Source organism: Hemiscyllium ocellatum, chromosome 11 (assembly GCF_020745735.1).
Source record: "Hemiscyllium ocellatum isolate sHemOce1 chromosome 11, sHemOce1.pat.X.cur, whole genome shotgun sequence".
Classification (NCBI taxonomy): domain Eukaryota; kingdom Metazoa; phylum Chordata; class Chondrichthyes; order Orectolobiformes; family Hemiscylliidae; genus Hemiscyllium; species Hemiscyllium ocellatum.
The window spans coordinates 92,575,073-92,863,430 of NC_083411.1; the positions used below are offsets into that span (position 1 = coordinate 92,575,073).

At 40.5% G+C, this 288,358-nt stretch overlaps 1 protein-coding gene across 2 annotated transcripts; it reads right to left on the bottom strand.

The window, feature by feature from the left end:
- Positions 1-33,738: 33,738 nt before the first annotated feature.
- bcorl1 (BCL6 corepressor-like 1) lies at positions 33,739-209,350 on the bottom strand. Of its 2 annotated transcripts, XM_060832260.1 has the most exons (14): positions 209,213-209,350; positions 155,879-156,016; positions 138,204-138,291; positions 122,737-125,397; positions 113,023-113,176; positions 97,048-97,128; positions 90,524-90,943; positions 85,692-85,975; positions 83,914-84,189; positions 64,913-65,079; positions 63,245-63,390; positions 48,272-48,349; positions 39,977-40,124; positions 33,739-34,961 (listed from the first exon to the last, which is right to left on the bottom strand). In XM_060832260.1, exons 2-14 carry the CDS (start codon positions 155,962-155,964, stop codon positions 34,667-34,669), a joined length of 4,884 nt encoding a protein of 1,627 aa, XP_060688243.1. In that variant the 5' UTR covers positions 155,965-156,016; positions 209,213-209,350; the 3' UTR covers positions 33,739-34,666. The 2 variants fall into 2 exon arrangements, with proteins under 2 accessions (XP_060688243.1, XP_060688244.1); XM_060832261.1 differs by lacking the exons at positions 138,204-138,291; positions 209,213-209,350 and having other exon boundaries at positions 155,879-155,958.
- Between the last annotated feature and the right edge of the window lie 79,008 nt (positions 209,351-288,358).

Below are 288,358 nucleotides of genomic sequence, written 5' to 3' on the forward strand. Positions count from 1 at the left end.
AAAATCTCAAAAATGCCCTGAAATAAACTCCATAAATAGTTAGAATATGAGATTCCATTGTTTTCATGCCCAGATTTCAATGTGGTTGACTGGACTTACCCACTAATTAGTGGACTTTAAACATGAGGTTTGTCTTACACTTGCATTTTCCACAAACCACCAAATATCCAAACCCATTCTGGAAGGTTCTTAAAACAGTGCTCATATCTTACATACAGAGGGACGAGTAAGCACTTTTAAAACACTTTTCATACCTGGAAACATTCAATTTATTAAGAAACTAATGTGGTTAATTATTCAAATTGGCTCTTCATTCAATTAATTGAAATCAAAATACAGACAAAAGACTGGACATGCATATTAAAAATGCTTATTTTTTACTGTAAATCTATCTTTAGCTGCATTAATAAACATGGTGTATATTACCACTCATAAAGCATCAAGTAATGTCTCTTCCCCAAAAAAGAAGTTCTGAAATTTACATATTAATTTCAAAACCTGCAACCCATTATAAAAGATGACAGACTTAATTGTTATCTAGGTTTGTTCAATGGCTTGCTTCATTTGCATGACACTAATCTTTTGCTATAAATTCTGTGTCTTATGATCCTGTTCCACAGCTACCTGATGGAGGAGCAGCACTCTGAAAGCTAATACTTCCAAATAAACCTGTTGGACTACAACCTGGTGTTGTGTGATTTTTAACATTGCAAAAAAGCAACAATTGTATTCCATTACACTGCCAAATCGTGTTGGTTCATTTAAGTTTTGACATTTGTAATTATACTTGAACTATATCTTAACCATCACAAATTTCAGTGTGTTTTGGTACAGTAGCCTGTGACCTTCTAGCCAATCAGGACAACGTAGCACAGAGTAAATGTAGCATTCAGAGTCAGCTATTTTGGAAATCAAGCTGGTGTTTTGGCACCAGCTCAAGGAAATATATCTAATGTTGTTTGTTCCTTGTTCCAATTTAAAGTTACATCAGCCTTGCAAATGAGAATTACAACACTGGGTTTTCTACCTTACTCTTGTTATTAATGGGCTAGTCACTCAGTATTCTTGTGCCTAGCAATGTGGATCTGGAAAGATTTCCTGCTGACAAAAGAAGGGAACTTTGCAAACTGGTTTTTGAGTAAATGTCTACCTCAACATCACGCACAGCCAGTTTCTGTTTTGTTGATCGTGCAGTAATGTAACTGGAGCAGATTAACATACAAAGGCGACTGGTTCCAATAGACAGACAGAGGAAGGTTGGGATAGGGGGATGGGGTCATTCCCGTGTCTCTCCTCCTCTTCCTGCTCCTCTTCCTGCTCCTCTTCCTGCTCCTGTTCCTGCTCCTGCTCCTCTTCAGAACCCAATCTCTCAAACACACAAAGCCTTCCTCTTGCTTCTCCATGGGAAAAAGAATTGAAAAAATATGTTTAGTAAGCATTGTCTTATCACTATTTTTATTTTACTTATACAAATTTCACTTCTACAGTGACAATATATTTACATCAAAGACCTTCCCATACACAATCATATTCCACACAAATCCATTTTGATCACAACTATTGTTTTCTTCCATATTTGGTCTTGATGCGGTACCATTTTGATATTGTTTCTTCTGCATTAAACTCCACCAAAGCAATTCCAAATTCTTAGTATGAAATCTTGTTCAGAAAGTGAATGGATTATGATCTCTGCAGAGTTATTGGATTTGTCGGCTTCATAATATTGTAGAGTCAATACCAAACTTAATGTTTCCTTTTCCACAGATCAACATTTCAGCTGGCATGAATTTTACGATTTTTTTGAAAAATATCTGACTGGTCATTCAATCCTCATTTATTATCTTGTAATGAAACCATGCCAATACTGACTTTGATAGTGTCAACACCCTGTTTAAATGGCTTAACATTATTCAGAACTGTTAAAGCCAGAGATATAATTAGTTCATCTTTTAAGCTGTCAAAGGCCCTGTGATATTCTATTGGCCACAAAATTTTCTTTATTTTCTTTAACAAACTAACTTAAGAAACCACTACAACACTAAAGTTCAGCATGAGCTTTCAAAGCTATCCACTCCTCCCTATATACTGTGAAATCTCTCCTTTTGTATTAGAAACCTTATTTTTGCTTTTCTTCATGGTGATTCTTGGTCTTATCCCACAGTATGGCCAAAATGAGTTACTTTTACTTTGACAAATTCACCTGTGAGCAGTTTTGGGGTGAATTTGGCCTTTTATAATTGATCAGATAATTCATTTGAGTGCAGTCAATGTTCCTCCCAGGTTTGGCTGAACACAAATCACCAATATGTTTGATACAGTTGCATAATCCTTCAATAACTTTGATGGTTAATTTTTGAAAAATTATTAGTACTTTTTCATTCCAATCAACTTTATTTTACATTAATAAAGTCCATCTAGGGTTTTAAGAGCTGATATTTCTTTGGCTCTATTGGTCAATGGAATTTACCCATGTAAAGATAACCTTTTTTTCGACCTTTGACTAAAGATGAGAAAATATTGCTTTACCTTTGTCAAGGCAATTGAACAAGCACAGTTCATTACAAATTTTGATTTATTACAGGGAAATCAATGCCACAACTCATTGGGGCAGTGTGCTGGAAATCAAGTGCTATTTTTCCTGGAATCATCACAAGCATCAAAATTTGATGAAATCATCAATTTACTCTGTCTTATCTACCTGCAGGTTAAAATAATTGGTACAAAGATTTTTAGTAACAGCAAACTATTTATTGTAACCAAACTGTTTTTAACCAATAGCAAAAAAGAATCATGAATTGCTATAACTTAAAGTATACCCCTTTCTTAAAATTCTCATGTACTTACAGCCAAACACAGAAAAAGTCAAGACCTAGGTACAGAGGGGAAAAATTACCGAAATACATTCTGGCATGAATTTAGAGCACAGAGAGCATTGATTGATTGATAGAGTCATACAGTCAGATTTCTTTCCGATTCTTTGCTGATACTATACTGCTGTGAAAGCTGCAGATACTCTAATTCCCAGTCTTTCATTTACAGGTGGATGATTCACTTTTTAAGTGCTTCTGAAGGTGTTTCTCCCCATTTCCTTTCCATTAGGAAATTTTCAGACAGTGGTTTACGGGGAAATGATGAGCGATAAAAGCTAACAGGAGATTTTCTGTCACTTCTCCACATGAAGGTGAGAAACTTGGGCACTTTCTCCTTGTATGCTTCAAGCTACTCCTGCATTGTCCACATACAAGAGTGAAAGCATTTGCTTAAGAAGTTGCTATTTGTCAAGCACTCCTGACCCACAAACTGATCCAATAAACTGGTTAAAACTGTAGTGCCAATACACACAGTACCAATATGTCTAGCATATTTCCCCTTCTACTTGAATAAGTCAACATTACAGATACAACTCACAGGGAACTGGAAGTTACTGAAGAGGTGGAGGGCATTGAATTGTTGTGGAATTAGGTGGGAAGTTTCTGGACTAAGGGGGAGAGGATGGGGTCGAGATCAGAAGAGATGAGTTCAGATGATTAGTATCCGAGCGTTCACAGCCACCTACCGGGATCCCAAGTACTCAACCGCAACCTCCATCTCCGCTCTGGATGTCTCCTCCAATGCGCCTCGGACTCTGCCAACACAGTTTCCCAGCCCCCAACGCTTTATCTTCACAATGGATGTTCAGTCCTTACACACATCCAGACCCCACGAGGACTGCAGGCCCTTAGCGTCTTCCTCGACAACAGCCCATCCAGTCCCCCTCCACCAATACCCTCCTCCGCCTCGCCAAACAGGTCCTTACCCTCAATAACTTTTCCTTTTACTCTTCCCATTTCCTTCAAATCCAGTGGGTGGCCTTGGGCATTCGGATGGGCCCTAGCTACGCCTGCCTCTTTGTCGGTTCCTGCACAGGCACTCTACCCCAACTCTTCTGTATCAGTGCAGCATCCTGCACTCAGGCTGGACTGGAGCAGTTCGTCGACTTGGCCTACAACTTCCACCGCATCCTCAAATTCACTTGGTCTTTCTTAGACACTCGCTCCCCTGTCTTGACCTCTCCATTTCTATCTCCAGCAATAGTGTCCAGGTGGATGTTTAATATAAACTCACAGACTCCCATGACTACCTGGACTACACTTCCTCCCGCCCAGTATCTTACAAGAACTCCATTCCATTCTCCCAATTCCTCTGCCTCCACCGTATCAGCTCAACATGGAGACATTCCATTCCCAAGCATCCCAGATATCCACCTATTTCAAACAATGTGCTTTTTTTCCCCCCACTGTCATCCAGTCTGCAAATGCACCACTTCTACTTCCTGTTCCACTGCTCTAAATCTCCCCCCACCAAATGCATTAATGACAGAATTCCCCCTTGTCCTTATGGTTAGATTAGATTATATTCCCTACAATGTGGAAACAGGCCCTTCAGTCCAACAAGTCCACTCCGAGCCTCTGAAGAGCAACCCACCCAGACCCATTCCCCTACATTCACCCCTGACTCATGCACCTAACACTACGGGCAATTTAGCATGGCCAATTCACCTAACCTGCTCATCTTTGTGATTGTGGGAGGAAACTGGAGCACCCGGAGGATAACCAAGGCAGACACGGGGAGAATGTGCAAACTCCATACAGACAGTTGCCCGAGACAGGAATTGAACCCGGGTCCCTAGCACTGTGAAGTAGCAGTGTTAAACACTGAGCCACTGTGCTGCCCAAGTCTACCACCCCTCAGTCTCTGAAACCAATATATCATGCTTAAGCACTTCCACCAACTCCAATTAGACCCCACCATCAAGAACATCTTCCCCTTCCCACCCCTCTCTGCTTTCTGCAAGTACTTCTCCCTTTGCCAGTCTTTGGTTCGCACCACTCTCCAGGTACCATCCACTGCAATCGTAAAAGATGCAAAACCTGCCAGTACCCCACCCCCAGAATGAGTGCAGAAAAGATTTACTAGGATGTAACCTGGGCTGGAAGATTTGAGTTATAAGTAGAGGTTGGAGACCTCTGGGACGTTTTGCTCTGAAGCAAAGAAGACTGAGGTCTATGAAATCATGAGAGATTTAGAAAAGGTAGATAATCACAAATTCTACAAATGTCAGGTTAAGTTTCTTGCAACTTTTAATTGATAAGCTTCAGGGATCAGCTTATAAGTATTGAATATTGACTTTTTACCAGCTTCATAGTTTGCACACTATGGTCTGGTGTAGAAACTCATACTGCACCCATCATAACATTACAACATAAAGATCCAACCACCCTTTGACCACTTTAAATTCACAGCTAACAACAACAAATGTTGGAGATCACAACAGTTCAGATAGTATCCATGCAGAGAGAGCAAGCTAATATTTCAAGTTGCGATGACTAGTCATCAGAGCTGAAGTGAAGTGTGGAGGGGACAGCACTTATGCTATACTTGAGGGGCGTGGTCGTGGTGGGTGTAGGGTGTTAGTGGAGAACAGATGTTGATAGTTCAGATTAAGTGATCAGAATGTGAGAGTGGTAGAACAACTGTGTGTCTACCTGCCAGACTGGAAAAAACAGTCAGTCCCATGGGGGATTGGAGAGGGGAGAGAGGACATTAAACAGAGAATGTAACAAGTAAAGCTAAAAGAAAAGGAAGAAATGGGAGTTGGTTACAATTTGAAGGTGTTGAACTCAATATTAAGTCCAGAAGGCTGTAAAGTGTCTAGTCTGAAGATGAGATGTTGTTTGACCAGTTTGCGCTGTGATTCACTGATACACTGCAGCATGTTGAGAACAGATAAATGGGCATGTGATCAGAATGCTCTGTTAAAATAACTGGCTACAGGAGGGTCAGGGCATTGCTTGCGCACTGACTGGAGGTGTTCTGCAAAGTGGACACCTAGTCTGTGTCTGGTTTCTCCAATGCAGAATAGGCCACCTTGGGTGCAGCAAATATAGCACATTGGAGGAGATACAGGTGAAATGCTGCTTCACCTGTAAAAGGCTGTTTAGGCCCTTGGATGGTGAGCAGGGAGGAGGTGAGGGGCGGGTGTTGCACCTTCTATGGTTGTATGGGAGGGTGCTGTGGGGAGCAGGGGTTGGGGGGGTGGGGGGTGATGATGTTAGTGGTCGAGGAATGGGCGAGGGTGTCCCAGAGGGAACAATTCCTGCAAACTGCAGACAAGGGGAGGGAGGGGGATGAAAAGTGAGGACAAGGGGAACACAATCACACTATTGTGAGTAATGGAAAGTAGCAAGGATGGAAATGCGGGTGATTGGTCAGCTGTAGTTGAGGGCCCTGTCAACCACAGTGGGAGGGAAAACATGGATATGGAAGAAGCAAGCGATGTCAGCATCATCCGAAGAGATATGACATAGATGAAGGAACTTAGAGAATGGGATGGAATTCTTGCAGGACGTGGGGTGTGACGAGCTGTAGTGAAGGTAGCTACGGGGGTCAGTGACTTTGTAATGGAGACAGAGAGGTCAAGGAAAGGAAGGGAAGTGTTTGAAATTAATGATGTGAGAATTACACAGGGTTGGAAATTGGAGGCAAAGTGAATAAAGTTTTCAAGGTCTCCATGGGAGCATGAAGCAGCACCAAAACAATTGTCAATGTACTGAACAAAGAGTTGTGGGAGGGGGTTGGTGTAGGACTGGACCAAGGATTGTTCCAGATGCCCCATAAAGAGGCAGGCATCACTGGGACCCACACGGATGCCCTTTGACTTGGCAGAAATGAGATGAATTAAAGGAGAAATTGCACTGTGAGAGAACAGGTTCAACCAGGTGGAGGAGAGTGGTGGAGGATGGGATTTTTCAGGCCTCTGGTCGAGGAAGAAGCCAAGAGCTCTCAGACCATCCTAATGGGGATTAGATGTATAAGAGTGATTAGATATTCATCCCTCTATACCTCCCCTCTCCCTACCCCAGTGGGGCTGTCTGTTCTTTTCAGTCTGGCAGGTAGACAGACCACTGTTCTGGGTAAAAACAATGACTGCAGATGCTGGAAACCAGATTCTGGATCAGTGATGCTGGAAGAGCACAGCTTTCAGGCAGCATCCAACGAGCAGCGAAATCACACCATTGTTCTGCCATTCTGATCACTTCATCTGAACTATCAACACTTCCCCAAACTATGGCATAAATACTGTCCCTTTCACACTTTGCATCAGTTCTGATGAAGAGTCATCTAGACTCAAAACGTTAGCTTGTTCTCTCTCCATGGATGCCGCTGTACCTGCTGTGGTCTCCAGATTTGTGGATTTCAGTACAGATTCCAGCATCCACAATAATTCATTCATTGATGCTGCTATACTAGTTAAAACAAATCTCTCATTAGAATAGGAGTCATCTACTAAATTATTTTCTCTTCATTTCTTCCTTTACTTTCAGCTTCTTTTCTTACCAAGTTATATTGTCTTGAGTTCACTTCTTTAGAGTACAAGCTTTTTAAGTTAAAATTCTCTTTTTGTCCCTCCTCTCACCAATTCAAGTTTTCTTACATCTATTATTTCTTCTTTACTTATTATCTTTCCCAGTGATTTGAGAGAAGATTTGTAGCTTGGTTAATGATATGGATGAAAGTTTGCTCGCTGAGCTGGAGGGTTTGTTTTTAGACATGTCTCTTATTCTTTTCCTCTTTCCATTTCTCGCTGTATTTCTTTTCATTTCCCTTTCCTTTTCCTTGTATTCATATTTTTTCCCATTTCAACAAATCTTAGCTTATTCTAGGTATGACACATCAATTTAAGGTTTCCCTCTTATCCTTATGAGATCTTGTTTTATTTCTACTCCAACTTATTTATTAACTCTTTCTCAGCAGCCTTAGTCAAAGATTTCAAATAATCCTTTGTGAGTCTTGGCAAGTCAAAGCTACGTTAAAGTCCCAACATATGTAATACACTTCACAACACCTTTTTTCATGCTCAGTACCTTCCCACGCTCATTTTAAAAAGGTTCAATATACCTTTTAAATACAAAGATGTCTGACTTAAAGAGCCTCCACTTAGCGAATAGTGAAACTAGATAAGCCAGATCCCAGAGTGAAACTTGGGTGAATAGACAATAAGTTTTAGTCTCTGTTTGCATATCCATGGAAGCCTGTCACTGAACATATTCATAATTGTACTTTTAACAAAAGAACATGTAAATTTACTACACAAAAGGATAAAAGCTATCATACTGTACAAGAACTATTGGAATGACCTAATTACAAACATCAGAAAGAATGTTTCATCCCTCTTACCCCAGCAACGGTTTAACAAACATTTAAACCTCAGTGAAGAGTCACCCTTATCCTGTTGCTATAGCTTCTTATTCAGTTGGAAGAGTTGCAATCAGTTTACTTCCAGAATGTTCCTGTGCATTCCTTCAAGTTCTTTCAGTTAATGACTCTCCTTGAGACCTTTAAAACAGAGTGCTAACTGAGCTCACTCATTACTTTTCATAGATTCCCTAACTCATGACTTCAAAAGTCTTGTAGGATGTCTTCCTTTCTGACAATTCTCTAGCCTTCAGCTTCCGGAACTTTCTGCTCACTAACATCTCGGCAACAGTGGATTTCTCCCCAGAGAAGTTTACACACTGCTACTTATTGTGGATCTTCTCTATCTGCACAAAACTGCTTCTACTCCAATTTCTTTCCAAGTCATAAACCTCAAATCAGTAAATACCATAGCCATTACCTCCTCAGGTGCCTTGCCTGATGGTTAGTTGAAATTACATGATTTCTTGGATTGCTGTTTTGAACTTAATGTTTATAATAATGTTCTGACCTTGAGAGAAGATTGGTCAGATCTTCACAGAACTGAAAACAGCTAAAATCTATTATATATTCCTAGTATTAGATAATAATATATTATGAAGCTTTATTACAACAATCAGATACTGACAACAAAGTTTTATCTAAAGGAAATCATGTTTGACCAGCTTATTGAAGTTTAAGGAAGTAACAAGCAATGTAGATAATATAGAACCCTTGGATGTCCTGCACTTAGATTTTCAGTTATCATTTAAGAAAGGCAAAATAACAGCTCATTATATCGAAGTAATATGTTGGTGTGAATAAATTATTGGCTAGCTAGCAAGAAACAGTGTACACAAATTCAGACTGGCAAGATGCCAGGAGTGTCACAGGTTCTCAATTATTTATAGGTGATTTGGATGAAGAACCTGAATGCATGGTTGCTAAATCTGCCTAATCTAAAAGACTCAGAACACTGTTAAAATGACCTGTTGTTCCCCTTTGAAAGAGCCAATGCTTTCTGATTAGTGTCTAGCAATGCAGAATTCTTGCTTTATATGATTGTTATTTACTTGCTATAGTATGAGTTAAGACAGAAACCTCAATATACTACTTGCACCATATAATTATTGCCTTATTAAAATACCTGTGCCTACACTTGGTGGGTATTTTTATTATAACTTTTACCAGAAAATATGACTTGTAGAAAAGCAGCTGCTATTAATTTTGGTCATATTCCAATACGATGATATACAAAAGGATTGAGAACTGTGGGGTGGAAACCATAAAGAATATTAAACACTTCTGTATCAGCAGGGCTGAAAATTCAATGAGAAGTAGACCGTGTTTTAAAAGATAGACCTATGTATTCGCTTGAAAAGAATATTCTAGCATGCCCCACTGAAGGTTCAAAACCTGAAGTTTGAAAACAATTGGTGGTAGTCCTTACGGGAGACAGGAAGAAGAGTAGATAAAAACAGCAGATGGATCAATTGACTGACTAAATTTAGTGCAGAAGTGAGTTTGTAAGGGAGTTTTCAGCCACAATATTTTAAGCTATTCATTCTATGAGTAAATCATAAAATTCAAACAGTTAATGGTAGATAATATATGGGATCATAATTCATTTTGTAATCATGGAGAACTTGTAAAAGAAACTGAGCACAGATTTTCGTTAAATTGATATTTTCTGGCAGGTGGAGATAAGGCACAAGCAGAAGGAATTCCTGCTGAGAGAGTTTAACAACTAAATGCAATAATAAACATTTCAATAGGTCATAGAGTCATAGAGATGAGGTCAATTTATCAGAATTGCTATGGCATCTTGCATCATCAAGAACATTGAGAATGATGTTATTTTCTTGTCTAATACCTCTCTCAACTCTCTATCTGCCATGTTGAACTAGTTGCTGAAGATGTAACCATGGATCACTCCCCCCTTTGCTTCACTCCTCTGCTATTCTCTGCTTTCAGATCCTCATGCCGGTCTTAGCCTTACACACCTTATTGTTCGCCAGCTTTTTCTCCCTACATAGATCATCAAAGTAACCCTCCTACTTTGCTGCTGTAAACATATATCTCCTACCCTTCCCATTTATACAGTCATTAGCACAGAAACAGGCTCTTTGGCCCATCTCGTCCATACTGTCCAGGTTTCTGAAACTGAACTAGTCCCATTTGCCTGCGTTTGGCCCATATCCCTCTAACCCTTTCTTATCCATATCCAGATGTCTTTCAAATGTTGTAATTTTACGTGCCTCTATTACTTCATCTGGTAACTCTTTCCATGTATACACCACCCTTTATATGAAAAGGTTGCCCCTCAGGTCCTTTTGTAAATTTTTCTCCTCTCATCTTAAATCTATGCCCCCTAGTTTGTGACTCCCCTGCCCTGGGGAAAAGACCTTATCTAGCCTACTCATGACTTTATAAACCTCTTACTCACTCCTCAGCCTCCTATGCTCCAGGGAGAAAGTCCCAGATGATTCAGCTTCTCCTTATACTGTAACTCAAACTACCAGTCTTGGTAACATCCTTGTAAGTCTTTTTGCATCCTTGCCAAGTTTAATAGCACCCTTCATTTAGCAGGGTGACCAGAATTGTGCACAGAACTCCAAATATAGCCTACCAATGTCTTGTACAGCTATAACATGATGTTCCAACTTCTGTACTCAATTTCTTCCTTAACCGCATGACTCTTATTTTCCCATCTACATCCCCATTTCCACCTTCCATTCCCCAGATCCATCTGGTATTCACAACAACTACATTTTTCAAGATCCACTCTCTATCACTCTTTGCTACCTAATCCACCTTTTTCTGAAGCTTTTGAGTTGAGCCCTAATTGGCTTTGTTGCCATTAGCCAGTGTGGCTGTCTCACTTCAACAGGTTTGTTGAATTGGCGTAGGTTTATTGCAACAGTTAAGAACTACAAGCAAGGATACAATGACTATGACTTCCCATCAGCTGGCTGACATGTTGAATTTTCAGCTTTAGTGTTTGTTCAAAGAGCTTGGTTACGAAGCAGCAAGTTATTAAAGAAACCAGTACTCAATCTTAGAGCAAGAAATCAGGTTTATGTGTCTTATAGGTGTGTTTGTGAATATGTTTATTTTCCATTTCTGTCAAAGAAAATCACTCCTGTGACAATATTACCAGTGGGCTGGGGTATTAATGAGTACTCAGGAATGCTCACGAATAGTAAAGAAGTTCCCGATCAACAAGTTTGGGAAAGCTGGCCTTTAAGGTTTGCGGAAAGAGTTGTAGCTCAGATGCTGGTTACTGTCGGTGTGGGTATGTTTACTGAGCTGGAAAGTCGATTTGCTGACATTTCATCCCCTGTCTAGGTGACATCTTCAGTGCTGTGGAGCCTGCTGTTAAGCGCTGCCTTGAATCTTCTGGAATTTATTTGGCTCTCTTTCTGCTGCTTGCAGTTGCCGTTTCTGGTTGTTTGCCGCATTAGCTGGTATATTGGGTCCAGGTCAATGTGCTCGTTGATGGAGTCCATGATTGAGTGCCATGCTTCTAGAAATTCTCTGTCTGTCCTCTGTGTAGCTTGTCCAATCATTTTTGTGCTGTCCCAGTCAAGTTTGTGGTTCTTGTGTGTATGGCTACTAGGGACAGCTGGTCGTGGTGTTTAGTGGCTAGTTGGTGTTCATGGATGCGGATTACTAGTTGTCTGCCTGTTTGTCCTATATAGAGTTTTGTACAGTCTTTGCATGAAATCTTGTAAATTACGTTAGTTTTGCACATAGTAGGTACAGGGTCTTTTGTTCTGGTAGGTTGTTGTCTGAGTGTGCCTGTCAGTTTATAGGCTGTCATGAACCCGAATGGTCAGAGAAGTCTGCTCATCAGTTCTGAGACATTTTTTATATAAGATACTGTGGCTAGTTTGTTATGTCATGGCAAGTCCTTGTCACATTGTCTGTTTAGGCAGCATCCAAGGAGCAGGAAATTCGACGTTTCGGGCATAAGCCCTTCATCAGGAATGAAGGGCTTATGCCCGAAACGTCGAATTTCCTGTTCCTTGGATGCTGCCTGACCTGCTGCGCTTTAACCAGCAACACATTTTCAGCTCTGATCTCCAGCATCTGCAGACCTCACGTTTTCTGCGTTGTCTGTTTACTCAGCATCTGCGGATGAAGTTGCTGGGATATCTGTGCTTGGTGAAGACTCTATAGATGTGTTTTTCTTCTTCTCTTCACAGGTTGGGAATGCTGCATTGTGTTGTAGCCCTTTTGAACAGCATCCTAATGCAGCTTCTCTTGTGTGTGTTTGGGTGGTTCCCCCATCTCCAGGTTCACCCATCTCCAGGCTCACAGCAGAAGCAGTGATGCAAAGACTGGAACAAACAGCCCTCCCAAAAATCAGACCCAAACTCTGGATCAGATACGTGGACAACAATTTTGTAATTATTAAGAGAACAGCAATCGAAAACACACACAGGATTATCAACACCATGCTCACAGGATTCATATTTACAAGAGAGGAGGAAGCCAACAACCAACTCCTGTTCCTGGATATGATGGTAGACAGAACACAGAACGGTGGATGCAGCACAAGAGTGTATAGAAAAGCCACACACACTGACCAGATCCTGATCTACAGGCCACCAATATCCACTATAAACCTTACTCCCAGTTACCTCGATTTTACACCCTCACATCTTGCTTCCTGGAAAGACTTTATTCCATTCTCCCTGTTCCTCCATCTCCATCACATTTGTTATGATAAAGCCAACTTTGAGAAGGGACCCTCTGAAATATTCACCTTCTATCTCAACTGAGGATTCCCCAGTTCTGTTGTGAACAGGGCCCTCAGCCAGGTCTGACCCATCTCCCGCACTTAGGCCCTCACACCCACTCTTCCCTCCTTCAATAGCGACAGGGTTCCCCTTGTCCTTACTGACAATCCAACTAGTATCCACATCCAGAGGATCATTAGTCATCATTTCCACCACCTCCAGTGAGATGCCACCATGAAACGTATATTTCCCTCCCCACAGCAGCCTTCCACAGGGACCGTTCTTTCTGGGACACTCTGGTCCACTCTTTCTTCATTCCCAACACTGCCCCAGCTTCACGACACCTTCCACCGCTCTGCAGAAGGTGTAACACCTACCTGTTTAATTCCACCCTCCTCTGTATCCAAACACACTTTCCAGGTGAAGCAGTGTAGTGGAAGTGAAGCATAGACTGTGTGACTACTTTGCAGAACACTTGCAGTCTGTTCACAAACAGGACCATGAACTTCGAGTTGCCTGTCACATTAAGGCAACAACCTGTTCCTTGGCCAACATCGCTGTCTCTGGGTTGCTGCAGCGCTCCAGCGAAGTTCAGAGCAACTAGAAGAATAGCACCTCATTTTCCGCTTGGGAACCCTGCAGCTTTTTGGACTCAATATCGAATTTAATAACTTTAGGGCTTCAGCTCTCCCATGTCCTTACCCCAACTCCTACACTCCATGCCTCATCATCACATAGTCTGGTATTACAGACCAACCATTATTAGCCATAACTAGTTTCTAATTATGGCTATTCACCATCATAGCCAAATTATGATTCACTTCTTTGTCTGTCCAACTGCTCTTCTCTCTCTTTGGGCTCTATCCCCACCTATAATTTACTTCTTACCTATCTTCTGCATGTAAATCAACATTTTTCTAGTTACCATTAGTTCTACGGAAGGGTCACTTGACTCAGAATGTTAACTAAATTTACTTTCTGCAGATGCCGCCAGACCTGCTGAGCTTTTCAACATTTTCTATTTTTGTCTAGCAATCTGCCTGTATTGCACACTTCAGTGTCCATGTTAATGTGAAAAGTGCTTATGCAGGGCAGACACAATTTTGCACCCAAACTAGCAACCCTGAGTGTTGAAAATACAAGCATTACAGACCAGAAGTTTGATATCCTTTTCAAATGAAACTTTGTGGATGAATCAGTTTTGGTTCGGGTAAGAATACACCAAATTATATGGCACTGTACAACAATAAATACAACGGAAATAAACTCATAAAGATGCTACTGATGCTGAAGTCATTCAGTACCTGGACTTTAAGGTCATTGAGGGCCGCTATGTTCACAAATAAGGCAAAATCTACAGGGTGCCAACAACTGAAGAAGAAACCTTGTCAACACAGTGAATAGGTAGAGTGGCTGCGATTGAGAAGTAGTCTGAGAGTTTATAGACGTCATGACTCTGATTGCATTTTCTTTTCTAGCAATTGAGTCTAATATCAAAAATAAAATAGAATGAACATAAAACATAGAAAATTACAGTGCAGTACAGATCCTTCAGACCTTGATGTTGCACCGACCTGTGAAACCAATTTAAAGCCCATCCAAACTATGCTATTCCATTCTCATCCATTTGTCTATCCAATGACCAGTTAAATGCCCTTTAAATTGGCAAGTCTACTACTGTTGCAGGCAGGGCGTTCCATGTCCCTACTACTCTTGAGTAAAGAAACTACCTCTGATATCTATCCTATATCTATCACCCCTCAATTGAAAGTTATATATTCTTATGCTAGCCATCACCATCCGAGGAAAAAGGCTCTCACTGTCCACCCTATCTGATTATCTCATATGTCTCAGTGAAGTCACCTCTCAACCTTCCTCTTTCCAATGAAAACAGCTCGAAGTCCCTCAGCCGCTCCTCATAAGAGTTGCCCTCCATACCAGTCAACAACCCAGTAAATCTTCTCCAAATCTCATCCCTCCCCCGAAACTGTCTCCACATTCTTCCTATAATGCGGTGACCAGAACTTTACGCAATATTCCAAATGTTTTTATCTACCAAAAAAAGCCAACACACCGTATGCTTCTCAACGACACTATCGGCCTGGGTGGCAACTTTCAGGTATCTAAGCACATGGACACCGAGATCCCTCTGCTCATTTACACTACCAAGAATCCTACCATTAGCCTAGTACTCTTTGGAGGGGAAATGAGGAAACTGGAGAAATCTGAATTCATACCTTGTGGTTGGAGGGTTCCCAGGCGGAAGATGAGGCGCTCCTCCTCCAGCCGTCGTGTTGTTATGTTCTGCCGGTGGAGGAGTCCAAGGACCTGCATGTCCTCGGTGGAGTGGGAGGGAGAGTTAAAGTGTTGAGCCACGGGGTGGTTGGGTTGGTTGGTCCAGGCAGCCCAGAGGTGTTCTCTGAAGCGTTCTGCAAGTAAGCGGCCTGTCTCCCCAATATAGAGGAGGCCACATCGGGTGCAGCGGATGCAATAGATGATGTGTGTGGAGGTACAGGTGAACTTGTGGCGAATATGGAAAGATCCCTTGGGGCCTTGGAGGGAAGTGAGTGTGGAGGTGTGGGCGCAAGTTTTACATTTCCTGCGGTTGCAGGGGAAGGTGCCGGGGGTGGAGGTTGGGTTGGTGGGGGGTGTGGATCTGATGAGGGAGTCACGAAGGGAGTGGTCCTTGCGGAACGCTGATAGAGGAGGGGAGGGAAATATATCCTTGGTGGTGGGGTCCGTTTGGAGGTAGCGGAAATGACGGCGGATGATACGTTGTATGCGGAGGTTGGTGGGGTGGTAGGTGAGAACCAGTGGGGTTCTGTCTTGGTGGCGGTTGGAGGAGCGGGGCTCAAGGGCGGAGGAGCGGGAAGTGGAGGAGATGCGGTGGAGGGCATCGTCGATCACGTCTGGGGGGAATCTGTGGTCCATGAAGAAGGAGGCCATCTGGGCTGTGCGGTGTTGGTCCTTGAAGAAGGAGGCCATCTGGGCTGTGCGGTGTTGGTCCTTGAAGAAGGAGGCCATCTGGGCTGTGCGGTGTTGGCTTGAAGAAGGAGGCCATCTGGGCTGTGCGGCTCCAACCACAAGGTATGAATTCAGATTTCTCCAGTTTCCTCATTTCCCCTCCCCCCACCTTGTCTCAGTCGGTTCCCTCAACTCAGCACCGCCCTCCTAACCTGCAATCTCCTTCCTGACCTCTCCGCCCCCACCCCACTCCGGCCTATCACCCTCACCTTGACCTCCTTCCACCTATCCCACCTCCATCGCCCCTCTCCCAAGTCCCTCCTCCCTACCTTTTATCTTAGCCTGCTTGGCTACTCTCTCTCATTCCTGATGAAGGGCTTATGCTCGAAACGTCGAATTCCCTATTCCTGAGATGCTGCCTAACCTGCTGTGCTTTAACCAGCAACACATTTTCAGCTGTGATCTCCAGCATCTGCAGACCTCATTTTTTACTCATAGTACTCTTTATCCTTGTTGCTCCTTCCAAAGTCAATCGCCTCACACTTATCAGGGTAGAACTTACATACTTAATGGTAAGTTCCTGGGAAATGCTGCTGAACAAATACACCCTGGAATGCAGGTTCATAGCTCCCTGAAAATGGGGTTGCAGATAGACAGGATAATAAAGACTGTGTTTGGTACGGCAGCTGTCATTAGGAAGCGCATTGACTATAGGAGTTGGGAGATGATTTTATGGTGTATTCTTTTAGGGCATTGGTTAGCCCACTATTGGAATACTGCATCTAATTCCGGTTCTCCCTGTTACAGGAAAGATGTTGTGAATCTTGAAAGAGCTCAGAAAAGATCCACAAGGATGCTGCCAGGGTCAGGGTTTTTGAATTACAGGTAGAGGCCGAACAGCCTGGGGCTATCTTCCCTGGAGCATTGGAGGCCAAGGGGTGACCTTATAAAAGTTTACAAAATTGTGAGGAGCGTGGATAAGGTGAACGGTCAAGGCCCTTTTCTGAGGCTTGGGGAGTCCAAAACTAGAGGGCATAGGTTTAATATGAGAGGGGAAAGACATAAAAGGTATCTAAGGGGCAACATTTTTTATGCTGAGGGTAGTGTATGTATAGAATAATCTGGTCAGCATGGATGATTTGGACTGACGGGTTTGTTTCCAATCTGTATACCTCTGTGTTGCTGAACGTGAAAGGTTTCAGTAAAGATCTCCAAGGTTATTGCTAGGATTAGAGAGTTTGAGCTAAAGGGAGAGCTGAATAGGCTGGGGCTTTTTACTTGAAGTGTTAGAGGCTGAGGGGTGACCTTATAGAGGAGCATGGTTGGGTTAATAGCCAAGGTCTCTCTTTCCCCCTGTTGGGGAGTTCAAGACTACAGGGCATGAGGTTTAAGGTGAGAGGGGAAAGATTTGAAAGGGACTCACGGGGCAGAGTGATGAATGCAGGTAGAATTACAACATTGAAAAGGCATCTGGGTGGGCATATGAACAGAAAGTGTTCAGAGTGATATAGGCCAACTGTTTGCAAATGGGACTGGATCAGTTTAGGATATCTGGCTTATATGGATGAGTTGGATTGAAGTTGCTGCACAACTCTATGACTCAAGACCTTCAGCAAAATGGTGGAAATCTTCAATAAGAACAAAAAGTGCTGGAGATACTCAGCAGGTCTGGCAGCATCAGAAATGGTGACAAATGCAAGAAACATTGCAGCTTTGAGGAAGTGTTTATGATCACACAAGGCACGATCATATCGGTTTTACGCTGGATGCTGGAACATGGGACTAGAAGAAATTAGGCACTTGATGATCAGCATGGATAAGATGGGGACATTGTGCTCAACAATTTTATATCTGAGATTCTAACCCCATTTTCTTCTGTATTTTTCTGCAATTCCTTCTTTTAGGAAGCGAACAGTGGAGAATGTAAATGACACGTGGCCTTCACAGTGAGAGGATTCGAGGACAGGAGCAGGGATACCTTTCTGGAAGGGTTTTGGTGAGACCACACCTGGAGTACTGCGTGTACTTTGTTCTTCTTTCCCAAGGAAGGTTATTCTGGTTATTGAGAGAGAGTCAACACAGGTCAACAGATTGAGTCCTGGGATGTGGAGATAGTTAAGGACTACAGATGCTGGAAGTCAGGATCGGTAAAATGTGGAGGCAGAAAAGTGCAGCAGGCCAGGCAGCATCGCAGGAGCAGGGAACCCGACACCCTGGGCCAGGATCATTCATTGGGGATCCCGATTCGCAACGCCAACCTTCCAGCTCCCCCGATGCTGCCCGACTGGCCGCGGTCACCCAGCTCCACACCCCATTAATTAAGATTCCTGGGATGTCAGGACTGATGTATGAAGAGAGACTCGATCCTTGATCAAACCTCCTTTCTTTTGGCTTTCTGAGGTGCTGACTACATCACTAATATTCTACCTTCTAATTCTTGATCTAAATCTTACCTATCTAAGCCTATACTTTGGTTCCCATTCCCCTGCCAGATTAGTTTAAAACCTCATTAATAGAACTGGAAAAAGGCCCCACAAGGAGATCTGTCCCAGCTCTGCCCATGGACAACCGGTCAGGCTTGTAGAGGTCCCACCTAATCCAGAATCAGTCCCAGTGCCTGAAGAATCTAAACGCTTCTCTGGTATACCATTTCTCCAGAAACACTGTCAGCCGATCTATCCTCTTATTCCTGCTCTCACTAGCACGTGGCACTGGGAGCAAGTCTGACATTATTATCTTTCAGGAGTTACATTTTAATGTATCACTGATCTCCCTATGTTCAGCTTTCAGGCCATCATCCCCTTATTTAGTGATGTTGTTGGTACCTACGTGCTCCCCGACCACTGGCTACTTACCTTCCAGTCCCAGAATGTCTTGCTCCATGATATCGTGGATCCTGGCACCAGAGAGGTAACACTCTATCCAGGATTCATGTCTGTGGCCATAGAAGTGCCTCTCTGTGCCCCTGACTATTGAATCCCCTGTCACTATAGCCCTGCCACTCTCTTTCCTCCAGTTCTGTGCAGCAGAGCTATTTGTGGTGTCATGAACCTGGCTGTTGCTGCTTTCCCCTCAGAAGTCACTCCCCCTGCCCTTGCCAACAGAATCCAAATTGGTTTATCTGTTTGAGAAGGGGATGACCACTGGGGACTCCTGCACTTTCTTCTTGAGCCTTTTACTTGATCTGATGGTCACCCATTCCCTGTCTGTGTAATCCTCATCTGCAGTGTGGCCAACTCACTAAATGTGCTGTCCATGACATTCTCAGTACCACGGATACTCCATAGTGAGTCCACTCACAGCTCCAGCTGGGAAAAGCAGTGCCCCAGTAGCTGCTGATGCATACATTTCCTGCACACATAGCCGTCAGCCACACTGGAAGTACCCCTCATTTCCCACACTGTGCAAGAGGAGCACACCATTGGTCTGAGGCAGCCTGTCATAATTTCTCTCTAGATTCAGCTAGTTACTCCCATTAGGAGAATTTTTAAATGTGCTGGCAATCTTCCTTCATTTCAAACATTTCTAGTATATTCAAAACTCCTATCTTTACTTAAGCTGACATATTATACTATAAAAACTGTGGAAAAAAATACTCCACAGGTATCACTTACAAATTGGCCGTTCCCATTGGGACTGTATGACTTTCTGAATGACTATAGAACTTGGATCCGATTCTTGGTGAGATTTCTTAGCCTTCTTTATTACATGCTACGTTTGATGTTTAGTCGTGCCTGAACTTATATGTTCTAGTTTCATCAGATTAGAACATAGAAAAGTTCTAGCACAAAGAGACAATGCAGTGCATTGTGTCTGTGCTAGTAGGTATGCCAGGTTCTGCTTCTTTACACTTTTGACCAGGGTTGACCTGGTCTTAATAGCAATGGTAGAGTGGAGGGGGATATCGTGCACTGAGGTTGTAGATTGTGGTTGAATGCAGTTTGGATGGTCGATTGTACCTCTTGGGTGCCTGGTGTTGAGTTGCTAGATCTATTAAATGAGCTGTGAATTTTACATACAAGTTTATGCTCTTGGAGTGACTCTTATTAGTAGGTTTCCAATATTGAATTCTATCTAGTTATAACATTTTGAGAAGTAGAGCCAGGTGCTTTCAGGTCTGTCACTGCTGGTCAACATGTAAGAGCAATTCCTGCTAATGAGTTGGATAGCCCTTGAGTCTATGATTTTGCATCTGATCATGGGGGGTTACCAGTTTGCTAAATGTGTTTCACTGCTACCCTGTAACTTTGTCATAGTGAAAATAAGTACACCTTTGGTAAGAAAGGAAAACTGAATAAAGGCTCCTTGTTGTTTATCGGAGCACATGAATGAGTGTGACAATATTTCCTTAAATGTGGATATTCCATTTCAAACAGGTATGCTGTTTTGGAAAATGTAGAAGGTGATGGATTCTCAGGGGAACGTAACACAAACAGCCAAGTCTCTGATATTGAGACTGGCTTTAATGCAACGAGACTGGCTTTAATGTCGGCTTCCAGGAGATCAATTGTGTTAGGGGATTCTGTAGTCCAGGTACAGACAGATGTTTCTGTGGCCAGCAGAGAAAAAGCAGAATGGTGTGTTGTTTCCCTGGTGCCAGGATCAAGGATGTCTCAGAGAGGGTGTAGAATGTTCTCACAGGGGATCGGGGCCAGCAGGAGGTCATTATCCACATTGGAACCAATGACATTGGAAGGGAAAAGATTGAGACTCTGAAGGGAGACTATAGAGAGTTAGGTAGAATTTTAAAAAGGAGGTCCTCAAGGGCAGTAATATCTGGATTACTCCCAGTGCTACGAGCTAGTGAGGGCAGGAATAATAGGATAGAGCAGATGAATGCATGGCTCAGGAGCTGGTGTATGGGAGAAGGATTCACATTTTTGGATCATTGGAATCTCTTTTGGGGTAGAAGTGATCTGTACAAGAAGGAGATGGATTGCACCTAAATTGGAAGGGAACTAATATACTGGAAGGGAAATTTGCTAGAAATGCTTGGGAGGATTTAAACTAGTAAGGTGGGGGTGGTGGGGTGGGGTGGGGGGGGGGGACCCAGGGAGATAGTGAGGAAAGAGATCGATCTGAGACAGGTACAGCTTAGAACAGAAGTGAGTCAAACAGTCAGGGCAGGCAGGCACAGGGTAGGACTAATAAATTAAACTGCATTTATTTCAATGCAAGGGGCCTAACAGGGAAGGCAGATGAACTCAGGGCATGGTTAGGAACATGGGACTGGGATATCATAGCAATTACGGAAACATGGCTCAGGGATGGACAAGACTGGCAGCTTAATGTTCCAGGATACAAATGCTACAGGAAGAATAGAAAGGGAGGCAAGAGAGGAGGGGGAGTGGCATTTTTGATAAGGAATAGCATTACAGCTGTGCTGAGGGATGATATTCCTGGAAATACATCCAGGGAAGTTATTTTGGTGGAACTGAGAAATAAGAAAGGGATGTATTATAGACCCCCCAATAGTCAGAGGAAAATTGAGAAACAAACTTGTATGAAGATCTCAGCTATCTGTAAGAATAATAGGGTAGTTATGGTAGGGGAATTTAAATTTCCAAACATCAACAGGGACTGCCATAGTGTTAAAGGTTTAGATGGAGAGGAATTTCTTAAGTGTGTACAAGACAATTTTCAGATTCAGTATGTGGATGTACCTACTGGAAAAGGTGTAAAACTTGACTTACTCTTGGGAAATAAGGCAGGGTAGGTGACTGAGGTGTCAGTGGGGGAGCACTTTGAGGCCAGCGACCATAATTCTATTCGTTTTAAAATAGTGATGGAAAAGGATAGACCAGATCTAAAAGTTGAAGTTCTAAATTGGAGAAAGGTCAATTTTGACGGTATTAGGCAAGAACTTTAAAAAGCTGATTGGAGGCAGATGTTCGCAGATAAAGGGACGGCTGGAAAATGGGAAGCCTTCAGAAATGAGATAACAAGAATCCAGAAAAAGTATATTCCTGTCAGGGTGAAAGGGAAAGCTGGTAACTATAGGGAATGCTGGATGACTAAAGAAATTGAGGGTTTGGTTAAGAAAAAGAAAGAAGCATATGTCAGATACAGACAGGATAGATTGAGTGAATCCTGAGAAGAGTATAAAGAAAGGAGGAGTATACTTAAGAGGGAAATCAGGAGGTAAAATGGGGACATGAGACAGCTCTGGCAAGTAGAATTAAGGAGAATCCAAAGGGGTTTTACAATTATGTTAAGGACAAAAGGGTAACTCGGGAGAGAATAGGGTCCCTCAATAGACGGCCTTTGTGTGGAGCCACAGAAAATGGGGGAGATACTAAATGAATATTTTGCATCAGTATTTACTGTGGAAAAGGATATGGAAGATAGAGACTGTAGGGAAATAGATGGTGATATCTTGCAAAATGTCCAGATTACAGACGAGGAAGTGCTGGATGTCTTGAAACGGTTCAAGGTGGATAAATCCCCAGGACCTGATCAGCTGTACCCAAGAACTCTGTGGGAAGCTAGAGAGGTGATTGCCAGGCGTCTATCTGAGATATTTGTATCATTGATAATCACAGGTGAGGTGCCGGAAGACTGGAGTTTGGCAAACGTGGTGCCATTGTTTAAGAAGTGTGGTAAGGACAAGCCAGGGAACTATAGACCAGTGAGCCTGACCTCGGTGGTGGGCAAGTTGTTGGAGGGAATCATGAGGGACAGGAGGTACACGTATTTGGAAAGGCAAGGACTGATTAGGGAGAGTCAACATGGCTTTGTGCGTGGGAAATCATGTCTCACAAACTTGATTGACTTTTTTGATGAAGTAATAAAGAAGACTGATGAAAGCAGAGCAGTAGATGTGATCTATATGGACTTCAGTAAGGCATTCGACAAGGTTCCCTATGGGAGACTGATTAGCAAGGTTAGATCTCATGGAATACAGGGAGAACTAGCCATTTGGATACAGAACTGGCTCAAAGGTAGAAGACAGAGGGTGGCAGTGGAGGGTTATTTTTCAGATTGGAGGACTGTGACCAGTGGAGTGCCACAAGGATTGGTGCTGGGCCCTCTACTTTTAGTCATTTACGTAAATGATTTGGATGTAAGCATAAGAGGTACAGTTAGTAAGTTTGCAGATGACACCAAAATAGGATGTTTAGTGGTCAGCGAAGAGGGTTACCTCAGATTACAACAGGATCTGGACCAGATGGGCCAATGGGCTGAGAAGTGGCAGATGGAGTTTAATTCAGCTAAATGCGAGGTGCTGCATTTTGGGAAAGCAAATCTTAGCAGGACTTATACACTTAATGGTAAGGTCCTCAGGAGTGTTGCTGAACAAAGAGACCTTGGAGTGCAGGTTCATTGCTCCTTGAAAGTGGAGTCGCAGGTAGATAGGATAGTGAAGGCATTTGGTATGCTTTCCTTTATTGGGCAGAGTATTGAGTACAAGAGTTGGGAAGTCATGTTGCGGCTGTACAGGACATTGGTTAGGCCACTGTTGGAATATTGCGTGCAATTCTGGTCTCCTTCCTATCGGAAAGATGTTGTGAAACTTGAAAGGGTTCAGAAAAGATTTACAAGGATGTTGCCAGAGTTGGAGGATCTGAGCTACAGGGAGAGGCTGAACAGGCTGGGGCTGTTTTCCCTGGAGCGTCGGAGGCTGAGGGGTGACCTTATAGAGATTTACAAAATTATGAAGGGCATGGATAGGATAAATAGACAAAGTCTTTTGCCTAGGATCAGGGAGTCCAGAACTAGAAGGCATAGGTTTTGGGTGAGAGGGGAAAGATATAAAAGAGACCTAAGGGGCAACTTTTTCATGCAGAGGGTGGTACGTATTTGGAATGAGCTGCCAGAGGAAGTGGTGGAGGCTGGTACAATTGCAACATTTAAGAGGCATTTGTATGGGTATATGAATAGGAAGGGTTTGGAAGGATATGGGCCGGTTGCTGACAGGTGGGACTAGATCGGGTTGGAATATCTGGTCGGCATGGATAGGTTGGACTGAAGGGTCTGTTTCCATGCTGTACTTCTCTATGACTCTATGACATACTGTGATCGCTCATTGCAAAAGGATTCCTAACTATGAGGTCATTAATTATTCCTGTCTCATTACACAGGACCAGATCTAGGATAGTTTGCTCCCTCGTCGGTTCCATTGCATACTGTTCAAGAAAACTATTGCAGACACACTCAACGAACTCCTCCTCAAGTTTACCGTGACTGAACTGGTTCACTCATCAACATGTAGATTAAATCCCCCATGATAATTGCTGTACCATTTTTACAGGCATTTAGTCATTTCTTTATTTATTGCCCACCCCAATACAATGTTATTAATTGATGGTTTAGAGAAAAGCCTATCAGTGACTTTTTCTTCTTAGAATTTCTAATTTCCACCCAAACGGATTCCACTTTATTCTGCATAGAACCTATATCATCTCTCAGCACCACCCTGATGTTGCCCTTGAATATCAGAGCTACACCACCTCCCTTACTTTCCTGTTTGTCCTTCTGAATAGTTTGATATCCCTTGAAATTTAACTCTCATTCATGACCATTCTGTAACCATGTCTCCGTAGTGGCCAATAAATTATATTCATTCGTAATAATTTGTGTCATTAACTCATCAATCTTGTTTCAAATGCTATGAGCAAAGTGCCCTTATGCTGGCTTTCTTATCGCATGATTTCCAACAACTCTAATAAAGTTATCCTTCCTTTCTATTTCTTTTATAGTCTGCCTTGAACTTAAACCCTCCTACACACATGCTAATCTGCTGCTTACCTTTTTATTTAACATCATACTTCCTGTCATTTTCCCTTCCCATGACTCACTAGCTTAAAGTCTTGGTTGCCACCCCATTTATCCTTTTCACTAGAAGACTGGTTCCAGATCAGTTCGGGTGGAGACCGTCCCATTGGTACAGATCCCCCTTTTCCAAAACTGATGACAATGCCCCTGAAATGGAACCCCTCTTTCCCACACCACTCCCTTAGCCACATGTTTACTTCCCTAACTGCCTTATCCCTAAGCCAATTTCCTCTTGGCTTGGGCAGTAATCAGGAGATTATGACCCTCAAGGGCCTAATATTAATGCTTCTCCCATGGTGCTTCTATATGACCGTTAATTTGTTATATTTTTCAACTTGTTCATTTTTGCTGCTTTTCCTGCATGCTTCACATTACACCTTTCACTTGTATCCTTCTGAAGTGTTGTTAAGTAGCTATCCCAAACCTTTGCTTTTTATTCACTCATGTTAATAAAGTAAGTCTTTTAAAACTATATACTTTGATTCATTTATATTTTTAGACTACCAGGTCTCATCAAATCACTCCTTTAGCCCTTGAGCGTTAACAGATACCAGGTCAGCATGGCATTTGTATCGTTCACGTAGTGAATTATAAAGCTTTTCTATATTACTGTGTTACCAAATTCGATCCTCACTACGCAGGCGTTCTTTTGCTCTTTTACATGTTTCAAAAGGTATCCTTAGTAACGTAGTCATGATTTGGAGATGCTGGTGTTGGACTGGGGTGGACAAAGTTGAAAGTCATACAACACCAGGTCATAGTCTAACAGGTTTAATTGGAAGCACTAGCTTTCGGAGCGCTGCTCCTTCATCAGGTGGTTGTGGAGTACACAACTGTAAGCACAGAATTTTTAGCAAAAGTTTACAGTGTGATGTAACTGAAATTATACATTGAAAAAAACTTTGATTGTTTGAGTCTCTCATTGAGTTAGAAGGACCATGATAGTTTCACTTCTTTCATATGTAAATCACAAAACTTTTTTTAAAATAAAAAAAACTACATTCTCAGGTTAACTGTAACAATTGGTGTCAGCCCAGATAGGATGTTTAAGGTGTTAGCCCCGTGTGCTGCTGTCTGTGCCATAATGTTTAGACTGATTCTAATCTAAAAATGAGTTAACAGAGTCTTACATGGATTCATGCAGTTTTTGAGCAAAGTACAATTTAACTCTGCAAGTACAAATTCACCCCACAAACGTATATGTGTATGTGTGCATGTGCGTGTCTGGGTGGGGGGGTTGTGATTGTGAGTGAGATTGTATATGTGTATGTGAGTGTAAAGTGGTCTAAGTCTGTGAGAGGATGCATTGTGAGTGTGTCTATGTCAAAGTGTGTATATGTGAGTTGTGAGTGTCTGTGAGAGAGTGTATATGTGAGTTGTGCATGTCTGTGAGAGTGTGTATGTGAGTGTGCGTGTGAGTGTAAAGGGGTCGAAGTCTATGAGAAGGTGCATGTGTGAGTGTGTGTGTAGGAGTGTGTGTGAGTGTCTGTGTATAGGTGTGTCTGTGTGTAGTGCAATGGACCCAAGGTCCCGGTTCAGGCCCTCAGTATGGGTACCAGACTTAGCTATCAAAAACTGCATGAATCCATGTAAGACTCTGTTAACTCATTCTTTTAAAGATTAGAATCAGTCTAAACATTATGGCACAGATAACAGAACACAGGGGGCTAACACCTTCAACATCTTATCTGGGCTGACACCAATTGTTACAGTTAACCTGAGAATGTAGTTTGTTATATAAAAAGTTTTGTGATTTACATATGAAAGAAGTGAAACTATCATGGTATTCTAACAGATGAGAGACTCAACAAACAATCAAGGTTTTTTTCAATGTATAATTTCAGTTACATCACACTGTAAGCTTTTGCTATAAATTCCGTGTCTTACAATTGTCACCTCCACAACCACCTGATGAAGGAGCGATGCTCCAAAACCTAGTGCTTCCGATTAAACCGGTTGGACTATAACCTGGTGTTGTGTGATTTTTAATTTAGTAATGTAGATTTAGTGAAATTTCTATTCTCATTTCAAGGACAGCTTACCAAAGTTCTTCATTGTATGATTTGTGCTTTTCCATAAGATCAACTTGACTTATTTCATAGGCAATTGTGAAAGGTGAATGCTGTTTTGGAATACTACTATAGTAAAGATGTTGTGAAACTTGACAGGGTTCAGAAAAGATTTAGAAGGACATTGCCAGGATTAGAGCTTATGGGGAGCGGGTGAATAAGCTGGGGCTATTTTCCCTTGACCTTTGGAGAATGAAGGGTGATCATAGAGGTTTATGAAATCATGAGGGGCATGGATTGGATGAACAGTCTTTTCCCTAGTGCAAGGAAGTCCGAAATTTGAGGGCATAGGTTTAAGATGGGGAAAGATTTAAAAGGACCACTAAAAAGGGACTTTTTTTACAGAGGCTGGTTCGTGTACGGATCAAGTTGCCAGAGGATGTTGTGGAGGCTGGTACAATTACATTTTTAAAAGCATCGGGATGGCAATATGAACAGGAAGGGTTGACAGGGCTATGGGCCAAATGCTCGCAAATGGAATTAATTTTGGATATCTGTTCAGCACAGATGAGTTGGACTGAAGGATCTTTGTGCTTTCTACATCTCTACAACTTTACATCTCTACATCTACAATAATTGACTCATCTTGTTCTCTCAATGAACAAATTAGTGTTACATGTATATTGTACTTAATAGTATACAAGCAGTGGATGTTAACTGTTAGTTCATTTGAGTCCAGATAAATAGACATAGATTACAAAATCTTTGTTGAGTTAGAAGTGTATCTTAGTGTGCAATTCCAAAAATATAAGGTTTCATTTCTTTCCTTTGCCAGCTGGCTTTCTGGAATAACAAATGCAGCATGGTCAATTTTAATCTAATCTAACAAATAAGAGCAGGGGTTTAGATCAGACATTACTTTACACTCACCCATTAAAGATCAATGGAGATGGATTAGGTTAGTATTAGCCTTATTTGTGAAGTGAATAATAATAAAGGTTTATTAATTTCCTTTGCAATGGAGTTGTGTTTTTAAGTTGTAGCATGTGATGTGGAGCGTGTGATGTGGAGACATGTGATGTGGAGACATGTGATGTGGAGACATGCCAAAAAGACATTTGGAAGGGATAAAAAAGAAAAGTATAAAAAGCAACCAGTCATAATAAAAACTTGAATTTAACTTTCATTCAACCTGTGCATTGTGTTTAGAATTGTCACTCATTAGGGTTCTGAGTTATTGACGCCTGAAGTAGGTGCAAGCAAGTGTATGCATATGTACCACTGCAATTACCATATACTAAATGAATATGGTTTATGAAAGCCCTTGATCTTAACATTTCAAGAACCTTGCTACTGAGGAATATACAGAGCACATGATTTTAGCAAACATTTTCTCAAACAGAAGATGTAGAAGTTAATGAATTTCAGTAAATGTACTCGGAATCAAAAAGGTAAGAATCCAAATAAGTTTAATGGGAGTTGACTTCAGATAGCTGTATAAATGGATGTTTGACTCATTCCAGATTCCAACTTATTGTAAACAAAACAGCAAGGCCTTCTCTCTATGTGCTCCTTACAATAGATCTGAAAAGTCCAATCTACAGACTTTCAACTAAATTTCTCATTGCTTATATTACCAACACAATACATTTGTTAAATCTTCAAAATGAAATATGCTGTCAACTAAATAATTTACTTTTTCAACAGAAAAAAAAACTCTGGTGTATATAAACAACAAATGTATAAACATGAAGAATTCAAAAACCCATCAATGACTGGTTTACTTTCCAGCAAAACAATGTAGACGTCTTTGTATAAACTAAGAGTTAACCAACAGGGTTCCAACTCCATTTTAGCAATATCAAACACTGTACAAATATACATAGAACAATCTTATAAACTTTCAGAAGGATTTGTACATGAAGGTGTAGCCTTATCTGGTTTGTCAGAAGTTTATTTTAGATAACTGCAGCAGTTTTCAACAGGTAAATACTTCTATCTATACATTGCAACAGATTCTTTGCAGAGTTGCAGCACCAAAATTCAGCTACCTCACTGGAGATTTTGCCATAAAAAATTGCCCAGTTAACTAGCAGAATTTGATCTCCACATGGTTGAGTTAATTGTTTTTCTGAATAGAAATGCCATTACTTTGAAGGAATGCTGGGATATAAACTGAGATTACAGCAGACCTTGAGCACCCAGGTAACACAACACTTGGTCAAATTACAAAAAAAAACTGGATCAATGGGCAGATTTAGACTGAATTTATATCAGCACAGTAGTAGGGAGCAGTAATCCTCTTTATTTAAAATGTTCAACTGATTGCTTGAAGTGGAAATAAATAGGAATTTACCAAAGATAAACAAAAAATAGCTGGATTCTACAACTTGATCAAAACTGGAGAAATGACCTGTTTAAAAAGGTAAAAAAAAATTAGATGTGATCCTTCATCCCTGAAAAATTAACCTAGTATTATCTCTTTTCGATGCTGATTGGCAGGCGAACTGAGCCTTGCAACATTTTTATTTAACAACTGTGATTAAATGAGCAGTTTGTAACAGATTGAGAAAGGCACCATCGTGGTTGCTCTATTGTAATGTCTAATGTAATTGTTTTCTAACTTAGTTAAGTTTATTATTTATCATTTTATTTATTTAATAATTTACAAAAGCCTGTTGATTTTGGTGAACTGATTTATTTCTGAAAAGCTGTCTTGATAACAGAATTTCAAATTTAGGTCTAAACCCAATGGAGTCTAGAAATGTGAATTTTGTTATACAGCAGTCTTGGAGTGCCACATACAATCTTTTTATTTGTTTGGTGTGATAATGCACTGAGTATTTTCAGCTTCCTGCATCACACATAGATGGCCAAATTAAATACATAAACAGCAGAGTACGGACTGGAGAAGATATGCTAAGGAAGTAGCTATTGATATATCTCAAATCCTTTTCGAACTACTCTGTAAAGTCATTTACATTAATTATGTACTGACAATACTGTATGTTTCTTTTTAAGTTTCATTGCTGATTAAAACGTTTTCTGACATGAACATATTGTTTACATTTTGTACTGAAAATTATTTGTCGCTTATTTTACTTAATGCTTTAATGAGAATTTAGTTAAAAGAAATCCCTGACCAAACATCTTAAATCAATATTGCCAATACACCTACTTTTTGCCAAATAGTTTAATGATATTTCCTATAACAAATTCAAAAGGCGAATGTAGCCTAGTTTAACACAATTGAAATGCCTACAACAAAGCAGCACCTCCTTAGTACTGCACAGGTCAGTTTAGATTATGTGGTCACGTCTAAGAATCAGATGTGACATATCATCCAAGTTATGAGTAAAATTATTACTAATGAACCAGGCTGTTTAAATTATTTTCACTGTTGGTTGAAACTTAACAAGCTGGGCAATACTTAAAGATTGCTTAGTATTGGTTCTTATCCCAGATCAACTTTTCTGGCTGTTAGAGCTGAGGATTGAATATTGTGTGCTAATCTTACATCTTTTGACTTTCTGATTGTATAGTAGAAAACAGTGAACCATTCAGAATTACTGCAACTGAACTCCAACACCAAAGAGGAAAAATATTCTCAGCTGAATAAAGCCAAGTATAGGCATTTTTCGCATCTTATAATTTACAAGAAAACTGCGAATTAAAGACTAAAACTATATTTTTCTCCAACAACAGGACTTTCTTCCTTTACTTAGTGATAGGGTCAAAATCAGCAATGTGTTTCTTCTTGTGCTTATATATATATTCTCAAACTTATGGATTAACTCAGTTACATAGTTCTCAAAATAAAAGCGCAAATATTCTCTTAAATAAATGATTATTTATAACAAATACTCATATCAAATCCAGATCTAACTGAAAGTAGGATTTAGTAAGAGATGGATAAATGGCACCACCGAGTTGAGGAATAAAACACATTAGCTATTTTCATCGAAGTTTCAGGCAAAGAAACAAACAATTTACTGCTAATGACGTTGGGCTCCTGCATAGCATTAGTTTTGGATGATAAATTATACACTGTAATTATTATAGCACCACCTACAGACAAAAAAATTAATGACGCATTCAGTACTTCGCACTGGGGACAATTCTATATACCATCCCAGCAGCAGTTTGTTAGGACATAGCAGCACACACAAGAGGCTGAAATTGTTTAGCAGTGATGGTTTTAGTGTGGGATTAGAGTCTACGACAATCAGGCAGCAAATAAGCTGCTGCTGGGAATCCCATCATAAGGCTAGAAGCTCTTTAATCCCAAAAGCACCACTAGGGTGGTGGCTACTACTAGACTCCCCCACTTTGAGCTACAGTGTCTGATCAGGAGGCTCCAAGCCCAGAGAATTTATTAGTAAAATACCGGGAGCAGTGGCAAGAGGTCCTTAATTGGCAGGAAAACCCTTTTCCATCTTCTTGCTGTTCACAGAATTCAAAGGCATAGGGTAGCCGATGGGTATCCCACCATCGTCCTCGCTCCCATTGGAATTCCCTCATTAGTCAACTGCCTTTCCTTGAGGGTCAAAGGGTTAGAGTAAAGACAAAGAAATAATTGAACCCAGGATAGGGATGGTAACGAGGGGTAGGCTGGCAGACAGGATGGAGGGAGAAGTATGGGTTAGAGAAATAAAATGCTGAGAGAGTGTAGAAGAAAGAGGAGAGAGAAGGAGACGAGGAAGCGAGGAGAAAGCTGTTACGGAGATAGAAAAATGGAACACAAAGAGGCAAGAGACACTGCTTATTTCGGGTGGAGAGGCCGGGTGATTGAGAGAGACCAGAATTATCCTTAAGGGGGAAGCAGGTCTCCTCCTTTACAGATCCAATGTAGATTAGGCATATAAAACCGATGGAAGTTCAAGATGCTGGGTGAGGGGATTTTGTGGATCTTTATTAAGAAAACAAACATTTGCTCATGAAACAATTCTACACAGTTGAGGGAGAGATCTACGGCAAACGGAATGTCAACAGTGCTCATTTGATAAAGGCTTTTAAGAGTTGAATGCTCCAAAGGTGGTGTAGGAAGTGGGGCAATTGGGAGTTCTTGGCCAATACTGCACTATGATGGGACATGTGAGGGTCAAATGTGGTGATGGATGTAGTAATGTGTCCCTGGTTAGGAATATGGTACTTGCTCTTCTAATTCATGAATGGTGCTCAGAGAGCTGGGGTTAGAGAAGTTTACTGGGGTAGTACTCTTCCAAGTACAATGGAGACCTCATTATGTCATGGAGATCTTGGCTTCATCCTCTTAGTATTTGTCATATGCCAATGTCTGACACGGCACATGTTCTGAGATGCAACAGTTAGTGTGGCATGTGATCATGTCATTAACTCCGGGGGGTTTTGGGAGAGTGCTGTCCTTGGTATGGAAGCTGTCCATTTGTGACTCAGCAATTCAGTGGTTTAATGTTTAAGGAAAAACTTCACACATCATTTAACTTAGGACAGAAATACTCATGCTACTTTTACCCAAGATTCAGGCAATGGTACCCGATTGTAGGTTGAGTTGGGTTAGTGCATAATATTAATTGAGGACCACTATAGATAATAAGTCACTGAATATAACCCACAACACCACCTTCAGGATTAGTATAAACTGTATGCTACAACCACTGCTTCTACAAAAGGATGAGATTAAATAAGATTATACCTTACAAGTGATATAAGGAGGCAAGGAGTTATATTGCTTGATCATATACCTATTGAGGAACTGTTGCATCTCAGAACACGTTCCCTGTCTGCATGGTGGATCTTCACTTGCACAGAATCTTAAAAAACAGCTGTACTTCGCAGCAGTGCAAGGCTAAATATTTTTAGATAAGGCTCTACTAACAGCAAACTGCAAAATCATGCATTATGCTACACAGTTGATATCTTTTTCAACAAATGTGCTACACCACTGTCAAACATGTAACAGAGCTGAGGTAATAATGGCACAGAACTGCAAATGGAACTTCTGAGCATTTAAAAAGTTGGACAAAATGAATGCCCAGTATTTACAATCTCATTACACTTATTGAACGCACTGTGCCTAGCAAAGGAACACTTCACATCCAGCATGAGTGAACAAAAGCATGCTCATTTAAATTTGATTTAGGGAGCATACAGTCAGAAGAGTCCAGCGGTCAGAGCGAGAATTCTTTAAATCTGGTTTTACTGTGAGTTACCCAATATTTGTCATTAAGCCCAGGCAGGTTATCACATTTCAAACATCTAACATGAGTTAAAATGCCATTTCTGAAGACTTACATGTCCCAACTGCTTCATATTCAATTGAAAATAATAGGAGTACCACCAAATGACTCCCTCTGGATTGAGATTATTCTTTTCTGGTGCACAATTTAAATACAGGAGGTTTGGTGGATGGACTGCTTCAAAAATAAATCTTTATTAGATTCTGGCTCAAAATCTTAAATTATATGGCAAAAATCGAATGTGTGTTACCCTAGGCTGTCTTTGCAATATAGTTGAAGGAGTGAAGATCAACATTAGTAGTTTAGAATCTGAACTATAGATCTCTTGTCTGTATGATTTTCCTCAATGTAAGTACTTTCATGTCTTGCACGCTATTAGGTTTGTATCTTGGTGTGGCGTTGAATTAAATTTATGTTTCTCCAGCAGTACAGCAAGTCAGTGATAAGTGCAACTCAACAAGTATTCAAAGTAAAGTGCATCATCACAGAGAGTAGTATAAATGTGTAATGTGGGCTCAAATTTATCTGTATCCAATAAAATCTCCATTTAGCTTTTACTTCAACTAACATCATGCATACCAGTATTCAATTTTCATTTTACCAACCTAATTAGATTGGTTTTAAACTGGAAAATAAATTTTGATCATGAAAATATAAGCACCAAAAAGACATTTAAATATGACAGAAACGTTGGAATCGCTAATTAAACGGTACACATTCTGGATCCAATTTCTAGATACTGCTTGAGATAAACTGTTTACTTTGTGAACAAGTTTATTAAAATATCCTCTGTCAGTGTGAAATGCTAAACATAGGAATGAATGTGTATTCAGTTACTACACTGAAGAGTTTTGACTTTGATCCTTATGTCTTAGATCTTTCAGGTGATATAATTCTGGCTAATTCCTGTTTCTTGATCTTGAAACATGTTACCCAACTCATTCAAAATTAATACCATTTTGTTCTGTTAGTATCTAAGTCAGATGCAAATTAATTTTTCAAACAAAAAGTTGCACACGCACAGCTGGGTTTCTTTAACACAGAAGAGCACATTGTGTTATAATGCTTGGATGCAAGTTTAATCTATACTCTGTTGAATGACTGCTCTCAGATTCATAATATGCAGTGCTATCATTTAGCTCAAGAATCCATGAAGAAGAGTGAGAGAAACCAGGAAAATTCTTCATAAGACTTTCTTGCTATCTTCTTGAAGCTGTCTGAGAATGCAGTTCTTAAATGACTGTGAATAGACCACCAACCTGTGCTCTCAATGGAGACTAGTGTTGTGTATGATAGTGAGTGAATTGGGTAGAAAGGAAAGGAAGTTTTATATACCTTACGTAAAAAGCGATTAAAGGAAAAATGATATCCAAAATTTGGGAACAGGAATAAATATTGATTATTTCACAAGAATTACTTAATCCATTACTAATTGTTTTTCATGGTTAGTGGATCACAAACTTAGGTGCACTCAACATAATTAGTTGGGTAGAAAATATTTTAATGAACCTAGTTAAAGTATTTTTAACACTTCCTTTAAACATCCCAGCAATCCTTATTTTGTTGCACTAAGGTCAGAACTGACCTATTATTTTTCTGTTCTGTTTGGGTGGCTGGTCCATGCCTGATTTGAAACAACGGAAGTACTGGCTGGCTTAGTATACACACCTGCTAGTACCCAATCAATTCATTCCCTATTATTCAAAGTGGGAATAGTTTGTCAATCAGTCATGATTTTGGTTCACCTTGTGAATGTAATAACTTTCTCACAGTCTTCAGTTAATAGTTCCACCGTAGAACCAAGGAGGTCCAACAACTCAGGTACACACCGTACCAGTTCCAGAGACATCCTGCCATCGAGGGAGCAGAACTGAAGGTTCCCAAGTTGGAAATGTACCTGGCTTGTGGACACCTGTTTGTAAAATTCTACCTCTGTAATGGTAGCTATTTCAAAGTGAGGGAAGCGGGATTGGAAAATCCTGACTGACATTTTCAGTCTTCGAAGAACTTCGGCTAATACAAGCCAATTGCAAGGGCTGCACAAACAGAAAGAAATACCAAATAAAGTAGAATTACAACTATGCAGGATAACCATAACAAATAGTCCAAATCTCTACAGGCACCATACCATAGAATTCATACAAAATTATCCGCAAACAATTTACCTTTCATTTATCTTGTGAAACAACAAGAAAGCTCATTTTTTGTAAGTTTTTTTAATTCATTCTTGGCTAGGCAGCATTTATGTTCCATCCCTAATTGCCAGAGGGCAGTTAAGAGTCAACCACATTGTGTAGATCTGGCATCACATATAGGCCAGACCAGGTGAGGATGGCAGATTTCCTTCCCTGAATCAGCTAGGTTTTTCCAGACAATTGGCAATGGTTTTATAGTAGTCATTAGATTCTTAATTCCAGATTTTAACTGAATTCAAATTCCACCATTTGCTGTAGGGAGATTTGAACCTGGGTCCCCAGAACATTATCTGGATCACTGGACTAACAATCCAGTGATACCACTACATCATCAACTCGTCATAAGTCCCCTTTAGTTATCCTTTGCGATTTAATTGATTAAAGTAATGAATGGTAAATCATAATTTAGAATTATGCAATGTTTTGATATGTTCCTGAAGTACAGCAGTTCAGTTTTTAAACCCATGTAATTACAGGTTAATCAAATAAAGTCTGTTTCTGAATTCACAAAATGATCATTTTTGTTAAACAGCCAATACAACAACATTCAGTGGTTTAATTCTGATAACCATATTACTCCTATTCAGAAACTGCAGTCAGAGAAATACCAACCAATGAAAAGTACTGCCACTTAAGTTTAGTCTTTATCAAAATTAATGCAAGAAGTGTCAGGAATAAAAGAGATGAACTTAGAACATGGATTAGTACTTGGAGCTATGGTGTTGTGGTCATTAGAGACTTGGATATCACTGGGGCAAGAATGGTTGTTGGATGTTCTGGGGTTTGGATGTTTCAAAAGGAATACCAAGGGGGTTAAATAAGTGGGAGAGTGGCATTGCTAATTAGGGATAGTATAACAGCTGCTGAAAGAGAGGTTGTCGAGGAAAGTTTGCTGACTGAGTCATTATTAGGTGAAATCAAAAACAGGAAAGGACCAGTCACTTTATTGGGATTTTCTATAGACCCCCCCAATAGCAACCGAGCCATGGAGGAGCAGATTGAGAGGCAGATTTTGGAGAGGTGTAGAAGTAACAGGGTTGTTGTCATGGGTGATTTCCACTTCCCTAATATTGATTCAAATCTCCTTAGTCCAAATAGTTTGGATGAAGCTGATTTTGTCAGGTGTATCCAGGAAGGATTCCTGGCTCAATATGTAGATAGACTAACTAGAGAGGAGGCCATATTGGATTTGGTGCTTGGCAATGAACCAGGTCAGGTGTCAGATCTTTAGGTGGAAGAGCATTTCGGTGGTAGTGATCATAACTCCTTGACCTTGACTATACTCATGGAGAGGGATAGGAGCAGATGGTATGGGAAAATATTTAACTGGGGGAGGGAGAATTACAATGTTATTAGGTAGGAACTATGGAGCATAAACTGGGAGCAGATATTCTCAGGAAAATGCACAACAGAAGAAGCACAACAAACAGAGGTTGTTTAGAGACATGCTTTGAGTACTGGATAGGCTTGTCCCACTGAGGCAATGAAGGGATGATAGGGAGAAGGAACCTTGGGTGCAACATCTAGTCAAGAAAAAGAAGGAAGCTTACTGAAGATTGAGGAAGCAAGGATCAGACAGGGCTCGAGAGGGTTACAAGATAGCCAGAAAGGAGCTGTAGAATGGACTTAGGGGCCACACGGTGGCTCAGTGGTTAGCACTGCTGCTTCACAGCGCCAGGGATTCAGGTTCAATTCCAGCCTAGGGTGACTGTATGGAGTTTGCACATTCTCCCCTTGTCTGTGTGGGTTACCTCCGGGTGCTCCGGTTTCCTCCCACAGTCCAAAGATGTGCCGGTCAGGCGAATTTGCTATGGTAAATTGCCCATACTATTAGGTGCATTAGTCAGAGGGAAACTGGTCTGGGTGGGTTACTCTTCGGGGGTCAGTGCGGACTGGTTGGGCCGAAGGGCCTGTTTCCACACTGTAGGGAATCCAAAAATCTAGAAGTGGGCATGAAAAAGCCTTGGCAGGTAGGATTAAGGAAAACCCCAACGCATTCTACGCTTGTAAAGGGACAAGAGGATGGCCAAAGTGAGGGTAGGGCCGATCAGGGATAGCAGAGGGAACTTATGCCTAGAGTCAGAGGAGGAGGGGAAAACCTTAATTAATACTGTGTTTCAGTATTCACTAGTGAGAGGGACCTTTTCGTTTGTGAGTACAGCTTGAAACTGGCTGGTACACTCAAACAGATTGTTGCTAAGAAGGAGGATGTGCTAGACATTTTGAAAAATATGAGGATAGATAAGTCCCCTGGGCTAGACAGAATATATCCAAGGTTACTACAGGAAATGAGAGAAGAGATTGCTGCACCTTTGGCGATGATCTTGGCGCCCTCACTGTCCAATGGAGTACTACCAGACAATTGAAGGTGGCAAAGGTTATTCCCTTGTTCAAAAAAGGGAATAGGGATAATCCAGGGAATTACAGATCAGTCAGTCTTATGTTGGTGTGGGCAAATTATTGGAGAGGATTCTAAGAGACGGGATTTATGATTATTTGGAAAAGCATCGCTTGAATAGAGATAGTTGGCATGGCTTTGTGAGGGGCAGGTCTTAATGAATTGCTGGATTTGAAGGTGCTGGTGTTGGATTGGAGTGTACAAAGTTAACCATCACAACACCTGGTTATAGTCCAACAGGTTTATTTGAAAGCAGCAGCTTTTGGAGCCTTGTTCCTTCATCAGGTGGTTATTGAACTATCTGAAGGAGCAGTGCTCCGAAAGCTAGTGCTTCCAAATAAATCTGTTGAACTACAGCCTGGTGTTGTGTGATTTTTAACTGAACTCTTTGAGAATGTGACAAAACATACTGATGAAGGTAGAGCAATGGATGTGGAGTATATGGATTTTAGCAAGGTGTTTGATAAGGTTCTCCATGGTAGGTTCATTCAGAAAGTAAGGAGGCATGGGATACAAGGAAATCTGTCTGTCAGGTACAGAACTGGCTGGCCCTTAGAAGACAGAGGGTGGTGGTTGATGGAAAGTATTCAGAGTGGACCTTGGTGACCAGTGGCGTTCCGCAGGGAACTGTTCTGGAACCTCTGCTCTTTGTGATTTTTATAAATGACTTGATGAAGTAGAAGGGTGGGTGAGTAAGCTTGCTGGTGACATGAAGGTTGTTGGAGTTGTGGATAGTATGGAGGGCTGTCATAGGTTGCAGTGGGAGGTTGACAGAATGCACAGCCGGGTTGATAAGTAGCAGTGGAAAAGTGTGAAGTGATTCATTTTGGAAGGTCGAAATTGAATGCATATTACAGGTTAAAGACAGGATTCTTGGCAGCGTAGAGGTATGGAGGTACTTAGGGTCCACGTCCATAGGTCCCTCAAAATTTCCACCCAGGTTGATAGGGTTATTAAGAAGGCGTATGGTGTGTTGGCTTTCATTAGCAGGGGGATTGCATTTAAGAACTGTGAGATTATACTGCAGCTCTGTAAAGTCCTGGTTAGACCACACTTGGAATATAGTGTTCAGTTCTGGTCGCTCCATTATCAGAAGGATGTGGAACCTTTACAGAGGGTGTAGAGGAGATTTACTAGGATGCTGCATGGACAGGAGGACATGTCTTATGAAGAAACATTGAGGGGGTTAGGGCTTTTCTCACTGGAGCGAAGAAAGATGAGAGGTGACTTAATAATGGTGTAAAAGACGATGAGAAGCATAGATAGAAAAAGTCTCTGACTATCCACTCTAAGGGCAGAAATGGCTATCATGAGGGGACATAATTTTAAGGTGACTGGAGCAAGGTTTAGGATAGGATGTCAGAGGTAGGTTCTTTACACAGAGAGTGCTGGATGTGTGGAATTTACTGCCAGCAGTGATAGTAGAATCAGTTACATTAGGGACATTTAAGCAACTCTTGGATAGGCGCACGGAAGATAGGACAATGAAGGGTATGTAGGGTAGTCTGATCTTAGAGGAGGATAAAAGGTCGGTACAACATAGAGGGTCGAAGGGCCCGTACTGTGTTGTACTGTTCTATGTTATAAAATAAACAAAAGGCTGTATGAATCTACAAAATAAGAAGGCAAGTTTTATCTCCCAATCCATGCCTCCTTACACCAGCAGGAATAGTGTAAGCAAGATGTTAGATAGTTCTGGCAATGGAGGAAGTGTGATAAAAAGGTTTAACTGTCTGATTCTTTGGGATGGCAGGTCTGATGCATGACAAGAGACTGGATCAATTAGGCTATATCCACTGCAGTTTAGAATAATTACAGAGGATCTCATAGAAGCCTATAAAGTTACAACAGGACTGGACAGGATAAATGCAGAATGCTCCTGATAATTAGAGAGTCCAAAACCAGGGTATTTGGTAGGCCATTTAGGACTGAGATGAGGAAATATTTCTTCATTCAGAGAGTGGTGAACCTGTGGAATTCTCTGCCAGAGTGGCTGAGATCAAAACATTGAACGTTTACAAGAATGAGTTAGATATAATTCTTAGGGGCTGAAATGAAAGGGTATGAGGTGAAAGTGGGAATAAAGGTACTCAGTTAAATTGCCAGCCATTATCATACTAGTGGCAAAGCAGACTCGAAGGGACAAATGGCTTAATGCTGCTTCTTTTTTTTATATAGAGCCTGTAATGGGCTGGATCCTGGCTTCAAGGTGGAAACTTTTTATTTCAATTTCCAAGATCTCCTTGTGGGTCAGTAGGAGTACATGGAAATCCTGGTGCTTACCTATCCCAGAATGTATATCTCTAACAAATCCTTAATCTAAGAAGACTTGTCCACTTTTCTTAACTATCCCAATGATGAAAGATCAATGTTTTAATTCAAGAATACCAAATTTGTCAATGGATTAAATTCCCACCATTATATTTTAAACTATGTTGGATTAGACTTCCACTCTTACCCATGAGAAAGGCAAGCTTGTATATTGTAACATGTAAGAAGAGGTTTGTCTGAAAACTCAAATGCAAAATAATTGATATCTTCATCTTCCTCTTCATCAAGGCCAGGAGGGTTTGCCAAAATGTTACAAGAAGTTTCCTTGTCCTGCTCTGAAAAGTTCAAATAAAATGATTATGTCAAGACAATTATACACAGGCAGCCTTACAAGTAATTAACAAAACTCTATGAATAGCCAAACAGTATTTCCTGAGTTAATGAATGAATGATATTTAGAAAGCAATTCAGGGTAATCACTTTTAGGTCATTACATAGTTTATTATAATAAAAGCGTTTTTCAGAATCATTTTCAAAAGATCACATTACTTCTTTAGTAGTGTTAGAGCTACTGAAATCCTTATTGAAGCAATGGAATTGTATAGGAAGTTCACTAAAAAAGAAGTAAAGCATTGGTGTTAGAAAGTTAAGGTCAAAATGCGAGCTAATGTTAAGAAGAGTTGCTCAGGGTTGAGTACTTGGTCCCTCCCCGTTTCTAACTACATCAATTATGCTGATATACAAAATTAAGGTGAGCTGTGACAACATTAATGTCAGTAGTGCAAGAAGGGTTGTTGAGCCAAGTTTCACAGGAGTAATTCTAATATGTATTAATTACCTGGATATTGTCAAAATGACACAAAGAAATTGTAGCAAAGGATTTAGGTTGTAATTTGACAAAGCACAAAAAAAATTATTACTACTAACATAAATAACTTGGGGTGTGTGTGTGTGCAAATCACTGAAGGTGGCAGTTTAGATTGAAAAGATTATTGAAAAGAAATATGAGAATATGAGAAATATGAGTAATTGTTTCGCCTCAACTGGAAGTGTGTTCAATTCTGGGCACCTTTGGTAGAATGTGAACACTTTAGAAAATGTGCAGTAGATTTTGAGAATGATTCCAGGGATGAAGGAGTTCAGTTAGGAGATTTTCTTGATGAAGCTAGAGTTGTTCACTTTAGAAAAATTAATGAGTTTGATAGAAGTGTTCAAACGACATTAATAGCAAGTGACAGACAGAGCAAATTGGTCCCACAAACCAAAGGATTAGATCCAAGCTCTGCAGTCTTGCAAAAGCTGGTGGTGAATGGTGGAAGACAATGAATAAACTCACTGGAGAGGAGAATCCACAAATATCTCCAATCTCAATGCGGGAAGAGACCACAAAAGATAAGATTGAAGTATTCGCAACAGCCTTCAGCCAGATGTGCCAAATGGATGATCTATCTCAGCTCCTAGAGGTCCCCAACATTGTGGATGCCAGTCTTCACACAATTTGGTTCACTCCACTTGACATGAACAAATAGTTGGAGGCACTCAATACTGCAACATTCTGGTAATTTTCTGTATGCCAGAACGTTCCATATTCCAAGCCAAACTGTTCCAGTACAGCTATAACACTGACTTGATAGATGGTGTGCTGATTTTTTTGCAGTTGGTTAATGTGGTGGATAAGTCACTGAAACATTGCTACTCAGGGCTGCAGATGTTCTTTAACATCAGAACATAAGTTTATTATGCAAAATTAAAAAAAAACTATATATCTAATACAGTTATAAAAATCTTAACACATGAAGCAAAACAACGTTTCAATCTATTTCCCAACACTATTTGTTTAGGTACTCAATTCCAGAGAAATATCACTCCTATCTCAACTTTTTAAATTGTTTTAATTAATTGATTGTTTTCAATTTCTTTTCCTTGGAATGCTGAAATAGTTCTATGACTTCTTGAGTCTGCTGGCTTGAACCATTCACAATTCTGACAGTCGAACTAAGGAAGTTTAGACAAACTCATAGACTTGACACAAACTCTCCCATGGAAGCTCCATGACCTAAAGCTGGATTCTCCTGCTTAGAAAACTAAAATCTGTTTTCCCCTCGGAGTTATAGTCAAAAAATGCATTAGTAGTCTCGGTTTAGTTTCTGAAATCAGCAGTGTAAATATCTGATCCATTAACACCATGGGTATACTGCCGGCATTTGAATGCAGTTCAATGCTCTTTTGGAAATAATGCATTTGAGTCACTATTTCAAAAGATTTTCTGACCTTTTTAAAAACACTATTCACAAAACTGACAAAAATCCAACTGTTTTTAACTTAAAATTCAAATACAGTCACATCACATAGACATACCCATCTCACCAACACATGGTGTGCACTAAAGGGTTCCACCCATCTTATGCAGACAATCTAACATTGCCTTTGCAGTGTGCTTCCTACTCACTGGGGTGGTCTCACCACCTGGCAGGATTATGCATGATTATGCAACGATTCCCCTCAAACTCAACATTCTTGTGCTCTCAAAGCAGGACATGCTTGTGCACAAGAGGAAGGAGAGGATTCTGATTGGCAGAGGACTCCCTGACCACTGAATCTAGACCATATTCGAGGAAAGTTTGGTCCAGCTGATGTTGAAGACCAATATCAGTTCTAACCTGATTGAGAGACTGGATTAACAGAATCTTGTGTGCACCACTATTGTCAGTTCTTTGTAAAAGTGCAGCCATTCTCATACATTCCTGTAAATATACAAGCACTTATACTGTTCTAAAGTTGCATGTGGTCTAATGTCATTTCCCATTAAGAGTCTGCACAGTTGTCTGAAGCAAAAACAGTGTAGAATCCTTCCTCGTTACAAGGACATGTGGTCTTTCTCACAGGACACCTTTTAATGTTTCACTTCATTAGCAGTATGTACCTCTAAGAACCATGGAGCTAGTACTTAAACAATGGAATCAAAGCTCTAAATGTTCCATTCAGGACACAACTTTGTCTCATGAATTCAACAGCAGAGTATATAACCAGCGCAATGACACAATGAGCCCCACACATGAAAGTAATGCCCAGATGTCAGTAGAACTTAGAGATGAAAAAGCCAATGGTCTTCTCCATGCCTGGAATCTCTACAGTCAGGATAGGCATTCTCAGTAAATAGGGAAAGCAAAGCACATCTGAGGTGACACTCATAATTTCTTCTTTTTGGGGAGAGAGTGCAGAGTGAGGAAATGTTAGCATTGTATCCATCATGATACTGGAACAGATGCAGATATGAGGAGCTAGATCAAGCAGTCAGCATTAGCTAAAAGATGCCATGAGTTGAGGACTTAACAATAAGCAGTCAGAGATAGAAACAGATTCACTGCAGCTGATTGGAATTGGTCCTCATTGTAAAGCTAATAAATTATACGAAAAGTAATCTAGATAAGTGATTAATATAAGTTAAAATTGATTAAAACACAGTAAGTATGGCAGGACAGTGACATGTCACAGTTGTAGAATGTAAATGTTCTTGGATGCCACTTTGCTCCAGACTAAACACATCAATGGCAATCAGTTTAAAGTTTGACCAGTTTCAGCTCAGTTTATCAACAGGAGGCTGGATTACAGACACTGCAATACAACAGGATGTGGTAAGTTACCTTGCAATCACACTTCTTGGGGTTGGTTCATCTGATTTGGTCAGTGTGCATCAACGGAAGTGTGATTGCAAGTGAGGCTGGTAAAGGAACTCAAAGTGGGAGTGGAAGATCTTCGTACTTTGCAGCTGTCTGACACATTTTGAGTTCTTTCAGTTGGATGAGAGTCAGGGCTTCACGGACAATGGGCTGACAAATTTGTCTATCACATTTGGAAAAGTACGAACGTATTAGCAATAGACAGCATGGTTTTGCGTGGGAAAGGTCATGTTACAAACGTTTTGAGGAAGTGACAAAGATGATTGAGGAGGGCAGGGCAGTAGGTATATGGACTTTAACAAGGTCTTTGACAAGGTCCGTCATGGGAAGCTGATGGAAAAGATGAAGAACATGGGATCTGTGGTGAGCTGTTAAGTTGGATAACAGTTGATCATAAAAGGCCAAGTAATGGTGGAAGGGTGTTTTTCAGACTGGAGATCTGTGACCAGTGGTGTACCGCAGAGATCAGTGATGGGACCCCTATTTTTGTAACTTATATAAATGATTTGGAGGAGAGCATAGGTGGCCTGATGAGTAATTTTGCAGACAACACAAAGATTGGGACAGCTGCAGATAGTAAGGAGGATTGCCAAAAGATACAACAGGATATAGATAGGATGGAGAGGTGAAATGGCAAGTGGAGTTTAATCTGGACAAATGTAAAATCTAATGCAGGAACAAAGTTTACAGTAAATGGTAGAACCTTCAGTAGCATCAACACACAGAGAGATCTAGGTGTACAGGTCCACAGTTCACTGAAAATGGCAACATAAGTGAATAAGGTGGTCAAGAAGGCATATGGCAGAGTATAAAAACTGACAAGTCACATTGCAGCTGTATAAACCTTTAGGTAGGCAACATTTGAAATATTTTGTACAGTTCTATCGCCAGACTACCAGATGGATGTTGAAAGTGTTGGAGAGGTGAAGTAATATTTTACCAGGATGCTGTCTGGTATGGAGGGTATTAGCTATGAGAGACATTGGACAAACTTGGTTTGTTTTCACTTGAATGTTGAAAGACGAGAGGTGACCTGATATGTGTTTACAGAAGTTCGAGAAGCGTGGATAGAATGGTTTATTAAGAGTCTTTTTCCCACAGTAGAAATGTCAATCACTAGGGGACATAGATTTAAGGTAAATGGGAATAAATGTAAAGGAGGTGTGAGAAGTAGGTTTTTTTTTTAAACACAGAGGATGCTAAGTGCACTGCCAGAGGAGATGGTGAAGACAGATCCAACAGCAATGTCTTTAAAGGCATCTTCACAAATTTATGAACAAGCAGGAATACAGACAGCATACAGGCAAAAGGTTTTTAGTTTATAAAGGCGTTACGTGTAGTTACAGTCTTGGTGGACTGAAGGGCCTGTACTGTATTATTACTTAATCATGGCAACATGTTACAGGAAGCCCTTCAAGAGGCAGAGGAAGAAGAATGTAGTGGTAGTAGGGGACAGTATTGTGAGGAGATTTACACTATTCTCTGCATCAAAGAATAAGAGTCCAGAAAACTGTATTGCCTGCCCAATGCCAAGGTTCGGGAAAATCTTCTCAGAACTGGAGAGGAATGTGCAATGAGAGGGGTAAGATATAGTGTTGTGGTCTATGTAAACACAACGGACATTGGCAGGATAAAGAAGGAGGTTCTTTATTGTCCATATGAGGAGCTAGCAAAAAAATTAAGAAGCAAAACCTCAAAGATCATAATCTTTGCATTATTACCTAAGACATGCAAATTAGCATAGGGCAAGCCAAGTTATAGAGATGCATGCTTGGCTTAAAGACTGGTATTGGAGAAGTGGGTTCAGAATTGGGGAAAGACCGATGGGACGGTTCCCACTTGAATATGCTGCGGTTGGTGTTCTCGCAGAACACATAACAAAGCAATTAGAGACTATTAAAATAAACAGTAAGGCATGGGATCAAAGTTGCGAACAAATCAAAGAGTGGAATAAATATCAAAGAGAAATGCATCGATACAAGAAATAGAAAATGGCAGGAAGGGATAGAGAGTAAGAGTTAACCAACATACAAGATTTGAACTTACAATGAATACAAAGAATTTCCTTATACACTCACAACTGTGTGACCAAATTCCGCCCCAATTCCATTTAAAAGTTTGCTGATGGCATCATGATCGTAGGGCCAACCTCAAACAATGACAAGACAGAATACAGGAAGAAGACTGAGTACACGTGGGGATTTGGTGTAAAGACAATAATCTCTCCATCAACATCAACAAATGAAGGAGGTGGTCATTGACTTCAGGAAACAGAGTGGAGGGCATGCACCTGTCTGTATCAATGGTGCTGAAGTGGAGATGGTCAATGAGAGGGGTCAGATATAGTGTTGTGGTCTTCATAGGCACAAGGGACATTGGCAGGATAAACAAGGAGGTTCTTTATTATCACACTGAGAAGCTAAGCAACAAATTATGAAGCAAAACCTCAAAAAATCACAAACTTTGCATTATTACCCAAGACATGTGCAAATTAGCATAGGGCCAGTCAGATTATAGAGATGAATGCTTGGCTCAAAGGCTGGTATGGGATAAGTGGGTTTCAGTTCATGAAGCACTGGCACCAGAATTGGGAAAAGACCAATGAGATGGCTTCAAGTTCCTGGGAGTGACAATCATCAACAATCTGTTCGGACCCACCCGTGCTGATGCAATGGTTGAGAAAGCACAACAACATTGCTATTTCCTATAGGGTGAGTGGTACACAGGCCGCTAATAGTAACTACACAGTAGATTGTAACACAAAGGAATAATGAGAGCTATTCCAAAAGACACAGTGATAATCATGTGAGATTTTAACCTGCATATTTTTTTGGGAATGTCAGATGGGTGAACATATCATTGATAAGGAGTTCATAGATTGTTTTTGAGATAGCTTCTTAGAACAGCATGTTCTGGACCTGACCAGAGCGGAATATATTACCCCTACTATTGTGTAATCAGAGAGAATTAATTCATGATTTCAGAGTGAAGGTGCCTCCAGATGGCAGCTACCTAATAACGAAGAATACAAATTAAGTGTATTATCTAAATAGTAAAAGTCTGCAGAGTTCTGTGATGCATGAATTGCAAAAGGTTAGCATGCAGGTTCAGCAAGTAGTTAGGAAAGTTAATAGAATCTTATCGTTTATTGTGAGGTGAACTATATATAAAAGTAGGGATGATTTGTTTTGGTTATAGAGGGCACGGGTGAGACCACGACTGGAGCATGTGTTCACATTTGGTCACCTTATGAAATAATACACTGGAGACAGTTCAGAGAAGATTTTCTATGCTAATAACTAGAATGGGCGAAGAGGAGGGGATTGGGGTGGGAGCAGTCTCACTGGAAAAGACGGGAAGGTTAGGATTAGAAGTGCTGGAGTTCAGAAAGTAAAGGGTGATTAGATTGAAATACATGATCCTGAAGGTTCTTGACAAGGGTGAAGAGGATACTTCCTCTCACAAAAGAGGATCACTGTGACCAGGGATGACTGTTTGCAAATGAGGGTTTGTCCATTTAAAACAGAGGTGAGGCAAAACTTACTCTTCTCAAGAATTTGGGACTCTCTTTCTGAAAAAGTGGTGAAAGCAGAGTCCCTGAACATTTTAAAGGCAAAGTTGGATAGATTCTTGTTAAGCAAGAGGGTGAAAAATTATCAAGGTTAAGGTTGTAATTAGATCAACCATGATCTTGTGGATTGGGAGAGTAAGCTCAAGGGGCTGAATAGCTCACTCCTACTCATTGTTCTTATATTCAGTCACCAAAGACATGTAACTACAAATAACATTGCAGTATAGGACATTAGTAGTTGGCTCTTCTATAGGGAGATAGAGGGCAGAGGTCTGGGACTCCTTCCGAGTGTGTTTTGGTCAACATTGTCTTTAATGGAGTGGTGTATACAGTTAATAGATATCAAAGAAGTCCCTCAACTATCCTTCCTGCCTCAAAGTTATCACATTGTAAGAGTATAGAGAAAGAATGTTTCTTTTATTGTAAATAGTAGTTTAAAATGAAAAGCTTCTCAATCGTGGTTGAATAGAGGGTACAGCAACCACCACCTAACTGGTTCATAACAGACAGAACTTGAGGGCATTGAAGAACAGAACAGTAAAATAAACATTTTGCTTGTAGCTGAGTCCTCAGACATGGATAGCTCAGAGGTATCCGTGCCTCTCTTACTGCAAGGTATTCTGTCTCAGATGCACAGATTTGCACTATCTGGTAGGTCCCAGGACTCAGAGATAGGCCCAGAGCGGGCCAATTGAAGGACGCATCTTGCTGCCATTTCTTGCATATTATGTTTAATGTATTTCGGTTTTTTGAACATAACTTGTATGATTTGTGGAATTGCTCAAATAAACTAAATCAGTTGTGAAGTGCAACTAATTTTGCTTAGCATTACCTACATAGTGTGTAGCACTAGATTTTCAGTACTTCTGTAATCATCATTTATCAGGGGTTAGTTGTGTACATGGGAAATAAATTGCAGATTAGGTTCTGCAATCAATTCCATTCTAATGTCAGTGTTTATATTAGACATGGCAATGCTAATTGTGAAATAACACCAAGTAGAAAATCCAGGTCATAGTAACGTTGAATTATAACAAATTTAAATTCATTGAACTGGATTTTTATCTAGCTCAGTTTGTTGACAATAGAACTCAAAATTAATAACATGAAATGAGTAGGCTTCAAAATTGGGTTTTTTAAAAATGATTGATGTCAAGAGTAAGCATAAATGAGCCAATGTATCTTTTGTTCCTTACTCTTTATTTATAATAGCTATGATTTTAGTACTCACCACATGCAGAGCTTCCATAAAATTCCCAGTGAAGGGCTGGATCATCTTCACTCCGGCCTCTCAGGTCAGTGAAATATTCTACAAAAACACAACTGAAAATTAATAATGTGCCTGTTATTATAAAAAAAAACCTACTTAATTGATTAGAATCTTTGCAATACATCATATTAAAGTCATAATATTCAAAGGCAAATTAAAGTATCTATTGTGAATAATTTGCCCAAGATTACAAATTCAATGTGTCAATACTGGTAAGCTCCTATCTGAAATTCTACACAAGTCTCAAGCACAAAATGAACAGTTGCAAATTAGCCACTTGTTACACAAACCCAATTTTCCTTTCCATTTCTCCCCAGTTAACATTCATAGAGTTAGCACCCTTTGGTCTCCTAACCTAATTTATTTTTAAAAAGGTCTTTTGAAATTGAACCATTGTTATTACATTGGCAAACTTGACTAACAATGGCATAAATGATCAATATTCCAGCCTGTGACACCACATCCTATGAGTGTGCAACATCAAGAAATTTTGCTTTAAGAAATAAATAGTGAACGCAGGACTGGGAAAACTTTCCCTTGGACAATATACTATGCTATTATTTACTGCCACCCAAGAAATCAATTTTACAGCTTCAGGTTGAAGACAGCACCTCTGCAGCACTTATTCACTGCTGTGGTGGATCGTTATCATAGATTAAGCATTCAAATCCATGGAATGGTCCTCCGACTCTCAATTTTCATCTTAGAAGACAGTGCATAATAAATGGTATAAACAGATATCTTACAGTTATTTATCCTTAAACATGATTCCTTTAGTTCTGATATGATTATACTTTCACAAAGACACTCTGTTGGCACTAAATTAAGTGCAACCTTCAACTGATACTGCGCAAGTTACAGTTTCAATTTCTTTAAAGATATCCTTTAAATTGAGGCAAATATGACTTGACAGTGGTTTGGTAAATCATGCAGGTGATGGAAAACTCACAGCTTCTATACTGCACTTAAGATGTAGTATTTGAAATAAAAGATTTCCTGCAGGTGGTGGAATTGTCACTGACAGACTTAAAGGGAATTTCATAGCACTTGGATTTAGAGGAAATGCAAAAAAAGGGCCAAGTACTTCAGGAAGTGAAATGTCAGAATTGGGTGATACTAATTTAGAGGTGAAATAGCTGGACCATGAGGAGAGAATGAAGATACTAGAGATGGCACAAAAAGATGAAGAACAAGGCAGAAAAAGTTAAGGAAATGGAGTTGGAATTAAGAAAGTAGAATTTGGAAATGAGTGGATTTGAATTAGAATTATGAAGGAAAAGGGAAGAGAAAGAACATGAATTAAGCCAACTATGGCACAGTTGAAATAGGAGACATCAGATCCTGATCAGGCTCTACTGTGGAGAACCTGAATCATAAGTTGAAGTCCAGTATGAGAATGTTAAACTTTGTACAGGCCTTATTGAAACTTGAGGAAAAGTATGTTTTGGCATTTTTCGTGTCACTTGAGAAAATTGCTAGGCAATTGAGTTGGGCAAAGAGGACTTGGCATTGTCCATGCAGAGTAGATTGACAAGTAAAGCACAGAAAATTTATGTTTCATTGTCAGAGGAGATTTCTTAGGATGATGATACACAGAAGAAAACAATATTGGATTGGGTCCACACAAGTTGGTGCCAAAGGCCTAGGCAAATCTGTATAATTTGAAAAGATTATACGAAGTAATTTTAAGGGCCAAATGGTTGCAGCTGCTAGAAAGATGGCAATAATAGCTGATGATCATGAAGTAATCCATAAAACTAAGCCTTTTTTCCATCAACTTCTCCTCAAATCACAATGTCCAATTGAGACTTAGCAAATGCGACAGATGCAGGGCCAGGTTGTGGTTATTTTTCCGTCACATGTAATGACCAAGCTAAGCAAAGTCCATCATCAGCAGTCATAATACACAAGTAGACAATAGGGTACCTCAAACTCTTATTTAAAAATGATAAAAGTTCAAAAGTGACATAAGACATGTCTTCATTACTTGAAGCTCAATAAATAGATCCAGAGTTAAGTAGTTAGCAGAGACAGCTCAACTGAAGCACAAGGTGAATGGATTTCATAGTGCTATTATACTAAGAGCAGAGTTTTGATAAGGAAGTGAAAGTATCCTCACAGAACTGCATTTGAAGAATAGATGGTTGTTTACTTTCTGCTAGACATTTAAGATGATAGTGCATGAAAGATTTGAAGCTCTTTTGTCTGGACACTCAGGAAAATGGAAAAGACAGGCATTGATAAACAGGTATTTTTACATGGCCAGTATTTCATCAAGATGTAGTGCAGTTCTTTAGAACATATCATACATTTCTGGTGGAAAGAAAACCTCAATATGTAATCAGACCAACACCTTTGATATCTATACCAGTTTTTGAAAAAGCATTTAGTTGTGTGCAAGAAGAATGTGTTGAGCCAATACCAAAAAAAAGCATTAGTATCTCATCATAATTATAGAAATGACAACTCAATATCTAAAAGCTATTCCTTTAAGGATGATTACTGTTAGGGGGGAATGGAAAAGTTCACACAGTTTTGTAATGGACTACCAACTGAAGTACAGTCTAATGAGGATTCTAACTTCATGTCTAAAGTATTCCAAATAATTATCAGCGGTTTGGAAATAAAACAATTGAAGTCAACTGCACATAATCTGTAAACACAGAAACTTTAGACAATATCTTAAAACTCTCAAGGAATATTATATGGTTACCATAGGATTGGGACAAAGAATTAGATTTTTCATTATTTGCTACTAGAGATTCTCCAAATGAACCTACCGGACTTAGCCCCATTTGAACTGTTTTATGGTCATGAGATTAGAGGTCCATTAAAACCGGTTAAGAAGAAGTTCTTGAATGAGAAAGATGAATCTGCAATGTTAAATTGAGTGTTCATGTTTCTAGAAAGAGTCGGAGTGTGTAAGATTATGCAGGAACAATTAAACTTTACCTGTGAAAATGAAAGAATGGGCAAATAAACCTTCATCAACTAGAGTGTTTCAGGTGGGAGATAAAGTAGTGATATTGTTGCCATTACAAGATGAGCTCTGAAATTGAAAGTCAGTAGTCCACGTAAAATAGCCTTTAAATACTGGGGAGTGCAAGACCAAAGAACTATTTTTAAAACAGGGATTGATCAGGATGGCTGTATAAATTCATAGCAATGAACAAAGGTAGGTGTTCTCAACTGCCATCCAAGGCAGCTGCATATCTCTGTTCCCACCTTAGGCCTGTATCAGATGGCCCTGACTCTCACTTATTCCCCTCCAAAGATGTAGAAACGACATGAATGCATGGATCTAATCAGACCTTGGGAATACACTGTCAAGGAATGACCATCTAATCATGCACAAAATCCAGTCCCAGGAATCAAAGCTGAGAACTTGTAAATCTATGTGGCTCACTTTCCAACCGATTAGAAATTCATTAAGATTTAACTTTTAAGTAAGAAAAAATGCATGAACTAAATTTTATAATCTCATTCATTTCTTCTACTATCATCAACAGATCTGTTACAGTAAAACCATAAATGGCAGTTGACTATTCAAATAAGTTCATGATGAAAGGGAAAGATGAGGCATAGGTAATGTCATCAGACTAATAAACCAGAAGCTCAGGCCAATGTTTTGGAGACGTGTTCAAATCCCACTCAGGCAGCTGGTGGAACTTGAATTCAATTTAAAAGAAACTAATCTTATTATGGGTGACTGTGAATCTATTCATTCAATTCATTAAAACCAATCTGGTTCACTAATATCCTTTATGAAGAAAATCTGCCATCCTTAACTGGTCTGGCCTACATATGACTGCAGAAATGTAATTGACTAGCAATCGAAAATGCAAATCATTCCGTTCAAGGGCAATTAAGAATGGGCAACAAATAGTGGTCTTATCAGTGAAGCAAATACATGAAAATTTAATAAAGGGAATTCTGTCACCTATTAAGGAAACCTGTAAATGCAAAAAATTGGAACCAAAAATAGTAAATAGAAAATTTAGGTTAATGATTTGGGTACAGAGTGCCTTGTTGAAATAGGATCTCCCTTTATTAGCATAAAACAGGCACACCAAGGATCAACCTGACATCCTGTGCGTCAGGATGTTTGAAAAACACCTTAATAATTTTTCTTAATACAATTCTATGATGCCAGGAAAGGGGGGTGGGGTGGGATTCTTCTCAATCACCCTTTACCTGGGAATTATCTACAATCAGAAATTCATGCTAAAATGCACGAACTACGTGTGGAGGCATACACAAATCAGTAATGTTCTCACATTGAGCCTGAAGTTTAATTTTAGGTATAAGTGTACTCTGACATGAGGAGGAAAAGACGCAAAGAGAAAATAAAATTGTTTGACAATTTACAGAGACATTAAAGGTTCAACTCACTGTAACTATTATTGTTCACATCCAGAAAATTAAGATCAAATCTAGCACAGAATTATTACAAGTACTCGGATGATATATTTTGAATTGAAGCAGCAAAATAACTATGTGCTTATATATATACAATTATTAGTACAGATTAAATATTAAAGTGAGCACAATGAGAAAAAGCAAATTTTGCTAGACACTACCTATGAAATTTTTTTTAAGAACTATAGTTCATAAATGAGCTGTAACTTTCCAACATCAGATATTGTGTAGTGTTAAATCCTAAAAGCCAAGTAAAACTGATTTTAAAACAAGAGAGAACGGCTTGGGGACTAAGAGGTGAATCTTCATAGCCTTCAGCCATTATTGCTAGAGATATCCTAGCACTAGCCATCTTTTGAATCTTCAATAACCTTCCTGCTGTCACAAGGTCAAGAGTAAGCTGTTCTATGACAATTTCCCAATATTATGTTCAGTTACATTTACAACTCCTTTGATAGCCAACTGTCCATACTGGCCTTTGACAGGAGCCAAGTAATATTTAGGCTTGGGCAGTGACACAAATTATATCAACATCAATATTGCCTGCTTAAACCAGATACACGGGATTGGATTTTAGAGGACAGCATATTCCACCAACTAAAACGTTAGTCATGAACCTGTTCACCTGATAACTATTTGCCTGGTAACAATATTATGCTTGGAGCTGTTTCATGTTTTTTTTTGCTTACTCGGTCTAAAAATGACTGCAATTTACAGAAGAGGCCACATGACTACAGCAAGTCACAGAATACAATGTAAAAATGCAAAATGCCAAAAAGAAACAGCCATTGTTTCCTGTCCGTAAAAGCTGCTCAGTTGCCTGTCTTGACTTGTTCCCCTCCTGCATGGAGAATAGAGATAAATAAAATCCTCAAGGGACCATTATTTGGCTACTCAGGATAAGTGGCGACTGGCACATTCTCCACCCAGCATCATACTAGAGACAGGTCAGAAGTGGGTGCAGAAGTGGTGAAAAAGGCCAGGCATCTCATGTAAAGACATCCCCTTAAAACATGCTAGCTGGGGACTGTAAAATCCAGCCCATGCAATTTCGATAATTTAACATGGTGGGAGAAACATTTTGTCTTTTTGGTTGCAGAGGAGTTTGACTAGCAGTTCTATACTAGAAACTATCTTAATACGGGAAAAACATAGGGAGCTTTCTCTAAATCTTCATATCAGATCAGGCCAGTTTACACAGTTCCAACAAATACAAAAATAAATCTAACAGACCATTAAGCTCAGACTGAAATTAGAAATCCAGTTTCTTAAGCAGCATAGGTAATTTAAGAACAGAATGTAAAGTTTTAATTTCACCATGATTGTAAAAGTTCATTTTCCAAAGCAAAGTTAAAAAAACTATACAAGGTCCTTTTACTTTAGTGCTTCCAATGATTGAAATAGAGTCATAAAGTCAAAGCTACACAGCATGGAAACACACCCTTCAGTCCAACTCCTCCATGCCAACCAGATATCCTAAACTGATCTAATCCCATTTGCCAGCATTTGGCCCATATCCCTCGAAATCTTTCCCATTCATCTGAATAAGTACAAAAAAAATTAAGAAATCAAGACTGCAATATTCTATTCTTAAATTATCTGAGCTGTTTAATAAACCAGGTTTGTAATTTCAGTCTGCGCTAAAAGGTCTAATAGAATTATTTTTTCCACCGATTGAGAAAGATATAGTGCATATGTTGACTATGCTGTGTTGTTTCTAGTCAAAGAGCATCTGCAGTCCTCACTTTCTCCCTGTGTTGTTTTAGGGCTTACTCCAATGGTACAGAGGTTCAGTATTTTTCCCCTTTAGTGTCACTGTTCTGACAAGTTTAGCAGAATGCTTTCTGAGAAGTTAACAAGCAGGATTGGTAAAGATAGAGCAGTGTATGCAATATATCTGAATTTCCAAGAAGCATTTGATAAGGTAACACACATTAGACTACTTAAAAAGACAAGAGCCCATGGTATTAGCGGTAGTATATTAGGATGGATAGAAGATTGGTGAACTAATAGAAGCTAGGTCACCCTTTTATATGAAGGATATTTTAAACTGGAGAGGTTTCAGAAAAGATTTACCAGGAGTTTGCCGGGAACAGAGGGTTTGAGGTATAAAAACAGGTTGTAAAGACTGGGATTTTTCCTATGAAAGTTTGGGAGGTTCAGGGGTAAGGTCATTGAAAATTATGAGGGGCATAAATAAGGTGAATGACATGGATCTCTTCCCGAGGGTGGGCAAGTTCAAAACTAGGGAGCATATTTTTAAGGTGCAAGAAGAAAAATTTTAAAAGGACATAGAGTCATAGAGATGTACAGCACAGAAACAGAGCCTTTGATCCAACTTGTCCATGGCGACCAGATATCCCAACCTAATCTAGTCCCATTTGCCAGCACTTGACCCATTTCTCTCTAAACCCATCCTATTCATATACCCATCAAGGTGCCTCTTAAGTGTTGCAATTGTACCAGCCTGCACCACTTCCTCCGACAGCTCATTCCATACACACAACACCCTCTGCGTGAAAAAGTTGCCCCTTACGTCCCTTTTATATCATTCGTCTCTCACCCTAAACCTATGCCCTCTTGTTCTGGACTCCCCCACTACAGGGAAAAGACTTTGTCTATTTATCCTATCCATCTCCTTCATGATTTTATAAACCTCTATGAGGTTACCCATCAGCCTTCGATGCTCCAGGGAAAACAGCTCCAGCCTATTCAGCTTCTCCCTGTAGCTCAAATCCTCCAACCCCGGCAACTTCCTTATAATCTTTTCTGAACCCTTGCAAGTTTCACAACATCCTTCCGATAGGAAGGAGACCAGGATTGCACACAATATTCCAAAAGTGGCCTAACCAACGACCTGCACAACCACAACATGACCTCCCAACTCCAATACTCAATGTTCTGACCAATAAAGGAAAGCATACTAAATGCCTTCTTCACTATCCGATCTACCTGCGACTCCAATTTCAAGGAGCTAAGAACGTGCACTCCAAAGTCTCTTTGTTCAGCAACAGTCCCTAAGACTTACCATTAAGCGTATAAGTCCTGCTAAAATTTGCTTTCCCAAAATGCAGCACCTTACATTTATCTAAATTTAACTCCATCTGCCACTTCTCAGCCCATTGGCCCATCTGGTCCAGATCCTGTTGTAATCTGAGGTAATCTTTTTCGCTGTCCACCACACCTCCAATTTTGGTGTCATCTGCAAACTTATTAACTATACCTCGTATGTTCAAATCCAAATCATATATAAATGACTAAAAGTAGTGGACCTAGCACCAATCCTTGTGGCACTCCACTGGTCACAGGCTTTTAGTCTGACAAACAACCCTCCATCCCCACCCTCTGGCTGCTACCTTGGAGCCAGCTCTATATACAAATGGCTAGTTCTCCCTGTATTCCACGTGATCTTACCTTGCTAACCAGTCTCCTAAGGGGAACTCTGTCAAACGCCTTACTGAAGTCCATATAGATCACATCCATCCGTCTGCCCTCATCAATCATATTTGTTACTTTTTCAAAAAACTCAATCAAGTGCGTGAGACACGATTTCCCACATAAAAAGCCACAGTGATCCCTAATCAGTCCTTGCTTTTACACGTGTAAATCCTGTCCTCCAGGGTGCCCTCCAACAACTTACCCACCACCATCAGGCTCACCGGTCTATAGTTCCCTGGCTTGTCCTTACCCATCTTTCTTAAATAATGGTACCACGTTAGCCAACCTCTAGTCTTCTGGCACCTCACCTGTGACTATCGATGATAAAAATATCTCAACAAGGCACCCAGCAATCACATCCCTAGCTTCTCACAGAGTTCTAGGGTACATCTGATCACATCCTAGGGATTTATCCACCTTAATGCGTTTCAAGACATTCACACTTCTTCCTCTGTAATATGGATATTTTTCAAGATGTCACCATCTATTTTCCCACATTCTATATCTTCCATGTTCTTTTCCATAGTATACACTGATGCAAAATACTCATTTAGAATCTACCCAATCTCCTTGGGCTTCACACAAAGGCCACGTTGCTGATCTTTGAGGGACCATATTCTCTCCCTAGTTACCCTTTTGTCCTTAATGTATTTGTAAAAATCCTTAATCCTATTTGTTAAAGCTATTTCATGTCCCCTTTTTGCCCTCCTGATTTCTCTCTTAAGTATACTCCTACAGCCTTTATACGCTAAGGATTCACTCGATCTATCCTGTCTATATAAGACATATGCTTCCTTCTTTTTCTTAATCAAACCCTTGATTGCACTGGTCATCCAGCATTTCCCATACCTACCAGCCTTTCCTTTCACCCTAACAGGAACATACTGTCTCTGGACTCTCATTATCTCATTTCTGAAGGCTTCCAATTTTCCAGCCGTCCCTTTACTTGCGAACATCTGCACCCAATCAACTTTTGAAAGTTCTTGCCCAACACCGTCAAAATTAGCCTTCCTCCAATTTAGAATTTCAATTGTTACATCTGGTCTATCCTTTACTATCACTATTTTGAAACTAATAGAATTATGGTCACTGGCCCCAAAGTGCTCTCCTACTGATACCTCAGTCACTTGCCCTGTCTTATTTCCCAAGAGTAGGTCATGTTTTGCATCTTCTCTAGTGGGTACACCCACATACTGAATCAGAAAATTTTCTTGTACACTCTTAACAAATTCCTCTCCATCTAAACCCTTAACACTATGACCATTCCAGTCTATGTTTGGAAATTTAAAATTCCCTACCATAACAACTCTATTATTCTTACAGATAGATTAGATTAGATTACTTACAGTGTGGAAACAGGCCCTTCGGCCCAACTAGTCCACGCTGACATGCACCCACCCAGACCCATTCCCCTACATTTATCCCTGCACCTAACACTACGGGCAATTTAGCATGGCCAATTCACCTAACCTGCATATTTTTGGACTGTGGGAGGAAATCAGAGCACCCGGAGGAAACCAACGCAGACATGGGGAGAATGTGCAAACTCCACACAGTCAGTCACCTGAGGTGGGAATTGAACCTGGGTCTCTGGCGCTGTGAGGCCACCGTGCCACCCACTAGCGGAGATCTCCTTACAAATTTGTTTCTCAATTTCCTCCTGGCTATTAGGGGGTCTATAATACAATCCCTTTCCTATTTCTCATTTCCACCCAAATATCTTCCAGATGTACTCCCAGGAATATCCTCCCTCAGCACAGCTGTAATGCTATCCCTTATCAAAAACGCCACTCCCTCTCCTCTCTTGCTTCCATTTCTGTCCTTCCGAAGGCATTTGTATCCTTGAATATTAAGCTGCCAGTCCTGTCCATCCCTGAGATATGTTTCTGTGATTGCTATGATATCCCAGTCCCATGTTCCTAACCATGCCCTCAGTTCATCTGCCTTTCCTATTTTGCCTCTTGCATTGAAATAAATTAGGTTTAATTTAATCAGTCCTACCTTGTTCTCTGCTTTGTTCCTGCCTGTATTGACGGTTTGACTCACTTCTTTTCTCAACTGTATCAGTCTTCAGATTGATCTCTTTCCTCACTATCTTCCTGGCTCCCCCTCCCCAGCACCCCATCTTACTAGTTTAAATCCTCACGAGCAGTTCTCACAAATCTCCCCGCCAGCATATTAGTCCCTTTCCAATTCAGGTGCAATCCATTGTTCGTGTACAGGTAACTTGTACCCCAAAACAGTTTCTAATGATTCAAAAATGTGAATCCTTCTTCCATGCACCAGGTCCTCAGCCATGCATCATCTGCTCTATCCTCCTATACCTATCCTCACTAGCTCGTAGCACTTGGAGTAATCCAGATATTACTACCCTCGAGGACCTCCTTTATAAACTCTCTACATTCTTCCTTCAGAATCTCATCCTTATCCTTTCCTATATCGTTGGTACCAATGTATACAATGATGTCCTGCTGCTTCCTGTCCCCTTTGAGAACATTCTGCACCCTCTCTGAGGCATCCTTGATTCTGGCACCAGGGAGGCAACACACCATTCTGATTTTCACTGCTGGCCGCAGAAACACCTGTCTGTGTCCCTGACTAGAGGTAGTCCCCTCACACAATTGATCTCTTGGAACCCGACGTACCTCTAATTACAATAGAGCCAAACTTGATATCAGAAACTTGACTGTTCATGCTACATTCCCCTGAAAGTCCATCACCTCCTACATTTTCCAAAACAGCATACCTGAGATGGAGATAGCCACAGAAGACTCCTGTACTATCCGCCTACTTCTCCTACCTTCCTTGGAGTTAACCTATCTACCTGACTGCATCTGTGGCTTTTATCACTCCATATAACTGCCATCCATCACACCCCCTAGGTCTTGTAAATTCCTCATTGCCTCTGACTGTTGCTCCAACAAATCCATTCAATCTGACAGGAATCCCAACCAAGCTGAAAATGTGTTGCTGATCAAAGCACAGCAGGCCAGGCAGCATCTCAGGAATAGGGAATTCGACGTTTCGAGCATAAGCCCTTCATCAGGAATGAGAGAGAGTAGCCAAGCAGGCTAAGATAAAAGGTAGGGAGGAGGGACTTGGGGGAGGGGCGATGGAGGTGGGATAGGTGGAAGGAGGTCAAGGTGAGGGTGATAGGCCGGAGTGGGGTGGGGGTGGAGAGGTCAGGAAGGAGATTGCAGGTTAGGAGGGCGGTGCTGAGTTGAGGGAATATCCTCCCTCAGCACAGAGGAATATCCTCCCTCAGCACAGCTGTAATGCTATCCCTTATCAAAAACGCCACTCCCTCTCCTCTCTTGCTTCCATTTCTGTCCTTCCGAAGGCATTTGTATCCTTGAATATTAAGCTGCCAGTCCTGTCCATCCCTGAGATATGTTTCTGTGATTGCTATGATATCCCAGTCCCATGTTCCTAACCATGCCCTCAGTTCATCTGCCCTTCCTATTTTGCCTCTTGCATTGAAATAAATTAGGTTTAATTTAATCAGTCCTACCTTGTTCTCTGCTTTAAGAGATAAGAGAGAAATCAGGAGGGCAAAAAGGGGACTGAGACAAGGTGGGGGGAGGGGAAATGAGGAAACTGGAGAAATCTGAATTCATACCTTGTGGTTGGAGGGTTCCCAGGCGGAAGATGAGGCGCTCCTCCTCCAGCCGTCGTGTTGTTATGTTCTGCCGGTGGAGGAGTCCAAGGACCTGCATGTCCTCGGTGGAGTGGGAGGGAGAGTTAAAGTGTTGAGCCACGGGGTGGTTGGGTTGGTTGGTCCGGGCGGCCCAGAGGTGTTCTCTGAAGCGTTCCGCAAGTAAGCGGCCCGTCTCCCCAATATAGAGGAGGCCACATCGGGTGCAGCGGATGCAATAGATGATGTGTGTGGAGGTACAGGTGAACTTGTGGCGGATCCTTCCATATCCGCCACAAGTTCACCTGTAATCCTTCCATATCCGCCACAAGTTCACCTGTACCTCCACACACACCATCTATTGCATCCGCTGCACCCGATGTGGCCTCCTCTATATTGGGGAGACGGGCCGCTTACTTGCGGAACGCTTCAGAGAACACCTCTGGGCCGCCCGGACCAACCAACCCAACCACCCCGTGGCTCAACACTTTAACTCTCCCTCCCACTCCACCGAGGACATGCAGGTCCTTGGACTCCTCCACCGGCAGAACATAACAACACGACGGCTGGAGGAGGAGCGCCTCATCTTCCGCCTGGGAACCCTCCAACCACAAGGTATGAATTCAGATTTCTCCAGTTTCCTCATTTCCCCTCCCCCCACCTTGTCTCAGTCGGTTCCCTCAACTCAGCACCGCCCTCCTAACCTGCAATCTCCTTCCTGACCTCTCCGCCCCCACCCCACTCCGGCCTATCACCCTCACCTTGACCTCCTTCCACCTATCCCACCTCCATCGCCCCTCCCCCAAGTCCCTCCTCCCTACCTTTTATCTTAGCCTGCTTGGCTACTCTCTCTCATTCCTGATGAAGGGCTTATGCTCGAAACGTCGAATTCCCTATTCCTGAGATGCTGCCTGGCCTGCTGTGCTTTGATCAGCAACACATTTTCAGCTGTGATCTCCAGCATCTGCAGACCTCATTTTTTACTCGAGGAATCACAACCAATGACATTTATTGCAGATCTAATCCTCAGAAACCCTTAAACCCTCCCAAAACTCCTACATCTGATAAGAAGAGCATATCATTCTACTAAATGCCATTTTGCTCCTTCCATTCTATAGAGTCAGAAATTAGCACCATCTTATTGCTCTACAAAACACTGCTCCAGGCTAACTTAATGCTTATGGCTTATATTTAAAATTTAATCAAGAGACAGATCCCAATAAAAACATATAATCAAGAAAGAACTCACTCTACTCACTAATATAGATTTACAGCAAGGCTATACTTAAAACTATTTACTTATCTGTTTCTGTGCTGTGAACTTTCCCAAACAGACTCCTCCAAGATCAGATGTGAATTTAGCGGTTTCTTAAATTTTCCTAGACACTGTGATGTCCAGCAATACATGAATTCAAACAGCAGTAAGTGTGCAGATTCACTGCTGTGTCAGTTAGCAGTGTGGATTTTTTTTATCTCTCTTCCTTACAGACCATGTGCTGGCTGCCTTTGTCTGTCTTTCTCCCTTTTAAAAGTGCTGTTGTTTTGACTTTTGTTTTCCCAAAGAGACAGTGGCTTGTTTGTGGCATGAACTGCTAGCAAAAATGGTGGATGCAGGTACAGTTACAATGTTTAAAAGAAATTTAGATAAGTTCACGAATAGGAAAAGTTTGGAGAGAAAAGGGCCAAGCACAGACAGGCCGGACTAGTTTAATTTGGGAACTTTTGCCACTGATTGGTTGGACTAAAGGGTTGGTTTCCATGCTGTATGACTCTTTGACAGAAAATTGGAATAAGGGGGACAATGTTAGAATGGCAACCTGTAACGAGTAGATCAGCAAAAGGGATAAATGTGAAGTGACGATTATTTACAATATATCTAAATGACTTGAAGAAAGCGAATGTTTTATGGCCAAGTTTGCGGATGACACAAAAATAAGTGGGAAGGCAAGTAGTATGGATGACTCTAACAGCCTCTAAAGAGATACAAACATGTTAAACAAGATGGTAAAAACTTGGTAAATGAAATATAATGTAGGAAAATGTGAGGTTATGCATTTTGGCCAGATGAATAGTAGAACTGAATAGGGTTTAAATAGAGTAAGTCTGCGGAAAGCTGCAGAACAGAGGGATTTGGGACTCTTCATGCATGAATCACAAGTACTTAGCATCCAAGTTCAGTGGGTAATAGGGAAAATATATGGAATATTGGTCCCTTTTTCAAAGAGATTGGAGTAAACGTAGGGACACTTTGCTAAAATTTTACAATGCACTAGTCAGACCACACAGCTCGAACACTGAATAGTTTTGGCCTTATACCTAATGAAGGATATACAGGCATTGCAGACAGACTACAGAAGGTTCCCTAAGCAAGGAGAGGTTGCGTAGGATGAGTCTGCATTCACTGGAATTTAGAAGAATGATAACAATCTTATTGAAATATACGAGAACCATAGGGAACTTGAAAGGTAGATGAAGAAAGGTCGTTTCCCCTGGTGAGAGTGTCTAGGTCCAGAGGGTATAATTCCAGAATAAAAGGTTTCACATTTAAAACAGAAATGAGGGGGAATTTCTTTGCTCAGTGTATCTGTGGAATTACTTACTGCAAAGGATTATTGAGGCTGAGTCATTAAGTACATTCAAGGCTGAGATAGACCCTTAATCACTAAAGAAAACAAGCATTTAAGGGAATAAGCAGGAAAGTAGAGTTGGGGATTATCACATCAGCTGTGATTTCACTGAATTCTGAAGCAGTCCTGATGGACTGAATGGTCTACTTCTGTTCCTACATCTTTTGGCGTGAACCAATTGAAAAAGTGCCACAGCTATGTTAATGGAATTTTCTTTGATCTAAGTTTATATACTTAATATTGTAGTTTATATAAAAATCACTCCAGACCCAAAAAAGCCATTTGCTCTTTCATTTCCCCTTTCACATTCTCAAATCAAGTGCTTCAATCAGGTACTTTCAAACTACAGTCACTGCACAACTGCAGCAGCTGATTTGTGCACAGCATGTTTTCACAAAAAAAGGAGGAGCAAATGTTGCAAGAAGAAGCAGCTCCCTAATCTTTGAATTCTGTTACGTGCTACTTCACATCCAGATGAACAGCTAGATGGGGCTTCAGTTTATCGTCTAATCCGAAAGACAGCACCTCAGATAACGCAGTACTCTGTCAATACTTAATTGAAGCATTAGTATTTGTGTCCTCATTTGAGCTCAAATGCTTGAGGGAGGGGATACCATATAAATTAGCTTTGTTATAATTGTTATTTAACTTAATGTTTCAAAAATACTTCATGCCTGGCATATTACAATAAAAAAATTGTTTTGCTGACTGTCACATGTATCATGAGCACATTGAAAATGTCAAAATATATTTTACATCTGAATAAATTGAAGCATTACAAATTTGGATATTAAGTGAGTAGCATAGGCTACATACCTAAAAGAAACTGTTTCATTGGCTCACTATGAGCCATCTTCAGAACCGTCTGACCCGAATAGGTAGCAAGGGTGGGATCTGCACCATACGACAGAAGAATATGGACAACATCCAGGTTATCATTCACGACAGCATCATGAATAGGTCTAAAACATAAAAACGGTAAGTTGTATTTAAAATCAAGTTGTAATGTCAACTGTAGCTCAAAATATTTAATAATTAGAAAAAGAAATCAGCAACAGGGCAATACTACAGAGCCAACAAGGGATTGCAAATATATGATAGATCGTAACACAATAAGATTACCTACCACATTAAGACTTCATCATTTTTAAACAGAAAGCATCTTCAACCAGGAAATAAACTCAAACAGGTCAACAATACTTGCTGGGAAAGTGAGAGCAAGGCTGAGCATTTGTACACAGCAAAGTCGAGGAAACTAATTTTGCCTGCAATGTAGAACTCTGTGGTTGGTTCCTCTTTCCTGAGGAACTGCAGATGATTGAGAAGGCGGTTGCTGTTGTTCTTGCAAATACTGCTCTTGCAACTATTGGTGTTACTGCTGCTCTTCTCAATCCTCATCATTGGTCCATGGTTAAATTGTGTAAACTGCTCCCATACTGCTGTAATGGTGACAGCTGGGAAGTGGAAATCAAAGGCAAGAAACCTCATGGTTCCAGAAATAACCTTTAAAAATATTGGGTATCACCTCCAAAGTAGTGAAGGTACACACAATCAGAACATGCCTTGTGAGCAAAATCCTTTCATTTCGGCAAGGAAACAATTGTCAGACTTCAGAGTCAAAAGCTTTTGCTGTCTATTAATTGAAGAGTTCTGATAATTCCCACAGTGGTTTTCTTTTGTTTTACTTGATGAGTTTCATAAAGTCCAGGAGACCCAGAGTCAAAGTCAGAGTCTGGGACTCAAATTTCACATGGTGAGCACTTAACATATTTAAATGGCAGATCTATCTGAGCCACTGTGAATGTGCTACATTTTGAAGAACATGCAAAGGTTAAAAATGGAAGTTAGAGGGTGCCTGTTGGTTTCTTCAAATGCTAGCAGTTCAGCTGACTAAACCTGCTACATGCACAGACACCGAACTATCTTGATAGGTTAAAAATCCTCTTACATTGCATCAAGATAGTCTTATTAAAATGAATCATACAGAGATTGGAACATAAAGTTTAAATCAGCAGCCAAGGTTGCCAATCCTTGATATCCAGAATGAAGAGGGAACAGAAAGACATGTGTGGATAAATACTGCTGAGAAAAGGTGTAAGTGGCCCTATTTTATTTTAATGTTTTCAGTCCATGTGAATGACAGCATTTGTTCATTTTAGCATAAAGGAATACAATTGCTGCATGTTGTGTCACACATTTATTTGATTAGATGTTAAGCAGTACAGGTACCCTCTCGACATGAGGATTATTTAATGGAATGATCAACATCAATACATTTAAGGATTTCATCTAATGCAGATATAAAATGCACAGACAGACTTACAGGGGGACCATTGTGAGGATTGTTCCATTTCTAAATGTGCTATATCTGTACTGTAATTGCTTTTAGTGAATTCTGGGAATGACCTTCCTTCTCCAATGCTAATGTCATCACTGCAGAACGTACAACATTCACAATACCAAAATCACTTATAGCAACCTTACCTGGTACCATCCTGCGCACTGCAGTTCACATCTCCTCCATGCTCTAGGAGCCGTGTGACAATATCAAGCCAGCCACGTGCACAAGCTTCGTGCAATGCTGTATACCCAGCATTATCCCGGTGATTGACATCACAAATGGCGTTCTCCAAACAGTAGATAACTACATCCTACATGAGAGATCAAATATGCAGGATGTTATAAAAGCATCAGAAAAAAATCCACTTTGATAAGACGACAGGACAAATTCTGACCATTGTTTGTAACTTTGGAAGACAGATGTAGATTCAAATCACACCAATTAATTAAAAATCCACATACAATTTATCTCCTTAATATGCTCAGTTATTTTGCTGAGATACTGACATGTGCTACTCGGATATAGTAAAGACTGCAGATGTTGGAAAGTCAGAGTTGATAAAGTGTGGACTTGAAAAAAGCACACAAGGTCAGGCAGCATTAGAAGAGCAGGACAGTCGAAGTTTGAGGTTGGGATCGTTCATCAGGACTGATGGAAGGTTCCGACCTGAAATATTGACTTCCCGGCTCCTCTAATACTGCTTGACCTGCTGTGCTTTTTCCAGCTCCACATGCTATCAACAACTGGTTTTTATTCCTTGGCCAAAATGGCCATTCTTTTGTGTGTGATCTTACAATTTGAAAGTCTGGAATTCAAGCCTTACGGTGGAGACTTAAAATATGTAATCTGGGTTGACACTGCCTGAGAAATTGGTGCAATATTGAAAGCACTTTTTTTTGGATGAGATGCTAAATCAATGGTGTCTTAGTAGCTGTAAAAGATCAAGTAGCATAATGCAAATAAGAGTAACAGAGTTCTCCTGCTTTTCGAGGGAACATTTATTCCTCAAACAATAAAACCACTAAAACTGATCATAAGATAATTAAATCTCCATATTTATTGTAATGTCTTGAGTACACTTCAGAAACATCTGATGAGTGCAATGCATTTTGGGATGTCCTGAGGTCCCAAAACGTGTCTGATTAATGCAAATATTTATTGTTTAATGCTAGAAATGGTAAAACGTATTTCAGCTAAAATTTATCCTTTGCTTATTTGATGTCCACAATGAATTTTCCAGTAGAGCTGTTGAACAGTACAGAGGAAAGGGATGCTGTTGTAAGTTATATCACTTAGGTTACATTAATTGAATTAGCAAACTTTGCATAGTATACTGGAACCTATCATTTATGGTGGAGGAACATTGGTTAATTAAAAAGAAAATGTCCAACATATTATTTCCTTTTGTGAAATTTGAGCTTGACAATTCTGGGATAACATGTACAAAACTAGGTAACAACATTAAGGTAAAATTCATGCCATGTTTCTTTGCACTTCCAATGAACAAAATTGTAAGAACATTTCTAATTTGTGGAAAATTAACAACAGCTTTAACAAGGTTGACCTACCCAATTTCCTGCTATACCTCTCAATTCTTTCTCATTGGGTTTCTTAAGCCTATTTGTACTGTTCACCTTAAAATCCTTACCTTTGAACTTATTTCACAACTCTAAGTAATTTCATTTTTTTAAAACAGCATCTTCACTTAGCATAAAGTTCAGGAATGTATCTATAGTTGAAGAAAATGACCAGAGTACATTATTCCAGACTATTGTTTACTTAAAGCCAATCTTCTCTGTACCAGTTCTCTGAAGATAGCTTTAATTCTTTCATCATTTTCTGTCCAATTAGCTAATCATGGGGCAGGTTGCCTCACCATGCAAAATTATTTTTTTCAAACTTCCATTGATAAGAAATCTGTTGGATCATGGACTATAAACTCCACAAGAAGACTGTGTAAGATATAATTAATTTGGAAGTAAATGCCAGGAATTTAGTGATAGAAATTCCAGACTACAAAACATGATGTATTTCAAGACCAGATCATATTGAAAACTAATAAATTTCAATTAAAATTCAGGTGAAAAAGTGAGGTTTGAGATCTTTGCAACAAAAACAAAGAACATTTGCTTACACACAAAGCACCTGAATTCCTTAACTCTTTAACCCTGTGACCTAATATTACCATACAGTTGTTAATCCAGTTCCAATAGTATTGAGTTAGCAAAGCAATGTTCATCTTGTATTACTGGATCAGGGAAGGTAACTTACAAACAGGCATACGTGGAACAGTACTAATGAAACTCTAACTGTGGTCAGTTTTTTCCAACGATTTATTTGGACAAACAGAGCAGTCAGGTTTTTTTCATGTAGTTGAAATTAAATTGAAGCTTTAATGCAAGGTCTGCAATACTAAATGACTCTATTTTGCAAGGGGAATACATGCAAACTCAGCTTCATCAAACTGCCTTGCATATAAGTGACATTATCGCATGCCAGCAATTGCATACTATACTTGTGGCATTGGTGTGCTGTGGCAATGACAGTATTTTTCTTTTGAATTAATATTTAACATACTACTACTTTTCTTTCAGGAATCTCCTGGAATAAGTTCTTCTCTGTTCACAGATGGGATTTCCTTGGTCTCTTTTTCCATATTATAGAGTCATTTTAGAGTGACAATGACATAGAAGACCATTTGATCTGTAAAGTCCATCCAACATTTCTAACCTTTCGTAGTTCTGACAAAAGATCAATCTGGAAAATCAACTCTGTTCCTTTCTCCACAGTGCTTTTTTGAGATTAGATTACTTACAGTGTGGAAACAGGCCCTTGAGCTCAACAGGTCCACACCGACCCGCTGAAGCACAACCTACCCAGACCCATTCCCCCACATTCACTCCTTCACTTAATACTACGGGCAATTTAGCATGGCCAATTGACTTAACCTGCATATTTTTGGATTGTGGGAGGAAACCGAAGTACCCAGAGGAAACCCACGCAGACACAGGGAGAATGTGCAAACTCCACACAGTCAGTCACCTGAGGTGGGAATTGAACCTGGGTCTCCGGCGCTGTGAGGCACAGTGGTTAGTACTGTGTCGCCCACGTATTACCTAATCACTAAATATTTCACCATTTTCTGCTTTTCCATCATATACTCAATGCCATTCAGCACATTTTATGTTATGAGCCCAGTCAGAACATTAATTAAAGTTGTATTTGATCTACATCAGTAAAATGCCACAAGAGTACCACTTCTCTGGGCTGGAGTCAAAACCTAATGTTTGCTTTTTAACTTGCTTCAAAATTGTTTAATGCATGTCAATGTGTTTATTCAAGCATACTGGCTTAGTCATATTGGAACTCTTAATCAATACTATTCAATATTTTCTCTCATTTATTGCATTGCTGTGCCTGCATGTAGTGCAGCATTTGCTTACATCATCACGGTGACTATTCTTCATCATTTGATCATTTAATGTTGCTCAATGATTTAATCTAGCAATTACTAGATTATTGCATTTGCAAGAGTGATCTCCTGTGACAGTAAAAGGCACTCCAACAACTAGTTCACCAGTACATCAATATAAGTTATCTGTGATCATTGGTACCATATCTTAGAATTTGGTACCTTAGAAGCTACCATGACACCAACACCCTTAAGAACTCACACGTTCCTGCTTCATTTCAATGACCGGAAGCCTTACGGGATGGTTACTGGTTCAAGATATACCCTCTGCAACCATGGCTGCTGGCTCTGTTATGACTCCCTGAACGGAGGATGAGGTTAGAAACAATACAGCCCATTCTTTGACCACGATCACCATGGAGTAGATGCTACACCACCTGAAGATGAGGCTGGGTGGGGGCAGGGAATGCAGCACAGTACTGACAAAGGTGTGCCATAAATTTTTGCATGCTGGGTTTTGTACAACTGGAGTAGACAAAGAGCTTATGTGATGAACAACGAAGAACGAGGAGAGCAGCAACATTCATCCGAGGACAAAGATCAGGATGTTGAGCAGGAGGAACGTCATTTTCACCACGACAGAACAGTGCAGTACTGGATGCAACCACTCAGATAGAACTTTAATGACACCCATCTCCTATGGAAGTGATTTGGATGAAATGATCATGCATTGACTGTATATTTCTTTTTTGTGAAAAGACTGTTTATTCCCAAAAGCAAATGTAATTTTTTTTCCCTTGGTTTTCTTGTTGTTCTTTAAAAGATAACGTCTTAAAACTGCTTGAAAGTTTCCAACATGTGATACTCCCATATTGAAAAAAAATGACAAAACATTGTATTGTGTTTGCTATTAGGGAAAGTGTTCCATCGATCCTGAGAGTGAAGCCATCAGGAGTGCTCAACTCCTGGCAGGGTGACCGATGATGGCAAGGTTGGAGGGGAGGAACCAGGCAAAGCACAATCCAAAACAACCCCCCAGTGGCATTCCAGACAGAAGACATTCGTCTGATATCAATGTCTGCAATACCAGATAAATATGGCCTAGTCATTGAGGTTTCCTTGTTACTTGAACTACCTTTTCTGTCAAGGAATATGTATCTGCATTCTCATATTTTAAAAAGATGTTCCACACAAAAAGAATTCAACTCTCACCAGACACACAACAGAATGCCTGCAGTGATCGGAGAGAGGAAACAGGGACATTCCTGATGAAGGGCTCTGGCCCAAAACGTCGAATTTCCTGTTTCCTTGGATGCTGCCTAACCTGCTGTGCTTTAACCAGCAACACATTTTCAGCAATAACTAGCAGACAACAGTCATGGATGTCTTCAATCTTTGGTGACACAAACCAGTCCAAAGAAGACTTCTACTCCACCCTGGATACCATACTCGCCAACATTCCTAAAGAAAATAAAATTATCACCCTTGAGGACTTCAACACCAAGGTTGGAAAGGAACCACATTCCAAACCCAATGGGATTCAAATAGCCAAATGTGCTGAACATCAGCTGGTCATCACCAACACACTGTTCTACCAAGAAGACATGGAAGCAACCATGATCAAAGCACTGACACATGATGAACTATGTCGAGAGTGTGGTGCTGGAAAAGGAGAATTGATGTTATGGGCATAAGCTCTTCATTAGGAATCACCCTTGAGGACTTAATTCCTGATGTAGGGCTGATGTCCAAAACGTCGATTCTTCTGATGTGTAGTGCCTGACCTACTGTGCTTTTCCAGCACCACACACTCGACTCTGATTTCCAGCACCTGCAGTCCTCATATTCTCCCACATGATGGACTACATCATGGTTTGATCATCTGAGACCAAAAGGGGAGGTCATCGCCTACTGGTATTATCACTGGACTGTTCGTCCCCAGACCCAGGTAATGTTCTGTGTGGATGGCGGAATTTAAGTTCAAATTTTAAAAATCTGGAATTAAGAGTCTAAATGATAAGCATGAATCGATTGTAGGGGAAAAAGCCACTTAGTTTACAAATATCCCTTAGGGAAGGAAACTGCCATCTGTACCTGGCCTACATGTGCTCCGCATCAATGTGATTGACTCTTAACTGTCTGCTGGGCAATCAGAGAAGGGCAATAAATGCTGGTCCAGCCAGCGGTGCCCTCATCCCATGAATGAATTAAAAAGGATGTCCTCATTACCCAAAATGATGAATGCTGCAGATGACTGTCAGATAGACTACCATCTCATACACTCCCCAGCATCAATCAAACACAACCAAAAGCAGATGAAGTTGAACGAATAGTTTAGGATAAAAAGCTCAGCACTGAGTGCTCAAGGATAAGAGTCTTTGATTGTGACATTGTGTTGATACCAAGATCCTTCTGATTGTTTGAAACGGCTCAGAAATTTGGACCATGTTTAGACAACGTTAATAACTTCTCAATAACGTTAAGAAGTAGCATCAACGCTGTTTGATACAGATTCTTTGCATCAGCTAGGAAGTCAGACTTACTAACATCAGCATCTTTGAAGCAGCTAATAGTACCAGCATCAACGCAAAGGTCACAAAACCAGCCACACCAGGCCAGGACATCTTAGAATTTCTACGTTATGACTACCAGAGCACATCTTCATCCCCCAGCTCAGGGAAAGCACTCAAATGAGAAGATTTGATTTATGTTATGCATGCAGTACAGGTAGATCACACCATACAAAGATCAAAGGGTGATTACATCGAGCAAGCAATATAAAGTTACAGCTGCAAAGAAGGTGCAGAAGAAGCAAGATCAGTATTAGATTTGAAATATGACAGGTCCATTCAGAAGTCTAATAACTGTGGAAAAGAAGTCGTTCTTGAACGTTTTGGTACGTGTATTTATTCTTTTGTATCTTCTGCCTGACGGAAGAGATTGCAAGAGATTATAAGTGAGTGGGAGAGGCCTTTGATAACGTAGGCTGCCTCTCTATGGCAATGAGAGGTGTAGATGGAGTTAATGGTTGGGAGGTTGGCTTGCATGATGGTCTGGGCTATGTTCAAAACTTTCTGAAGTTTCTTATGGTCATGGGCACAGTAGTTGCTGTACCAAGCTGTGATGTATCCAGATAGGATGATTTTTATGGTGCATCTGTAAAAGTTGGTGAGGGTCCTTATGCTGAATTTCCTTAATCTCCTGAGGAAGAAGAGGTGTTGTTGTGCTTTTTTGACCATTGCATAGACATGGGTGGTCCAGGAGAGATTGTTGGTGATCATCACTCTGAAGAACTTGACCCTCTTGACCATTGGCAAAGGAAGTATTTCAAGGACTCCCTGAAGGCTTCCCTCAAGAATTGCAATGTCAATGCAGAGGAGACCTTCGTGCAGAAGAAACCAACTTGGAGGAAACTTCTGTATGAAGGGACATAACTCTTTAAGAGCACCTGTTGTTAAGTGGAAGTACAAAAAAAAATGAACCTGAAAAACAAATGCCAATGATTTGAAGGTCAAGGACCATTTTCACCTTCTAGGTGTGGATGGAGATGCAGCTCTGAGACTGGACTGACCAGCATCACAAGGACCTACTGAACTAATGATCAATGACATATTAAGGGGAGGCAGAGACCTTGTGGTATTATCACTCAACTGTTAATCCAAAAAAAAATCAGGATAAAATAACCTCTTGAAAGCTACAACATCATAGTTAGAGAGACAGACAGACGGTTCTGTGGACATGGGCGAGACTCTCGGATGGTTTGTTGCCTCCCGGGTGCCAGGGTCTGAGACGTCTCGGACCGTGTCTTCAGAATCCTTAAGAGGAAGGGTGTGCAGCCAGAAGTCGTGGTGCAAATTGGCACCAACGACATAGGTAGGAAGAAGGGTGGGGGGGTCATTCAGGAGCTCAGGGAGTTAGGCTGGAAGCTAAAAGCTAGGACGGACAGAGTCGTCATCTCTGGGTTGTTGCCGGTGCCACGTGACAGTGTGGCAAGGAATAGGGAGAGAGTGCAGTTGAACACATGGCTGCAAGGATGGTGTAGGAGGGAGGGCTTCAGGTATTTGGACAATTGGACTGCATTCTGGGAAAGGTGGGATCTGTACAAGCAGGACGGGTTGCACCTGAACCAGAAGGGCACCAATATCCTGGCAGGTAGGTTTGCTAGCACTGTTCGGGGGGGGGGGGGTTTAAACTAATTTGGCAGGGGGATGGGATCCGGACTTGTACTCCAGCAAGTAGGTTAGCTGTTTTTCAGGATGTCCAAGAATGTAGTGAGGCTGTGGAGAAGGTAGCACTGACAGAGAATACTTGCGGACACAGAGATGGGCTCAAGTGTGTATATTTCAACGCAAGGAGTATCAGAAAGAAGGTGGGTGAACTTAAGGCGTGGATCGGTACTTGGGACTACGATGTTGTGGCCATCACAGAAACTTGGATAGAAGAGGGACAGGAATGGTTGATGGAGGTTCCTAGCTACAGATGTTTCAGTAAGATTAGGGGGGGGGTGGTAAAAAAGGAGGGGGGCTGGCGTTGCTAATTAGAAAGGCAGTTTGAGGGGGATCTGCCTTTGGAGGTAGTATGGACTGAAGTCAGAAATAGGAAAGGAGCAGTCACGTTGTTGGGTGTAGTCATGGGCGATTTCAACTTCCCAAATATTGACTGGAAGCTCTTTAGATCAAGTAGATTGGAAAGGGCAGTGTTTGTGCAGTATTTCCAGGAAGCTTTTCTAACTCAGTATGCATATTATCCGACCAGAGGGGAGGCCATATTGGATTTGGTAGTTGGTAACGAACCAGGACAAGTGATGGGCTTGTTAGTGGGTAAGCATTTTGGTGATGGTGACCACAATTCTGTGACTTTCACCTTGGTTATGGAGAGAGATGCGTGCAACAGGGCAGGTTTTACGATTGGGGGAAGGGTAAATACGATGTTGCAAGACAGGATCTGAGGAGCATAAGTTGAGAGCATAGGCTGTCAGGGAAGGATGTCGTTGAAATGTGGAACTTTTTCAAAGAACAGATACGACGTGTCCTTGATATGTATGTACCTGTCAGGCAGGAAAGAGATGGTCCTTGGTTAACGGGGGAGGTTGAATGTCTTGTAAGGAGGAAGAAGGAGGCTTACATAAGGTTGAGGAAACAAGATTTAGACAGAACGTTGGAGGGATACAGGATAGCCAGGAGGGAGCTGAAGAAAGGGATTAGGAGAGCTAAGAGAGGGCATGAAAAATCTTTGGCGGGTAGGATCAAGGATAACCCCAAGGACCTTTTATACGTATGTGAGAAACATGAGAATGACAAGAACAAGGGTAGGTCCGATCAAGGACAGTAGTGGGAGACTGTGTGTTGAGTCAGAAGAGATAGGAGAGGTCTTGAATGAGTACTTTTCTTCAGTATTTACAAATGAGAGGGACCGTATTGTTGAAGAGGAGAGTATGAAATGGACTGGTAAGCTAGAGGAGATACTTGTTAGGAAGGAAGATGTGTTGGGCATTTTGAAAAACTTGAGGATAGACAAGTCCCCCGGGCCTGATGGGATATATCCTAGGATTACGTGGGAAGCAGAACCCTTGGTAATGATCTTTTTGTCTTCACTGTCAATGGGGGTGGTGCCAGGGGACTGGAGAGTGGCAAATGTTGTGCCCCTGTTCAAAAAAGGGAATAGGGATAACCCCGGGAATTACAGGCCAGTTAGTCTTACTTTGGTGGTCGGCAAAGTAATGGAAAGGGTACTGAGGGATAGGATTTATGAGTATCTGGAAAGACACTGCTTGATTAGGGACAGCCAGCACGGATTTGTAAGAGGTAGGTCTTGCCTTACAAGTCTTATTGAATTCTTTGAGGAGGTGACCAAGCATGTGGATGAGGGTAGAGCAGTGGATGTAGTGTACATGGATTTTAGTAAGGCATTTGATAAGGTTCCCCATGGTAGGCTTATGCGGAAAGTCAGGAGGCATGGGATAGTGGGAAGTTTGGCCAGTTGGATAGAGAACTGGCTAACCAGTCGAAGTCAGAGAGTGGTGGTAGATGGTAACTATTCAGCCTGGAGCCCAGTTACAAGTGGAGTTCCGCAGGGATCAGTTCTGGGTTCTCTGCTGTTTGTAATTTTTATTAATGACTTGGATGAGGGAGTCGAAGGGTGGGTCAGTAAATTTGCAGATGATACGAAGATTGGTGGAGTTGTGGACAGTGAGGAGGGCTGTTGTCAGCTGCAAAGGGACTTAGATATGATGCAGAGCTGGGCTGAGGAGTGGCAGATGGCGTTCAACCCTGTCAAGTGTGAGGTTGTCCATTTTGGAAGGACAAATAAGAATGCGGAATACAGGGTTAACGGTAGGGTTCTCAGTAAGGTGGAGGAGCAGAGGGATCTTGACGTCTATGTTCATAGATCTTTGAAAGTTGCCACTCAGGCGGATAGAGCTTGTAAGAAGGCCTATGGTGTATTAGCATTCATTAGCAGAGGGATTGAATTCAAGAGTCGTGAAGTGATGTGCAGCTGTATAGGACCTTGGTAAGGCCACATTTGGAGTACTGTGTGCAGTTCTGGTCGCCTCACTTTAGGAAAGATGTGGAAGCTTTGGAGGGGGTGCAGAGGAGATTTACCAGGATGTTGCCTGGAATAGAGAATAGGTCATACGAGGATAGGTTGAGAGTGCTAGGCCTTTTCTCATTGGAACGGCGAAGGATGAGGGGTGACTTGATAGAAGTTTATAAGATGATTAGAGGAATAGATAGAGTAGACAGTCAGAGACTTTTTCCCCGGGTACAACAGAGTGTTACAAGGGGACAAAATTTAAGGTGAAGGGTGGAAAGTATAGGGGGGATGTCAGGGGTAGGTTCTTTACCCAGAGAGTGGTGGGGGCATGGAATGCGCTGCCTGTGGGAGTGGCAGAGGCAGAATCATTGGTGACCTTTAAGCGGCAATTGGATAGGTATATGGATAGGTGCTTAAGCTAGGACAAATGTTTGGCACAACATTGTGGGCCGAAGGGCCTGTTCTGTGCTGTATTGTTCTATGTTCTATCACACCTGCTCTCTTAAAAATCAAGAACTAATCGATATACAAAAATGACTTCATTTTTAAAACCTTTAATCTTATTCTATTAGTATCCCACAATATATATACATTACATTGACTTTAACCATGGAAACATTCAGTACTACAATCTATTTCTGTTGTTTACACCTGCCATTGAACACCTCTGTCTTACTTCAAAGTCGCAACAACACAATAGCAATTATGTTTTCTTGCCCAACCATGTGTATAATTTTCAGATTGAATGGCTGCAACCATAAGCTCCAACTAAACAGTCTGGAATTTGTCCCTGAATTTTTCCAAAAACAGTAATGGATTATGATCAGTATTTACAATTGTCTCAGACACATTACTGCCAATATAAATGCTGAAATATTGTAATGCCAACACTAAGCTCAAGGTTTCCTTCTCAATTGTGGAATATTTCTGTTAATGAGTATTCAATTTTCTGTAAAAATACCCAATAGGTATTTCATTCTTCTAATTGACTTCTTGTAAGAGTACAGTACCGAGACCTATATCACTCACATCGATTGCCATTTTGAATGGCTTTGCATAATTAGGCGGGGCTAAAACTGGGGCAGTGGTTAACATAACTTTCAGGCTATCAGTCTGACAGTCCACCATTCAGTGAAATTTTCTGCACTTCTTCAGTATGGCAGTCAGTGGATCAACCACACTGCTAAAATTCGGTACAACCTTCCAATAAAACCCACTCAATCCTAGGAATCGTAGTACTGTTGCCTTTGTTGATGGCATGGAAACTCCACAATAACCTTTGTTTTCACATTCCATGGGGCCATATGGCCGTGTCCGTGTCCAACAACATGTCCCAGGAACATGACTTGGACTTTTGCGTGTTCACTCTTAATCATGTTTATCACTAAGCCTGCCTCCTGAAGTCAATCGAATAAGACCATAAGACATAGGAGTGGAAGTAAGGCCATTCAGCCCATCGAGTCCACTCCACCATTCAATCATGGCTGATGGGCATTTCAACTCCACTTACCCGCATTCTCCCCATAGCCCTTAATTCCTCGAGACATCAAGAATCTATCAATCTCTGCCTTGAAGACATTTAGCATCCCGGCCTCCACTGCACTCTGCGGCAATGAATTCCACAGGCCCACCACTCTCTGGCTGAAGAAATGTCTCCGCATTTCTGTTCTGAATTGACCCCCTCTAATTTTAAGGCTGTGTCCACGGGGCCTAGTCTCCTCGCCTAATGGAAAAAATTTCCCAGCGTCCACCTTTTCCAAGCCATGTATTATTTTATAAGTTTCTATTAAATCTCCCCTTAATCTTCTAAACTCCAATGAATACAATCCCAGGATCCTCAGCCGTTCCTCGTATGTTAGACCAACCATTCCAGGGATCATCCGTGTGAATCTCCGCTGGACACGCTCCAGTGCCAGTATGTCCTTCCTGAGTGTGGGGACCAAAACTAGACACAGTACTCCAAATGGGGCCTAACCAGAGCTTTATAAAGTCTCAGTAGCACAAAGGTGCTTTTATATTCCAACCCTCCTGAGATAAGAGACAACATTGCATTCGCTTTCTTAATCACGGACTCAACCTGCATGTTTACCTTTAGAGAATCCTCGACTAGCACTCCCAGATCCCTTTGTACTTTGCCTTTATGAATTTTCTCACCATTTAGAAAGTAGTCTATGCTTTTATTCTTTTTGCCAAAGTGCAAGACCTCGCATTTGCTCATGTTGAATTCCATCAGCCATTTCCTGGACCACTCTCCCAAATTATCTAGATCCTTCTGCAGCCTCCCCTGCCTGTCCACCTAACTTCGTATCATCGGCAAACTTCGCTAGAATGCTCCCAGTCCCTTCATCCAGATCATTAATATATAATGTGAACAGCTGTGGCCCAACACTGAACCCTGCGGGACACCGCTCGTCACCGGCTGCCATTCCGAAAAAGAACCTTTTATCCCAACACTCTACCTTCTGTCAGACAGCCAATCCTCAATCCATACCAGTAGCTCACCTTGAACACCATGGGCCCTCATCTTACTCAGCAGCCTCCCATGTGGCACCTTATCAAAAGGCCTTTTGGAAGTCTAGAAAGACCATATCCACTGGGTTTCCCTGGTCTAACCTACTTGTCTCCTCTTCAAAGAGTTCCAACAGGTTTGTCAGGCATGATCTCCCCATACTAAATCCATATTGACTTGTTCTAATCAGACTCTGCTCTTCCAAGAATTTAGAAACCTCATCCTTAATGATGGATTCTAGAACTTTACCAACGACCAAGGTTAGGCTAATTGGCCTATAATTTTCCATCTTTTGTCTTGATCCTTTCTTGAACAAGGGGGTTACAACAGTGATCTTCCAATCATCCGGGACTTTCCATGACTCCAGTGACTCTTGAAAGATCTCAACCAATGCCTCCTCTATTTCCTCAGCCACCTCTCTCAGAACTCTAGGGTGTATCCCATCAGGGCCAGGAGATTTATCAATTTTAAGACGTTTTAGCTTTTCTAGCACTTTCTCTTTTGTAACTGCAACCATACTCAACTCAGCCCCCTGACTCCCTTTAAATGTTGGGATATTACTCATGTCTTCCACTGTGAAAACTGACACAAAGTACTTGTTAAGTTCTCCTACTATTTCCTTATCTCCCATCACTAGGCTTCCAGCATCAGTTTGAAGTGGCCCAATGTCTACTTTTGCCTGTCGTTTGTTTCTTATGTATCGAAAGAAACCTTTACTATCATTTCTAATATTACTGGCTAGCCTACCTTCATATTTGATCCTCTCCTTCCTTATTACTCTCTTTGGTATCCTCGGTTTGTTTCTGTAGCCTTCCCAATCTTCTGATTTCCCACTGCTCTTGGCCACTTTATAGGATCTCTCTTTTTCTTTAATACATTTCCTGACTTCCTTTGTCAGCCATGGCTGTCTAATCCCTCCCCGTTTAATCTTTCTTTTCTTGGGGATGAACCTTTGTAGTGTCCTCAATTATACCCACAAACTCCTGCCATTTTTGCTCTACTGTCTTCCCCGCTAGGCTCTACTTCCAGTCTATTTTTGTCAGTTCCCCTCTCATGACCTCATAATTACCTTTATTTCACTGTAACACCATTACATCCGATTTTGCCTTCTCTCTTTCAAACTGCAGACTGAACTCTACCATATTATGATCGCTGCTCCCTAAGGGTTCCCTTACTTTAAGATCTTTTATAAAGTCTGGTTCATTACAAAGCACTAGGTCAAGAATAGCCTGCTCCCTTGTGGGCTCCATGACAAGTTGTTCCAAAAAGCCATACTGTAAGCAATCCATGAATTCCCTTTCTTTGGATCCACCAATATTGAATAATCTATTGAATAATTCCAATAGATGCTGTAAATGTTCCTTCCATGTGTGACTAAAAATCACTGGGTCATTGATGAACACACATAATTGAGTAATCCAGAAGTGATTTTATTGGTTAGTCTTTGAAATGTGTCCTTCACACTTTTCATAGCATGACTTTAAATTGTATAGTCCATTCAGTGTCACAAAAGCCAAAATTGTTTTTGCTCTTTCAGATAAAGGTACCTGCTAGTATCCTGAGTCAGTTCAACTTTGAAATATAAGTTGCTTGTCCCACCTTCTCAATGCAGTCTTCCAAATAGGATATGAATCAGACTTTGTAGCTGCATTGACTTGGCAATATTCACATATAATGATTGGGTGCCATCTGGTTCTGTGGTACCGTTACTACGGATGAGCTTCAGTTGCTGTAACTCACTTTGATTATATTGTCTTGAAGTATGCGTTCAATCTCTTTTTGAACTTGAACTTTGGAGGGTTACGTCTATAAGGACGTTACTTAATTGGAACACCATTTCCTATATTTACATTATGCTTAATTAGATTAGTACTTCCCAGCGTATTCCACATATCTTCCCACGTGATTGTAATAATTCTTTTAAGTCATTTCGATTTTCTTCTGGAGTTACCTCAATAATTTATCCCAATTTTTGAGAACTTCATCATCCAATTTAATTTGAGGAATGACCAATTCAGAATCCTCTGAACTTAGTTCTTCACTGTGTTACTGTTTACAATACATTGTCCTTGTGCTTTTCTTCCCTATCAAAACTTCTTTAGAGCATATTCACATGACATAATCTGTGAAGTTTCTTTCTATGAAGTATTCTTATCAAATAATTCACCTTACTCAACCTCCTTTCGATTTGATAAGGTGCACTAAACCTTACTTTTAAAGGTTCAACTACCACTAGGAGTAACACTAACATTTTAACTCCACGAGCAAAATTGCAAATTTTTGATTTCTTGTCTGCTTCTTTTTTCATCAGATGGTGTGTTACTTCTAAATGTTTTCTGGCCAATTCATCCACTCTATTTAATCTTTCCCTAAAATTTGGCATATAGTCCAAATATAGTCTCTGAACTCTGACTCACCAATTTTGCCCTAGGGAATTTCAGCCGTCTTCTCATCCCATACACAAAAATTCATTCAAATGGACTGATTTTGGTAATTCATTTGGTGCATCCCTTATTGCAAAAAGTAAAAATGGAATTATTTTATCCCAATCCAGAGTCCTGACTGTAAGCCATTAACGTGGTCTTTAAAATTTAATGCTCCCTGTGACTCTGGATGTACACAGTGGATTTGATTTTTTTTATTCCTAAGTTATCCATAACTTTCCTGAATAATTTTGATGTAAAATGTGACCCTTGATCTGATTATATGTCGGTGGGTGGTCCATACCTTGTGAAAAAAACTCTTGTACAATTCTTTCAGCTGTGATACTGCACAATGGAACGGCCTCAGGAAATCTAGTGAACACATCCATTATGGTCAACAAATATTGATTCCCACTTTTTGTTTCAGGTAGGGGTCCTACACAATCAATTAAAAGGTTCCTCTAATAAGGGAATGGAAAAGTGCTGGTTTTATCATTACCTGAGGTTTTCCAATTATCTGACATGTATGACTTGTGTGGCAAAATTTAATTAAATCCTTATGCAGTCCAGGCCAGTAAAAAAACACTTTTGTATTTTGGCTTGGATTTCCTTACTCCCAAATGACCTCCTATATGTAATTCATGTGCTACCCGCAACACCACCTTTCTATAACCCATCAGTAATACAACTTGATGAAATTTCTACCATTCATCAACAGCCCAATTACGCAAAGTTCTGCATTTCCTCATCAAGACTCATTTTTAAGATAGTAACATTTTGGGATATCTTTCTTCAGATAATGCTTTTTGACACAACTGCTTTTAGTTTTTCATCTTTCTGTTATAACTTAGTTAATTTCTCTGAACTAACAATATCCACTTTGCCCTCCATCTATTCATGTTTTTTCACATCTCTTTGATCACACATAGCCTCTGATAATTGTACTTCAACTTCTTTATCTTTATTCTTTAATTTCTCTTCCTGCTTTAACCTGTAGCTTTGTGATCTTGTTATCACAGTCAGAAAAATTCCCAGGATGTGCTTCCTGTAATACCGTAGTTGCTTGATTTTTCACTGGCTTGTCAACCATAGTAAGCAGCACTCCCACCTGAGATCCAGCTATATCATTACCAAGGACATATTGTTTTTCTGGAGCCGAGAATTCCTCAAGTACTCTTAACACAAGTTCTCCACTTTTCTCCGGACACTCCAATCTCACTTCACATAATACAGTCCCTCTCATCTCACCATGAATTCCACACATTACCACTTTTTCTGGCAATAGTCCTTCTGAATTACATATCTCATCTCTCGCCATCAATGATTGACATGCTCCTGTATCTCTTAAGATTGTAATTTCTTTACCTGCTCCTCCTGACAAATACGAGTTAACCTTACACCTGTAAATAAATGGTTTAAGCAGATCTGACACCTTCTTCTCAACCAACCCCTAAACAGATTGTATATTCTGGTGCAGCTTTTTAGCTTCCACTTTGCTTTCCCTTACCACTTCAACAAAATTAATTGGCTTATCCAGTTTTCCCACAACTATCCTCGCAGTGCTTTTCCTAAACTACCAGTACTGCGACTTCATGCTGCCTACTTTATTGCAGTGAAAACACCTGCGCTTTTCTCACTTCTCTTTCCCCCTCACGGGTTTCCTTTTCATCCTGTGGTAAACTATCTTTAATGAGACATCCTTTTCTCTTACCAACTAAAAATTTATCTTTTCCCCAATTTCTATCTATTGAAATTGATGTTGGAAGCCAAACATTGATTTAAGAACCAACTCAATCAATCAGCCATTTCAGCTGCGAATCTTGCAGTTTAACTCTGTTCTTCCAAGAGCTCTTATTACTTCAGAAGTGAATTTTTAAACTCCTCTATAATAATTGTCTAAATGCGTCATATCTATTGATCTTGATCTATTCACCTATCAAAATTACTTACTTTGATCCTTTCAAACTCAATGTACATTTGACCAGGCTCTCTCCTTAAATTCTTGAAACATTGTAGGTTTCTGGCACTAGTTCATATACACTTAAGATGGCATTTTTCGCCTCCTCATACTATCCAGATACCTCGTCGGATAGTGATGCAAATACTTCACTAGCTCAATCTATCAACTTTGTCTGGGTCAATAATACCCACATGGTCTCACGCCATTTCATTTGTTTAGCCACTTTCTCAAATGAAATGAAAAAGGCTTCTACATTCTTCTCATCGAAAGAAGGCAATGCTTGGACATATTTGAATAAATTCCCAACCAGGCCCATGGGATTGCTCTCCATCACTATCCTCCATTGCTGATGAAGGGCTTATGCCTGAAACGTCGACTATCCTGCTCCCCGGATACTGCCTGACCGGCTGTGCTTTTCCAGCACCACACATTTCGACTTTTCACTAGGCCTATCTTTTATCTACACCTCCGCCCTTTTAAGTCAACTCTCCTTTCTAATTGCCAACATCTAAGTTCAAACTCTCTTTCTGCTTTTCTTCTCTCTGCGAGGGCCTTCCTCTTCTTTCTTTTTCTTCTCCTTTTAATTTGAATTCAAACAGTTTCATTTCCTTTCTCTTGCATCTAATTCATGCTGCTTCATTTGCAATTGAATTTTAGCCATCTCCAAATATTCTGATGGCATTTCCTGCAACTCAAATGCTACGCAACTGCCACAACTATCTCCCCTTTCCTCACAGACACAAGCAACCCCAATCCCAATGTTGTTTGCCTCGTTTGCCAATTCCAACAGGTTTGCTTTGCTCACTTCTCATAAATCTCCCAAAGTCACTTCTTCCGCTCCCAGAAAACTCTTAATGACTGAAAGAGCCATTACTACTCAAGGCACACTCTGTTTAAACCACCTAATTTAATACCCAAAATAAAAGACACCAACAATTACCAGTTGCAGCCTTTGAATCCAACAATCTTAAACCCAACCTGGAATCATAGAGCCTACAATTTGCTTTGGAGCAGACCAGACCCCCTCAAAATATTTGAAGAAGAGAGCCTAGACCCTAACCTCTTATTTTTAATGGCAAGTATAAAGTGGCTATTCCCAATGTTAAGCAAAACAATTTATTTAAACACTGTCGTTAAAAAACAGCACCAAAGAAAAAGAAATTTAGAATAACCTAACTGAATCAGAAACTTAACAGAATAATAAATACAGTAACTATTGTTAATTAACTGCTCCGATATTGTAACACCCCACAAACACACATCTTGGCAAAAAGGAAAATTCAAACACAGATTCTTACATGTAGTTCTCCAATCCAGGAGGAAAAAACATTAAGAGAAAATTCAGAGAGTAGCAGCTAGGAGACATTCACTGAAACTTTCAACACTTTTGCGACACCAATAGCTTTGGTTTAAAGCTAAACCTAAAAACTAAAAAAAAAACTTGAAAGCTTGGTCTGAGAGAGCTGGCCAGATGCAGGATGCTTTTATCGTTCCAACTTTTTTAAAAAACCCAAGGCCTCACGGCCTTGGTCTTCAGTGGCTAGCTCTCCACTCTACCCTACAACCTCTTGTCAAAAAAATCAGGACAAAATAAATCAGGAAAGCCACAGCACCGTTATATAGCTAATATTTATCACTTCTTACTGAAATAACTTCCAACAATAGCTCTGTAATGAACCAGTCTTTTATCTTGTTTAAAGCATGAAGCTGTTCTGCTGTTTATTTCAAAGTAGAAGCATCACAAGAGGCTACAAACAAGTTTATATAAATTCTCAGTCCACAGACCACTCTGAGGACAAGCCTGGCACATGGCCATAACAGTACATAATTCATAAATATCACAGTTCCAAAGTGATCCTGAATCCTTTCAGAAATTAAGTTTTCAACTGTAAAATATTATTATGGCCAGTGAAGAAAACAATCGGGGCTAGATATATTTTTAAGATAATACATATTTCAGCAAGTTGCATTACTATGAAAAAAATGAAGTTACAACCTGAACTTAATGAAAAGAATGCAATTGAATTAAAATGAATGCAGCAGACTTTTTGGTGCACTTTCACTTTTCCAGCAAATATCAAAATGTCAGTTACCTAGAATATAAGACACCAATGTAATTTAGAGACAACTAGGCAGGGCATGTCACATGTGTAATTCATTCAGTTGGACCACAAAGCAAAGAAGAGGTTTAATAAAGAGGTCAAAAATGAGTTTCGAATGGTAGGGATGACTCTGGAAAGAACAAGGTCCTTCTGAGAAGATATATAAAATTAAAAAGGTCAATACTATGTTAATACAACTTTTACCTCATAGCCTAATCGTGCAGCCTTCTGCAGCAGTGTTTCGCCAGCATTCTTATTTACTATTAACTTTCGTGTTTCAGATTGTGACTGCTGGCCTGCAGATGTCTCTGCTTGAGCACATGGTGACCGTGGCACTGTTGCATATTTTACAGGAGTAACTGAAGATGTCCGCTTTTTCCAGTGGGTTGAATGATCACGTTGCTTCTTTGGTGATGGGCTCCAATCAGAATCGAGCATTAACGCTGAGCGCTTTAGAGAGCGTTTTTGCCTTACTTTAATCTGTTAGAAGATAATTATTTGAAAGTTCAATCAATGGGACAAAGAAAATGATTTAATACCACAATCTTATTAAACAACTCAACTGAATGTCTCCCTTTTCATTGTATATTTAACTTACAGGAAGATATTGTATAGTGGCTCAGTGGTTAGCACTGCTGTCTCACATTGTTTGGAACCCAGGTTCAATTCCAGCTTGGGTGACTGTGTGGAGTTTGCACGTTCTGCACACGTGTGTGAGTTTCCTCCAGGTGCTTTGATTTCCTCCCATAGTCCAAAGATGTGCAGGCTAGGTGAAGTTGCCATGTTAAATTGCCCCTTAATGTCTAGGATCTGCAGGTCAGGTGGATTAGCCAATGGTAAGTGCTTGGTTATGGGAGGGGAGGGTCCGGATGGGATGCTTTTTGGAGGGTAGGTGCAGACTCAATGGGCTGAATGGCCTCTTTCCACATTGTAGGGATACTATATATGCCTCATGGAATAAATGCAAGCAGCTATAATTCGGCTTTATACTAAATCTACAATCTGAAGACTTTGAATATAAGAATCATTTGAGAGATAACAATTAAAAAAATAAAAGTGCAATTAAAATTCAAGGTCAAATAACTATACACTAACATGTTGAACATTTATACACCAAGATTTCCTAGCAATAACAGATCAAGACATTAAAACATTTTAGTTTTATTTTGTTAAGATGGAAAATCTATTCTTAAAATCAAATAAACAATTTGAAAATCTCATCCAACCTTTTGTGATTCAGACATTTCTCATGCTCTACTTGTATCTGCCAATGTCAGTAAAATTCAGCCCACTTGCTGCTATATCCTATCTCATATCAATCGCAATCTGTTCATTACCACTGTCCTCTCTCCCATGTTTTGCTTCCAGGTTCCCAAATATCTCAAAATCAAAATTCTATCCTTGTGTTTACATTGCGTCATAGCCTTGCTTCTTCCTCTCTCTGTAACATTATCCAGTCTAATAACCCACCTAACTACCCATTCGTCAGACTCTTGTCTCTTATGCATTGCCTATGCTCTTTATGCCATCATTGTGGATCTTCCTTCAGTTGTTCTAATATACTGTGGGATTCTGGGTGCTTTATATAGCTGAGAACTGGGTATTATATCAATGTAAACTGAAGAATAAAAATGAGCTATGTAAATATGCTGCAACAGGATTGCACTAGAACTTTCTTCATTCAAATTCCAGTTCTATGTGATCTGACATTACTGATGATATATCTAGCTAACAGAATATCGCTATTGGTCTCAGATAAAACATAAGTTGCCCTGGACCATAAATTCTGGAATTCCTTCCCTAAACGCCTCTACCTCTGCATGTCCCTTTAGGATTCTTCCAAAAAATCATATCTATGACCAAGCTTTTGGTTTGCCTTCTTAATTGGCACAGCATCCATTTTTACTAATTGAACATCGGTAAAGCAGCTTAAGTGATATATTAGAAGCATCATACAAAGAACATTGCTTTAAGTTTCTTACCTTGTGTCTTCCTTGGTTGCTTGCATCTTCGTCTGGGGATTGGGGTCCAATAATATGTTTTGTTTTACATTTACGTTTTCCTGATGGTTTTTCTGACTGAAACTGGCTTGGAGATTCGGATATGTGACTCAAGTTGAGAGAGCCTGTACTACAAGATTCTTTACGTTTTCGTAAACCTCCTGACACAGGAGTGCTGTGTCTGACACTCAGATTCCAATCAGCACTGGGCAAAGTGCCTGAAAGAGCAAGCCTTTTCCGCGGTGAAGTAGGAGGTGTCCATGTTCCTAAAATAAACACTTCATTATAATTAGCTTGACTAGACTCCAGCTCTGCTCTACATCTGTAAGCTTCTACGAAATTGTAATCTGTTAAGGTATTCTGGGATCTCAAATACAACACACACTTGGTATCTGCACAATATGATCTCACATAGCACCAAATGAGCAGTGTGATGCTGTACATCCCTCAACATTAATGTGATTACAATCACTCCCCCTCCCCTCACCCACCCACAATCAACAGCCCTGAGGGCAAGTACTGACCAAAAACCTAACTGGATCACATGTGAATAGTTCAGAGGCTGGGAATTCTGAGGCAAGAAACTCACCTCCTAACTCCCCATTGTCTGACCAGAAGGCATAAGTCAGAAATGTGACTGAATCAGGGATCCAAAACTATAAGCTTGATAGCATCAAAGACAAAACAGCACACTTGACTAGCATGTAATCCACCACCATAAATGTTCCCTCCTTTCACAACACAAAGAAACAGCAGTGTGTATGAAATACAAGATGCACTGCATGCCTGTGATGGCACCTTCCAAAAGCACAACCTGTACCGTATAGGGGGATAAGGGCAACACACATATGGGAATGCCACCATTTGAAAGTTTCCCTCCAAACCACACAATATTTTGGCTTGGAACTATAATCACAATTTCTTCAATATCACTGGATCAAAATCCTGGTATATTTTCCCGAGATGCTCGGGACACATACAACACGAAACTACAGTAATTCAAGGCAGCAATTGACCAATATCGTTTCAAGGGCAAATAGAGATTGGCGACAATGCCACACCAAATATAAGTTTTTTTAAAAAAAACCCATCTAACAGGTCAACTACACCATTCTTGGTTAATCTAAGGGATGTTTACAGTTACTCTCAAACTAGGAAGCAATATTCTCAATGTAGTGGTCAAGTGACAATACACAGACATCATTAAGTCACGAGAGAAATCCCCATATCCTCCTCAAGCAGTTTCCACCCTACTACCTCCACCTCAAGAGGATATGAGAATTCTATCCGCTCTTCTGAAAAGAACCATTTGACTAAGACAACTCAGTCAAATGCATAGAATCAACAGATGCCCTAGTACTCAACATTGTTGTGACTGAACCCTCAATGTTTATGCTTGTAGTGATTTTGTGGCTAGAAGACAGGGATAGATGTTTATTTAACCTAGTGTGTGTCTGGGCATGTTTCATCAGGATAAATAAATTAGAGCGAGAGAGGAAGTGCGTGATAGCAATAGACTCTATAGGCATCTAAGCATGCAATAAGTAAAGTGAATGCTGATCCGCTAAAGTGTGAGAATGGGAATTAATAAAGAAATGGTAGATGTAATGAATAAATATTTTGCTTCTGCTCTTCACTATAGGGAATACAAAAACATTCTCAGTAATAGCTGTAAATAAGAAGTTGAAGGAAGAGAGGAATGTGGTGACATGAAATTCACTAAGGAAATCACATATTGAGCTAAATGATGCAGCTGCAGATTAATAAGTCTCCCCATCTTTAGACACCTCATTCCAGGATCTTAAAAAGAGGTGCCTGATGATGTGGTGATTGCGGTGATGTTAATTTTCAAAATTTCGCTGGATTCTGGAAAGGTACCATCAGATTGAAAAATACCAAATAAAAACCCCTCTATTCAAGCAGGAGGGAAGCAGAAAACTGTAGGCCAGTTAGCTTGATGTCTGTCATAGAAAAGGTGTTAGAAACAAATCATTAAGTAAGTTATTATTAGATTATAATCAAATGTTGCACTTAGAACATCAAGATAATCAGGAAGAGTCAACATGACTTTGTGAAAGAGAAATTCTGTTGATCTAATGTATTGTAATTCTTCAAAAGAGTAGCATCCACTTTGGATAAAGGGAAGCCCACAGATGGAACATAGAACATTACAGCGCAGTACAGGCCATTCGGTGCTCGATGTTGCTCTGACCAGTCATATCAATCTGAAGCCCATCTAACCTACACTATTCCATCTACATCCATGTGTTTGTTTAATGATGACTTAAATGCACTTAAAGTTGGAGAATCTACTACCGTTGCAGGCAAAGCATTCCATACCCTTACAACTCTCTGAGTAAAGAAACTACCTCTGACATCTATCCTATATTTACCACCCCTCAATTTAAAGCTATACCCTCTCGTGCTCGCCGTCACCATACTTGGAAAAAGGCTCTCCCTGTCCACCCTATCTAACCCTCTGATTATCTTATATGTCTCTATTAAGTCACCTCTCAACATTCTTCTCTCCAACGAAAACAGGCTCAAGTCCCTCAGCCTTTCCTCGTAAGGCCTCCCCTCCATACCAGGCAACATCCTAGTAAATCTCCTCTGCACCCTTTCCAAAGCTTCCACATCCTTCTTATAATGTGGGGACCAGAACTGTACACAATACTCCAAATGCGGCCGCAGCAGAGTTTTGTACAGCTGTAGCATAACCTCATGGTTCCGGAACTCCATCCCTCTATTAATAAAAGCTAAAACACTTATGCCTTCTTAACAACCCTGTCAACCAGGGTGACAACTTTCAAAGATCTGTGTCCCTGGACACCAAGATCTCTCTGCTCATCTACACTACCAAAAATCTTACCATTAGCCCAGTACTTTGCATTCCAGTTACTCCGACCAAAGTGAATCACCTCACACTTGTCCGCATTGAACTCCATTTGCCACCTCTCAGCCCAGCTCTGCAGCTTATCTATGTCTCTCTGTAACCTACAATATCCTTCGTCACTATCCACAACTCCACCGACCTTAGTGTCATCTGCACATTTACTAACCCACCCTTCTACGCCCTCAACCAGGTCATTTCTAAAAACGATGAACAGCAGTGGACCCAACACCGACCCTTCTGGTATACCACTAGTAACTGGACTACAGGATGAACATTTCCCATCAACCAGCATCCTCTGTCTTCTTTCAGCAAGCCAATTACTGATCCAAACTGCTACATCTCCCCCAATCCCATTCCTCCGCATTTTGTACAATAGCCTACTGTGGGGAACCTTATCGAATGCCTTGCTGAAATCCATATACACCACATCAACTGGTTTACTCTCAACTACCTGTATGGTCACCTTCTCAAAAAACTCAATAAGTTTTGTGAGGCACGACCTACCCTTCACAAAACCATGTTGACTATTCCTAATCAAATTATTCTTTTCAAACGGTTATAAATCCTATCTCTTATAACCTTTTCCAACACTTTACCAACAACTGAAGTAAGGCTCACTGGTCTATAATTACCAGGGTTGTCTCTACTCCTCTTCTTGAACAGGGGAACTACATTTGCTATCCTCCAGTCTTCTGGCACTATTCCTGTAGACGATTTAAAGATCAATGTCAAAGGCTCGGCAATCTCTTCCCTGGCTTCCCAGAGGATTCAAGGATAAATCCCATCCGGCCCAGGGGACTTACCTATTTTCACACTCTGCAGGATTTCTAATACCTCTTCCTTGTGAACCTCAATCCCACCTAGTCTAGTAGCCTGTATCTCAGTATTCTCCTCGACAACATTGTCGTTTTCTAGAGTGAATACTGTTGAAAAATATTCATTTAGTGCTTTCCCTATCTCCTCTGACTCCACACACAACTTCCCTCTACTATCCTTGATTGGCCCTAATCTTACTCTCATCATTCTTTTATTCCTTAAATACCTATAGAAAGCCTTAGGGTTTACCTTGATCCTATCCGCCAACAACTACTCATCTCTCCTCCTGGCTCTTCGGAGCTCTCTCTTTAGGTTTTTCCTGGCTACCTTATAATCCTCAAGCACTCTAACTGAGCCTTCACATCTCATCCTAACGTAAACCTTCTTCTTCCTCTTCACCAGATGATGCACAGAACTGAATGTTGTTAAAGCTGGAGTAAACAGATTCCTTTTAGGTAATGGAATCAAAATTTAATGGGGGCGGAGATAGGAATATGGAACCTAGGGTGGAAGAGGTTGACCTCCATGGGTTAAAGGGAACTAAAGAGCCTTAACAGGCTCAAAGGCAGGCTACCCTACACTTCCACTGAAGCAATGAAAGTGCCTGAATACCATGTGACAAACAGACAACATGATGTTTCCCCAAACTTTTCCACAACTACAGGACCACACATCAAACCCAAAGTTTGGGCCAATGCACATGGTTCACACAATTCTCAAATTTTCCACTGCCATATAACCTAACAAGTTATGATGTACAACTAGCATATTTTGTCTGAATGCTCCTGAAATATTTGCTGTAAAACTCACTTATTTAAGAGCAGATAGGTACTCAAATCCGATGTTTTTCTGTATTGAGAAGTAATTGAGCTTCAATATTTTTAGTAGCTAGAATCATTTCACTTTCAAAAAACAGCCAATGAATTCCTATGCTGGGTTTTGAGTGGAGTACAGTGTGAGGAGCTTTTCACCAACAAAAGACAGAAAACACTGAAGTTTTGAGAATTTGCCATCAGTCAAGATTAATGACACTCAAAACAGATTTTAAAACATACATTTCTTCAAGTGATAAAGCATAAAATGCTCAAAAGATATTGAAGTTTACCTGTAGTAACAGCTTTCCGTGTCTTTATTCCTGTGTTATCTTGATTTTCCTCCCTTTTGTGTAAAAGTACTTCAGAATCCTTCTCACTTTTAAATTTCTTCCTACTGGTTCTTATTTGCGTTTTGATGGCAGGGTTTCGTTTATTACTACTTTTACAATTCCCATCAATTTCTGTTATACAACCCGAGTCAAGTGGTTCCAAACTATTCTGTTCACCCACGTCAGTTATCGAACTGCCAGTCCTTCCCACCTCACTCTCTTCTTTGGTCCCTTTATTCTCCGTTGTAGACTTCTCCCAACTCCTTGAACTTTTCTTTGCTTTTACATCATTTTCCACTTCCTCATGCATAAGCTGACTTTCTTCCAATGTACTGTCCGTCTGGTCACAAGTCACATGTACTGATGAGACACAGAAACTTTCTGAAATAAACAAATTAAAAACTTCTTTGTAATGTATAAAATACATTAAATATTCCAGGGTTTTAGAATGATATTGCTGTAATCTACAACTGCCAATGTCCAAATCACTTTCCTATGGTTTTGATCATGACTTTTTACTTTGACCATGTCTAATGCCTATTACGACAGTGGTTGCCAATTCACGACATTGCTCTTGATGACCAACTATCGCCAAAACCTTAAAACCAACATATAAATTTCAGTACCAATTTTCTCTCCTGCTCTCTGACCGCGCCAGTTTTCGATCAGTTATGATTTCACACGTACCAGCAGCCTTTAAACACCTTTTTCCAAATGTCCATGTGAACTTGGAAAGTTAATTGCAGGTATACAAAAAGGCAGAGGGAATTTGGTTCTCTTGGGGCAGGATTATCAGCCAACTGAACCCTGGAGTTGAATTTGTCCCCAGTAGACTTTCAGATCCATGCAGAGTCTTTGGATTAGCAGGCACAGTATAACTGGACTAAGTTATGCAGACATAATCCAACTCTTAATTTAAAAGTCAAAAAGTCTGTCTTTTCCAGTTCTCAGTATCAACATTTCTATCAGAAATGACTAACGTACATTTGTAACACTGCAGTTACATCTTTGCAGCAGTTTGACTTTCTAAAGCATCACTATAAACAGTGAATGTTATACATCGATTTAGAAATGTCTCGATTGAGTAATGTTACGGGGAGACACGGGGAGAACGTGCAAACTCCACACAGTCAATCGCCTGAGGCAGGAATTGAACCTGGATCTCTGACGCTGTGAGGCAGCAGTACTAACCACTGTGCCACCATGCCGCCCAAGTAGGCCATAAGAGCCAACAATTAGTTGATTGATTCAAGCAGTATATTCCTTTGGTTGTTGGTTACAGGCAGAAAACAGACTATACGCAGTCATCCCTTGCAGAATCCAAAACAAAACTTATTCTCTTATTGGGCTTATTCTCTTATTGGGCTGAACAATCCAAAGTGCACCAATAACCACATGAACAATCAATTTAAGATTATCAGCCAAGCTCACAACATGGTTCATTTACGCTTGTGAGAAATGTCCTACATTTGGATATATTTCTTTAGTTTACACAGATGACATTTAATGCATGCACCTTTTTTCGAATTACTTGGAAGAACCTATAGTTCTCCACTGCTATTCTCCAGTCAGTCGTCTCGTAAATCAATCAGTCGTCTCATCTCTTGTAGTATAAATTGTTGATTGTTTGAAATTTACCATTCTTGCCTTTGTCCTCATGAGTGCAAGATAAAAAAATTCCAGGAACATGTGGTGCTTATCAGCAATACTCACATCGCTTTAATTAATATTTCACTGATTACCATATTTTAGATATCCTGTCCCCACATTTCAATAAAATAACGTCAATGCCTGCCCCTCTTCCACTGTTATGTTCGGGCCCAGGTGTTGCTAGAGAAGGAGCATGTGGTGTCTACCTTGGCCCTTTTAGGGAGAGATGGGCACTGCGGGGAATGTAGTGCTTTATTTCCCCCTCCAATTCTATTCTGATTCAGTCCCTACCCTCCCCTTCACCTTTTCTCACGTAAATATTGCTGGCTCTGGGCTTTGCTTGTCACTGGTTCATTAGCCACACGGGTGTCTTTTCTGGTGGCATAATGTTAATAATGTTTTTTACTGTATCTTGCGTTTGCGCATGCACGCTCACACATTCTCTCCCCCCCCACCCCCACACACACCTACCCACACTGTGCTGAGAAATATGAACACTCCTGTCAGTAGTGTGGGGAGCATAAAAATATCATCAGGAGATTTGAATCTCATTTAAAAAAATAAAATCAGGTCAGTGGATAACTTCGGCCTTGTCTCGCATTCACAATGTAACCTTAGAGTTTCCATAGCTTAATCACCATAGCTGAAATCTGTTTTCTCTACTCCTATAATTAAATCTTCTAATCAAATATTTCTCCTGGCCCTGTTCAAGGGTAGACCAGCCAGCTTGCACAAGTCCGAACTTCGCCAAAAGAGGTCTCATTGGCTCAGAAATCTGATGCCCACCCTGCTACACTAGCTAGTTGGTTGCAAAATCAATCACTCAATTCTCCTACTATTGTGCTTAATATTATGGAAGATTTAAAAAAAAGGGTGGTAGAAGTAGACTAAGGAACTATGGACCAACAGTGAGTTTAACATCAGTGGTAGGGAAACTATTGGAGAAAATAAACAGTGGAAGAGTAAATTTCCAAATTAGAAAGGCAAGGTTTGATCAGGGATACACAGCACGGCTCTGTCAGAGAGAGGTCATGTCGAACACATTTTCAAGGTTGTGACCAAGTGTTTGGATGAGGTTAGGGCAGTTGATGTACTTTAGGTGGATTTCAGCAAGGCCTATGACTAGGTCCCACATGGGAAACTGATAAAGAAAGTAAAAGCTCATGGGATCCTGGCTAACTTGTCATGATGGATCAAACATAGTGACAGAAGACAGGCGGTTATCAAATCCAATGTTGGTGAGTCTGGAGATACATTGGTGAGCTGAGTGAGGACTCAGGACCCATGGCGGAGGCAGTGGAACGAAGCCAGATTCTCTTTCAATTTATCTTTTTATTCTTAAACTAATTCAAAATTGTGCTGGATTGTGGGGACAGCTCAAGATTGTTTTTCACTGTACTATACTGTATTATTCACTGTAAAATGCAAGTAACAATGAATCATTCAATTCAATTCAAAGCTGTCTGTGTGACTGGAGCCTGGTGTGCAGCAGTGCACTGTAGGGATCATTGATGGGTCCTTTATTGTTTGTGATACTCAAAAATGATGTAGGTGAGAATGTGGGAAGGATGCGAAGTAAGTTTGCAGATGTGCAAAGATTGGCTGAGTTGTTGACAGTGAGAAGGAAGATATTAGGTTACAGGAAGATATAGACAGATTGGTCAGATGAGCAGATCAATCAGATGAACAGGTCACTGACTGGTAAATGTGAGGCTATGCACTTTCGAAGAAGAAACAGGACAAGGGAGCACTCAGTGAATAGCAAGATACTAGGGGCTCAGAGGAATAGTAGGATCTTGCGATGCTTGTCCACAGATCACTGAAGGTGTGGACGGGTTAATAGGTTAGTTAAGAAGGCAGCAGGGCTTTCATCAGTTGAGGCATAAATTATAAGAACAGGGAGGTCATGGTGAGTTGTATATAACTTTGGTTAAGCAACAAATGTATGCAATTCCAGTCACCACAATATAGAAAAAATGTGAACGCACTGGAGAGGGTACCAAGGAGATTCACCAGGATGTGACCTGGGATGTAGCACTTCAGCTATGAAGAGAAACTGGGTAAGTTCAGGTTGTTTTCTTTGAAGCAGAAAAGGTTGAGGGGGTTCTGATAGAGGTGTATTAAATTGTAAGGGGCATAGACAGAGTGAATAGAAAGCAGCTGTTCTCCTTAGTTGAAGGATCAATAAGATGGGGCATAATTTTAAAGTGAAAGGAAGGGGTAGGGGTATAGAGGGAAGTCTGGAATGCACAGGTTGAAAGGTCAGTTGAGGCAGGAAACCTCAACCTTTAAAAAGGTATTTTGATGAACACTTGTATTGTCAAAACATTCCAGTGCAGGAAAGTGGGATGAGCGTAAATTGGAGTATATTTTTTCAGTTGAAAATGTGTTGCTGGTTAAAGCACAGCAGGTCAGGCAGCATCCAAGGAATAGGAAATTCGACGTTTCGGGCATAAGCCCTTCATCAGGAATGAAGGGCTTATGCCCGAAACGTTGAATTTCCTATTCCTTGGATGCTGCCTGACCTGCTGTGCTTTAACCAGCAACACATTTTCAACTGTGATCTCCAGCATCTGCAGACCTCATTTTTTACACGTATATTTTTTCAGTACAGACTTGATGGGCCAAAGGCCCTATTCTATACTGTATTATTCCATAATTCTATGATTACAAGTAAATCTTTAACTCTGTTCTGCCTCTCAATCTCGTACCTAGCTTCCTGAAAAATGCTTTCACAAAAACACAGAAAATAGGTGCAAAAGTAGTCCATGTGGTTCTTCGAGCCTGTACCACCATTTCATGTGATCATGGCTGATCATGCATTTTCAGTATCCCACTCCCGCTTTCCCTTCATTGCCTTTGATCCCTTTAGCCACAAGGGCCATGTCCAGCTCAGGCCCAAAACGTCGAATTTCCTGTTCCTTGGATGCTGCCTGACCTGCTGTGCTTTAACCAGCAACACATTTTCAGCTCCCTCTTGAATATACCTAATAAACTGACCCCAATAGCTCTCTGTGGTGAAAAGTTCCACAGATTTACAACTCTGAATGAAGAAATTCTTCCCCTACTCAGTTCTGAATGATATACCCCTTATTCTTAGATTGTGAACCCAGGACTTTCCCCAACATCCGGAACATTCTTACCGCATCTAGCCTGTCCAGTTCCATCAATATTTAGGGGCGGCACAGTGGCTATCACTGTTGCCTCACAGCACCAAGGTCCCAGGTTCAATTCCAGCCTCGGGTGACTGTCTGTGTGGAGTTTGCACATTCTCCCCACGTCTGCATGGATTTCCTCCGGTGCTCCGGTTTCCTCCCACAGTCCAAAGATGTGCAGGTCAGGTGAATTGGCTGTGCTAAATTGTCCATAGTGTTAGGTGCATTAGTCAGAGGGAAATGGGACTAGGTAGGTTACTCTTTGGAGGGTCGCGTTGGGCTAAAGGGCCTGTTTCCACACTATAGGGAATCTAATTGAATACTTTATATGTTTCTATGAGATCGCCCCTCATTCTTATAAATTCCGGTGAGTACAAGCTCAATCAATCCAGTCTTTTTTCACAGGTCAGTCCTGCCATCTGGGGAATCAGTTTGGTAAGAAACTTACCCTCAGTCCTACCTAAGCCATTAGCACTGACATGGTACACAACCTCTAATAATTACTATCTCCCAGAAGAATGTCCTGCAGCCACACTGTAACATCTTTTACCCGACCACTAGGGAGGCAACTGAACATCTTGGAACCAAGTGATAGTTGCAAGAGTACCTGTCTGAACTGACACCTATAGAATCCCCTATCACTGTTGCTCTTCCATTGTTCTTCACGCATCACCCTATCCATATGGTTGAGCTGCCCATGGTTCCATGAACTTTGCTCTGGATGCCCTCTCCCGAGTAAAAAATGAGGTCTGCAGATGCTGGAGATCACAGCTGAAAATGTGTTGCTGGTCAAAGCACAGCAGGCCAGGCAGCATCTCAGGAATAGGGAATTCGACGTTTCGAGCATAAGCCCTTCGGGGCTTATGCTCGAAACGTCGAATTCCCTATTCCTGAGATGCTGCCTGGCCTGCTGTGCTTTGACCAGCAACACATTTTCAGCATGCCCTCTCCCGAGGAAACAATCAGGCTCACCAGTATCCAAAACGAATAACAATTAACAAGTATGTCAAGGTACTCCTGCATTGTCTGCTTGGCTCTCAGACTGCCCAACAGTCACCAATTCCCTGCTGCCTGTACAGTTCTAACTTGTGGTGTGGTAATCTCCTTAAACATTCTATCCACATAGTTCCCTACCTTGAGGATGCACAATACCGAATTGGACCACGGCTCAAGTTCCAAAACCTTCTGGAGCCCAAGTTTATGCAGCTGGTGACATTTCCTCAATTGTTCATCAGGGTCAGGAAGTGTGTCTATGACTTTACACATATACAGAATGTGCATTCCACTTGGCCAGGCTAACCTAACATCTCATAGTTTTAAAACTATTTATTATAATTAAAATATTAGAAAACCTGATCAGTACTCACCAATCAGTTTCTTTCCCCTACACCAAATTAAAATGTAACTACAGGAGGCTTCCGTTGTGCACGGTTTTCAATCTCTTGGACTGCTTCCCTCTCGAGGCAAGGCTGACTGCCTGCTCTGGAGCTCTCACTTTAACTGTTCCTCTGCCCCTTGTGTTGTAGTTTTTATTACAAGAACAAAGTAGTCCATCTCATTGTACCTGCTGAGATGTTCATTTTTTCCTGTGAACACTTTAGCTATATTCTGGATCATGAGCATTCTGGTGGTTCTGGCCTGGTCTACCACAATTTCCTACTTGAAGAAAAGTTTACTCACCTGACTGACTACGTGTCCTGGTTTTCAACACCACTGGAATGAAGTCCTTAAAACTATTTTTGCCTTTTCTTAAAGAAAGATCTGAGAAAGTAGGAAACAAAAGCAAAAACTTAATTAAATCAGAACATTTTTATGTAATACTTAGTCTCTTCAAGATCTATAGGATTTCTACATTCAAAAAATAATTTTTGTCCCTTCAAGAAATATTAGTACTCGGGCGTGGAACATGTCCCATTTCATTATCCAAGCATCACTGCCCCTAGGCACACAGAGAATAGCCAAGTGCAGAGTAAAGCTGCTTTTGCTCTGTTTTGGAAATACATGATAAAGCCAACTTCAAGGTGAACTTTAATGTAATTTTCCATTTGCATACCAGTGTTGTGATGATGACAAAAATGAGAAAGCAAACACTCTGACTGAAAATTATGTTTGCTGCAAAAATTAAAACCAGAGTTAAATTTATTTAATGCATAGTGTTTTAACTGAAATTAAAATTCAAGACAAAAACATGGGTCTAAAAGAAAATAATCTCTGGCATTTAAAGAACTCAAGCTTTGGAAACAAGCAGACATGAGTTCTCAATTGTAATTCAAGCAGTAGTTAATTATTTCTTTGTTATTTTAGGTTTTGGAAAAAATTCAATGTCCAAAAATCATAATGAAAAAGAATAAACTAGAGCAAGCGCTAATTTATTCTGGAGATTATTTGGAATTTACCCTGTACAATCTGATCACTCAGCTCAACTGGTTCAGTGCTTACACTCCTTTATTTTCCTTTCACACTCAAGGACTCATTTATATTCCCCATAAATTTATCTGTGCTAGCCATCTCTATTATTTCACGTAATAGCAAGGTCCACTCTGTGAATAAAGAACTTTCTCTTGTTATAGTACTGGATTCACCCTCAAATGGAAATTCATCCCATGTTCAGCCTATTAAAAGACATGATTTTTAATGGTACGTTCACTCCCTTAGTTTCCTTTTCCTACAGAAAATAGAACAAGTTTTTTCAGTCTTTCAATTTTAATCTCTTCATTCTGTAATCATTATTTTTTTCTATGCCTTCTTCAATCTCTTTATAGCTTTTGCGCAAAAGAGAATAATTTAATACTGGAGGCTGTTCAACATAGTGTGCCTGTTTCTGAGATAATAACTTTGTATGATACTTGTACTTAGAGAGCCTAAAACCTTGGAAGACATAACAAGGTTTTTCACAGTGATATTGCAAAGCAAATTTTGACACTTGGACTTAATGGTTGAAGATGTGATTACCAATGATGGCATACTCAAAATTTAGGATGTTTTAGAGGCTAGAACAGAGAGTTGAGAATCTGCATAAGATTACAAACCTCAAAGTCCGCTATCACAGACTGGGAACTCCAATTCTATGACAATGACATTGCTTAACTGAGTCATAGCAAGCAGAAGATCTGATCAAATAACAAGCTTACAAGATACACCTTCTTCTGGAAAGGTAAATCTAAAAATAACAACTTCATGGGATCGGTTTTGCTGTAAAAACAACTAGTTGACCATCTCAATGAGCCCCTTGTGGAATGAACAAATCCCTCATGATCTTTCAACTCGTTCTAACCCAAAGCAGTACACCATATATGCTTCAAGTCTAAAAGCAACAGATGAGATGAAAAAAGAATTCTACTTCAGCTTTTATCAATTGTCCCAAGTCCCAGAGTAACAAGCAGATTCTCTTTGATGATTCAGAGTTGGGATGGACACAAATTTATGGAAAAGTACAAATGCCATAAGGAAGGCACACACCATTGGAGTCCTTCTCTTTAACAAAATGCCTATGGCTTGGCCTGATCATAATAAACATGTCATTTTGTCAGAGACACAAATAAAAGCATTTATAACAACACTCTTGCTCCCAGCATTGATACCAGCTCGACTATGTCATCACCACTGTGAGGGACTGCACAGTGGTTAGCATCATGACAGAAGCTGATGTTTGCTGGACTGATGCTTGCCTAATCTGGTCTACTATCTCAATCTGGCTGCCCATAAGTGGCAGTAACAATAGAAGCACAGCTATAAAAATTCAATATCAATGGCCTCAAGGCCTCTGGCAAAGATGACCTACTCATCAGTGGCTCACAGCCAACCTGACAAGGCTCATTGAAAGGAACCACAGAATGTCCATAGTGCCTGGTCTGCTCTTAAATCTTTCAGAAACGCTGCGTGTGACGACAGCCAATGTTTCTCTACCAGGAAACATCAAACTGACTGACGAGAACAACTAGGAAATCCATTACGTACATAGTTGCAAATTCTTAGCATTCATGAACTGGAAGCACCATCAAAATACAAAGGAAAGAAAGCAAGTCTACAGACCTCTGGGGAGATGGTGGCAGTGGACTGGTAATCTGGAGGAATTTGAATTCACACAGAAGAACTGAAATCTAGTCCCAGTGATGGTAACCACGAAACTAGCATGAATTGTTGTAAAAACTCAGCTGATTCACTACTACCCATTGAGAGTATTGTGTGCTGTTTTGGGTTCCACATCTCAGGAAGGATGTACTGGCCCTGGAGTGTGTTCAGAGTAGGTTCACAAGAATGGCTCCAGGAATAAAAAGCTTAACATATGAGGAACATTTAAGGACTCTGGGTCTGTACTCGATGGAGCTTAAAAGGATGAGGGGTGGAAGATCTAATTGAAACATACAGAATACTGATTAGCCTGGACAGAATAGATGTTGGGAAGATGTTTCCATTGGTAGGAGAGACTAAGACCCAAGGACATAGCCTTAAAGTAAAAGGAAGACATTTTAGAATGGAGATAAGGAGAAACATCTTCAGCCAGAGAATGGTGAATCTATGGAATTCACCACTACAGAAGACTGTGGAGGCTAGGTCATTGAGTATATATAAGACTGAGATAGATAGGTTCTTGAGTATCAAGGGGATCAAAGGTTACAGGGAGAAAGCAGGAGAATGGGTTTGAGAAACTTATCAGTCATGACTGAATGGCGGAGCAGACTCGATGGGTTGAATGGCCTAAATTCTGCTCCTGTGTCTTATGGTCCTTTGCTGTCTGCACCTTGTCTGGTAAATGTGACCGCAAAACAACAGCAATATATTTGATGCTTAGTAGCCCTCTGAGATAGCCTAGCAAATCAATCAGTTCAAGGGTGATTAGGCCTGGTCAATGATTGCTACCTTGCTCATATCACTAAAGAAGAAACAGAAAAAGCTGACAAGTGAAGGCCAAAGTACTTGTGACATTAAAATACGTATGTTTTTTAAGAGCGCAAAAATCTAGCAACACTGACAACCATGATGTGCATGGCTGATCGCACTGTCAAAACCATCTACATTCCAAATACCTTACTGAGTGCTACTCATCAAAGTCAGAAACGAAGACAGGGTTGTTGGAAATAGCACTGTGAGGATCTCCTCAACTAAAATTTCTAAAATGCTCAACAATGTTCCACAGGAGCAAACAAAACTTGAGACTAAGCCACATAAGGAATGAAGAGACCAAGTTACCAAAAGCTTGGTTGAGGATGAAGGTTTTAAGGAGCATTTTAAAGAGATGGAGAATTTTATAACATGGAATATCAAAAATTAGATTCAGACATTGGAGGCTGGTCACCAATGGTGGATCAACTAACACTGGATATGCACAAACCAACAGAATTGGAGAAGTGCAGACATCTTATAAGCTTTCATGGCAGGAAGAGATAAACTGCAGAGAGAAGCTTGATCCCAATTCAGAAAGTGGAGGATGGAAAGCTGATCAGGAAAACAGTGCAATCATCAAATCCTGAGGTTACAAAGGCATGGTGAAAATTGCTACAACAGAAAATGATTATAATTGGGGAAGCAACTGAGATATACATACACATGCAAGACAGAGAAAGAGTAGTTGTTGTGATATAAGGAATCAGAAATGGAGAAATTGGAAAGGGGAGAGAGAGAGAGAGAGAGAGAGAGAGAGAGAGAGAGAGAGAGAGAGAGGAGGGAAGTTGAGAAATTACGAAGACAGAGATCAACAAAGGAAGAGAGTTAATTTGGGGAAACAGACTGAAACACAGTAAGGTCATGGCTGAATTGGTAGGACACAAAATTCAAATCATGAATGTTTTTGGAAACATGCATGCTCATTGCCCACCTCAATTATGAGCAAACACATAGACACATAAGTACACAAAATCTCTCTGTGAACAGCAGCTGAACAGTCTAATTTTCCGCATAAAGGGAAAACAAAAACTTCTAACTTTATAAGACCATCACCAATAAATTTTAAAATAAATCAAACAACCTTGCTCCTTTCTACAGAATTCTATGAGACTCCTGCTACAGTTATATTTGGAGCTCAGTAGACAATCCTTGGGCCTAAATGTTTTGATGTTCCAATAGCTTGGTTATGAACTGATAAAATCTTCATCAATCTAGCATCCTATATGCCCTGTAATAATCTCATCATGGAAGCTTATGCAAGACAATTAAGTAGGAGAACCATCATTTAGTCTAGTTTAATTCATTTAAGCAGAAAAATGTTCACAATACGGTCAATAATATAAACAAGTAGTGGTGGAGAAACACAGCAGGTCTGGCAGTATCAGTGGAAAGAGGAAGAGTTAATGCTTTGAATCCACTGATTCTTTGAAATGTAATCAAACTGTTTTTTAGAATTATTTTAGGATTTTGCCCCCACTGTTCCATCTGAAAATCCATTGCACATGTTTATTACTCTTTTTAAGAACAGAAACATGCTCAGATCACATCTGAATTCCCATTTAATAGCTTGACTCCTTACCTTCTTGCTTTACTTCTACTCTTTAGTTTATAGTAATCATACTGGGCTAAAGTTTACAATCTTCAAAATCTGAGCAATATCATCTCTCATACTTCTACTTCGTTCGCTGATAAAGGGTAGGCTGGAAAATGGGAAGCCTTCAGAAATGAGACAACAAGAATCCAGAGACAGCATATTTCTGTTAAAGTGAAAAGAAAGGCTGGTAGGTGTAGGAAATGCAGGATGACTAGAGAAATTGAGGATTTGGTTAAGAAAAAGAAAAGCATATGTCAGGTAAAGACAGGAGAGATCGAGTGAATCCTTCGAACAGTACAAAGGCAGTAGGAGTATATTTAAGAGGGAAATCAGGAGGGGAAAAAGGGGACATGAGATAGCTTTGGCAAATAGAGTTGAGGAGGATCCAAAAGGTTTTTACAAATACAACAAGGACAAAAGGGTGACTAGGGAGTGAATAGGGCCTCTCAAAGATCAGCAAGACAGTCTCTGTGTGGAGCCGCAGGAGATGGGGGAGATACTAAATGAGTATTTTGCATCAGTGTTTACTGTGGAGGACATGAAAAATATAGAATGGACATATCTTGATATTACAGAGGAAGAAGTGCTGGATGTCTTGAAACACAAAAGGTGGATAAATCCCCAGGATCTGATCAGGTGTACCCTCTAACTCTGTGGGAAGTTAGGGAATTGATTGCTGGGCCCCTGGCTGAGATATTTGTATCATCGATAGTCACAGGTGAGGTGCCAGAAGACTGAAGGTTGGCTAACACGGTACCACTATTTAAGAAAGGCGGCAAGGACAAGCCAGGTAACTACAGACATGTGACCCTGAGGTCGGTGGTGGGCAAGTTGTTGGAGGGAATCTTGACAGGTAGGATTTACATTTATTTGGAAAGGCAAGGACGGATTAGGGACAGTCAACATGGCTTTGTGCATGGGATATCATGTCTCATGAACTTGATTGAGTTTTTTTGAAAAAGTAAGAAAGAGCATCGATGAGGGCACTCAGGTGGACGTGATCTATATGGACTTCAGTAAAGCATTCAACAAGGTCCCCATGGGAGACTGGTTAGCAAGGTTAGATCTCATGGAATACAGGGAGAACTAGCTGTTTGGATACAGATCTGGCTCAAAGGTAGAAGACAGAGGGTAGTGGTGGAGGGTTGCTTTTCAGACTGGAGGCCTGTTACCAGTGGAGTGCCACAAGCATCGTACGGGGTCCACTACTTTTCGTCATTTATAGAAATGATTTGGATATGAACATAGGAAGTATAGGTAGTAAGTTTGCAGATGACACCAAAATTGGAGGTGTAGTGGACAGCGAAGAAGGCTACCTCAGATTACAACAGGATATTGATCAGATGGGCCAATGGGCTGAGGAGTGGCAGATTGAGTTTAATTTAGATAAATGCGAGGCGCTGCATTTTGTGAAAGCAAATCTTACTTAGCAGGACCTATACACTTAATGGTAAGGTCTTAGGCAGTGTTGCAGAACAAAGAGACCTTGGAGTACAGGTTCATAGCTCCTTGAAAGTGGAGTAGCAGGTAGAGAGGATAGTGAAGAAGGTGTTTGGGATGCTTTGCTTTAATCGGTTAGAGCATTGAGTATAGGAGTTGGGAGGTCATGTTGCAGCTGTACAGGGTGTTGGTTAGGCCACTTCTGGATAATTCCGGTGTAATTCTGGACTCTTTTCCCATTGGAAGGATGTTGCTAAACTTGAAAGGGTTCAGAAAAGATTGACAAGGATGTTGCCAAGGTTGGAGGATTTGAGCTATAGGGAGACGCTAGATAGGCTGGTGCTGTTTTCTCTGGAGCATCTAAGACTGAGGGGGTGACCTCATAGAGGTTTATAAAATCATGAGAGGTATGGATAGGATAAATAGACAAATTCTTTTTCCCTGGCGTGGGGGAGTCCAGAACTAGAGGGCATAGGTGAGAGGGGAAAGATATAAAAGGGACCCAAGGGGCAACTTTTTCACACAGAGGGTGGCGCATGCATGGAATGAGCTGCCAGAGGAAGTGGTGGAGGCTAGTACAATTGCAACATCTTAAAGGCATCTGGATGGGTATATGAATAGGAAGTGTTTAGAGGGAAATGGGACTAGATTAGGTTGGGTTATATGGTCAGCATGGATGAGTCGGAGCAAAGGGTCTGTTTCCGTGCTGTACATTTCTATGACTCTACTTCATAGGTTGAAGTCGATGATTATACTGTCTTTCCTCATAACTCAAATGATACAGAACCTATTGCGAGCAGGTTTCTCTCAAATGCCCCCAGCATGCGACCATTATCAAGTTTGGGTATTACCATCTTTGATTAATATTCCACTGCCTTGGCTATGACGTTCAACATTCTTCTGGATTATTGGACTGCACTGATTAAGCATACTTACTGACAAATATGCAATACTAAGTATTCCATTTTGGATACTGTTGGGGGGGAACAACCTACCAATGGAAAGCCCGTGGCCAAATTTCTGCCAGTGAGCCTGGCTCGGGGCTCAGAAGGGAAGCGAGCAGAATAGAAGAGCAGCAGTGATAAGAGAAGCAATCCTGAGGGGAAGGGACAGGATGTTCTGTGGTCGTGAGTGAGACTCCAGGATGGTGTGTTGCCTCCTGGGTGCTGGTGTCAGGAATGTCTCGGATCGAATCTCCTGGATTCGTAAGGGGAAGGCAGAGTAGCCAGAAGTCATGGTACACATCGGTACCAATAATATAGGTAGGGAAAGGGAGGAGGACCTGAAAAGAGAATACAGGGAGTTAGGCTGGAAGCAAGACAGGACAAGCAGAGTAGTAATCTCAGGATTGCCACTGATGCCAGGTGCTACAGAGGCTGGGAATAGACAGCGAGTGAAGCTGAACAAGTGGCTGCAGGGCTGGTATAGGAGGGAAGGCTACAGATATATGGATCACTGGTACACCTTCTGGGGAAGGTGGGACCTGGAAGAAGGATAAGTTGCACTTGAACTGGAGGGCACCAATATCCTGAGCAGGATGCTTGCCAGAGCTCTTTGGGAGGGTTTATGCTAGATTGGCAAGAGGGGTGGGAACCTGAGCTATGGATCAGATGATGGAGTAGGTAGTGAACAGTCAGATACAGCATGCAGAGAATTTGGGGGTGGGATAGGCATTTGATAGGGCAAAGGTGCAGTGAGTGTGATGGATTGAAGTGTGTCTTTTTTAATGCAAAAGGTATCAGGAATAAGGGTGATGAACTCAGAAAATTGATCAGTACTTGGAACTATGCTGTTGTGACCATTACGGAGACTTGGATATCACAGGAACAGGAATGGTTATTGGATATTCCAGGGTTTAGATATTTCAAAAGGAATAAGAGAAGGGAAGGTAAAAGAGGTGGAGAAATGGCATTGCTAATCAGGGATAGCATCACAGATGCAGAAAGGGAGATCATCAAGGCAGCTTTGTCTACAAAGTCAGTATGGGTGGACATCAGAAACAGGAAAGGACCAGTCACTTTTTTGGGAGTTTTCTACAGGCTGCCTAGTAGCAACAGAAATATGGAGGAGCAAATTGGGAGGCTGATTTTGGAATGTTGCAGACGTAATAGGGTTGTTGTCATGGGTGACTTTACCTTCCCCAATATTGATTGGAATCTACTTATTTCAAACAGATTGGACAGAGCAGTATTTGTCGGATGTGTCCAGGAAGGGTTCCTGACGCAATATGTAGATTGGCCAACTAGAGGGGAGGCCATATTGGATTTGGTGCTTGGCAACAAACCAGGCCAGGTGTCAAATCTCTCAGTGGGAGAGTATTTTGGTGATAGTGATCACAACTCCGTGATCTTTACTGTACTTATGGAGAAGGATAGGAGCAGATGGTATGGACAAGTATTTAATTGGGGGAGGGGGAATTATTATGCCATTATGCAGGACCTGGAGCACCTAAATTGGGAACAGATGCTCTCAGGGAAATGCACAACAGAAATGTGAAGGTTGTTTTGGAAGCACCTACTGATAGTGCTGGTAAGGTTTGTCCCATTGGGGCAAGAAAGGGATGGTAGGTTGAAAAAACATTAGGTGACGAGGGATGTGGTACATCTAGTCAACAGGAAGAAGGGAGCTTACTTAAAGTTAAGGTGGCAAGGATCAGACAGGGCTTTCAAAGGTTCTAAGGTAACAAGAAGGAACTGAAGAATGGACTTAGGACAGCTAGAAGGGGGCATGAAAAACCATTAGCGGGTAGGATTAAGGAAAACCCTAAAGGTGTTATACACTTGGGTGAGGAACAAGAGGATGGCCAGAGTGAGGGTAGGGCTGATCAGGGATAGTGGAAAAACTTGTGCCTGGAGTCAGAGAAGTAGGGGAGATCCTTAATGAATATTTTACTTCGGTATACACTACTGAGAGGGATCTTGCTGTTTCTGAGGACAGCGTGCAAGAGACTGATAGGTTAGAACAGGTTGATGTTAGGTAAATGGATGTCTGAAAATTTTGAAAAACATAAAGATAGATAAATCCCTTGGGCCAGACAAGATATACCCTAGATTACTATAGGAAGCAAGGGAAAAGATTGTTGCAATTTTGGCGATGATCTTTGTGTCTTCACTGTCCACTGGAGTAATGCCAGATGATAGGAGAGTGGCAAATGTTATTCAAGAAAGAGAATAGGGATAATCCTTGGAATTACAAGTCACTCTTGCATCAGTGGTGGGCAAAGCATTGGTCAGGATTCTGAGAGACAAGATTTTTGATTACTTGAAAAACCATAGATTGATTAGAGATAGTGAACATGGCAGGTTGAATTCTTTGAGGTTGTGACAAAACACATTGATGAAGGTAGAGCAGTAGACATGCCATACATGGATTTTAGAAAGGTGTTTGATAAGGTTTCCTATGGTAGGCTCATTCAGAAAATAAGGAGGCATGAGATACAGGGAAACCGGTTGTCTGTTGGGATATAGAATTAGGTGGCTCAGAGATGACAGGGCGGTGGTTGATGGAAAGTACACAGCCTGGAGTTTGGTGATCAGTGGTATTCCGCAGGGATCGGTCCTGGGACCTCTGCTCTTTGCGATTTTTATAAACAACTTAGATGAGGAAGTGGAAGGGTGGGTTAGTAAGTTTCTTGATGATCCAAAGATTGGTGAAGTTGTGGATAGTATGGAGGGTTGTTATAGGTTGCAACAGCACTGGCTGATAAGTGGCAGATAGAGTTCAACCTGGAAAAATGTGAAGCCGTTCACTTTGGAAGGCCAAACTTAAATGCAGAATACAGGGTTAAAGGCAAGATTCTTGGCAGTGTAGAGAAACAAAGGGATCTTGGGCTCCATGTCCACAGATCCCTCAAAGTTGCCACCCAAGTTCATAGGGTTAAGAAAGCGTATGGCGTGTTGGCTTTCATTACCAGGGGAATTGAGTTTAAGAGCCATGAGGTTATGCTGCAAAACTATAGAGCCCTGGTTAGGCCAAACTTGGAATACTGTGTTCAGTACTGGTTGCCTCATTAAAGGAAAGATGTGGAAGCTTTACAGAGGGTGCAGAGATTTACCAGCATGCTGCCTGGACTGGAGGGCATGTCTTATGAAGAAAGGTTGAGGTAGCTACGGCTTTTCTCATTAGAATGAAGGAGAATGAGAGTTGACTTGACAGACGTGTACAAGATTTACTTCTACTAGATTAGATTACTTAGTGTGGAAACAGGCCCTTCGGCCCAATAAGTCCACACCAACCCGCTGAAGCGTAACCCACCCAGACCTATTCCCCTACATTTACCCCTTCACCTAACACTACGGGCAATTTAGCATGGCCAATTCACCTAACTTGTACATTTTTTTGGGATTGTGGGAGGAAACCGGAGCACCCGGAGGAAACCCACACAGACACGGGGAGAATGTGCAAACTCCACACAGAGAGTTGCCTGAGAGGCATAGATAAAGTGGGTAAGCCAGAGACTTTCTCCCCATGGTGGTAATGTATATCATTAAGGGTGTGTAATTTTAAGGTAATTGGAGGAAGGTTTAGGGGAAATGACAGAGGTAGGTTCTTTACATGGAAGGTGGTGGGAAATGCAATGCCTGCAATAGTAGTAGCGTCAGATACTTTGGGGACATTTAAGCGATTCTTGGATATGCACATGGAAGATAGCACTGTGCTGTACTGTTCTATGTTCTAGGACTTCTAGAATCTTAATAACCCAAATAATGACTAGGATGGACCTGGGCAAGAAGTGAAATTTCAAAAATCTCAAATTCAACTCTAGTCCGCCCACTCCCTTGTTTAGTGGAAACAAAACAAGGCACAAAAACAACCGAAACACCCCAAGAAGGGCAAGTTGATAACTTTAATACCTCAATGAAGCTGTCACCCTTTGAGATAACCTAAGCTGCAGATTTAACCCTGCTGGCCTCAGGAGACCAAGCAGCAAGGAAAACTCAGGTTAAAGTTAAATGCTTTCCCCTAGTCCTTGAAATGTCATTCCATATTCACCAGCTCATGGACTGAACAATGCTTCCATTTTGACAGTAGGATCTTGGATCAATCTTCAGACTCTTAGTACTAGTTAAAAAAGGTTAAATCATCATAGTTCTACTGGACCATAACCTATTCTCTCAGTAGACAGAGAGAGAGAAACATGTCTGGTGGTGGATTAACCACACTTCAGGTGAGAAGAGAGTTTGAGAAGGTGTTTAATAGTGACTTCAACTAGTGTGAGAATTGATCCCACGCTGTTGGTTTCATCTTGCTTTGCAAATCAGTCAGACAGCTAACTGAGTTAACAAAGGAACTTTAATTGCATGCAAGCTGCTCTAGACAGCACCTTATCTGATTGGCAGATACTAATCCAAAGGTTTCTCCAAAGAGATTCCACTTCCTTGCCTACACAATAGATCCAATAAAAACTGGTGCCATATGGTGTTTTCTTGGCTTCAATTTTAGCTATCCAAATCCACATATTAAAGCAATTAACCTTTTTTTAAACGTTGCATTGTTCTGTTCACTTACATATTTCATCAGAATTATTGAACTTGATGATATACTATTTCCTGCATTCAACTGCTAGTCAGATACAGTTGTGATTCTGGTTACCTGCATTAAGTTTCAGATGCAACATAAAGTAGAATAGTGGTAACTGCCTACTTTCTGAAGGCTCGACATTACACTGACCTGTAATGAGAATTCATTATTTCTGATATTTTACCCAGTTTATCATCTGTTCTTAGATTTTGTGCTGAAAATTTCAGAGCTGAGAATTGATTAAATGCCTTTTGCATAGCATATATCTAAGGCTCTCAGAATTGCATACGATCATAAGGTACACCACAACTCACTAGGTTGTCACTTTGTCAAGGACCTGAAGGACCTTATTGAACTGAATCCACATTGACACCATAAAATAATTTATTATATACATGATCATCCATTTTATTCCTGATAATAGAATCCATTAATTTAGATGAAGTGGAACACTAATAGTCAAGCATTTGTTAGGACCTGCTTCGAAGGCACATCCTCAATCCTGGAAACTTTCTGCCTTGCCACAACTTCCCTGGTGAAATATGCTTAATTCTGTGTTCTACAGATGCAGGATAAAGTCAAGCATGCCAATCTCTTGAGTAATGCAGAGGTAGCACATGGGCTGCCAGGTTCCATTAGGGTTGGTCAGAAGGCTAGTTTGATTTGCAGGATATTCCTTGTTGTTGTTTTACAAGTTGATAGGCTCTCTTGGCCTCACCAACACCAAACCCTTGAAGCTACTTCAATGTGAACTCAACTCCTCAGCCCCTAATATACCCCTGCCAATTTATTTCCCCCACCAACCTCCCGTGATCCCTCATGTCACCTACATAGCCACTCATTCAGTATCCACAATGGACAGATGTCAGGAGCCATACAGAAATAAAACAAAACTAAATCCAACCGTTTACTACAAATCTCGCTCTGATAGTGAAAAGCTCCCATTCATAAACTTCTAAATCTCCCTAGATGGTTAACTTGTTATAAAATTTCATTCTTTTCCGACATGTTGAAACATCCTCTTAGCATGCAGCCTGTTAGATCCCTTCAGTATCTTGTGTTCCTATATAAAATCATTTCTTATTCTTCTAAAAGCCAATGACAATAAGCCCATCTGTTCGTTCATCCTTTACTAACAAGACAACTGCTTTGTCCTAGGAATCAGTCTCATAAGCGTTTTCTGAACTGCTTCCAGCAAAAGTATAATCCCTACTTAAATAAGGAGAGGATACCTGTAAACAGTGTCCAAATATGGGCCCTCATTAATGCTCTAAAAGTTGTAGCAAAACTTTGCTATTTTTATACTCTATCCTCTTTGCAATAAAGGCCAATGTTTCACTTGCCTTCCTAATTATTTGCTGTACCTGGACGCTAACATTTTGCGATTTGTGTACAACATTACCTAACCCCACTGTATTTCAGCATTTTGTAGTCTCTTTTCAGTGAAATAATATTCTTATTTTTCTATTTTATTATTCCTATTAAAGTGTCCACATAACAAATTTCCACTTTATATCCCATCTGTCAATTTACACCCATTCAATTAATTTATCCTTATCCCTTTGCAGACACTTTGGAACTTTCTCACAACTTCTTGCCTTACACTCCTTCACGTTGCTGTCAAATTGGTTACAACTATGTTAGTTTGTAAACAGATCAAATCTTTCTACTCTGTGCACTTCAGCAGTTAAGTTTGCCAACCCCTAAAAGTGACCCTTTTATCCCAACTCCCTGTTTATAATTAGATTAGAAACAGGCCCTTCAGCCCAACAAGTCCACGCTGACCCTCCAAAGAGTAATCCACCCAGACACATTCCCCTAGCCTATATTTACCCCGAGTAATGCACCTAACACTATGGGCAATTTAGCATGGCAAATTCACCTGACCTACACATCTTTGGATTGTAGGAGGAAACCAGAGCACCCAGCGGAAACCCAAGCAGACACGGGGAGAATGTGCAAACTCCACACAGACAGTTGCACGAAGTGGGAATTGAATCCGGGTCCCTGGTGCTGCGAGGTTGCAGTGCTAACTGAGCCACCATGCTGATTAATTAGCCAATCTTCTAGTGCTATTATCCCCAACACCATGAATTCTTATCATGTTACCTTTTATCTGATACTTATTGAAAACCTTTAGAAATATAACTGTAGTCAAATAATGACAACCATTTTATTCCTGATGAAGGGCTTATGCTCGAAACGTTGAATTCCCTATTCCTGAGATGCTGCCTGGCCTGCTGTGCTTTGACCAGCAACACATTTTCAGCTGTGATCTCCAGCATCTGCAGACCTCATTTTTTACTCAACCATTGTATTAAACATGATTTCCTTTTCACAAATTAATGTTGAGCTGAATTGTATGGCTTTTTGACTAAGTGGCAGTTTCACTGAGTTTCATGAAGGATTTTGAGCAAGATCTCTTGCCACATCTTACTAAATTTGGAATGTTAGCTATCTAGCCCCTCCCTACAGATGCATTCTACCAATCAATGTTCAAGGTTTGTGTAAAGATCTGTAGCTCAGGTGCCAGTTGCTATGATTAGATTAGATTACTTACAGTGTGGAAACAGGCCCTTCGGCCCAACAAGTCCACACCGACCCGCCGAAGCGCAACCCACCCATACCCCTACATTTACCCCTTACCTAACACTATGGGCAATTTAGCGGTTGTGAACATACCCACAACCACAAAATGTACCCAGAACAACTAACAACTCATGAAATATGCTCTCAGAATCAACCTAATATCGCTTTGATCTGCTTGGAGGATGTTTGAAGAGGTATTTGATGATTACGAGGAACTGGCAATTATTGGATGCCAACGTTGTGGATGAGATTTCATATAGCTGGTGTCTGTGGGACATACCCTGAGATGCTGCTGCATATTGAAAAACGTACAGGCTGTTGATAACTAGCTGCAAGATGAAATCCACAGGAACATAATTTAACTTCCATATTGAGAATTTTCAGAACTTAGTTTATTTGTGGTGGGTAGTAGGATAGAAAGCTGCATATGAATGAAGGGATATATGCTGTTAATAAAGGTGATAAACAAGCAATTATCCCTCTTAATAGGCATCTAACTCCTCCTCAGCAAAGATTTTGCCTTAATAGCCACTGCTTTGTTCCAGGATGCAATTAGTTGATCCTAATGCGAGATAGGACTCACGAGGCTTCTCAATGAGTTCTCGTGCAGTTCTTGGCATAATTCACTTTCTTTAGGCCCCTATAAGATTTCCCCTGTTGACATTTTCTTAAAGTATTATGACTGTATCAGCTACAACTCCATAATAATGGATTCTAACGTTGTCCCCATTGACAGGTATTAGGCTAACTGGACTGTAGATTTCTGCATTTAATTCTCCTCCTTTCTTGAATCGTGGTGATATACTTGGTGTTTTCCAATCCACGTGAACCTTGCCAGAATCAATCAATCAATAACTAGGGAATATTGGAAGATTTCAACCAATACATCCTACGTATCTGCAGTAATTTCTTTTCTAAGGACAACTCGTAAAAATGGGATATAGACCCACAAGAAAACATTAAGCCACTCACACCGGAGATTCCCTCTGGCATTTTCTTGAGTGACAGTCTCTCAGATGTCCCTTCCCACTTGTTAGCATGCAGACATGGCTGGCCTACGTCATAAGGCTATCATTGACATCCTACCTAGATTCGTAACATGTTGAATAAAACACCAGCATTTAATAATACCAATGCTTCAAACTCCAGTCGGTTGGTGGAACTTTGCAGTTTCGTATTGCGAATGAAAATTAATCTCCTTAAGTTTAAATAGCACAAGGCAAGGTAATTTCTCTCTATCTTGTTAAGGTTTTAATTCGCCTGTTCCAGACATGTTATGATAGGAATTCCGACTTTCTGGCCCAAAAGTAGGGAACATTATGTTTCAAGAAGCTCTTTTTCTTTCCAAAAAAAAGGAACTTGAGACTTGGACTCCAAGTAACAATGCAGCATATCTCATTGGTATGAGCTCTCAAAATTTCATGGAACAAGCTAACCGTGAATTAACAAACTCAAATTTAAACATGTTTATTCAATCAGCATTCAAAGGGCTCAGCTTGAAACATTGTGTTGTCCTGTCTCTTTGAGCAAATGGCTCCTAAACAGAAAGATGACGATATACATTTTTAAAATCTAAATCTCATTACTACCCAAAGGACATGCAGTTAGTATATTACAGATCAGCCCACCTTTTTCTTGTATTGCTGTTCTAGAAGAACATTCAGTCTTTGGTGTTCTCAGCCGTTTGCTTTTTCTTTCTCCATCAAGTCCTTTGGATGAACAGACATCATCTTCACTATCTCTATGACTCACTTCGAGACTGCTTGACCGTCTTTTGGATCCCTGCAATTTACATTCAACTGAGGTCAAGTTTACTTTCTGTACAACTATTCTTTCAAGTTTTGCAAATCAATGATTTCAATTTATTTGTCATCACTTGAAATTTACTTCTGCATTTATCTCCCCAAAAGTAAACAAAATGACGAATTAGGAATTCATAACAAGAAATATGGCTAAGTTGGCAGCTTTTCCCTACTCTATTTGCAATCATATTTATTATCATATTAAAGATCAAAGTTCTTGAAGTGATCAGATACTGGTTGCAACATACAGGAAATGGAGCACAATCCCGAACCATCAGGATTGATCAACTATGAATTCAGTTAAGAGTGATCCTCTTATTTCTCACCTTTTATTTTACTCCCAGTTCCATGATTATGCTGGCAAAAATCATTTCAATCAAGTGTTGCATTTACAATATACAAAAATGTGGCTAAGAAAGAAAGATTTTGTGCTTTACTGTGTGCCATTAAAAAACACATCAAATCCACTGAATTTTCTGAAGGGTAAATAATGTTGTTGTATAATCAATTGCAGCAGCAAATTTGCTTTATCGATCATTTTCATTTGGAAGGGAATGTGATAACCCAGGAGAATTCCTTGTTCCGCAAACAACTGACCTTTGGTGCACATCTGAACTGTTTGGGGTTTTGGTTTAATACTGCATCCAAAAGTTATCATTGCCAACAAACTAGTATTCCTTCTGTACTTTACTAAAGTATCAATTTTCTCAGGTATGTGCTATAGTCTTGGAATGAATGTGAACCAATGGCTTTAATCAGCTGGAGGTGAGATTTCTTCTCAGTGCCAAATGACACTCAATAGCTGAATCATGAACTCAGAAAATTACAGCCCCACCACAGACTATTTTTAGTCACAAGTGTAATCACTAATCATGATTGATTATCACAAGTATTTCATGGCAAGAGGGAAAAGGGGTGGTCAATGCAACAGTACCCAAGGCTGGATCACATAAAAAAGGAAGCACTGTGCTTCTAATTTAGGAAATGATTCCTCAGTAAGTACTAAGTCTAAATTTGACTATGAAACAGCAAAGGAGATATTGAGGTACCAGTCTATAGCTTAGTCAAGAAAGTAAGTTGTAAGGGTGGCTTTAAAGAGGGAAAATGAGAAGAGACAGAAATTCCAGACTGAAGATGGTAGACAAATGAAATCATAGATGGGAAAGGGGATAGGCAGGTTCATGAGAATCCATTCTTAGAGGGATGCAGAATTCTTCACTGTAAAGATTTGTAGCTCAGGTGCCGGTTACTGTACTCGTGGCTATGTTTGCTGAGCTGAGAAGTAGATTTGCAGATGTTCCGTCTCTGCCTAGGTGACATTCTCAGTGCTTTGGAGCCTCCTGTGAAGTGATACTGTACTGTGTCTTCTGGAATTTATTTGGTACCATTCCTGCTGCTTTCGGTTGCTGGTTCTGGTTGTTCGTTGTAGTGGCTGGTATACTGGGCCGAGGTCTATGTGTTTGTTGATGGAGTCCGTGGATGAGTGCCACAATTCCAGAAATTCTCTGGCTGTCCTCTATTTAGCTTGTCCTGTGATTGTTGTGCTGTCCCAGTTGAATTTGTGGCCCTTGGCATCTGTGTGTATGGCTATGAAGGACAGCTACCTGTGGCATTTAGCAGCTAGTTGGTGTTCGTGGATGCAAATTGCTAGTAGTCTACCTGTTTATCCTATATAGTATTTTGTGCAGTCTTTGCATGGCATCTTGTAAATTATGTTAGTCTTGCACATGACGGGAACAGGGGTCTTTTGTTCTGGTGAGTTGTAGTCTGAGCGTGGCTGTTGGTTTATGGGCTGTCCTGAATCTGACTGGTTGGAGAAGTCTGGCTGGCAGTTCTGAGACGTTTTTTATATAAAGTACCGTTGCCAGTGTGTTATGTCATGGCAAGTCCTTGTCATGTTGTCTATTTACTAGGCATCTGCGGATGATGTAGCTGATATATCTATACTTGGTGAAGACTCTGTAGAGGTGCTCTTCTTCTTCTGTTCACAGGTTGGGGGTGCTGCATTGTATTGTAGCCCTTTTGAACAGGATCCTAATGCAGCTTCTCTTGCGTGTGTTTGGGTAGTTCCTGTTGTAGTTCAGGATCTGGTCAGTGTGTGTGGTTTTTCTATAAGCTCTTGTACTGCATCCACCGTTGTGTTCTTTCTACCATCACATCCAGGAACAGGAGTTGGTTGTTGTCTTCCTCGTCTCTCGTAAATATGAACTCTGTGAGCATGGTGTTGATAATCCTGTGTGTGTTTCAATCTCTGTTCTCATAATAATTACAAAAGTGTTGTCCACGTACCTGATCCAGAGTTTGGGTTGGATTTGAGGGAAGACTGTTTGTTCCAGTCTTTGCATCACTGCTTCTGCTATGAGCCCAGAGATGGGTGAATCCACAGATGCCCCATTTATCTGTTCATATATTCGGTTATTGAATGTGAAGTATGTCGTCAAGCACAGGTCTAGTAGTCTGAGTACGCAGTTCTTGTTCTTTGGTTTCCCGTCACATCTTCTGGTCTATTTGACCAGATGGTCAGCTATTGTCTCTCTAGCTAGAGTTTTTCCAATTGAAGCGAAAAGTGCCATTATATCGAATGAGGCAGTTGCTTCAACCCTATCTATGTTTATCTTCTTGATGATGTCTAGGAATTCCTGTGATTATTGCATGGAGTGTCTGGATCCGTTGACAAGATGTTTCAGTTTTTGTTGGTTGCCAGTGTATGTGATGGAGTTCCTGGAAGTGCCACAACAGGTCTAAGTGGTATGCATGGTTTGTGTACCTTGGGTAATCTGTAAAATCTTGAAGAGTTGATGCATTCTGATTTCATCCTTTGTAGGTCAATCCTGGTTATCAGTCTTTTTTTTGCAGGTTCTTGTAGCGTGTTGTTTATTCTATTGGTTAGCTGTGGCGTGGGGGCCATACTCCCTCTGTAGGTAGGTGTCAGTATCTGCAAGCAGTTTCTCTGCTTTCTGAACATATTCAGTCTTGTTCATGATTATCGTCATTCTGCCTTTATCCACTGGTACAATGGTTACAACTCGTAGATAGCAAAAAAGCAGTACTAGCCAAGGGACTCACTGCAACCTCGGGGATGCAAAAACAACTGACTTCCTAGCTGAACTAAAATTTACGCTCAGAACTAATAGACTAACCAAAGAGACATAGCAAGTAGTCAGACAAACCACTGTACCCTTAATAATAAAGACAAATGAACAGCCTCAAAGAGAGGGAAGCCCTAAAAACACTCAAGAAGGATAAAACATAATCATATTATCAGTGGTTTATCAACACCATGCTCACAGGTATCAAATTTACAAGAGAAAAGGAAACTAACAACCAATTCCAATTTCTGGATGTGATAGTAGACACAACACAGAACGGTGGATGCAGCACAAGAGTGTATAGAAAAGCCACACACAAGGACCAGATCGTGAGCTACACCGGGAACCACCCAAACACACACAAGAGAAGTTGCATTAGTACCATGTTCAAAAGGGTTACAACACACTGCAGTAGTCCTGACTTGCAAAAGAGAAGAAAAACACCCCTTTACACAGTCTTCACCAAGAATGGGTATACCCGCAACTTCATTCGCAGATGCCAAGCAGACTAACAATGTAATGAGGACATACCATGACCCAACATACTAGCCACAGTACCTTAGATAAAAAACACTTCAAAACTAAAAGCCAACCTTTTCCGTCCACCCGGATTCATAACAGCCCGTAAACAGATAGCCACGCTTAGACAACTCACCAGAACAAGTGCAAGACTAATGTAATTCACAAGGTTCCGTGTAAAGACTGCGCGAAACACAATGTAGAATAAACAGGCAGACAATTAGCAATTCATATCCATGAACACCAACCAGCCATTAATCACCACAATCAGCTATCCACACAGAAAACAAGGAACACAAACTTGACTGGGACAACACAAGGGTCATATAACAAGCTAAACAGAGAACAGCCAGAGAATTTCTAGGAACATGGCACTCATCCATGGACTCCATCAACTAACACATAGACCGTCACTGGAACAACCAACTCGAACTTACAACTGAAAGCAGCAGGAACAGAACCAAATAAATTCCATAAGACACAGTACAGCAGTGCTTCACAGGAGGCTTTAGAGCACTGAAGATGTCACCCAGACAGGGACACAACCTCTGCAAACCAACTTTCCAGCTTGGCGAACATACTCATGACTACAGCAGAATTCTTCACTGAAGAGTTATAGGTCGTAGGTTACAGAAATAGGGATAAGAACTTTAAAATTAAGGCCTTAATTGACCAGGTCTCAACGTAGGCTAGCAAATACAGATTTGATGGTTATATGGGACTTACTGCAGTTTAGAACATCAGAGTTTAAGATGAGCTCACATGTATGGAAAAAAAAGATGCAGATCTGCCATTTGAATGGCTGCTTATGGAGGTACAATATGCATGGATGAGGGCTCCAACAGCAGATAAACTCAAGTAAGGATAGAAATAGAAGATATTATCAATGTCAAACTAGTATATGTTTTCTTTTACACTGATTGGGATATGGTATCAGAAAGTTAACTCAGACCAAATAGGGTATCAAGGTTGCCAACTATTTGGTTCAGCCACAGGCAACGGTCAGGACAAGGGACATCAACCATGTCAGGGGAACAGGTCCTTTTGTCAACGCCAAAGACAACATTTGCGAAAGAAAACCATGACTGGTTTTGTAGAAATAGTCTTATCATGCAAAGACTTTCAACAACCTGCAAGGTTTGTGTTCCCGGAGGGTGGAGTACACATGTGGAATGCTGTTCAATTTTTGGGTGGTGTCACAAAGCAGATGAGATGAGAAATATGAAGGGTCCAAGGACAGATCCTTGAGCCCCTGCAGGGATGATGACATGTAGCCAATGTGATAGGATAGGTAGGAGTGGACATTGCACAAATGAAATACACTAGAGAGAGATGTTGTGGTGAACCAAATTTTAAGGGATGCATGGAGATCGATTAATCAAGAAAGCTCAGTCACAGAAGGTGTATATCAGGAATTTTAATTAACATCTACAGTGCTGCTGAATGGTGCAAACCTAATTGGATAGATTCAAATATGAGCCTCAACCTAGATAAAGCCAGAGTTAAAATTCAGCTTCTTTCACTTTTACTAGTGGTGGAAGACAATAGAGCCTGGACTTTCTGATTCGCATTATATTATGCTGGCAGATATAAATTTATAATGAATGGGCTAAAATCTGTGATCCAATGTCCAGAGAAATTTTATCTGTCAAAATAATACTTTTGCAATCTCAGCTGTCCAGAATTAGCCTTATAATTTTCACAGTCCACTATATAGTGTGTGCACTGAGATGGAATCCAGATAACATTTTAATAACTCCATTTTCAAAGAACATGAAGTCTTCACATCTATTGTGCAGTTAATGCAGTGAAGCAAAGTACAGGTTGCTGGTGATGCAAAATGGAACTTTTTCCATTCTGATCCAGTATTAGCATCAAACATTCCCATAGCAGGTAAGGAAGCTCAACTAACAACATCTCTTGAGCACGAACATTACAATAGTACACCATCATATTCACGTCCTATTTCCTGGGTTCAGAATGAGATTGCAAATTTAGTACCACACTTGGGGTGGTTTTGCTTACTAGAAGCCTGCATTAATAAATTTGAGAAACCATTTCATGTATGACCCATCAGGCTAACATATATCAGAGTTATTTTATCTGGATTTGAATCTACTATTTAACCAACAGTACTGCCAAACCATTTATCCATTAGCAATATAATTGGATTGTAACATTATTTAAAATGGAGACATATTTGATGAATAACATCAGCAAAAATTATTATAATAGCAATTTATTTTGATATGAAGGTGAATCAATACATAGCAAAGAAGACAGGGGATGGGCTAGGTAACATAAATATTGAACAGAAAAATGTCATTCCATCTAATCGTGACATTATTTCAGAGGCAATTGCCTATCTGCCCCTCATGGTTAGAACAGGTCATATTTTAAAAGTTCACCATTTCTTATCCAAAGAACAATACCACTTTGTGAATGACACTAACCCTCTCTGTGTTTACAGTAGTGCACAATCAGATTTGAGATGACATTTTACACATGTACATTTCTTGATTTTTACCACTTAACTTCAAGAACTAAAACCTCATTTTAGGTCTAGATTTTATAGTAGTATGATAGTCCAACAGTCACACAGTCTTTAAAAGTGATAGCAATTTCTGTAACCTGCATTTATATAGTTAAACACAGTGATGCAGAAGTTGTCATTGATTCTAAGCTTCTCCATTTATGCACAATTGAAGTGATTGCAATTAGTGAACTGCCAAAACCCTGTTTGTTTACAGTTATTCTGATGGCAAAAGCAGCTTGAATGAATTAACATCTTGTTGAATGAGGTGTAACCATTCAGTGTTTGCATAACACTTTTGGCACAATAAAATATCCAAAAGATACTTCATGGGGCAAACACAAACAGATGACAAAAGCTTTGGTCAAAGATTTGAGTTTTAAGGTATCTCTTAAAAAAGGGTACTGAGGTAGAGAGGCAGAGACATTAGGGTCAGTATTTCAATGCTTAAGCTACTTTCAACTGAAGAAACAGCCACCAATGGTGAAGCAATTAAATGCTGAGATGCTTTAGATGTCTGAATTAGAGAATCACAGCTATCCTGGAGGGTTATGAAGCTGCAGGGTATTGTACTGGTTAAGTGGGGTTATATTAGGGAAGATTTTGAAAACAAGGATGAAAATTCTAAAGCGTGAATTTGTACTCACTGCCAATGCAATTTTAATGTCCGTCATGTCACTACCAGAGATGGTGCTGGGCTTGCAATAACTCCATAAATCACCTGTTGTCCCAGAATCAAACTGCACAGCAGTTGAGCCAGAGGAGCTCTCAGAAAGACTGACAACAAAAAATGCTAGAAATCACAGTGGGTCAGGCAGCATCCGTGGAGAGATAGAGATAGAGAGAGATAGAGAGAGATAGAGAGAGAGATAGAGAGAGATAGAGAGAGATAGAGAGAGAGATAGAGAGAGATAGAGAGAGAGATAGAGAGAGATAGAGAGAGATAGAGAGAGATAGAGAGAGAGAGAGAGAGAGAGAGAGAGAGAGAGAAAGCTAACCTTTTGAATTTAGATGACTCTTCTTCACAGCATCTGCAGTAATGAGCTCTCAGAAAGAGTCCTTGTTGCCTCACTCACCACCTCATTCATTGCCACGATCTCTGGACATAATGATGAATAAGGCAGTGAGGTGAGCCAATGAGGTGAGCAGAGGCTGGGTGATATTGACAGCAGTGAGTGGGTTGATGAGGATGAAACAGCAATAATGTGCGCACACTAATGATGTCAGCAACACCGATGGCTGGATCCATACCATGGAAACCCCACAATAATGTCAATTGCAGCAACTTCCCATTCTAATGTATTGGCAGGAGATATTCTATTCTAACAAGAGTTGATTGAACAGTGTACTAACTTCATGATTACTGATGGACAGCCTGTAGTTACTAAAAGATAATTTCATATTTGTAGAACATACTTTTCTTTTTACAAATACAATAATATTTATGCTTAAACTTTGAAGGAGATTATGTCAGCTTCAATTTCAATCCCATATGTAAGTTGCAATCCTTTACATTGCACTCAGAAAATGTTTACTGCAAATTGATTAAGTCTTCTGAGTTATTTTACTTCTGAGTTTGCTACATCAGAATTGATAATTTTGATTGACTACTTACCTTGCCTGCTAACATTGATATTCAGGGATGAGAGTGGCCAGAGACAAAAAGTTCTGAACAGTTTTTATGACAAAGAACAAAACATACATTATTGTAGCAAAGCAGCATTTTAAAGGGCTGGAAAAGTATTGCATTTTTATCATCTTATGCAATGCTTCTCAGCCACTTCAAATAGATGGAATTGTAAAAGGACAGCAAGATAAATGAAATGTAATAAAAGCAAAATATTCCAGATGCTACAACACTGAAATAAGAAGAGTACTGAAAATACTGAGCAGGTCTGGCACCATATGTGGATTTATTATGGTTCATAGGGTAGTTATTTGTCAAGGTGAGGTACCTCCTGGGACATTTTTTGGGGTGGTCAGGTATTCCTAAGACTTATTAATAGTAAAAAGGTATGTGCCTATCAAAGGTTTGTAAACAATCAAAGACATATCTATCAAACTTGTCAAGATCTCTCTGAAGGTGTTTTTATGAATAGTGTTTTTTCCTAATAGAATGTAGTTTGCAATATGGAACTTTATTTTTTTCTTCTGTCTGCATGGATACTAGTTGGGTTGACATGGTAGGGGGAAAGAGTGTGGAATAATGGGTAGGCATAGATTATATGAGGAGCCATGAATATGGGTAGAGGGGCATAAAGTGACATGGGAACATGAGGTACAAAAGGGGAATGGCAAGAGGGCATGGGTGGCAGTGGAATTATGGTACATGAAGAGTAAGGGCTGGAGCAATGTTTCATAATCTATTATTGTAATTTTTTAACATAATACTGGAGCCTGAAAGCACATTTTCTGCCCAATCTGTCTCAACGAATGACAACCTCCTCGGTCTTTGAGTAACCTGGCCTAGTTTTGAATCCAGCTTACCCTCTCAGATCAGAAGTGGTGAGGGCATGCAGCCAATTTCAAAGGTCAGGGAGGTCAGGGCTGCAGAGCCGGTTACTCTGTATACCCAACCTGCGAATGCAATTCCAGGCTTCTTCCTCTTCACTATAAGTTTTAATTCTTCAGTCTCTTCATGCTAATGTTCCAGCTCCTTCAATCAGAGATTTTCTCTCTTCTGCCCTAGCTGATCCTCCAATTGTGGGTTCTCTCCACAGAGGAAAAGCAATAGCATGAAAGAAAGAAACTGATTCTCCATTCACAGTACTGCAGTCAGTTTCTGGTCTCATGAACAAAGAGCAGAATTGCATCTCTTTTCCTTAAAATCCCCATAAATTGGATCATCCCCAAAAAGTTGGAATATCAATTTAAAATAACTGTTTTCTAAGAAGCTAATGTCATAAATCTGACAAATGGTGGAAATTTCTCATTCCTGCATTTTTGTGCTGAACACCTGATAATTCCCAAGCTGGCACAATGTTCAAACTATATTTGGAGAGAAGGTAATCCATGCCACAGAAATCACAGGATACTGTTCAAAATCAGTGATGAGCACCACTGCTACACCACTGTACAATCTAGCTCATAAAGTCGCCAGCTATTCTGTTCTATGTTCAGTATTACATATTTTCTTCCTTTGGCTAGTGCAAATTTATTGGAACCAAATACCAGAAAATACATTCCTAGGATCATTCATCAGACAAAAAATAGCATGGATTATTATTAAAACCTGAAGCTAATACAAAAGTAAACAAAATGAAACTGCATCCTTATTATAAAAATATACAAAATTGCATCACATAGCTGTGTTTAACATTCTAAACACCATAATCTTCATTAAGCCATGAAACAAAAATTCTCAAACAAGGAAAAAAGCATGTTGAAAATTATAATTACCTGAATGGTCTGCTGTTCCCGATTTAATCTTTTGCAACTTACAATATCTTCCTTCTTAGTGCATTTCAACTTCTTTCCAATATAGCTAGATGGATTTGTACTGCATCTAACTGAATTAGGTCCTTTACATTTAGAAACTAGATTCTTCACTGAACCATCCTTCTTTTCTTTGGTAACAGTACATTTGACTGGTCCACAATGCTCTTTCTCATTACATATAGCTTTAGTCATGGATTGATCTGCATCTGTAGATAATTTGGAGGATGTTGTATTTCCACATGCCAACTCTTGTATGGTTGCTAGCTCTACCTTCTTGTCACTTTCTACAACAGGAAGATCCTTAATACTATGGCTATGATTAATTAAAGGCTGGTTGCTCAATAGCAAAGAAGTAATTATTCTTTGTCCTTTTTGCTCCATATTTTGATTTTTTCCAACTTCATCCACATCACCCGTTGAATTATTAGAATTTTCACTTGTAATTCCATTATTGGTTTTACCCATTTTGTCCACCTTGATTGTAGAAATCATATTTTGTTGATCTTTCTGACCACTTTTGCTTTCAAAAGGTAAACGGCTCAAGTCAACTACATTTGTACTACTGGAGGCTGATTGGTTCAAATCTTTGGAAGGAGTACCTTCCTTACTTATTGCATTTGGAGTGAATGATTTCGGATTGTCCTTTTTACTTTCAATTGCAAATAGTTCCAAAGCCCGGTTACGAACAATAGTCTCCAAGTTGGATAATGGCGAACCCATTATCTGTAGCTTGTCTTCTTTTGTTTTTTCTCCACAGTTCTGAGGAGTCCAAACAGCCCCCAGATGATGTGGGCTTTGAAATAAAGTATATTCACCTCTGGAAGATGTTAACCCACAAGGAATTCCTTGAGCTAGGGGTAGCTGTTGTGCTGAACAACTGCCATTAGTTAACAATGATGAATGATGAAATGGAGTTTTATCTTTTGCCAGATAAAGGTGGTTAATGACGAATGGGGGATATGTATTTGAATGAAATGATGCCACTTCATTTGGGTTGGAAACAAAACAGCTATGCAATTGACTATTAGGTTTTTTTACACCTTCACCTCCACATGCATCCTTTTTGGCCTCCCCACTTTTGTCACCATTGGCAAGTGATAACTGGCAATCGCCTTGGTAAACAATTGAAATTGGTTCTTGCTTAGCAGCATTCTTAGAATCTTCATTACCAATCTGTAACATAGACGCAGGTATAGCATTGGCTACACCAACAAAAGTCCGTGGGTTATGGTTCACCAGTTTACTGGAACCTTTTACCCAGGACCAAGCTGGGTTCAATGGCTGCAAGGTTAAAGGGTCAATTGAATTCTTTTGAAGAGTAGTGCCATTTCTTATAGTATCTGGAAAAACCACAACAGGTGATGTTAAACCAAAGTTTCCTTTAATACTGTTGGCACTATAGATACCTTGAGGAATTTGAGATGTGATACCATCATTTTTAGAGTGCAACAGGGAGAATGATCTATCTCCTTTAACAGGCGTCAATACTGGCATAGGTGGGGTTTTCCGCAGCTCAGGGAAAGAATTCTGTTTAACCCCAATACCATGACAGCTTGATTTTGCTGACAAATCTAGTGGCAAGTCATGGGATCCCTCTGGATATATCTGCTTCTCAAGTTGAGGTGGAGATCTAAATACTATGAATGGAGGATGTGAATTTTCTGAGGGCCCACCTGAACGCTGGTGAGTAGAACTGCACTCAGGAAGTTTAGATAACTGACTATTTGGGATCTTTTGTCCCAAAGATAATTCACTGCCTGGGTTGAAATAAACGTGGGAAGTTGGTAGTGAAGCATGGGAGGTGGAAGCTAAAATCTGTTGCTGCTGAGAGGATTCTGATTCAGTTTTATTTTTTGCAAACAGGGACTGAGAGTAGTCAGCAGTATGTTTGATCTTGGATTCTGAAGTCAAAGGTCTGTTGAGCATCACTGGATGAGAATATGAATGTAGATCAGATGTTACATTAATGCTGCCTCCTTTACTTTGTAAAAATGGTGGTACTGTCTGCACTGTAACTCCTAAAGTTGTTGGAAGAGATGATGCAACATGGGGATGGACCAAGTTTGGTGGTAAGTACATCAAATGTGGACCCTGGTTAAACATTGGTGAAAGAAATGGTCGAGTAACAGTGTGTAAATTCTGGGATGACGATAAACCAGGTTTGAACAAGTTTAATGAGTTTGGTGCATCAAAAGGGCGGCAATTCCCTGATTTAGCACTGTCTATTTGTGGATCATTCCAGAGGAGTCCTTGATACTTAGCTTCAGTCCCAGGAGTCACTTTTTGCTTTATAGTCTTTTCTGGTTCCCCAGTGTTTTCCTGAGTGCAAGTAGTTTTTGACAGAGTTTGTTGTGCTTTACGATGCATGCCCGTACTCTCCAAATTTTTCATTTTGTCATCTCCACTTTCTGGCATTTCCCCATGAAGCAATTTACTTTCCACATTTGTAACTTTTTCAGTCTTTAACTGTGTGTCCGAAGTGGTCATGAAGGTGACCTCCTCTTCTTTGCGAACAGATTTTTCAGGCTCATTATTCTTGCAATTCTGAAGTTCCTCCTGCAATAAGTTACTTTCATCCCACTCGACTTGATGGGCACCATTGCTCATTCGTTCAGTCGCCACCTAAAAAGATATGGCAATCAACAGAGATTTCAATAAGCCTAGGTTTCCTAAAAACTACTTTACATCACTACTAATAACTTTAAATTGATTCACAGCTAAAGTAAGGATTTTAAGAATATTCTTGAAGTGTCTGAGATACAACTGTGCTTCTGGGAATCTCTTGCAGGTATTTATACTCAGTACTTTTAAAAAGGACATCGTTCATTTTCATCTTGTTTTCCTGAAGCCTTGACACTTTTTGGGAATGTCGGAACTGCTCAAACCCAAGTACCTATTTTTTAGATTAGAAGTTTTTACAAGTTTGCTCTCAGGCTATGAGGGGTGTCAAGTCCACATTTATTTCTTTTCCTTAACAGCCTTCAGAAGGATCTGTGTCAAAGTTACAATTATTTTAATAACTATAATGTTTGCAGCTATTTCAGAAGGTGTTAAGGTTTAAATTGTAATTGCTTGTGGTTCATCAGCCAATGGGGGCAGAGGCAAACGGAGAATTGTCCAGCTCGCTGCAGCTTGAAGCCCTGGAGTTTTAACGCTGAAGCTTTATGCATAATAGCTTAGTCAGTTCCCTTGCGAACCAGGAGGAGCAGGAGCAACAGCTGCATAAATAGATTGATGCACACGTGTCACCATACACAGCATGACCCTGACCAATGGCAACAACGTTAATGAAGTGAGAGTCAGGGCCCCCTATCAATGTGCAAATCTGAGAGATGGCCGAGAAAGAAGTGCCATTAGCACTGCACAGTGCCAGACAGGGCCTCTCAACAGAGTGCAGGCCTAAGTGGCAGCGTTAGGAGGAGAAAAGGGATGGTGGTCAAGAGTGGACCAGAAGAGTGCAGCAGGGTAATAGAACATAAGTCAAGGCATCCAAACAGAGTATGGACCTGAGCAGTAGCAAGAATAGTAGTGGTTACAACAACAGAGTAGGAGAGGGCCCCAGAAAAAAGTGTGCAAGCCTGAATGGCAGCAATGGCAGCAAAGCTAGCAAAAAAAAGAGAGGGGGATGCAAAGCCATTGAACAGAATGTTGGCAGAAAGTTATAACAAAATGAAAACAAACATTAATTGTTTGCACAGGGTACAGATAGGTAATTATTACAGTGTTTTTTTTTAAATCCCCCAGAGCTGGAACAGTAGTTTAACTAATAACTGGGGTGATCCATTTATTACTTTATTAATTTAAGTTAACAATAAAAACTATAAAATAAAGTTCTTCAGGATACCAATAAACAAGCAAATTTAAAAAGAGAGATGGAAGAGCAGACTATTTGCATATACAGTAACAAATGGGAGTTTGTGGACAACAATATAGATTCAGATTTACAGACCTGCAGAAAATGTCCTTGCCTTTCTGGTCACTCCAGCTCAGAACGAATGAGCTGCAGTGGGAGTTGGAGACACTCAAACATGAGGGAGGGAGAGGAACTTCTGAGTACTTTTGTCTTGAATGCAAATACATCCCAGAGAAAAGCAGAAAATAAAAGATTTTTTCTGTTATAAAGCAGAGTGGCAGGTACTTAGGAAAGAGAAAATGAAGTTTTCAAGCATTGGTGCTATGCTACACATGCAACATGCTGATTATCTGTGAAGAGAAGCAGAAAGCCTGTAGAGAGGGCAGCCACAATGCATATCAAGGAACCAAAGTTCAGAGAACTGTCCAAAGAGGGAAGAAGCAAAATGGAAATGTATAGTGATAGGGGACTCCATAAATCAGGACAATAGGTAGCATCTTCTGCAGCCACAAACAAGCATTCTGAACATGTGTTACCTACAAGTTGGCAAGGGATATTATATAAAAGGAAAAGGAAAGGGATAATCCCCAGTTGTTCCAATTCATGTCAATAATTAGGACAAGGGAGGAAATCCATTTGGGGGAAAATATCAAGTATTAAGATTAAATTTAGGTTAGGATTGTTGTCATGTAGCAGTATTAAACTCTGGATTATTGTGTGAGCAACATGAAATTTTACTTAAAAACAAACCAACAGTCAGATTAGGAACATTAGCACATGGCTAAAGAACTAATGTAGAAAAAGAAATATTTATTTTAATGGAACAGCTCAAAACGAAAATTAGAATAAGATGTATTTTAAAAGGATATGCCTTGCTTGATTAACACATTACATTTTTGAACAGGACGGACAAGGGTCATACAATAAATTGCTAGGTCAAAATTTTGGAACAACCTCTCCAATAGCATTGTGAGAGGAGCTACACCAAATAGACAACAACAATTCAAGAAAGCAGCTTAATAGCACATTCTCAGGGGCAACAGGAGATAGGAAGTAAATGCTGGCCCAACCGGCGATGCCTACATTCAATGGAATAGAATGCTCGACATAAAAGCAAAGAGTAAGAGGAAGGCACTGTTATGGCAGTGGCAGAAAAGTGGTATTCCACAATGATTGCTGCTGAGACCATAGTGTCTGTGGCTTAACTTAATTTAGACTACTGTATCAAAACACAATCTCTGAATTTTCAGGTGATTCAAATTGATGGGCTGATAACAGCCGAAGGACAGGATGAGCTCTAGTGTGCAGTACAAGAGTACTGATAATATCCCTACCTCCAAGATCAAAAGTTCCAGGATCATGTCTCACCTGCTCTACTTTTCAATAATTAACATTTCTGAATAAAATGATTAGAAATAATTGGCTGAGAGACAGAGGACTGCAACAAATTAAAGATATTAACAGAATGAACATATGATTGGCTAAGTAATTTCAGCTAAACAGATATTAAAATTTTACCAAAACAAATTAGAGAATGTTTATATTGCTTGGAATTAAGAATTTAAATAGATTTGTGGTGTACAGAGATGACAGCAAATATACAAATCACAAGTAATGACAGAGATTTTAAAAATTTATATGAAGCACCTCTAAGCACAGAAACCATGGGGTTGGGGGAGGGGGGGTAAAATAGTGTGCAGAGGAAGACGTAGGGGCTGAATTACATAATTCAGTGTCTAGGCAATTAAAGGCACAGTCACCAATAATCAGGCCGACAGAAAGCGGGAATGCACAAAGCATAGGAATTAAACAACCATGAGGCCTACTGAAGGTTACTGAAATGAGTTGGGATAATCTCATGGAAGGATGAGAATTTGAAAAAGTAATAAATTGCTGGGATTGAGAGCCAATGTAAGTTAGTGAGCACAGGGATGGCAGTGAAATAAGACTTACTGTGCATTCGGATACAGGCAAATATTGGGGGAGTTGAAGTTTATAAGGTAGAAAAGGAAGACGGCCAACAGACCATTGTAATTTTTAAAGACTGGATGTCAGGATTTTAAACACCTCGTTCAAAATCTTGAGGGGAATAATTGCACGTTCTTCAATCGGTGTAAATGAAGCTCCCCATGCCTAAATCATTCTCATAAAATGTTTTCTACATCTCCTCTTAAAATAGAAGGTGGGTAAAATGGCTTGATTTTTCTGATGGCAAGATGATTGGTTTTGTATAACAGGACCTGGTAGAATCCCCATCCCAGTAGACTTGGGAGGAATTGCTCAGGAAATTGAAGAATCCATTTGGCAATTCCCCTGTATCTGAAACTTTCTATTTAAAATCAAAGAATTCCAAAGGTCTGCTGCAGTTAAGTAAAAATTATTAAATACCTAATTTAACTCCGGAGTAACTATAAAACTGAATCCTACCAAGATACTACACAGCTGCACCTCCAAGACTTCCAACATTGCCCCAATCACTGATGAGACACTGACTCTTGCCTCCAAGGACAGATAACACCACCCCCCAGCTATTAGACCTACACCCCCACCCTGATGAACTCAACTCCCTTTTACTGCCACCAAATCTGACACCACTCCCTCAGCTTGTTGGACCCAGCTCCTTACTCCACCACCAGAACAATCCCCTTTCGTCACTGTAACTAACACATTCCCCTGCCTGGCATCCAACTCCTTGAAACCTACCCACTTGGTACCCTACCCTTCTGGCATCCTAACCTTACACTTATCTTATGTACTTAGCATTTGACTGCAGCTGTCTGTGGTTGACCTTTAAATTTCAAAATATAGCAGCTGACTGCTGTGAAAATAACAGGCACGGTTTGCTTTGCCCTGACAATTCTACACTACAATGGACCTGTTAAAATGAAAGTGCACTCCACATTTCTGAAGAAGCCCTGATCAGAATCTGCTGTCAGAAATACAGAGCTCTTTCATTATGTATAAAAAAGGTGCAGAATGCCACGTTTGCTCAAGACTGCCACTCCTTGAAAATTCCAGTCAACTATTCCAATTGAGGCAAAACCAGTTTCTTCATAAAAGGTTCACCTTAACTTTCTGCTTTTGAACCTTTATAAAGCTAAGGACGCTATGAGGAGAAAGTGAGGACTGCAGATTCTGAAGATCAGAGCTGAAAAATGTGTTGCTGGAAAAACGCAGCTCGTCAGGCAGCATCCAAGGAGCAGGAGAATCGATGTTTCGGGCATAAGCCCTGATTCTCCTGCTCCTTGGATGCTGCCTGACCTGCTGCGCTTTTCCAGCAACACATTTTTCAGCTAAGGATGCTATGAGTCATTTTAATCACTCCTCAATCAGCAAAGCACCTTCAGTGATTTGTAGGCATATAATCAAAGGTCTCTCTATTTCTGCATCACCGTTAAAAAATTGCACCAATTATATTGTCAGTTTTCCAAGATGTATCATTACACTCTTATCTGCATGACATTTCATCCGTCATGTGTCCACTCATTCCACCAACCTGACTATATCCACTTGAAATGTATCACTATCCTCCACACAACACTTCATGTTTTGCACCACATGAAAATTTTGAAGCTGTAATCGATCCATTCAAGTCTAGGTTATTAATATTTAACAAGAAAAGCAGTGATCCTGACATCAAGCCTACTGTACACTCTCCTTCAATCAGAAAAGCAGCCACTCACCAAACCTATGCTACCACTATCCCTTTCATTCTAAGAGCTTCAACTCTGCCAACAACTGTACTTCCACAACACAACTATTCCCCCTAACCTACTACCTAAATCATCCATACACTCATTCCACTATCATCAAAGGCTGGACCTTTAAACTCAGCATATAGCTGCTACTACCATGAAAATTGGACGTGATGGAACCACCCCCAACTCTAGTCTGTCAAGATTTCCCAGAAGGGTGTTGCGCTACACATTAGAAATGTACAGCAGTGTTGGGTCATAAGAAATTTCACACACTGCAGCAATACACTTATCATTCCCAATGCTCACAAGATTTAGCTCAATGAATTTATCCTTAAGCAGGTTGAAAGTTTTCAATTCTCTAGTGCTGTGGCACCACCAATATATATAAAGGAGAAAGGAAAATTTACGGTCAATGTTGCAACATTATTTTGAGGACTTAGTTATTCATAAAAACACAAACTTTCTAGGCTCAATTATTATATCTCACATTAACTCTTCTCCAATTTCCACACTGTAAGTAATCTAATCTAAACTAAATTATTCGATAGTATTGAGGGCTAGGGGATAGATGGCTCACTAGATGACAAACATGTAGTTCAGAACAATGCCAACACAGAAGGTTTAATTTCTGTTCCAGCTAAATTAGCCTTGGAGCCTGCATCCTTACCCTGTCCCTGAGAATGAAAAGCAACAACATACCACCTCTGAGAATCACTGCCTAGAAACTGTTCAGGATGAAGCTTTAGCAGACATTGAGCCAGGTGCCTGCTTTTGGGCGAAGTACACATTTCATGATGATTTCCCAAGGGGTAAAGTTGTCTTACTTGGTCGCACAAAATTAGAACCAAGGCAGATTTAGGCAGTTTAAGAGGGCAAGGTGATAAATGAAACAAGCCAGGAAAGGTAAAACAAGGCAAAAGCCAAGTGTGAAAAAAAGAATGGGAGAAAAAGATGGAAAGGGCTGAGTAGGTTAAAAAGGCAAGGAATAGAGTGAAGCAGCGACGAAGAAATGGAGAAGATTGAATGGTCATGGAATAAAGCATGTGGAGGACAGGTAAATAAATTTGAGGAGGGGAAGAGATGAATCAGGAAAAGGGTTGGGTGTGGGAAGAGGAAAAGCAACCAATGGGGTCAAGAAAAAATGGCAAGATCAGAAGAATGTAAGAACTTATTGGAGGACAGGAGGCTTTTTTCTTCTGTTCTGAAGAAGTCATATCAGACTCCACAGAGCTGCCAAACTTGCTGAGTTTCTCCAGCATTTTAGAACATAGAACACAGAAAAGTACAACACAGAACAAGCCCTTTGGCCCACGAAGTCGTAACGTAAAATACAATAAAACTTAACCTATGCATCCCTCAACTCACTGCTATCCATGTGTATGTCTAGCAGTCGCTTAAATGTCCCTAATGACTCTGCTTCCACCACCACTGCTGACAAAGCATTCCATGCATTCACAACTGTCTGCGTAAAGAACCTACCTCTGATGTCCCCTCTATACCTTTCTCCTAATATCTTAAAACTATGACTCCTCATACCAGTCAATCCTGCTCTGGGGAAAAGTCTCTGGCTATTGACTCTATCTATTCCTCTCATTATTTTGTATACCTCGATCAGGTCTCCTCTCTTTCTCCTTCTCTCCAGAGAGAAAGGTCCAAGCTTATTCAATCTTTCTTCATAAGAGCAAGCCCTCCAGTCCAGGCAGCATCCTGGCAAACCTTCTTCAAAGCCTCTGTATCTTTCCTATAGTAGGGCAACCAGAACTGGACACAATATTCCAAGCGTGGTCTCACCAAGGACTTGTAGAGCTGTAGCAAAACCTTGCGGGCTCTTAAACTCGAACCCCCTGTTAATGAAAGCCTATGGTGTTTTGGTTTTCTTAACAACCCTATCCACTTCGGTGGCAACTTTGAGGGATCTATGTACTTGCACACCCAGATTCCTCTGTTACTCCACACTGCTAAGAATCCTGTCTTTAATCCTATATTCAGCACTGAATTCAACCTTCCGAAATGCATCACTTCGCATTTATCCAGATTGAACTTCATCTGCCATTTCTCAGCCCAGCGCTGCATCCTGTCTATATCGCGCTGCAGTCTGCAACAGCCCTCAATAATATCAACGGCACCTTCAAATGTCATCTGCAAATTTACTAATCCACCCCTCAACCTCTTCGTCCAAGTCATTTATAAAAACTACAAAGAGCAGAGGCCCAAGAACAGAGCCCTGCAGGATCCCACTCAACACCGACCTCCAGGCAGAATACTTTCCATCTACAACCACTCTCTGCCTTCTGTCAGCCGACCAATTCTGAATCCAGATAGCCAAATCTCCCCGTATCCCATACTTCCTGACTTTATGAATGAGCCTACCATGGGGAACCTTATCAAATGCCTTGTTTAAGTCCATATACACCATATCCACTGCTCGGCCTTCATCAACCTGTCTTGTTACTTCCTCAAAGAGCTCAATAAGATTTGTGAGGCATGACATGCCCCTTACAAAGCCATGCTGACTGCCTTTAATCAGGCTATGCTTTGCCAAATAGTCATAAATCCTATCCCTCAGAATTCTTTCCAAAACTTTGCTGACCACATTCATAAAACTGGCTGGACTATAATTGTCAGGGATTTCCCTATTCCCCTTGTTGAAAAGAGGAACAACATTCTCCTCCTTCCAATCCTCGGGTCTGACTCCCGTGGAGAGTGAGGAAGCAAAGATCTTCGCCAGTGGCTTAGCAACCTTTCGTGCTTCCCAGAGCAGCCTAGGATAAATCTGGTCTGGCCCTGGGGACTTATCAATCTTAATGTTTTCCATGAGTTCCAGCACATCAACTTCATCAATCTTGATCTGGTCAAGTCTGTATCCCAGCTCCTCAAAGTTCTCATTCACAACAAGGTTCCTTTTCTTAGTGAAAACTGAGGCAAAAAACTCATTTAGGGCTTCTCCTATTTTCTCAGACTCCACGCATAATTTCCCTACGCTATCCCTGATCGGCCCTACCTTCTCCCTGATCATTCTCTTATTCCTCATGGATGAATAAAATGCCTTTGGGTTCTCCCTAATCCTTCTTGCCAAGCCTTTTTCGTGCCCCTCCTGGCTCTCCTCAGTCCATTTCTGAGCTCCTTTCTGGCAAGCGTGTAATCCTCTAAAGCTGCGCTAGATCCTTGCTTCCTTACCTTACGTGAGCTGCCTTCTTCCTTTTGACGAGAAGCTCATTTCTCGTCATCCAAGGTTCTTTAATCTTACCCCTTCTTACCTGTCTCAGAGGAACAAATTCATGCATCACTCACAACAAGTGATCCTTAAATAGTCTCCACATGTCTTCTGTGCCCTTTCTGTGGAACAATTGCTCCCAGTCTGTACTTCCCAACTTCTGTCTGATAGCGTCATAATTTCCTTTTCCCCAATTAAATATCTTCCTTTGGTAACTGCCCCTTTCCCTCTCCAAGGCCATGGTAAATTTGAGGCAGTTGTGATCACTGTCACCAAAGTGTTCTCCCACCGTGAGATCTGACACCTGTCCTGGTTCATTGCCGAGCACCAAATCCAAAATGGCCTCTCCCTTCGTCGGTCTGTCTACATACTGAGTAAGGAAACCCTCCTGAAAACATTTGACAAAAATGGCTCCATCCAAACCATCTAGACTTCGGAAATTCCAGTCGATATTTGGAAAGTTGAAATCACTCATAACAACAACCCTGCTACATCTGCATTTTTCCAGAATCTGCCCGCCTAAGAGTTCTTCAATCTCTCTACTGCTATTAGGTGGTCTGCAGAAAACCTCCAATGAGGTGACTGTTCCTTGCCATTCCTAACTTCCACTCATACTGACTCAGTAGACAAACCTTCCTCAACAATCTTCATTTCTGTAGCTGTGTTGCACTCTCTGATTAGCAATGCCACACCCCCTCCTCTTTTTCCACCCTCCCTGTTCTTTTTAAACATTCTAAACCCTGGAACATCAAGCAACTATCCCTGCCCTTGTGAAACCCACGTCTCCGTTATGGCCACAACATCGTAGACCTTTTTATCTCAGATTTCCAACATTCACAATATTTTGCTCTTATTTAAGAAAGTAAGTTCCTTTTGTGAAAGGTAGCAGATGATGAAACCTCCAGAAGAGGATGTTTTGCAAAAGACTGAGGATGTCTAAACCTCAGTTGTGTAAACATTCAAGTAAGAAGGATTTCCCAGCTCGCAGGTTTGGAACGGAGAATACGCAATTAAGTCAAATTAAAATGTGACAGGGAAGCAATTTATCTGGACCTCTGGGTAACTGTAAAGGTTCCGTGTTGGAGTGCAAACGAAGTTTTGCTTTGTCATGTGTTTTGAATCTTCTCAAACTGTGTTTATATTTAGATAACTTGGTTGGTTTTATTTTACTTTTCTTTCTTTAGTATAACAAACTTCTGTTCAATGCACAAACCAAACTGCAGCCTTGTGTGCTTATGTTTCAGTGAAAGACTGTCATGTTAAAGAAAATCTATGAAGCCAGGCTTCATTCTGGGTACTGATTTGTCCAGTTGTAACATAAGTTGGAAATGACAATTAGGTAAAACACAATTGATTTTATCCCTATTTTTCCTGGACATCATAAAGTCAATAAGACATAAGACCAGAAATTAGGCTAATCAGTCCATTGATTCTACCCCGCCATTCAATTATGGCTGATACGTTTTTTGACTTCATTCTCCAGCTTTCTCTCTGTAACTCTTGATACTCAAGAACCTATCTTTCTATCTCAGTCATAAATATACTCAATGACTTGGCCTCCACGGTTTTCTGTGCAGCAATGAATTCTATAGATTCACCACTCCGGCTGAAGAGGCATCTCCTTGCCTTCATTCTAAAAGGTCTTCCCTTTACTCTAAGACGATGCCCTCATGTCCTAGTCTCTCCTACCAATGGAAACATCTTCCCAGCATCTACTGTATCCGGGCCATTCAGTAGGTTTTAATTAGATCAACCCTCATTCTTCTAAACTCTATAGACGCAGAGTCCTCAAACGTTCCTCTCACATTAAACTTTTCTTCCTGAGACCATTCTTGTGAACCTCCTCTAAACACAATCCAGGGCCAGTTCATCCTTCCTGAAAAATGGGGCCCAAAACCGCGTACAATATGCCAAATGTGTCTGACAAAGCCTTATACAGCCTTAGAAGTACATCCCTGCTTTTATCCATACACTTGCAAGTATTCAGAAATCTCATCCTTCACAATGGATTCCAGAATCTTACCCACGACTGAGGTTGGTGAATTGGTCTGTAATTTCATTGCTAATGCTCAATTACTCTTGCTAATTTCTCAATTTCTGCTCCACCTGGTATACTTTTACTCAAGTTGCTGCATCCACTCTTAAGCCTTGACAGATCTTTTACTTCTTTTGAATTACATTTTTCAAACTCCTACTAGCCTCCCACGACTTTCATTAACTTACAGTTCTACCAAAGAGCTAAATTAGCTTTGGAAAGAAGAAACAGTCACTTAAAGTTATAATTGCACACTGTTTTCAAATTTACCATGTGATGTTACATTTACACTGTTTCGTATTAGCACAGTATCTTTGAATGCTGATATCAATCAATGATTTAATACATAATTTTAAAAAGAAACTATATGACCTATTTGGTTAACAAGTGTAATAGGATCAACAAATATTGTGCTTGAGAATTTGGAAGCACACCCAAGAGAGAAATCAGGAGAGCTAAAATGGACATGAGATAGCTTTGCAAATAGAGTTAAGGAGCATTTCAAGATTCTAGAAGTTCATTAAGGGCAAAAGAGTAACCAAGAAAAGAATGTGGCTGCTTAAAAGATCAACAAGGCCACCCATGTGTGGAACTGCAGGAGATGAGTGATCTGATCAGGTGTATCCCAGAACTTTGCAGAAAGTCAGTGAAGTGATTGCAGGGCCCCTTGCTGAGATAGCCACAGGTGAGGTGCCAGAAGCTTGGAGGGTGGCTAATGCCGTGACATTATTTTAAAACAGTGGTACGAAAAAGACAGGAAACTATAGGCATGAGCCTGATGTCAGCAGTGATTAAACTGTTGGAAAGAATTTTGAGGGCCAGGATTTACATGCATTTGGAAAGAAAAAGGACTGATCAGGGATAGTCAACATGGTTACATGCATGGGAAATTGTGTCTCACTAATTTGATTGAGTTTCTTGAAGAAGTGACAATGAGGATTGACGAAGGCAGAACACTGGACATTGTCTATGTGGACTTCAGAAAGGCATTTGACAAGGTTCCGCTTGGTAGACCGATTAGCGAGGTTAGATCACATGGAATCCAGGCAGAGCTAGCCATGTGGATTCAAAATTGGCTTAAAGGTAGGAGATAGTGGGTAATGGTGCAGGGTTGCTTTTCAGACTACAGGTCTGTGTCACAAGGATCAATACTGGGTTGACTGCTTTTTGTCATATATATAAATGATCTGGATGTGAATATAGGAGTACGTTTGCAAAATCGTTGGTGTAACAGACAGTGAAGGTGGTTATCTCAGAGTACAACAGGACCATGATCAGTTGGGCTGAGGAATGGCAGATGGAGTTTAATTTAGATAAATGTGAGGTATTGCATTTTGGTATGAAAATCAGGGCAGGTCTTAAACACTTAAAAGGCGGATTTTTTTTGGGAAGTATTGCTGAACAAAGATATCTTGGAGTGCAGGTTCTTGGCTCCTTGAAGGTAGAGTCGCAGGTATATAGAATAGAATAGTGAAGGCAGCATTTGGTACGCTTTTATTTATTGGTCAGTACATAGAGTATAGGAGTTAGGATGTCATACTGTGGCTGTACAGGTTACTGATAAGGCCACTTTTGGAATAATGCATTAAATACAGGTCTCTATGCTATAGAAAATATACTGTTAAACTTGAAAGGGTGCAGAAAAGATTTACAAGAACATTGCCAGGGTTGGAGGATTTGAGCTATCAGGAGAGGCTGAATTGACTGAGGCAATTTTCCCGAGAGCCTCAGAGGCTGAGGGGTGACACTATAGAGGTTTATAAAATTATGAGGGACATGGATAGAGTGAACAGCTAAGTTTTTTTCCCCAAGGTAGGGGAGCCCAAAAATGAGTTTAAGGTGAGAGGGGAAAGATTTAAAAGGGACCAGAGGTACAACTTTTTCATGCAGAGGATGGTACATGAATGGAATGAGCTGCCAGAGGAGTTGGTGGAGATGGATACAATTGCAACATTGAAAAAGGCATCTGGATGGGTACACAAATAGAAAAGGGTTTAAGAGGGATATCGGTCAAATACTGGCAAATAGGACTAGATTAATTTAGGATATATAGTCAGCATGGCTGAGTTAGACCAAAAGGTCTGTTTCGGTGCTATACAACTTTATGACTCTCATAGTTAATTTATTTATTTGAAATTATCATATCATACTTCGGAGGAAGGCTAGTTGCTGAATTGGCGTAAAGTCATAATCACATAGGTGGGCCTAATGTTATGTTAATTCTTCACCTAACATTGCTGCAGTAATCAGAGACTATAATGCTGAAAAGCTGGGAAAACCTGAAAACTGATGAGGTGAAACCAAACGTAAATCTTTTAATTTTCTTGCACTTTCCAAGCCTTGTTTGAAAGTACTGGGGTGGTACTAAGATTTGCCAAAAACAAAAGCAAGCCAAGAGGACAGTCTTGAACATAAAAGTTTAGAATGTTTTTGTAGATTAATTACATATAGAATCAAACTGAAGAACAAAACAAAATTAGTAGTATCAGGTTCAGATTAAAACAAAGGCAGAGTTCCAAGATGCAATTCTGCTGAACAATCCTCCATCTTTCAAATTTGTAATCTATGCCAATCATAGAGAACACAAGATTTTCGGTGTGTTTGGATGAGCTGATCAATCTTGCTTACTTCAGTGTGGTTGCTAATACAAGTATCTTCCGTCCCTAGTGGCTGTGGAACACTTTTCCTGGATTCTGCATCTGTGAGTGAAGATCTCCTATTAAAGAAAATGATTTACCATTACTAGTAGATCTCCTGTGACATTGTCATGGGTAGTCCAAGGTCAGGACCACAGTTCCTGAAGCCTATTATATTTCCACATGAGATCTCTAAAGACTCAAACTGTTGCTTCTGTTAATATGCTGCATGCAAATTACATTTACATTATTCATTCTTAAGTCAGCACCATTGTACCTCCATGCTCAATGTCATTTTCCAGAGGGAAAGAAATGGCACATGTTTCACTGACAACAGTGGTGCAAGTATACACATTTATAGAGAATGGAGATAAGTCATAAATGAATTATTTCCACAAGTATCATTTACTCTCTCTCATTCTTTTAAAGATTGATGTGTTCTATCAGTTCCCATAAATCTTATTCTCAAACATTCAACAGAGGTCTTACTCTCCAAATCCAAATTATGCCTGGCCCACTGCACTAAAAACAGTCCAATGCATTATCAGTTGTCATTGGTCAACGAGTTTGCTACCAAGCACTCGGACAAAAGAAACACCATTAATAAAGAGAATTGCTAGAAATCACTCGATTGTTTGTAGCGAAATCTTTCATTACTCTTAGTGGTAATCTAAAAAGAATAATTATTGTCATAACCAAATGGAACAGTATTTACCTATTTAAGGATCAAAGAACTTACAGAATTTTAAAAACCGCTCTTCAAATCTCATTTTAGCATCACTGCTTCAGTGGAATGTTTAGATTAGAATTTCTACAGTGTGGAAACAGGCTCTTCAGTTCAACAAGTCCACACCGACCTTCTGAAGAGAAATCCACTCAGACCCATTCTCCTACCCTATATTTATCCCTAATGCACCTAGCCTACACTTCCTGAACGCTGTGAGCAATTTAGCATGGTCAATTCACCTAAGCTATGCATCTTTGGATTATGGGAGGAAACCAGAGGAAACCTACGCAAACACAGGGAGAATGTGCAAACTCCATACAAACAGTCAGCTGAGGCTGGAATTGAACTGGAGTCCCTGGTGTTGTGAGGCATCAGTGCTAACCACTGAGCCAGCATGCCGCTGTTTAATATTATACTCAAAAATATAGTTTTCATTTCTTATCATCCTGAAAGACCCTGCATTATGAGAAAGTGAGGACTGCAGATGCTGGAGATCAGAGCTGAAAATGTGTTGCTGGAAAAGCGCAGCAGGTCAGGCAGCATCCAAGGAGCAGGAGAATCGACGTTTCAGGCATGAGCCCTTCTCCTGCTCCTTGGATGCTGCCTGACCTGCTGTGCTTTTCCAGCGACACATTTTCAGCTCTGATGACGGGGTCATGCCCGAAACGTCGACTCTCCTGCGTTATGTGTCCCTGTTTTTTGAACATCCTTTACATAAGTTTACATAGTGCTCAGTTTGTGGCCAAACCAATACTAAATTTATTTGCTTGTGTATTTTATGCTTCCATAGATAAATTGAAATCTTGATGATATTATTTATGGCTTTAAGCACCTGCATTCAAACATTTTCAGGGAAGTATATGTAGAACCCAGAATTCTGTTCACTCAAATCCTTCAGTATCTTCCCATTGTGTGCATGCCCCAATTCCTTACTTTTCTCCCAAAGTCTAACATACACAATTTAATCTTTTCAGACCAGAACTCCCAAATTCAGGAACACCAGTTGTCTGAAATGGTTTCCAGCAGACCCTGAAACTCATGAACTGGTCAATCACAGCACTGCAACTGTCCTAAACATACTGTATTGATACTGCCATACAGTAAAAGTATGTTAGTGAACCCAAGTTCTCCTTAATTGTGGGGGAAAAAACCTTTCATTCAAGAAGTGCCAGGAAGGCATGCCATGTTTGTGTACTGACATGGCACTTTCCCTGCGTCGGCCAGTGCAAGTTAGTCAATGACTTCAATTTAATGCAAAAAAAAAGTTCATTCAGCTGAGCCAGGATGAAGGGTGACAGCTTCAACCTTTTCTGCATACCTGCTCTTGACGATTGAGCAACTGCTCAACTTCATTGCTTGGCAAACTGGTGACTATACAGGCTGTGGCAACTAAACCAAAAGTTGGGGGAAGGTAATTACTATGCGTGTGTGTGTGGTGGGGGTTTGGGCAGGATGGGGGGGGGGGGGGGGGGGGGGAGGTGATGCTCCGTATTGCTGTGCTCAGTGTTAAAGTTGGCTGACATTGGCAAATGACTTTGAAAAACAACTGGTGAAGTGAGTACTGATTGTGAAATTCTTACCCAATCAGGTGAATTTGTCTTCAAGTATAAATGATTAATATATTGGCTCTTAAAAGAACAATTACTGAAAAAAGGAGGATATTGCATTGTTTCTCTTGTTGCTCCATTTTATTCTGGACCTAATTGTTGTTAGATCCCCTTCTTGAAAGGCAAAAGCAACTTTTAGAGATGTTGGGAATCCACATTTTCAAACAGATTTGAAAAAGTGCATTTTCACATCATAATGTTGGCTTTGCGATGTTTCATCGCTCAGGTACCTATTTATTTCAATTCACACACGTTCGGTTAAATATGATAATGTTACTGTATAATATAAAAATTCTGAAATCTAAATGCCTTGTTAGGAACTACACAGTAATTCAAATTTAATTTATATTTTTTATGTGCGTGCATCTGAAGAAAGGGGAACATGGTTTTCGTTTCATTTTCTCAAGAGTGGTTTTTGTGGTTTGACGCTTAGGAGTTTGTCTACTCTAACACAGGTTAACAATTTATTTTTTTAAATACAGATTTTATTCTGTGTTAAAGTCTTGACAAACTGTTGCGCATGTGTTCAGTGATCCACCTCCATGTTTAAAGAAGGAAATAAAGTCAAAATCTACCAAACCAGATTTCTAAAGTCTGGCTTGTCCAGTATTAACATAGATGAATTACAACATTATGTACAAAGACTTTCCAGGCTGGAGAAGTTATAGTAAGTATAACGGCATCAAGTGGACATGAAATTTACCCCCAATATACACGCTTTCAATCTTCTCCAATGTAAAAATGTCTGCCACTAGCTATTTGTTGCAATTCCATTCAGGTTGTGTCAACAAATATACAAAACGAAAGAAAACCACCTCCTCCAGAATGTGAAATCTATCATATAATGCTAGAAATACTTAAATAGTGAGGCTTCTGAACAGAAATTTGCAAGGTTAAGATGGTTTCCATTGCTTACATTATAATATTGCTGAGTAAACTGTCCATCTTTAAATGGAATGAGAATCAAGTTGGCATTTTAACTGTTCAGTAATCTGCTCCATCAAGTTACCACCAAGGCAATGACTAAACTTAACATTTCACGTGTAGACATTTTATTAGAAATTACGTATGAAACACATCAGAAGAGAATAGGAATGGGGAAAGCTCAACAAAGACAATTATGTGAGAGAAGGAACATAGTGACTTTACAATCCTATACACAAATTAAAGCAATATAAAGTATATTGAAGAAAAACCTGAAGCACAGAACATTTGTCCCAACTCACTGTGATAATGTGCTGGAAATCAAACTTCTACTATTCCTGGATTCATCACAAGTCACTAACACTATCCAAAGTTTATATGACTGATGAAGCAGTTAAAATAAAATGTTCAGATTTCTGTACTGAAGAACACTGTCATTTATTACACGGATTGTTGTCAACTAATAGAATAAAATAAAACATCTACTAACTTATAACTCTCTAACTTAAATTCTACCACTTTTAAGAAACTCACGTATATATACACACACACACACAAACAGACAGACATATGAACAGATTCAAATATTATGGGTAGCAAAGAAACTAACCAAAAGTCTGTGAAGCACGGTTCTGGCACTAATTCAGATTACACACTTTTTCTTCAGTTCCATTACACCTCGTTTTTTAACTCCTTGAGGAAGACAGAGGTTATAAACACATCAATTCTTAAACATACACTCAAGTTGAGGGTCCGCTTGTCATAGTCTCTAAAGGTGATTTTTTTTTCCCCTTCAAGGGAATTTGCAGAGAAGGTAGCTAGCTGTTTGGAATGTCATTTTAGCTCTCTCTATGCGGTGAATGGAGAAATATTATCTTCTTTAGAGCCTGCATGTTTCTGCTGCATTGTCCAAACACAAAGCTGTAGCCATTCGCCCAGGAACAAAATCAAGAAGTTATTGTGTTACTCCTGAATACTCACCACTGGTCCTGAATTATTATTCCTGAATAATCACCACTGGTCCTGGGTGAAAAACCAAATCAAAAATCTGCCACTGGACTACTCTGTCTCTGCTCACATACCCACACAGTCAAGGTGTCTAACATCTTCGTCTACTGTTTGAATAAGGTCACCCAATGAGTTCCAGTAACTTTTTTTCCAGAAATTGCAACGCTTTCCTCCACATTCCCTTGATTTAAAGCAGAATCTTGCCCCATTTTTAAGTCCACAGTACAAGAAATAAAAATATAATGTTTATAGTGTAAATGGTCAAAGCACTTTGGGTGAGGTGATAAGCTAAGGCAGGTCAAAGAAAAAAAAGTGTCAAAGCATATGCCCAGCAGCCAAGCAATTGACTTGACACACACAGAGTGAAATGCCATCACAGTCTGCATGTGGTTTTTTTTGTTCACCTTTCAGTTTATTCAACCCTTTTAAGATGTTTCTCTAATGTGTCAACAACTGAAAAAAAACCTCTTCTCTGCATATACCGACTAAATAGTGAATTTTGTGTTTGTTTTTAATTCATATTTAAAATTAATACATTTCTTTTCCAGGTAATTCTTCTAGAACATGGTTGCAATCTCGTGCAACCCCACATTACAGAAAAATTGCACTTTAGAAACAACGCTTAAAAAGTGTTGGCAAAGTAATCGCATTACAGCCAACACAAAAATTTGCACTTTAGAAGCAGTGTCCCCAGTCCATCAATCACATCATATAAATTTGCATTAAAGTAATGCACATTATAGCAGAACAACCTGTATTACATTTCCTACTCAGCTCTTATTTGTGACAACGAATTGCAGATTTACCTGATGACCCCACAACACAATAATATTCAACCATTATGGTGCCACAAAATCTCTCATAAGATTAACAATTATTTTACTGTAATAGTTTGTGTTGAAGTTTGGAAGGGTTAGTCATCTCATCTACTTTCTGAAAGATGTCACAAGCTAAAGCAAAAGAAAGATGAATAATTTTCAATTCTATCTAAGCCAATTTTCAAAACTTGTCTGAAGAAGGTATACATTTCTAGTTTTGACTCATCATTCTAAATAATAAAATAGGGAAAGCCACTAACATACTATCTGAACAGGCTTTTGATGTTACAAATCAAAACAACTTGAGCATACTAGATCGATTTGTTTGAACGTGGCTCAGTTTTCTCCCCTTAACAGGTAGATAATTTAAATATTGTTTTATCACTCCAGTCGAATGGATCTGTATTTAATTGTGGAATGTAAGTCAAATTGCAACTGCTTTTAAAGTAAAACTTTGCATACATTTCAATAACCCAAGCTATAAGTCAAACAAACATGATTTGATCAAATTCATAACAGAACTAGCCTCATTAAAACAAACTTGGTCACTTCTATGAAAATTAACAGCAATATTTGTTGCTTATACTTTAAAGACACATTAAAAATATAACCAACTGGGTTTCATATTCATTAATATATTGGCCTTCTGTAAAATGAAAGAACTCTGCTTGCTTGTTTCATACCAATGTAGTTGACATTAACTGCCCCCTGAAAAGCCTGAGAAGCCATTCAGTTGCACCAAAACAACTACAAAATGAAAGAAAGGAATAAAATTTGATGGAACACAGGCATAACCTGGACAGAAAAATCAATAAAGGCAAACCAAGCCATGTTTGTCCTGTCAAGATTTTCTTACTAACATCTGGGGGCTTGTCATGGAGATGTACAGCACGGAAACAGACCATTCGGTCCAAATTGTCCATGCTGACCAGATATCCCAATCCGATCTAGTTCTACCTGCCAGCACCCGGGCCCATATTCTTCCAAACCCTTCCTATTCATATACCCATCCAGATGCCTTTAAATGCTGCAATTGTACAGTCTCCGGCTTACCACTTCATCTGGCAACCCATTCCACACATGCACCACCCTCTGTGTGAAAGAGTTGCCTTTAGGTCTCTCTTATATCTTTCCCCTCTCACGCTAAACCTATGCCCTTGAGTTCTGGACTCCCCCACCCGAGGGAAAAGACCTTGTCTATTTATCCTATCCATGCCCCTCATGATTTTATAAACCTCTAAGGTCATCCCTCAGCATCCGACGTCCCAGGGAAAACAGCCCTAGCCTATTCAATCACTCCCTACAGCTCAAATCCTCCAACCCTGGCAACATTCTTGTTAATGTTTTCTGAACCCTTTCAAAGATTGCATGCAATATTCCAATAGTGGCCTAACCAATGTCCTGTACAGCCGCAACATGACCTCCCAACTCCTGTACTCAATACTCTGACCAATAAAGGAAAGCATACCAAACGCTTTCTTTACCATCCTCTGACTCTGCTTTCAAGGAGCTATGAACCTGCACTCCAAGGTCTCTTTGTTCAGCAACACTCTCTAGGACCTTACCATTAAGTGTATAAGTCCTGCCAAGATCTGCTTTCCTAAAGTACCGAAAGTGTGAGAGCTATCCCACAGACTAGTCAGGCAACAATATGACATGCAATTTTTACAGAATAAAACTTCCAGACAATGGCTTAGACACTACTATCACCAACACCAACACCATTCTCAAGTGCGTCCTACCCCACTGGCAACACAGACACACCAGATGTGGCAGTACCATGAAATGTCATCTGAAAGGAATTACCCTGAAATTCCTCAACTTTACTGTGGATCTCTCATGGCATCAAGTCAGACATGGGCAAAGAAACATCTTCCTATCTTCCACCACCTCCTCTTGGATGGTGAATTAGTACTTCTCCTGTATAACACCATTTGGAGGAAGTAGGGAGGATTGCAAGGGCAGAGAATGTATCATAGTTGGGGGACTTGACTCAGGATAGCCAGTTTGGTCAATAGTGGCAGAGTCCTAAAGGCTGAAAAATGTGTTGCTGGAAAAGTGCAGCAGGTCAGGCAGCATCCAAGGGGCAGGAGAATCCTGAAGAAGGGCTTATGCCCGAAACGTTAATTCTCCTGCTCCTTGGATGCTGCCTGACCTGCTGTGCTTTTCCAGCAACACATTTTCAGCTCTGATCTACAGCATCTCCCGTCCTCACTAGAGTCCTAAAGGACATAACTGTTAGAGTGGCTTAGTGGCAGAAAGTGAGGGAACCAACTAAAAAGGGAAAAAACAAATTACTTGATTTCATCCTCACCAAGCTACCTATTGCAAATGACATTTGCCATTACAGTATCAGTAGAAATGACTATTCAGGAGTGACAGACACTGTTCCCTCTTATTTTTTTTCTGGTTGCATAAGCCTTAGAGGTCCATATCTGGTAGCAAAATCCAAAACTGAAAAACAATGCTGCAAATCGCTAAGCACAGAATATTGAAGTGGCTGCAAGCACATGCAGCCACACAGCTTAGACGGAATGCTGGTATCATAATCATGGAGATTAAGTCCTGTCTTCATATTGAGGATACCTCATGTTTTGTTACACTAAACAGTGATAACCGGACTAACTTGAAACATATCTAGCAACTCAGAACTGGGCATTCATGAGTTGCCATAGGCCATCAGCAGCTGAATTATATTGAACCATATTGTGAAAGCTCATGGCCCAGAATATTCCCCACTCTATCACCACCATCAAGCTAACAGATCAATCCTTGTAAAAGGCACCTTTTTAAAACATTTTTGAGCTTTTTAAAAACAGTGGACAAAAATGAAAAAGAACAATTTTAAAACCAGTCATTAACAAGAATGGCTACACATTTTGTAAGCAATGAATTTGATACCTCTTGTAATTTTGTTTGTGTAACTGTGGGTTACAGCAACATTTAGAACAACTGAAGCACAGGGACTGTTTATAAGAGAAGCTGACTGGTTTGTATACTGGGGATCAATTATCAGTGACAAAAGTTCCTGCTTGCCAACAACTGGTTATCAGGTATTTGAACAGTGTGGGCTATTAAGAGAAAAGAGCAGATCTGCAGCAGTCCTCTTATTTCTTTGCAGTAAGCCCCTTTAAAACTCAACAAAACCAGCTAGTATTTTCTTCAGCCAATTTGCAATATCTGACTTTGAACTGAATAAACTAGAGAGCTTTCAAAAGTGAAGCAGACACCCTGTGCTTCTTGCAACCCAGTGGAAGATTTCAGAAAAATGTTGAGAAATTCTTGTATCAGCAAGCATGAAGCCAACAGGTTGAGAATAAAGACTTTATTGTTTTTTTCAGTTTTCCTCTGCCTGTCTGCATTCATGTATAAGGGGGAGTTTATAAAGGGGTTTAGAGTTTTAATTTGTGGAGTTTAAACTACATTTAAATAATTGTTTTCCAGTAGCTAGAATCTAGGATTAGTGATTCTTAAGTGCAGATCTGGTCCATGCTTTCTATCAATCTGGGTTAATTGTCAGGTGGTTTGGAAATTTTGCACGTCTTTTAAAAACTCTTACCAAATCCAGGAATATGGGGTTTGATTTCAATGCACTACTCCAGTGAGTCGCAACATCTGGTTCAATGAGATGTGCAGAATGGCTTAGCAGGAGTTGCACCAAAAAATGAAGTGTGAACTTGGTGAAGCTACAAAACAGGACTACTTGCACCTCAAGCAGTGTAAGCAGGATGCAATAGACCAATGCATAAACCAAGTAATCTTACAACCAACAGATCAAAGCTCTGTAGTCTTGACCACATTCAGTTGTGAAAAAGTCATGGCAATTGAAAAAGAAGAAGAATACTCCCCAGCACTGTGGGAGACCAGTACATCAAAAGAGAAAGCTGAAGCATTTGCACCTAAGCAAAAAAAAATGTTTAGTGAATGATCTATCTTGGTCTTCACCAGAGATGCCAGTAATCAGCTAACTAAATTCACTCAACCCGATATCAAGGAACAGTTGAAAGCACTGGGTACTGAAGGGTTATGGATTTTCACAACTTTCTAGCAGTAGGACCAAAGACTTGTGATTCAGAAATAGCCTCACCAGTAGTAGAGCTGCTTCAGTATATTAATTAATCTACCCAGCAATGAAAATTGCCTCAGAATGCCTGTTCACAAAAAGCAGGAAAACCAAAGCCTGTCAATTACTATGCTTTTGGTAAAAGGATGAAAGAGCCCATTGCTATCAAGTGAACAACAGCATTTATTTCAATGATCTTTAAATAGAGCTCAAGGGTACCTCTTTACTGTCATCAGCTCAGTTTTGAGCTAGATTAGCCCCAGTTTTTTGGGGGTCTCAAAGAATCTATGGAAACCAGGAGTGGTAGTAGAATGCAGGCATCACAACAGTTCTCTGGGTGAGCATATACAGAATATAAGTTTCCTTTGGTCACACACCAATTGCATCTTAATGCAGTGGTACCTTTATCTGTTAATAATGAATGATACAGGCTGGTCAAAGGTTGGCTCGATTCCCACATGTATGCAATGTAAGTCCCTGCACTGAGAGGACTCTTGAAATGGACCATAGCTCAATGTCAGCTCAGTCTAGGTCTCAGGATGTATTCTATATCAGACAAACTCTCCAGCCCTTTTTAAACAGGGCAATTGTCACATCTGGTGATGAATGGCTGCCTGGAGGATGCCAGGCAATTATCTGCTGAGTTCTGGAAGAAGTTTAACATGGCCTTCAATTTGAAGGCTATAGCACTGGGGCTCCTCCAAGTCCCAGGGCTTCAGATGATCCTTCAGCAGAGCACACTGCACAGTGACAGTCTCTCAAAATGCCAATATTTATTACAGATGTTGTTTTTAGACATATGGAGAGTGTTGAGGTAAAAACCTATATATGCTCCATAATTAAATGGAAGGTGGTAAGAATATTTGTTTCTCTGGCCCATCCTCAGCAGCTAAATGGCAGCAGGTTTTCTGCCATTCACATATCTGAACCCAGTTCCACCCTCCCTCTGTATCTCAGGGGATCCTCACCCCTACAAGGTTCAGGTACACAGACCTTTAAAGTATCATGAACAGGTGCAGAAAATAATCAAGAATGGTAATGGAATGCTAGTCTTTATATCAAGAAGACTGGATTACAAGGATACCAAAATTATGCTGCTATTCTCCAAAACCCTGATGGAACCCCACTTGGAGTACTGCGAGCAGATCTGGGCTCCATACCTTAGGAAGTCTTGATTATCCGAATAAGACCTCAATTGTCCAAACGGGAGTATTTTGTTCGGATAACAGACAATGTTTTTACGTGACCCTGAGATCTTGGTCAGATAATCTGAGATTTGGATAATTGAAATTCAGAAAACCGAGGTTGTTCTGTACTGGCCTTGGAGCAAGTACAATATAGACTAACTGGAATGATATGTGGATTTCAGGAGTTACGAGGAGCAATTATACAAATTTGACTTATTTTGTCTGTAATTCAAAAGGTTAAGGGATAATCAGATTGAAGTCATCAAGCTAATAGGAAAAGACAGGGTAGATAAACTATTTCTGCTGACTGGGCATTCTAGAATTCAGGGGCACAGTCTGAGAATTAGAGACAGACCATTGGGGGAGTTGTTAGGAAGTACTACACACAAACTGTGGCAGATGTTTGGAATTTTCTCCACAACACACAGTAGATGTCAGATCAGTTATTAATTTTAATGTTTTGCTCAGCAAAGTATTAAGGGATATGGGCCAAAGACAGATATATGGAGTTATGGCACAAATTAGCTATAATCTCACTGAACGATTGAACAGGCTTGAGGGCTGGACTGCCTACTCCTGTTCCTATGTTGTCCTTTAGGAAGGATGTAAATATATTGGAAGCAATTAAGAGACATTGTACCAGACCAATACTCGGAATTGGGTGGTTGACTTATGAGGGGAGGCTTGTAAACATTGGGAGATTAGATTAGTAAGAGGTTGAAGCATTTACAATCCTGAGGGTAGACAGGGTAGATGTGGAAAGGATGATTTCTCTGATGGGATAATCTACAACTGAAGGTTACAGTTTAAAAATCAGGAATCCCATAAAATGGGGATTAAGTGTTTTTTTTTCTCTCAAGAGGATGGCGGTCTTTGGATTTCTCATCATGAAAAAGGTGGTGGTGGCAGAGTCCTTGAATATTTCTAAGGAAGAGGTAATAGATTCATGTTAAGCAAGGAGTGAAAGGATATCAGAATATGTAGGAATATGGATTCAAGGTTACAATCAGATCAACCATGATCCTAATAAATGGCAATTCAAACTTCAGGGACTGAATAGCCTAGACCTGCTCCTACTTCTTATGGTTATATGTGAAGGCACTTGAGGGAGTGCAGATGTAATGTATAAGAATCATCCCAGGGATAAAGAATTTCAGTTGTACAATTATCAAGGCAGATCGGAGAAGTTAGGACAGTTGTTTTCCTTGGAGGAGAGATCTGGCAGAAGTATGAATAACATGAGACACCAAGACACAGTAGTTAGGGCAAAAACATTCTACTCATGTAAAGATCATGAATGAGACAATGCAGATTTAAACATAATTGACAAAAGAAGCAAACGCAAAAGGAGGAAAAACCTTTTCATACAGCAGTGATTAGTGTCTAAATTATGTCATCTGACAGTATGGTGGAGGCAGATTCAATGGTGGCATTCAAAAGTAAAGTCATGTGGAAAGGCACAATGTGCAGGGTTACATGGAGAAGGTAGGAGAATGGCACCAAGTGAAATGTTCAGGCATCTGGCACTGCAACAATGAGATTCTAGAAAGGGCAGACAACACCTGCATTGGTCCAAGTGCTCTGCAGATGTCAAGACCTTGGCAAGAATACGCTCACACCACTGGTTCCCTGGATTTTGTGAAACACCTGGTGCTTGCAGTTCAGCTGCTGCCCCAGTCAAGTTTCTGTGGCCACTTAAATCTATCGGTCCTCTCCAATATTTCCCTCAACTGTCCTAAAATCACTCTTCCCTCTCAAAATTATCCTCAACTCAGTGATTCTCTTCCTCCCTCATGTGGAATCATAGGCTCCTCACATAGCACTTCAAACAAAATGGCAGAGTTGGAGAGGTTGCTCCGAGTGACTCATCCATTTTTCATACACCGACTTGCCTGCACACCATTTGAACAGTCAGCATTAAAATTCCAGCCCTGCATGGTGGCAGTTTTCTGCCTATAATATTTGACTGCATGGTGTTAGTGCATCGTGTGGATGTATCTTAGGAGTCTTATTCTGACATGATGAGAAGGTGCACGATTTGTTGGCTTCTGCTTTCTGTCAGCCCTCCTTTTGGCCAGTTGAGGTTTCATTTTTATTTGTTTCTTTCAATGCCCTTTCAAACAGTCAGCTTCCATTATCAGCAACCAGTTCCCAGTTTTCAATGTCAATAGCGGCCATCTTCTTGCAGGGTTCCTTGTAGCAGAGGTATAAATGCCCATGAGATTGTGACCTCGTGGCCAGAACAAAAGTTTTCCAGGCCTTTGGGTATGTAGTCATCATCCATTTGATCAACAAGGCTGAATCAGTGCAGGACCTCATACCATCCTCAGAAAGAAGACTAATTTCCATATTTTTAAATAATAAAGCACTATGATCCAACAAAAAAAATCTGCTATCCAATAGAAAGTTCAACACGCTTTAATAAATGACATCTACAATGTCTGTAAAAGAAGTACACAATTTAAACGTTATCCTTTCTTCAGTACAAAAAGAATTATACTGGTAAAAGTTCCACTTTAATGCAACTAGTAGAACATCACAAATTATGAAAATAATTAAAACCAAATATAAGATGACTTTCTATGATTACAGAAAGAAAATCTGAACTTATGGTCAACCACTCTGGTTAGGAAGACAAGAGATGCTGCTCATTTTTCTTGGTTGTCCATTATGGCAGAAAGCGCAGCAGGTCGGGCAGCATCCGAGGAACAGGAAATTCAACGTTTCGGGCAAAAGCCCTTCATCAGGAATCATTCCTGATGAAGGGCTTTTGCCCGAAACGTCAAATTTCCTGTTCCTCGGATGCTGCCTGACCTGCTGCGCTTTAACCAGCAACACATTTTCAGCTCTGATCTCCAGCATGTGCAGACCTCACTTTTTACTTGTCCATTATGACATACTTTCCAGAACCCAAAAACAGCAGAAAAACAGAAGATGATTTCAGAATTTTTATAACAATTTATACTAATAATATAGAATAAAAATTGGAGACAGAAAACTAATTTTGAATCATTGCAATTATGGTAAACAGAAAGCAACAGAAATGTTTGGAACATTTTTGAAAACTCCTGCATTAACTTTTTGAAGCAAGTACAACATAATGTTACTAAAATAATGCAGTTTCATTACATCAATCTCGTTGGATAGAAAAATAAGCAGCTTCTGCATTAAGAAATCAGACAAATTAGTCAATAGATTTCAAATAATCATGAAAACAACAGGAGAATTTTGAAAAGCATGGAACTTAAAGATGGTTATCCTTTCTCTCAGAGCAGCCAGTTGGGGAACTCTGAGTGTAAGACATCTGAAAGGATGAAATGCTACAATGGAAAATGAACTAGCTGGGAGTGTTATGCACAACTGTGTAAATATATTTTTGTGGTTGTACACCAGCTGCACTGTGATGGAGTCCAAGCTCTTGTGATTGACCATCATTCCTCGATTATCTGAACATGCATTAATCACCAGAGCTCACCTTTCCGGACTCCAGACAGTGAGAGACTAGATATACCAAATCTCCAATGCCCAGAAGGTTCTGATGCACCAGTGAAGGAATTCCCCCAAGAACTTTGAAATTCTGGTCAGTCACTCTTTTCTCCTGCATTATAAACTGCTCCACACATTGAAATCTGGTACTCTTTACTCTATCGTGTAGAATCTTAGTGCAAGTTACTTCTCCCTGTAATGGTTCACATGCAACTTAAAATGCTATTAATGTCACTAGTTTTACCTGTTCCTATGATTTAAGATTAAGAGGTTTGGAATTCCTTGGAGATCTGTCAGAGGTCCACTTGCACCATTTCTTTGAGCTTCTGTTGGAAACTTAAATTTTCACCTTAAAAAGGTAAATGACAGGTCAAATGTGCACAGTCCCATAGGTGGGTATAATTCTGAAATTTGTAAGAAGATTTGACAGTGCAACATATGGAAGAAGGTGGATTAGCAACCACTCATGCATATGTAAATTCCCCCAACTCGGGCCTCTGATGATCGTACATCTTAATTAAAGAAATGCCGTTTATTTGGTATGGAGCTGATCAGTTATAAGGCTGAATCATGGCCAAAGAAAGTACATCTGAATTTCGTCAAGTCATTCAGAGGGTTTTTTGATACAAGGCCCAGCAGGTTTTCTCACTATATCTTACTAAACTCACCTCATTAAATACGCAACCCAGCTTATGGTGGCCCTCCCCCATCCAATTCCAGCAAGTGTCTCACCATATACAATTCCCCTGGCAGCAGCCTTGACAAGCACTGTCAGTGAGGAGCTAACTTCAGATGTTTAGCACCCTACTTTGCAAATAGATACCTAGAAAGGTCCTGCTAGACAGGGAGGTGCAGATGCAGAATGTCTTCTTCCACCTAAACCAGCAGTGGAAGCCATGATACTAGACCATATGAGTCTGATCGGAGGTGGCCATCTGGAGGAACACACAGTAATATAGAGAGGAGGTCAACGACCTGCGACTCCATCAGCACGAGTTGCAATATCTTCTCTACAATACCTCACACTATCTCTACCTCTGCTACTGCAATCATCTCCTACTTCGGCTCAGACTCTATAATTCTCACCATTGCCTGTAACATCTTCCTTCACTCACTCTTACCTACTTCAACTCCTGACACCACTAATTCTGCATGAGGTACTCATTAGCTTGGGACATCTCCCCACTTGCACCAAAAGTAACCGCTGTGCCATCCTCTTTCATCTGCCTGAATTTCCCTCATCCCAGGAGAAAAACAACTCCCAAAACAACCAACTACAGATCCCAGTTGCAGACACTGCATCACAAGGGAAAGTTACCTTGGCACTTTGCTGCAGAGGGTGGTCACACCCCCTCAGATCACGTAATTCAAAACCAGTCTGTGACCATGGACAGGAGGATGTGACAGCAGTTACGACAAGTATAAGAACTCAGCGGGTTACAATTGAGGAGCCTCTGCCCTGCAATTGTCTAAGTTACGAGGCTCTTGTAAAATATGGGGACAAGAGTGAAATCTGCAAGAAAGATGAGCAAAGTGACTCTGGTACCTTGGTACAAGAAATGGTGGAGGTGGTTGGGGCGGGGGAAGAGGGTGGATTAGCAATTTAGTAGTAGTAGGCAGATGTATACTGTCCTCTGCAGTAACGAGTGAGAATTTGGAAGGCTAAGTTGCCTGCCCAGTGCAAGGGTTAAGGAATCTCTACAGGTCTGGGGAAGAGGGGTATTGGAGGGATCCAATAATCATTGGTACCAACGACACTGATAGGCCTAGAAAAAAAAAGAGATTCTGCTGAAAGGTTTTGAACAGATAGGAGTGAAAAAGCAGAAACTCCATGGTAATAATTTCTAGGTTATTACTTGAGACACGGGCAAACTGACATAGGATACATAAAGTCAAGGAGTTGAAACTGTGGCTTAAAGACTGTTGTGTATGAAGATAAGCTCAGTTTTGGCATCCCTATGGTTTGCCACCTTGTCACATGGCTTACAACTTTCCTTTATTAAATTTCAACACTGACCTATCAATTTCTGACTTCGCTAGTCCTAAATCATCTTTTCCATTTCCCACATGCAGGAAGAGAATGAAGATTTCTCAGAGGAAGTCAATTATTCTGGGGAGGCACAATCATAAGAATCATGCAGTAATTTGCATACCTATGGCTTTGTGGAAGTGCTCAGACAGATAGTTGGGTTTTCACATGATGTTATCTCACATATTGCTAGTGAGCAACAGCAGATGATGGATACGGGACAGATGCATAGATTACCCATCGGAGGACACATTATCTGGTAAGATCTGGTTAGCTGGCCCTAAGGCTCAGCATCAGTGGCCATCAACAAAGACAATAATTCTGCAACAGCAATGATAACAGCTTTTCCAGCTGCATCATGAAGGCCTGGAGACAAATTAGAGAAAACTATCCCATGTGAGAGAGCCACACATTGTTGAAGATCATATCCAAAGGTCTTCTCAATGATGTCTACCTTCCTGGAAAGAAAGCAGCCACCTGAAAGATTTACAAAATATGGTAATCAAACAAGTGCACCTTGACACTCAATGATGGCAAAAAATGTTGTGGAACGTTTCAAAACAAGACAAAAAAAAACTTAGCCTTGGCTCTTCAGGTGTTACTGATGGGCAACTCCACATCATCATTATTAACAGGGAAATGTGTGTTGGCAATTAAAGGGAAGGAATAAAGAAACATTAAAATAGAGATTTTTCTTGAAGTTGCAGAAGGCAGTCCACTACTAAGCACTCACAGGCTCCAAAGCTCAGAAGGATGTTGGCCAAGATCAGCTTTGTAGCCAGAGCAAAGATAAAAGCTATCCCTGTTAAAATCACAGGGTTGCACAACAAAGGCACAACAGGAAAAGGAAGAGTACAAATTTCTTATTGCCTAGTGCACCCAGTCCAACATGTTTATTCTTCTAGTTGACTGGATGCTGCCAATGTAGTGACCGCATGACAAGAAAATGAGCATCTATTTTTCATCTATTGCCTGTATATATTGTATTGATGATTTTGCCTCCAGAAAACTGAATGCTGATTTCCCCATCTACTGTGGAGCAGTAAGAATTGTAAGAATGTTGTGGCTGCTCCTGTTCATCTTGGTTCTCAGTGAAACAATGCATGACACACCATGCTACACTGATGTTCAACAGATGGAAGATGTAGATTAGACACACAAAAATCCAGATAGTACAGATGACCAAAGTATTGGAAGTCACCTCCAAAGCAATCTAAGTACATTCTAAAAACAAGAGTCCTTGAAAAAAGTTTTTCACTTAAGGAAGTAGATGTGAAGTCTTTGTGTTTATATGACGTTTTCTGTCTCCAATTTGTTTATTCTCCTTAACTCCATTGCCCTCTCACATTGCTTTCATCTGGAAAAACTTGCAAAACTCATTTATTCTAGAGTTAAATTTTTTTTTTAAAAAATCACATTTCATACCAACCTTTTAAAATACTTAAATGAGCAACCTCTTCTCCGGAGTGGAAGGTTTCTTATGTATAGCTGAATTTACTGCAGATAAAAGTGGATGCCAGCAAGTTGCAGCTGGCTTCCTCAAATTGTTTAACCACCTCTGTTCCTAAACTCACTTGCTTTTGGTGAAAATGCCCTCATTGTTTCTTAAGCAGAAAAAAAATTGAAAAGTATGATGAAAGATCAGGTAGGTTGGACTGTGATCAGGCAAAAATGGTTGGTTTGTTGGGTCCTGTAGCCTTTTCAAGTTCCTTTAGTTTGTTTTTCTGCTATAATTCAGCAAATTTACAAATGTAAACTAGAATGCTAGTCTCAACTGGTTAATATTTTTTCCATTCATTTATTTGCAGTGTTACTCACCTATCTTCCTTAATGCCACACATCCGGATTCGGTCCGAGTTTGTCCAGTCGTGAACACCGTTGCACAGAGAGGCTGTGGCCAGCATGACAGGTGCACACAGATGTCAGAACGTAGTTGCACTCTCTCACTGCTCCAATCTGTATATTAAGAAATAATCATTAGAAACTAAAGATGTATCTGTAATACAGCCTTGCTCCAAAGTCTGTAGTACAGTATTATAATATTACTATTCTGAATCGAGGCATTTTTGTTAGATCTACAAAGCGGAATCTGATCATCAAAAGTTTGGATAACTTGAAATTTCTGTACAGATCAGATGAAAACCTCAGGAAGAACATACTAGCTTTTGAGGGAATATAACAACACATTTACCAGAATTATACTCCACAGGTAATGTTATAAAGAGATATTAAACAGAAGTGTTGTATTTCCTGGAATTTAGCAAGTTAAAGAAGTCTCATGAGTGAAATTTAAAGATCTTAAAATCAGTTTGAGCAGCGATTTGGAAAAACTATTTCCAGAAACTGGGGAGACTAGGGATGAGAGGATGGTCAAAATATTAGAGCTGTAATTAGGAAATATTTCACGCGTTGAAATATTACAAGTTGGCCTTCGCATCCAAATCTGGCTAGTAGACTGTTGTGATCTAATGGCACTGATCCTTGCAGACTCAATTGGTCACAGCATGCTAATCTGAGAATGAGCCATTTATTTCGAATCTTGGCTTTCTTCTGTTAACCACCCCGCAATCCATGCTAGTATACTACTCCAATTCCCATACACTGTAATCTTGTTCACTAACCTCCTGTGTAGATTAAAAGCCTTCTGAAAATCCAAATATACCATATTCCCTGGTTCCCCTTTATTGACACTGCTAGTAACATTGTCAAAATACCACATTTGTTAAAACATGATGTACCCTTCAACAATCCATGTTGAATCTGCCTCATGACACAATTATTTACGAAATATCTGGTAATCACATCCTTTTGATTAGGATCTGGTATTTTAATTACTATTGACATCAGGCTAACAGGTCTGTAGCTCCTATTTTCTCTCTCCCCTGCAGTAGAGTTACATTTGCAGCCTTCCATTCTACAGGCATTATTACAAAATTAATAGAACTTGGAAATATGATCACTAGTGTAGCCATCTCTATCAACACTCTGGGGTGAATAACACTGTGTCCTGGAGATTTGTCAACTGCCAGTTCCATTAATTTCTCCAATATTCCTTTTAAAAAAATAGCTTGCACAAGCTAACATTATAGAAAAATCACACTTTAGAAACAGCACTTCAAGTGCTGGCAATGCAATTGCGTTACAGCCAAAAAGTTTTAAAAGTTCATGCTTGAGAAACAATGCCCCCAATTTGTCAATGACGCTACAACGAATTTGCATTAATGACACGTGTTTTATAGTGGAACGATCTGTACTAAATATTTTTCACTTCCATACACTCATTAAATCCTTCGAACTTTCTTTGGGGAAGGCAGGATCTGAAAGCTGAAGAGAAACAACTCATTGAAAGTAAAAAAGCAAGACACTTCACACAAAAAAATTGCTTAATTCTGATCAAAACAATGGAGGTAGATTTGAGAGAAAAATATATTTTCAGGCTATGACCAATCTCGCTTGTGAATGCTGACTAATTATTTTCAATGATGTTCAAAAAGAAAAGTTATTTATTTTTGTGTATCACATTGGTGGGTAACAGAAATCATCATGATAAATAATTTGTCCATGTTTCAGACTTAGAATAAATTTAAAGGATTACCTGTTGTACATTGGCAACACAACCGCAATCACAAGTTTCAAGTGAAGCAATTACCTATATTTTAAAGCTTTCATTAGCACAATAACTGTAGTTCTAAATAAAAATTTCAAATTACATCATAATGTAGAGATGTAAATCTCAAAAATACTAAGATACTTTTATTAGGTCCAATACAGATGCACAGAACACTGATTGTTGTAGTCCCAGTCAAACAGCAATTTTTTTCCCCTCAATAAACTTCAAGTTTCAATGAAACGTTTGCTGTTAGGAACAAGAAATCATATCATAATCTTAAACCTCAGCATTAGTGCTGAATGTACTGCGAGATAGCCAAACACCAAGAAATCCTTATGTCAATAATTTTGTGATGTGTTGCAACTATGTATAAGTTTTAGTTTTACTAGGATCTTGTTATCACCATTGGCATGGAAATGTGTAAAGGTCTTCCAATATTAGCAGCTTTTCACTTAATGACTCCTCACTGATTAAGCCTTTTTGCATCTCTCATCAAACTAAGCAAGATTCGACAGATGTTCCGGTAGCTGCCACTTTTTCCTCTCCTTTAAATGTTGGAATAAAGCTGAGACACTATTACTGGAAAATAGAACAACACCATGACTGCTTACAGCATGCTAGAAGTTCATGTACCAGAAGCTGGGCATATCAGTACAAGTCAAACTAAACAAAGAGGCCACTCAGCTTGAATGGCTTATGTCAATGTTAATGTGCCACATGAAACACATCCACTCTAATTACTTCTTCCTACTTTCTTATCTCTCATGTATCCATCAAGCCTTACCTTAAATCAAACTACTGCTGTAAAACGTTTATTTAGCTATCCAAGTCCATATAAAAAAATTACAGAACTCAAGTATAGAATATAAATGTTTCAATAATTAAACAATTTTTGTTCTTTATTTTCATTTGAACGGAAATCTACATCTTTTAAATATTCTTGCCATACTGAATAAGCAAAGGCCACACAATTACAGTGGAGTAGCTTTTTATGTCATTTTAACCATATACAACTGATACAGTAAAAACGAGACAGCAGGACCAAGTGTGCTACATAGACAGCACAAACTACACAAATGTACACAGCAAAGTGCATAAGAAGTGCAAAACACAGGGTTAACCCAGAATATGGTTAATTATTACTGAGTAACAGATTAGATGCCCACTAGATCTCTTGCTTTGGATAGCAAAACTAGTGTCAAAGTATAAGGAACTTAGTTCCACCAAAGGAAATGCAGCACATTCATTAATGCTCATTACAAATAACTGAAGAATCTCAGAGTCTATTGATAACCTTTTCAAAAGATAATCTACAATCATAGCTACATTAGCACTGCCGACAGTGTTCGCTCCACCTTCTATTATTACACTTCAATAAAAAAATGACATTGAACCGGACAGGGACGGAAATTATGGCACCTGATTTTGCTTCTGGCTCAGACCCCCAGCAGCTGACCAGAGCGCAGTAGTCCCATCCTGATCTGAGCACATATCCCCTTGAGCTGCAGTTACTTGGACCTGCTGAACCCTGTCCTAGGTCCTGTTTTCTTTAGAGAAACCTTCAGAAAAACATTTTATGATAATGCACCTAGCTCATTAGATTATGTAAATCCTTTCTGCTTCTCTACAGTGCAACACTTGAGTTTTTTTTAAAAAGTCCCATACAATTCATATTAAAAATCTGAAAACATCTATACATTTTAACACTGAGGATTTGACACTTTATATAATTATTACTCAAGTTTTATAAATAAACAAGGCATATTAGAGCTTTTAGTCAACTGCATTTGAGCTATCATTCTTGTCCTCAAATGTAGCAAACTTAGGGAGGTGGTCAATTAGGTTTCTTTTCCACACTATATGCATTTTGTCTTTCAAGATTAGAGACCCGCTTGAGAAATTGAGCTATTTAAAAGGCTAACGTGCAGCAATATTACAGGTCCGCCAATTGAGCAAAGTGCTCAGCAAAAGTATATTCCAGTGAAAAGGAAGGAGTGTAAGAAAAGGGGTAATCTGCGATAGGTGTCTAAGGAAGTAAGGAAACTATCAAATTGAAAGAGACGGCACAGAGTGACCAAGATCAGCAGGAAACTAGAAGATTGGGAAATCTTTAAAGGTCAACAGAAAGCCAGACAAAGAGTTTTAAAGAAACGTAAAGATAGAGTATGAGAAAAAAAACTAGCACAGAATATGAAGACAGGGAGAAAAGTTTCTATAAATATATAAAATGAAAAAAAAAGTGGCTAAAGTAAACATTGGTCCTTTAGAGGATCAGAAGGCACATTTAGTTATGGGATATGATGAAATTGCCAAGGAATTGAACAGGTATTTTGTGTTGGTCTTCACAGTGGAAGACACTAGTAACATGTCAGTAATTAACAAAGAGACAAAGGTAGATGAGGACCTGGAAACAATCTTTATTATGGAAGAGGCAGGCTGGGCAAGCTAGTGGAGCTAAAGAAAGATACGTCTCCTGGCCCTGATGGAATGCACCCCAGGGTACTAAGAGAGATAGTGGGAGAAATAGCAAGTGCACTTGTAGCAATTTTCCAAAATTCCTTGAACTCTGGAGCAGTTCCAGCAGACTGGAAAACAGTAAATGTGACACCACTGTTTAAGAAGGGAGGTGGACAAAAGATAAGGAATTATAGACTGGTTAGCTTAACTTCTGTAGTGGGGAAGTCTATTATCAAGGAAGAAATAGCAAGGCATCTAGACAGAAATTATACCATTGGGCAGACGCAGCATGGGTTCATGAAGGGCACATCATGCTTAACTAATCTTTTGGAACTCTATGAAGACATTACGAGCAATGTGGACAACGGGGACCAAGTAGAGGTGGCGCACCCAGATTTCCAAAAGGCCTTCGAAAAGGTGCTGCACAAAAGGCTGCTACATAAGATAAAGTAAAGTATTAGCATGGATACAGGGTTGTTTGACGAACAGGAAGCAAAGAGCAAGGATAAATGAGTGCCTTTCTGGCTGGCAATCATTAACTAGTGGTGTGCCTCAGGGATCATTGTTGGGACTGCAATTGTTCATAATTTATATAGATGATTTAGAATTAGGGACCACATGTAGTGTGTCAAAGTTTGTAGATGACACTAAGATGAGTGACAGAGCAAAGTGTGCAGAGGACTGTGAAACTTTGCAGAGGAACATAGATACTTTGAGTGAGAGGACAAAGGTCTGGCAGATGGAATACAATGTTAACAAATGTGAAGTCATCCGTTTTGGTAGGAGTAACAGTTAAAAAGATTATTTAAATGGTAAAAAGTTGTAGCATGCTCTTATGCAGAGAGACCTGGGTGTCCTTGTGCATGAATCACAGAGTTGGTCTGCAGGTGCAACAAGTAATTAGGAAGGCAAATGGAATTTTGACCTTCAGTGCAAAGGGATTGAGTTTAAAAGCAGGGAGGTTATGTTGCAGCTGTACAGGGTGCTGGTGAGGCCACACTTGGAGTACGGTGTGCAGGTTTGGTCTCCTTACTTGAGAAAGGATGTACTGGCACAAGAGGGTGTGCAGACAAGGTTCAATAGGTTGATTCTGGAGTTGAGGGGTTGGCTTATGAGGTGAGACTGAGCAGACTGGGATTACATTCAGTGGAATTTAGAAGAATGAGGGTGGACCTTATAGAAACATTACATTATGAAGGGAATAGATAAGACAGAAGTAGAGAGGATGTTTCCACTAACAGTTGAAACTAGGACAAGAGAGCATTGCCTTAAAATTAAGGGGAGGCAGATTTAGGTCCGAACTGAGAAGGAACTTCTTCACCCAGAAGGTTGTGAATCTATAGAATTCCCTGCCCAGTGAAGTAGATGACATTAATTCAGTAGCTGTTTTTAAAGCTAATATAGATATTTTTTGAACAATAAAGGAATTAAGAGATACAGTGAGTAAGTGGTAAGTGGATCTGAGTCCATGAAAAGATCAGCCACTATCTAATTGAATGGCAGAGCAAACTCAAAAGGGCCAGATGTCCTACTCCGGCTCCTAGTTCTTATAAATGGGACAATTACTCACAGTAATTCAGATCTTAAGAATTACATTACAACTTGTGACTTTCTATAATAAGTTACAATTAATATTGAAACATCCCTCTCTTAAAAATATTGACTTTTTAACCACTGTAGTGGACCAGTGACAGGGTGAGTGAATGTTGAAGACGTTAAGATAGAGCGCCAATCATGTGAGTTGCTTTGTTCCGAATGGTGTCAAGCTTCCTGGGTTGTTGAAGTATTTATTTAGGCATGTGGACAGTAGTCCATTATACCCCTGGCTTATGCTTAAAAGTGGTAAACAGGCTTTGAGACGCCAGGATGTGAATTACTTGATGCAGAATTCCCAGCCTGACCTGCTGTTCTAGCTGCAGTATTTATATGGTAATGTCCAGTTCAGTTTCTAATGAATGGTTACCACCAGAATGTTGATAGTGCGAGTTTCAGTGATTGTAATGCTGTTAACTGTCAAGATGCGATGGCCGCATTCCCTCTTGTTGGAGAGGGTAACTGCCTGGCACTAAGCAGCAATTAATATATTAATTTACACACATTAGCTAAAGCCTGAATGTTGTCCAACTGCATTCAGGCACAGACATCTTCAGTTTTTGTGGAGTTACAAATGGTACTGAACATTTTGTGCAGTCATAAACGAACAACTCCATTTCCGATCTTAAGATGGCAAGTCATTGAAGCAGCTGAAGGTAGGCATAGGGCTCTACCCCAAGAAACTCCCAATACTGACATTGTGTGACTGAGATGATGACCTCCAAAATAAAACCACAATTATGTTTTGTGCTAGGTATGACTCCAATAAACAGAGGATTCCCCATCATCAATTCACAGAAACAAAGAAAACAGGAGCAGAAGTCGGGCATTGTACCCTTCAAGCCTGTTCTGCCAGTCATTAGGTTCATGATTAATCATCCAATTCAATATCCTGTTCCAGCTTTCTTCCCATACTCTTTATCCTTTGGAATTCTATCTAACTCTGTCTTGAAAGCATTTGGTGTTGTGGCTTCAATCACTTTCTGCGGCAGAAAATTCCACAGTCTCATCGTTCTCTGGGGAAGAGATTTCTCCTCAACTAAATGACCTATCCTTAGACTGTGACCTCTCCTGCAATTACTCAGTCATGTTAGAAAGCGGTAGGTTTCTATGAAATCCCTCCACATTCTACTAAACGCCATTGGATATCGTCCTAACCGATCCAGTCTCTTCATAAATCAGTCCTGCCATTCTAGGAATCTGTCTGCTAAGCCTTTGTTATACTCCTTTCATAGCCAGAACATCCTTCCTCAGATAAGGGTATCAAAAGTTTACACACTAAATCAAGTATTGTCTCACTAAGTTCCCATACAAGGGAAGCAAGAAATCCCTTCTCCTGAAACCAAATCCTCTCACTATGAAGGCCAACATACCATTTTCCTCCTTCATGCTTGCCGCATCTGCATGATCACTTACAGCAACTTTGTTCAAGGGCGCTGTACCACTCCCTTTCCCAATCTATCATCAAAATAATCTGCCTTCCTGTTTTTCCAGCAAAGTGGATAACCTCACAGTCATACTTTAAGTGTGATCTGGACAAATGCATGGCAGATAAAGCATCTCTGCATCCTCTTCACAATTCAATCCCAATAGCTTTGTCTTGTCTGCAAACTTGCATTTGGTTCCCTCATCTAAAGCAATTTACATTGTGAATAGCTGGAATCCAACCTCTGATCCCTGTGGTACCACATTACTCCAATCCCATGCGTTTAACATGCTAATGTCTTATGGAGCTTTAATTGAAAACCTTCTGAGAGCCCAAGTAAAACACAACCACTGGCTCTCCCTCATCAATTCTACTGGTTGGACACCACACATCAGTAGTGTGCTGACATGAATAGAGAGCAGTTGGCAGGCAAGAAATAAATAGAAGGTACTAACAAATCTTCTGAGAAGCAGCCAATGATTAGTGTGGCACCACAGGGATCAGAGCTTGGATTCCAGCTACTTGCAATGTAAATTGCTTTAGATGAGAAAAGCAAATAGAATATCTCCAAGTTTGCAGACAATACAAAGCAATTGAGATTTAATTGTGAGGATGATGCAGAGATGCTCTGTCTCCCATGCATTTGTCCAGATCCCACTTAAAGTCTGACTGTGAGGTTTTTCACTTTGCTGGGAAAACAGGAAGGCAGATTATTTTTTTAAACTTCCAGTAGATTTGTCAAGCATGACTTTCCTTTCATAAATCCATGCTGGCTCTGTCAAATCCAGTCACCATTTTCCAAGTGCTTTGCTATCAAATCTTTTATAATCAACTATAGCATTTTCACTTTGACTGATGTCAGGCTAACCAGTCATTAATGCTTGGTTTCTCTTTAGTGGAGTTACATTAGCTACCCTGTAATCCACAGGAACTGTTCCAGAATCATCAGAATCTTTAAGGATGACCATCAATGCATCCACTACTTTTAGGGCAATTTCTTTATGTGCTCAGATTCACAGGTTATCGGAATGTTGAGATCTATCCTTTAATCCCATCAATTTCCTCACTTCCCATGGGCTTTAAATTTTGCAAGACTCCTTGATGCTCCTCTTGGTCAAACGTTGCCTTAATTGTCAAATGTAACCACCCTAATTTTCCCTAAGCTCAGCTCTTTTGTAGTTTGGAACAAGTCTATATTGAGGTCAAGAGCTGACAGTGCCCAAAGGAACCTAAACTGAGCATCAGAAGCAGGTTATTGTTCAGGAGGTGCCACTTGAAAGCACTGTTTATGACATCTTCCATCACTTTGCTGATTAAAAAAAAAGAGTAGATTGATGGGTGGTAATTGGTTAGGTCTGTCCCACTATATGTACAGGACATGTCTGGGCAATTTTCCACGTTGCCTGATAATTTTGCACTTTGCTGGAAAGGTGCCAGTTTCGCCAGTTTTGTAGCACAAGTCAGTATGTTTTGCAGAATATTGTCTGATCCTATTTATGGTTTCCAGCACCTTCAGCCATTTCTTGTTAGTTAATTCCATTCACTCCACATCCTAAGGTCTGGCATCTATAATGCTGGGACCACAGAAAGCCACCCAAAATAGATTACCCATGTGATATTTGTGGCTCATTATGCTTGAAAATGTATCAGCCTTGTCTTTTGCATTGATATGCTGGGCTACCATTGAGGATTGAGATATTTATTGAGCCCCCTTCTTTAGCAAGTTGCTTAATTATTCAACACTATTCAAAACCAGATGTGACAGGCTTACAGTGTTTCAAACTAATTCATTGGTAGCAGAATCATTTAGTTGTCTAATGCATTCTGTGCACACTACTTAGTACTATGCTGTAGCTTTCTCAGGTTTACAGTTCATTTTTAGATATCCTGGTACTACAGGTTTCTTTCCTCATATTTGACCTAATGTCACAACATATCATGTGGTCTAGACTCAATATTGAGGACTTCCACAGTGACTCCTTCCTGGCTATAAACCACTGTGCCATGCCCTCTGGTGAGTCTGTCCTTTTGGTGGAATAATGTAAACTCAGGAAATGTGATGGTGGTGTCTGGGATATTGTCTGTAAGGTATAATCCTTCAAGTATGCTATGTCTGCCAGTTGTGATTTTTGAAAAGATTTCTAGCTCAGGTTGAGGTTCAGGTTGTACATTTGCTCGCTGAGCTGTTTGTTTTCAGATGTTTTGTCACCATACTAGGTAACATCATCAGTGAGCCTCTGGTGTAGCGTTGGTATTATGCCCCACTTTCTACTTGTGTCTAGGTCTCTTAAAGTGGGTGAGAAAAAGAACCGGAATTGATATTATTGATCAGTGTCTTGGTCAATGCTGGATCGTCCATTGGTTTCATTCCTTCCATCAGGTTTTGTGGTGTTACAAAAGATACAACTGAGTGGCTTGCTAGAGCGCATTTAAGAATCAGCTGTGGGCCTGAAGTCAGATGTGAATGGATTTGGATTTTCCTTCCATTAAAGAACTTTAATAAGCCAGGTAGATTTTTATGACAACTGACAGTGGTCACCCTTGGACTATTTATTAATTAGATTCAAATATGCTGGGATTCAAACATATGTCCCCAGAACATTAACCTGAGCCACTGGATTACTAGACCAGTGACAATTATAGAATCCTTATAGTGCAGAAAGAGGCCATTCAGCCAAAGTCTGCAATGACCCTCTGAAGAGCGTCTCACTTAAACCCAGCTCCCTATGCTATATCCATAACCCCACATTTACCATGGATGGTCCACCTATATCTCTTTGGACAATGGAAGGAAACCGGAGCAGCAAAACCCGTGCAGGCATGAGCAAACTCCACACACGTGGTCACCCAGGGCTGGAATAGAATCCAGGTCCTAGGTATTGTGAAGCAGCATGCTAACCACTATCACCTGGTACTCTGGCTGACCTGAACTAAAACAGTTTAGACCAGACAAACAAAATGTGCCGCCACAAGGGGATGTTCCAATCATCACTATTAACGGAAAGAGTCAATTATGGAGATATACAGCACAGAAGTACACCTTTTGGTCCAACTTGTCCACGTCGACTGGATACCCTATATTAATCAAATCCCATTTCCCAGCACTTGGCCCATATCCCTCTAAACCCTTCCTATTAATATACTCATCTAGATAACTTTTAAATGCTGTAATTATGTCCGCCTCCACCACTTCCTCTGGCAGCTCATTTCATACATGCACCACCCTTTGCACTAAAAATGTTGCTCCTTACATCCCTTTTAAATCTTTCCCTGCTTACCTTAACCCTATATCCAGTGGTTCTGGACTCCTCAACCCCAAGGAAAAGACAATGTCTATTTACCCAATCTCATGATTTTATAAACCTCTATAAGGTCACTCTTCAGCCTCCGATGCTCCAGGGAAAACAGTCCCAGCCTATTCAGCTCCAAATGTAGCTCAAATGCTCCAACCCTGGAAACATCCTTGTAAATCTTTTCTGAACTTTTTCAAGTTTCACAACATTCTTCCGATAGAAGGGAGACTAGAATTGCACACAATATTCCAAAAGCGGCCTATCCAATCTCCTGTACAGCCACAACACGATCTTCCAACTATTATTCTCAATGCTCTGACCAATAAAGGAAAGCATAGCAAATGCCTTCTTCACTATCCTATCTACCTACGACTCCGCTTTCAAGGAACTAGGAACCTGCACTCCAAAAATCTTTGTTCAGCAACACACCCCAGGACCTTACCATTAAGTGTATAAATCCTGTCATGATTTGCCTTGCCAAAATGCAGCAGCTCACATTTATCTAAATTAAACTCCATCTGCTATTTCTTGGCCCATCTGATCACTATCCCATTGGAATCGGAGGTAACCTTCTTCGTTGTTTACTATACCTCCAATTTTGGTGTAATCTGCAAACTTGCTAACCGTAACTCCTATGTTCACATCTAAATCATTTATATAAATGACAAAAAGCAGTGGACCCAACACCGATCCTTGTGGCAAACTTCTAGGGAATATTCTATTTTTATGTTTTTAAAACATCCAGCACCTCCTCCTCTGTAATATGGACATTTGTTCAAAATTTCACCATTTAGTTCCCCATGTGCTATATCTTCCATGTCCTTCTCCACAGTACACACTGATGCAAAATATTTGTTTAGCATCTTCTCCATCTCCTGCAGTTCCTCACATAGATTGCCTTGCTAATTTTTAAGGGGCCCTATTCTTTCCCTAGTTATCCTTTTGTTCTTAAAATGTATTTATAAAATCCCTTTGGATTGTCCTTAACCCTATTTGCCAAAGCTACCTCATGTATCTTTTTTGCCCTTTTGAATTCCCTCAAGTATATTGCTACTTGTAGTGTAGCACGCTTTCTATGTTTGAACTTCCTTGGGTTGGTCATGTCATTTCCTGTGGTGATGTCATTTGCTGTTCTTTTTCTCAGGGGTAGTAAATGGGATCCAAGTCAATATGTTTGTTGACAGCATTCCAACCGGAACTCTATGCTTCTCACCAAAAACATTGACTTGGATCCCATTTACCAACCCCGAGAAAATGAACAGGAAATAAATCACCATAGAAAATGATATCAATCCAAGGAAACTCAAACATAGAAATAGAAAGCGGGCTACACCACCAGTGCTTCATTCAGAGGGTCTCTGAAGATGTTACCTCGTATGACGACAAAATGTCTGAACATGAACCTTTCAGCTCAGCGAGCAAACCTACATCCAGAACCTCAACCTAAGCTGCAAATCTTCTCAAAACTCGCTAACGTCTATTCACTGTTCAAAAGCTATCAGAATGCTGAAAATGAACTACTGCATGCCTGGCTTGTTATGACATGTTCAGAATTATTTAAATAATTGGACTTACGTTCATTTATCTACTGTGATTTTACCTAAATTGATTTGCATAGCTTTGATTTAACAAATACAGTTATAAACTAAACTTTAGGTATCAACCTGAGAACTGTGATGCAACAATAATTGTGCTTCAAAACTGCTCAACTGAATCGGAAATACTTGAAACAACCATTAAAATACACGAGATCACAAAAAAATTATATTGTTATTTATTTCATTGCAGTGAGTAGGACTTGCTGTCTGCAAAATCTGTTTTCTACATTACAACATCAACTAAGGGCTGAATTTTGCCAGCCAGCAGCCAGGTTTCTGGCACTGTGCTTGGTATTGTGGCTCAGAAAGGAAAGGGAAGAAAAATAGAAGAGCAATAGTGATAGGAGATTCAATCATGAGAGGAACAGATAGGATATTCTGTGGTCACGAGTGAGACTCCAGGATGCTGTGTTGCCTCCAGGTTCAGGGATGTCTCGATTTGAGTCTCCAAGATTCTTAAGGGGGAGGCAGAGCAGCCAGACGTCGTGGTACACATTGATACTAATGACATAGATAGGGGAATGTGAGGAGGATCTAAAAAGAGAATACAGGGAGTTAGGTTGGAAGCTAGAAGACAGGATGAGCCGAGTAGTGATCTCAGGATTGCTACCAGTGCCACATGCTAGTGATGCTACGAATAGAGAGCAAGTGCAGGGCTGGTGTAAAAGGAAGGGCTTCAGAAATGGGGAACATTAGGATACCTTCTGGGGAAGGTGGGACCTGTACAAGAAGAACAGGTTAACCTAAACTGGAGGGACATCAATATTCTGGGTGGGAGGTTTGCTAGAGGTTTAAACTAGATTAGGAACCTGAGCTATGGATCAGATGATGGAGTAGGTTGTGAACAACCAGATACAGCAAGCAGAAAGTCTGGAAGGAACGATAGGCACTTGATAGGGCAAAGGTGCAGTCAATGTGATGCACTGCAGTGCAATCTGACACCTGGCAATGAACCAGACCAGTGTAAGATCCCTCAGTGGGAGAGCATTTCAATGATCGCGATCACAACTCCATCACCTTTACAGTACTCATGGAAAAGGATAGGAGCAGATGGTATGGGAAAGTATTTAAGTGTGGGAGTGAGAAATACAATGCTATAAAGGCAGGAACTGAGGCACCTAAATTGGGAAGAAATGTTCTCAGGGAAATATACAACAGAAGTGTCGAGGTCGTTTATGAAGCACCTGCTGATAGTACCAGATAGTGGTGGGTTCGTGGAATGCACTGTCAGCAGTGGTAGTAGAGTCAGATATATTAGATAGGTACATAGAAGGTAGTACAATGAAGAATATGTAGGTTAGTCTGATTTTAGAGAAGGGTAAAAGGCCAACACAATATCGAGGACCAAAGAGCTTGTACTGAGCGATGCTGTTGTATGTAACTATGGCAGCAAAGTTATCACTGGGATGCTAGTCAGGCAAAATAGGTGGGACTGTTTTGGGACAGCTTCTCAATGCACCCATCTCACTTAGCAGAGCTATCAAAGTTTCTGCCTGCTTGTGCCTACAGGACCAGCTGACCTCCCATCTTAGTCAAAAGGAAAGCAAGCAAGGCAGCAGCCAATTCAAGGCTTAATTCTGGAATGTTACACTTCCAGTCAAATCTTAGGCGCATGCCCCTCACTGGTGTAAGGATCTAATGCCCACAGGAAAATCTGACCGTAAATTTTAGGGAAATGCTTTGGTACACATTATGTTATCAAAAAAGCAAGTGCTTTCCTACATTGTCAGAACGTGCATGAAAATACTTACTTGCCCCATTATTATTTCCACACTTGTTTCAGTTGAAGCAATATTTTTGAAATAACAAAATGTTAATACAAATCTAAATAAAACTAAAAATTCTGGAAATGTATAGCAGGACTGCCAATGTTCATAAGAGAAAGCACCATTCTGTTAAAAATGTGAAGCATGCAAATAGTTTTCCCAAACACACTTCATCTTTAATATCCCAAGTGTCCTGTTGTATACCATATGCTTACAATTATTTCAAAAGTTTGTATTGTGTAACATTGTATAATTTTGATCATATGCATTAACTACACATTTAAAAAGGTCTTTAAGTTAGATCCAGAATTTTTGCTTAAACAATTCATAAATTCACACAATGCAGTAAACATCCTGAAGCCCATCAAGTCCGCACCAATATAATGAGCAATAAAAAAGTGTGCTAATCCTAATTTCTTGCACTTGTCCCATATCCTTGAATGTTATAATATTTGATGTACTTTTTTTGAAAAAAATGTTGTAAGGTTTCCAGACTTTACTACCTTCCCAGGCAATGCATTCCAAATTCCCACCATCCACTGAGTGAAAATGCTTTCTTCCACAAATCCCCTCGGAATCTCCTGCCCCCTATCCTAAAACTATGCCCTCTTGTGACTGACCCTCAAACAAGGGAAATAGTTGCTGTCTATCCACCTTGTCCATTGTTACATACCTCAATCGTGCCCTGCACCCCATCATAGAGATGTACAGCATAGAAACAGACCCTTCGGTTCAACTCGTCCATCCTAACCTAATCTAGTCTCATTTGCCAGCACTTGGCCCATATCCGTCTAAACCCATCCTATTTGTTCTAAAGAAAACAGTCCAAGCCTATCTACTTCTACCTTATAGCTCCTGGTGAATCTTCTCTGCAGCCCCTGTTGTGCTATCACATTCTACCTGTAGTGAAGTTGCCAGAACTGTACACATGACTCCAATTGTGGCCAGACAAACATTCTGTACAATTCCAGCATTATCTTATTGCTTATACTCTATGCCACAACTGATAAAAGCAAGTGTCCCATATGCCTTCTTAACCATCCTATTCACATGCTCTGCCAACTTCAGGGACCTGTGAGTAATTACCCCAATGTCTCTCCATCAACCGTGTCAAAATATTGAAAATTAAGTATTTAAGACAGCAAAAACACTGATTATAGTTCTAGGCATCAAGCTCTTACCACATTGTATTGTGGAAATTTGCTGTTTTCAAACTGGCTGTCATGTTGCCTATTTACAACAATACCTACAGTTCAAATTGCACTTCATTGACTGAATATGCTTTCAACAACTGGATGTTATGAAATGCACTGGCCAAATGTAAGATGTCTCCTTTTAAAAGATAATCCATCAACACGATGTTCTTTGGGATTTCATAAGGATGTTAAAAGCTTTTTTCTTCCTTTCATAAAATTATGATTTAAGATAGCAACTTAAGTTTTTTTTTATTGACAAAATCATTGCCCTTCTGCTTTTAAGGTACATTAACTAGTGAAGTATGCAAACCTAGCAACAGTTGGATCACAGCCCTTGCATATTTTGCTACTTCTGGTTAAAGCATCTTGTGGTACCTCCAATTTAACGTTAAAAAAAAAGCATTAACCACTTTCCTTAACACAGCAAGAAGAACCGTCGTATTGGACCCAATGAAGTGCTTCCCCCCACCCTCCCAAAAAAAAATCGATGAGTTATTAAACGCCCAGAATCATAGAATAATACATTATGGGCAACCGTTCAACCCATCGAGGTGCCACGGTGCAAGAATCCCTCCATAAAAAAAATGACCATCTCATTTTAAAAGGTGACAACGGAGTTATTTCAAACCTTGCGTTACCGACGCTAAAGTAGCCAACCACCGGAACGGAGACATGAGCAGCTAGTGCTGACTCTTCCCCTTGACCACCGCCATTAAATGATGCCCTCAATCGGCCTCCGGGCCGGGCCGGGCTGGGCTCGAGCTGCCGGGCACCAACCCACCCGTTTAAATCCCTGACAATTCCCTCCGCCTCGGCCAATCAGCGGCTCTGCGCGCACGCCCCGCCCAAAGGGCACCGCACGAGGCACAGCGCTCGCGCCGCCGGCCGTCAACGGCTCTGGCTGCACACGACGGCCAGCGGCCCGGCAGCAAGACTCATCGCTCGACACTTTACCACTGCGCTCCTCGAGAGGCGACGGCACGAGGCCCGGTATGTTATTTTGCGAAGTTTTATATACATATATTAGCTGCACGGTGTGCGAAGTATTATATGCAAATACTGTATTCGGCGAGCTGGTAAACGTAGGAGAAAGTGGGGACTGCAGATGCTGGAGATCAGAGCTGATAGATGTGTTGCTTGAAAAGCGCAGCAGGTCAGGCAGCATCCGAGGAGCAGGAGATTCGACGTTTCGGGCATAAGCCCTTCTTCAGGAATGAGGAGGGTGTGCCAAGCAGGCTAAGATAAAAGGTAGGGAGGGACGTTGGGAATGTGATAGGTGGTAGGAGGTGAAGGTGAGGGTGATAGGGCGGAGAGGTCGGGAAGAAGATCGCAGGTCAAGAAGGCGGTGCTTGGTCCAAGGGTTGGGACTGAGATAAGGTGGGGGAAGGGGAAATGAGGAAACTGGAGAAGTCTTGAGTTCATCCCTTTGTATGGAGGGTTCCTAGGCAGAAGATGAGGCGCTCTTCCTCCACTCCGCCAAGGACATGCAGGTCCTTGGCCTCCTCCATCGCCAGACCATGGCAACACGACGCCTGGAGGAAGAGCACCTCATCTTCCGCCTAGGAACCCGCCCGAAATGTCGATTCTCCTGCTCCTTGGATGCTGCCTGACCTGCTGCGCTTTTCCAGCAACACATCTTTCAGCTCTGAACCCTCCAACCACAAGGGATAAACTCAGACTTCTCCAGTTTCCTCACTTCCCCTCCCCCCACCTTATCTCAGTCCCAACCCTCGGACTCAGCACTGATTTCTTGACCTGCAATCTTCTTTCCGACCTCTCCGCCCCCACCCCCTCTCCAGCCTATCACCCTCACCTTAACCTCCTACCACCTATTGCATTCCCAACATCCCTCCCCCAAGTCCCTCCTCCCTACCTTTTATCTTAGCCTGCTTGGCACACCCTCCTCATTCCTGAAGAAGGGCTTATGCCCGAAACGTCGATTCTCCTGCTCCTTGAACACTGCCTGACCTGCTGCGCTTTTCCAGCAACACATTTTTCAGAGCTGGTAAATGTAGATGTTGACACCAAAGGAGTGTACACATCTGGAGATGCTGGGTGCGCAATATGCATGAATGACTGGGCTGGACACTTTCTGGGTGCTGTAGTCCAGCTTCGGATGTGAAGGAACGAGAACCCAAAAAACTACAACTGCTGAAATCAGTCATCCAGGGATTTACGTCAGATATATGGCATTAGTAGATACTTTGCTTTGATGCATAAATGAACTTTCAGTCATTGATATGTTATTTTTTTAAAACATGTTTGCACACAATTAAAATATTTTACAATCAGTGTTCGCTACTATTATTAAAAGGTGATCTGCAAGACACGGCTATCTCCCAACAAGTTCCAAGCAAAGTTGTTAGGTGTATTTTTCAGTTGTCCAACAATTTGTGTTAAGCACCATCAGATACTGAAGCATTCCATGACCAAATACAGCAACACCAAGAAACATATAGCTGGGCGGCACGGTGGTTAGCACTGCTGCCGCACAGCACCAGAGTCCTGGGTTCAATTCCTGCCTCAGGTGATTGATTGTGTGGTGTTTGAACATTCTTCCCGTGTCTGTGTGGGTTTCCTCCGGGTGCTCCGGTTTCCTCCCACAATCCAAAAATGTGCAGGTTAAGTGAATTGACCATGCTAAACTGCCCCTAGTGTTAGGGGCAGGGGTAAATGTTGGGGAATGGGGCTGGATGTGTTGCGCTTCGACAGGTTGGTGTGGACTTGGTAGGCCGAAGGGCCTGTTTCCACACTAAGTAATCTAATATAGGTTCGGGCTGACAAATAATGAGCAACATTCACACCATGTTGGTACCAAGCAATGATTATCTCTAATAAATCTAACCATCGCCCCACGACACTCAATAGCATTACCATTACTGAACACCCCAATATCAATATTCTGGAGTTCCCCTTGACTAGAAACTGACCAACCATAGAAATGCTGTGGCTATAAGAGCAGGCCAGAGGCTAGGAATCCTAGAGTGAGTAATTCACCTTTTGACTCCTCAAAGTCTGTCCACCACCTACAAGACATAAAACAATAGTGTGATGGAATACTCCCTATTTGCTTGGATGAGTGCAACTCCAACAACACTCTAGAAGCTTGACGCTATCCAGGATTAAACTGTCCAGTTGATTGGCGACAAATCTATAAATATTCACTCCCTCCACCACCTACGCCCAGTAGCAGCTGTATGTACCATCGACAAGATGCACTGCAGAAATTCACAAAGGCTCCTCACAGAGCCTTCCAAGCCAATGACCACTACCATCTAAAAAGGACAACAGCAGCAAATACATGGGAACATAACCACCTGCAAGTTTCCCTCCAAAGCACTTACAATTTCTCAAGTCAAAATCATGGAATTCTCTCCCTAATGGCACTGTGGATTTACCAATAATACATGGACTGCAGTGGTTCGAGAAGGCAGATCATCAACCCCTTCTCAAGGTCAACTAGGGCCTTGATGGGCAATAAATGCTGACCAGCCAGCAACATCTACATCCCAAGAGTGAATAACAAACGTAATTTTAAAACAGGTCAGCAAATAGTTACAACATGTTGCGACTCACCATGCAACCATAATCAAGATATTTTAAAATATTTAAAATAAAATTTATATGCTAAAAATATCTAAGTTCCAACACTAGTATTTCAAAAATCACTTTTTTGCAGAGAAAGTAAAGCAATTAATGAAATTTGTGAACTTCTAAAATTGAAACAATTTTTTTAAAAATTCTAAATGCAATAAAATATTCTGCAATGCTGATAATAAAATAATTATGACCCTTTCCAAACTGCAATATTAAGAATTATTTAACAACACGGAATCAGTGTGAGGACTTCAACGTACACCACCAAAAACGATTCAGTGTGGCCACAAGTGATCATGCTGGCAGAAACCTGAAGGACATATTTTCTAGATTAGGCCTGTAGGAGCAGGTCATGAGGGAACCAAGATGAGGATAACAATGATTTGACCTGGCCCTCACAAATTTACCTGCCACTAAACATTTGTATATGACTCTATGACATATATGACCAGTGCACAGCCCTTATGGAGACACGTTGAGGACGCATTCACTGTTATGTAGAATTACCACTATATCAATCAAACTAAGTTCAGAAAAGTACTAACATCTCAAAACTGAAACTACAAATAGGTCCCGTAGACCAGTGGCAGCTGAATGATGTTCCCCCACGAATCTCTAAGCTCATGACCTCATATATTCTTCCCTCTATCATTACTATCAAGTTAGGGGAGTGCAGAAACATATGACAGTAGCTGAGTATGTGGTACCAACATGTTGAAGCTACAACACAGGATTACATGTATGCTGGACAGTGGGAGCATCATGTTGAAGATTAAAAGTAATTGATTCCATAACCAATGGATCATATTAGAATTTGGCAACCCTGTCACATCCAATCATAAGTGGTGGCAAACAATTTGGGGTTGGACTACAGGCTGGAGGGTCAATCAACATCTCCACATCAAATATGGTGCAACTTTGCATGTTAGTGCAAAACACAAAGTTGAGACCTTTGTAAACCATCTTCAGTCAGAAGTGCCAAGATGATAATACATTTAGGTCTTTTCCTAATTGCCACTGTCATTTTCAGTCAATCAATAAATGGCTAAGTACACTATACAGTAACATCCGTGAGCCCTGAAAACATCCCAGCTATTGTCATGAGGACTTGTGCTTCAGAACTAGCCACATCTCTTGCTAAGTTGCTTTAATTCAGCTATAACATTGGCATCTATCCAACATAAATTCCCCAGATATATCCTACTTACAAAAATTAGAACATATTAAATCAGTCTACTTTCAGTCATCAGTAAAGTTTTGAAAGGTGTCTTTGTCAATGCTATCAAGCAACACTTACTAACAACTGCTCACTGATGTTGTGTCTAGGTTCAACTGGATCACTTATCTCGAAAACAATTGTAAATTTGGTTTAAATATGGACAGAAGAGCTAAATTCCAGAGGTGAGATGTGACTGCCTTCCCTTGGCATCAAGAAGCCTTAAAAAAAAATTAAGGTGACTAAAAAGCATGGAAAATTTGCCACTGTTTGCAATCATACATAGCTCAAAAAAAAAGGTGGCTGCAGTCTTGGAGACCAATCATCCCTTCTCCAGAAGCTGGTTTCCTAAGGCCAGCCTCTTGGAATTGTCTCATCGGCAATCTTTCCGGCATCATAACATCTGATGTGGAGATGTTCCCTGATGATTGTGATGTTCAATTTCATCACAGCTCTTCATACAACTGTCTGCGCCTATATACATTAAAATCTGGACAACATTGAGGCTTGGTTTGTTAAGTGGCAAGGAACATAATTACAAGCTCAAGGCAATGATGGTTTCCCACTAGACAGGCCATAAACACTTCCCTCAAACATGTAATAGAATTACCATCACTGAATCTTCACCTTCAACATTCCAGAAGTTAGCACTGACCATAAACTTCACTGGACCAGCCACATAAATACCATGGCTACAAATGCACGCCTCTGAATTCTACAAAGCTTTCCTACTTTCTCCAGGATATAGGTCAGACGTGTTATAGAATACTTCCCAACAATACTGGGGGTGGTGACGACCTAGTGGTATTATCACTGGACTGTTAATCTAGAGGCCCAGGTAATGTTCTGGGACCCAGGTTCAATTCCCACCATGGTAGATAGAATTTGAATTCAGTAAACATCTGGAATTAAGAATCTGATGATGCTCATGAATCCATTATTGACTGTTAGGGGTGGGGGAAAACACAAATGGCTCACTTATGTCCTGTTGCTAGTCTGGCCTACTTGTGGCTCTAGACCCACAGAAATGTGGTTGACCCTTCACTGGCCTTTGGGCAATTAGGAGCGGCCAATAAATGCTAACCTAGCCAGTAATGCCCTCAATCCCAAGAATAAATACATTTTAATGCCAGCTAGAGCATCTGATTGGTGCCCCACCACCATCTTAAACATTTACTTCCTCTACTACCAGAACATCATAGCTGCAGCATTCTTCTACCCAAGATACTCTGCAGCACTTTCCAACCTCTACTTTTTAGAAACACAAAAGCAACAGGAACATCTTCAGCTTAAAATTTATTTTCAATTCAAATACTCCAGATTTGGGAAATAAAGGTCATTCTGCTGCATTTTGCGTTTCATCAGTGTTATTTCACTATGTGATTGACGAATTGTGGACGACTGGAAAATACAAACTTTCTACAGAATGGATATAGTGATTTTCTATAGCATGATTTTCTATTAACAGTTTTCCATGGTGTGATTTTCTATAGCACTAGGTTGCAGAGGAACACAACTTCTGCATTATAGCAGAACCACCTGTAGTGTTCCTCATGGTCACTGCATCAATATCCTACAACAGCACTGTTCAAGAAGACCCTTTAGACCAGAAGACCTCTCAAATCTTTCACAACCAATAAATATTTTGAAGTATAGTCACTGTCATAATAGACTAAATGCTGCAGCCAATTTATGATCAGCAAGCTCTTACAAACTGCGATATGATAACAACCAGGTAATCTTTTAGCAGATATTGGCCAGAACAATCTATTTTGGCCATGCCACTAATTCCACATCCCATGAACAAAAAATAAACTTTTATTAATTGCTCTTAATTGTGTCTGCTCTTAAGGTGAAACAGACTGGTTTTTCAATTCTCTCCAAATAACCTAAGTCCTGTATCCTGGTATCAGTCTAGGAAATTTCCTCTTCAGTGTCTTTAACACTGCAACATTCATCCTATAATGTGGTGTTCAGAACTCAACACTATCTCTGCAAAGGGTTTATCTGTGTGAATGATTCAACTTCCTTGCCAATATACTATTGTGTTTCATATAGCCAAGAACCTGATTTTTTGAAAATGAATTTGAAACTTACATTAAGTTGACATTCTGATTCATCTGATCTATTTCGGATTTATTTCTTCACTTAATTTCTCAGTGACTTTTTTATTAGTTGTTTGCTGATATTTTTTGATAAGTTCCCTTTGAACTCTTATTATTTGGCTATTTTTCTTTTTATATTCTCAATAACCCTTTAATCACCTAGGCGCCCAGACATGTAAGAAAATATTTTTAAAAATCCACCAAAACAATATCATGCTATTGTGACATCACAAAGTTCAGCTGCAGTGATATCATGAATGACAATTATTGCTTCAAATGAAGAATGCAATTAAGCCTTCCACGTCCATAAGTAGAATTTTCATCCATTTACAAAGGAACCTCGATTAACCGTCATTCCATTATCTGAATATCAAATTATCTGGTATGATCGCAAGGTCCCAATGCTCGGCTAAACTATGTTATCATTCGATCATCCAGGATTTGATTAACCAAATGAAATGCCCCAGGCCCACGTCCTTCAGATAATCAAGGTTTCTCTGTACAAATGTACGACATTGTGCATACATGTTAAAAAACATCACTGTAATCCAATTCTAAAAACGGTTCCCAAAGAACCATGCTGAAACCTAAAGACTATGGTTAGTCAGTTCATTTGAAACAGCCCAAACATTTACCCAAATAATGAGTAAAACCTATTAGAGTCAATTCAGTTCTTCTGAAGTGTTAGGTTGTTTATTGTGCTTAATACGACATTATCTCTGTTTATCATCTTGGAATTAATTTTACTTCCAAATAAAACTAGACAATAATACAACTTCCACAAACAGGAGAGACTTGATCTGCCTGCAGAAACTGCTCACGTTGCGTCATTGAGTCATAATCATTAAGGACACAGGAGGCCATTCAGTGTGCGAAGTCTATGTCAGTTATCCATACAGCAATCTTGTCAAATCTACTGCCCTACTCAATCCTCATAGCCCTGCAAGTTGAATTTCCTTCAAGTAGCCAACCAATTTCCTTTTGAAATCATTGCTACTTTCCACATCCATTACCTTCACTGAGTTCCAAGTTATTATCAGTTGCTATGTAAAAAGAAGTTCTTTCTCATGCTTCGAATGCACCTCTTTCCAAAGTCTTAACTGTTTCCCCTAATCCTTGAACAATTAACTAATGGGAAGGAGTTTTCCTCGTGTATCTTGTCTAAGCCTGTTAAGAGTCTTCTCTCAATCCCCTTTGCTCCAAAGAGAACCCCAGCCTTTCTGATCTAATATTATAACTGAAATTCTTCCCATCTTTCAAGCTATTCTAGTAAATCCCTTCTGAATCCTTTCAAGAATATCAGCATCTTGTCTAAAACGTAGAAACATTTAAAAAATTTAAAATTGCTGCAGTAGAGCATTTAGCCCATTGAGCCTATACACCAATAAACATAATCATGTGATGATGAAAACTGAACTTAACATTGCAACTGGGGCCTAACCAAAGCTCTTTGTGGGTTGAGCATAACTCCCCTGTTTTTGTATGCAATGGTTCTATTTGCGAAGCTCAAGGCATCTTATGCTTTTGTAACCACTTTTTCAGTACGTCCTGCCGACTTCAAAAGATTTATGCACATGTGTTCCTGGTGCTTCTCCTCTTGCATACTCTATAGAATTGTGCCATTAAGTCTATAATACCTCTTCTCATTTGTTCTGCCAAACACATGAACTCACACTTCTCTGTGTTAAAGTCTATGTGCTACTTCTGCTCATTGTTCTAGCCTATCTATCTATATTCTGTTGCACACAAATTGTATCATTCTTATTATCTTACTCTATCATATTTGATAACTGTCAAGTTTTAAAATTTTAATCTGTATTCTAAGATCAAAGTAATTTTGATTCAGCAAACAAAAAGCAGTAGTTTGCAGATTGTGTTTGCGCACACAACTACTGCTTTTAATGGTCCATTGTGCCTTGTGGATGCTCAAACTTGAGCTGCTAGTTCTATTCAAACAGTGTCCCACTCAGCACAATGATAGTGTCAATGGAGTGTATTCCTCAAAGTGATGGTATGGTTTTATCTCCTGAAGGACTGTGTGGTACAGTGTGATGGAAGGTTATTCAATCTGAAGTTTGTACTGTTACTGTGTTGTCAGCCTGACCAACCTCTCTGCTTGCACTCCAAACAACCTAAGAATATTATGCCTATTTTCCTACCAGGTCAGAGATTAACACCTCCATTAATTTGTCTGCACTCAGCCCCTCTTGCTTTCTGTGCAAGGCATTTTCCAAAGACCTTTTCAAGGAGTTTCCCTTTAAGTACTTTCATGGAGCCACCAAATCTCTCTTCATTTCCATATTCAACATAAAATTTCCCTTTGACACTGTACCCTTGCCCTTGGAACTCCATGAAAATTCCATTTTCCTTACTCCCTTCTCTGGTTCACTCAAAAACTAAGCATTTTCATTGAACCATTCATTCATCCCCACTTCACACATTCATTCAAACTGTTCTTTGTACCTCCTACAGTGTCAATTTTATTCCTTTATTAGCAAACATTCTGGGATGTTTTGCCAACATGAGAAGTACTTTAAAATGCAAATGATTATTCCTCAATATACTACAGTTGAGAGATTCTGGTTTACCAGGATAGCTCCATTTCCACTATGAAGTTCAGGTGACAATGAACTGTTCCACATTTTTGAGCCTTTAACTTCAGTTCTTCCTAAAATTGTCTCCAACCTCATTTCTTACATCATAATGTCTGAAATCAACTTATATTTATTCTTACTATCAATCTATGCCAGTATATTACTTGCAATCCCATATGTGCTAATACTAATCTCCTGTGTAGGACCTTGTTGAAATATTTCTGAAAATCCAAATACACCATGTCCAGTGGTTCTCCACTTATCTATTCCACTAGTTACATCCTCAAAATACAGGTTTGTCAAACACTTTTTCCCCTTCATAAATTTGTGCTGATTCTGCCCAACTGTGTTATTATTTTCTAAGTGTCCAATTATCATTTTATTTATAATAGATTGGAGCATTTCCCACTACTGATGTTAGGCAATTATAAACAGTGGGTTTATAATTGTAACCATCAACCTGCAGGCACCATTCCAGTATTTATGGAATTTTGAAACATAATCATCAATGCATCCCCTATCTTTATAGCTACATCTATGGAGCAGTATTTTGTCTTTTTCAGAGGATCATCTGGACTGTTGAGTATCTCACGTGGACTCCTGGATCAGTCAATAAAGTTAAAAAAAAGGCTTGTGCCTAACTATGCTTTGGAGAAATCCTCTACCATGTCAGTGGATTGCAGACATCTTGGTAAAAAGGGGAAGTAACTAAACTTGCTATTGAACAAGCTTCTTGAACTGCTCTGATAATGCTGTAGCATGCGTAAAGAACATACGAGGATGTGCTGATCTATAAGTCAGGCAGGATTTTACTATTCTGAATCTATAGCTATTATTCTTCACTCCACTTGTGTTTGATGTAACTGTTAAAATTTTAAAAGTTTTGTTGCAGCAAATGCTTATGATCAAATAGTTGCAGATCACTACTTTCCTCAAAATCCTGAAAAAAAAATGAGAAAACCCTGCACACAAACATATGCATATTTAAAAATTGAAGAATGCAGTCTCTCTCTATTCACAAGGAGAAGTAGTGCTTTGCTTGATGTAGATTTCCACTTCTGTAACCTCTCCAATTCCAACAACAGAATAGGGAGAGCCATCGGCAGCTCTCAGCGAGACAAAAATAACATGAGCAACAGCAATTAACCCAAACCTGGGGTGGGGGGGGAGGAGGAAGGAGGAGTGGCATGATAGTCTCATCATCTAGTTGCCAGATTCCTGTAAAATATCCAGCACTGAATACATTGGATTGAATGCAAAAGACAGCAAAGTTTGAAATACCCATTTATCTTCCTGGCAGCAATCCAGTGCATCCAAAGCAGGACATGCTGAAAAGCAGTTCCAGCCAACTGGGATTTCCAGATTTCAGACTGGAGACGTTACATTGTACGAAGAGGCAGACCTTTCATTAAGTATTTTGAGTATTAGCATCATACTCCCCTTTCTGCATCCAAATCTTTCAACTTCTCTTTAGATCTTTGCTCTATTCTGCAAAGACCAACTGGTGTAAAATCAATTAGAAAATCTTAATTTGATACCTTTGCATTAATAAAAATGTATTGAAATATGTGGGGTAAAGAGTGCCCCAAATCAGTAATTATCTTGTTGAATGACAGAACAGGTTCAAAGGTCTAAATGACCTGCCTACTCCTGTACTGATGTTCCTTCAACTGATAATTTTATTTTAGATTTCCGAATGTACACTTTGTTTACTTTATTTCTTCCAATTTCTTTCTCTTAGATTGATATCCTTCCTGAATCTTTGCACTATTTTCAAACATTTTGCACTTTATATTTGAAAAACACACACAGTCACAATCACAGTTCAGTTCTGTACAGTAGCATAAGAGGAGACAAGCAAACACTGGAGTTTGATTCTATCTAACAAACAAACCAAAGGCATCTCTTACTTTACAAAACTATACTGACATGTATTTGAGGCAACAGGAGGGTCTGATGACTGAAGGATCCCCATTTAACTTTGGCAGAGAGACCTCAGACTACTAACTCATTACAATAATCAATCCATCAGTCATCAATTTTCAAAAAACTTTCAGATGGTCACCTAAGGAATTACTGACTTTTACCTTTTTTTTGTCCAATCATTTCAATACAATTAAGAACCTTAAATACATTTCAGGTTCCAGTTCCCTTGAAGAACCTATATCCAAATCATTAGCCTATCTTTTTTTTCCTTACAGATGCTATGCAGATAATGTTTCAGTTTCACACAGCATCCTGCAACTATTCAACCAGGTCATACGCAACAATTCTGGGTATTTCTTGCATTTCATTGGGGTGGCACAGTGGTTAGCACTGCTACCTCACAGCGCCAGAGACCTGGGTTCAATTCCCACAGTCCAAAAATGTGCAGGTTAGGTGAATTGGCCATGCTAAATTGCCCGTGGTGTTAGATGAAGGGGTAAATGTAGGGGAATACATATGGGTGGGTTGCTCTTCAGAGGGCCAGTGTGGACTTGTTGGGCCGAAGGGCCTGTTTCCACACTGTAAGTATTCTAATCTAATAATTTATACACAGTGTTTCAATTTAAGATCAATACAATTGCTGATTTAGCTGATATCAGCAGGGAGTGCAATTTTGAAGCTACAATTGTAGTCATTGTCCTAAGTTATGAGATTGCAATGCAAATACAGATATTATTTAGAAAGATCCAACTGCCTTTTTTTGATGCCCTGCAATGGAGAGCAAGAACACAACCAAAATCAGTGCATTCATTAAGAGCAGGGATACCCAGATGTATTTCCCAAGCCATAATATGACCAATGCGAACATCTGGTATAGGCTGATTATCTGGCATGGCACATAAACAGAACCAATGTAAGAAACAGGAGTGTGCTTCAGCTGCTTTTCAAATCACTGGAAAACAGACAAAATTAAAAATAAATTTACACTGGAACTTCTCTTCATCTTACCATCATATTTCTAAACACCTTGAACCTAAGGAACATTCCTTTATTATTTTTATATTTCATTTTAGCACGCTACCTCCATGAAAATATTGTCTAGGTCGACAGATATCCACCAGTAATTCCAAACATTTGCCCCAAGAGAATAAATATTCTGGCAAGCAAGAGTAAAAAAAATGTTGTCATAAAGAAAGAGATTACATTTCTATGTTTTATCTTTAATGACTTTAGAAAATCCAAAACTTACTTTATAGCCAATAAAGTATTTTTGAAATGTTTTAATGTAGGGAAACATAACACCAAATTGTGTGTCGGCAAGTGACTCAAAAAGAAATGAAATAAATGATCAGTAATCCATTTAAGACCAGTGGTATCCTGATAGCTATGTATATTGTCCATTTTGCTGTAGACATGAGTAAAGTCAACCACTTCTACAAATTCCAGAGGTTCCAATTATGGATTATGGCATCCTTCTGGAAAAGTAGACATTAATGCTATTGGATGTAGTCTTGGAAAACTGGGATACGTGGATATTGTGTGTTGTCACCTGAACGAAGCCTGCAGCAAAAACATTAAAAGTGGCATCCTGGAAGCAGTGGGTCTTGCTGCAGAAGCCTCCAGAGTGAAATATAGCCAATGCTTGTACTGCTCTTCTGAAATATTCATGGATGTGTCGTTTTGTCTATAGTTCCTTTAAGGTTCAGTAAGACCTTAATAAATAGCTCCTTTCACATGTAGCCATCCATGCTAGATTTTCAGGATGTTGCTACTCTGCCAAATATTTGTCTAACCAAAACAAAAATAGCATACATGATAAATATCATATTCACTATGCCACACAGATACTAATACAATGACAAAATCCCTACAATGCAGAAAGGACCCATCGAGTCTGCACCAACCCTCCAAAGAGGATTACTCCCAGAACCACACCTCCATTACCCTGCAATTACCATGGTTAATCCATCTAGCCTGCACAACCCTGGACACTATCAGTTAATTTAGCATTGCCAATCCACCTAACCTGCACATCTTTGGACCGTGGGAAGAAAACGGAGCACCCGAAGGAAACCCGTGCAGACACAGGGAGAATGTGCAAACTCCACACAGTCATTTGTCCAAATATGGAATCAACCTCACACCCCTGGCGCTATGAGGCAGCAGTGCTAACTACTGTGCCAAGTAAAAAATGAGGTCTGCAGATGCTGGAGATCACAGCTGCAAATGTGTTGCTGGTCAAAGCACAGCAGGTTAGGCAGCATCTCAGGAATAGAGAATTCGACGTTTCGAGCATGGATGAAGGGCTTATGCTCGAAACGTCGAATTCTCTATTCCTGAGATGCTGCCTAACCTGCTGTGCTTTGACCAGCAACACATTTGCAGCTAACTACTGTGCCACACTGGTTTCAGTGTGTACAAAGGTGTATCCCTTTAAATGTAATTTGCATTAATGTTGCATAGTTTATGAAGCTAATGCCACTCACATTTTTTGCAACAAGCCAGCTTGGAAATTTCTGACCAACACCTTGATTGCACGGGGGTCAATATGACATAATTGGACCCATATTTGAATGTAATTTACAAGACAGATGTGTCTTTCTACAGAAAGTGCTGTTGGTCACTGTCATCTAACTGAGGAAACCCTAATTATAAAATGATTCTCAATAGGCTGAAACAGAAAATAATAACACCACTTTCCCTGATTTAACAGCTCACCAACTCCATTCCTGCAGGGTAGATGGGTTAAAATCAGAGGCTTTCACAAGCACAAGTCATTATTACAACCCAAATAATTTGTTCAGTGCTTAATATAGTGAAACTGCTAAGCATTACATAAAAATTGAGATTGAAAAGTTTATGCCAATGAAAACTGTATGAATTTATATTGCCACTAGAGGGACCTATGCACCAATTATAAATAAGGTAAAAATGTATTACAATACCTCCTGTCAAATACCGCAACCAAATTTTATTTTGGAAAAATAGATTAGTCGGTTGTAATAAAAGGGCAAAAAACAGATAACCTCAATTTGATGTTTGCTTTAAAACTAGAAATCAGATTCCATAATATGGCAATGGCAAAATTCTGACTTTACTGAAAAAATATATACTGTTTTGAGTACCAGTTTAAAAAAAAGCAAATTAACTGATTAAATATCCTTAATTGATCAATTAAGAATTCACTACCTTAACTGAGGAAACCCTGATTATGAAATGATTCTCAATAGGCTGAAACAGAAAATAATTTTCAATGAAAACAGAAAGAATGGTGGATGCTGTAAATCAGAAACAAGAACAGAAGTTGCTGGGAAAGCTCAGGAGATCTGGCCACATCTGTGAAGAGAAATCAGAATTAACTCTTCGGGTCTGATGGCCCTTCCTCAGACCCTTAACTCTGATTTCTCTTCACAGATGTGGCCAGATCTCCTGAGCTTTTCCAACAACTTCTATTTTTGTTTCTGTTGTTAATAATTTTCGATGTATTATCCACATCTTGACAGAAAATTGTCATTGAACTTAGCTTCAAACAACAGCACCATCTATGGGCATAGAGACAGTATTTCATAGAAAATCAAAGTTTTATGCCAGCTTTAATTCTAATTATTGGTCTGAATCTTTTGAACTGCATTTCACTTGTTCTCTTGAATGTGACACCCGCAGTCAGATTTTACAGAGAGGTGGGGTTGGGTGGAGGCACATATGTTTCTATGTGATCATAGTATATGGCTACTGGAAGATAAATCAGTTTCAAACTAATCAACTTGCAATCCACTGCTGCAATGACGACACAATCCACGGTGGGACAGTGATTAGCACTGCTGCCTCACAGCGCCAGAGACCAGGGTTCAATTCCCGCCTCAGGCAACTGTCTGTGTGGAGTTTGCACATTCTCCGGGTGCTCCGATTTCCTCCCACAGTCCAAAAAAAAATGTGCAGGTTAGGTGAATTGACAATGCAAAATTGCCCATATAGTGTTAGGTGTAGGGGAATGGGTCTGGGTGGGTCTTCGGAGGGTTGGTGTGGACTTGTTGGGCCGAAGGGCCTGTTGCCACACTGTAAGTAATCTAATCTAATCCAAAAACATTTTAAGGCGGCACGGTGGCACAGTGGTTAGCACTGCTGCCTCACAGCGCCAGGGACCTGGGTTCAAGTCCCGCCTCAGGCAACTGACTGTGTGGAGTTTGCACGTTCTCCCCGTGTCTGCGTGGGTTTCCTCCGGGTGCTCCGGTTTCCTCCCACAGTCCAAGGATGTGCGGGTCAGGTGAATTGGCCATACTAAATTGCCCGTAGTGTTAGGTGAGGGGTATATGTAGGGGTATGGGTGGGTTGCGCTTCGGCGGGTCGGTGTGGACTTGTTGGGCCGAAGGGCCTGTTTCCACACTGTAAGTAATCTAATCTAATCTGGCCAGCCTAAACAAGATGAGCATTTGTCACCCATCTCTCAGTGACAGGAAGTACCCACCAGATTCCACCAATAGAGAGTGGTATTGGGACTGCAAGGAGAAAGCAGGACGAAGGAAACATTACCGCCAGTGGGAATTAAGTCTAGGATTTTCGATGGAAAGGAATTGAGGAGCTGGGCGAGGGGAGACAGGGTGTCTGTCTGAGTTTTGGAGACCACAGGAAGCACAAAACAGGACAATAACTTAGGGTGATATCCACGATGTGTCCAGAGCAATCTACAATTATGCAACCCACTCTTCATGGCTTTTCAAAAAACTTACTTTAAGCAAAATAACATTCTCAATATTAGCATGCGCGCAGCATATCATGGCTGTGAAGGTGGACTATTGGTCAAACAGGCCTTAGAGTGGACAAGTAGATACCTTACCTACCTTCTGAAATTTGGCATCTTCCGATTTTATAAAACTCAAATTGTGGCTCATTTAACTTGCTAGAAGCAGCATACATTCATTTGCAGGGACCCAATAAAGTATTCAAGCCTTGTGCCTTTTCTTAATTAGCCGAAAGCTTGGGGAGCCTTTGTTCCACATCACTTTTGCCATGGCAATGTCTTAGCTAATCAGAGTTCACTTGCCAACTCTTGAAGTATAAACTGAGTTAATTTGAAGTTTAGCATTCTTACAGTTGCCAAAAAAGAGCACGTAATGTTACCTAGGCCCAGAAGACCATAATGCTTCTCTCTCATTAGAGAGAGAAATTACTGGTTTAACTTAAGAGTCATCATGCCTCAGGAAAGGAGTGAGGTTGAGAAGGTAGCACTTTCATGGTGACCTTAAGCAGTCCTGGAATTGAAACCATGTTGTTACCGTCACTCTGCATCACAAACCAGCTATCCAGCCAACTGAGCTGACCAACACCTACTATGTTAATACTGAAGTTTTTCTAAAACATGCTAACAACATCAACTTGAATTTATATATTATCATTAACATGGTAAAACATCTGGAGAAGTATTCTTTCCTATTTTGGGTACCATACTTTAAGAATGTAAAAAGTTGGAAGAGAAGTAAGCCACATACAGTACAAAGAAAAGAAAGAATAATACAGCACAAGAACAGGTCTTTAAGACCACCAAGCCTGCACTGACATGTGACGCCTTTCTAAACTAAAAGCCATTTACCTCTATACAGTCCATATTCCTCTATTCTCTGCCCATTCATGTATCTGTCAAGATTCTCTTAAACATCATTACTGTATCTGCTTCTACCATCTCCTCCGAGAGTGTAGTACAGGCACTTACTATCGTCTGTGTAAAAACTTCGTCTCACATTTCCTTGAACCTTTCCCACTTCCCCCCTAAACCTATGTATCCTAGTAATTGGTATTTCTATCCTGAGAAAGCATCTCCGTCTATCCATGCCTCAAGTCTAGCTAATACAGAAGGTGAAGGTGAAAGTTTGCTCGCTGAGCTGGTAGGTTTATTCGCATCATGAGAACAACCCTACCAGCTCAGCGAGAAAACTTACAAGCTGAACCTCAACCTGAGCTACAAATCTTCTCAAAAATCACAAACAGAAGGTGAAGTCCCATGGGTTCCCTGGTGAGATGTAAGTTTCTAGCAGGTTACCTCGCAGCCTCTGACACTCAAGTGAAAACAAACCATGTTTGTCCAATCTCTCCCTAGTCCCCTCCAAATCAGGAAACATCCTGGTAAACCATTTCTGTAGCCTCTCCAAAGCCTTCACATTTTTCTAGGAATGACAATTATATGTAATATTTCAAATTTGACCTAAAGCTCTTTACAGCTGCAACACAGTTTGTCAATTTTTATAATCTATGCCCCAACTAATGAAGAAAAACATACCATACGCCTTCTTGACCATCTTATCAACTTGTGCTCAGTGAACTGTACACCAGATCCATCTGAATGTAAATACTTCTAAAGATTCTTCCATTTACTGTCTACTTGCTTTCTGCATTACACCTTACAAAATGGATCACCCCACATATGTCTGGATTAAATTCCATCTGTCATTTATCCACCCGTGTCCAACCTATCTATATCCTATTGTATCATCTGACATTATTCTTCACTATACATAGTGCCTCCAATCTTTCTGTTGACTGCAAACTTACTAATCAGATCATCTACACTCTCCTCCAAATTATATATTATAAACAGCAGGGGCCCCAGCACTGATCCTTGTGGAACACCAATGGTCAGAGATCTCCAGTCTTAAAAATGATACCCTTCCACTGCTACTCTCTGTTTTCTATGACTATGCCAGATCTGTATCCACATTACCAGCTCTCCAGAGATCCCATGTGACTTCACTTTCTGTATCAACCTTGAGGAACCTTGTCAAAAGGCCTTGCTAAAGTCCATGTAGACAATATCCACCAGCCTGCTCTCATCAATCATCTTTATCTCATCCTTAAAAACTCAAACAAGTTTGTGAAACACAACCTTCCCTGACAAAAGGCCACGCTGCCTATCACTATTAAGTCACTGGTTTTCCAAAGATGAGTAAATCCTGTCCCTCAGAATCTTCTCCAGTAATTTACCTATCACTGATGTAAGGCTCACCAGTCTAATTTCCAGGCTTATTTCTGTTCCCTTGTTAAACAAAGGAAAAACATTCACTGCTCTCAAGTCCTCTGGGACTTCTGTGACTAAAGAGCACACAAACAATTCATATAAGGTCCCAGCAATTTCCTCCTTTGCCTCCCAAAGTATGCTGGGATTGATCCCATCAGGTCCTGGGAACTTATCTACTTTAATGCTTTTCAAAACATCCAACACTTTTTTTAATATTGATATGCTCTAGAATATCAACATTCCCCTTTCTAGACTCCCCAAACACGATGTCCTTCTCCTTTGTGTATATCGATTCAAAGTATTCGGGAATACTATTTGGGAATAGACAGTTATGGACCACATGGATTTTCAGTTTAGAAAGGCACTATGTGTTGGTAGACCAAAGGGCCTATTCCTATGATGTACTGTGGTCTGTTAAGAACTCTGGCTCCATACGTAAGTTCTCTCCTTTGTCTCTGAAAGGACCTATCCTTTCCTTTGCTACCCTCTTGCTGTTTACATATGTATATAACACCTTGGGATTTTCATAGAATCTCTGCAGTGCAGAAAGATGCCATTTATCCCACTGAATCTGCACCAATCTTCTGAAGAGCATCCCACCCAGACCTAGAACCCAACCCTGTCCCCATAACCCCACATTTCCCATGGTAAATCCACCTAACTCACATATCCATGGACACTACAGACAATTTATCATGGCCAGTCCACCTATTTGGACAGTGGAAGAAAACCAGAGCAACTGGAAACCCAAGCAGACACATGGTGAACATGCAAACTTAGGAAGGTTAAGGGGACCATTTATGAATATGTTACTGTGGATGTAAGATTTCTGTTATCTGGAAAAACTAAACAATATAATACAATAGCAAAAACTGATTTCAGTGGCAGAAGAGTCACTCATCAAAGAGCAGAGATTTACGATAACTGACTTAAGTTGGTAACACGGGGGGGAGAAAAAGTGAAGTGTTACAGTCAGGAAAGGTGTTGAACCAGATTCAGTAACAATTTTCAAAAGAGAATTGGAACTAAGGGGGAAAGGGGGCAATTTGGTATGCAATGGGAAAAGAACAGGGAAGTAGGACTAACCAGGACAGCTTGTCCCATCATCATCAGTACTGGCATGATACAACAAATGGCTCAGTTCTATGCTGCATCATTCTATAACTCCAAAATAATATCTAACAGCTGGTTTTGAGTTATCCTAAAAACGGCTTCCACTGTCTTGATGACATCATTCAGCATGGTTTGTTGATTACTGTTCTACATCAACTACATGTATTGATTACTAAAACTACGGGAACCTTTAAATCCTGTTCAGCTTTATTAATACTCATTCCAAAACCAGTCAGATTTCACATATAATTTAGTCTGTTCAGTGACATGAGCAACGTTTACACTCATCCAAACTAAAATTTCATCTGCTGGATTATCTTTCATTAATGTGCTTGAACATTTCGTTTTTATTTACATGCTTAACATTAAATACAAATTATTTCACCAAACAGGTTATAAACTAAAACCAGTTTATAGAATCTCTACAATGCTCAAAGAGGCCATTTGGCCCATCAAGTCTGCACCGACCCTCCAAACAGCATCCCATCCAGACCCAGCCCTTTATCCTATCCTTATAACCCCACATTTACCATAGCTAGTCCACCTAGCCTGCACAACCCTGGACATTACGGGATAACTTAGCATGACCAATCAACATAAGATGCACATTTTTGGACTGTGGAAGGAAACCAGAGGAAATCCACGCAGATAGGGGGAAAACATGGAAACTCCACACAGACTGGCACCCGAGGCTGGAAACAAACTGGGGTCCCTACTATTATGAGGCAGCAGTGCTAACTGCTGAGCCACCATGCTGCCTTAGTATAAATATTTCTCTTTAATCTAATACAAAAATGAAAATACCTCTGCTCCAAAACTGGATATTAATATAAACTGGAATGTTAGAAAAAAAGTGTCTGCTCCATAAGACCATAAGACATAGGAGTGGAAGTAAGGCCATTCGGCCCATCGAGTCCACTCCGCCATTCAATCATGGCTGATGGGCATTTCAACTCCACTTACCAGCGTTCTCCCCGTAGCCCTTAATTCCTCGAGACAACAAGAATCTATCAATCTCGGCCTTGAAGACATTTAGTGTCCCGGCCTCCACTGCACTCTGTGGCAATGAATTCCACAGGCCCACCACTCTCTGGCTGAAGAAATATCTCCGCACTTCTGTTCTGAATTGACCCCCCTCTAATTCTAAGGCTGTGTCCACGGGTCCTAGTCTCCTCGCCTAACGGAAACAATTTCCATAGTGTCCACCCTTTCCAAGCCATGTATTATCTTGTACGTCTCTATTAAGTCTCCTCTCAATCTTCTAAACTCCAACGAATACAATCCCAGGATCCTCAGCCGTTCCTCATATGTTAGACCTGCCATTCCAGGGATCATCTGGATCTGCTCCCAGCATACAAAGAAATATTTTCAATTCAATTCCAAATGAGCCCAAAACTAGATGCAAAACTGGTTGACAACCTTATCTGAACAAGTTTGGTAAATGGAAGATGTTATACTTCAGATGATGTTCTTCTATTCTGTAATTAGCATTGTATTAGAGTAGCCTAGAAATTACAGTTGGAAGTATGTGTTTGACTTTATGGGGTGTGCAAGACTGAAAAAACTGGCTGATGGAATAATTTAGATGGGAGCAGAAAATTAGTTTTCCCAGCAGTAGATTCAAACAGAGATTACCTTGGGACATTTCAGGTAGGTCAGGCCTCATGCAATTTGAGTTGCAAGTACCTCGTTGTAATACATGTGCAAAGCCATTCCCATCACATTAAAATGTTTTGGAATTATGTTCAACCTTCATGATAAAGTTAGCAGTGCATGATAATATCATGCAGTATTTGTGGAGCAGGAGAGTCGATGAAGGGCTTACGCCCGAATGTCAATTCTTCTCCTTCTCGGATGCTGCCTGACCTACTGTGCTTTTCCAGCGCCACACCTTTCGATTCTGATCTCCATCATCTGCAGTTCACACTTTCTCCATGAAAATACCATAGCATCCCATTCCATGTTGTTTGAAAATGACACACAATGGTCGGTTTGTGCAGTTGTGTTAGAGGTCAGTGATTTTCCTTTTTGAACCCTCTGACAAAACAAAGTATGGTAGTTTATAATGAGACTTGGGACTGACAAGAGCAAGTCAGTGGTGGGTGTTGAGGAATAGAACTGGAAACTAAGGGAGGACAAAGGATAAGTTCAGGGTATGGAGGAATGGAGTGAAAAAGGTCCCTTATTCTCAGTATGGTTGACCTGCCAATCTAAGTAAGAAAATGAGAGGACTAAAGGGTGTATCATTATTGGCCATATGTTGATCTATCTCAGGGTGTTGACTGGCAGAGCCCTTATAAGGTAATGAGTTTACATAAAACATTTCAATTATCGCCACTGGGAGTGATCTTGGACAGTGCGGCATTGTCAGCAGCTTTCACCAATGAAAACTTTCTCCCATCCCTTTACTGTATATTTTTTCACATGCATGCAGTGAGCACCTTCAATTTTAATTGGAATAACTTAGGAACCAGCAAGACAGTCAGGGTGGCATCCATTCCTGTTCTGCCAGCGGAGGTGTGCTTTACAGTTAAATTCACCCACTAATGGATGTTGACAACACATTTTGTCCATTATTCCAGTGAAAATCTTAACAGCATGTACAAGATTAAATGGTTAACACCTGCATTAAAATTGTGGTCAGAGAAATTTGACACAAATAGGTTAACCCCATTTGTCTATTAGTAACATCCGATTAATTTTAGTTTCCTGTTCCACTACACATTATTTGAATGGTAACTCTAATTGAGCACTAACCCACTTATCAACGCAGTGTTTGGGTCCCAACAAAACCACTCAAGACTTGTCATTTCTTAGACATCCTGACAGAATTGGGTACAAAGAAAGAAAAGAGGTGAGAGTGATTACCCTCAAACATGGCATCAGAGACCCCAAGTAAGTTATCACTGGGAATTGCAGAAGTTGTCCCCTGGCTGGAGTTGCACTTGGCAGAAACAAAGATGGTTATGTCTGTTAAAGGAATGAGGAAAGTGTGTCCAGCAGGCTAAGATAAAAGATAGGGAGGAGGGACTTGGGGGAGGGGCGTTGGAAATGCGTTAGGTGGAAGGAGGTCATGGTGAGGGTGATAGGCCGGAGTGGGGGTGGGGGAGGAGAGGTCAGGAAGAAGATTGCAGGTTAGGAAGACGGTGGCTGAGTTCGAGGGATTTGACTGAGACAAGGTGGGGGGAGGGGAAATGAGGAAACTGAAGAAATCTAGGTTCATCCCTTGTGGTTGGAGGGTTCCTAGGCGGAAGATGAGGCGCTCTTCCTCCAGCCGTCGTGTTGCTATGGTCTGGCGATGGAGGAGTCCAAGGACCTGCATGTCCTTAGTGGAGTGGGAGGGGGAGTTGAAGTGTTGAGCCACGGGTGTTTGGGTTGGTTGGTCTGGGTGTCCCAGAGGTGTTCCCTGAAACGTTCCGCAAGTAGGCGGCCTGTCTCCCCAATATAGAGGAGGTCACATCGGGTGCAGCGGATGCAACCCATGAAGCTATGCCTGCCTCTTCGTAGGATATGTGGAACAGTCCATCTTCCGCAGCTACACTGCACCACCCCCTACCTTTTCCTCCGCTACATTGATAACAGTATTGGCGCTGCCTTGTGCTCCCAATTGGAAGTTGAACAGTTCATCCACTTTACCAACACCTTCCACCCCAACCTCAAATTTACGTGGACCGTCTCAGACTCCTCCTTCCCCTTCCCAGACCTTTCCATTTCTATTTCGGGCGACAGAATCAACACGGACATTTACTACAAACCGACCGACTCCCACAGCTACCTAGACTACACCTCCTCCCACCCTGCCCCCTGTAAAAACGCCATCCCATACTCCCAATTCCTTCGTCTCCGCCGCATCTTCTCCCAGGAGGACCAGTTCCAATACCATACAACCTAAATGGCCTCCTTCTTCAAAGACCGCAACTTCCCCCCAGATGTGATCGACGATGCCCTCCACCGCACCTCCTCCACTTCCCGCTCCTCCGCCTTTGAGCCCCGCCCCTCCAATTGACACCAGGACAGAACCCCACTGATCCTCACCTACCACCCCATCAACCTCCACATACATCGTATCATCCGTCGCCATTTCCACCACCTCCGAACGGACCCCACCACCAGAGATATATTTCCCTTCTCTCCCCTATCAGCGTTCCGAAAATACCACTCCCTCCATGACTCCCTTGTCAGGTCCACACCCCCCACCAACCCAACCTCCACTCCCGGCACCTTCCCCTACAACCGCAAGAAATGCAAAACTTGCGCCCACACCTCCCCCCTTACTTCCCTCCAAGGCCCCAAGGGATCCTTCCATATCCGCCACAAATTCACTTGCACCTCCACACACACCATTTACTGCATCCGCTGCACCCGATGTGGCCTCCTCTATATTGGGGAGACAGGCCGCCTACTTGCGGAACGTTTCAGGGAACACCTCTGGGACACCCGGACCAACCAACCCAACCACCCCGTGGCTCAACACTTCAACTCCCCCTCCCACTCCACCAAGGACATGCAGGTCCTTGGACTCCTCCATCGCCAGACCATAGCAACACGATGGCTGGAGGAAGAGCGCCTCATCTTCCGCCTAGGAACTTTCCAATAACAAGGGATGAACCTAGATTTCTCCAGTTTCCTCATTTCCCCTTCCCCCCACCTTGTCTCAGTCAAATCCCTCGAACTCAGCACTGCCTTCCTAACCTGCAATCTTCTTCTTGACCTCTCCGCCCCCACCCCCACTCTGGCCTATCACCTTCACCTTGACCTCCTTCCACCTAACGCATTTCCAACGTCCCTCCCCCAAGTCCCTCCTCCCTACCTTTTATCTTAGCCTGCTGGACACACTTTCCTCATTCCTGAAGAAGGGCTCATGCCCGAAACGTCGACTCTCCTGCTCCTTGGATGCTGCCTGACCTGCTGCGCTTTTCCAGCAACACATTTTCAGCTCTGATCTCCAGTATCTGCAGTCCTCACTTCCTGCTCGTTGATATTTTATAATCAAGCAGTTCAGAGATTGTTATTATACAACTCTGGAGTAGGTGAGACTTGAATGATGATATCTGGCTCAGTAGTTACGCTATCACTACACCACAAAAATCTAAGTTTCTTTAGGTTCCTCTTATCAACCTGTTCAGAGATCTTACACCTCTGGTGCAATTGGGACTTGAACTCAGACCTCCTTTTCCAGAGATAGCAACATTACCACTGCACCACAAGAGCCCACAATTCCTTTAGGATACTGTCTCAGGCCAAACCATCTTTGGCTGTTTCATCCACGACCTGCTCTCCATCATATGGTTACAGATGAGGATGCTGGCTAATGATTGCAAAAATGTTCAGCTCCATTCACAAATCCTCAGGTTAGGCTACAGTCTATGCCAATCTGAATAGCATACAAACTTGGCTAATTGTAGAAAATAGTGCTTGTGCTACACAAGTGACAGGTAACAGTTATCTCCAGTAAGAGTGAATCTCTCATTGACATTACCATTGACAGGTAACTGTCCTCTGGGCAATTATGGATAGGTAATAAATGCTGGCCTGGTCAATTATGTCTGCGAAGGAATTAAAAAAAAACCCTCTGCATCTCAGTATTCTGCAGTTGTTGTCCATCTAAGTAACACTCTGCATTTTCATTCATCCTGTCAAAGTGAAAAACTTAACTTTTTTCCATATTATATTCCATTTGTCAGATTTTTCCCAGTCACTCATTCAACTTACCTATGTCCATCTGCAACCTCATTGTGATTTCTTTGCAACATACTTTCTCAACTATCTTGCTATCATCTGCAGATTTAGCTACCTGCTTTCACTTCCCTCCAGTTAAGTCACTGAAGTAAATTGTAAAAGGTTAATTCTCCAGCACAAATCCATTTGGGTTTCCACTCACCCCATACAACTGATCAGGAAAGGTCTGTTTATGCATACTTTATGTTTTCTCCCAGTTGGACAATCTTCTATCCATGTTAATATTGCCTCCTATACATGAGGTCCTATTCTGTGCAATAAATCTTGGCGGCACGTTGGCAATTGCATTCTGAAAGGTGAAGCACAGTACCCACATCATTTCCCTACATTCATAGCACATGTCAGTCCTTCAAAAGAATATCAGTAAGTGGGTTATTCACAGTTTCACTTTGATGAAACTATGCTGACTTTTCCTGATTATGCTGAGTTTTTCAAAGTATGCAACTTTAATCTTGATGATGGACTCCTTCACTATCACCATGACAGATGTCATGCTAACTGGCCTCATTTCCGTTTTATGCCTCCCTCCTTTCTTAAATATATGGGTTATATTTGTTAATTTCCAGCCTGGTGGAACTTTTCCTGAATTGAGAAAATATTCAAACAAAAAAATTGCTTTTTTTAAAAAAACTATACCTAATTTTGGCATTTTCTGAACACACAATAAACACAATAAAAAAAAATCAGAAGTAATTTATTTTCGTAGCAAAACCAAAGTCAGTGATGTGCCTGAGTATGTGTTCAGTGCAACAGCAACTGCAGGTTTTTCATTAAGACTCCATAGAGAATGCTTCAAGTGTTGCATTGTGACATACAATGTAAATGAGCAGCCACTCATCAGACAGAAATAAAAGCCACCGATGCTGCGATCTATTGCATTGGTTTCTTTTAATAAAAGAAATAGAATGATAGATAGTATGAGCCATAACCAAAACGTTTGTTTATTTCAGCTATTTAAACATTTTTATAGTAGAAACTTTAAGAAAATGAAGACGTTATAGGGCCACAGGGATAGGGCTGGAGAGTGGAGATTGACTGGGTAGCTCTTTCGGGAGCTGGTACAGACACAATGAGTCGAATGGCCTCCTTCTGCCCTGTAAAATTCTATTATTCTAAAGAACTCCAATAAACAGAGTCCTTTATTGTCTAATTTAAACCTGCAAGGAAATAGAAGATGTTTGTACAGCAGTTTGTGTGTGTTACTCTGAAGCTCAGTGTTGCCAGTCAGCCCTTTTCAACTTGACTTAGTGAACTGTGACAATTTTAAGCAAAGCTAACTGTATTATGCATAAACAAATGCAATTTTCAAAGTCTCCTCGACAAATTACTTCGTGACTTTGAATGCCTGACCCAATTTCTTATTTTCCTCCTGCTTGGTATCCACTAGTTCCCCCACAGTCTACTCTGTCAAATGTTGTTCTATACACTACAATATGCAATACAAAATTGTGGCCATGTTTGATTCCATTTCAACAACTTATTCCGTCTGACTCATATTTGTTATCAACCAATCACAGAATGGGTGTGAAACAATCTGTGGTTAAGCCAATTCTACTGTTGCAATTAAAGGTACCTGTAAATAAGATGAGCCATGTTGGGAGGATGATGTACAATTAAACAGTTTGCCAGAGGTGGAGGAGGGAGAATACAGCCAAATATTTATATTTTGTACTTCCTCCTCCCGCATCATTGTCTATACACTCATTAGCATTATGAACTGAGAATGAATTATTGCAAATATTCACATAGCAAAAATCACAGATATATACACAAACATCACTGCTCTTTTACAATTCAGAGCCAAAATACAATTAAAAAGGTTGACTCCATTCAGGCAAGTCTAATGGACAGTCACAGAGGTATCTGTAGCCCAGACCACCCTACCTTTCATGTGGAATGTGAAACTGTGACGTCAAAAGTGTTCTGAGAAATTGAGGGAGACTGAACAGGATTTTATTTTAAATGATTATCAATTGCAGTTAATTCAGAATTACTTACCTACAAAAGTTCCACAAACACAACCCAAATTCTCATAAGGTAAGTATCAAGCTAATTAGGGAAGTAATTGATTTTGTTGCCAGCTAGAAATATAGTGAATCTCATACACAGAGAGATGTCAAAGTTTTACTCCTACTTCATAAATAAGGCCAGCAACATCAGTGCTGTAACAAAAGGTGCTCACAATGTTTCACTACCAATAAACTTCAGCAAGTTATTGATTAATATATAATAGAAAATCTAAACTTGGAGACAGCAGAAAAAAAAACAACATCCCAATGTTCATTCATTATTCAGTCACCTTTGCTAAAAAAAAACTCAACATTGGGAAGGACAAAATTCTGTTCAGTTAGAACCCAAAGTGAACTTGGTGTTCTAGCCTACCAACAATTACATGGCGTAATTTTAGGCCATTTTTAATTAATTTCCTCTTTTTCTATTAAAGTTCCTCAAAGATCAAAATATAGGTCTTAATATTCAGTAATGAAATTGATCGTTTTCCATAAATATTGTACTGATTGTCCAAATAGACACTTGAAGAAAGAGGTACTTGAGGACAATTGATGCTGTTGGAACGTAACTTATCATAAATTAGCTACTTCAGAAGAGAAGGGGAGAAACTGAAAAAGAAAATCACCAAGTTAACTAATCTCTCAGCTAACCTGTAATTCTCAGTCTACAAATGAAAAAATAAATAATTTTGCATATTATTACATAATATTAGTTTTTATTTTGAACTGTTATGTATTATAAAGCTATTCAACTGAAACATACACACTGTTTCTTCAAGGACTTGCAAATTGATAGTCATTTGAATATCTGCGAAAGAAAAGTAAGTTAAGGAAATTCCAACAGATATGTGCTGGATGCAAGGTTCAAAACAAAATTTTAAGTTGATATTACTAACATATTTCAGATTGGCAAAAAGTCTATAAAGTAGATTAAGTCAGTAAATTAGAGTATTAAAACATTGCACTGTTCTTTAAGAAACTTTAAGTGCTAAATGCCATGTAAACAAAAAATTGCCCAAGTCAAAACATATATATTTGCTGATTTGGTAAGCACTGGCATCAAGTTCTAACTCCCACCATGAAATCCCAACTACCTTAAATGTAAAAATACCTTTATGGCTTCATCTAACATACACATCAGGCTAAATTTTAACCCACAACAATGAATGAGTTAGCTGTAGTGAGATAAAACTCATAAAATCTCAAACATGACCAAACCTGTACACTACCAGGTTTGGTTGTCTGCATTTAGTCCCATCACTGTCAATCTATTTCCAATGGGACAAGTAACATTTTAATCAGGTTAGCAGTCTCAAAGTTCACCTGCATTGCAGGGTTAGCTATGGTTCTCAGTTTTCAGAAAACCCTCTGTTCCAAGAGAAAACAAAGCCAACTCCTAAGGGAAGGCAAATGCTTTCACAGCACTGCATATAGGCCAGGAGAAATAGAAATGTTTCCCCTGGGATTCCTAAATTCTTCTTCCTGTCTTCTCCCTACCACATCAGGAACATCGAATCAGCAATTGGACCTACCTGACCATTCTCCCAGTAGCGCCTGCACACTTGCTACCTGGGCCCATGGCTACCTGTGAATGTCATTTGGGAAAGGATTGGTGCTGGGTCCACTGATTTTTGTCATTTACGTAAATGATTTGAATGTGAACATATCAACATGGTTATTAAGTGTGCAGGTGACAAAAGATTGGTGGTTAGTGGACAGTGAAGAAGGTTACCTCGGAATACAACAGGACCTTGGTAAGATGGACCAATGTATTAAGGAGTGGCAGATGGAGTTTAATTTAAATAAATGTGATGTGCTGTACTTTGGAAAAGGAAATCAGGGCATAACTTATACACTTAATGGAAAGGTCACTTGCTGAAGGTCATTTGCACTTGGAGTGCAAGTTCATGGTTCCTTGAAAGTGGAGTCATAGGTAGATAGGATAGTAAAGAAGGCTTGCCTTTATTGGTCAGTGCATTGAGTATTGGAGTTGAGAAGTCATGTTGCAGCTGTACAGAACATCGATAGGCCACTTTTGGAATACTGCATTCAATTCTGGTCTCCTTGCTATAAGAAGGAAGTTGTGAAACTTGAAAGGGTCCAGAAAAGATTTACAAGGATGGTGCCTGGATTGAAGGGTTTGAGCTATTGGGAGACGCTGACTAGGCTGGAGCTATTTTCCCTTGAGCATTGGAGGCTGAGGGGTGACCTTGTAGAAGCCTATAAAATCATGAGGACATGAACAGGTTGAATGGATAACATCTTTTTCCCCAAAGTTGGGTAGTCCAAAACTAGGTTTAAGGTGAGAAGGTAAAGATTTAAAAGGGACCTAAGGGGCAAATTTTTCACACAGAGGGTGGCGCGTGTATGGAATGAGGTGCCAGATAAAGTGGCAGAGTCTGGTACAGTTGCTATCTTTAAAAGGCACCTGGATGGGGATTTAAAGAGGATTTAAGGAAGGGTTTAAAGAGATATGGGCCAAATATTGGCAAATGGGACTAGATCAGTTTAGGGTATCTGGTCAGCATAGATGAGTTGGATTGAAGGGTCTGTTTCCATGCTGTACAGCTCTATGACGCTATGACTGGAAGGCAGGCCTGTCACACCAGAGTGGCTTCTGAGTTAGAGATCCCGCCAAAAACATTTCCTATCCAAAATTCCACCATCCCTATTCAATATGTGGAAACCAATCTGTTGATGATTGGAGTCTTGGTTTCTATTTCAGAACACATTAAGGTAGATAAGGCCCCATTGCCAAACAAGTCCTATCCCAGGATACTAAGGGAGGCAAAGGAGATTTCTGGGCCCTTGGCCACAGGCAAGATGTCAGAAGACTGGAATATAGCCAATATTGTTCCTTTGTTTAAGAAGGGCAACAGGAATAATCCAGGAAACTGTAGGCTGGTAAGCCTCACATCAGTAGTAGGGAAACTATTGGAGAAGATTCTAAGGGACAGAATTTACTCACATTTGGAAAAGAACAGACTTATAAGGGATAGTCAACATGGCTTCATAAAGGGGAGGTCTTGTCTCACAAACTCTGAGCTTTTTGAGGAAGTGACTGATTGATGGGGACGGGGCTGTGAATGTTGTCTACATGGACTTTACTAAAGAATTTGACAAGGCCCCTCATATAAGGCTGATCCAAAAGATTAAGTTAAATTACACAGGATCCACTGTGAGTTGGATCCTTGGTAAGTTAGATACACAATTGGCTTGGTCATAGAAAGGGATGTTTTTAAGATTTGAGGTCTGTGATCACTGGTGTTCTGCAAGAATCAGTTCTGGGAACTCTATTGTTTGTAATAGATATAAATGATTTGGATGAAAAAGTAAGTGGTCTGATTAGGCAGTTTGCAGACAACATGAAATTGGCAGAATTGTGAATAGTGAGGAAGATTGTCAAAGGATTCAACAGGATATGGATCAGTTGGAAAGTTGGACAGAGAAATGGCAGCTGGCATTTAATCCAGTAAACGGTGAAGTAATGCATTTGGGGAGGTGAAATGCAAGGTGAACTTATACAGTAAATGGCAGGACCCTTAAGATCACTGATATACAGAGGGTTCTCAGGGTGCAAGTCAATAACTCCCCACTCCCTAAAGAGGCAACACAAGTGGATAAGCTGGTAAAGAAGGCACACAACATGAGTGCCTTCATCAGTTGTGGCAATGAGTATAAAAACTGACAACTCACTTTGTAGCTGCATAAAACTTTAGTCTGGGCACATTTGGAGCATTATGTACAGTTCTGATTGCCACACTATAGGAAGGATGTGGAGGTTTGGATAGGGTGCAAAAGAGGTTTACCAGGATGTTGTCTGAATTGGAGTGTTTCAGCTACAAGGAGAGGATAGACAAACGTGGATTGCTTTCACTAGAATGTCAGAGGCTGAGCAGCAACCTGATAAAAGGTATATAAAATTATGATAGGCATTATAGGTGCACAGAGTCAGAGTTATACAGCATGGAAGAAGGTCCTTCAGTCCAACTCAGCCACAGCAATCAGATATCCTAAATTGATCTAGTCCCATTTGCCAGTACTTGGCCATAGCCCTCAAACTCTTCCTATTCATGTACCCTTCCAGATGCTTTTTAAATGTTGCAACTGTACCCACCAGTACCACCTCGTCTGGAAGCTCGTTCCATCACACACCACCCTCTGCGTGAAATCATTTCCCCTCCCCCCACCTTTTCTCAGTCTCAACCCTCAGACAGCACCGCCTTCTTGACCTTTAAATCTTCTTCCCGAACTCTCCACCCCACCCCCTCCCCGGCCTATCACCCTCACCTTAACCTCCTTCCACCTAGCGTATTCCCAATGCCCCTCCCCCAAGTCCCTCTCCCTACCTTTTATCTTAGCTGCTTGGCACACCCTCCTCATTCCTGAAGAAGGGCTTATGCCCGAAACATCGATTCGCCTGTTCCTTTGATACTGCCTGACCTGCTGTGCTTTTCCAGCAACACATTTTTAACCAACGTCCTTGTAAACCTTTTCTGAACTTTTTCAAGTTTAACAACATATTTCCTGTAGCAGACATAGTTGGAGTCTTTTTTCAAGTGGAAAAGTCAACTATAGATGGGGCATACGTTCAAGTAAGATGAGGAAAAGTTGGAACACACTGCCAGGGAAGATGGTAGAAGCAGATATGAAAGCAAAGTTAAAGAGGCATTTAGAGAGAGACGTGTGAAAAGGCAGATAATAGAGGGATACAGGCCATGTGCAAGCAGATAGGATTAAGTTTAGAATTGTATCAAAGTCAGTGCAGCCATGGTGGGCAAAAGCCTGTTTCTGTGCTGCACTGTTCAATGATCTAATACTTGGATATATGATGTTTAAGGTAGTATCAATCTGAGTTGGAAATTCAAAAATTGAAACATGTTGAAAACTTCAGTACAGTACATATTCTATTTTATATTACAGTTCAAGACTTTTTGAAAAAATGTAAACTAACTTCTTTAAATACTGAAGGCCACAGCTCAGTTGGTAATATACTCACCAATGAATCACGAGGTTCCAGGTTCAAGTCACACTTGAGCACCAAATCATGGCTGACTTTAGTACATTCTGGATTAGTGGTGCTGGAAGAGCACAGCAGTTCAGGCAGCATCCAAACTGCAGCGAAATCGACGATTCAGGCAAAAGCCCTTCATCAGGAATAAAGGCAGTGAGCCTGAAGCGTGGAGAGATAAGCAGCTAATCCAGAATCTGGTTTCCAGCATCTGCAGTCATTGTTTTTACCTCTCTTATACTTTAGTACAGTACTGCAAAGCACTACACTCTCACCTTGAGATAAGATATTAAACTGAGGTCCCATTTGCCCGTTCAGGTGAATGTAAATGATCCTGCAGCACTATTTGTAAGAAGAGCAGGGGGCATATACCTTATTATCCTTGCCATTATCCATCCTACTACCAACAACATAAGAAAACAGATTATCTGGTCATGACCACATGGTTGTAAGAGTTTTCTAAGTTTAAATTAATTTCTGCATTGCTTACATTACAACCAAAAAAAGACCTTCATTGGCTGTAAAGCTCTTTGGGACATCCAGTGGTTGTGAAAAGTGATATATAAATTCAAGTTATTGTAAAGATATCAAAGCTAATCACGCAGCTGGCTGGAGAGGAGTACAAGAAACTAAAAGACACACTTGTCTTGCTGAACGTATTAACAGCACAAAGTACAGAAGTTTGATTAGAGATGATTTCTACCCCTACTCCCTGAAAGCCCCTCTCACAGACTGCCTCTTACTCTCCTGCACTTCACACTGCACCCTTCTTCAACTTCAGCTAAATCTCTGTTCATCCCCTTACTTTTAAACTCCTCTGTTAACTTGATGATTACAGAAACTAGAAGTAAATTTTTCCATGCTAACATCTCTAGGCAACAATAGAGCACCTCAACAACAGCAACTCACTAACTTTTACTGCAGAAACCTTCTATAGATCGAAACTTGAACACAATACATTTTCACTATTCTTCACCTCTCCTTACAATTGTAAGTATATAACACAATCAAAACTGACAAAAAGTAATCAACCTGTAACATTAAACTCTATTTTTCTACATAAACCACTATTTCCAGGTTTTTATTTTTCTTTTAACAATTGCTAAATTTTAATTTTGTACAAACTTTACCTTGATTATGTATATTTATTTTAAATTTCAAAGAGTAGGATAATTATGTCCCCAGTGATGCTTGGGATAATACATTAAGTTTGGTACAATACTTTGATAATTAGATCGCATGGACTCCATAATCTTGTTGAACTGGCGTGACTCAGAATAACAGAGTTCATCAGTTTGCTTTAATGATATCAGTATCACACTTGGCACAATAGTGGCACTCACCCTAAGCTAGAAGTTTGTGGTTCAAGTGCCATTCAGGAAATTAAATCCATGATCTAAGAGGATACTTCAGTTGAGTACTGATGGAGTCATGCATTGTCAAAGGTGCTAGCTTTTAGATTAAATATTAAAATGATCTCCAATCTCTCCACTTAAATAAATGTCTACAGGAGATCTTTCAAATTAAGCAGAGGAATTCTCCCCTTGTCCTGGTCACCAATGTCTCTCTCAACAAAATCCACCAAGTGCAAATTATCTAGTCATTTACCTTGTTACTAAATGGCTACCATAATTCCTATCATATAACAGTGACTTCATTTCAAAAACACTTCAATATTTGACAGGCATGAGGGATGTAGCAATATCACAAAAGGACTTCGGTAAATGCGAGACTTTTTTAATATTTGCCTAAAACATAGTCTATGTTCAACGATGATCCATGACACCCTATTGCAATTCCCCAACTATCCAGCAAAGTCACTATTGAGTAAAGCATTATATTTTACAATACCAGTCACAAAATTTATTTTCAGAGTTGAAGATCCAAATGTGTTTCACATTTTATACAAATTTGCAAAATTAGGACAGTTGAATGTCATGAGCCAATAAAGTCTTTTGAGGCTTTTCTGAAATTGATCCTCCTTTTTTCAGTTCTGAAATAATTGATCTAACTTCTAAAGGAAAAGAGAATTTACAAAATCCCAACTGTCTTCAATTCTTGGACTTTCAATACAAAGACACACTCACACAGCAAGTGGATACATTTTATTAATCCATTAAATTCTTAAGTGCGCATTGTCTTTCAGATCAAAAATCGAGATGAGTATTCAAGAAATGACTGACTAATATTCTAACAGAACACTTCATGCATCCTCACACTGTTGAAAATTAATCGCACTGCAAAATCTCCAATCCTGATACTTTCTTTGCCATGAGCTAAGAAATTGAATCTCTTAACCTCTTCAGTCTTCCATTACATCTATAATCTACAACTGTTTCAAACTAAACTTGATGTGACCAAATCATTTCTTGATTTACCTTATCTTCTTGCGTAATTAACTTCAGAGGAATGTTCCACTTATGAATGAATATTTAAACACTGAAGAAAATAAAAAAACTCTTGTGAATTACTATTGCAAGAAATTCCTATCCTTCACAGCTTCAGCAATAAAGTAAATATAAATATTATATAAACACTGTTTTATACAAGTCATTTTCTTATGAAATAGGAATTTCATTGTTTACTTCAGATTTCTGTGACTTCACAGCCTGGTGTTCATATGAATAAGTAGATTGAGATTGAAACTGTACATGTGGTTTCCAGGTAGAGCCTCATAAAAGCAAAAGATTTCAACACTGCTTCCATTTTCACTACTTGAAAGCACAGATTTAAATTCCCAACTATCATCTGGAAAATAACTGACTCTGACAGTCACATGCAAACTTGCTCTTCTTCAGTAAAACCAACTACCTGGAATTGAAGGCAATATTGCAAAGTTACTCAATATTTCTTGTTAACAGGCATACTTTGAGCAATAACTTGATTAGATCTCCCCGAAACAAGTATATTTAAATGTTTTTTTTTAATTTTCTCTCTCAGAATAACTATATTGACAACAGGTCAGGAAAGAATGCGATATTTCTTCCATGTAAAAGGAAACAAATGAATATCTTGGAACTCTTGAACTTTCAAAGGAATTAAGTAACAGTTGTAAGGGTTCTTGAACAGGAATGAAATACAAAAATTGCGCAATTCAATGGAATAACAGCACAAGGATGCACTAAAAACTGTAAAGCAATGCTAAGAGAAAGCAGTTTTTGTTTGCATTTCATTATCCCATACCCTCTCAATGTCATATGCATTACGGCTTTTGTCCTATTTCCAGTTAAGACTGGCTCCACATAAAAAAAATTGCTGTAAGTAGTCCCAGACCTGATAGAAATACCATTTGCAGATAAAATATGTAAGATACTTCACAGTGTCAGCTTTGCTCAGTACAAACACTTTCACTACTAACGCAAAAACTTTAATGCTTAAAGGCAACTTCAGAAAAAGTTAGCACAGAATGTAGCTGACAAGTGAGGGCATGCTGTATTGATGGAAGCACCATATTGTTGACAAGATATTAAATCAAGGTCCTGCCTGTGTTCAGGAGGTTGTAAAAGTTGCCAAAGCAATAATCAAAGATAGGCAGATGTCCTGGCAAAATCTCTCTGAACCAATACCACAAAAACAGATTCAATGGTTATTTATATGGTAGTTGTGCAAAATTGGCTTCAATATTTTACCTATATCACAACAGTGACAAAACTACAACATATATTTTTCTGGTATGAAGCCCTTAGGGATGTGTCAAGGAGGTGCAATATGAATGCCAAATGTCTTTCTATGACCTGGGACTATTGCATGTCAATCATCATCACACACCATCTTTCAATTGGAAGGCCAGTGTTACCAGTGCACCTGATAAGCAGCCTATGTCACAAAAATATACCTTAATATTACGTTTAAGAACCAGTAGAATACTATTAGCCTTATTATAATAAATTCATTGCATTCTAAAAACATGCCAAAATATTAAGGACATGAGAAATTCCTTTCATAAAATTGTATACAGAAATTAAACTGGTACAAGTCTAAAATAATACTGGATACTTTACTTTAAATAAGAGGATTCTCTATACTTGTTATCATTTGGTAGACCACACGGGTTCTATGGAATTAAATAATTTACAAATTTGTGTTGATAGCCAATCGGATCACTATATTGACAGTGTCAGATACACTAAATATTCCTATACTCTCTCCCTCCAAAGACAGCATTTCCCACATTTGAATATCAGAAAAAAGAGGTAATGTATCCTACCTTTTGCAGAAAAATGGTTGGCTTCAGTCACTATTCACTGCTTATTGCAATGCAGTGCCAGCCATCGTTTTAAGAATCAGATAAATTAAAATGGATACTATGAAGAAATGAAGAGACAGATTTACTGAGGTTCATACAATTTCTTTTTGTAGAAAGACTAATCTTGCAAACTTCAACCCACAAAAGATTGAGACTAGCTTACATACTGATTTGAGATGAAAAAAAGATCGAAAGAAATGTTGGAATACCTAGAAAAGTGTAACAGGTCCTCCATGGCTGAAGACAGATAAACAAATTAAAGTTTCACCTGTGGATTCTGTTAGATCTTTTCTCACAAAGGCTCAACATATTTAATATGCTGACCAAAGTTTCTGTTTGAGATGCTACAGATCTGCTGTATGCCTGCAATATTTCTCATGCATATGTGTTTAAAACAGTTTATTTACTTACAATGTATTAAAATGCTAAAGAAGTTATCCAATATTCAGGTCAGATATGGCTAACAGCCTTGTTATCTTTCCATTTATATACTACGTTCCCTCTATTGCATTTAGTTAGCACACTAGGAAAAGGTGAGAACTAAAGTTTGATTTCAGGATAAAACTATTGAGAACGCAACAAAAATAGTTAAGGATGAATTTGCAACTGTAATTATACCTGGAGCTAATTGACTCCCCTAATTTATGATGTCATCAGGGCCAGATGATTGAACACAGTCAAGTATATTTTTACCAATCGTCTCATATTCTAGAGACAATGCAATCCCTCACCATCTAATACTCAGTGCACAGTGCACTGCCCTGTTACAACTCACTCACACGCTTCAACCTGTGACCTTGGTGAGCAAGTACAGTAAAACAAAAATGGAAGGTTCCTCTTTAGGGTATGACGATGTGGGTTGAACAGTCCTGCCCTTTGTACAGTACACTCCCTGCAAAAGAGATAACATCGTTCCTGCCCATCAGCTCTCATTTGTCCCCGATCCATTCATTCGACTCTCCCACTTAAGCGATTCGGGCCCACTTCACAACAACTTTTTTTTAGATTGCTTGTATTGATTCCGAGTTGATCCGGCCGATGCCCGGGATCGCTGGGTGTTCTTCGCCTTCACATACACTGAAGGCGTGAATTAAATTTAGAAAGCGGGGTGGGGGGGCTGACACAGTACCAAACTACATTCTCGCAACTTTCTCTAACCTGAGTTGCGGATTTGTCCACCGCTACATCAGAATTATTCTAAACTATGAAGTTATCGTAGGCTGTGCATTTCCCCCTTCAAATAAAAGCTACAATGTTGTTAGATAAGGCCGAAGTTGGTCGATTGTATTGGAAAATTATGCCAAGTGCTGGGTTGAAATGGAGCAGTCAAACTTGGGAGAGTTGACCCCCTTTGGTTTGGTGCCTGTGCGGACAGGCGAGCAGGGACAGTGAGAAGAGCCCCGGGTATTAGTGACACAGCCAGGCTCTGGAGTTCGCGATCTCTCTCTCTCTGTGTGTGTGTGTGTGTGAGAGAGAGAGCCCGGGCTGCTCGGGGATCACACCCCACTTGCGCTCAGCTGCCGGTCAACTGCGCTCCATACATTTTCCGAGTGTGTGTCTCTGTCTCCGTGCGATTCCCAAGCCATCATCATCATCAGAAACAAAGCGAGCCCGATCTCTCCGCCACACCAGAGCCCGGGTACAGTCTTACCTTCGGGGCCTATTAATGACTGAAGCTCTTCCTGACCCCCCCGCTCCTCCTCATGGCCGAATGCCTGACGATCCCGGGGACGGGGAGAAAGAGCGGCCGGAGGGATTTGTCGGGGGTGATTGGTGAAGAAATTGAGATTTCCCCGGAGTCTCTTTGCGCAGCCACGCCGCCGCCCTGTAACACAATTTCCGTCATCTGTATCAACAACCTCCTCCACCCTTAAAAGGGCAATGACCCTTCTCACCCAGACCCCCTATTTACTGTCAGATAGACATTTTGTCATCACTTTTTTTAAAAAATGTAAACGCAGCCCTCCCATTGAAGTGCAGACCTGGCGGTTTGGATTTTTTTGTCGCGAATCCCACCTCGTGGATAAATCATTTTTTTAACTGGAATGGCATGATCGAGTGGGGCCCATACATTGTTAAAATTACCAACCAAAATTAATTTTTAAAGTAGCATTCATTAAAAAAAATACAGGAATGCAGTAACTAAATAAAGCTGTAAAAATCATTAATACAGTGGTTGGTCACCTTAATTTAACTTCAATAAAATGCTAAATGGGTGGGGGGGGGGGGGGGGATTGGGGGGAGTGGAATGTCTTCGATTCCTTTCCCACAGATCGTGGCTCATAATGGTCAATCTTTTTACAAAAAACCCCCACAAAATATGACATTTTAATCACCAACTTATGCAGCGCTGCACATAAGTTTTTTGAAAGCCGACCCAAGGTAGAGAGGATGCAAGACATCGCTCCATTTTTTCCATCCTGAGATAGATAGATATCCTCCCCCGTTAGGAACTTCACTCCTGCACACTCACATGCTCGCATTCACCATCTTGTGTCGCACTAGACTTAGTTCTGCAGATCATTTTCAAGTATCGAGCCACCAGGTGTTCTCCACAGTGCGTTTAGCATCCGTGCAACTTGAATATTTTCGGATCTTCAGCAATCACTCACCAACAGACTTCGAATTCATAAACTCACTTCTCAAAGTTTCCGATCTATTACCAACCAACATGGCATTCTATATTAATTCATTGCACTCCACCCAACATCCCTTCCCTCCGCCCAAATGAGAACAAAATCGGATCGAAGTACAAGGCTGGGAAAGGTAAATAGGTTTTCACTGTTTTGAGGTTCTGGGAACTTACAGAGACAGACAGTGGTGGACCCTGGTAAATGATAACAAGCACTTTAAAACCTAACTACCTGTAACTGGTGAATATTTCCAAAGAAGTTGAACATAAATATAATTCTCCTAACCAGAAGACAACAGATGTACCACAACCTGTGATAGAACAAGAGAGTCCTGGTTCTCTTGACGAAAACAGTTTTATTTTTTTAAATTCCAGTAAAAACTATAAAACATCAATTTCAAGGATCCCATGCATAACAGCCTGAAAGTAAAAGTTTACAACATTTAAAAGGAATCTGGATGGATACCTGAATAGAAAGGGTTTGGAGGGATAAGGGCCAAATGCTGGCAAATGGGACTAGATTTATTTAGGATATCTGGTTGGTCTCAACAAGTTGGACCGTGCTGCTTCAATGCTGTTCAACTCTGACTATAACTCTATACTTCCAGTCAAAATAATTTAGTTTCAAAATTTTTCCTGGCTTGTGATTGTCCTGTAAAAACTTAATCATAAGAATCACCATTTTAAAACTGCTGAGCATCTTTATTGTTATGGCTATCCTAGAATTGCCATTCTGCTGTCACTTTCTAGTGGTTAAAACTCCAGTGGTGCTACATCTATTAAATGTCATGGTGGAAAATTATGGAGAAGAGTCCCACAATGTCTTGAGATAAACTGACACGGGGTAAAGCTCCCTCTGAAACACAAATCTGTTGTTGCTATAACATGGCTCTGGAACCATCTTCAGGCACACTGCCCCACAACAATGGTCCTTAGCAGATATGCAGTTGTCTACATATCTGGGCCTTTAGTCACAGCCTGTCATGCAAAACTGCCTGAGGTGTATGAGTACAATAAAGCATGAAGACAAATAGTGACATTGCAGACCTTGCCAAGAGGTACAGTTGGCTTCCATTTCAAGGTAGAACTTTATGGTTTGTAAATTGTGTTTTTGACACTCTTCCTGAAATATTTACAGCTCATCAAGCCTTAAAATAAAAACATAAAGTGCTGGAGAAACTCAACAGGTCTGATAGCATCTGTGAAAGAGAAACAGAGTTAATGTTCTGTGTTAAATCTGATTCTCTCTCCACTGGTGCTCCCAGACCTGCTGAGTTTCTCTAGCACTTTATGTTTTTATTTCAGAATTCAAATATCTGCAATATTTTCCTTTTATTCAGGTTCTAAACTTAGTGCCTGTGGAAGATTGGAGACAAGCTTCCAACTTAAAACACTTCAAGTAAGATTGGCAATTAGTTCATCAATCAGTTAATGTTAGACATTATTGGTTAATTTTATCCTGAGAGAAATCAATCATACTGTAAATGATTTTGTTATCTTCTTGCAAAGGACCTTCAAAAGCCCAATCTTATCTAATAATCTTACATACAGATTCCCTACAGTATGGAAACAGGCCCTTTGGCCCAACAAGTCCACACTGACCCATTCCCCTACCCTATATTTACCCTGACTAATGCACCTAACACTATGGGCAATTTAGCATGGCCAATTCACCTGACCTGCACGTCTTTGGATATACTTCTGTATGGTTTGCTAGTCTTCAATTAGGTGTTTGTTTGGTTGATGTAGTGTATACTTTAACCCAGGAATACTGGGGAACATTGCCCTACCAACATCATGAAGATTAATAACTAACATAAAACTGGAACTTTCCTGATCTATACATTTCAGGTAACTATCGGTTATAGTTTGAATCATTTGTAAGATTTGAGTGTTGCAAGCAAGAGTAGAAATTATTGTCCTTGAATTGTGGTGATGGTGAGCTACATCGTGTAGATACACCTACAATGTTGTGAGGGAAAGAGATATAGTCTTCAGACCCAGCAACAATGAAATAATAGCAATATAGTTCCAGTTCAGGATGATGTGCAACTTTGAGGGGTGCCATTTTGAGGAAATGTGATGATGATGAAGTTCTTGATTGTCAGCTGTCTTTTTTTGGCTTCATGGAGGAGGTTGCAGGCTTGATGAATACTGTCAAAGGAGACTTTGAGTTGATGCAGTACATCAATACATGGTGTGCATTGCTGGTGGTGGAGGGAGTGAACATAATGATAGTGGATAGGGCTCAGATCAAGCCAACTGCTTTGTCCTGAATGTGGCAAACTACTTGAATGTTTTTCAAGTTGGACAAATCCAGTCAAGTGGAGAGTGTTCCATTAAACTCCTGATTTTGGTCTTGCAGATGGTCCACAGGCTATTCAAAGTCAGGAATTGAATTACCTGCTGACAAGTCCCCATCCCAGAACTTGCTCTGTAGCCAGAGTATTTATTTGAATGTATCATTCTGTTCTGCTCTTTGCCTAAAAAGAGAACCTTTTTTTTATTCACTTTACCATAATTTTATCAGGTGAGTCGTATTTCTTCAAGAGAGAAAAGTCTGAGCCTATCAATCCCTTCCTGCTATATACCCAGACATTTCTGGGATCATCTTTATAAATCTTCTCTGTGTCCTCTCAGTGTCTCTATTTCAATCTTACAGAGACCAAAAGTGCATGTGCTTTAACCAAGGTTTGATACAGATCAACAGAATTTCCCTGCAATTAGATCTTCTCTTGTTAAAGATAGTCATTATCTGGCATTTAATAGATCTGTGCAGACATTGACAAGAGATTCCTGATTAATTTCAATGTATTATCACTCGATTTAATCTAATATATATCTATATTGAAATAAATACCAAAAAGAGGGAGAGAATGACAAGGAAGTCAGAAGTGGAGATAGTTGAGGGGAAAGTTCAAGAGTCAGACTGAAAAGCACAACCAGTTAGAATAATACTTTTTGGAAGAAGAATGTTGGAATGACAGAAGGAGGAATAGAGAGAGACAGAATGGACAGAGGCAAAGAAAGAGGAAATTTCAAACTGCTAAACAAAAGATCCAGCAGATGAGGAACGGAGAAATTGAGAGAATAATCATTGAGAAACAGAATCAAACATAAAATTAGAATGAGAAAAAGAGATCTAGTTGGGAGGTAAATCAAAAACAATCAAAATCAAGTTAAGTCAGTGGCTGTCAGAAGGAAAGAAAAATGGAAAATAGAAAGAGAGCGCGAAAAATAATCACAAACAGAAAGGATCAAAGACAAATGAATAGTTAAGAGGAAAGATAGTGAGCAAATGTAATATAGTGAGATGAGGAAATGAGAAACAGAACCCAGAGGAAAAGATAAGAATACAAGAATCACAAATAACAAAAATCAGAATTGAAGAGAAAAATGAGAAGAATGCAAAGAAAGAAGGAAGAGAGAGACACAGAAAAGACAAAGTAGGCATTCAAACTTAAAATTAGAATCAAAGAGCAACTAGCAGACAGACTTGACAGACAGAAACCAGTATTTCTTTTGCCCCCTCAGGTGTCATCACTGTACCACTGCTATGTTTCTAACACAGTCAAACTTGTCATTCTGTTCCTTCCAACCTGTTGCGCAGGCATGTCTAATTGGGGTTAGAGTACTAAACTGGGATGTCAGAGACAGAACCAGATTGAGTTTATTTATGATGCTGGGGGAAATGTAGAACATATTCTAGTTTAAGCATGTTATTTGCATTGTAACTTAAAATACTCCAAAAGGAACATATATTTGATTTAGTTTTTTGAATACTGTATTTAAAACCTTGCTGAAGGGTAAAATCTAAGCTAAATTAAATTTAGCACTATGGAGCGGATTGGCATTGCCCTTTTAAGTCCAGGATCTGACCCCTTTAAACTTCGTTTAAAATGGCCATATCCCTTTTCAAAAGGGAACTTGTCAACTTCACATCATGTCAAACAGCTCTGTTGTTGTTGCTGCTGCTGTGGTGATAGCTTTCTTTTGTAACAAAGCCACTAAAATATGAAAAACTGTGTTGGTTTGTTTCAAATTTACAAAACTATTGAAAATCTTTTTCCATATATTAGAGGCTCAGATCATCATTTGATTTAGTGAAAAGCAACTAATTTGGTGGGTGCTTAATTACCATTTTAAGTTCGCTCAAAACAGTTTTGACAACTCAGCACAACACAAATGTTATCCATCTTTTGAATGTTGTGAGAATGAACACAAGGCATCAATTTTATTTTGGCATGATTTACCTGTCAATACAGGCATGATCCATGTACTTTACCAGATAAGTTTAGGCAAAGTGAATAACCAACTTAATAAAAAGACACTGCATTTGTTCCACCCTTGCTCAACAGCAGTTGAAACATGAAATGCTTCAAGTTGCAATAAATGGGAGAAGAAGAGGATTGTTTCAATTTTTTCACTTTGAGGACAATCAGATTCTGGTTTCCATCAAAACTAGATTTCATCTACTGTTTCTGACAGAAATTTGGAAGTTTGAAAATTGCTGTCTGTAATGAATGAGAATGCCAGAGGAAAAATGTTACATTATCTGGACACTGCACTAAGTGTATATAACTTAAGCTAAAACTAATGAAGATACACCAGTTTTTGTTCTACTTGGATTAATATTGTGCGAGTTAGACCACAATCAGAAATATACTTAATGGAGGAGCTATTTGACTACTGATGCTCTCAAATGTAAACCTGCAGATTTAACAGTGAGGAGTGTAGAGAACCTGCTAAGTCTCCACATGGCTGCCGGGAAAGAATACTGGTATTTGGGGTGAAAATTTAAATTACTACCAAAACCTTTTTAATATGATTTTTAGACTTTTAAATATTAAAACTTTCTTCTGTCTAGGAGCTTTTACTAATGTTGGATTATTCATTATTTAGCTTCATTTAGTTGGCAGCGTAATGAAAGAACAATGAAAATTCTACAAACATTTCAAAACCGGCATATTTTAGAGCATCAAACACAATGGAAAATAAAACCGAAGCGAAACATAAAATTTGAAGGAAATATGTAACGGGTTAATAGTGTCTGAACAAGAAAGGTTGTTTAATACTTTGAATTCATGCAAAACAGAAATCTTTCTTTGTGAATTGTTGATTAACTTTGTGCAATTCAACTATTCATTTTTTACAAAACAAATTATGAAGCATGTTTAAAGATATGCAAGGCATATGCCAAAAGCTTAGTCGAAGATGGAAATTCTCAGGATATGTTAAAAGAAGGGGTGGGGGGGGGGGGGGTGCCGTGGGGTTTAGGGCTGGAATACATGAGGTCGTGGCAGGTGACGACATGCTCACTGTCAGTGGAGTAATTAAAATTGTGTATGTGCCAAAAAGTTCGGATTTTGTTCAAAAGTCATTCACAGGCAATGGGCATTGTTGGCTCAACCTGTGTTATTGCCAGTCCCTAGTTGCCCTTGAGTAGGTGGCAGTGAGCTGCCTTCTTGAACCACTGCAATCATTTGGTCTAGTTAGAATCATAGTGCCATGAAGGAGGGACTCCCAAGAATTTGACTCAGCAATAATGAAGAAAGAGATATATATTTCCAAATCAGGATGCTGAATGACTTTGGGGAGCTTGAGGTGGTGGTGTTCCCATGTATTTACTGTCCTGGTCCTTCTAGATGAAAGTAGTCATGGGTTTGGATGATGCTGTCTAAGAAGTGTTGGTGAATTTATGCAGTGCATCTTGTAAGTGGGTCACACTGCTGCTATTAAGCATCGGAGTGGGAGGGAATAAATGTTTATGGATATGTTGCCATCATGCAGGCTGTATTGTCTTGGATGGCTTTGAGGAGTTACTCGCCGAAGGATTCCTAACCTATAACATGTTAATATAGCCATTAGTACTCATAGGATTCATTCCTGATGAAGGGCTCTTGCCCAAAACGATTCTCCTGCTCCTCGGATGCTGCCTGACCTGCTGTGCTTTTCCTGTACCCCACTCTCAACTCTGAACTCCAGCATCTGCAGTCCTCATTTTGTCATAGTACTCATATGGCTAGTCCAGTTCAGTTTCTGGTCAATGTGTAGTATTAATGTTACTTAGCATCTGCATCACCACTGGAGAACATAAATATTTGTGGATGTGTTGCCAGTCAAGCAGGCTGCTTTGCCCTGGATGGCGTTAAGCTTATTGAATGTTGTTGAAGTGATAGTCATTCACATAACTGGGGATTCTGATTTGTGCCTTGCAGATGATGGACAGGTTTTGGGAAGTCAGGAGGTGAGTTACCTATGATTACAAGGATTACAACCTTTTAATTGTTGGTTTAGTCACAGTATTTTTGTGGCTTGACCAGTTCAGTTTCTTGTTAATGATAACCCGCACTGTGCTGACAGTGGGAGATTCAGCAATGATAATGCCTTTGATTGTCAAGACGCAATAGTTAGATTCTCTCTTGTTGGATATGGTCATTGTATGGTAATTGTGTGGTGCAAGTATGACTTGTCACTTGTCAGCACAAACCTATTGTCCAGATCTTGCTGCATTTAGACATGGATTACTTTTGATATCTGAAGAGTCATGAGTGGTGCAGTCATCAATAAATAGTCCCATTTCTGACCTTATCATGGAGGGAAGATCATTGATGAAGCAGCTGAAGATTTTGAGCCCTTGGACACTACCCTGAGGAGCTCCTGCAGAGACGTCCTGAGGCTGAAATAACTGACCTCCAGCCACAAGCATCTTCCTTCGTGTTAGATATGACTCCAACTAGCAGAGAGATTTCCCTCTGATTCCTATTCTTTCTCAATATAGCAGTGGATTTGTGGGCTGAGCCCGGGGCTCCCATTTGCATTCTTTCTCTATTTTTTCTTCTTTTTTTCCCCTTTTTCTTTTTTTTTCTTTTAAATCTGGAAAGTGGAATGTGATGGATGAGGCCTCTGGCAGCAGTGGCATTAATGTCAGGTTGAGATGGACATGGATCCAACCCTAGCCTAGCAAGCAACTGGTCCCAGGCTAACTCCCCCAGCCCAGACCTGCAGGTTAGGCCAGGCCCCAGGTTCACAGTTAGGCCCAAGCACCTGGAGGAGGAGAAAGGCAGTCTTGGCCAGGCATGGTGGCCTTGTCCCAGCATAGAGGTCTCTCTCTGTATGCAGGTCTTATTTGTCTTCAGTGTCCAAGTTTTCCAGCAGTCTGCAGGCGATCTCATCCAGGAGTGGCTCAGATCAGCATGGCGGTCTTCTTCGGCAGAGGTTCCTGGCCTAGTATCCAGCGGTCTGGAATGGCAGTCTTATTCCAATTACATCTTCAGGGTATTCTATCATTCCTAAATCAGCTTTCCCTGAGCACAGTGCCATTAACTGAACTGTAATGAACTTTGCCTTAATTTTACTTCTTAAAAACTTTTTACATATAACTTCTGTTATTGATGTAAGCCCCGTGGTGGGGCAATTTTTGAAACTTTGAACTGTATTTTTCATGTAAACTTCTCTGGTTTTATTGACTGGGAACCCTTGATGCCATATTGGTTTGATACAGCCTTGATGTATTCTCACCTCCCCTCTGGAATTCAGCTCTCTTGCAAATATTTGAACCAAAATTGTAATGAACTGAGTGGCCCTGGTGGAACCCAAACTGAGAAGCAATAAGTAGGCTATTGCTAAGCAATTGTTACTTGATTGCACTGTTGATGACACCTTCCATTACTTTTCTGATGATTGAGAGTAGATCAGCATGACACTAATTGACTGGGCTGGCTTTGTCCTACTGTTGTGTTCAGGACATAGCTGTACAATTTTACACATTATCAGCTGATGCTTTACAAGAACAGCTTGGCCCAGGGTACAACATGTTTTGGAGCAAAAGTACAATTGCAGGAATGTTGTCAGGGTTCATAACTTTGCAGTATCCAATGCCTTTAATCGTTTTGTGATTTTGCAGCTGAAGACTGACATCTGTAATGGTGGGGACATTCAGAGGTGATCAAGATGGATCATTCACTCAGTTTTTCTGGCTGAGGATTGTTGCAAACACTTCAGCATTACTTTTGCACTGACATACTGAGCTCCTCCATTATTGAGGTTGGGGATAATCGTGGACCTTCTTCATCTGTTTAATTGTCCACTATCATTCACAATCAAAGTGGTAGGACTTCAGACTTAGATCTGATTCACTGGTTGTGCAATTGTCTAGTCATGTTTATCACTTGGTCCTTATGCTGTTTAGGAACACGGGAACAGGAGTACGTTTTCAGTCTCAAGTCTGTTCCACCATGCAATGAGATCATGGCTGATCTGTGGCCCAACTCTATATACGTGTCTTTAGCTCAAACATCTTAATACCTTTGCTTATCAAAAATATATTCATCTCAGATTTAAATTTAACAACTGATCCAGCATCCACTGCAATCTGTGGAAGAGAGTTCCAAACATCTATCATTTTTTGTACAAGTGCTTCCTAACATGGAAAATGGGAGGCCTTCAGAAATGAGATAATGAGAGTCCAGAGACCGTATGTTCCTGTTAGGGTGAAAGGAAAGGCTGGTAGGTATAGGGAATGCTGGATGACCAGTGCAATCAAGGGTTTGATTAAGAAAAAGAAGGAAGCATATGTAAGGTATAGACAGGATAGATCGAGTGAATCCTTAGAAGAATATAAAGGAAGTAGGAGTATGCTTAAGAGGGAAATCTAGTGGGCAAAAAGGGGACATGAGATAGCTTTGACAAATAGAATTAAGGAGAATCCAAAGGGCTTTTTACAAATACATTAAGGACAAAAGGATAACTAGGGAAAGAATTGGGCCCCTCAAAGAACAGCAAGGTGGCCTTTATGTGGAGCTGCAGAAAATGGGTGAGATACTAAACAAGTATTTTGCATCAGTATTTACTGAAGATATAGAATGTAGGGAAATAGATGGTGACATCTTGCAAAATGTCCATATTACAGAGGAGGAAGTGCTGGCTGTCTTGAAATGCATAAAGGTGGATAAATCCACAGGACCTGATCAGGTGTATCCTAAAACTCTGTGGGAAACTGGAGAAGTGATTGCTGGGCCTCTTGCTGAGATATTTGTATCATCGATAGCCACAGGTGAAGTGCCAGAAGACTGGAGGTTGACTAACGTGGTGCCACTGTTTAAGAAGGGTGGTAAAGACAAACCAGGGAACTATAGACCAGTGAGCCTGACGTGGTGGGCAGTTGGAGGGAATCCTGAGGGACAGGATGTACATGTATTTGGAAAGGCAAGGACTGATTAGGGATAGTCAACATGGCTTTGTGCGTGGGAAATCATGTCTCACAAACTTGATTGAGTTTTTTGAAGGATGTTGCCAGGGTTGGAGGATTTGAGCTATAGGGAGAGGCTAAACACTCTGGGGCTGTTTTCCCTGGAACATCGGAGGCTGAGGGGTGGCCTTATAGAGGTTTACAAAATTATGAAGAGCCATGGATAGGGTAAATAGGCAAAGTCTTTTGCCTGGGGTCAGAGAGTCCAGAACTAGAGGGCATAGGTTTAGGGTGAGAGGGGAAAGATATAAAAGAGACCAACGGGGCAACTGTTTCACACAGAGGGTGGTATGTGTATGGAATGAGCTGCCAGAGGAAGTGGTGGAGGCTGGTACAATTGCAACATTTAAGAGGCATTTGGATGGGTATATGAATAGGAAGGGTTTGGATGGATATGGGCCGGGTGTTGGCAGGTGGGACTAGATTGGGTTAGGCTATCTGGTCGGCATGGACGGGTTGGACTGAAATGTCTGTTTCCATGCTGTACATCTCTATGACTCTAAGTGACAAAGAGGATTGATGAGGGCAGAGCAGTAGATGTGATGTATATGGACTTCAGTAAGGCGTTTGATAACATTCCCCATGGGAGACTGCTTAGCAAGGTTAGCTCTCACAGAATAAAGGGAGAACTGGCCATTTGGATACAAAACTGGCTCAAGGGTAGAAGACAGAGGGTGGTGGTGGAGGGTTGTTTTTCAGACTGGAGGCCTGTGACTAGTGGAGTGCCACAAGAGTCGGTGCTGGGTCCACTACTTTTTGTCATTTACATAAATGATTTGACTAAAACATTGTCTGAATTGACAGGTATGATTATGTCAGGGTGTTGCTTGACTAGCCAAGGAGACAGCTATCCCAATGTCAGCATTCGTCCCATCAGAGGAGAAGAGCTTGCCTTGGCATTGAGGCATGAGTGCTGGGGATGAGTGTAAGGCATACCTGAGCGCAGAGCCAGTGGTTGTTTGGTGGGCACAGGGGTCATGAGGGGTTGGATCAGGATATAACATGGCAATGGTTGGAATTGATGTGGAATGCAGAGGGGCTGGAAAACTATTTCATCTCTTTTTGTTTATTTTTGAACTTTGGACACAGGCTGGATCCCCAAGGCAGCCACTTGCTTCCCCCTACTCCGCACATGCCAGCCTCCTTGCCTTCAGGGGTTGCCCAGCCTGACTTCTGACCCAGCCTGATACCCAAACTAAAATCTGATGTCTAGGCAGCCATTTCTCAAGGTTAGATTTGTGGAGCTGAGAATTCACCATTCCTTGCCTACTTGATCCCAGCATGAAAATCTGGGCTTTAGAGACAAGAGGTCTATGAGCTTCTCATATTTATTATTGGAGGTGATAATGAAAGATGCAGGGGAGGGAGTTTAAGAAGATTTATTTAGTAGAGTAAATTTGTTCCAGCAGTTTTAGCAGAAGAGATCAGAACATGCTCTGCATGATGTGGTCCAATCAGATGAGGTAGCAAATGACTCAACCACTTGGCTGTCCAATATGTTCAAGCCTGTGTCTCATGGACTTAAGGAAGCAGAGATGAGGACGATATCAGAGGTAAGAAAGTAATGTTTTTGATGTGAGTAGTGCATCAAAGATGGAGCTGAAGGTGTGATTGAGCAAAATGGAAACTTTTTTTCTTCTTTCTTAGAAGGGAGCATTGCTGCAAGGCCAGTATTTGTTGCCCACCCCAAATTTCATTTCAGAACATTGTGGTGAGCTGCTCTCTTCCATCATTGAAGTGCATCAGGTTCAGGCTATACTCATAGAGTCAGAGAGATGTACAGCACTGAAACAGACCTTTCAGTCCAATTCATCCATGCCCACCAAATATCCTAAATTAATCTAATCCCATTTGTCTGTGCTTGGCCCATATCCCTCTAAACACTTCCTATTCGTGTACCCATCCAGATGCCTTTTAAATGTTGCAATTGTACCAACCTCCACCATTTCCTCTGGCAACTCATTCCTACATGCACCACACTTTGTGTGAAAAGCTTGCAAAACTTCCCAGGACCTTACCATTCGGTGCATAAGTCTGATTTGCCTTTCCAAATTTATCTAAACTAAACTCCATCTGCCACTCCTCAGTCCACTGGCCCAGCTTGAGCAAGATCCCATTGTAATCTGAGGTAACCTTCTCACTGTCCACTACACCTCCAATTTTGGTGTCATCTGCAAACTTACTAACTATACCTCCAATGTTCACATCTAAATAATTTATATACATCAAGAAAAGCAGTGAACTCAGCACTGGGGGGATCCTTATGGCACATCAGTGGTCACAGGCCTCCATTCTGAAAAGCAACCCTCCACCACCACCCTTTGTCTTCTACCTTTGAGCAAGTTCGATTTCCAAATGGCTGGTTCTCCCTGTATTCCACGTGATTTAACCTTGCTAACCAGTCTTCCATGGGAAACTTTGTCAAATGCCTGACTGAAGTCTACATAGATCACGTCTACTGTCCTGCCCTCGTCAATCCTCTTTGTTACTTCTTCAAAAAACTCACTCAAGTTGGTGAGACATGATTTCCCATGCACAAAACCATGTTGATTATCCTTAATCAGTCCATGCCTATCAAAATACATGTAAATCCTGTACCTCAGAATTCCCTCCACCAACTTGCCCACTCCAATGTCAGGATTCCTGGTTTCTAGTTCATTGGCTTTTCGTTATCTTTCTTAAATAGTGGCATTACATTAACCAACCTCCAGTCTTCCGGCACCTCACCTGTGACTATCGATGATACAAGTAACTCAGCAAGGGGCCCAGCAATCACTTCCCTAGCTTTCCAAGAGTTCTAGGGCACACCTGATCAGGTCCTGGGGATTTATCCACTTTAATGCATTTCAAGATATGAAGTAGCTCCTCCTCTGTAATGTGGACATTTTTCAAGATGTCACCATCTATTTCCCACATTCTGTACCTTTCATGTACTTCTCCTTCTCCACAGTAAACACTGATGCAAAATACTCACTTTGTATCTCCCCCATCTCCGGCAGAGTAGGCTGCTTTGCTGATCTTTGAGGGGCCCTATTCTCTCCCTAGTTACTCTTGTGTCCTTAATGTATTTGTAAAATCCCTTTGGATTCTCCTTAATTTTATTTGCCAAAGCTTACTCATGTCCCCTTTCTTCCCGCCTGATTTTACTCCTCTAAATATTCTCCTCCTGTGTTTATACTCTTCTAAGGATTCACTCGATCTCTGCTGTCTATATCTGACATATGCTGCCTCCTTACTCATATTGTTAGGAATAGAATTCCAGGATTTAAGCCCAGTGATACAGAATAGTGGGAATATAGTTCCAAAATAGAATGGCTTATGATGTGGAGAAGTTCTTCCAGTAATGGCATTCCCATGCATCAGCTGCCCTTGGTCTTATAGTTATTAGAGATTTCAGATTTGGAAGATGCTGGCAATGAGTCTTGGTAATTGTCACAGTGCATCTTGACTATATTACAGACTGCTGCCTCAATGTATTGGTGGAGGGATTTAATGTTTGAGGTAGTTAATAAAGCACCAGTCCAGTGAGGGGTTTTATCCTTGATTCTTTTGAGCCTCTTGAGAGGAGCCACCCTGATCCAAGCAAGTGGACAGTATTCCATCACACTTGTGGTTTTGTATCTTATAGATGTTGAACAGGCTTTCAGGAGTCAGGATGTAAGTTTTCGCTGCAGAATTCCCAGCCTATAATCTGATTTCATAGCCTCAGTATTTAAATGGCTGGTGCTGTTAAGTTTGTGGATAACGATAACACACAGGGGTGTTGATAGTAAAGTATTCTGTGATGATAATACCATTGAATGTCAAAAGGGAGAGATTTTTTTTGGAGATGGTCTTTGCCTGGTTCGTTTGTGGCTCAAATGTTACTAGCTGTTGACATATTGCAATGAAGAGAGAGACACAGTTCAGATTCTGAAAATGCAGTTCTAAGTAACTAGGAGACAATTTTTCTAGGCGTGGACATAGGGAAAGATTCTGAGTGAAGAGCAATGCAAGCAAGTTTGGGTGTAGGTTTGCTCGCTGAGTTGTAGGTTTGATATCGAGACGTTTCATTACCTGGCTAGGTAACATCATCAGTGGTGACCTCCAAGTGAAAAGCGAAGCTGTTGTCTCCTGCTTTCTATTTATATCTTTCTCCTGGATGGGGTTCCTGGGGTTTGTGGTGATGTAATTTCCTGTTCGTTTTCTGAGGGGTTGATAGATGGTATCTAGATCTATGTGTTTGTTTATGGCATTGTGGTTGGAGTGCAAGGCCTCTAGGAATTCTCTGGCATGTCTTTGCTTAGCCTGTCCTAGGATAGATGTGTTGTCCCAGTCGAAATGGTGGTTTTTTTCATCTGTGTGTAGGGCTACGAGGGAGAGAGGGTCATGTCTTTTTGTGGCTAGCTGGTGTTCATGTATCCTGGTGGCTAACTTTCTTCCTGTTTGTCCTACGTAGTGTTTGTGGCAGTCCTTGTATGGAATTTTGTAGATGATGTTGGTTTTTTCCATGGGTTGTACTGGGTCTTTTAAGTTTGTTAGTTTTTATTTGAGAGTGTTGGTGGGTTTGTGTGCTACTCAGATTCCGAGGGGTCTTAGTAGTCTGGCTGTCATTTCTGAAACTTCTTTGATGTATGGTAAGGTGGTTAGGGTTTCTGGCTGTGTTTGGTCTGCTTGTTGTGATTTGTTCTTGAGGAATCTGCAGACTGTATTATTTGAGTATCCGTTCTGCTTGAATACATTGTATAGGTGGTACTCTCTGTTTTCCGAAGTTTGTCTGTGCTGCAGTGTGTGGTGGCTCGTTGGAATAGTGTTCTGATACAGCTTTGTTTGTGTGTGTTGGGATGGTTGCTGGTGTAGTTGAGTATTTGGTCAGTGTTTGTCGGTTTTCTGTAAACGCAGGTTTGTAGTTCTCCATTGTCCTTTCTTTCGACTGTGACGTCCAGAAATGCGAGTTTGTTGTCGGTTTCTTCCTCCTTGATGAACTTTATGCCTGTGAGGGTGTTGTTCTTGATGTTAAATGTCGCTTCTATCTTGTTTCATTTTGTGATGACAAAGGTGTCATCTACATAGCGGATCCAGATTTTTGGTTTGATGGTTGGTAGGGCTGTTTGTTCTAGTCTTTGCATTACCACTTCTGCAATGAATCCTGATAGCGGAGATCCCATGGGTGTGCCATTGGTTTGTCTGTAGACTATGTTGTTGAAAGTGAAGTGGGTGGTGAGGCACAGGTCCACTAGCTTCATGATGTTATTGTTGGTAATGTGATTGATGGTGTTTGGTGTGTGTGTGTGATGGTCTCTTCTAAAAGTGTGGTAAGTGTTTCTTTTGCTAGGTCGATGTTGATGGAGGTGAACAGTGCTGTTACGTCGAATGAGATCATTGTTTCATCTTCCTCTATTTTGGTGTTTTGTGATTTATGATTGATACAGGAGTAGAGAGATCACATGAGATAGCAATGTAAAGGGACTGGCCATGAATATGGGTAGGGGATTTATACAGAAGGAAAGATTGGAGGAAGATGAGAGAGTAGTCAACTGAGAGAATAGATAGTATGATGAATTGAGATTGCAGTTGAACCATAAAGGCTGAGATGTCACTTGGTGCAGATGCTGAGGGAGGAAAGCATTGAAAATAATTCAGTGAGAAAACTGGTAATTGGGTGAACAGTAGAGAACAACGATTTTAAACAAGAGGTGAAAATACATGAAACGAGGTGAGATACTTAAAGTGGGAGAAGGTGCCAGAGTAAGCTAATGTGTGATTTAGTGATAATAGCCAAACTACTACCATAACAATTAGGACAAGGCAAATAATGGCAAGTACAGCAACATTTTTAAAAGTACACGTTATAGCACCAAACACTTTTATGATTTCACAAAACCTTTCACACTGTGAACCAGAAAGTTTTATGGACTATCCTCCTCAAAATTGCTGCGTTCAGAAATTTGTGTTGTTACACACCTCCTCATTCTTGATGAGATGCAAGCTATAATTCTCACTAATTGAACCATCACAAACTCTAACACAGTGAAAATTGGGGTCAAACAAGGCTGTGATATTGAGCATTTGGGACAGTGGTCAATATGCTAACAGAGATTAATGGTTGGTTAACAGAAAGAAACAAAGTAAAAACCTTCAGTTCTGAGAAAGGGTCACTACACCCGAAACATTAACTCTGATATCTCTCCACAGATGCTACCAGACTTGCTCAGCTTTTCCAGAATTTTCTAAAGTACTTAGACTGTAGCTGTTCACAATTCATCTTAAGACCTTAAAGGAGGTGGTTAATGAGATAATAAATACATTAGTGTTTTCCAAATTTACTAGATTCTGAAAGGCACTATCAGACTGCAAAGTAGCAAACGCCGCTATTCAAGATTTGGAGGTGCTGGTGTCGGACTGGGGTGTACAAAGTTAAAAATCACACAACACCAGGTTATAATCCAACAGGTTTATTTGGAAATACTAGCTTTCGGAGTGCCACTCCTTCATCAGGTGATTGTGGAGTTTAAGATTGTAAGACACCGAATTTATAGTAAAAGTTTACAGTGTGATGCAACTGAAATTATGTATTGAAAAACACCTGGATTGTTTGTTAACAATCAAACAATCAGCAGAAAGCCTCCTCTTGCAGACATTACTTGTTTTTTGACTTTCCAGAAATAAACAAAAGGGTGTTAAAAACAAACTACAACCTTGCCTGTGTATGCTAGTAGGGAAGATGTTCTCATGGAAGATGGGATGGGGTAAGTTGAGGCACTCATGTGTACCAGCCTAAATTTCTACACTTGTGTTCTGTGATGGTCAAGACCCATTAGTCATCCCTGTGTTGCCAATAAAATAACTTTATTCCTCTCAGTGCTAGAAGCCAGTTGGCTAAAATAAATTCAAAAGGAAACAGGATAACAGAAGAATCTCTCTCTCTCTGAGTACTGCCAGCTAACCATCATCAAAAGAAACAGTGCAAAAGGATTTCAACCAACCTGCAAAAACCAAGAATCCTGAAGAATAACAATGTTCCCCTAGTTATTTTTCACAAACAACCCAGAGAAACTGATCTACAGAATAACCTCGATTATCCGAACAAGACAAGTGGGGTGTATTTTGTTTGGATAACTGAGAGTTCGGATTACAGATTGTTCGGATAATGGATAGCATTTTTACGGGGCCGTGAGATCTTGTTCGTATAATCCAAAATTTGCATAATTGATGTTCGAATAATCAAGGTTGTTCTCTATATATCACTTATTCCTAATTTCTACATGTGCACTTTTTATTATATCTTTTCATGTTTAGTGTTAATAAACTCATTCTTCTGTTAATTCAAGAAAATCAGGTTAAATCGACTCCTTTTAAAACATAAGTTCATTTTTTCTAGAAGAAAGGCCGTCATAAAACATGGATTCTTTTTAAATTAACCCTGTTGTGACCAACTGAGGGAGTAGGTGAACAAAGAAGAGGAACCATTTCCATCCTTCTCGCCTACTGCTTAAGTTGGGGTATCAGGTTGAGTCCGTGATTAAGAAAGCGAATGCAATGTTGTCTCTTATCTCAAGAGGGTTGGAATATAAAAGCAGAGATGTGCTACTGAGACTTTATAAAGCTCTGGTTAGGCCCCATTTGGAGTACTGTGTCCCCACACCTCAGGAAGGACATACTGGCACTGGAAAGTGTCCAGCGGAGATTCACACGGATGATCCCTGGAATGGCAGGTCTAACATATGAGGAACGGCTGAGGATCCTGGGATTATATTCATTGGAGTTTAGAAGATTAAGGGGAGACTTAATAGAGACATACAAGATAATACATGGCTAGGAAATTGTTTCCATTAGGCAAGGAGACTAGGACCCATGGACACAGCCTTAGAATTAGAGGGGGTCAATTCAGAACAGAAATGCGGAGACATTTCTTCAGCCAGAGGGTGGTGGGCCTGTGGAATTCATTGCCACGGAGTGCAGTGGAGGCCGGGACGCTAAATGTCTTCAAGGCCGAGATTGATAGATTCTTGTTGTCTCGAGGAATTAAGGGCTACGGGGAGAACGCTGGTAAGTGGAGTTGAAATGCCCATCAGCCATGATTGAATGGCGGAGTGGACTCGATGGGCCGAATGGCCTTACTTCCACTCCTATGTCTTATGGTCTTGGTTCAGTAATAACTTGGGGATCTCACCAGGGGCCTATGAACTCAGAGTTACTGCCACAGTTTGAGCCCACAACAAAACTGAAGAATTAGAATGGAGAAACGAAAACAATTTTAAAGGAATAAATAGCTGTAAAAGGCTTATTTGAACTTGCACTACAACACTATAGAAATATTTGTATTCAATGCCTGTGTGTTCCTCAGAGAATTGTGGGAAATTAGTTTTGATGATTTAAAACTTCTATCCCTCAAAATGCTAAAAGGCTTAATGAGAGACTTGGGATTAAAAGTATGCCCATCAGCCAGAAAATTGAAATTTTAAAACAGGTAGCCACCAGTTTTCAGGTGGAAATTGAAGATGATGAAATGGATAGAGTTAGCAGTGGAGAGGTTAAATTGGAGCAACAGAAATTAGAATTAAAAGAAATTAGAAAACAAGGTAAAAACAAGAAAGAGAGAGGACAGGAAAAAAAAGTGACAGAAATGGGAAAGGGCGAGGAGGGAAGACAGAGTTTCAGGGAAAAACACAGCAGGAAAATAACTGCTTTCTCTCTATTGATGCTGCCAGACCTTCTGAATTGCTCCAGCTACTTCTGTTTTTTGCTTCAGATTTTCAGCATCTGCAGTTTTTTTTTAATTGGTCCTTATTACTCTGGACGAGGTTTTTGAGCAAAGCACAACTGGCTTACTTCCTTTAACCTGAGGAAGGATCCTCTGATTGCAAGGCAAACAAAAGGTTATCTTTAGTGTGTTCGAGAAACATAGGTCAGAAATTCTCTATCCTTAGGAAACCTGACCAGACGTACCCAGAATTTTAAATGTTTAAGCAGCTTCCTGTTGACCAGTGGATGCATACATTTAAGACAGAAGCCATTTATAAAAGCCTCCACGAAATAATTCTCCATGAAAAAATACCTTTCCCAATAAAAAAAATGCACACAGAAGAACAGAGAGGCAGCCATACTGGCTGTAGATTCTGAGATGATTAATTCTCCCTTGTTCGAGAAGATAAACTTTCCTTATCATCCCCAATCTACTGGAAAGGATCGAGGTGGCACAGTGTCAAATGTGAAATTGAGCACCTATGGGAGAGAGGGAATTGCAGAGAGGCCTCCTCAGGCTATAAGGATAGTGAGATAAAATGGTGAGGCCAAGAAGCTTGTCTATGTTAGGTGCTGAAAGGCAGGGAATGTCCAGGTCAACAACCAAAGGTTATGGGAAAAATCAGTGGGATGCATTGAGCATACACACACACCCATGCAGAGAATGGATATCAATCAGAGAGCATAGCTCAGCAAGTTATGACTCTGTATGCAGCTGCAAATCCCTGGATATGCACTCTTGAGAGTTCAGATGAAGTTAAGAAAATCCTTGAGAACAAACAAGATTTTGTATCTAAAGAATGCGTGGGCACATTTTCACAGGATTTAGCAAACTAGTCTGTAGTGAAACTGAGGATACTAGGACCACTCAAACACAACTGCTGGGAAAAGGCATGACCTTTCAGTCAGGAATTGTAGGAAGGTGTTTGAAGGATGATACATGCCTATTTGCCTTTACCAAGTCAGCTGGAGTATGACCTTCTGATAGGTCTTGGGAGTGTAGGAGTCATACCTAGCTCACCTGTGGACATGACCAACCTATAGGATCAAAGATAATGGTATCCCAAGTGGTCTCTGAGAAATTTGCTGAGGTCAGGGAATTCAAACAACTACAGGAAAAAATGCTTGACACTTTCCCTAAACGTGTGTAGTCTCCTGGTCTATGGGTAGACACGGCCAGCAAGTGGAAGCCAAGTTAGTACTGCATCCAGAAGAACCGTCAGTCTGATTATCAGAATTAATGCTCCTCAGAGCAGAAGGATCACTCAACCCGAAATGTTAACTCTGATTTCTCTCCACAGATTTTGCCAGATCTGCTGAGCTTTTTCAGAATTTTCTGTTTTGTTTTTGATTTACAGCATCTACAGTTATTTCAGTTTCCTTGTTAAAGTTATGACCAACCAAGAGTCGTGAATAAAGAAGGGGAGCCAGTTCATCCCTTATCCTGTGGGAGCTTTACAATTTGAGACATCCTTCTGTAACCTTGCCCAGAGTCTGATCATAATAGTTGCTTAGTGGAAAACAAAAAATAGGCATAAATGCTTTTTCTTCCTGATTGGCAAAATGTGATATCTGGTGCCAGACCTTAGATCTGATCTGTTGCTTGTGTAATTGCTTAGCTCCTTCTAGAATCTGCTGCCCATGCTGTCTGGCAAGCAAATAGTGCTCTGTTGTAGCTTTTCAAGTTGTCATCTCATTTTTAGGTATACCTGGTGCTATTCTTGACTTGGTCCTCCAGTACTCTTCACTGAAATAAGCTTGATCCACTAACTTGATAGAGTGGATGTTTTGCTAGAGCGTGAGTTTGAATTTAAGTACAATTCAAGTACAATTCTGCCATGGCTGATAACCCACATGGCTTAATAAGGCCCAGCCTTGAGTTCAAAATCCCACTTACCATTATAGTGGGGCCACACACCTGATGGAAGATATCCTCAATACAAAGATTGAACTTTGCCTCTACAAGGACTATATAGTGTTTACTCCTATTGATAACGTAATGAACAGATGCGCTGGCAGCAGGCAGAGTGGTGGGGGTGAGGTCAAGAAAGTTTATCGCTCTTTTTGGTTTCCTCACCACCTGCCACAGACCCAGTTTAGCAGATATGTCCTTTAGGACATAAGCAGGTCTATCAGTAGTTAGTACAAGCCACTTTTGGTGTTGGACATTGAAGTCCTCTGTCCTTGTCAGACTCAGTGCATTCTCCATATGGCTTCAACATGGAGGAGTAACAATTCATCAGCTAGATGGTAGGGAATTATATTGTGATGAGCAGGAGGTTTCCTTGCCCATGTTTGAACTGATGCAATGAGATTTCATTGGGTCCAGATTCAATGTTGAGGACTCTCAAGGCAACTCTCCCCAAATACATACCACTGTGTTGCCACTTTTGCTGGGTCTGTCCTGCCAATGGGACAAGACATACCTAGGAATAAGAATGTTGTTGACTGAGACATTGCCATACTAACGAAATCACACTTCACAGACGACATGAGGCTGTTGCTTGTCATTGACAAATATTCCACACATCCTACACCTTAGTGATGTGTTAAGAAATATTCAGTCAAAATGTTTCACTGGAAGCATTTTTTGAATAACATACATAAAATAGATCAGATGCAACTTTACAAAACATTTATTGTGCAATGGTACTGCCAGCCGTGGTAGTGAATCATGCAGATCAGGAAACCTCAAATTGAATCCTTTTTCTGTTATCCATTCCCTGATCTAGCCATAATAGTGGTACTACAAATATTCTCAGTGCTAATAAGGAATAAAGACTAGTCATCGTTCATACTCCTGCCAAACAGTAAAGGCAGGATCCGACTCAACAACTATATCCTTAGTGGTAAATTGTTTTTCAACATCCCTTCTTTAAACTCACACAATGATAGCCATTTGTATAAGATAATGGAGTTCTGCCAGCACCTATAAGTGGAACTTTCACCCATGTGACTCAAGCTTCCAGAAAGGAGAAGAGAGAAGATGTTTGCAGAAAAGTAGAAGCATGTAGTGTCATTCAGGAATATTTATGCAAATTCAGGAATAAATGACAATTATTATTTTAACTATTATTATAGCAAAGAACAGAACAGAAGAGTAACCAGAGTTTAGTCCCCTTTGGGAGGCTGAAGTATCAATGCTTGCCAGCGAGAGGGTTAATAATCACTAGCAACACAATGTCTTGACAGCACTTTATATTGAGGAACACTCCATCTGTTATCAAATATCCAACAAATCTGTCACAAATTCTGACCCATTTATCTGCAGTTCATCATGAAAAGCATTAAATTTCCAATGTGTCATTTATTATGTACTTTTGTTGAATTACAGATAATATTTTTCTGAAGTGTATGTAATTTTTGAAGCAGATGTATACAGTTTATGATGTTCTCTCTTCCTTTAACTCCAATTTCCTCCTTCAAGATCTCATTGAAACCTATCTGGTTGACTGGCTTTTAGTCTACCTTTAAATCTCCTATTGGATTCAGTGATTTGATGTGGCAGGCTTGAAGAGCTTTATCCAATCCACTGGTTTGGAACTGCTCAGCTCTGTCAATTGCTTGCTGCTTCTGCTGTTTGACATACCAGTGGATCTGTACTGTAGTTTTACCACATTGAGGCCTCATTTTTAGGAATGCCTGTTGCTGTTCCTGGCATGCCCTCCTATACTCTTTATTGAACCAGGGTTGGTCGCTTGGCTTGATGATCTTTGTGGAGTAGGGGAAATGCTGAGCTTTGAGTTTATAGATTGGTGGTCAAATACAATTTTGCTGCCGCTGATGGTCCACAATGTCTCTTCAATGCTTATTTAACGCTACTAAATTGTTTATAAGTCTATACTATTTACCATGACGTAGGGGCTCAAAACACAAAGAAAAGTATGCTCAGTGAGAAGATGGAACTTCATCTTTACAAGGATTGTGCAGTGGTCACTCTTACTGATACTGTTTTGAACAGATGCTTCTGTGACTGGTATGTTTGTGAGGACTAGTTCTAGTACGTTTATTTCCACCTGCTCCCCCACCAATGATTCTTTTCATTGCCTTCCACAGATATGTCGACCAGGTCTTGACCGACTCAGTCAGTAGTGGTGCTACTCAGCCAAACTTGGTGATGGACAGTGAAGTCTTTCACCCAGAGTATATTTGTATCACACTCAGTGCTTCTGCCAAGTGGTATTCAATGTAGTGGAGTGCAGACTTATCTATTGAGAGGGCACTGCGTGGTAATCAGCAAGACATTTCCTTACCTATGTTTGATTTGGTGTAATGATGGGGCATAAATTCATGATGTCTCCATCAATGCTGAGAATTCTGAGGGCAACTCCCTCACAACTCTGATGCTGATGGATCAGGACAAACTTAGGGATGGTGATGGTCATGTGTGTAACATAGTACAGTTTGATTCGAAGTATGACGATGTCAGGTTATTGCTTGACTAGTCTGCAGGACAGTTCTCCAGATTTTGGCACAGGCAGTAAGAATTCAATAAGAGGATCAACTGGGCTGTGTTCCTGACCTCATTTTTGGTGCCTTAGTTGATGCCAGGTCCTGTGTATGGTTTAATTCCTTTTCTATGTATTTACAGCCGTTTGGTCCAACTGAATGGCCCACTTGGCCAATAATACCCTCTTTAAGCATGTTACTGTTCTGCAAGACCCTTGGGAATAGTTTTTGCCCAGCTTTTTCCCACAATAAAACAAATAACTGCTCTTTCAGTCATTATATAATCATTCCTTCAGCATCCAATCCAGAAGCAAAGAGAAAATAATCCAAAACTAGAAACTGAACAGACATTTTGGAAAAAATAAAAACTTCGGTTCAAACATACTTATATATATTTAAAGTACATTAAAAATCAATCATTTTATTTTATTCCTTCTGTCTGGCACTTTAAATGGCCAGTTTTAAATAGGTCAAAATAATACAAGGCAACACTTCTGTCGAAACATCAGAAAGCATAGCAGGATCTTTCCAGCTTGCTGGATGTATGTTTAATTAGGCTTCTACTCAAAACCAATATATGAATTATTCACATACAGCCTGAGAGAAGATAATAGGGAGGTGCATTTTTAGCAAGGATTTGTGATTTGCCCAAATTTCCAGTCTCAATTTGTCCTAATTCTGCAAAGATCTATTGATAGGATAATAAAGCATGGGACCTTCTTGCTCTTTTTTGACTTCAGCCAGTGCAGCTGAAGAGACGCTTCAAATCGCTACAACATCAAGAGGTTAAGGAAAAGGAAAATATTCCCATTCTGGATTCCTACAGATAAAAGATATGGTTTGCATTGGAACATGCAAAGGCCATTCAGCCAATCGAATCTACCTTGCCATTGAGTAAGATCATGGCTGACTGAACACTTCAATGCCATTTACTCACCCGCAACCCCATAACTCTGCATGGCACAGGTAATACGAAATCTATAAATCTCTGCCTAAACATACTCAAAGACTGAGTCTCTACTGCCCTTGTGGTATGGAATTCCAAAGGTTCACAACCCTCTAAATCAAAGTAATTCTCCTTAATCCATACTTAAGTGGCATCCTCCTTATTTTTAAATTGTGCCTCCTGGTTCTAGGCTCTTCAAAAAGGAAAACACCTTACCTACACTTACTCTCTCTATCCATTCACCTATTTTGTAAATTTCAGTGAGATCACCTTTCATTCTTCAAAACTCTCGAGAGTACGAGTTGATTTTGCCCAATCTCTCTTCATAGAATAATTCCACCATCTCGGGGACAAATCTGGTGAATTTACCACAGATGTGGTCTAACCAAACTCTTATACAACTTCACTGCTCGTATACTTAAATCCTCTTGCAATAAAAACTAACATTCCATCAGCCTTTCTAACAGCTTATTGCACCCATGTTAGCCTTCAGTGATTTATTGACAAGGACAGTTATGTTCTTTCATACATTTACACTTTCCAACAATTTAAGAAGTACTTTGCACATCTGTTTCTCCTAACTAAGTGAATAGCCTGACTTTTTTTACATTATATTCCATTTGCCATGTTCTTGTCCATTCACTGAGCATGTCCAAATCTTGCTGATGCTGCTTTACACTTTCCTCATAACACTCATTTCCATTTCGCTGTATATCATCTGGAAATTTAGAAGTATTATATTTGATCCCCATCTCCAAATTATTGATGTCTATTGTGAATGACTTATTTATTATTGATCTCTGTTTTCTATCTTTTAGTTCACCATTAAACCATTCCAGAAAGCACCTCCTGTCATGTGTTTTGATCTTTCTAATTAGTCTCCTGTGAGGGACTTTTATCAAAAGCCTTCTGAAAATCTAAGTACATGATGTCCATCGGCTCTCCTTCATCAATTTTGTTAGTAACATCATCAAAAAACAATCATGAAGTTCATCATACATAACTTCCCATTTGCAAATTCATGCTGGCTATGCCCAATCATCCTTTATAAGTGATGGTAGCATCTACCCTACTGCTAATCAGTCATAGAGTTATACAGCACAAAAATAAACCTTTTTGTCCAACTTGCTCCCTGATTGCTCTCTTGCTCCCTTCTTAAATACAGGGATGACATTGCTGCCTTCAAATCTGTAGAAATCACGTCAGAATCTATAGACATTTGGAAGATAATCACCAATGTATCAACCAGCTCTGTAGGCACCTCCTTCAACACTCTTGGATGAAGACCATCAAGTCTTGGGAATTTATCAACTTTCAGCCCCATTAATTTCTCCAGTACAAACTTTTTCCTTCAACATTTCATTCTCCCCAGCCATTAGACATCTTTTTCTGGGAGATTTTTGATATCTTCCCCAATCAAAGCTGAGACAAAGTGATAATTTAGCTTCTTTACAATTTCCGTATTCACCATTATAACTTCTCTTTTTGCCCATAACAGATCCACATTTGTTTAAGCCAAATATTTCTATTTTAATATCTATAAAACTTTTTAGTCTATGTTTATATTTTTGCTAGATTGTATTCATATTTATATTCCCTTTATTAGCTTCTTAGTCTTTCCTTGCACTCTATAAACATCCCAATCCTCAGAATTGCTGCCATTTCCAACAACTTTATAAGCCTTTCATTTAATCAAATGCAACAAACATCCTTCATTATCGGTGGTAAACCAATGTTTTCGCACCTTGAAGGAATGAACAATTGCAGTAAACCATACACTAGTTCTTTAAAACTGTCCACCTTAGCCAATTTCAGCCTCATCTTCATAACTGCCTCGAATCAATTTTAACATCCTTGCTTCAGAATGAATTACCTCATTTTAATTTGTAATGTAAAATTCTATCATATTTTAGTCACTGATCATTAAATCCCCAAAATTGTTATTTTACCCTTTGCATTACATAATACTTGATCGAAAAGAGCACATCTTCTAACTGGCTCAACATACGCCTATCGAAATACATCCTTAACACACTCCAGAAATTTATCCTCCTCAGTTTTCTGCATATAGAATAGGAAAATTGGTTTTCCTATTCTATATGCAGATGTTGTCCATTAGTTCATTGTGAACAAATAACTAGTAATGAATGTTGTGTCCGAACTTGTAATAAAAATTGTTTCTCTATTTTGTATATATGATTGCTTTAAAACTACTATAAGCAGCAAAAGGATGTCTGCTATAATCACATGATCAAACTTGGCAATAAGTTTCCTGAGCCCTCTCCAAAGTCAACGTCAGCCAGACAGTTCACATTAGGTATCTCCTGTTGGGCCTGGAATGCTCACTATTGTGTTATAATCTGCTGCAGAAATGATCGTTTCTACTAGAAGCCCTTATAGAAAACAATTGCAAGTTACATCTATGTTACAACATGTGTCAATGACTTTCCACTTAATCCTTGAGTGGCCCATAGACAACGAGCTATAGGCAATGCAAACCTTTGTCTCACAGTTACTGTTTCTTATTCCTACCAAAGAGGCTTAGACACATGACTTCCATAGCATTGAACCCAACTACTTTTCAAATTCATAATTTTGAAACAGCAGACTGTTAAAGGGTCAGTGCTACTGAATACAGCATTAACTAAATCAATATCCCTAACTCCCAGCTACAAAAAAACTCTGGTCTGTAACAATCAGCCAACAACCTATATTTGAGCTGTGTAAGTAAAATTTTGTTTAATCAAAACAGTGAAGTATAAGTTACAGTTCAGAAAAGATTCCTCTGAAAATCTATGATGAGATTTTTAAAGGGTAGAAACTCTTCAACTGCTGGCCAGCAAACCAACCCTTCTCAGAAAGAAATTCAAGACTATTAACACCAATGCTAACACAGTTAGGTGAATTCATGATTTATGATTTTGTGGATACAGAGGATTTACTGTAGAAGGCAGAAAGTCTCAATCGGCTTCATTCTATTCGAAATTCTTGCTGTTGTCCGGGATCTTAAAAATAATGAGCAACCCTTTAGTTACCTCTAATTTGAAAACCTCGGAGGGTTTTGTGGAGAAATTACAGAGTCATTTGTGTATTAGATAAACCCAACAATATGGACAGATTAAGCTGAATGGCTTGTTTCTCTGCTGTAATTTCTATGTAATTCCCCTTTTTTCTCTAACAATGAAAACTTTTGATACTAAAACCTAGTGTTATCTCATCACTGCTTCCAAACTTATATTCTCTTTCTACTTTTCAACTTTGCTGGTGCACTGCACTGTGAGCTGCAGCTATTCTGATAATTCTCAGTAAAAAATCTAAAATGTTATATTTAATTATCCTTTTATAGTGGCTATGGTTTAGGTCCTGCCATTTAATGGAAGCATTATCACCTCTGAGTCAGCAGATCGTTGTCTAAGTATCACTACAGAGATTTGAACACATCATCCAGGTTGGCATTCTGGAATAATGCTGAGGCAATGCTACATGTTAGAAGTACCATCTTTTAGATGAGATATTACACCAATGTCTCATCTGTTCTCTCAGATGAATGTAAAAGATCCCATGGGACTCTTGTGAAGAAGATCAGAAGAGTCCTCCCTGGTGGCCTCAACAATATTTACTCTGAAAGAACAGGGAAAACAGAGAATTGGGTCATTATCATTGATGTTTGTACGACATTACTGTATGCAAATTAGTTCCTGTGGTTCCTAAATTAAAAGTGACTACACTTCAAAAGTTACTTACAGTCACTACACTGTAAAGCACTTCAGCATGACCTATGACCATGAACTGTGTTAAATCAATTTAAATTCTTTCTTCTTGACAGAAAAAAATGATCTTTAAACTTTAGTAGTCTCAACTTTTTAAAGTGATGAAATTACATAATTGTATTTCTACAAAGAGGTTTAGCAAAGATCTTATCAGAAGAACCATACTCCAATCAATTGCTCCTTTTATGTATATTTATCCATATCCTGTAAACTATTTGGAAGTTAGGAGAAAACTTCACACCTTTATTTGATTCCTCTCCACAAAACCTGTGGTTCACTGGCAAGTTATACCAGTCTTACACAGAACAAAGTTAATCACTAACCCAGCCTTGGGTGACTGACTGTGTGGAGTTTGCGCATTCTCCCTGTGTCTGCGTGGGTTTCCTACGGGTGCTCCAGTTTCTACCCACAATTCAAATATGTGCAGGTTAGGTGAATTGGCCATGCTAAGTTGCCCATTGTGTTCAGGGATGTGTGGGTTAGGGCATGAGTCAGGAATAAATGTAGAGTAATACAGTAGGGAAATAGGTCTGGGTGGGTTACTCTTCAGAGGGTTGGTGTGGACTTGTTGAGCCAAATGGCCTGTATCCACAATGTAGGGATTCTATAATTCTAACCCAAAGCACGGAAACAAAATCCAGCTGTCTGGTTTAATAAGCAGGATACTGTTAATACAACAAATGTTGAAAATATTCATTTCAAGTGCTTTTTGAAATCAAGGAAGAATCCAGCATATGCCAGCAGTCCTCAGGAAGTCTTATTTTGTTCTCAAATGAAAAATGAACTGTCATGATTCTTTAGGAGAAATAACTTGCATTTTATTCCACTTTTCATGATCATAGTACATTCAAAAATCCTTAGTCAATGAAGCTGTAGTAATTTCGGGAACACAGCACCCAAATTACACACAAGGTCTGGAAACAGCAATGAGACAAGAAACTTTAATCGAGAGATAAATACTGTTCAGCAGACTGGGAACAGTTAATTCTCTTCCTCATCTTTGAAATAGTGCCACGGGATCCTTTACATTCCCTGAAAGGTCACGTGGTCCTTAGTTTAATGTCTCAGCTGAAAGACGACAGCTTTAACAGTGGAACAATCTCTCAGTAATGGAGTATTAGCCTTGATCTTAAGGTACCTGTCCACATAGCTGCTGGAAACAAATATTTATGTTTCCGGGTGAACTGCATATATGAAGCAAAATTTGTAGTGACCAAGATCTCAAATAATGAGTCAGGGCAGAAGTTAAATCATACTGGAAATGACAGTACTGGGGTAGCACACTGGTAATGAAGCCATACTATTCCCAGAGTGGTCACAAATGTAGAGGTTTTAAAAAGTGTGTAGAGTTTTCCAATTGCCTGCCTTTTAGATCCAGCCTGATAGAAAGCTCGAACTAGAGTTCTGTACTTAGGAATTACTATTTTTTACACATAATTAGACTCTGGCGACTGATAAACAGCTATAAATGAATTAAACTTGAATCCCCTTATAAACTCCCTCTTACACACAGGTAGACAGACAACCAACAAATAGGGTAAAATAGATTATGAAGCGAGGGAGAAGAAGTGGAAACACAATAGTATTGTGGTATTATCACGAGACTATTAATCTGGGGACCTGGGTTCAAATCCCATCATGGTGGGTAGTTGTATTTGAATCCAATACAAATCTTGAATTAAGGTCATGAAACTGTTACTGGTTGTCAGGAAAAGCCTGTCTGGTTCATGGATATGCTTTAGGGAAGGAGTCTTTGGGCCTATATGTAACTCCAAACACACAGCAAAGTGGTTGACTTTTAACTGCCCTCTGGGCAATTATGGATAGGCTGGCCAAGTCAGTGATACCCACCTCCCAAGTGAGAATTCACAGGTACCATTGTGAAGATGAACTTTATGACTCATCTGCTGGCCAGCACTTGCCTTCAGTTGCTTTTCTCTAATTGCTTCCACTAGTTGGTGGTTCCCTTACAAAAAAGTCTCTGACTTATCAGCTAAAAGTCATAGCATATAACAACTGTTGCAGGGAAAGATAAATTAGCTTGCTTCGGCTTTACATCCAATTTTGACTGCACAGAACAAAGAGACTATTCCTAAGCAGAGGCAGAGCTGAACTCTTCTCTCTTTCTGTGTTCCTAATCTTGTAGTTCCAAGCTTTTGAATTAACTGAAAAAATATCACAGTTTTTGATAAGCAAAATCTATCATTGATAAGTGCTCACTAGAACATAGACCAGTCAATGTCTTGTTGCCAGCAACTTCTTGTTCAAACAGTTGTTTATGATGCCTGCAATAGGTATCAGCATATATGCTTTCAAAACTACAACCACTCTTTCAGACACTGTTCTTTCAAAAACAACTTTTTCTCACTTTAATCCAGAGCTTTTAAAAATACAAACATAAAGTCCTTACATAAAGTCCTACACTCCTAATAGTTCCTCATTAATTATGTTCAGTGAGGTGCAGGCAATATTGGCAGTTCATTGGCCAGTCAATGAGCAGGGTCAGGGAGGCAGATTTAAAAGCAGCCAGCAACCCTTAAAGGAGAGGTGCACTTTGTCAAATGAGTTAAGGAAATTGAGTGCAAACCTGCCAGTTTGTTGAATAGGGAGTTTTAAATGTTAATTTTGTTCTTAAAATCTAATTGAGTCTGTAATTAGCAGTAACTGGAAAGTCATGGCGAGATTCTGTCATATTCTGGATGGTCATTATCCGGCACTTTTGTGGTACACATGTTCCATATCATCTTCGCAGCCCAAATGATGATCCTGTCCAGGATACAACTGCATTTGGGCAAATATCATTCGAAAGGTTGAATATTGTACAGGTTGGACTTGTTGGGGAGATGCTCGGGTTGTTCTGAAGAAAGGTTACTGGACCCACAATGCTAACTCTGATTTCTCTCCACAGGTGCTCCCAAACCTGTTGACTTTTTCCAGCAATTTCTGTTTTTGTTATTAGTGTTGTACTTGTAGTGTAACAGCTTGCTTAGGGGTACAGCATGTTCTGGAGGACATCTTCAGTACTATTGCTGGAATGCTGTTATGATGCATAGCCTTTTCAGTATCCAGTACCTTCAGGTGTGTCCCTGTATCATGTGGAGCGAATCAAATTATTTGAAGACTGGCATATGTAAAGTTGGGTCTTCTGGTTAAAGATTACTGCACTTTCTTCGGCCTTGACTTTTGCACTAATATGTTGAGCTACCTTATCGCTGAAGAAGAGCTTATGCCTGAAACGCCGGATCTCCGGCTCTTCAGATGCTGCCTGAAGATGCTGTGCTTTTCTAGCGCCACAGTTTTTGACTCTGTTCCCCAGCATCTGTAGTCCTCACTTTCTTCTACGGAATCACATAGCAATATTTATCACTTTTTGGGAGAAGATTTGTAGCTCGGGTGCTCGTTGTTGGGTTCTGTTCTCCGAGCTGGGAATTTGTGTTGCAGACATTTCATCCCCTGACTAGGTGACATCCTCAGTGCTTGGGAGCCTCCTATGAAGCGCTTCTGTGATGTTTCCTCCGGCGTTTATAGTGATTTGTATCTGCCGCTTCCGGTTGTCAGTTCCAGCTGTCCGCTGCAGTGGTCAGTATATTGGGTCCAGGTCAATGTGCTTATTGATTGAATCTGTGGATGAGTGCCATGCCTCTAGGAATTCCCTGGCTGTTCTCTGTTTGGCTTGTCCTATAATAGTAGTGTTGTCCCAGTCGAACCCATGTTGCTTGTCATCTGTGTGTGTAACTACTAAGGATAGCTGGTCATGTCGTTTCGTGGCTCGTTGGTGTTCATGGATGCGGACCGTTAGCTGTCTTCCTGTTTGTCCTATGTAGTGTTTTGTGCAGTCCTTGCATGGGATTTTGTACACTACATTGGTTTTGCTCATGCTGGGCATTGGGTCCTTTGTCCTGGTGAGTTGTTGTCTGAGAGTGGCTATTGGTTTGGTTTGTATGCTGTTATGAGTCCTAGTGGTCGCAGTAGTCTGGCTTTCAGTTCAGAAATGTTTTTGACGTATGGTAGTGTGGCTAGTCCTTTGGGTTGTGGCATGTCCTCATTCCGTAGTCTTTCCCTTAGGCATCTATTGATGAAATTGCGGGGGTATCCATTTTTGGCGAATACATTGTATATGTGTTCTTCTTCCTCTTTTTGCAGTTCTGGTGTGCTGCAGTGTGTTGTGGCCCTTTTGAACAGTGTCTTGATGCAACTTCTTTTGTGTGTTGGGGTGGTTGCTTTTGTCTTTTGTAGTTTAGGACTTGGTCTGTGTGTGTGGCTTTCCTGTATACCTTCGTGGTGAATTCTCCGTTCGGTGTTCTCTGTACCATCACGTCTAGGAATCGGAGTTGGTTGTCCTTTTCTTCCTCTCTAGTGAATCGGATTCCTGTGAGTGTGGCGGTGATGATCCGGTGTGTGTTCTCTATTTCTGTGTTTTTAATGATTACAAATGTATCATCTACATATCTGACCCAGAGTTTGGGTTGAATTTGCAATAAGACTGTTTGTTCTAACCTTTGCATTACTGCTTCTGCTATGAGTCCAGAGATCAGTGAGCTCATGAGTGTGCCATTGATTTGTTCATATATTTGGTTGTTGAATGTGAAGTGTGTTGTGAGGCACAGGTCCAGTAGTTTGAGTATGCAGTCTTTGTTGATAGGTTCACCATCCTGTTGTCTGTTCTGTATGTCCAGCAGGTTGGCTACTGTATCTCTGGCTAGTGTTTTGTCGATAGAAATGAACAGTGCCGCTACATCGAATGAGACCATAGTTTCTTCCTTGTCAATGTGAATATTTCTGATGTCCAAGAATTCCTGTGTTGACTGTATAGAGTGTCTGGATCCGCTGATCAGGTGTTTCAGTTTCTGCTGCATTTCTTTAGCCAGTTTGTGTGATGGTGTCCCTGGTAGTGATACTATGGGTCTGAGTGGGATGTTTGGTTTGTGCACTTTAGGTAGTCCATAGAATCTGGGGGTGTTGTTGCTTTCAGGTTTCATTCTCTGTAGGTCAAACCTGGTTATCTGTCCATTTTTTGTAGGTTCCTCAGTGGTGAGCTGTGGGATGGGGTCAACTCCCTCTTTTGGTAGGAGTTGGTATCTGCAAGTAGTTATGCTTTTTGGATATATTCTGCTTTGTCTAGGATGACCGTCATTCTGCCTTTGACTGCTGGTAGTATGATTATGTTCTTATCGTTTCTTAGTGCTTCCTTCTCCTTGGTGTTGAGGTAATGTGTTTGTCTTTTCCTTGTTATCAGAGGTACGATACTTTGTCTCACTGATTGTTGTGTCTCTTCCGTCAGTCCATTGTTCCTGAGTGTGCATTCTAGTGCTGCTGGGAAGTCTGCTGTCTTGGCGTCCCTGTGGTTGTAGTTGAGTCCCTTGGCCAGTATAGTTCTTTCTGTGTCCATGAGCTGTCTGTGGGAGAGGTTTCTAATCCAGGAGTGTGTTGTGGTGTCCTCTCTGTTGTGTGTTAGTTTGGCCATTTTTTTCTTTTGCGATGTGTGGTCCTGTTCTGTACTATGGTGACGGCCTGTTCTATGGTCCGGGTCCATTCCTGATTGGTGGTTTTTGAAATTAACGATTTTTGGCATGCAATTTTTTGTCTATATTTGTGTAATCTGTTGTGTGCGTCTGTAATCATTACCTGGATCATCCTGAATCCGTTCTGACTGACTGTGTCCCTGGCTTGTGGGTTGTTGACTGGTGGTCTGTATCTGATACATGGTGGAAGGATTTGATTCTTTCGGCATTCATGCAGGAACCGGAGTTGTTCGTTTGTGGCGCTTAGGCGGTTGGCACAGCATTCCCATTTCCTGGCTTGTCTTAGCGTCTCTCGCCCGTAGGTGTTCAAAGTTTGGGAGAAGATTTGTAGCTTGGGTGCTCGTTATTGTGGTTCTGTTCGCCGAGCTGAGAATTTGTGTTGCAGATGTTTTGTCCCCTGTCTAGATGACATCCTCAGTGCTTGGGAGCCTCCTGTGAAGCGCTTCTGTGATGTTTCCTCCAGCATTTATAGTGATTTGTACCTGCCGCTTACGGTTGTCAGTTCCAGCTGTCTGCTACAGTGGCCGGTATATTGGGTCCAGGTTGATGTGCTTATTGATTGAATCTGTGGATGAGTGCCATGCCTCTAGGAATTCCCTGGCTGTTCTCTGTTTGGCTTGTCCTATAATAGTAGTGTTGTCCCAGTCGAACTCATGTTGCTTGTCATCTGAGTGTGTGGCTACTAAGGATAGCTGGTCATGTCGTTTCATGGCTAGTTGGTGTTCATGGATGCGGACCATTATCTGTCTTCCTGTTTGTCCTATGTAGTGTTTTGTGCAGTCCTTGCATGGGATTTTGTACACTAGATTGGTTTTGCTCACAGACAAAAGAAGTTGCATCAAGACACTATTCAAAAGGGCCATAACACACTGCAGTTCTGGTGAACTGCAAAAAGGAGGAAGAAGAACACCTATACAATGTATTCACCAAAAATGGATACCCCCGCAATTTCATCAACAGATGCCGAAGGGAAAGACAACAGAATGAGCACTCATCCACAGATTCAATCAACAAGCACATCGACCTGGACCCAATATACCGACCACTGCAGCGGACAGCTGGAACTGACAACCGGAAGCGGCAGATACAAATCACTATAAATGGCGGAGGAAAGGTCACAGAAGCGCTTCACAGGAGGCTCCCAAGCACCGAGGATGTCATCTAGACAGGGGACAAAACGTCTGCAACACAAATTCCCAGCTCGGCAAATAGAACCACAACAATATTTATCACTTGCTGCATATGCTGGTCGGCACGCAAGTGGTCCTGTGTTGTAGTTTCACCAGATATGGTGGGTGGGAAATTCAGAGAAGAAGAAATTTGTTTTGTTTTGCTTTTCTACCCTTCCCACCCTGTAAGATTTGGTTCTACAGGGAGAGGACCTGATTGGTAAATAACTTGTACATGATTAAAGTCTATCCTACTTTTATGATTTAAAATATATGATTCAACTTAGGGGGAAAATACAAAAGTATAGATAAAGTGACAAATATGTGAATCATAGCTAATTAATTAAAACTCATTATGAATGGTAGGAGAAGTGCTGAATCCAGGCTGGAACATGTGGAAGCCCATGGATATGATTGTGATCCACAGCAAACATGTCAGAAATAAATATTTTTACTTGAAGATCAATGGCTCAGAATTGCTGAGCTAGAGGCAGAGCAGTATACTGTGCAACACATTAGGGAAATGAATGTTACCTGGATACTTTATCCCAGGGGCAGTCACACCACTTAGAACAAGGTCAACTTTCAGAGACAGAGGGTGTGACTATGATTGAAACCAGGGTGGAGACGAAGTGTCAGGCTCTGCAGTTGTCCAATAGGTTTGAGGTTCTCTGTTGCTTGTTTGAGATAACAGCAGGGATTGCGGGATGAATGAGCAAAGTGAACATAGCACTGTGGTACAAGTTAGGGAGAGGGGATGCAGCAACAAGGAATGTCGTAGTTGTAGCTGTAAGTATAGTGAGGGGTGTGGATACCACTTTCTCCTGTCAAGAACATGAGTCTTCAATGCTGTATTGCTTGCCCAGAACAAAAGTTCTGGGCATCTTCTCAGGGCTGGAGAGAAATTTTGGAATGATAGGGGGAGCAGCGAGTTGTCGTAGTCCATATAGAAACCAACAACTTAGGCAGAAGCAGAAACATGATTCTTCTTTGTGAGTATAGGGAACTAGGCACTAAATTATAAAGCCAAATCTCAAAAGTTATAATCTCTGAATTATTACCCTATTTGCATACAATTCAGCCCAGGGTATATATAAAATTAGAGAGATGAACACATGGCTCAAAGACTTGTGTGGGAGGAATGGGCTCCACTTAGTGGGATAGAGATTCTAGTACTGGGGAATTTGGGGGATGTATATTGTAATGGTTTATACCTGAACTTTCCTGGAACCATCATGAAAACACCAGACTCTCATCGCAATGTCAGACGTTGAAACTCTTGACTGAAACACTAAGAAGACGTATCCTTTTTACTCCCTGCTTAGCCTGCACTACTCAAATAGCAAATAGCACAGTCATGTCTTCTGTGTCCCACTTTCCCATTGTTTTTCTCCAGTCTAACCAGCACTTTCCACCTAACGTTCTACTGCTGTTATTCCCTTCTGCAGCATTCTACATCTGCTGTTCTATTCAATTACTCCTCTCACTTTCCCACATTCTCCCATCTTTCATGCAACAGTAGTACTGTCTGCAAGCTCAATTTTTTTTTTACAACCTTTTGTTTGACATCCTATTGACACAATTTATTTTAGCAGAAGAAATCAGGAGACAAGAGTGGGGGACAAATGGGAGCAGGGCCACCTTTATGTACCATGCCACTTTCCTGTCGTACAGGTAGCTTGCAGATTTAACCAGGCAACAAATTCTTTGATTCAAGATGCCAACCTTTTGCTCAATCAGACTTTGGCTGAAGCATGGATATCTCTGTAATATTTCTCCTCATCTATGTGTAGATTCCAGAGATGAGTCAGGAGTCCAATAGTCATTTTGATTTTCCTGTTTCTCAGATACTGCCTGACCTGCTGTGCTTTTCCAGCACCACTCTAATCTTGGCTCTGACCTCCAGCATCAGCAGTCCTCACTTTTGCCGCGAGGATAACCTATGCCTAACACCAGTGTCTTGGTGGAAAAGAAGTAGAAGGTTAACATCTGGCACAGAATAACAATTGCATGACTATAGTCAGAAAACTGGGCAGAGACTTCCAAGGTGTGACAACCTATCAATTGGATCTACAAGGAGTGGTGGTGTTTTCCATCATCAATATCTTCATATGGAACATAAAAAACCTAATGGGTACAATCAATAATGAGTGAGCCGGCAATTCTTCTCAGATCTGTTTCCTCTAGTCCAGCTTCCTGCATTGAACAGGTATTAAATAATTGTTTCACCAAAAGCATATTTGTAACCTGTCTGATGCAGCAATGGACTGCAAACTGACATATATTGATGCTAAGTGCTTCAGTCTGGGATGATTCCCGAGCATAGAACTTCATAGCTAAAGTTGCTTTTACAGACATTGGTCATGATATGCATGGCCTGCTGATGGACCACTGTTGATATTACAAAACATGACATTATTAGTTAACTGTCTGCTGTGTGAAGTGAAGCCAATGAAGCTCAATCGAGTTGAGATAGAAAGTTTGATGCCAGAAGGTCCAGGAGATGTAAGACTTTGAAATGTAGTGGAACTTTAAATCTTGAAATTGTTAGCAGTCAACCTAATACATGAGTCCAATGTTAATTTTGCTTTGACATTCAAAGAGGTAGAAATTTTACTAAAATGCTTTTAAATCCAAATTTCTACAATTTTCCAAATATAAACAAACACTGCTGCCTATTCATAAGTCTGCCACTATTATTCTTGCTGCTTTTAAAATCCATATATTTCTGACCATTGAATGACAGAGCCATTTCTTTTGCCAGAGACAAACAGAATCAAACAATGATACATCTATAAACAGGTCAATTCCTTCAACTCTAATTGTACCAAGCAGGTGTGTTGCAAAACAGTCAGCGTATCCTACATCGTTCTAGCAACTTCTCCTTCATGGGGAATTAATGAAAAGTTGGAAGCTGGCGTCAGGGTAAGAAATAACAGGTACAAGGATTCCAACTATGTGTTGGCAACAATTAGCTAACTGAACCATATAGACTAAGATCAATGAACCCTTGAAAAGCTAATAAGCCAGATGAAAAGATACTACTTCCCAACAAACACTATAGTATCAAAATATACAACTGGATATATAAGTATTGGGATATAACCATCAAAGGTTCAATTCCTAAAGTTAAGGATCAGCCTGCAACTATAGTTATTATTACAATTACTGATTTTTCTTTAAAAGGGCAATTACCAGACTGATACCCAGGATTAATACTTAACAGCTTTTAGTATTTACTCCTACGTTATATTGTACCTTAAATAACTGAAAAGCGACTGTCACTCAGATGTATGAGTGCTCCCACATCCTGTATTTCCTCCATTGGTCTACCAATTGCATTTAACTGACGGCTTGTCTAGGGCAGTGATTTGTAAACAAATATCTGTACTGATATTCATTTAAATGCTGCTTTTTAAGCAACGTTAGTCAAAATTGCAATGCCTAGATAGAAAATCATGAGACACATGAAAAGTGAAGACATTCATGGGATGTCTTGTCTCACCCCAAATTACTTGTCCTTTTTAACTTTATTTTAAAATGGAACTCAAAGGAACAATATCTCTTCTGTAGAGATATTAGCAAAAACTTTATGATTCATTTCAAGATATTCAGCACAATGACATCCTAGCAAGCATGTAATTTGTCTGCTGTTAAGCAATATTGCGTCACTTGACTCGCCATTGTCATGACAATGTAAAAGCTGCTTTACTCTTCTAGAGATAAGTGCTTTCACTTCTCTTCTCAAAACAGCAATGATGCCCCTTATGTTATTCAACAAATTGTGCTCTGAAAAACAAAGCCCTGACAGAGATCAGAAAACAGCAGTCACGCCCGAGCTGACACACATACATTGTAATAATTGGGTTTAGAAGCTTTGGATAGTTTCACTGCCACCAACCTATCTTGCCAGTGTTATTCTAAGCTTCTTGTACCATGTGGAAAGGATGCCCACATGAAAGCTTCAGCAGGAGGGACAATTTTGATGAATGGTAAACTGGCTTATTGCATATTACTTAGCAGTTAGTTACATATTAGATTTTCAATGATTTCTTCTGAGACTCCAGGCTCAACTTAAGTAAAAATTCACATTTCTGTGCCTGAAACATTCTGAATTGAGTTTTGGTAACAAATGCAGTACCAGAGGTAGAACTGATTAACTCTTCTCCTTTATGGCCTGATGGGCAAGAGTATCTTAAAATGTGGTCAACTATTTCAGTTGCTAACTTCCTTACACAACAATACAGCGTACATATCAAACAATATGTCTACATTTTGTGCTATAAGTATATTACAGTTCTTTCAAAGCAGTTGGTTTGACTCATATTGGACAAGCTAAATACTCTTTGTACCTCACATTCACTTACTCCAGTTTACTTTTTCACAAGGCATCATGGAATAGTGATCAGGAAAATGAAAGCTGCATGACTTCTCCACTCCTCCTTAGCCCAAGTACACCTGAATCAATTTTGATGCCACACTGCTGTGCCAGTTGAGATTTCTAAATAAGCATACGGCAGATATTAACCTTCTGATTGATACTAAGGAATTTATTTACATACTAAGTCATAGTATCACAGAATTATACAGCTTGGAACAAGAGGTCATTTGATCTACCATGTCTGTATCAGCTCTTGAAAAGTAATTAATTAGTCTAATTCTTCTGCTTTTTCTGCATGGCCCAGCAATGTTTGCTTTTTCCAAGTCTTTATCTAATTCCTTTTGAAAGTTATTATCAAACTTGTTTCCACCATCTCCTCAGGCAGTATCTTCCAGAACATAACAACTTGCCTCTGGTTTTCTGCCACTTACCTTAAACCTGAACAAATGTTTAGTGATCCTTCTTCTGCTGGAAGGAATTGTTCCTTAGTTACTCAATGAAAGCTTTTTATAATTTTAAGGATCGCTGTCAAATTTTGTATTAACTTTCTGCTCTAAGAAGAATGAACACAGTTTCGCTAATCACTCTATGCACCATAATCTTTTTCTTATATTTTAGTAAATCTCTACACCATCTCAAAGGCCTTGACATCCGTTATGAAGTGGTGTGCAGAAACACAGAATAGTCCACTTAGGGGCAACCTTGTCTTTTATATCCTTTGCTTTTGTATTCTATGTTTCTATTTATAAAGCTAAGCATCATGTCTGCCTTTGTAATACAAACGTCTCAAATTGCCTGTGTGACCATCAGATGGGGAAGCATCAAACGGCTCCCCACTTTTATTTTTTTCTTGTCTGACCACGAGGTTTTTTTTGATTGAAAAGGTTACACTTGCCAATTCACTGATTGCTTAACTATTTATGCACTGTGGTCACAAAATAATCAATTGGATAGGTTTTCTTAACTTTTACAAGAAAGAAAGGGTTAGTTTCATTATCCTTGAACCAACCTAAATAAATTAAGATAATATGCTCCAACTTCCACACATACACTTGAAGTTCACATATACAAATAAAGATTACAGATTTGGAAGGGAAAGATTGGGCAAATTATTCTCTAAGAAATAAAAGTAGTTCATGGTTATAATTTGGAATCTCTAATCGCTGCAGATTGAATCTGGTGTTGTGGCTTAAGTGCTAAGGTGATTTACATCGATAATGTTTTCTGCTCTGCTGGAGACACTGCTATAGAATTGAATTCTTTCTGCAAAAAAAAATCGGTGTATATTTGTAGAATGGAGATAAAATCAAGTTAGCAGACAGGTTCAAGGCTTATTATCTGTATTGTACAAGCTTGGAGAGAAACAGAACAGGAACTCATGTAGTCCAACTGCTAATTCAATTCTTAGAAACCACAGAAAAGACTCAGGTTGGTCAAATGATCTCTCTCCAACTGACAGTATTTTAAACATAATTATATTCCAGTTATAATCCAATTTATAATTGTCCAAGCAATTTAACCGTTCATATTCACCTGTTGAATATTACAGGTGACTTCAGTGAGTGCAAGCACAGAAATTGCTGGAGAAACTCAGGAGATCTGGCAGCACCTATGGATAGAAAGCCAAATTTACATTTTGAGTCCAGTGACCCTTCCTCAGACTGACTTCCAGTAATGATTTGGTGATAAGGCAGAAAGAAAGGTTATTAACAAACAGGGAGATATCATTGTCTGTGATGGGTTTCACAGTCTTGCTATCTTCTCTCCATAGGGAATGTGGAATATATACTAATCTAATTTAATGTTGGCCATCTTGATGTAGGATAAAATCATTTTTATCTACTATCTAAAAATCAGTCCAATTCCTGCTTCGAGACAATGGATAGAAATCAACATTTGACATAAGCCGAAACAAAAATAGAAGTTGCTGTAAAAGCTCAGGTCTGGTAGCATCTGTTAACAGAAATCAGAGTTAAAGTTTCAGGTCCAGTGACCCTTCCTCAGAACTGATGGTCAGTTGATCACGTCTGAGAAAGGGTCACTGGATCCAAAACGTTAACTCTGATTTCTCTGCACAGATGCTGCTAGGCCTGCTGAGATTTTCCAGAAACTTGTTTTTGTGTCTAATTTACAGCATCTGCTGTTCTTTCAGTTTTTATTTGACATAAGCACAACCTTTTGTCACTTAACACCAAAGATTTGCATAAGTACAGCCAAACATGGGCCTGACCCTAAATTTGCACTAAAATCGTGCAATTCAGCTTACATTGCCTGACTTCATGTTTCTAATGAAAATTAATCAATTCATATTTATCTGCATTAAACTTCATCTACCCTGTGCTTATCACTTAATCAATGGTGTGTATATGTGTGTGTGTGTGTGTGTGTGTGTGTTATATATATATCCTCCGAAAATATGTTTCTAATTTTCGTACTGGTTATGCATGTATGCCGTGTAATGCTCTCTCCATTTTTATCTTATTCAATTTGTACAACCTCTTTGTGAAAATTGAGACTATATACACATTTAACACAAATGCCATGTCCTCTACCTCCAGAAGATCATCTCATTTTTAAATCATTCCTGCTTTGTTATTGATTACTTTTTTACATGGGGAGAAATGTTCCCACTTCCAGATCATCGGGGACCAAACAGATAGCAGAAGACTGAAAGAAAAATAGAAATTGCTAGAGAAACTCAGCAGGTCTGGTAACATCAACCAGACCTGCTGAGTTTCTCCAGTAATTTCTGTTTTTGTTTCAGATTTCCAGCATCTGCAGTTCTTTGTTTCATTTAAATATTTCTGAAGACTCTGAGTTAGAATTGGAAATACCAGGCAAATTCTGTATAGTTAAATGGGTAGTTACCTATGAAATATTATGGACAGATTAAAACCTAATCAGATACCTGGGTAAGTCCACAATCAAGACATCAATACTCAGTGACACCTCAGCAACTGCCACACACCCCAAACTCGATTACCCGTCACAGCCACCTAACTCTTCTCTCTGACCAGACTATCCCCCGGTTAACCATCTGACCACTCCAATTAACCTCCAACTAACCCCCAAACCGTCCCAACCAGCCACTATTTGATTAGCTATAATAGCCAAAGTGGAATAGCTTCTCAAATATTCCTTCATTTTAATCAAGACATTCCATCTTAAAACTTTCAAACACAAACGTTACTTTACAGCCTTTAGCCTATTCTTTGTGAAGGAATGTTGGGCCATCTTTATTGCAAAAATTATGTTCGCTTCACACTTTTGCCTTCTTCCTTATTATGGACGTTGCGTCGGCATTATCAATGTTATTCTTCAGGTGACACATGCCATTAATTCTGTTGCTTCATTGCCGCACATTTTCAGTCACACTGACTTCTGTTAGATGGCAAAATAAACAAACTGTTCAGACTGAAACTCCTCCCAACTCTGATATGAATGCAAGTTCAGTGTGAGTAGAAATTGGATTTCCCACTTCATAATATCAATTGCCTCTGCTGAAATTCAGTGGCAGAAATAATTTCATTTCATTTGAGGTCGCGAATATCTAAGGTAATTGAAATGAATGTTTGGAAAGTATTTCCATCTGTAAGGGTGTTTTAATCTCTTTGATTGACAACTGCTTTTTTTTTTGTGTTTCTCTTTATTTATCCTCTGATTCTTGCTGTGGTGCAGCTTCAAGGGTGATGGCTTCCCTCCTAGTGGTCAGGCTTCATGCTTGAAGCTAATTGGTGAATAGATGCAGTTTATTTGACAGTTGAGCCAAAGTTCACAGTGAACGCCAATTCTGTTTTAACCCAATATCCAGCTGAAGAAACAATACAGTGATGAGAAGTGAAAGCACTGATAATCACCTTACTCAAGATTCTACAGTACTTAAACTCAATTAATATGTTTACTCCTACCTAAGACACATTTTTTCAGCACAGACCACAGAATGACAGTAAGTGATCAGGACAAAAACATTTATAGCCTCCAACACAGTGCAAGAATCATGATGTGTGATTAACATGCCCAGTGACTACAATGAAGGTGGCATGTGAACTTTGTCTTGCCTGGTGTTTTATAGCCAGCACTGACTGCTCTGTAGATTGGCTGGATACCTGAGCAGGGAACAATTTTGTGAGCGGACAGCACCGGTTCAAGGGGGTGAGGTACAGCAACTGGAACAGATGTTAGGAGTTGCTTATGAGCTGAACTTGACCTGGGAAGGGAATTGAATGACAGAAATGCAAAAGAGGGGACTGATGCCTGTCAATCTGCCAGCCTAGACTGCTAATGCCACACCAAGATGGTGCAGTCTGCAACCGGGTCTTCTAATCCGGAGCTGCTCAAGGTCATACTCCAAGGTGATCTGCAGTCTTCACTCCTTGAAGTCAGCAGCTTTCCACTAGCCACACTACAGTTACTGGAGAAGAACTTCACAACAACACTAAGACCGTCAAAGGCTTATAGAAGATAAGCACATGAGGAATGTACAAAATGATTAATTGGTTAGCTTTGATTACAATATGGAATGGTTTTATTTATAAAATTAGTCTCAATTGTTTATTTTGTGCTGGCTTTTAATTTTGAATCGTGGCCAAAGTGCATGTCATGATGTTCACTGAAAAAGGTGTGGATGTTTTGGTGAATTATTATGAAGTTATAGACATGTACTGTACCTTTAAGAGACTTGAAAAGCTGGCAAGACTGTCATGTGACTGACTGCAAGCACAAAGTGTGCTGAAAATTTTTAAAATGTAACATTTGGCTGTGAAACAAATAACTGAGCTGAGGTGCAATCAGTTTTCCACAACAATTTGAATTGAGCCAATTAGTTTAAATTATGCCCCCGATACTAAAATCCAATCGAATTTGAATTTTACTGTTTTGACAACATCAAACCAATGAGAAAATCCGAGGTTTTGGAGTATAAAAATCAGGCATTTTGAACAGTTAGCCATAGCACCAAAGAGCACAAACAGAGTGCCTGCAGAGATTCTCTCTGAAAGTTACCTGTTCACATGAAATCTATGCAGCAGAAGACCAAAGAAAAGACGATCCAGGAAAATCCACAGAGGAAGATACAAAGGGAAAACCAACAGCTGACTGGTTTTGAAATTTGATTGTCTTTGTAAATCTTAATCGGGGTTTTGTCGGATCACTATAGTGTTGTAGAGTGGGAGATAGATAAATTGTTAAGACAAAGTAGGTTTAAGTGTAGATAGTTGTTGTTTAATGTTCTTCTTTTTGGAGTTAAAGTGTTTTTTTTCTTTAAGTAGTTGAATTTGGGCAGTTCTTTGTCACTCATACTTTTACAGATTATGAGACAAGGTGACCTTTTCTGTGTGTCTAGTTTAAATTAGCAGAAGTGTTTACCATATGTTGTAACAGCCTGGGGGCTCAGGTCTGTGATTTGGACAGATTTAGATCCAGTCTGAGAATTGGACAGGTTTGAATAGATTTGGGGCTCGAGAAAAGCCTAGTAGATTTAAACACTTGCTGGTTAGTGTCCTAGATCTTTACTTAAAACGTAGGTGAGACACTTTGTTTAATTTCAGTTACTTGTGGTTGGTTAAATTATAAGTGAGAGGAATGGCTTTTAAAATTGCTAAAGAAGTTCTGAGGTTTGACGAAGATTCCAAAATTTGCCAAGAAAGTTTAGATAGAAAAGTAAAGACCATACTCTTAGAATTAGCAAAGACGTTAGAATTGGGTTTAACCAAGGACAAAAGTAAAGCTCAAGTTGTAAGGGAATTACTCAAAGACATAAGTGTGTCAGAGAAACAGACAAGTGCAGTAGAGTTAAACAAAAAACTTAAATTACAATTGAGGAAAATGGAGTTAGACAGAGAGAGAGGAAAAAGAAAGAGACAGAAGGTTTTTAGCTGAGCAAAGACAGAGAAAGGGAGAGAGAAAGAGAGAGAATTTGAACTTGAGAGGTTGCAACTTAGTCAGCAAAGTCAAGTTAACAGGATGGAGATTTAAAAAGAGAAGGTACAAATATGTCAAAACTCTATCACATTTTGATGAGAGATATTGAAGCCTTCTTCTCTTCATCTGACAAATTGGCAAGGCAGATGGAGTGGGCCGAGGACTTGTGGGTAGTGCTAGTTTGGACCAAACTAGTAGGCCGAGCTAATGAGGTATTTACCATGCTGTCAGATGAGAGGATAAGAGTTTATGAAGAGGTCAAACAGGCTATTTTAATTGCTTATTAATTGGTACCAGAAGCATATAGACAGTGGTTCAGAAACATAAAGACGGAACCCGGTCAGACTTATTTTTAATTATTAAAATTATTAATTCGAAAGAATTAATAAACATAATCATTTTGATGGATGGGTGTAGGCCTTAAAAATAGAAAAGAACCATGAGGCTCTAAGAGAGATTATTCTGTTGTAGGAGCTTAAAAACTCACTTCCAGAGATATTAAGAATTCACGTGGATGAACAGAAAGTTCAGGAAGTAAAAACAGCAGCAGAGTTGGCAGATGAATACACATTGGTGCATTAGACAAGCTTCCGGCAAGAATTTCATCCTGAGAGGAATGGAAGTTGGGAGAAGGGGAGATCCTACACTACAAAACAAAGTGAAGAGAACACTGGCAAAAGGAGGAATCCCACACAGACACAGGGAGAATGTGCAAACTCCACACAGACAGTTGCCTGAGGCTGGAATCAAACCTGGGTCTCTGGTGGTGTGAGGCAGCAGTGCTAACCACTGGGCCACCTTGCCATCCCACAGTGGAGGTGAGTCTACAGAGTGAGCATTGTCAGGCTATTCAAGTGAAGCAGGGCTGTATGCAATATTCACATGCAAAATAGATACTCTGCTTAATCAAGAAATTCCTGCAGCAGCACCTTGGTAGTTCTGTTTTTGGCCATTGAGTCAGCAATGCATGTGCTTTGAAGGGATTGGTATCAAAGCACTGTGTGAAAAATTAACAATCTCCTGACAAAACTGCATATAGTAGAGGTCAGAATTTATAATCCCACTTAACCAATGGCTCCTTCTAAAAAGTTGTTAGATTATGAGAAAAACATCTTGCAGTAAGAGGTGAATTTTTGCCCATATGTGCTGTTTACATACTGAGCCACTGAGGAAACCAGTTTTATTTAAATTGGTCTCTTCCACTCCCACACTTCTTGTGCTGTTTAACGCCAGGTTTAAAATGTTAGTTGTCCACATAAAAGTTCCAAAATGATGCTGAACTTGTACTTGCACGCAAGTGGGGCAAAGATGCACAACAGCAGACACCATATCAGTCAACTAGATACATACAGAGCAGACAGATCATGATGAGAGGTAGTGTATAAAGCTGATTTGTTGCCACTGGTGCCACTTTGGAGCTCAGCCCTCCATCCAACACCCTCTCTTAACCTCACATGGCTGAATACATGCTCAGCAGCAAGAAGAAACCCCATCACCTTAGCTTCTTAAAGGGACTTTCAAGCTATTTACTGGCTGATTTTTCATGGCTATTACTACAATTCTAGCAGAGTCTTTGAAGCATTCTATAGTTTTTATAACGAATTTAGCCAGGTGGACCTCAGAATGAGTTCCCTGATTGGGGTTGTTAATCTGACCCAATCAAGGAAATCTTGCTGACAGGTATAAACAGAAGGTTACCGCTGTCACCCTGGGTGGGTACCGGGGCAGGCTGTCCTAGAGGTGGTCAAAAGTTGTGTCAGGGCGGACCGAGAACTGGAAGGGGTGTGGGGTGGACCGAGAGCCGGAAGGTACGTAGGGGCGGGTTGCCTTAGAGTGGCCGAAGGATGGGAGGGACACGGGCTTGCTGGGTCTGTATTGTATGCACGGTTTTTATGTAATTGGATTACCTTTTTATGTACAAATGTCATTGTTGCTATCTTGTCATGCTTGAAACTGGGATTTGGGGTTTGTCCTCATTTCCCTGTAAACTGCTTGAATGGTAAGGTTTGGGGCCTGGTTTTGCTGCTCCTTTCCCTTGTAAAATTGCTGTCTCTTCTATGCAGCTGTAAATGTTAACTGTTTTTTGTAAACTGTTTTGTAATTGTTAAAAAAAATAAACAGAAGGTTCAGAGGTTCTGTTCACTCTAGGAGCTGGCTCTGAGGAAACTGGATAAATGTCAAGGACTCTCCACATGTAAATAAAGGGTGACTCGGTAATGGAATATCCGCCTCTGTGGAATTACTTCAGTTTTGAGTTGCAAAAGGAGTGTTGTAGCAGCTGCCAAAGGACTATATACTGATACCAAGGCCTCTGCATGAGTCAGGTGATCGCAGACAAGGGTATTGTGGTCACTATTCCTTGGAGGCTGTAAGGTAGAGCAAGCTGCTGGAAAGGGTAGGCAAAAGGGATAAGCAGAGCTTACATGAGGAGGCAATATCCACAAAAGGTGCACAGAGAGCTAGTCTCCTACCTGATCCTCTACAAGGTCCAGTAAAATGTCTGGATTCCATACGGACTTCCTAACTGAAATCCACCACAGCAATAATGCAAGCTCAGTCACACAAACTGTGCACATATGTGCTGCAGGCATGGTGGGAAGCCCATACTGTCATACAAACTTTAATAGAGCAGATCACTGGTATGCTGAAATAAGCAATGATTCCACTGTCTAAACTATAGTGGAAAAGCCTGAAACAGTTGGCAGAGTGCATGTCAAGCTTTGTGATGGTCTGCTATGTGCTAAACAATCTTACCACTGAGAAGGGGGCAACCCTTGCAACAAACTCCTTGCCAAGCAGTTGAGGAGCATTAGAATGAGGAGCATGTGGAAGGGAGGAGGCAACCGAGATTGTCCTTTTCTGTCCGGACTGTGCGTGATGAACTCAACCAAATCTGATACCAGTAATCACCACCCCAATTCTCAATTCCACAACACTTCCACATCTTAAACTTCCCTTTATTACTGCCCATCACAGTGTTCGCTTTACCATAATGCATGAATAAAAGTCTCCCACAAAATAAATGTTTCAATGCAAATTCAGAATTTATATCATGTCATGTCATGTCATACTGCATACGAAAATCAACTGATCACTCATCTGTATTCCTGAGTATCTTTCTTCCATATACTTTTCCCTGTTCTAATAGACCTACATGCTATTCGCCCAGTATCACAGAATCCCAATAGTGTGGAAGCAAGCCATTTGACCCTCAAGTCCACACCAAACCTCTGAAGAGCATCCCACCTAGACCTATCACATCTCCGTAACCCTGCATTTCCCGTGGCTAATCTACCTATCTTATATATTCCTGGACAGTATGGGCAATTTAGCATGGCCAATCCACCTAACTTGCACATCTTTGGACTGTGGGAGAAAACCAGAACACCTGGAGGAAACCCACACGGACACAGGGAAAATGTACAAACTCCACACAGCGCCTGAGGCTGGTATCAAACCTGGGACCCTGGCACTGTGAGGCAGCAATGTGAACCATGGAGCCACCATGCCTCCCAATGTAGATGGATGGAAGGCTGCGAAATTCTAGGACCGAAAGAACATGTTTCAAATACTTCAAGATCTAGAAGGCACAGCTACAGAATATGCTATCTGACAGAACGCAATATTGGCTGGCTGGTAGCGAGGACACTGGTGAAGTGGGAAAATGAGGAATGATGAATAGTGTCTTCCTGATAGAGAACACCAAGTTTGTCCTCCACATAGCCATTGCAATTTCCCCCTCTCCCTTTTAGCTGACTCTTCAAACAATTTAATAAACCATCGAAGGATGCATTACTGTTTTGATGTGAGACCCTGAAAGCCTTGTTATACATTATATTCCACACCCATTATAGCAGAAGTTTGAGATTGTATGACACTACCTAGATGTCAAGTGACTTCTACTTGTAATATAATGATAACTTTAGCTATTACATATAACCATACGCTGTAGGAGCAATTCTTCTTAGATCATTCTTCATTCCCAAGTTTATAACACCACATTTTCCCACATTATCTTCCATTTGCCAAATTTATGGCCCTCATGTAACATGCATATCTCTCTATGGTGACTCCTTATAACTTAACTGCACACCTCCTTTTGTGTCATCTGCAAACTAGGTGATAATACAGTCACTCCCATCATCCAAATCATTAATATATGCTGTAAATAATTATGGCCCCAAAACTGATCCTGTGATGCTCCAATAGTTACAGACTGCCATCATGAAAATGTCCCCCCTTTATCCCACTACATCATGCATGGTTTGCAAGTATGAACAGTTTGTCACCATTTCTATCTATGCTAAAGAAAGTGAGTTCCAAGCTCTGGACAAACACGGAAAGCAAGTTGGTTCTGCACTCCTTAATGTTTTTTTGACTTTGGCTATGGATTTTGCAGATCTCGTAGATCTTGTAATGTGCAAGGCATTTCTTATGCAAAGTCATTTTCATTCTCCTTTAGGGTACTCCATCAGCTCTGCTGGAGTGGAACCTGTGTTCACTTCTTCATCTGGTGAACAGGCAATTACACTCTCATTGTGTCCTGACTGTTGCCATCTCACACCCTGGTTTTTACCAGATGGAGATTGCAACTAATCTATACGCTACATAATATACAGTGTCAGCAGAGGAACATAGGAGAAAACAGTCAGCCATTCAACCCCTCAAGCCTGTTCTGCCATTCAATGAGATTGTGGCTGATCTGTTGCCTAACTCCATGTACCTGCCTTTTAGCCCATATCCCTCAATACAGAGTCACAGAGTTATTCAGCCTAGAAACAAGGCTTTCAGCCCACCATGTCTATGCTGACCAACAAACACCAAACTATGTTAATCCCATTTATCAGCAGTTGGTCGATAGCCTACTATGCCCAGGCATTTTAAATACTCAGCTAGATGTTGCAAGGGTACCTGCCTCCACCACCTTCTCAGATAGCATGTGCTGGGCAAAAAATAATTTCTAAGATCTCCTCTAAACGACTCGCTCTGCACCTTAAACTTACACCCTCTATTCTTAGAAATGTCTGCCATGGGAAATAGTTCACACAACACCAAGTTATAGTCCAATAGGGCAGTGACTTGAAAGAAATTCTGGGATTTGCAAATTAATCGAAACCTATACCTCCACTCTAACTGATTACAGATTTAACAGCCATCGTAGGTGTCTTCAATGTGTTTGCATCAGTTGTATGACCCTTTGATCTTTTACATATAGATTCTGTGTCTAAGGTCTCCCTCTCTCACTAGCAGCTGGAAAAGGAGTAAGGCTCCGAAAAATTATGTTTTCAAATAAACCTGTTGGACTATACACTGGTGTCTTGTGATTTTTGACTTTGCCCAACCCTGGCATCCCCACATCGTGGGGAATAGATACATTCTTACCATTGCCAAACAGACATTTGTGTTTAAAATTAATAATAGATCCTATATTCACTGTGAAAGCAAGCTTCAAATATATACCACATTTTATATGTGGAAGTGCTTCCTAACATCTTTTCTGAACAATCTTGCCCTAATTCTCAGACTATGCCTGCTCGTCTAGAACCCTCAACTGATAGAAATTGTTTATTTTTATCTACCTTGTCTTTTCCTGTTAAAATCCTGAAGACTTCAATCAGATCACCCCTTAACCTTCCAAATTCTAAACAAAACAGGCCTAATTTGTATGCCTTCTCATAACTTAACCCCTGAAGTCCTGGTGTCATTCCTGTAAACCTACATTATATGCCCTCCAACGCAATATGTCTTTCCTAAGGTATGGTGCCCAGATCTCCAAGTCATGTCTAATCAGGATTTTGTATAGCTGCATTTTGGGCGGCCTATGTAAAGATGAGGCGTGAAGGTTCAGTTGGGGCGATTGAGAGATATAAAGTAGCCAGGAAGGATCTAAAGAGAGAGCTAAGAGCAGCGAGAAGGGGACATGAAAAGTCCTTAGTCGGTAGGATTAGGGAAAACCCAAAGGCTTTCTATAGGTATGTCAGGAATAAAAAGATGACTAGGGTAGGTATCGGTCCAGTCAAGGATAGTAGTGGGAAGTTGTGCGTGGAGGTGGAGGAAATTGGAGAGACACTAAATCAATACTTTTCGTCAGTATTCACTCAGGAACAGGACACTATTGCTGATGTGGATATTGAGTCACAAGTGATTAGAATGGATGGCCTTGAGGTATGTAGGGAAGAGGTCTGGGGAATACTGGAAAGGATGAAAATAGATAAGTCCCCTGGGCCTGATGGCATTTATCCTAGGATCCTCTGGGAAGCTAGGGAGGAGATAGCAGAGCCATTGGCCTTGATTTTTATGTCGTCATTGTCTACGGGAATAGTGCCAGAAGACTGGAGGATAGCGAATGAGGTCCCCTTGTTCAAGAAGGGGAGTAGGGATAGCCCAAGTAACTATAGGCCAGTGACTCTCACTTCTGTTGTGGGCAAAGTCTTAGAGAGAATTGTAAGGGATAGGATTTATGAACATCTGGATAGGAATAATGTGATCAAGGATAGTCAGCATGGTTTTGTGAAGGGCAGATCGTGAGAAGGTGACTAAGGAGGTGGACGAGGGTAAAGCAGTAGATGTGGTGTATATGGATTTTAGCAAGGCGTTCGATAAGGTACCCCGTGGTAGGCTAATGCAAAAACTACGGAGGTATGGCATTGAGGGTGCATTAGAGGTTTGGATTAGGAATTGGCTGGCTGGAAGGAGACAGAGGGTAGTAGTTAATAGAATAGTTCATCTTGGAGTGCAGTTACTAGCGGTGTTCCACAAGGGTCTGTTTTGGGACCATTGCTGTTTGTCATCTTTATAAATGATCTAGAGGAGGGGCTTGAAAGCTGGGTGAGCAAGTTTGTGGATGACACGAAAGTCGGTGGAGTTGTGGACAGCGAAGAAGGATGTGGCAGGTTACAGCGGGATATAGATAAGTTGCAGAGCTGGGCAGAAAGGTGGCAAATGGAGTTCAATGTAGCTAAGTGTGAAGTCGTTCACTTTGGTAGGAATAACAAGATGATGGATTACTGGGCTAATGGTAGGCTACTTGGTAGTGTGGATGAGCAGAGGGATCTTGGTGTCCATGTACACAGATCTCTGAAAGTTGCCACCCAGGTAAATAGTGCTGTGAAGAAGGCATATGGTGTACTGGGCTTTATTGGTAGAGGAATTGAGTTCCAGAGTCCTGAGGTCATGTTGCAGTTGTATAAGACTCTGGTGTGGCCTCATCTGGAATATTGTGTGCAGTTTTGGTCGCCATACTATAGGAAGGATGTGGAGGCATTGGAACGAGTGCAGAGGAGGTTTACCAGGATGTTGCCTTGCATGGTAGGAAGATCGTATGGGGAAAGGCTGAGGCACTTGGGGCTGTTCTCATTGGAGAAAAGAAGGTTTAGGGGAGATTTGATAGAGGTGTACAAGATGATTAGGGGTTTAGATAGGGTAGACACTGAGAACCTTTTTCTGTTAATGGAGTCAGCTGTTACTAGGGGACACAGCTTTAAATTAAGGGGTAGTAGGTATAGGACAGATGTTAGGGGTAGATTCTTTACTCAGCGGGTTGTGAGTTCATGGAATGCCCTGCCAGTAGCAGTGGTGAACTCTCCCTCTTTATGGTCATTTAAGCGGGCATTGGATATGCATATGGAGGTTATTGGGCTAGTGTAGGTTAGGTAGACTTTGGTCGGCGCAACATTGAGGGCCGAAGGGCCTGTACTGTGCTGTATTTTTCTATGTTCTATGTTCTATAACTTCTGCATCCTCATACTGTAGACCTCTATATATAAAGGACAGCATTCCATTAGTTTTCTTGATTATTATCATGATATTTTAAAAATCTATCACCTGAAACCCCACCAAGTCTCTTTGGACAGCCACTGTATTTAACCTCATACTGTCTAGATCTATCCTAGTGTTCATCCAAAATGAACAACCTTACACTTGCTTACATTGAACTCCACGTGCCACAGCTTTGCCCATTTACTTATGCCATTGTCTAAGTTGTTAAAATAAATAAGATAGATAATTGAGGCACTAACACAGATCCCTCTGGGACAGTGCCGGTCACATCCCGAGTATATTCTGATCCCTATCCTGGTCACTACTTTTGAGTATGACAATACATTGTGTCTTCATCATTACTCTCTCCTTCATTTCCTGGCCAAGTTGCACCTCTTATATATCTGAAACAAAAAGGCAGAACGCTAATGTTCTGTTGTGGGAGGTGGGAGGTGGGCACTGAAGTAGGCCCTGCTAGCTTTAAAGTAGAAGATGAAGAGGAAGTGGGATGTGAGAAGAGGGACGGCACGGTGGCCCAGTGGTTAGCACTGCTGTCTCACAGCGCCAGAGAACCGGGTTCAATTCCTGCCTCTAGCGACTGTCTGTGTGGAGTTTGCACGTTCTCCCCATGTCTGCGTGGGTTTCCTCTGGGTGCTCCGGTTTCCTCCCATAGTCCAAAAATGTGCAGGTTAGGTGAACTGGCCATGCTAAATTGTCTGTAGTGTTAGGTGAAGGGGCAAGCGTAGGGGAATGGGTTTAGGTGGGTTGCACTTTGGCAGGTTGGTGTGGACTTGTTGGGCCAAAGAGCCTGTTTCCACACTGTAAGTAATCTAGGATCTAAATCTAAATTCAGCAGGATCAGGTACAATTCATTTTGAATGGTTCTAGCCTCTTCATTGCCATAACCTTGGCATAAGCGACACATGAGTGTTGAGTGTGAGCCTTCTAATATTGATGATTGATGATTAGCAACTAATGAACTGCAGATGCTGGAGAGTCAGAGTCGGAAAGTGTGGTGCTGGAAAAGCACAACAGGCCAAGCAGCATCTGAGGAGCAGGAGAATCAATGTTTCAGGCATAAGCCCTTCATCAGGAATATGGAGGGGGAAGGGGGCTGAGAGATTAACAGAGAGTGGGAATGGGGTGGGGGGGGGGGGGAGAGGTAGCTAGGAAGGTGAACGGTGGATGCTGATGAGGAGTGATTGTGATAGGTCAATGGGGAGGATGGAGTGGATAGGTGAGAAGATGGACAGGTAGGACAGGTCAAAAGGACAGTGCCGAGTTGGAGGGTTGGATCTGGGATGAGGTGGGGGAAGAGGAGATTTGGAAACTGATCATGTCGATGTTGATGCCATGCAGTTGTAGGGTTCCAAGGTGGAAGAGGAGGCATTCTTCCTCCAGTTGGTGGGTGGCTTTGCTTTTGCAGTGGACGAGGTCCAGGATTTGCACATCCTTGAGGGAGTTGAAGTGGTCTGCCAGAGGGCGGTGAGGTTGTTTGGTGCAAGCACCCCCACATACATTCAGGACACCACCCATGCCCTCCACCTCCTCCATGACTTTTGTTTCCCTAGCCCCCAATGCCTCATCTTCATCATGATCATCCAGTCCCAATGCACGTCCATTGACCATGGCGAAGGACTCCAAGCCCTCCATTTCTTCCTCTCCTGCCGACCTAAACAGTACCCCTCCACCGACACACTCATTTGATTGGCAGAACTGGTCCCTGTCCTCAACAACTTCTCCTTCGAATCTTTCCACTTCCTTCAGACCAAAAGGGTAGCCATGAGCACTCACATGGGCCACAGCTATGCCTTCCTCTTCTACAGTTACACCGGCATCACCACCTCCCCACCCCCCCCCACCTCTTCCTCTGCTTCATTGACGACAGTATTGGTGCAACCTCGTACTCCCATAAGGAAATTGTACAGTTCATCAACTTCATTAACACCTTCCATCCTGACCTTAAGCTCACCTGGACCATCTTGGACACCTCCCTCCCCCTTCCGGAACTCTCCATCTCCATCTCCAGCAATCGGCCCAACACGAAAATCTATTTCAAACCCACTGTCTCCCACGGTTCCCCTGACGACACCTCCCCCCAACCTACTCCCCCCACCCACCGTAAAAACATGATCTCTTACTCCCAATTCCTCCACCTGTGCCATATCTGCTCTCAGGAGGAGAAATTCCAATCCAGAACATCCCAGATTGCCTCCTATTTCAAGGACTGCAATCACCCCTCCACATGAGCAACAATGCCTTCCAGCGCATCTCCTCCACTCCCCGCACCCCCACCCTTGAAATCCACTCCTCAAACCACAATACAGATAGAACCCCCGGTGCTCTCCTTCTATCCCACTAACCTCCAGATACAACGCATTACCCTCCACCATTTCCGCCACCTACAATCAGACGCCACCACAAGAGATTTATTTCCGTCCCCACCCCCCACCATCTGCTTTCTGCAGAGACCATTCCCTCCACAACTCCCTCATTAGGTCCCTGCCCCCCACAATCCATCCTCCACACCTGGAGCTTTCCCTTGCCACTGCAAGAGGCGTAAAATCTCCACCCACACTTCATCCCCTCACCTCCGTCCAAGGCCCCAAAGGATCTTTTCACATCCAGCAGAGATTTTCCTGCACATCCACCCACCTCATAGACTGTGCCTGTTGCTCTTGATGTGATCTCGTCTACACTGGAGAGACAGGAAGCCAACTTGCGAAGCGTTTCAGGGAACATCTTTGGGACACATGCACCAAACAACTCCATTGAGCTGTGGCCAATCGCTTCAACTCCCCCCTCCCACTCCCACAAGGACATGCAAGTCCTGGGTCACCTCCAGCACCAAATCCAAGCCACCTGATAACAGGAAGAAGAATGCCTCATCTTCCACCTTGGGACATTTCAACCACACAGCATTAACATTGACTTTTCTAGTTTCTAAATCTCCCCTCCCCTCATGCTGCCTGACCTGCTGTGCTTTTCCAGTGCCACACTTTTCGACACTGATCATTAGCAATTGACAGATATGGCTTTTTGACTGAGTGATTGCTCAGGGTACTATTCTACCAGTGGTATATGATATTTAGAAGTGAATGAATTAATTAATTAACTTCAACCACTCACAAGAGGCTATTGAACTTTCTGCGACTCTGCATCCAGTGTTTTCAGGATGACATTGAAATCCACAGCTACTTGTCTCACTGCCTTTGACCTGGCAACTAAGGGTTTCCTTTTCCACTGTTGACACCGGACATCTCTCCTTCAGTATCGTATCCAAAAACCTTGGAGTCTCTTCACTCCTCATTTACGATTACTCATTGTTTCCCACTTGAGATCCTTTACAACCATCACTGCCAGAATTACCTCCAGCCACAATGCAGCATTCCTTTAAGGGACACCGATTAGCATTAAGTTGTGCTTTAAGTGGATGAGCCACTCACGGTATTGATCCCCTATGGATTGTTCAGCCAATCAACTGCACTGTTAACGTAAACTGAATTCAGAGGTTACTCAAAAGAGAAGGAAGCATGCCAAATTCACTGCAATCAACAGGCACAGATTAATTGTTCACTCTGATTCACATGTCCGTTTTTATGGCTATTGAATTTAGACCCAACTGATTTTAATTTTGACCCATCTTTTTCATACATCTACAGACACATCAGACATAACACTCTCAATCACAGACATGACATTCACAATTACAGTAGCAGCTATGGCCTCGTAGTATTATTGCTAAAGTATTAATCCAGAGACCCAGATAAGATTCTGAGGGCCCAGGTTCGAATCCCACTATGGCAGATGGTGGAATTTGAATCCAATTTTAAAAAAATGTCTGGAATTATGAATCTACTGATGACCTTGAAATCATTGTCGTATGTTAGAAAAATGTATCTGGTTCTTTAAGTCCTTCAGGGAAGAAAATCTGCCATCCTGACCTGGTCCGGCGGACATGTGACTCCAGACATGTGGTTGACTCATAATTGCCGCCTGAAATGGACTAGCAAGCCATTCAGTTGTACCAATTGCTACAAAGTCTCAAAGAAATTAAACTGGACGGATCATCTGGCATCGACCTAGGCATTGGAAAAGACAAAAGCAGAACCAACACTACTGACCCCCTTGCTAACATCTGGGGGCTAGTGCCAAAATTGGGAGAGCTGTCTGCAAGACTAGTCAAGCAATAGTCTGACAGTCATTCTCTGTAAGGTATGATTCGGTGACTATGTCCCAGATACCATCATCACCATCTCTAGAGATGTTCTGTCTCACCAGCAGGACAGAGCCACCAGAGGTTGCGATACAGTGGTATACAGTCTGGAGGGTGTTGTCTTGGGAGACCTCAACACTGACTCTGGTTCCCTTGAAGTCTCATGGCTTTAGGTTCAACATGGGCAAGGAAACCTCATGCTGATTACCATATACTGTCCTCTCAGAACAGATGAATCAGAACTCCTCTATGTTGAACGACGTTTAGAGGAAGCACTGAGGATAATAAGGGCACAAACGTACTCTGGATGGGGGATTTCAATGTCCACCACCAAGAGTGGCTCGGCAATAGTACGACTGATCAAGCTGGGTCAGTAAGCAACAAGAGGTGCAAACATACTTGACTTCATCCTCACCAATCTGCCAGCTGCAGATGTATCTGTCCATGACAGTATTGGTAAGAGTGATAACAATGCAGTCCTTGTGGAGACAAAGACCCATCTTCACAATGAGAATAACCTCCATTGTGTTGTATGGCACTATCACCGTGCTAAATGAGACAGACTTTGAACTGACCTAGCAAATCAAGACTGGGCATCCATGAGGTGCTGTGGGGCAGCAACAGCAGAACTGTACTCCAGCACAACCTGCAGCCTCATAGCCTGGCATATCCCCCACTCGACCTTTGCCATCAAGCCAGGGGATCAACCCTGGTTCAATGGAGAGTGCAGGAGGGTATGCCAAGAACAGCACCCAGCATATATGAAGACAAGGTGTCAACCTGGTGAAGCCACCAAACAGAACTACTTGAATCCCAAACAGAATAAGCAGCAAGTGCTAGACAGAGCTAAGCAATCCCACAACCAATTGAATCAGATCTAGGCTCTGCAGTCATCGTGAATGGTGGTGGATGATTAAACAATTCACTGGAGGACACTCCACAAATACCCCTATCTTCAATGGTGGAACAGCCTCACACATCAGTGCAAAAGATAAGGCTGAAGCTTTCTCAGCAATCTTCAGCCAGAAGTGCCAAGTGGATCGCCCAATCAGTCTAATGCTGATCATCAATAAAGTGATGGAAGGTGTCTTCAACATTGCTATCAAGCAGCACCAGCTCAGCTATAACCTGCTCAGTGACGCCCAGTTTGGGTTCTGCCAGGGCCACTCAGTTCCTGACCCCATTACAGCCTTGGTTCAAAAATGGACAAAAGAGCTGAATTCCATGGGTGAGGTGAGAGTGTCAGCCCTAGACACTAAGGCTGCATTCGACCGAGTTTGGCATTCAGGACCCCTAGCAAAACTGGAATCAATGAGTGTCAGGAGGCAAGTGGTTCAAGTCATACCTAACACACAGGAAGATGGTTATGGTTGTTGGAGTTCAATCATCTCAACTCCAGGACATTTCTGCAGGTGTCCTAGACCCAACCATCTTCAGCTGCTTCATCAATGACCTTCCCTCTACCAAAATGTCAGAAGTGGAGATGTTTGCTGATTATTGCACTATGTTCAGCACCATTCGCAACTCCTCAGATACTGAAGCAGTCCGGGTCCAAATGCAACAAGATCTGGACGATATGCAGATTTGGGCTGACAAGTGGCAAGTAACATTCGCGCCACACATATGCCAGGTGATGACCATCATCAGTAAGAGACGAACTAAACACAGCCCTGACATTCACTGAGTCCCCCACTATCAACAAGATCTGGGCATTATCATTGATCAGAAACTCAACTGGACACACTACATAAATGCAGTGGCTACAAGAGCAGGTCAGAAGCTAGGGTACTGTGGTGGGTAACTCACCTCTTGACTCCCGAAAGCCTGTCCCCCATCTACAAAGCACAAGTAAGAAGTGTGATGGAATACTCCTCACTTGCCTGGAAGAGTGCCGCCCTAATGACACTGAAGAAGCTTGACAACATCCAGGACAAAGCAGCCCACTTGTTTAGCACTGTATCCACAAGCATCCACTCTCTCCACCACCAATGCTCAATCGCAGCAGTATGTACTATCTACAAAGATCCTCAGACAGCACCTTCCAAACTCAAGACCACTAGGAGGACAAGGACAACTTCAAGTTCCCATCCAAGTCACTCACCATCCTCGCTTGGAAATATATTCGCATTCCTTCACTGTCGCTGGATCAAAATCCTGAAATTCCTTCCCGAATGGTATTGTAGGTCACCCACAGCAGGTGGACTGCAGCGGTTCAAGAAGGCAGCGCACTACCACCTTCTTGAGGGCAACTAGGAAATGGCAACAAATGCTGACCAGCCAGCAACGTCCACATCCCACAAAAATAAATACATAAAAATGTAGTGATATTCATAATATTTTCAATTTGTTTACTCCTTGCCAGTTGCTTCATTAAGGTGTAGGGAAGAGGGAAAGTCGCATCACCAAATATCTTATCTAACATAATGTTCCTTAAGTGAATCTCTTGTTTTGTCACTGTGCCAAAATTAATTATCAGTTCTACTTTTTGATGTGTGATTAACATTAATTTTGGAAATAATTACTGTATGAAGCAGGACATACCAAAAGGGATTCCTCATGCTGCTAGGCATGTTGAGTGTCTCGACTAAACTAATACATCTGAATGACACTGCAAATGCTTTTCACACAGCAAAAGCAAGGCCCCACATGCATGTCAAAAAGAAATGATTACTATGCTCCCTATATTCTGTGTGGCAGATATACCAATGCCTGGAATGTGGAGATTCTCGTTATCCATGGCCAACAGTTGCTCTTACAGATATACTGAGAAAGTGAAGCCCTAGTAATTTACAGATGTGTTATTAACATCTAATCAGAGTGAATTCCGTTTGCATTCCAAAGGCTTTATTGCCTGTTTAGCAAAGTGTATTTTTAAATATATAAACTTACATTAGGGATATGGCTTACATTGCGAGACAAGTGTTTCAGGAATAATCAGCAGGTACTGCACTCCAACTCCAAGTCTATCTTACTGTCAGGTACAATGCTTTTCAGATGCCAACTTTACGGATTTGCTCAGCAGGAAAATTAAAGTTTACAAAGATTTTTTTAAAAAGTAATATGAATGCTGCAAACTGAAAACTAGATAAATCAGAAGATGGATTGCATAGTGCAGTTAGTTGAGCATTACTGACCTTTTGCCTAGGAACCTAGATTTATCTCCAACTCATGCAGATGCAGTGATATTGCATTCGAAGTCAACATGTTTATCAATCCAACATATATCCCCAAACCAGCATCTTTCCAAGACAGATTATTTAGTTATTGTCTCATTACTATTTGTGATAAATCCAGCTCTGTACAAATTAACTGCTGTGTTCTCTATACTACAATTTCAAGTCCAATTCAAAAGACCTTCAATCAGGCCCATTTTGGATGCTCTGAACTCATGAAAGTGCTGTTTCAATCTACATCCTTTCTTTAACTTATCAGCTTATGGTATAAAACTGTCTAAACAACTGATGAAAAGGAAAATCATCAACTTTGTTTAGATGTTAACAGACATTCTATATGTTTCTATCATGTTCTGTTTGAGCAATAAGGCAAATTTTAATAAGGGGGCACTGCTAGATCTGGTTCTTAGGAATGAGGTGAGCCAAGTAGATTAAGTGATAGTGGCAAACATTTTAGGGGACAGTGATCGCCATATCATATGGTTTAAAATGAGAGGAAAATGACATTGGTCAAATACAAGAAAGAATTAACTGGAGAAGAACTGACATCAAAGGGGCGAGAATAGAACTGGAACCAAAGTATAGTTTGAAAAGTAGTATCTGAGCAATGGATTACCTTCAAAGAGGTATTGGTTCAGGCAGAGTCTAGGTATATTAACTCAGAAAGGACAAAACGATGAGTGGCAGCATTCGTTCAGAACTCCTGTCAAAACTCATGAAGTGATCCATGAGGAAATCACCCTGAAATATCAGTCTGTCCTTTCACGTTCAGAGTTTGACTCACATGCACTTCTGGCTTTTCCTGTTTTTATTTCAGTGTTGTGTGGAATCTTAGCTGGGAGGTGAGCTCTGTAAATGGTTTATGACCATGCAAACATACAAACAAAGAGCAGGAGATACACACTTACCCTTAGAGTCTGCTTCATCATTTAATAAGATCATTGGCTGACGTAATTAGTCCACATTTCTGCCTTCCCACCTTTGCCCTAAAAAGATTCAAAGACTCTGCTTCCACTGTCATTTAAGGAAGAAAGTTTCAAAATCTCATGACCATCAGTGAGAAAAGAAATGTTCTTACTTCCAGGACATCCATATTTCTCTGTATCTTGGAGTGTTGCAATCCCTTGTTTGTCTTAATAAATGAATTTTATTCAGTACTTTCCAATCTAGTGGAACATTTCCTGAATCAAGGAAACTTTAGAAGATTTGAACCAATGTGTGAACAATCTCACTAGCCACTTCTTACATGGCCTGAGGGTGAAATCTATCAGGACACAGGGACTTGTCAACTATCAGCTCCAACAATTTGCTCAGCACAACTTCCTTGACGACTGTAATTCTCTTGAGTTCTTTCCTTCAATTTCCTGCGTTACAGCTATTTCTAGGAATGTTGCTTGTCTCCCCTCTAATAAAGATGATGTAAAGTGCTCATTCAATTCATCTGCCATCTCCTTATTTTCCATTATCAAGTTCCCAGATTCACTTTCCATAGGATTAACACTCACTTTGTTAACTGTGTTTTTAAATGTCTATGGAAACTCTTATTAACTGTTTTTGTAGCCATGGCTAGTTTTCTTTCATTTTCTAATGTTTTCCTCCTTGCTAATCTGTTAATCATTCTTTGCCCTTAATTAGATTCTATCCAATCTTCTGACCTACCACCCATCTTTGTACAATTATTTGTCTTTATTTTAGCTTGATATTATCTTTAATCTTCTTAGTTAACTATAGACGGTGGGTCCTCCTCTTGGAATCCTTCATTCTCATTGGATTGTATCTTTTCCGTGTATTTGAATTGCCCTGTTAAATTTCTGTCAGTGAATCTCTATTGACCTATCACTTAACTAAATTTGCCAGTTCATTCTAACTAGCTGTATTTTCATACCTACTTAATTATTTTCTTTATGATTAAAATACTAGTCTTGGAGCCATTCTTCTCTCCCACATAGTGTAAAATGCAATCAAACTATGGTTGGTTGGAGTTCCTTCACTACGACAGTATTACTTGATCCTATCTCATAACACAATACCATGTTCAGTATAACCTGCTCTCTACATGGGTCTAGAATGTGCTTCTCTAAGAAACTATCTAGAAACCATTCAATGATTCCTCACTGAGGCTTCTTTTCTCCATTGATTTTTCTAGTATGTACACTACATTCTTCCAAGATTATTGCTACACCTGTCTGAGAGGCTCCCATTACTTCTTTGCAAATACTCTATCCGACTGTGTTGGTTCTTGTTAGGAGGCTGGTACACTACACCAACAAGTGAATTGTTACTGAGATAATTTCTTACCCTATACCCAAACTGCTCCTACATCCTGGTTTCTTCGATTTAGGTCATCCCTCCCTATCGTGCTAATATCACGATTCATTATCCCTATCGTGCTAATATCACGATTCATTTACATAGCCACTCCTCTATCCGTTAGTTTCTGTCCAAACATAAATACTTCAATGTTCAGGTTTCAATCGATGTTGTCCTGCAGTCACGTCTCTCCAATGGCTGTTAGACTGTACATACTTACATCTATTTGTGCTCGCAGTTTAGTTGTTTAGTTTCAAATACCACGTGCATTATTACACACAGTCTTAGCCTTTATTAATATTGTAATGTCTAGCCTTATGTGTTGATTCACCTTTTAGATTTGCACTATGTAGCCCTTCCTGTCATGGTCTGTTTATCATTTCACATATGAATACTTTTTTCTCTTACTTTGTCTCTTCACATTTTGATTTTTCACATCTTCCCAAACTTGATTCCTTGATCCACAGTATTTATTTTAAAAGCCTCTCTACTTTCCTAATTTTGCAGTAGACTAGAATACCAGCCTCAGCACAATTCACATTTGTATCTCAGTGCTTTCTTTGATGATGCTGGTTATAAGATAGTGTGACTCACAGTTGGTCAACCCTGTATTAAAGCAATATAAAGTTCATGCTCAATAGGCTGCTCTGAAAATGTTCATTTTTGTTTTTTTTTAAATGGAGCTAGACTTATGTTTCCTGTACAATTTACTATCATATATGTTTACGGACGGCACAGTGCCACAGTGGTTAGCACTGCTGCCTCACAGCGCCAGAGACCCAGGTTCAATTCCTGTCTCTGTGTGGAGTTTGCACATTCTCCCCGTGTCTGTGTGGGTTTCCTCCGGGTGCTCCTGTTTCCTCCCACAATCCAAAAATGTGCAGGTTAGGTGAATTGGCCATGCTAAATTGGCCGTAATGTTAGGTGAAGAGATAAATGTAGGGGAATGGGTCGGTGTGGACTTGTTGGGCCGAAGGGCCAGTTTCCACACTGTAAGTAATCTAATCTAAAAAAAATGTTTCGGTAACATTACCTCTCAGATGCCTGCTTTCAAGACTGAAAGAACAGACGTAGCCAATCTTTCTTCAATTCTCTGATTCAAGGGGTTACCTGATATAAATTACTTCACTACTGCTTCGTTTTGGTTTTATGGCTCTATGGTACAGTGGTAGTGTCCCTACCTCTGGGCTGAGTCCTGGGTTCAAGTCCTACTTTCTCCAGAGGTGTGTAATAATCTCACTGTAAAGTTTAATTAGGGAAATACTTCAATAGATTGATTAAACAGGTTTCAGAGGCTCTTGTGGAACAATGATAGTGTCCCTACCTCTGAGTTAGGGGGTCCAGGTTCAAGTTCTGTCTGCTTCAGAGGTGTGAAATAACATCCCTGAAAAGTTTGATTAGAAAATACATAAATATTTGTCTTCCTTACATGTGTGATAAACCTGACATTGCAAAATATTTATATATTTTCTAGGAATATTATATGATAACTGCAACTGTCAATAAAGTAACTGGGATTACTTCTTAAAATGCAAAATAAGTCACTTGCATCCAAAGAAATGGCTTGGTACTAACAGCCTAGATTGTAGGAGTGTCTTTTTACAGCGTTGGTCTCGATTGAAATTGAGAATGGGCAAAATAGACAATAGGCTAAGGGATACTCAGTCATTGATTGCTAAGTGAAAAGAGTGATGGTAGATTCAATGAAAGTTTGGGAAAATACACTTTACAATAATTAGTTGTCACTTATTTCAAAAGAAAGAGTGCAGTATTACTTCACTGAAACATTTAGTGTGTACTGATCCATCTTTCAACATAATCTGACGTGCATGGAAAGGTACTATGTAGCTACTTTAATCAACCTGTTCAGACATGTTTTGACACACGTCAGGAGCTGATGGGACTTGAATACAGGCCTGCTGGTCCAAAGATAGGGACACTAGCACTGTGCCATAAGACCACCAGAAACCATACTTGCAAAATTTACTTAATTCTGCAAGTGAAGGTAATTAAATGACTGACAACACTTGCAAAAAGCAGAGGCAAATAGATGTTTACTATGAACCAGTCACGATAAATCTGAAGTCCAAGCACACCCTTTAAGGGTGCAATTTTATCCTAATTCACCATGTAGAAAACCCAAGGGTTAGGTTGCAACATTGGTTTCACGCCCGAACCAATAATATTTTCAACAGAGAGGAAGATCAAACAGACTGTAATAGCAGCATGTTACCTGGTTCAATTAGTTTACCCATCTCTCATTAAATAAATGCCACAAAGTTAAATCAAAGCCTTTAAAACTTCAACGTTTTTAAACACCTTAAGGTTGTCTATTAAAATAATTAGCTGCTACACAATTAGATAATTACTTTACATCTGGAGATAAGTTCATTTTTATATGGATCAATTTCTCACAAATTGATCTCCAATGCATTGATTATGAAAGATTTTTATGAAGCATGTTTATGAAGGATTCAATAACGATTGAGCAACGTTTTCACATTGAAGTTGGAACATTTTTCCACTATACTTTCTATTCTTCTTATCCTAATCCTATAGACATTATCCATGTTCTCATACAAACATAGATTTCTGTACAATCCTTGCTGTTCAGCACACTGTTCCCAAAACAGCAGAACCCTAAACAAGCAAGTGGAAGACAGCAAGAGGCACGAAACTCACAGTTCAATTGTAAGGAGGATCATTGTTTGATTCTGATATAATGGCCATTTTGAGCTAATGTTTTGCAGGTACTTAATAGTGTTGATTAAGGCATAATGCTGCAAGGACAAAATGGAGTCCACATGCCTCAATTAGAATTGATGGAAACACTACTATAAATTGGAATTCCAATGGAACGAGAACATGAAGACAAAAGACAAGTTGGGCTCTTAATAACTGCATTGGGTATATTATTTTTTAATATGAATGGGCACCATCACCTACCTATTGCCTGACCCCATTCAATGGTGGTCTACGCATCAATATCAGAAACAACCAGACTAGTATTCAAGCTGAGCTCAACAGAGATAGGACCAATTTGTGATCTACCACAGGAACTTGAACAAGTGAGCAAATTCTCCAGAAATAAATGTACAAGATAAAAATAACGAATGTTGCTCCTTTAAAGACCTATTCCCAGCTTCTGAATTTCATAGTTCATGTTTAGAAATAAATGTAATAATGTCCTTTGTACTTTGGGCCAATGCATTTGATATACTGTAAAAATGTTAAACTTTTACAGGTATTTAGCCTAACCTGCTTTCCAAGCTCTTCTGTACAGGTTCCTCATGGGAGACTGGTTACCAAGGTTGGATCACATGGAATATAGGAAGAACTAGCCATTTAGATGAAGAACTGGCTTGAAGGTAGAAGACAGAGGGTGGTGGTGGAGGAGTGCATTTCAGTCTGGAGGCCTGTGACCAGTGATGTGCCATAAAGATCAGTGCTGAGTCCACTGCTTTTCATCATTTATATAAATAATTTGAATGTGAACATAGGAGGTATAGTTAGTAAGTTTGCAGATGACACCAAAATTGGAGGTGTAGTGGACAGAGAAGAAGGTTTACTCACAGAGCAACAGAATATTGATCAGATAGGCCAACGGACCAAGGAGTGGCAGATGGAGTTTAGTTTAGATAAATGCGAGGTGCTGCATTTTGTAAAAGCAAATCAGAGCAGAACTTATACACTTAATGGTAAGGTCCTAGGGAGTGTTGCTGAATAAAGAGACCTTGGAGTGCAGGTTCATAGCTCCTTGAAAGTAAAATCGCAGATAGGTAGGATAGTGAAGAAAGCATTTGGTATGCTTTCCTTTATTGGTCAGAGCATTGAATATAGGAGTTGGGAGGTCATATTGTGGCTGTACAATACATTGGTCAGGCCACTTTTGGAACTATAGGGACAACGTTGTGAAACTTGAAAAGATTCAGAAAAGATTTACAAACATGTTGCCAGGGTTGGAGGATTTAAGCTCTAGGGAGAGGCTGAATAGACTTGGGGCTGTTTTCCCTGGAGCATTGGAGGCTGAGGGGTGACCTTAAAGAGGTTTATAATATCACGAGGGGCGAGGATAGGGTAAATAGACGAGAATTTTCCCTGGCATGGGGGAGTCCAAAACTAGAGCATAGGTTTAGAGTGAGAGGGGAAAAATTTAAAAGGGGCCTAACGGGCAACCTTTTCACACAGAGAGTGATGCATGTAAGGAATGAGCTGCCATAGGAAGTGGTGAAGGCTGGTACAATTACAACTTTTAAAAGGCATCTGAATGGTATATCTGAACAGAAAGGGTTTAGAAAGATATGGGGGTCGAGAGTGTGGTGTTGGAAAAGCACAGCAGGTCAAGCAGCATCTGAGGAGCAAGAGAATAAGTTTCAAGCATAAGCCCTTCAACAGGAATGGGCCTTAGAGGGATATCGGCCTCCTCTACTTTTTATCATTTACATAAATGTTTGAATGCGAGCATAAGAGGTATAGTTAGTAAGTTTGCAGATGACACCAAAATTGGAGGTTTGGTGGACAGTGAAGAGGTTACCTCAGATTACAGCAGGATCTGGACCAGATGGGCCAATGGGCTGAGAAGTGGCAGATTGAGTTTAATTCAGATGAACGCGAGGTGCTGCATTTTTGGAAAGCAAATCTTAGCAGGACTTATACACTTAATGGTAAAGTCCTAGGGAGTGTTGCTGAACAAAGAGACCTTGGATTGCAGGTTCATAGCTCCTTGAAAGTGGAGTCGCAGGTAGATAGGATAGTGAAGAAGGCATTTAGACTGCTTTCCTTTATTTGTCAGAGTATTGAGTACAGGAGTTGGGAGGTCATGTTGCAGCTGTACAGGACATTGGTTAGGCCACTGTTGGAATATTACGTGCAATTCTGGTCTCCTTCCTATCGGAAAGATGTTGTGAAATTTGAAAGGGTTCAGAAAAGATTTGAAAGGATGTTGCCAGGGTTGGAGGATTTGAGCTACAGGGAGAGGCTGAACAGGCTGGAGCTGTTTTCCCTGGAGCGTCGAAGGCTGAGGGGTGACCTTATAGAGGTTTACAAAATTATGAGGGGCATGGATAGGATAAATAGACAAAGTCTTTTCCCTCAGATCGGAGAGTCCAGAACTAGAGGGCATAGGTTTAGGGTGAGAGGGGAAAGATATAAAAGGGACCTAAGGGGCAACTTTTTCACGCAGGGGATGGTACGTGTATGGAATGAGCTGCCAGATGATGTGGTGGAGGCTGGTACAATTGCAACATTTAAAAGGCATCTGGATGGGTATTTGATTAGGAAGGGTTTGGAGGGATATGGGCCAGGTGCTGGCAGGTGGGACTAGATTGGGTTGGGATATCTGGTCGGCATGGACAGGTTGGACCGATGGGTCTGTTTCCATGCTGTACATCTCTATGACCCTCTTAGTGCTGGCAAATGGGATTAGATTAGTTTAGGATATCTGGTTGGCATGGACAAGTTGGACCGAAAGGTCAGTTTCAGTTCTGTACATGTCTGTGACTGTCTGACTACTCTGTCGTGAAAACTGGGACTGGTTTGGTTGATATGATACTGACTACCTTATTTTAATCCAATAGGTGTTAAGTTTACCAGTGAAATTTCTCCATATTGAACAATCTGTTGCTACTCAAGTTTGAGCTCTTCACATAGGCATGATCCCAAGCAGAGATTACAAATCACATGCACCAAACATCAAGCAGAGGATCTTACATCAGGTTTCTACGTTTAGTGTAAGATGAATATTTAGAGTAAATCAAGGCACAAGCAACACCACTAACTACTGGCTTCACCATCAGGGGCAAGAACCAGCATTTTGTTGCAAGTGTTTTCTGCTCTTCTGCAGCAATTTAAAGGTACAATCAGCCACCATATTATTTAGACAGCAAAGGATCAAGGTTTCTTCATTAGAAAAATGAATGATGAGATCTGCTGGGAGAGAAGTGAACCCTCACATTCCTCAAAACAACTGTGAAGATGTTGCTGGACCAAGGAAGCAAAAAAAATGGAGGCCATGTTTGGGGAACAGCAGGAAAAGTACCAACATGGAAATGCTTTTAAAAAAAGTTAAGGAAAAGCTTTAATGGCCTTGTTGAATAGCAGAAATGTGAGAAGCTGTCCAAACTCCCCAGGAATTACAGCAACTTCAATATAGATGTTTCAGGGTGCTCAAAATTTATTTATTGCCCAGGAACCAATGTGTTTCCATAATACTGCCAGTCTCCACTTGCTCATGTTTCTTCACTCACTACCTCCCTGCAATCATTCCATTACTGGCCTCAAATGTTAGTGCATGCATTATGATCTCCATACCAATAGCTTCACAATAACTAACTACTCATTTTGTACATTTAAATGAATAGAAGCAGAGAGTCCATAAAGAGAGAGAGAACTGCAAAGGGTGCCAAATTACGATCTCTACATTCTCCCATACTTTATGTGGAGGACAGTCAACAAATCCTGAGGCAAGGCCATTAAATGTGGCAAAGATGGAAAAGTACAAGTCAACATGATATTCTGTTTTTCTTTCTCCTAATCCTACTATGCATAATTATTTGGCAGGAAAACACTGTCCTGAAACCCTCAGTTTACTCCTTCAATTGAATGTGATGTGAACTCTATTTCTCTGCAACCAGTTTGAATTTCTTTATTTTTAATTTCTATCGATATGCCAGAAAACAACACAACCAGACACCAGCGCATCCACTTCAGAGCATGCCATTGAAGTGCCGTGACCTACAAAGTTACTGGCCAACTCTATAACACGCAGAAAGTGGAGGTACACTGGATACCTCATTTACATTTGGCGCACACGTGATGTACTAAATTACCATCTTCTCTACTTTGTCAATGATTCTATCAGTGAGCCCAGAAGTTGTGAATCTGGTGCAGGAAGAACGTAGTGCCTGAACCCAATCGTGAAAGCCCTGCTTTATAAGCTGACATTCTGCGAGCAGTTTTTCTGAGAGAAGGCTACAGAAGAATTGATTGGCAAAATTTGTCACGTGCTTGATATCACAACAGAAAAATTCTGAGCATTCAGGTAAACTAAATCTCCACATTCATGAAAATTCAGTTGTTGCTATCAACAGATTTGAAAGATACCACAATCCACTCAGCACATCACCCCCATGGTACAGATATAGCTGGCTATGCAACCTTCTCTAGGTTACAAATAACTGTCATGAATAATAATGTTGCCTGAACAGCAGATGACACAAAGGTGAGTAGCTGTGGACACCCTGTAAGAGACTGGGTCAGTATGAATGACCTTTTCCGCTCTGTAAGGTGAGTGGATGAGTTGAACTTCACTCTGTGAAGAATTGAATGAAGGTGGGCAAGAAAAGTAGGGATCACAGTATGACCAAGGGCTATGACAGGTTTTTAAGTATAATGTGATTCCCCATCCTCACCAGCTTTCAGTGGTACAGAATAAGTGCATGTACATCAAGGAATCTTCACCTTCCTCTGCTTATTACCCAAGTTTCTCGAGTGGCTGATTAATTAGCGTGAGACAACCAAGGGGTAGTGCTGAAAGAGCCTCAGCCACTGAGCATGTCTAATTGATTTGAGACTCTTTTTCCCCGTGTGGATGAGGAGGGGCTGTAACAAAGATGAGCAAACTAACCATAGCACCATGGTACATTCAAGAGAGAGATTGAAGAGTGGGGAGAAAAGAGAAATGTAGTTATAATTGAGGATGGAGCAGTCCAGGGAATAGACACTAGCCTCTGGGGACTGGATCGAGATCCTGAAGAGTGTGTTGCCTGCCTGGTGCCTGAGTTCAAAATAACTCATCTGGACTGTGCTGGAACTTGAAGTGGGAGGAGAAGAATCCAATTGTCATGGTCCATGTACCAATGTTGTAAGTAGAAATAGGAAAGAGGCTTTACTGAGGGAATATCAGCTACAAGGGGCTAAATTTAAAAGGCAGAACTAAAAACTTAGTAATCTCAAGATTACCACCTTAGCCATGAACTAATTGGCAGAGGGACAACAAGATTAAAGTGAATAAACATATGCCTCAAAGATTAGTGTGGGAGAAATAAGTTTAAATTCATGGACTTTGGCACCAATACTGTATGGGGAAGAATGGGCAGTACTCAGAGTCCTAGCATATCACGTAAGTAGGGCTATAGATCGGGTTTTAAACTTATTGAGTGTGTGGTGGTCGTGGTGTGGGATGGGGCGTTCAGTTGCATGGAAAATTATAAACTTCAAGATATAAGATATCATAATGAATGAGAAGGTTGCAACTTTGTGATGGGGTTGATTGTTACCAGAAAATAAAAAGGAAAGGACAAAACATATGGATGTCATTATTTACCAAGGAACCGTAAAAATAAGGGAAGCTCAATAACAAGACTTTGTATTTTAATGCACAAAGCATTTGGATTAAGGTAGATGAGCTGATGATGCAAATCAAAGCAAATGAATAGGATTGATAACTATTGCAGAGACATGGTTACAAGGAGATCAAAATGGGAAACTTAACATTCAAGGATATTTGACCTCCCAGAGGGTCAGGAGGAATCGAAAAGCTGATGGGATTCATTTATTAATATGAAATGAAATTAGGACAGGTATGAGAGATGAACTAGGCTCAGATGATGTAGCATACATTTGGGCAATGGTGAAAAAATAACAAGGGAAAGAACACCTTTGTAGGAGTAGTGTATAGACCTAAAAAGAAGTAACTACTCTGTTATAGATCAACAAATAATAGGATCATTTTAAAAAGAATAGGGCAATAATCATGGGTGACTTTAATCTTCATGGTGATTGGATTAAAGTGGAAAGTGTAGCTACAACAAAGAACTCATACAGTGCATGAGGGATAGTTTTCTAGAACAATATGTCATGGACCTGACCAGAGAGCAGGCTATCTTGGATCTGGTAATGTGTAATGAGGCAGGTTTAATAAATAACCTCTGAGTAAAAGATCCTCTAAGAAGTAGTGATCATAACCATGATAAAATTTAATACTCAGTTTGAGAATGAGAAATTTTGGTCAGAAATAACTGTGATTGACATAAATAAAGGGAATTACAATGAAATGTGGATAAAGTTAGCAAAAGTAAACTGGTAGTTAGATTAACAAGTATGACAGCAAGCAAATAGTGGAAGGCATTCAAGGAGTTAATTCATGATTCTCAGCAAAAGTACACCCCAGTAATGAAGTTAAGGAGAGTATTAAGTTGAAAAGCAAAGCATATAAGGTGGCCAAATTCAGTGATAGCCCCATAGACTGGATAAATACAGAATTCAGGGTGGTTTGCATCCTACAATTCCTAAAAGAGGTAGCTACAGTGATACTGAATGCAATCGTTGTAATTTTTCAATTCATTGAATCTCTGGAGAAGTATCAGAATTGGAAACTGTTAACATGATACCCCTATTCAAAAAGGAAGGGAGGCAAACAAAAATGGGCAACTATAAGCCAATTAGTCCAACATCTACTGTTGGAAAAATATTAGAATAAATTATTAAGGAAGTAATCACAGACATTTGGGAAGTTGTAATCTAATCAAGCAGAGTCAGCATGGCTTCATGAAAGAGAAGTTGTGTCTAAGTAATTTATTAAAGTTTTCCACCAAAGTCTCAATCAGAATGGATAGAAGGGAACCAGAAGAGTTTTGTATTTGGACTCCCACATTGGAAAAGGTACCTCACAAAAGATTAAGTCATAAAATAACCTCACAAGTTACAAGAACCCATGGTGTTAGATAGTATACTGGCATGGGCAGAGAATTGGCTCATGGACAAGAAACAGTAAGTAGGGATAATGGATTTGTTTTAGATGACATGTGACCAGTGGGTTTCCACATGGGTTAGTGCTGGGACCACAAATGTTTACAATATGTATTAATGGTTTAGAGGAAGGAAGTGAATGTACTGGAGCCAAATTTGCATACAACACAAAAAATAGGTGAAAAGATAGGTTGTCAGAGGGATACAAACAATTTACAGAGAAATATTGATAGGTTGCATTAAGTGGGAAAGAAGTTGACAAATGGAGTACAGTGTAAGAAAATGTGAAGTTGTTCATTTTGAAAGGGAGAACAAAAGAACAGACTATTATTTAAATGATGAAAAACTGCAGAAAACTACAACACAAAGGAATTTTGGGCTAGCTGTACATGAACACAGAAAGCTAGCATACAAGTACAGCAGGTAATGGGATGTTAGCATTTATTTCAAGGAGGTTCAAGTTTTAGAGTCAGGACGTCTTACTATAACTGTACAAAGTGATAATGAGAACCACATCGAGAGTACTGTGACCAGTTTTGGTCCCCTTACTTCAAGAAAGATCTCATTTCATCGAACGCAGTTCAGAGAAGGGTCACTAGGATGATCCCTGGTATGAAGGGATTGTCTTATGAACAAAGGCTAAACAGATTGGGACTCCACTCCTGGAGTTTAGAAGACTGATCTCTTTGAAATGTAGAGGATTGTTAAGGGACTTGACAGGGTAAATGCTGAGAGGATGTTTCCCTTCATGGGAGAATCTAAGACCAGAGGGGATAGTCTCAGAGCAAAGGATCACCAACATAAGACTGAGATGAGGAGGAATTTCTTCTCTCAGATAGTTGTGAGCATTTAGAACTCATTGCCACAGAGAGCTGTGGGACAGAGTCCTTGGGTATATTTAAAGCTGATGTAGATAGACTTTTGATCAGTAGGGCAATCAAAGATTTTGAGGAAAGAGCAAGAATACGAATGGGAGGAATGTCAGATCAGCCATGATCCTCTTGAATGGTGCAGCAGGCTTGAGGGGCCAAATGGCCTACACCTGTTGCTATTTCTTAAGGTCTTATGGACAACTGGAAACCGGGTACCTTAAAGGATTGGGGGAAATGCCAGCAGAAAGGGACTTTCCTCAGCATCAGTGGTAATCTCACATTTTCTCTGCATATGTTTGCCTGACAAAAGGTGCAAAATGCAGACAAAAGATCCAAGACAAGCGTTTGTGTTTCAGAGATTCATAAGGTGATCAAGGCAGAACTGGAAGCCCTGGAACTGCCGTGGGAGCAGGATGGCAAGTCCATTTCTAAAGTTGAATTTGAAACCAAGCCTGTGGCTCGGGGCTGTATTCAGCCCATTGGAAAGATGACTATCCTTGTCACTGCTGGTAGTTTGTGGCCTGGAATGTTTTTTTCCTACTTATGAATTATATGCAGCTTTTAAAATTTATTGTATGGTACATAATACTGCTCTTGGTAAGCACGTCTCTAAATACTAACAGCCTATTCTACCTCTTCTTGCACATGAATGCTAATGTCACTTTTACATAAATGTCAGCATCTTATCATCATCTCCATTCTCATTAATCTATATCTGTACATGCGTTCTCTCAATTTTACAAAAACATTAGTTAAATATTTCTTTAAACTATTTACATTCTCCCCATCTGCCCATCATCGTCTCCTCCTGCCTCTGCATCTACCCACAAAGTGTACATTTTACAGGTCTATGGTATTTTTACAGCCCCAGTAATTTGATTATCATTCTATCAGGTAATCATGGTAGTTCTTTTCTTTTTCTAAACTTTGTGGTACTCATGCTCATTCATTATCAGCTCTTGAGTGGACTTAATGCTATTCTGTTCCCTATGAATGTTCTCACCAGAGTTCGAACAATGCAAGGATGTGGTTGCTCTGCCAGTTTAGACTGTGCCTTCTCATTCCAATCTCTGATCCGTATCTTCTGACCTGGCATCAAAGTCTTTACTTCATGCCCAGAATTACACCAATTCTTCTGTTTTCTTTTTTGGTAATTCTTGGTTGCTTTTATGGCCCTTTGTTTGTACAGTGAACTTGCATTTTTGTCTTTTGCCAATAGGTAACTGTCAGTGGATATCCATTGCTCAAGAGTGTTGTTCTATAATTCATTTAAGTTGAATCTCAAACATCGTTTTCAGTCATTACCCCTTTCATGATTTCTCAGCTTCTCCATTGATCTGTAGCTGAAGAGGAAGCTGTGTGATGCAATTAATTCCAATGCTGTTGTGAATCTCAAAATATTCATGCACAAATGGTGGACCATTGTCTGAAACAATCTCATCTGGAAACTCTCATGTGAAAAATATTTTTCAGTGATTTGATCACTGCCTCAGTGCAGTGTAAAGTTTGATAATTTCCACACCAGAATAGCCATCTACTGTGATCAATTATGCTTTCCCTTTAGTTGAAGAGTTCTACTCTATGGCCTGTCTGAAAGACCAGAAGATAATAGGTTTTTGTTGGTGTCTGACTATTGTTTGCACAGGTTTAGCAAGACATTCTGAAACTTTCAAAGTCTTTGGAAATTCTGATCAATGTACAGACTGTTGTGAACTCTACACTTGGTTATTTCCATGAAACTTCCCTCAAAGCCTTTGGTACTACAAAACTACAATTAAAGACCGGAGGATCATCTGCAGGAATGGTCAGTAGTGCCAGGAGAAGGTCCACTGCACCCCAGGGTTAGTGTCACGCTTCTCTTTCTGCTACCTCACATTCACTATCGCTGCTACTGCACTCACCTTCCATTAAGCCTCAGGGTCTGCTACTGTCACTGTTGCCTGCAAAATCTTCCTTCATTCGCTGTCACCATTCTGCTCTAACCCCCAGCCTTGCACACCACTAAACCTGTATCGACTCTGCCCTGTGATACCAATTCATTTCCTCAGAATACCTTACCATCTTTTGGCCACCTGCATCAGAAGGAACCTGCCACCCACCTTAATGCCTTCCTTTCTCTTATGCAGAACAAGATCGCCCAAAATGAAGCAGACAGCCATATGGACAGAGGGGTACCAGACCCTAGGTCCCTCACCCCATATGGTGAGAGAATTATGGCCCTCGCAGGAGAAAATTGAGAGTAGCACCTGGTCACCCCCAGGCAGGATGTGCTGATTCAGCAATCAGGGACTTCGCCACAAAACAGCAGGAGGAGCAGCAGTGGCAGATGGGGATGTAGGACACAATGACCGTCAGAGCTCAGAAAATGCAGCAGTACAGTAAGTCCTGCAACCGTCTGGCTGCCTCCATGGACAGGTTGGTATCTGCCCTGGAGAGTCAGGCCCACATCCCTGAGGGCTTGCTGGAGAGGCGTACACAGCTACAGTCCATCAGCCCATCCACTGGCCCTCAGGACTGAAGACATGGTGACAGAGGAATTATGGGACCACCAGAGCTGTGGAAACAGAGTTCACAAAGACGTAGCAGAAGGAAGAAGAACAAAAAGACCAAAAATCCAAATCCTCTTCCTGATTGCCCTTCCTGTAAACACATGGACTTTGAATCTTCCCACGTCCCCACCTAACCAACCTACATGAACATGCATTGCGCCAACTATCTCCCAGCTCCTGGCAAATGAGATGACCATGCCTGGTGTGGTTGTGCACTGCCCCATCTTGAATCCAGCATAATCTTTCGTACGGACAAACCCCCTTCCGCTTCATCCCTTTCCCTTAAACTCCCCCTTAGAAAAGCTGAAGCCCTCCCTCTCTGCATATCACCAACCCTCCCACTCCCGCTTCCAATTGTCAACCGCCTTTGCTTCCAGCTTTTGATTCCAAGACATGATGAACAAGTTCCTGAGTCCTCTCCCCTGGATGTGGCCCCACGTGTTCACATCCAATCCCATTTTCCCTTGGTTTCTGCAGACTAATCTTGACTCACCATGTGAACAATTAAACCAGACAAACCTTATCAAGAAGTGTCTTAACTAAACACTGTACATTTTCCCCCAGGAAATGCCCGCTATGGAGCCACCATTACCTAGTCCCCAGATTGCTCAGACTCAGTGCCCTCCCCAAAATCACAGCAACTGGACACTTGATCACACCAAATCCCTGGACCGAATGGCAGGCTGCCCTTGCCTTTTGTGTCAAGATCCCCTGACTTTTAGATGCCTCCATGAACTTTGCTGAACAAAATTTCGCCTGACACTTTATATAAATGCATGCTTGCTGCACATGCAGTATACTTACCACATAACCTACTGGCACATTTTAAAATTTACTCGTAGGACGTGGGCAATTTTGGCTGGGCCAGCATTCATCAGCCATTCCTAGTTGCCCTTGAGAGCTGCCTTTTTGCCATGATGATCATGAGGGGTTGGCAAACGCATGATAGAAATGCTCGTGGATGAACTGCTGGCGACTATTGCTCATGCCCTAGAATGCAATTTGATTGCACACAATGTCGAGGTTGCTTGGAGAAAGCAGCAAACTGAATTGACCAAGCCCCTAATCTGGTTTCCACTGAGTTTTTTTTTGATGACTAGCTTATTTGGTGCATCTGGGTAAGATAGAAAGCTGAATCTTGAGGCAAGTTGGGCCATTAACAAGGCACTTAACAAGTTATAATTCCCCCTTAATCGGCAACTCGCTACTGCCAATTGAGAAATGCACCAGCAAACAAATCAAATATGATGCATAATGCTCTCAATGTCAAGATGGGCTTTGTCAGACTCCTCATCCAATCCTTTCACACATCTTACCATGTCCATGACGCTTAGATTCTGGCAAAATACCATCCAGTGTGATATTCTTTCTTGAGCTTACCAAATCCTGAAAGAGCTGCTAGAATTCAGTGGAATTCTGCTCCGTTGTCTTGCAGAAGGACTTTCTCTGCTCTTTCCAGAAGAGCTAGTTGAATGCATGCATTTCTACTCAATTACAATATTCTTTTTGTTCATTACAATATAAAGAGTCACACTGATCTTTTGCCCTTTGTGGTTAAGTGTGGGAATGATCTACCCTTTTGGTTGAAGATCTGCAGAATCTGGACTTTGTAATATAATTTTTTTTATTGCTGGACACCTGCTTTGAGCCACTGCAAATGGTCTGCCAAATTTGAACCTCTGTGCCAATGTCTTGCTTAAACTCTGTCTTGTCCAGTGTGACTCATATGATTCTCTCTTTTACTTCCTTGATTTTCTGTATTTCCAAATGTATTGAATTTCCTATTTTTGGAGATTTTCTCTTGCTTTTTCCTTTTTGTTGTACTTGTTGCTCTGCAAAACCACTTGAAGTGTCTTGTCTTCCTGCATTGGAAACACTCTGCTCCTTTTGCTGGGCACTCTGCTGTCTGTGATTTGGGTTTGTTCCACAATAAGAACATTTTTAAAGTGGCTCTTATACTGCTTTCCCAACCTTGCCCTGTTGTGGGCTTATGAGAAGGCGCATGTTCCTTCTGTAAACCTAAATTATTCATCTTAGGCCTCGATATTTAACCAGAATAGAGCCCAATCCCATAGGTTTGCACAGCGTACTGAATAGCTTATTCAAGTGTACCAAATTCAGTTCTTAATGTGCTTGAGTCTTCTTTTGACCATAAGTAAAAGCTGAGAATGTTTCATTACAGACACGGGCAATGACTCAATTGCAAACAAGCTCATCTTTCAGTGCTCCATATCAGCACCAATCAGTAAAACCTTTTAGGTCAGTAAAGAAATTGATCAAAGAAATTACCCCCAACTCTGGGATGTCTGTTTAAATTGTGCTTGCTTGACTTCAAGGTTCTGTCTGTGCTGAAGTGTGCATTGAATGCTTTTAACATAGATTTGAAAACTGAAATGGTCTCTTCACAATGACGTTGACAGCCAGAGGTCTGACTGCATACAGGAACACAGTAACCTTGTGCTTCTACTCTTTTGCATGCAAACTCAATATTATTTGATAACTTTGGAGTTACTTCTTTCATAACAGCCCAATGTGGATCTCTCAGAGGACCTTCAAGAATAATCAAATGGATACATGAGAGGCAGTGACTGTTGGAATGGTGCTGACGTTACTACTGATTTTCAGTGTACTTCTCACTTATGTTAGTTTTCCAATTTTTTAAATTTTCTTTTGCTTTTGCTGATACTTCATTTATGGATTTTGCTATATGGCACTAATTTAACGTGGTATCCCCACCACTGCTCTCATGGTCTGTGTTGGGACTCTTATGGCTCAAGATTCTATTGTGCACATTGGAGATAGGGATATCTTTGTCTTTTCGGAAACTTGTGTTTGGTAATGATTTTCCCTGACCTTAGAGTGACTGTTGTCTGGTTCTGGTAGGTTTCTAGAAACTCTTATTTATGTTATTGTACATAATATTGATCTCTGTAAGTCCATCTCTCACTCATGTAGATTATTCCAACTTTCCTTCATTATCTCTTGCAGGTGACTGCTCATGGCACTGTTGTATCATGCTAAACACCACTATCTCAATAACATATCCATTCTCATTTCACCATAGGAACTGTGTTTGCCCATCATCACCGGTTACCATGATGGTGGCCCTTAATATTAGGATTCCAGTAATTGTGTTTATGCTGCAGGGTCAACCATTACAATGACTAAAGACCAACTCCCGTGTGTTCCAACTGACAGCTCTTTGGAGGGTGACAATCTGGCTCACTCTAAAAGTGCAGCATGACACTTACCATCTGCATCCAACACCAGTCCAGATACACTCATTTAGGTTGAGAGTCCATACTCTCCCAGCCCATGGTCATAAACTGGTGAATACTATATACTCATGCAGATATAACTAAGGGAGGCACTGACAATTACTCATAGTTTCATTACCCAGAGAATTATAA

Coding starts and splice junctions, on each gene's coding strand:
- bcorl1 (XM_060832260.1), bottom strand. CDS start 155,964: ATGCTGGCCACAGCCTCTCTGTGCAACGGTGTTCACGACTGGACAAAC. Junction 97,129..113,022: donor AACAGCAATACAAGAAAAAG/GTGGGCTGATCT, acceptor CTACTTTCTCAG/ATCTTTCTTTAAGAAAAGGC. Junction 90,944..97,047: donor CAGGACACGTAGTCAGTCAG/GTGAGTAAACTT, acceptor TGTTTATTTCAG/AAAGTTTCTGTGTCTCATCA.